The sequence below is a fragment of the Staurois parvus genome, unplaced genomic scaffold (assembly GCF_062004578.1).
Source record: "Staurois parvus isolate SC_StPar_1 unplaced genomic scaffold, SC_StPar_1.0 ptg002170l, whole genome shotgun sequence".
Taxonomy (NCBI): Eukaryota; Metazoa; Chordata; class Amphibia; order Anura; family Ranidae; genus Staurois; species Staurois parvus.
Window position 1 is genome coordinate 1 of NW_028319966.1, and position 235,000 is coordinate 235,000.

At 46.2% G+C, this 235,000-nt stretch overlaps 4 protein-coding genes and 1 non-coding gene across 5 annotated transcripts in view; 2 read left to right on the forward strand and 3 right to left on the reverse strand.

The window, feature by feature from the left end:
- Positions 1 to 547: 547 nt before the first annotated feature.
- On the forward strand, positions 548 to 89,585 carry DIS3L (DIS3 like exosome 3'-5' exoribonuclease). Its single transcript, XM_089665269.1, has 16 exons — positions 548 to 705; positions 11,936 to 12,064; positions 13,316 to 13,451; positions 21,284 to 21,460; positions 21,536 to 21,614; positions 25,546 to 25,722; positions 26,643 to 26,812; positions 39,082 to 39,243; positions 43,203 to 43,447; positions 47,642 to 47,734; positions 54,294 to 54,821; positions 64,287 to 64,441; positions 73,024 to 73,187; positions 78,389 to 78,534; positions 80,470 to 80,641; positions 89,056 to 89,585. Exons 1-16 carry the CDS (start codon positions 662 to 664, stop codon positions 89,359 to 89,361), a joined length of 2,883 nt encoding a protein of 960 aa, XP_089521395.1. The 5' UTR covers positions 548 to 661; the 3' UTR covers positions 89,362 to 89,585.
- A 10,943-nt stretch (positions 89,586 to 100,528) lies between these two features.
- Positions 100,529 to 150,569, reverse strand: TIPIN (TIMELESS interacting protein). Its single transcript, XM_089665268.1, has 8 exons — positions 150,489 to 150,569; positions 123,700 to 123,849; positions 121,089 to 121,188; positions 114,647 to 114,722; positions 107,837 to 107,959; positions 106,967 to 107,030; positions 104,463 to 104,654; positions 100,529 to 100,780 (listed from the first exon to the last, which is right to left on the reverse strand). Exons 2-8 carry the CDS (start codon positions 123,833 to 123,835, stop codon positions 100,590 to 100,592), a joined length of 882 nt encoding a protein of 293 aa, XP_089521394.1. The 5' UTR covers positions 123,836 to 123,849; positions 150,489 to 150,569; the 3' UTR covers positions 100,529 to 100,589.
- On the reverse strand, positions 104,755 to 104,885 carry LOC149432304 (small Cajal body-specific RNA 14). The gene has a single exon (XR_016309156.1).
- Positions 150,570 to 157,807: 7,238 nt separating the features above from the next.
- LOC149432305 (RNA guanine-N7 methyltransferase activating subunit-like) lies at positions 157,808 to 167,580 on the reverse strand. Its single transcript, XM_089665270.1, has 3 exons — positions 167,445 to 167,580; positions 163,830 to 163,988; positions 157,808 to 158,500 (listed from the first exon to the last, which is right to left on the reverse strand). Exons 2-3 carry the CDS (start codon positions 163,985 to 163,987, stop codon positions 158,311 to 158,313), a joined length of 348 nt encoding a protein of 115 aa, XP_089521396.1. The 5' UTR covers position 163,988; positions 167,445 to 167,580; the 3' UTR covers positions 157,808 to 158,310.
- An 18,191-nt stretch (positions 167,581 to 185,771) lies between these two features.
- Positions 185,772 to 235,000, forward strand: part of MAP2K1 (mitogen-activated protein kinase kinase 1) — an 84,730-nt gene continuing 35,501 nt past the window's right edge. Inside the window, exons 1-5 of the mRNA XM_089665271.1 lie at positions 185,772 to 185,949; positions 216,890 to 217,100; positions 224,074 to 224,220; positions 224,695 to 224,772; positions 231,187 to 231,238. Of these exons, the coding sequence (XP_089521397.1) occupies positions 185,831 to 185,949; positions 216,890 to 217,100; positions 224,074 to 224,220; positions 224,695 to 224,772; positions 231,187 to 231,238 (607 nt within the window). The 5' untranslated portion in view covers positions 185,772 to 185,830. The remainder of the gene's footprint in view (positions 185,950 to 216,889; positions 217,101 to 224,073; positions 224,221 to 224,694; positions 224,773 to 231,186; positions 231,239 to 235,000) is intronic.

Sequence of the window (235,000 nt, forward strand, 5' to 3'; positions counted from 1 at the left end):
GGGAACAGTAGAAGGGGAAGATCAGAGAAGACAGGATCAAACAGCATTTTTACACAATTTGGAGGATTAACCCCTTAGGTTCTGCAGTGAGTATAACAAGCACGCTTTACTGCTTCTACAGACTACAGGCTTTTCAAGAACTGGGCAAATTCATGCAATGTATGGTCAGCTTTAGGCCATGAGGAGGCTGCAGCCCGTCTTCAGTTCAGTAACTGTCTACAGGAAAGGACTAAACAAATGTGTGAAGAAAGAAAAAGATTCTCCACTCAATGCTTTAGACCATTGGTGGGCAAGTGTGGCCTTCCAGCTATTGGTGAACTACAAGTCCCATCATGCCTCTGCCTTTGGGAGTCATGCTTGTAACTGTCAGTTTTGCAATGCCTCATGGGACTTGTAGTTCTACAACAGCTGGAGGGCCACAGTTGCCCACCCCTGCTTTAGACACCGGATGGGGGAATCACGGGAGAACCTGGATGATGTGGGCATTGGGAATAGTTCATCATTTGGGCTTTTATATCTCTCGTTGAAGTCGAGGCTTCTCTGTCTTTCAGAAGGAAAACTGTTACCTGAGGATCTGACGCACTATGTTGTCCCAGACTGCCAAGTGCTGCAAGATTACCAGGAGGTGCTGGAGTGTTCAGAGATCCAGGGAGTCATCGTCATGCAGACGGCGGGTCACGCTGTTCAGCATCAGAGAGGCCGCAGGTGAGGTTTCCAAACTTTTACACCATAGAAAGGCTCCATTATCCGGCATCAAAACCAATCTGTGTAAAGAGAACCTGTCACTAAAGCCAAAAGCTATTTTCCTATTACCTCTCTTGAGCACGGGATCTGGAATTGGAGAGTGCCACAGTCTTATCCCCCTTCCTGCCCAGGCCAATTTTCAGCGCTCTCACACGTTGAATGACAATTGCACGGTCATGCAACACTGTACCCATATGAAATTTTTATATTAGAGTTTTCTTTTGGAGGTATTTAATCACCTCTGAGGGTTGTAGTTTTTGCATTATAAACAAAAAAGTGACAAAAATTTGAAAAAAAAAGTTTTTCTTTGTTTCTATTATACAATTTTGCAAGCAGGTAATTTTTCTCCTTCACTGATAGGCAGCACTGATGAGGTGGCATGGATAGGCAGCACTGATGGGCACTGATAGGCTGCACTGATGAGGAGGTACCGGTGGGCATTAAGGAGGCACTGGTGGTGCTGCACTCATATGCAGCACTGATGGGCACTGTTGAGGTGGCATGGATAGGCAGCACTGTTGGGCACTGATGAGGCGGCACTGGTGGTGCTGCACTGATATGCAGCAATGATGGGCACTGATCGGCAGCACTCATGGGCACTGATGAGTTGGCATGGATAGGCAGCACTGATGGGCACTGATAGGCTGCACTGATGAGGCGGCACTGGTGGGCATTGATGAGGAGGCACTGGTGGTGCTGCACTGGTATGCAGCAATGATGGTCACTGATAGGCGGCACTCATGGGCACTGATGAGTTGGCATGGATAGGCAGCACTGATGGGCACTGATAGGTTGCACTGATGAGGCGGCACTGGTGGGCATTGATGAGAAGGCACTGGTGGTGCTGCACTGATATGCAGCAATGATGGGCACTGATAGCCGGCACTGCTAGGCGCAACTGCTGGGTGGCACTACTGAGCAGCACTGATGGGTGGCACTGATATGCAACAATGTTGGGCACTGCTGGGAGGAACTGCTGGGCACTGATTATCAAGGCACTGATCATCAGTCCCCTGATGATCGGTGCGGATGTCCTCTGTGTCATTTGCTGGTTATCATCAGTACTTAGTGCTTAGTGGCATCTGTATTTACATTGTGATCTATGTCATTGGACACAGCTGATCACGTGTTAAAAGGCTGCTGTGATTGGCCATTTACCTCATCTTGTGATCAGCTGTGTCTGTAGGACACAGCAATCACGGAGAGCGCTGGGGGCGTGCAGGAGGGCGCGTTCTGAGAGGACGTCATATGACGCCCTCCCGGAACTGGACAACCGCACCGTAGCCGTCATTCGGCTGTAGCGCGGGTGGCAAATGGTTAAAGTGTTTTTTATGCACCATCCTGAGGAAGTGGCCAGTGTAGCACCACGAAACTTGTTGATGGTGTTTTATACTATTCTGTGAGCAATCATTTTGAATCAATGGAGAATCCATTTTGCAGGTCCCCCTTCACATTCGTGCACCTTTGCTGACACCAATAATGGTGTAAACCTCCTGCGCTTCTACCTATGATAGATGCAAAAAATAGGGAGAAGCTGCTAACATCCAATTATATACCAAAATGATCGAGGTAAAATAAGATGAAAAGGAAATGATGCAGCGCTACTCCAAAGATACAAATCATATGATATGACCTAATATATATATTATAAATAAATGTGAAAGCAATATACACAAAGTGACACAACGTGGAAAAGAACGTAAAAGTGACCCGATCCTCCTGGGATCTTCAGATATCTGTGACCTGATCATCCTGGGATCTTCAGATATCTGTGACCTGATCATCCTGGGATCTTCAGATATCTGTGACCTGATCATCCTGGGATCTTCAGATATCTAACTGTGACCTGATCCTCAACGGATCCAGAAGTGAACACAGTGGATACTAAACCACCACAAGGATGGTAATAGCAGAGTTATGTGAACCAATACTAAAACGTATGGTATAAAGGTGAATAAATCCTGAATGGGATCTGAAGTGATGGTGAATATATATATTTTTATTTAAAAACTTAGTCCAAATGGGGACTAATAAGTGAAATAAACTTATATATAAAATATATATATAAAATCGAGCGCAGTATGTGGATGTTGATAGGGTAGCTGCTGGCACTAAAAGGCACCTCGTGAACCTCCAGAGTAAATGGTAAAATATGAAAGTGCAGCGCTAACTTAAAACAATGATTACACATAAGATAGATCCCATATGAATGTGGATCGGCAAAAAGACGGCGTCAGTTCATCAGATGTGCTAAATACGTATACAGTCTCCAACACTTGAGGAGCCAGGGATAGTAGATATCAGAAATGATAAAGAAAAGCCAAGTAATGCACTAACCAGATAGCGCATGTTAAAGCGCATGGGACAGGTCTTAAATGTCCCATGCGCTTTAACATGCGCTATCTGGTTAGTGCATTACATATGGGATCTATCATATGTGTAATCATTGTTTTAAGTTAGCGCTGCACTTTCATATTTTACCATTTACTCGGGGGGACTAATAAGTGATATGTCCAACAATTAGGACTCAAATTAAGAAAACCGCATAAACCGTTTTCAACACCAATTTTGGACTTTTCTCATAAATATTTGTTGTTTTGGGTCATGCGTTTTTTGCATGATATAGTCACACAGATATTTGCACTATTGTATAGATTTTTTTGTTTGTTTATTTTATAATATATATATATATATATCTGTGTATGGAAGTATGGAAACACTATGTAGTGTTTGGGGTTCATTTATTGTTTATGCATGGTTTATGCACTTGCTTGTTTATGCGTTTTTCTTAATTTGAGCCCTAATTGTTGGACATATCACTTATCAGTCCCCATTTGGACTAAGTTTTTATATATATATATATATATATATATATATATATATATATATATATATATATATATGTGTGTGTGTGTATATATATATATATAGAAACACTATGTAGTGTTTGGGGTTCATTTATTTTTTATGCATGGTTTATACACGTGCATGTTTTATGTGTTTTTCTTAATTTGAGTCCTAATTGTTGGACATATCACTTATTAGTCCCCATTTAGACTAAGTTTATATATATTTTTATTTATATTCACCATCACTTCAGATCCCATTCAGGATTTATTCACCTTTATACCATACGTTTTAGTATTGGTTCACATAACTCTGCTATTACCATCCTTGTGGCGGTTTAGTATCCACTGTGTTCACTTCTGGATCCATTGAGGATCAGGTCACAGTTAGATATCTGAAGATCCCAGGATGATCGGATCACTTTTTACGTTCTTTTGCACGTTGTGTCACTTTGTGTATATTGCTTTCACATTTATTTATAATCTATATATTAGGTCATATCATATGATTTGTATCTTTGGAGTAGCGCTGCATCATTTCCTTTTCATCTTGTTTTGCTGACACCAGATTCCCATCTTTTGGGGCTCATAAACCTCTTATTATGAATTCCTGATAAATGGGGATCTTGAGGCCGGTGTTTTTTGTTTTTTTGTTTTTTTTTTTGTTTCCCTTCCCCCTCCTCAGCCATGGAAAAATCAGTATGTGTTTTCATTACCTAGTTCATTAGAGGTTTGGGGTTGTGCTTGTGACAGAGATGCAGATGAAGCACATCCTTGTGGCTGGTTATCTTTCCAATCAATTAGAATGAAGGAAATCAATACTTACATCAAATAGGAGTTTAAAAAAAAGGCGATATCTCCATTAATTCGTTCAGGAAATAGAACACCTCGGCAAATAAAAGCATGCTGGTAATGGAGGTCATTAACAATGACTTGGTGTGCATTGGGATTGGTTGGGAAATATTAATTGTATATTATTATAGAGATGAGGATAGCCAGTTTAACATGTAAAAGGCATGCCGTGCCCTTCAGGGGATGTCCATTTGTTATGTGTTCTAAATCCCAGGAAGGAATAAAATTTCCTTCGCAATCAATTGCCTTTCATGTTGATTAACGTAAGTGGTTTAGGATCGATTTTAAGCTAAGAACAATTATCTAAAGATTTAGAATAGCCACAGAGATGCTATAAATCCATTCTGCGTGTACCAAAAACTTTTGCAAACCCAGATATTGCCTTATAAAATTTAGCAGCGAAATCAGCACTATGCTGCACGTAGTGTGCAGAGATTAAAGCTGTGGGAGGGACTCGGGAGGCTCCACCCACTGCAGGTTGCCTGCGGAAAACTACAGGAGGGGGCGGGTACAAGACCAGTCACCCTGCAGAAGGGAAGGCAAAAGCAGTGAGCGGTCTTTTGCTCAAAGGCAAAGTGTGGGGGTTGTTCCATGACGGCCAACTGCACATATTTAACCCCTTGGCGCCGGCGCCTCCTGGACTTTTAAGGGTTTCAGAAGCCAGGAGGCGGGGTTTTAACCACTTCCAGACCGGACACTTTTACCCCCTTCCTGACCAGGGCAATTTTCAGCTTTTAGCGCTATCACTCTTTGAATGACAATTGCGCGGTCATGCAACACTGTACCCAAATGAATTTTTTACCATTTTTTTGAGACAGATAAAGCTTTATTTTGGTGGTGTTTATTCACCACTGGGATTTGTATTTTGTTTGCTATATAAATGAAATGTCCAAAAATTTTGAAAAAAAGTGTTTTTTTAAATAAAATTTTGCAAATAAATAATATTTCATCATAAATCTTAGCCAAAATTTATTCCGTTATCTTTTTAGTAAAAAAAAAAAATCCAAATTAGTTTATAACCAAAAATTATAATTTTTAAACATTTTTTTTTTTTACATTTTTATTTTATTTTTTTATATTATTATTTTTTATTTATTTATTTACATACTGTCACCCTAGCAGTACAGTGTCACCATGGTGACACTGTACTACTTGTGGGGGGTGATGATTTTTTTTTTTTTTACACTGATTGCTTTTACACCCATATAGGATGTAAAAGCAATCATTTCTTTCTCTCTGTCTGCATTCTTGCAGTCATTGAGAAGTACTGAGTGAGCTGTGATTGGTCACAGCTTGTCCTATAGTACAAGGCTGTTGTGAGTAGCCCTGTACCATGTGACCTCTGTGATCATTCACAGATTTCACACATAGTAAGCAATGATGTCAGAAGTGACATCTTGCTTACTACTTTGCATGTGATCACTGATTGGCCAATCAGTGATCACATGATCGGGACCTCATACAGAGGTCCCGTCCGACGATCGGTGTTTCACTGTGTCCGGAGGACACAGCAGGCACCAGATCGCGGTGCTGCGCGCTCCCAGGGAGCGCGCACAAGCAGGGTGCGGGGAGGCCGTTTATAAACGGCCACCCGACCCTGCAGTGCCACCGTCCGGCCGTTAATATACAACGGCCGGTCGGGAAGTGGTTAAGGTCATGTGACCGCCGTAATTCGCCGTCACGGCGGTCGCATGATCGGGAAAGAGGAGATCGGGACCTTTCCGTGAGTACCGGACATGTGTGCTGGGAGCAAGCAGGGCGCACGCTCTCAGCACATATGTTTTTCTTAATTGCACGCATATGTGCGTCTGCTCGGTGGCAAGGCCCAGACGCTGGGAGGCCGAACATTTGCGTGCGGCCAGTGCAAAGAAGTTAAAGAAAAACATCTAAGGGGAGATTTACTAAAACTGGAGCGCTGAGAATCTGGTGCAGCCGTGCATGGGAGCCAATCAGCTTCTAACTTCAGCTTGTTCAATTAAGCTTTGAATAATGCAGGCCATACGTGGTTCAAATTCCGAACGATTTTGCGTCTGAAAATTGAAAACGTCGTTCGCTCGGTAATCCGATGGCGCCATTAATGATTTAAAAAATCGCCGATGAAGTTAACCCCATATAACAGGCGAAACTTCTGTTCCTTCCAGGTCACGGCTCATGCGCATATTCTTTTCAGATAAACGATCGTATGATTTAACCATCATTGAATCGAAAATCGGTCGGTTTTCACAAATTTTCCAGCATGACCGATCACCGAAAAGTGGAGGAACCACGGAAATCGGTCGGTGCCATTGACCAATAAGGCTCAGTTCACAGTGCTTTGTCAGCAGGCGTTTGGGAAGCGTTTTTAACGCTTCTCAAATGCCTTTGAAAATTCTGCACATAGCAGCACACAGTGCTGTTCACACTGAAGCGTTGGCGTCGTGTCACCTTGCCTCCCATTGAAGCCTCCCATTCAAGTCTATGGTGCCGCTCCGCAAACGCCTGCCAGGCGTTTGTGGTGCGGTTGCGGAGCGTTAATAACATTTAACTTCATTATAGACGTTTTGTGGTGCAGTTTTAACGCTTGGCAAACGCCTGTCAACCCCCTCAAAACCGCGCTTGGGGCGTTTGAGGAGCGTTAAAAACATTCTATGCTTGAAGGTAAAAAACCTTCTATATGCAGCAGCCACCCCCCCCCCTCCCCCCAGCCCCTCTAATACTTACCTGAGCCCCCTCTCAATCTACAGTAGGCATCGGCTCTCCCAGGTCTCTTCCCCTCATTGACTGAGACAGCAGCAGAAGCTATTGGATCTCGCTAATGTTAGTCACAGCCAGTGAGCCAATGAGGAGAGAGCGGGGGGAGGGTGACCAAGCCACGCTCCCCCCAGCCCCTCTAATACTTACCTGAGCCCCCTCTCAATCTAGGCATCAGCTCTCCCCCCGGCTTCTCTAATACTTACCTGAGCCCCCTCTCAATCTAGGTATTGGCTCTCCCCCCGGCTCCTCTAATACTTACCTGAGCCCCCTCTCAATCTAGGCATCGGCTCTCCCCCCGGCCCCTCTAATACTTACCTGAGCCCCCTCTCAATCTAGGCATCAGCTCTCCCCCCGGCCCCTCTAATACTTACCTGAGCCTCCTCTCAATCTAGGCATCAGCTCTCCCCCCGGCCCCTCTAATACTTACCTGAGCCCCCTCTCAATCTCGGCATCAGCTCTCCCCCCCCCCCCGGCCCCTCTAATACTTGCCTGAGCCCCCTCTCAATCTACAGTAGGCATCAGCTCTCCCAGGTCTCTTCCCCTCATTGACTGAGACAGCAGCAGGAGCTATTGGATCTCACTAATGTTAGTCACAGCCAGTGAGCCAATGAGGAGAGAGCGGGGGGGTGACCAAGCCACGCTCCCCCCAGCCCCTCTAATACTTACCTGAGCCCCCTCTCAATCTAGGTATTGGCTCTCCCCCCGGCCCCTCTAATACTTACCTGAGCCCCCTCTCAATCTAGGCATCGGCTCTCCCCCCGGCCCCTCTAATACTTACCTGAGCCCCCTCTCAATCTAGGTATCGGCTCTCTCCCCGGCCCCTCTAATACTTACCTGAGCCCCCTCTCAATCTAGGCATCAGCTCTCCCCCCGGCCCCTCTAATACTTACCTGAGCCCCCTCTCAATCTAGGCATCGGCTCTCCCCCGGCCCCTCTAATACTTACCTGAGCCCCCTCTCAATCTAGGTATCGGCTCTCTCCCCGGCCCCTCTAATACTTACCTGAGCCCCCTCTCAATCTAGGTATCGGCTCTCTCCCCGGCCCCTCTAATACTTACCTGAGCCCCCTCTCAATCTAGGCATCAGCTCTCCCCCCGGCCCCTCTAATACTTACCTGAGCCCCCTCTCAATCTAGGCATCAGCTCTCCCCCCCGGCCCCTCTAATACTTACCTGAGCTCCCTCTCAATCTAGGCATCAGCTCTCCCCCCGGCCCCTCTAATACTTACCTGAGCCCCCTCTCAATCTAGGCATCGGCTCTCCCCCCGGCCCCTCTAATACTTACCTGAGCCCCCTCTCAATCTAGGCATCGGCTCTCCCAGGTCTCTTCCCCTCATTGGCTGAGACAGCAGCGGGAGCCATTACTGTCAATCGCAGCCAGCGAGCCAATGAGAGGAGGAGAATGTCGGGGGGGGCGTGACCAAGCCACGCTCCGTGTGTCAATGGACACACAGAGCAGCGGCTCGAGAGCGAGCTTACTCAGGTGCCCCCATAGCATGCTGCTTGCAGTGGGAACACTAGACGGGGGGGAGGGGCCAGGAGCATCGTTGGGGTACCCCAGGAGAGAAGAATTACACAGAGCAGGTAAGTACAACATGTTTGTTATTAAAAAAAAAATGGGGGGGCATGACCGAGCCAAGCTTTGTGTGTCAATGGACACACAGAGCAGTGGCTCGAGGGTGAGCCTACTCAGGTGCCCCCATAGCAAGCTGCTTGAAGTGGGAACACTAGGCAGGGGGGAGGGGCCACGAGCATCGTTGTGGGACCCCAGAAGAGGAGGGTCTGGGCTGCTCTGTGCAAAACCATTACACAGAGCAGATAAGTACAACATGTTTGTTATTTAAAAAAAAATCTACCTTTTTAATAATCACTTTAAGGTTTGACATGCTGTTTATCTATTTACTCGGGCCCAACCTCTTCTTTTTTTAATAAATATATATATATACAATTTTAAATTTTTTTTATCGAAAACTGGGTAATAATATTGTGTTTGTGTGCTGTAAAATTAACTTTATTGTATTATTTACTGAAATTGTTTCACAAACCATTGTACTAATATCGTGCAGCATAAAAAATTGGAACTACCACTATTTTATTCTCCAGGGTGTTTTGCGAATCCTAAAAAATTTTTTTTTTAACGTAAAAAAGCACAAAAAATGTCTCTGGCAGTGACAGGGTTAAACCTCTGCCCTCTGTGCTTTGATGCAGAACAGGTTAATCTGTCAGATGAGTACAATGGGCCCCTGTATGCGGCTCCCACTGGAAAGTTCCCCCTGCAGGGCCATAGTCACACAAACACAATTAACATCCATTATGTACTCCTCTGACAGGGTTTTATCCAAAGTGCCCATAGGAATGATAAATCTGCACTTTATCTCGGCAACAAATTTGATTTGTGTAACGATTTCCGTTCAGATATGGCGATCAGCGCACCTCTCAGCTCTCCTATTTCATCCCGTTTGATGGACAGCGTCCATTGTCAGAGACTCCCTACCTAACCATTATTGAGCCGTGGTTTCTCTGCCCTCCAATTTTTTATATTTAGCACGTTTTTAATTGATTGAGAATTTGAAGAAAATGCTTTTCGCACCGATTGCCACTGTTTTAAGAATGGGGAGAAATGGCTGGCTTCCAATCCTGGTCGTGCTTCTTGGATTTCTACCCAGGAGAGAGTCAGATGAAGTACATATCCAGGCAAAACTTTTTCTTTTATGTTCATTTTTGTGGAGAGTCCAGAAGGATTATTTATTTATTTATTTCAGGTACTTGTATAGCGCCATCAATTTACGCAGCGCTTTACATATATACAGTTGCAAGAAAAAGTATGTGAACCCCTTGGGATTACGTGGAGTTTTGCATGAATTGGGCATAAAATGTGCTCTGAACGTCATCTAAGTCACAACAATAGAAGAACACAGTCTGCTGAACATAATACTACACAAACATTAGATGTTGCCGTGGTTTAATTGCACATAACATGTAAACATTCACAGTGCAGGGAGGAAAAAGTATGTGAGGCCCTAGCTTAATGACTTCTCCCAGAGCTAATTGGAGCCAGGAGTGAGCCAACCTTAACTCCAATCAGTGTGATGATATTGGATGTGTTGCTGACAGCTGTCCTGCCCTTAAAAAACACACAACTGTTTTGGGTTTACTGGTTTCAAGAAGCACTGTCTGATGTGAACCATGCCTCGCAGAAAAGAGCTCTCAGAAGACCTACGATCAAGAATTGTTGACTTGCATGAAGCTGGAAAGGGTTACAAAAGTATCTCCAAAAGCCTTGATGTTCATGTGTCCACGGTAAGACAGACTGTCTACAAATGGAGAAAGTTTAGCACTGTTGCTACTCTCCCTAGGCGTGGTCGTCCTGTAAAAATGACTGCAAGAGCCCAGCGCAGAATGCTGCATGAGGTAAAGAAGAATCCCAGAGTGTCAGCTAAAGACCTACAGAAATCTCTGGCACATGCTAACATTTTTGTTGACACATCTACAATAAGGAAAACATTAAACAAGAATGGAGTACATGGGAGGACACCACGGAGGAAGCCATTGCTGTCCAAAAAGAAGATTGCAGCACGTTTGAAGTTTGCAAAAGAGCGCCTGGATGTTCCACAGCACTACTGGCAAAATATACTGTGGACAGATGAAACCAAGATTGAGTTGTTTGGGAAGAACACACAACACTATGTGTGGAGAAAAAAAGGCACAGCACACCAACATCAAAACCTCATCCCCACTGTGAAACATGGCGGAGGGAGCATCATGGTTTGGGGCTGCTTTGCTGCCTCAGGGCCTGGACGGATTGTTGTCATTGATGGCAACTACAGGAAACGCTTGGTTGAGGTTATTGCTGCCAAAGGAGGGTCAACCAGTTATTAAGTCCAAAGGTTCACATACTTTTTCCTCCCTGCACTGTGAATGTTTACATGTTATGTGCAATTAAACCATGGCAACATCTAATGTTTGTGTAGTATTATGTTCAGCAGACTGTGTTCTTCTATTGTTGTGACTTAGATGACGTTCAGAGCACATTTTATGCACAATTCATGCAAAACTCCACGTAATCCCAAGGGGTTCACATACTTTTTCTTGCAACTGTATATTGTACATTCATATCAGTCCCTAACCCTCAGGGGGCGTACAATCTAAGGTCCCTAACTCACATTCATACATACACATACTAGGGACAATTTAGACAGGAGCCAATTCACCTACCAGCATGTCTTTGGAGTGTAGGAGGAAGCTGGAATACCCAGAGGAAACCCACGCAGGCACAGGGAGAACATGCAAACTCCAGGCAGGTGGTGCCGTGGCCAGGATTCGAACCAACGACCCGAGTACTGCGAGTTAGAGCCCCCTGTATGTTTTTACTGCTGTCCAGGTCTACGTTTTGGAAGTTTTTCCCTCTTTCCTGTCCTGGTGACAACAGTCACACAAAACAGGAAGTGAGGAAAAATCTCTAGGCAGAAATAAACATTCTCTCCTTAGTAGAGGAAGGCTTAGAACAGCTGTCAGCTTTTTATTTCTGTAACCCCGATTTCCCATCACTCCCTGTCTGTTAGAACCATTGCCACTGTGACAGTAATTGAGAATGATGCTCTTCAATGAGCGTCATTAGAGAGAATCATTCTCTCTAAAATAATTCTCTATAAACCAGAGAGAAGTAAAAGCCTGACAGGGGTTCTAATCCTTTCCTTACAGCATCCTGCATATTGGAATACATTTTTATTGTTTTTAATTTCCTCCTTTTTCTTTTTTTCCAGGCAGTACAAGAAGCTTCGAGCCTTGCTTCGTGACTCCCGCCATGACTGTATCTTTTTCCCAAATGAGTTCCAGCTCTATGCTTATCTCCCCAGAGAGATGGGGGAACCTGTTGAAGACTGGCAATCGAGGTATAGTCCTTCTGTGGACTCAAATTGTGTTTTTACCCACCTGCCATATTAGGAAATGACGGGCGCAAGGCAGTTCTCTCGTTCTGGGAGGACGTCCTATGACGTCCTCCCACTCTAACCGCGCGTGTGCGCCCCTGGGGGGCGTGCAGCACGGCGATCGGTTTGGTCATATGATCAGCTGTGTCCAATCACAGCTGATCGCATGTAAATAAGGAAATGCCGGTTATCGGCATTTCTTGCCCCTCGAGCTGTCACGCTGACAGAGGAGAGGAGAGGCAGTAATCGGCATTCCTCGGAGGGGACAGGCATTGGTGCAGGTGGCGGGTGCAGAGGCAGGCATTGGTGCAGAGACAGGCATGGGTGGTGGGTGCAGAGGCAGGCATTGGTGTAGAGGCAGGCATCAGCGGTGGGTGCAGAGGCAGGCATTGGTGCAGAGGCAGGCATGGGTGGTGGGTGCAGAGGCAGGCATTGGTGCAGAGGCAGGCATGGGTGGTGGGTGCAGAGGCAGGCATTGGTGCAGAGGCAGGCATCAGTGGTGGGTGCAGAGGCAGGCATTGGTGCAGAGGCAGGCATCAGTGGTGGGTGCAGAGGCAGGCATTGGTGCAGAGGCAGGCATCAGTGGTGGGTGCAGAGGCAGGCATTGGTGCAGAGGCAGGCATCGGTGGTGGGTGCAGAGGCAGGCATTGGTGCAGAGGCAAGTGGAGAGAAGTTGTGAGAGCAGAGGCAGATGATGGGGGCAGGTGCATTGGTGAGAGGGGGGTTGGTGGGCAGGAGGAGGATGGGGGTCCGCTTCATTAAAGTGCTTGGGAAGGAGTTGTCAGGAAGGTGTTGTGATGCGAAGGGTGAGAAATGGAGTGCTGGAAAAATGTGTGTAGATGGGGGGGGGGGGGGAAATTCAGAAGTGAGGGGTGCCTGTCATTTGTAACTCCAGATGCAATCCTTCCAGCCGGCAGACTAGGTCAGGTGTGTGTGTGTGTGGGGGGGGGGGGGGATTCAGATGCAGAAGTGAGGGGTGCCTCTTTGAGGACCTGTCATTTGTAACTCCAGATGCAATTCTCCCAGCCAGCAGACTAGATCAGGTGTGGGGGGGGGGGGGGGGGGGTTGGTGGTGTGAGATCCCAGGCCAGGGATTCCAGTTCTCTGTACCCCACACTAGAAGCGGGGATAGGTAGGTGGTGTGAGGCCGGAGATTAGGACATGTCCCATTACAACCTGCAGAGGACGACTCTTCTCTTTTGATTTTGCCTGCAGATGCATTTACAATTCTACAGTCTGGTATTATCAGCACTGCCGGGGGAGAATACCCATCATCATGGTGACTGAGAATACAGAGGTGATCAGAAAGTACAACAATGAGACTGAAGGCGTCTACGTCTTATCATTTAAGGTCAGTGAGAACCGGGTATCTGTACCCAGAGCAAGACACTGGTCAGGGGGTGAACCCTAAACCTTCACATGTTCTTATTTAGACTATCATTTTTTATTTTTTGTCCAGAGGTGTTGTGATTCCTTTCTCTGCATGCTTTGTATGTCTGTTATTTGGGAAAGCTACTAAACTTCAACAACAAGACAGCTGCTAAAAACCTACCAGACACAGAGACAAACCCCTCATTCATACGTCATCTCTGCGCCCATGTGAACAAGGCGTAAGGCAAGCAAGAATCCGTTTAATTCACAGAGTGGATTCTACAATTTTTTTAAAAAGATGATATTTTTAACGAATCAGTTTAAACACTTGTACTGCACTTGAACGTTGAGTTGGAGATGAAAGTCCTGGAAGTGTCGCAGTCTGTGGGACGATTGTCACATTTCTTCTTGCTCTCCGTCCTCAGACGGGTCTGCCTGTCATTCTGCAGTCTATGCCAAACGTTGTGTTGTGTGCGTTTGGTCCACATGGAGTTCGAATCTCATATTGTACACTGACAGTTGTAGAACGTTCTCTCGTTGTGAAGCGGACTTGTTCTACTTGTTTTTGCTATTTTGACAGTCCCTGAACTCTAGGACAATGACACCATAATATACTATTGTACCTCAAACAATCCCTTTTGCTTTGCTTAGAAAACACCAGATGTTAGCAGCTGGCACAAGTCCTTTCTGTAGTGATGGAGGGATGAAGCCGGTGATGACGCGGCGATTGTCTCTCCTGTAAATATGTAGAAGGCAGAAAAGGAAAGCGGACACTCGTTACCTTGTGTACGTCAGATGATGTTGGGGAGAATCTGAGCACCAAAGACACTTTTGTATGGATGCCACAAAACTCCTCGCTCTCTTTTAGTCTTTTGCTCTCTCCTGCTCTTGCTCTGTTTTGCTCTTTTTTCGCACTCTTTCTTTCTTTTGCTTTCGCTCTTTTCTTTCCTCCCCTTTTTCGCTCTTTTTTTTCCCCTCTTTTTTGCTCTCTCTCCTTTTCGCTCTCTTTCCCTTCTATGCTCGCGCTCTTTTGCTTGCGCTTTCGCTCTCGCTCTTTTGCGTTCTTTTTTGCTCGTGCTTAGGGGTCTTGCTCTCTCTCATGCTTTTATGCTCTTTTGCTCTCTCTTGCGCTCACTCTCTCTCACGCTCTTTTGCTCGTGCTCTCACGCTTGCTCTTTCGCACTCTTTTGCTCGCGCTCTTCTTTGCTTGTGCTCTCTTTTTTTGCTCTCTCGCTCTCTTTTGCTCTCTTGCTCTCTTTTGCTCTCTCGCTCTCTTTTGCTCTCACGCTCTTTTTCGCTCTTTGGCTCTCGCGCTCTCACGCTCTTTTCCGCTCTTGCTCTCTCTTTTGCTCTTTAGGGCTCTCGCACTCTTTTGTGCTCTCTTTTTCTATTTAGGGGTCTCGCACTCTCTTTAGGTCTCTCGCACTCTTTTGCTCGCTCTCTCTTACTCACTTTTTCTTTTGCTCTCGCTCTCTTTTGCTCACTCTCGCTCTCTCATGCTCTCTTTTCCTCTCACTATTTTGCGCTCGCTCTTTTGCTCTCTCGTGCTCCCTTTCGTGCTTTTTTTTTTTTTGTGCTCTTTTTTTTTTTACTCTTTAGGTCTCTTTTGCTCTTTTATGTCCCTTTTGCACTTTAGGTCTCTCTTACTCTCTTTTGCTCTCTTTTTGGTCTGGCTCGGTCTCTTTTTGCTCTGGCTCTTTGTTCGCTCTGTCGTTCTGTTTTGCTTGCGCTCTCGTGTTCTTCTTGCTCTCTTTTGCTCTCGCGCTCCTTTTGCTTTCGCTCTCTCTCTTTCACTCGCTCTCTCGCTCTCTTTTGCTCTCGCTCTCGTGCTTTTTTTTTTTTTGTTCCCGCTCTTTTGCTCGTGCTCTCTTTTGCCCTTTTGCTCTTGCTCTCTATCGCTGTCTTTTTGCTCTCGCTCTCTCGTGCTCTCTTTTGCTCTCGCTCTTTTGCTCTCTTTCGTGCTCTCTTTTTTTGCTCGCGCTCTTTTGTTCTTTAGATCTCTTTTGCTCTTTAGGTCTCTCGCACTCTTTTGCTTGCTTTTGCTCTCGCTCTCTTTTGCTTGTGCTCTCTTTTTCTCTTTAGGTCTCTCAGGCGCTCTCTTTGCTCTCTCTATTTCTTTTTGCTTTGTCGCTCTTTTGCTCTCTTTTGCCCTTTTGCTCTCGCGCTCTTCTTGCTCTCTTTTGCTTTCGCGCTCCTTTGCTCTTGTGCTCCCTCGCTCTCTTGCTCTCTCTCGCTCTTTTGCTCGTGCTCTCTTTTGTTTTTTAGATCTCTTTTGTTCTTTAGGTCTCTCGCAACTCTTTTGCTCTCGCTCTCTTTTGATCTTGTGTTCTCTTTTGCTCGCGCTCTTTTGCTTGTGCTCTCTTTTTGCTCTTTAGGTCTCTCGGGCTCTCTTTTTGCTCTCGCACTCTTTTTTTCTCTCTTTTACTCTTGCTGTCTCGTGCTCTCTTTTGCTCTCGCTCTTTTTCGCATGCCCTTTTTCTGCTCACGCTCTTTTTTTTTTTTTTTTGCTCGCGCTTTCTTTTGTTCTTTAGATCTCTTTTGCTGTTTAGGTCTCTCGCACTCTCTTTTGCTCATTCGCTCTTTCGGTCTCTCGGGCTCTCCTTCGCTTTCACGCTCTCTTTCGCTCTTGCTCTCTTGTGCTTTCTTTCGAGCTCTTTTGCTCATGCTCTCTTTTTGTTCTTTAGATCTCTTTTGCTCTTTAGGTCTCTCGCTCTCTCTTTTGCTCGCGCTCTTTTGCTTGTGCTCTCTTTTTGCTATTTAGGTCTCTCGGGCTCTCTTTTTGCTCGTGCTCTCTTTTTTTCTCGCTCTCTTGTGCTCTCTTTTGCTCTCCCTCTCTCGTGCTCTCTTTTGCTCTCCCTCTCTCGTGCTCTCTTTTGCTCTCCCTCTCTCGTGCTCTCTTTTGCGCTCGCTCTCTCGTGCTCTCGCTCTTTTGCGCTCTCTTGCTTTCACTCTTTTGCTCTCTCTTTTTTTTTTTTTTTGCTCCTACTTTCTTTTGTTCTTTAGGTCTCTTGCACTCTCTTTTTTGCTCTCGCTCTCTTTTGCTCTTGCGTTCATTTTCTTATGCTCTCTTTTGCTCTTGCGCGCTCTCTTTTGCTCTCGTGCGCTCTCTTTTGCTCTCTCGCGCTCTCACGTGCTCTCTTGCTTTCACGCGCTCTCTTTTGCTCTCACGAGCTCTCTTGCTTTCACCCGTGCTCTTTTGCTCGCGCGCGCTCTCTTGCTCTCTTTTGCTCTCGCTCTCTTGTGCTCTCTTTTGCTCTCGTGCTCTCTTTTGCTCTCGCTCTCTCGCGCTCTCTTTTGCTCTCGCTCTCTCGTGCTCTCTTTTGCTCTCGCTCTCTCGTGCTCTCTTTTGCTCTCGCTCTCTCGTGCTCTCTTTTGCTCTCGCTCTCTCGTGCTCTCTTTTGCTCTGGCTCTTTTGCTTTTGCGCTCTCGCTCTTTTGCTTTTGCGCTCTCGCTCTTTTGCTCTCTCTCTTTTGTGCTCTCTTTCTTTTGCTTGCTCTCCTTTTTTTTTTTTTTTTTTTCTCACACTTTCTTTTGTTCTTTAGATCTCTTTTGCTCATTAAGTCTCTTGCACTCTCTTTTGCTCTCGCTCTTTTGCTCTCTTTCGCGCTCTCTTTTTGCTCGCGCTCTTTTTTTTTTTCTCTCGCTTTCTTTTGTTCTTTAGGTCTCTGGCACGCTCTTTTTTGCTCTCGCTCTCTTTTGATCTCGTGTTCTTTTTCTTATGCTCTCTTTTTGCTCTCGCGCGCTCTCTTTTGCTCTCGCGCTCTTTTTTTTTCTCTTTTACTCTCGCTCTCTCGTGCTCTTTTGCTCGCGCTCCTTTTTTTTATTTTTTTTTGCTCGCACTTTCTTTTGTTCTTTAGATCTCTTTTGCTCTTTAGGTCTCTTGCACTCTCTTTTGCTCTCACTCTCTTTTGATCTCTTTTGCTCTCGCTATTTTGCTCTCTTTTTGCTCGCACTCTTTTTTTTTTTCTCGCTTTCTTTTGCTCTTTAGGTCTCTCGTGCTCTCCTTTGCTCTTGTGCTCTTGTTCTCTTTCGCTCACATTCTCTTTTGCTCTCATTCTTTTGCTCGTTCTCTTGTGCTCTCGCTCTTTTGCTCACGCTTTCTTTTGCTCGTGCTCTCTTTTGCTTGCTCTCTCTTTCTTGCTCTCTATGCTCTCGCTGTCTCATTCGCTTGTGTTCTCTTTTGCTCTTTAGGTCTCTCACAATCTCTTTAAGTCTCTTGCACTCTCTTTAGGTTTTTTGCACTCTTTTGCTTTCGCACTCGCTCTTTTGCTCTCTTTCAGTCTCTTGCTCTCTTTCGCTCTCGCTCTTTATGGTTCTCTGTTTTGCTCTTTAGGGCCCTCGCTCTCTTTTTTGCTCGCGCTCTTTTTTGCTCTCGCTCTCTTGCTCTCTTTTGCTTGCACTCTTTGGCTCTCTTTCACTCTCTTTTGCTCTTTAGGTCTCTTGCACTCTCTTTAAGTTTTTTGCACTCTTTCGCTCTCGCTCTTTTGCTCTCTCGCTCGCATTCTCTTTTGCTCTTTACAGCTCTCGCACTGTTTAGGGCTCTCACTCTCTTTTGCTCTTGCGCTCTTTTTCGCTCTTGCGCTCTTTTTCTATTTAGGGGTCTCAGACTCTCTTTTAGGTCTCTCACTCTCTCATGCTCTCGCTTTGTCATTCTCTCGCTCTTTTGCTCTCGCGCTCTCGCTCTTGCTCTTTTGTTCTCGCTCTTTTGCTTGCTCTCCGTTTGTTGGTGCTTTTTTGCTCGCACTTTTTTGCTCTCTTTCGCTCTCTCTTTTGCTTGCATTCTCTTTTACTCTTTAGGTCTCTCACACTCTCTTTAGGTCTTTCACACTGTTTTGCTTTTGCTCTCTTTTACTCTCTCGCTTGCATTCTCTTTTGCTCTTTACGGCTCTCGCTTTCTTTTGCTCTTGCGCTTTTTTTCTATTTAGGGGTCTCACACTCTCTTTAGGTCTCTTGCACTCTCTTTAGAAGTGTTTTAAAAGATAAGTTCACTTTTGGGAACATGTAACATTCGCCCGCCGCCCCCTCCCTCCCTGACAGTACAGGGAGAAGTTTCCCCGTACTATCTGTCATATTTGAAAACAGTATGGCCATGCAGGGCTCCGCCCACACGGCCGCGTCACTCATTCACAGACTTCCGTGTATGAATGAACTGCAAGTTCAGACAGCCATAGCGGCTGTGGGCTTGCAGCGTTCAATGAATACCACGGTCCTGCTTGCTCACACATCCCGTACGGCAAGCAGATATTCTGACAGGTCTGCAGGAGACCTGCATGGCATCAGCGATCTACTGATCACTAGTGCAATGCTTTACAGGCTCCTTTTTGGACAAAAATAATAAATACACATATTTTTTTAGCCTGCAAAAAAAATGTGCATTTATTATTTTTGTCCAAAAGGTGAACTTATCCTTTAACTAGAACTCGATGTAAAGCTTAGAGCTGATGGCTATGTATGTATTGTATAGTTACATTGTGCCAAGCTGGGCCAATGTAGGTATATATATCGGATACCTTTTAGGGGCCGCTGTGGAAGGAGGGGATCACTGTACTAGTGGGCAATTTTCTGGGTTCTCCGCTTAGTGATCACGGGAGATGGGAGGATGGGTCATTCAAGCAACACTGCCTTCATTCACAGAATTCATTTTTACAATGAAAACAAAGCATTCTCTGATTGGATGAGGAGGAGATCCTGACCTAAATGCCCCACCTCCCAACTTCGTCAGATCACAGAATACCTGGTATTTATTTTAGAAATATAAGATGTTTTGTGAATGGCAGTGGTTTTGATTGAGCAACTCCCTGTGGTTACCATGCAGAGGGGCAGCCACTCAGCACATGACCCAGATGATTGCAGCTATCACTGAAGTTGCAGCAATTGTTCTCTTCCATAGCGGCCCCCCCAGGTATGAGATATCTCCCCGGACCCTGCATTCACTATATCCGCTCTCCCCGGACCCTGCATTCACTATATCCGCTCTCCCCGGACCCCGCATTCACTATATCTGGTCTCTCTAGACCCCACATTCACTATATCTGGTCTCCCCGGACCCCGCATTTACTATATCCGCTCTCCCCGGACCCCGCATTCACTATATCCGCTCTCCCTGGACCCTGCATTCACTATATCCGCTCTCCCCGGACCCCGCATTCACTGTATCCGCTCTCCATGGACCCCGCATTCACTGTATCCGCTCTCCCCGGACCCCGCATTCACTATATCCGCTCTCCCCGGACCCGGCATTCACTATATCCGCTCTCCCCGGACCCGGCATTCACTGTATCCGCTCTCCCCGGACCCCGCATTCACTGTATCCGCTCTCCCCGGACCCCGCATTCACTGTATCCGCTCTCCCCGGACCCCGCATTCACTGTATCCGCTCTCCCCGGACCCCGCATTCACTGTATCCGCTCTCCCCGGACCCCGCATTCACTGTATCCGCTCTCCCCGGACCCCGCATTCACTGTATCCGCTCTCCCCGGACCCCGCATTCACTGTATCCGCTCTCCCCGGACCCCGCATTCACTATATCCGGTCTCCCCGGACCCCGCATTCACTATATCCGCTCTTCCCGGACCCCGCATTCACTGTATCCGCTCTCCCCGGACCCCGCATTCACTATATCCGGTCTCCCCGGACCCCGCATTCACTGTATCCGCTCTCCCCGGACCCCTCATTCACTGTATCCGCTCTCCCCGGACCCCGCATTCACTGTATCCGCTCTCCCCGGACCCCGCATTCACTGTATCCGCTCTCCCCGGACCCCGCATTCACTGTATCCGCTCTCCCCGGACCCCGCATTCACTGTATCCGCTCTCCCCGGACCCCGCATTCACTGTATCCGCTCTCCCCGGACCCCGCATTCACTGTATCCGCTCTCCCCGGACCCCGCATTCACTGTATCCGCTCTCCCCGGACCCCGCATTCACTGTATCCGCTCTCCCCGGACCCCGCATTCACTGTATCCGCTCTCCCCGGACCCCGCATTCACTGTATCCGCTCTCCCCGGACCCCGCATTCACTGTATCCGCTCTCCCCGGACCCCGCATTCACTGTATCCGCTCTCCCCGGACCCCGCATTCACTGTATCCGCTCTCCCCGGACCCCGCATTCACTGTATCCGCTCTCCCCGGACCCCGCATTCACTATATCCGCTCTCCCCGGACCCCGCATTCACTGTATCCGCTCTCCCCGGACCCCGCATTCACTGTATCCGCTCTCCCCGGACCCCGCATTCACTGCAATTATTTTAGTAAATATAACTGATACTTTTTTCTCATCAGCAGTATATAGCAGTCTTGTGACTTCTGTATCCAGCAGAGCACTGGTTAAAGCTTGTAGGAGGCGTTTTCATTCTTCCCCGATTGTACTATGAGGCTGCAGGATCCCTGACCCTATGTCTGGACAGTGCTGATTTGGCCCTGTGCTGATCACATGCACTCTCCCAAGAAAAAAAAACTCTCTAGCAATGCACACCAAACTGAGCATGTGCAGAGTGCCCCCAAGTCTCTGATCAATCAGCAGATGTATTAGGGTCAGCGAAAGAAGGAGAGGATCAGAGAAGACAGCCTTTTTTTTTACACAATACAAAGGATTAACCCCTTAGGTACTACAGTGAGTACAACAAGCACGCTTTACTGCATATACAGACTGATTGTACTGTTTTGGGTTTAGTAATACTGTAAATAGACTCTGCCTGACCCAAGATGGCCACCAGCGTCACATGGTGCAAGAGCATCCAACCAGATCCCTGCACTTTTACTGTCTGATAAAAACACTCTATAACCTAATACATAAATGATCCCTCTCACATAGGAATACTTGGAGACATTTTGGCCACATCTGAAAGGGGCCCTGAAGCTGTACAATTCCATCCGAGAGGCTCTTCAAGGGCGTGAAACAGAAAGCCGGGAGAGCAATGGCAAGGAGTACCAGGAGCATCTTCCCCTGGAGATTCTGGAAGCTGGAATTAAATCTGGTAGATATAAGCAGGTGAGTCCGTAATCATTGAAATGTGTTCCAGAGAGAAGCTGCATTCCAGCTCACTGACCAGTCCTTACTCTGCAGGGTGTACTCAGCGTGAACAAGCATCGCTCTCAGCTCGAGGCCTTTGTGCGACTTCAGGGTCTGGGAGGCAAAGATTCAGGTATGAAAAGGCTTTTGATTCTGTATTTTCGGACCCCAAGTGGCTCTGAATGGACCTGATCACAACCCTGGGTCTGACAGCCAAAGTCTGTGATTGGGAGGATCTCCAGTTTTGGGCTTCCCTAAAGAGTGATATGGAGTGCTTATGGAATCACTTTTTATAGGGGATTTGGCAACATGTTGGACTTACTAGCAATGCCTTATCCCGTTTTAAATTTTTTACTCCGAGAAAAAGCAGGCAGCTATTGCTCTATTGTCTTTTAAGCTAACCCAAAATGCTCTGGGAGTTCTTTGTCATGTTTAAAATGTTTTTATTCTTGGTGGAAAAAAAAAAACATTCCCGGAATGAACTGAGAGGAAAAAAAAAAGGTTTGCTTACCTGTACACTGGTGGCTGTTATCACCATCAAAGTAGTCCCCTTGTGCGCGAGTGTCGGAAACCATCTTGGAATTCGTTTTCCAGAATGCTGGGCAGAATCTTTGTCGCGGCACGCTGGATATCCGGAATGTCAGCAAATCTGTTGCCTTTTAAGTCCTGTTTTTAATTTTGGAAACGGACAAAAGTGTCAGGATGTTAAAGCGGAGTTCCACTCACCCTGTCAAAAAATAAAAGTCAGCAGCTACAAAAACTGTAGCTGCTGACTTTTAAAAAACAGCCACTTACCTGTCCCTCGGTCCAGTAGTGTGTCCCCCGCAACCCGTTTCACCAGCCGTCCTGTATTCCAGGAGGCCGGAATCTTCAGTGTGGGCACCCGGCTGTGACAGCTTGCGGCTTCTTAGCCGGGTGCCCGCTGCGCTTCATGAATGGTTCTGTAGTTTTCTGGGACCTGTCACGTGTTCCAAAAGGCCGCAGGGAGGGAGGACACCTTCCGCTTCCGATCGCCTAGGCCAGGGGTAGGCAACCTGCGGCTCTCTAGCTGTTGTGGAACTACATTTCCCATGAGGCATTGCAAAGATTACAAAACTGACAGTTACAGATATGACTTGCAGAGGCATGATGGAACTTGTAGTCCTGCGGCTCTCAGGTTGCCTACCCCTGGCCTAGGCGATCGGACTGGAAGTGGGAGCGGGTACCTGTCAAATTTGGGTACCCATTCCCCCCTCGCTCCCCAAAGGTGCCAATCCTTAATGCGGAGTGGGGGAGCAGTCATTAAAGTGGAACTTCCCCTTTTGGGTAGAGCTCCGCTTTAAGTGAGGGGAATAAGGTGATTGGTCAAGTTTTGGAATAGATTTCTGGGCCAGGAACTCGTAAACACTTAACGCATCATGTGCAGGAGCATTGTCGTGGTGAGAATCCACTTGTCAGGCCCGAAGTTCCAGTCTTTTCCTTTAAACAGATTCCCGTAACCTTTTCATTTTCCTGCAAAAAGGTAACAAGCGAGCGCACGATACAATGAAGCAGCTAGCATAAAAGAATGAACCCCTATATCCTCAAATATGACTCAAATGTAAAATGCAGCGCTATATGATATGATCAATAAATGAAAGTGATAAAAGTGACTATATCTGCCATTTAAAAACCATGTTGTCTTTAAAGTCTCTCAAATCTCTAGAAAATGTCTTTCTCTTTTTTATCTTCTGTTCTTTTTCTGCGTTCTCCATAAGGAGTTTCAGTCTATCTGATTCTATTTCATATTCTTCTTTTCCCATATATGGGGCTAATTGGTCCCGTATTTTATTAACTTCTGTATCTAAATGTATCAGTTTTTTTCTTCTTACTCAAAATCAAAAATTTGAGTAAATCTATACCCATATTGTTAAAAAATTGATACCATTGATTTCATTTTCCACATTTGCATCCTTCCTTTGCTTTGATTGCCCACTTCTTGCATCATCATGGATGTTTGCCCGCTCCTCCTAACGCCTATGCCATTCAAAAACATTTAATTTCTTCATAAATTGTTCACCATAAGTCTTTGGTAACAGACTTAAAGTTTCACTCGCACGTTTGCCGATTTCCATGCAAAATTTGATGCTTCAGATTCCTGTCACTCATTTTCCAGCAGCGCAACGCACAGACGTGTTATTTCTTCTACTTCTCCATGAAGATGAGTCCACTAGTCCGTGACCCGGCAGAGTGCAAATTAGAACATGTCAGAACATCTTTGCTGGCGATGTCAGGAGACGGAGGGGACGCTCCTCCATATATTTTGGTCATGCCCTCGGTTTGGGCACTACTGGAAGGGAGTTTGTTGTATCATTCAGAAATTCACGGACCATCCCGTGCCTATGGATCCGCCATTTTTTTACCGATAGGTCACTTAAGGCTTACAGGCACGTCGATTGTGCATCATCTATTAAATGCAGCCAAGTCCTGCATTGCTCTGTGTTGGCGGAAGCCGTATCCTCTCTCGCTGGGGCAATGGCTACGTAACATTGAAGAAACTAAGCAGGGTTAGACGCTTACACATCAGCATAAGAGGGAAATTTACTCTAAAATGTGGACTTTATGGAACTTGTCTGTTTACTCGGATGAGGGAAAATCACTCCTTGAGACAGGGTAGGACTGGCCTACCCTTCCTGGCCTTTCCATGGTTCCGTGCCCCCCCCCCCTTTTTTTTTTTTCTCTTTATCTGCTCTCTCTCCTTTTCTTACTCTATGGTGCTATCTGATGCTTCTGCATCCTGCAGTGTTTTGTATTTCTTCCATTTGTGAATGATTGCACCAACTGTTGTCACCTTCTCACCAAGCTGCTTGGCGATAGTTTGGTAGCCCAGTCCAGCCTTGTGTAGGTTTACCATCTTGTCCCTGACATCCTTGGACAGCTCTTTGGTCTTTGCCATGGTGGAGAGTTTGGAATCTGATGGTTTGATTGCTCCTGTGGACAGGTGTCTTTTATACAGGTAACAAAATGAGATTAGCAGCACTCCCTTTAAGAGACTGCTTCTAATCTCAGCTGTTACATGTATGAAAGACACCTGGTAGCCAGAAATCCTGCTGAATGATAGGGGATCAAATCCTTATTTCCCTCATAAACATGCAGATCAGTCATCATTTGTTAGACGCATTTCTGCTGAATTTTTTGTTGCTATTCTGTCTCTCAGTGTTACAATACACCGAACATTCGATTTTTAGACCGATCATTTCTTTGTGAGGGGCGAACATTCACCATCAGCCGGGTATCAAATACGCATTTCCTTCACTGTATGCTTATATGGATGCATGACGTGTCTTCTGCTGTTCTGTTGTTTTCAACAAACATAGAATTTGTCAGAACACGCTCGAGTGCGAATGGCTTTGTAGCACGCCACCATAGTACTATGCCACAGGCATTCTGGGAAATACATTGTCGCTCCTCTTATATTGTATACCTTGGTATTGAAATGGGTCTAGTACTTGATGCTGAGCTTTTCACAAATAAAGCTTTTGAAAAAAAATTATAAGGAGATAGTCATCTAATCATTCAAAACAATAGCGCTCCCTGATAGCCCACCCCCTCCCCCAACAAGGTATACTCACCTGTCTGCACTCCTTTGCTGTAGAAGTTCACCCTGAGTAAGCTTCGTTGTCAGAGCTTTCCCGGGTTTATGATGTAATTGTCCCCACCATGTCACAGTGATTGGGCCTGGCGATTAGCCGTTTAGACCCAAGCACTTTGACAATGTCAAATCTTCCCCCATCTCCTGATGCCCTACTCCATTAGGGCTAGAAAAAAGCAGGGGAGGGGTGAGTTGAGGCTGTGTGGATGGGTGATTATACCTGGCTGGGGGGGTAAGCTATCCGAAAGGCACTGTCACTTTGCCCTCAGTGGAGAAGGATCTGGCTTCTTTTTGTTTTTTGTGTTTTTGTTTTATTTTTTGTTTTTTTTGTTTGTTTGTTTTTTTTAAGGATATCAAAGCATGTTTCTTGCATAGTTCCTTTTGTTGCACATTGAGGTACATGCTAGATAGTGCCGGTGTTTTGAAAATCATTTATTCTTGCATTCCAATACAGATTTGCAGAGCGACGTTTTGATCCACGGCACCAAGTCCCGGAACAGAGCGATCCATGGAGATGTAGTGGCTGTAGAGATTCTGCCCAAACCTGAGTGGAAGGGGAGAACGGGAGCTCTGTGTGAGAACGAGGCAGAGGAGAGAACTGGAGAGACACAAAGTGAAGTTATGATGACCGGTGAGCTGAACAGGAGGGACTTGGTAGTATGGTGGGCCCTGGAAGCAGTGCATAGTAGCGGAGGGACTTGGTAGTATGGTGGGCCCTGTAAACGGTGCATAGTGGCAGAGGGACTTGGTAGTATGGTGGGCCCTGGAAGCGGGGCATAGTGGCGGAGGGACTTGGTAGTATGGTGGGCGCTGTAAGCGGTGCATAGTGGCGGAGGGACTTGGTAGTATGGTGGGCCCTGGAAGCGGTGCATAGTGGCGGAGGGACTTGGTAGTATGGTGGGCCCTGGAAGCGGTGCATAGTGGCGGAGGGACTTGGTAGTATGGTGGGCCCTGTAAGCAGTGCATAGTGGCGCAGGGACTTGGTAGTATGGTGGGCCCTGTAAGCGGTACATAGTGGCGGAGGGACTTGGTAGTATGGTGGGCGCTGTAAGCGGTACATAGTGGCGGAGGGACTTGGTAGTATGGTGGGCGCTGTAAGCGGTACATAGTGGCGGAGGGACTTGGTAGTATGGTGGGCCCTGGAAGCAGTGCATAGTGGCGGAGGGACTTGGTAGTATGGTGGGCCCTGGAAGCGGTGCATAGTGGTGGAGGGACTTGGTAGTATGGTGGGCCCTTTAAGCGGTACATAGTGGCGGAGGGACTTGGTAGTATGGTGGGCCCTGGAAGCGGTGCATAGTGGCGGAGGGACTTGGTAGTATGGTGGGCCCTGGAAGCGGTGCATAGTGGCGGAGGGACTTGGTAGTATGGTGGGCCCTGGAAGCAGTGCATAGTGGCGGAGGGACTTGGTAGTATGGTGGGCCCTGGAAGCAGTACATAGTGGCGGAGGGACTTGGTAGTATGGTGGGCCCTGTAAGCGGGGCATAGTGGCAGATAAATGGACAGTGTGATGGTGAGCCTTCAGACCTGCATTCACGTTTTGTCTGCACCCAGGTCGTGTGGTGGGAGTGTTGCAGCGGAATTGGAGAGATTATGTAGCTACTTTCCCATCCAAGGAAGATACCCAATCCCAAGGAAAGAATGCACGGAAGGTTCTTGTGACACCATGGGACTACAGAATTCCAAAAATCCGAATTAGCACGCAGCAAGCAGAGGCATTACAGGTACATTCACAGATGCATTCCTGTTCTTATACAAAAATTTAATTCTGAAGGAAGTTGTATTGTAACTAATCCCTCTTCCAGATTAGAAGGAAAAGCATGTTCTGGGGGGGTACCTTCATATTGATGGAGATCCTCAAGTGGTAGTTGCATTTACTCCTTTTACTATTCTATCTATTCTAATGACTGTATTATGTGATATAATAGTATGTCTACCCTATCATGGCCACCGTTAAAATGGAACCCCAATCTAAATTTTTTTTTTTTTTTTTACTTTGAACCTCTATATTGTAGGGCACAGATGTTAAACACAAGGCCTACGGGCCAAATCCCGCCCTCCAGGCCATTTCATGTGGCCCTTGCACCTCTCCTGCAGGTACCCCCTTGTCTCCACCTCCACCTTGTCTGAGAAGTTGGGAGCAGAGAGGAGAATAGAACTCCTCTGCCAAATCCTGCACCTCTCAGTGCAGCTGCAGCACCCCTCATCTCTGCCTTCTCTGGATGCAGCATTCAGCAGACTCTGGTAACTGACTCCATTCCTCCTCTGGTCCTCCTCCAGACCCGGCACTTTCTGCTTTCCAGCTCTGCCCCCAAAGGGGGTGCATGGTGATGTTGGGGAGGGTGTGCGATTCTTGACATCCAATGTAATTGGGGGGGTTGGGGGGGTGCTCTGGTCATCTAGTCTTACAGATACAACCGGCCCTTTGAGGGCAACCATAATGCTGATACGGCCTGCAGTGAAATGGAGTTTGACGCCCCTGTTCTAGGGTTTTACATTTATGTGTACCCTCATTAGGGATGTTTTCCCTTTTTGTGTCCCCATTGAAGTGGTTCTAAAGGCAGAAGGGTTTTTCGTTTGTTTGTTTTTTACCTTAATGCATTCGCTGCATTCTGCATGCAGCTCCCCCACCCTATTATACTTACCTGCGCCTGATCTTGATCCAACGCTGTGTGAAACAGCAGAGGTTCTCTCCGCTCTCTCCCTCCTCAGGGGCTCAGAGGCAGCAGCGGGAGCAATTGGCTTCTGTAGCGATCAGTCACAGCCAGTGAGGAGGGGGACAGGACCAAGCTGAGCCACGCTCTGTGTGTCAATGAAGGTAAATGTTTAGGTTGCAGTATGCTCCCTCACCCACCCTCCCATTGGCTCCACCTGCTGTCAATCAAAGCCAGTGACAAGAGAGCGGGAGGCGGGGCCGAGCCATACTGTTTGTGTCTCTAGACACAGGCAAAGCGGCTCGGAAGCAAGCTCGCGGATGTTTTCCCATAGCAAGTGACTTGCTATGGGGGCTCATCAAGAAGAGGAGGAGGAGACGGGAGTGAATGTAGCCTTACTGCTGTACGTATTCAAGCTTCATACAATCAGCTGTTAGGCAATGAATTGGATACAGGATCTGTTCACATACTGTATCCAAATCACTGTTTGTATAATACGTAATCCTGACTGCTGCAATCTGTATGCTGTGTCATATGCTGCATACATCTGATCACTACGCATCTATACTGTGCTATGAGTTATATATTTATCACCATTTCTTTTTAAATTGTATGTTACATATTCCTGACCACTGCGCTCTGTAATCTGTGCTGTACCCTACGGACTGCTGAACTCTGTAAGCTGTGGTTTGTTTTGCACACCTCTGACTACTGTACTCGGCTTAGAGAGTTGTGAGGATTATGTAAAATATAGTGCCCAAGTACAGAGTGAAGGGGTTGGTAGGATTTAATATACAACTCTGTGCAGTGATTAGAAGTGTTTTGGATAAATCCCAGCATACATAGCGCAGAGGTTGTGTCCTCAATGTGCAGGGATCAGAAATATGTAACATACAGTCAGGTCCATAAATATTGGGACATCGACACAATTCTAACATTTTTGGCTCTATACACCACCACAATGGATTTGAAATGAAATGAACAAGATGTGCTTTAACTGCAGACTGTCAGCTTTAATTTGAGGGTATTTACATCCAAATCAGGTGTACGGTGTAGGAATTACAACAGTTTGCATATGTGCCTCCCACTTGTTAAGGGACCAAAAGTAATGGGACAATTGGCTTCTCAGCTGTTCCATGGCCAGGTGTGTGTTATTCCCTCTTTATCCCAATTACAATGAGCAGATAAAAGGTCCAGAGTTAATTTCAAGTGTGCTATTTGCATTTGGAATCTGTTGCTGTCAACTCTCAAGATGAGATCCAAAGAGCTGTCACTATCAGTGAAGCCATCATTAGGCTGAAAAAACAAAACAAACCCATCAGAGAGATAGCAAAAACATTAGGCGTGGCCAAAACAACTGTTTGGAACATTCTTAAAAAGAAGGAACGCACCGGTGAGCTCAGCAACACCAAAAGACCCGGAAGACCACGGAAAACAACTGTGGTGGATGACCGAAGAATTCTTTCCCTGGTGAAGAAAACACCCTTCACAACAGTTGGCCAGATCAAGAACACTCTCCAGGAGGTAGGTGTATGTGTGTCAAAGTCACCAATCAAGAGAAGACTTCACCAGAGTGAATACAGAGGGTTCACCACAAGATGGAAACCATTGGTGAGCCTCAAAAACAGGAAGGCCAGATTAGAGTTTGCCAAACGACATGTAAAAAGCCTTCACAGTTCTGGAACAACATCCTATGGACAGATGAGACCGACATCAACTTGTACCAGAGTGATGGGAAGAGAAGAGTATGGAGAAGGAACTGCTCATGATCCTAAGCATACCACCTCATCAGTGAAGCATGGTGGTGGTAGTGTCATGGCGTGGGCATGTATGGCTGCCAATGGAACTGCTTCTCTTGTATTTATTGATGATGTGACTGCTGACAGAAGCAGCCGGATGAATTGTGAAGTGTTTCGGGAATATTATCTGCTCATATTCAGCCAAATGCTTCACAACTCATTGGACGCTTCACAGTGCAGATGGACAATGACCCAAAGCAGACTGCAAAAGCAACCAAAGAGGTTTTTAAGGGAAAGAAGTGGAATGTTATGCAATGGCCAAGTCAATCACCTGACCTGAATCCGATTGAGCATTTCACTTGCTGAAGACAAAACTGAAGGGAAAATGCCCCAAGAACAAGCAGGAACTGAAGACAGTTGCAGTAGAGACCTGGCAGAGCATCACCAGGGATGACACCCAGCGTCTGGTGATGTCTATGCGTTCCAGACTTCAGGCTGTCATTGACTGCAAAGGATTTGCAACCAAGTATTAAAAAGTGAAAGTTTGATTTATGATTATTATTCTGTCCCATTACTTTTGGTCCCTTAACAAGTGGGAGGCACATATGCAAACTGTTGTAATTCCTACACCGTTCACCTGATTTGGATGTTAATACCCTCAAATTAAAGCAGACAGTCTGCAGTTAAAGCACATCTTGTTCGTTTCATTTCAATTCCATTGTGGTGGTGTATAGAGCCAAAAATGTTAGAATTGTGTCCATGTCCCAATATTTATGGACCTGACTGTACACCCTAAGGTATAGAGTGCAACATTCAGGCGTACTGCAGCCTTTTTTATATGGTGTACTACAGTGAGAGGTATGTAACTTTATAACCCAGCATACAGAGTATGGAGGGCAGGAGTATGTCATGTACAAGGCATGCTATAAAATCATGTGCCCCCTGTCCATAGCTTACCTCTGCCCCCCACCCCCCTGCCATCCACAGCTTTCACCTCTGCACCCAGCCACCACTCCTCTCTATCTACAGCTTTCGCCTCTTGACCCAGCAACCACCCCTCTCCATCCACAGCTTTCGCCTCTGCACCCAGCCACCACCCCTCTCCATCCACAGCTTTCGCCTTTGCACCCAGCCACCACCCCTCTCCATCCACAGCTTTCGCCTCTGCACCCAGCCACCACCCCTCTCCATCCACAGCTTTCGCCTCTGCACCCAGCCACAACCCCTCTCCATCCACAGCTTTTGCCTCTTGACCCAGCCACCACCCCTCTCCATCCACAGCTTTCGCCTCTTGACCCAGCCACCACCCCTCTCCATCCACAGCTTTCGCCTCTTGACCCAGCCACCACCCCTCTCCATCCACAGCTTTCGCCTCTGCACCCAGCAACCACCGCTCTCCATCCACAGCTTTCGCCTCTGCACCCAGCCACCACCCCTCTCCATCCACAGCTTTTGCCTCCGCATCCAGTCCTCCTCATCCACAGCTTTGCCCTCTGCACCCCAACTGCCCCCCTACCCCTTCATATCCTTCATCTCTGCACCCAGCCTAGACCCTTCCCATCCCTCAGCTCTCACTTTTGCACCCAGCAACCTACCCATCCACAGCAGCATCTTATAGGTTAGGCAGACACAGATTTTTTTTTTTTTAAATACATAATACTTTGTTCTGGACAACAGCAGGGTGCAAGTTGAAACGAAGGGTCGTTGTCGGTACCTGTGACACCAGCTGAGAGATGCAAGGCACATGCCCTGGGTGCACTCTACTAGTGACAGCCCTGTTTATTTACAAGGATTGGAAAAAAAACAGACAAACCATTCCATGCCCCTAAATGGTTTCTGGTACTCAAAACAAAACAAAAAAGGTTTACTCCTCCCATAGTTTCCTAATAAAGCTCTGACAAGATTCTCCTTCCTTTAGAAATCCCATTGACCCCACCACCCCCCCAGCCCACACACCACCCCCCATTGACTTCTCCATCACATCCAACAACGCCACCATCAAACCCGCCCCGCAGGCCAGAGTACTTGTTGTCATTCTGGACTCCAACCTATCCTTCCAGCCCCAAGTCCAATCTTTAACAAACTCATGCAGACTCCACCTCCGCAACATCGCCAAAATCCGCACGTTCCTAACCCCAGAAACCACTAAACAGCTCATCCACTCCCTCATCATATCACGACTCGACTACTGCAACTCCCTCCTCACTGGCCTGCCTCGCCGCTGGCTATCCCCGCTTCAGTCCATCCTGAACACGGCTGCCAGACTCATTCACCTTTCCAACCGCTCCATCTCCGCCACCCCCCTCTGCCAATCCCTCCACTGGCCTCCATTCAGTGTCCTCCACCCCCCTCTGCCAATACCTCCACTGGCTTCCGATTGCACAACGGATCAAATTCAAAACCCTAACACTGACGTACAAAGCTGTCCACCATAAGGCCCCGAACTACATCACTGACCTAATATCCAAGTACCACCCAACACGCACACTCCGCTCCTCACAAGACCTCCTTCTCTCTAGTTCCCTGGTCTCCTCCTCCCATGCCCGCCTCCAGGACTTCTCCAGGGTGTCGCCCATCCTCTGGAACTCCCTGTCCCAACCCATCAGATTATCACCTACCCTCCTCTCCTTTAGGCGCACCCTGAAAACCCATCTCTTCAGGGAAGCCTACCCCACCCCCTGCTAACTTGCCGACATCCCCCACAGCTATCTCCTCCTGTGCCACTATCCCCTCCCTCCTAGATTGTAAGCTCCAAAGAGCAGGGCCCTCAATCCCCTCATGTTTTGCATTGTGTTGGTATTGTTCTGTCACATGTTCTGTCCCCCTTTGTAATGTACAGCGCTGAGCGAACTATCGGCGCTTTATAAATACTGTATAATAATAATATCTCGATCCATCTATTCCTAGATGGGTTCTGCCATTCGACCCATACTTCCCTCCTTTCCCAGATCTCAGCTGACTGGTTGAAATCCCTAGTAGGGACTTTGCAACTGCTGATGTTGACACTCTACGTATTGATTGTGTTGGTCAGATGATTGTTACATTGAACTTTGTGTTACAAGGTGTTGGATGCTATCCAAGTTATATCTCAAAACTCGGCAGAGCAACTGTGTAGGCAGACTTATTATGCCTACCCCCCACTGGAGGCCATCTTTTTGGCTGTTTGCTGGCTGAAATCATTGAAAATGCTCACTTAACTAAGCAACGCAAAGCTAAGAATCAGCAACACAGGTCGTTGCTTTTAGTGGTGCACCACAATAAACATTCTTGGACCGAAACCGAAAATTCAGGATGCATTTGGCCAAAAACCGAAATGGACAATTTAAAAAAAAAAAAATTTTTTTTGTTTATATATAAAATTGTATTGTGTTGAACATAAATTCAAGAAATTAATTAAAAAGTCGAACACCTTTCGGCTGCTTTCACACTGAGCAGTTATTGATGCGCTTTTGTGTAAAATTTAAAAAAAAAAAAAAAAAAAAGGCAAAAAAGAAAAATGCATCTCTTTATGTTCAGTGTATGTCTTCACACTGGTCCGTTGCGCTTCCCTTGCGGTGTTAATAATCCTGCTTTTGTTGCATATTTGACGAGTTAAAAAAAAGAAAATGCACCAAAAACGCACCTCTCCATTGAGGCCTGGTTCACACTAATGCGTTTTTAGGGCTGTTTGCAGAAGCGCACTACAGTCCTTTTTAACATGGTTTCCTATGGGACACATTCACCGCGTTGCTTTTTTAGAAAGGGTCAGGGACTTTTAAATGCAAAACAAACTTCCATGGAGACACTGCAGAAAATGCTTGCAGTGCGTTTTTGACATGTTTTCATGCATTTGCTGCATTATCTTTGCATTTTTAATCTGCCAAGCAATAAGTTGGCCAAAAAAATGCAAAACACATAAAAAAAGTGTAAAAAAAAATAACTGTGCCCCAACGATGGTGTCATTGGGAGGAGCTGTGCCCCATCGGTGGTGTCATTGGGAGGAACTGTGCCCCATAGGTGTTGTCATTGGGAGGAATTGTGCCCCAACGGTGGTGTCATTGGGAGGAACTGTGCCCCAACGGTGGTGTCATTTGGGAGGAACTGTGCCCCATCGGTGTTGTCATTGGGAGGAACTGTGCCCCATCGGTGTTATCATTGGGAGGAATTGTGCCCCAACGGTGGTGACATTGGGAGGAACTGTGCCCCAACGGTGGTGTCATTGGGAGGAGCTGTGCCCCAACGGTGGTGTCATTGGGAGGAACTGTGCCCCATCGGTGTTGTCATTGGGAGGAACTGTGCCCCATCGGTGGTGTCATTGGGAGGAACTGTGCCCCAACGGTGGTGTCATTGGGAGGAACTGTGCCCCAACGGTAGTGTCATTGGGAGGAACTGTGCCCCAACGGTGGTGTCATTGGGAGGAACTGTGCCCCATCGGTGTTGTCATTGGGAGGAACTGTGCCCCATCGGTGTTATCATTGGGAGGAACTGTGCCCCATTGGTGTTGTCATTGGGAGGAACTGTGCCCCATTGGTGTTGTCATTGGGAGGAGCTGTGCCCCAACGGTGGTGTCATTGGGAGGAACTGTGCCCCATCGGTGTTGTCATTGGGAGGAACTGTGCCCCATCGGTGGTGTCATTGGGAGGAACTGTGCCCCATTGGTGTTGTCATTGGGAGGAACTGTGCCCCAACGGTGGTGTCATTGGGAGGAACTGTGCCCCATCGGTGTTGTCATTGGGAGGAACTGTGCCCTATTGGTGTTGTCATTGGGAGGAACTGTGCCCCAACGATGGTGTCATTGGGAGGAACTGTGCCCCAACGGTGGTGTCATTGGGAGGAACTGTGCCCCAACGGTGGTGTCATTGGGAGGAACTGTGCCCCAACGGTGGTGTCATTGGGAGGAACTGTGCCCCATTGGTGTTATCATTGGGAGGAATTGTGCCCCAACGATGGTGTCATTGGGAGGAATTGTCCCCCAACAATGGTGCCAGTGAATGAAAGAGCGCCCTAAAGGCTAGATAAAAGCAAGCAATGGGCTGCATCTGGTCCCCTGGCGGCAGTTTGGAGACCACTGGTCTCATCATTCATGGGTTTGTACACCCATGCAAGGGATTACGCACGTTAATTCCCCTGTTGGGCCTTCCCTCCAACCATGGAACCTACTTCTAGTATTGTTGGAGGTACAAAGACCTCCACTTGATTTTATTTGGGACATCATCTTGGAGTTACTATCCAGTAAGGTAGCTTTTATTGTAGCCATCACTTCAGCCAGAAGGGTTTCTACGTTTTCAGCTTTGTCCTGTAGGGAGCCCCATTAGTTTTAAGTGGTTTGTGCTTTTTATTTTAATGAGCACATTGTTAACCCTTCTGTGTCCAGCTCCTGTTCACCCCAAGGTGATCTCTTCCCATTGGCTGGAAGTGATGAGGGCTATCGGGATCTACCTTAATGCTGCTTTTGGGCTCTGGTGGTCATCTGTAGTTCCACCGAATCAATGTATCTTCCTCTGCAGATGCTAGTCAGCCGACTCCAAGAAAAGGTTTTTATGGTGAGCGCCAAAATCCTATTTTTTCGGCGGTTTGTGTATGGCCAAATTATGCGGCTACAGAATTTTGTGGATTTCAGCAACTCTGTCATTTGCAATGAGTGACGGTTATTTCTTGGCACGGCTCAGCACATTGTGAAAGGTTTTGTAGACGAGCTGCTGAGCAGTCTGTATTCTGCTCCTTTCTGCTGCTTGGGATGGGGGGGGGGCGTTGGGTTGTCCGATATTGCTTTTAGAGCGTGCCTCCTGGGACTTGATTTTCATTTTGTTTCATTACAGGAAAGGCTTTTTCTGAGGGACTTTTAACTCCTCCCCCCCCCGGCCGTACGCCTATATGCTACCTCTCTGTGGGTGCGCCAAGAGGCCGCATATATGCGTACCTAAAAAGAAACAGAGCTGTGCTGAGAGTGCGCACCCAGAAAACTACCCATCTCTGCGATCGGGAGCTTTCCGTGCATCCAGTCACGACGGTCACATGATCAGAAGCTCCGCCTCCTGACATCTAAAACCGCTTAAAGGGCTGGAAGGTGCCAGCGCCAAGGGGTTAAAGTGTATGTAGACCCTAACAATGAAGTTCTCCGATTGGCTCTCCCTTTTTGGTCTTTTAAATATTCAGTTGAAAGTGTTTTGTAGTATCTGTTTGATATATACATACTAAATCATTGAGCACAGTGGCTAAGTGGTTAGCACTTCCGCCTGGCAGTACTAGGGCCGTTGGTTTGAATTCCACCTTCCTGGAGTTTGCATGTTCTCCCTGTACCTGCGTGGGTTTCCTCCCGCACTCCAAATATATGATGGGAACACTGTATGATGGTAACACTGTATTGCTCTGGTCACTGTATGTGAAAAAAAAAAAAGAAAAATTGTAAAAAATAAATTAAATAAAAAAGAATTAAAAAAAGAATTGTTGAAATTTTTTTTGGTTTTGTTTTTTTTGTTTACATACTGTCAACAGTCAGTGTCCCTGATCACCAGTTATATGATGATCCTGTGCTGCACTGGTGACCGAATTTAAAAAAAAAATTGTGACAATTTTTTTGTTTTTTGTTTTTTTTTTTTTTCTTATTTCTTCTGATGACAAAAATTTGTGACAAAAAATTACAACTTCAAAAAACTCTCCATGCTTTTTACTAATTACCTTGGACTGCCTGCTTTCCAAAAAGGGGTCATTTGGGGGGTATTTGTACTGTCCTGACATTTTTGGGGCCTCAAGAAATGATATCAGTATCAGGATTGATCGGTTTTCAGATATATCCCATGGTTTGTGGATTCTATAATTTTCCTACAGACTAAATAATAAATACTGATTTGGGTTATTTTTCACAAAAGAAATGTAGCAGAATACAAATTGGCCTAAATTTATGAAGAAAAATGATTTATTTTGAAAATGTTATAACAGAAACGAAGAAGAGCATGTGGTTTTTTTTTGTTTCTTTGCTTTGTTTTTTTTTTTTTGTTTTTGTTTTTTGTTTGTTTGTTTTTTTAATTTTTGGTCTTTTTTAATTTCTTTAGCAAAATGTTTTTTTTAAAAAGCGGTGATTCATCATTTGAGTAATGAGTTGCATGACTGCGCAATTGCCATTCAAAGTGTTGAAAGCTGAAAATTGGCCTGGGCAGGAAGGGAGCGACAGTGTCCAGTATTGAAGTGGTTGAAGGGATAAAAGACGAGGAAATGTGTATATCTTGTAGAGATGTACTTTGTATATGTTTTATTTTGCCATGACATATGCTTTAAAGGATAAGTTCATCTTTAATAAAAAAAAAAAAGTATAATAAATGCACATTTTTTGCAGGGGAAAAAAATGTGCATTTAAAATTTTTTTTTTTTTAACTGTTCAGCCTGTAAGTCATTGCACCAGCGATCAGCAGATTGTGGGTGCAATGCCTGAATCCTGCAGACTTGTGAGTACAGTGTCTGCTTGGACATCCGATACAGGCAGCTACTGAATGGCAGGAAGAATCAATGGACTATTAGCACTCCTTGCAGTTCTTTGAGAACTGCAAGCTGTCGGCCCTGGAGGCCCACAGTAGTTGTAGTTCATTCACAGAACTCTGTAAATGAATGAACGATGCAGCCATGTGGGTGGAGCCTGAAACATTATTATTATTATACAGGATTTATATTATTATTATTATACAGGATTTATATATTATTATTATTATTATACAGGATTTATATATTATTATTATACAGGATTTATATTATTATTATACAGGATTTATATATTATTATACAGGATTTATATATTATTATTATTATTATACAGGATTTATATTATTGTTATTATACAGGATTTATATTATTATTATTATTATACAGGATTTATATATTGTTGTTATTATTATTATACAGGATTTATATATTATTATTATACAGGATTTATATATTATTATTATACAGGATTTATATTATTATTATTATTATTATTATACAGGATTATTATTATTATTATACAGGATTTATATATTGTTATTATTATTATACAGGATTTATATTATTGTTATTATACAGGATTTATGTTATTATTATTATTATTTTTATACAGGATTTATATATTGTTATTATTATACAGGATTTATATATTATTATTATTATTATACAGGATTTATATATTATTATTATACAGGATTTATATTATTATTATTATACAGGATTATTATTATTATTATACAGGATTTATATATTATTATTATTATACAGGATTTATATTATTGTTATTATACAGGATTTATATATTATTATTATTATTATTATTAATATACAGGATTTATATTATTGTTATTATACAGGATTTATATTATTATTATTATACAGGATTTATATATTATTATTATACAGGATTTATATTATTATTATTATTATACAGGATTTATATATTATTATTATTATACAGGATTTATATTATTATTATACAGGATTTATATTATTATTATTATTATACAGGATTTATATTATTATTATACAGGATTTATATATTGTTATTATTATACAGGATTTATATATTATTATTATTATTATTATTATTATTATACAGGATTTATATTATTATTATACAGGATTTATATATTATTATTATTATACAGGATTTATATATTATTATTATTATACAGGATTTATATTATTATTATACAGGATTTATATATTATTATTATTATACAGGATTTATATATTATTATTATTATACAGGATTTATATATTATTATTATTATACAGGATTTATATTATTATTATACAGGATTTATGGCGCCAACAGTTTGCTCAGCGCTTTACAATACAACGGGAGACAATACAGCAACAATACAGTTCAATACAAGAGGGATAGGAGGGCCCTGATCCTTGGAGCTTACAATCTACGAGGGAGGGGCTGGTGGAACTAAAGGTAGTAACTGTGGGGGATGGACTGGTAGGAGGAGTAGAAGATTCCATTATTAGCTGAGGGCAGGATAGGCTTCCCTGAAGAGAGAGGTTTTCAGAGATTGCCTAAAGGTGAGCAGAGTAGGCGATAGTCTGATAGATTGGGGTAGAGAGCTCCAGAGGATGGGGGAGGCTTTGGAGAAGTCCTGGAGACGAGTATGGGAGGAGGAGACGACAACTAGAAAGCAGGAGGTCGTGCGAGGAGCGGAGAGTACAGTTTGGGTGATATTTGGAAACATTGTTTTTAAGTTGTGAAGACTGGTGCAGAGAGCAGGTCCCTCGCCTGCTGTCACAGGGAGGGGGTGAAGTGGTAGGAAAGGAGGCTGGAGCTGAAACATGTTACGTGTTCTACCCTAAATACAGGTGCAACATGTAACCTGTTCCAAAAGGTGAATTTATCCTTTAAGCTTTGCAACTTCGTGTGCTTGCAAGGGGCTTTTAGTAGCTGGAAGGCCACAGATTGCCTAGATGAGGGACATCACAGAACTGACCAATTATTGCAAATTGTTTGTTTTAGAATTGCAACACAGTGAAGGACTAAAACCAATTGATGTGAGAACAGTGTCTTGAACTGGTGAAAATTATTCTATGAACAGCAAAAAGTTAGAGTAGACATCCATGCTGAATACTTTTGCTGTATTTTTTTTCCCCTTTTCATCTGCACAGGATTGCCGGGTGGTGGTACGAGTGGATTCCTGGGAGTCTACCTCTCTGTATCCTAATGGACACTTTGTGAGAGCATTGGGACCCATTGGTGACCTGGAGACAGAAATTCAAAGTATTCTGGTGGAGAATAGTATCAGTGTGAACCCCTTCTCCGAAGCCCAGGTCAGTTGTCCTAATCTCTAATGATTGAGGAATAACCTTCACCATGTTATAGTCCAGCCTTTCTCAACCAGGGTGCCTTGAGGGTTTCTTCAGGGGTGCCTTGGTCTAAAATGTCTTAAAATTGCCCAAAACTTGTATACAAAGCAGGGGGTGGAACAAGCCAGCCTTTTAGTTACACAAAGCCACAGGTTTTCATTGAGCACCATTACGACCTTCTAGCCATCGGCATCCTGACAACCAATGACATCATCAATTGATAAGGAGAATGTCAGCTGCCTGCACAGTATCCTAGTTTGACTCTCCCCTTCCCCTCTCCTTCAGTGCTGGGGGTCACATCAGCTCAGTGATGGGAGAAAAACTGAGGGAGAAGAGAAACCATGGAATACTAGTCAGTACCAGTGTGCAAAAGTGTATTTGCTTTGGAAGAATAAATCCCCTCTAATGTTGGGTATCCTATAAGTGTGGATGTTGCTGCGTTATATAAAGCTATTAGAATAGAATGGGGTGCCCTTTTAAAATTATGGACAGTCTTGAGGCACCCCATTTTAGAATGGGGTGCCTCAAGACTGTCCATAATTTTAAAGGGGTGTCACAGGACTGTCCATAGCTTTAAAGGGCGCCTTGACTGAAAAAAGATTGAGAAACACTGTTATAGGATATAGCCACAGCATGTTGATTTCAGACTTGGTAGATTGATTATAATGTTGAAATGTGTAAGTCACTCTATGGTCTTGTTCACATGGGGCAATTACATGCATGACTTATACAGGCCCATGTTTGACCGACACTGGGATGCACAGGGGTTGCATGTATCCCCGTGCTGGCATTCCCATTGTTTTTTATTGGGACAGAGTGGCTGCACAGACACAGCCGCTATGTCCCAATATGACATCCGTATGGGTACGGGTGCACACCCTGTGTGGATGTGGGGGTACACCCTGTTTTTTATTGGGACACAGCAACTGCATGGACACAGCTGCTATGTCCCAATATGACATCCGTATGGGTATGGGTGGACACCCTGTGTGGATGTGGGGTCACACCCTGTTTTTTATTGGGACACAGCCACTATGTCCCAATATGACATCCATATGGGTACGGGTGCACACCCTGTGTGGATGTGGGGGCACACCCTGTTTTTTTATTGGGACACAGCAGCTGCATGGACACAGCCACTATGTCCCAATATGACATTTATGTGGGTTGGGGTGCACACCCTGTGTGGATGTGGGGGGCACACCCTGTTTTTTTATTGGGACACAGCCGCTATGTCCCAATATGACATCCGTATGGGTATGGGTGCACACCCTGTGTGGATCTGGGGGGCACACCCTGTTTTTTATTGGGACACAGCAGCTGCATGGATACAGCCGCTATGTCCCAATATGACATCCATGTGGGTTGGGGTGCACACCCTGTGTGGATCTGGGGGGCACACCCTGTTTTTTATTGGGACACAGCAGCTGCATGGACACAGCCGCTATGTCCCAATATGACATCCATGTGGGTTGGGGGGCACACCCTGTTTTTTTATTGGGACACAGCAGCTGCATGGACACAGCTGCTATGTCCCAATATGACATTCATGTGGGTTGGGGTGCACACCCTGTGTGGATCTGGGGGGCACACCCTGTTTTTTATTGGGACACAGCAGCTGCATGGACACAGCCGCTATGTCCCAATATGACATCCATGTGGGTTGGGGTGCACACCCTGTGTGGATGTGGGGGCACACCCTGTTTTTTTTTTATTGGGACACAGCAGCTGCATGGACACAGCCGCTATGTCCCAATATGACATCTATGTGGGTACCGATGCACACCCTGTGTGGATGTGGGGGCACACCCTGTTTTTATATTGGGGCACAGCCACTATGTCCCAATATGACATCCATGCGGGTACGGGGGCACACACTGTTTTATTGGGACACAGCAGCTGCATGGATACAGCTGCTATGTCTCAATATGACATCCATGTGGGTTGGGGTGCACACCCTGTGTGGATGTGGGGGGCACACCCTGTTTTTTTATTGGGACACAGCCGCTATGTCCCAATATGACATCCGTATGGGTATGGGTGCACACCCTGTGTGGATCTGGGGGGCACACCCTGTTTTTTATTGGGACACAGCAGCTGCATGGATACAGCCGCTATGTCCCAATATGACATCCATGTGGGTTGGGGTGCACACCCTGTGTGGATCTGGGGGGCACACCCTGTTTTTTATTGGGACACAGCAGCTGCATGGACACAGCCGCTATGTCCCAATATGACATCCATGTGGGTTGGGGGGCACACCCTGTTTTTTTATTGGGACACAGCAGCTGCATGGACACAGCTCCTATGTCCCAATATGACATTCATGTGGGTTGGGGTGCACACCCTGTGTGGATCTGGGGGGCACACCCTGTTTTTTATTGGGACACAGCAGCTGCATGGACACAGCCGCTATGTCCCAATATGACATCCATGTGGGTTGGGGTGCACACCCTGTGTGGATGTGGGGGCACACCCTGTTTTTTTTTTATTGGGACACAGCAGCTGCATGGACACAGCCGCTATGTCCCAATATGACATCTATGTGGGTACCGATGCACACCCTGTGTGGATGTGGGGGCACACCCTGTTTTTATATTGGGGCACAGCCACTATGTCCCAATATGACATCCATGCGGGTACGGGGGCACACACTGTTTTATTGGGACACAGCAGCTGCATGGATACAGCTGCTATGTCTCAATATGACATCCATGTGGGTTGGGGTGCACACCCTGTGTGGATGTGGGGGCACACCCTGTTTTTTATTGGGACACAGCAGCTGCATGGACACAGTCACTATGTCCCAATATGACATCTATGTGGGTACCGATGCACACCCTGTGTGGATGTGGGGGCACACCCTGTTTTTATATTGGGGCACAGCCACTATGTCCCAATATGACATCCATGCGGGTACGGGGGCACACACTGTTTTATTGGGACACAGCAGCTGCATGGATGCAGCTGCTATGTCTCAATATGACATCCATGTGGGTTGGGGTGCACACCCTGTGTGGATGTAGGGGCACACCCTGTTTTTTATTGGGACACAGCAGCTGCATGGACACAGCCGCTATGTCCCAATATGACATCCATGTGGGTTGGGGTGCACACCCCGTGTGGATGTGAGGGCACACCCTGTTTTTCATTGGGACACAGCAGCTGCATGGACACAGTCACTATGTCCCAATATGACATCTATGTGGGTACCGATGCACACCCTGTGTGGATGTGGGGGCACACCCTGTTTTTATATTGGGGCACAGCTGCTATGTCCCAATATGACATCCATGTGGGTTGGGGTGCACACCCTGTGTGGATGTGGGGGCATACCCTGTTTTTTATTGGGACACAGCAGCTGCATGGACACAGCCCCTATGTCCCAATATGACATCCATGTGGGTTGGGGTGCACATCCCGTGTGGATGTGGGGGGCACACCCTGTTTTTTTATTTGGGACACAGCAGCTGCATGGACACAGTCACTATGTCCCAATATGACATCCATGTGGGTTGGGGTGCACACCCTATGTAGATGTGGGGGCACACCCTTTTTTTTTATTGGGACACAGCAGCTGCGTGGACACAGCCGCTGTGTCCCAATATGACATCCGAGTGGGTGCACTCCCTATGTGCATTTTGGGACCCGCACTCACATGGATGTCATATTGAGGCACCGCAGCTGTGTCCCTATAGATAACAGTGGGACTGCCAACACAGGGAAGCATGGAATACCTGTCCATCCCTGTCCTGGTAAAACACAGCACAGTAATCGCTCCATGTGAACAAGGCCTATGTCAACGGTTCGCAGAAAGAAAACTGTAAATGAGGCTCCTCCTCCTCCGTTTATAGTCTGTAATAAAGATTATAGGGAATATGTCAGTGCAGAGCTTTACACTTTTCCATTTCCTCCCTCTACAGCTGGCAGAAATGCCTACAAACAGTCCAGAGAACCCATGGAGGGTGGCACCAGAAGAGGGAGATCGGCGTGATCTACGCACTACTCATTTGGTGTTCAGTATCGACCCAAAGGGCTGCGAGGACGTAGATGATACTTTGTCTATTCGGGAGCTAAACAATGGGCACTTGGAGCTGGGTGTTCACATTGCAGACGTCACACACTTTGTGACACCAAACTCTTACACTGATATGGAAGCAAAAGCAAGGTCAGTAGAAGTAAAGCGTCATTGTTGCTTGGGTATAGTGGCTTCCCTGTCCCAGAGCAACCTCAAGTCTCAGATGTATTGTCGCCGGCTAAAGAAGTGCATATCTAATTATAACAGCAAATTTATATTATAAACGTATCAAGTTTTAGTGTATGAAATTTAAAGAGGAACTGCACTGCATCTGAGCACCACAAACCAAAAATGCTATAGAATTCATTTTTAATATTCCAAAAAAAAAATTCCTCAATGCTTTATTTTGCTGAGAAATCATTTTGAAAACACCCTCCTAGCATTTCTGGCAGTGGCCATCTTGAGTAAGGGCGGATGATTCATGTAGCAGTTACTTCCTGGAATCCATCTGTCTTTAGCTCTGGCATTTGGCTGAGCTCCTCCCTCCCTTCCTAAAGACTCCTGGGATGTATGACATCGTTTGCCTAGGCATGGAAACCAGGAAGTAAATGAATGAATGCAAAAAACAGGTTAAAACAAGTAAATTATAATTATACTTTCCTATCTATTTACTAATACGAGCAGCATAAGGGTTAGGCCCCCTGTACACGGGACACTTCTGAACGATGGAAATTGACTGCTGGAAAACGTAGGTTAAAAAACGTCTGTTTAGCCGCTTTTGCATAACGTGTTTATGTGCATTTCTGTTTAGAAGCGTTTTTTAAAGAGAAGCACAGGAGAACCTCCTAAATTAAAAAAAAAAATTCAAACGCAAACACTTATAAACGCGATTTGCCACGTTTAGCCGCTTTTTCAAGCAGTTTGCGTTTGAAACGCTAGTAAAATCTACTCCAGAACACAAGTTTGGTGCATTCAAAAAAACGACTGTAAACTCAACTGCCTGTAAATGACGATGTGTACATGGACATAGAGGAGAACATTAGGGAGAGTTCAGGGGTTGCTGAGAAAAACGCTGAACAGCTCCTAAACGTGCGTTTATCAGCTGCAGTGTACATGACCCCTTAGAAATAGTTCATGTTGATTGAGAGAATGAAGTTCTGCTTTGATCTTCTGTGTCTCCATACTATTTGCCCGGCGGTATGGAAAAACATTAGCAATGATTACCTTTCTTAACTTTGGAGGGCAGAGGAGAGATATGGGGCCTATAAGACCTCAGATCTCTCCATAAAGAGGACCTGTCATACGGATGTTGTTCATCCCTTGTGATTAGCAGTAAAATTGATAAAACACAAATATAGGGACAGTGTTAAAAAAAAGTTTTAAATAAGATACATTTTTAGACTTTTTTTCATGCAAATTTACAATGCTCCTGTCCTCCTGTGCGTACGCGCAAATGCGAACGCATATGTAATTCCTGCACACATAAGTAAATGGCGATCGCACCAAACGATGTGAATCGGGGGTAAGACAAGAGACTATTGTCTTATATATTGTAAAACCGTGATATCAAGGACAAAAAGAATGTTAAGTACCTGTAATAAATAGTTTATTTGTCAGAGTGTAAGGCTAGTTTTGCGAGGTGGAAGGTACGGTTATATCTCCTAGATTGTAAGCTCTAATGAGCCGGGCCCCCTGATTCCTCTTGTACCAAATTGTATTGTAACTGTAATGTCTGCCTTCATTTTGCAAAGCGCTGAGCAAACTGTTGGCGCAATATAAATCCTGTATAATAATAATAATAATAATAGGGAAAATGTAGGCATAGCTAGCAGTTAACTGTGTAAGGTTCCATAACATAAACCAAAAACTAGCACTCGAATGTTCTTGCTGCACTGACAACACGGAATCTAGCACTCGCTGAGGTTCCGCCCTTGATAGACCGGGGAATCTTGTATACATCTCGCCTTGACTATTGCAACTCCCTCCTCATTGGCCTACCGAATCGCAGGCTATCTCCTCTTCAGTCTATCATGAATGCTGCTGCCAGACTCATCCACCTTACTAACCGTTCTGTATCTGCCACCCCTCTCTGCCAATCCCTCCACTGGCCTCCACTTAGTGTCCTCTACCCCTCTCTGCCAATCCCTCCACTGGCCTCTACTCAGTGTCCTCCATCACTCTCTGCCAATCCCTCCACTCAGTGTCCTCCATCCCTCTCTGCCAATCCCTCCACTGGCTTCCCATTGCCCAACGGATAAAATTCAAAACATTAACAATAATGTATAAAGCCATTTATAACTCTGCCCCAAATTACATCAACGATCTTGTCTCTAAATATCGCCCAAACTGTACTCTCCGCTCCTCGCAGGACCTCCTACTCTCTAGCTCCCTTGTCTCCTCCTCCCATGCTCGTCTCCAGGACTTTTCCAGAGCTTCCCCCATCCTCTGGAACTCTCAACCCCAATTTATCAGACTATCGCCCATTCTGCTCACTTTTAGGCGATCTCTGAAAACCTCTCTCTTCAGGGAAGCCTATCCTGCCCTCAGCTAATAATCTTCTACTCTTCCTACCAGTCCACCCCCCACAGTTACTTCCTTTTGTACCACTAGCCCCTCCCTCTTAGATTGTAAGCTCCCAGGATCAGGCCCTCCTTTCCCTCTTGTGCTGAACTGTATTGTCTCCCGTTATATTGTAAAGCGCTGAGCAAACCGTTGGCGCTATAAAAATCCTGTATAATAATAATAATCTTGTAACTGCCAAAAAAGAGCAAAACTGCTTGCACTCTCCTCGTGCATTACCGTGATAATAAGAAATTTATTATAAAATGACAAAAAGGTCATAAAAACAGAGACAAGTCAAAGATGCCAGTCATGGACAGCGGAGGTGCTCGGGTAAAAGTGCTAACACATTTCGGGACTCAAACTCCCTTCCTCAGATCAAAAGATCTGGCATCTTTGACCTCTTGTCTCTGTATTTATGACATTTTTGTTTTGTGAGTATGCATTTGTAATTTGATAATACATTTCTTATCACAGTAATGCACGTGGAGAGTACGCCCTTTTTTGCTCTTTTTTGTTAGGTAGATTTCGATATTAGAATATTTAACCAATGGGTCCACAGTTTGTCAAATTTGTGAATAGTGCCTATGTGGGAGTATATCAACCTTTACACGTTAACCCCCCGGTTCACATCTATGCAGACATGCGGGCCACGTTTTGCTCGGGCACGAGAGCCCATTCATTTGAATGGACTCCCGTGCCCCGTGACACGCAGGGAAGTCCCTGCACTTCTTTGGAAAACACAGCCGAGGTTCCCAGTACAGTTGCGTTTTCCAGTGCGGGCGGCGTGCCATTAGAACTAATGGCACCCGCCCGCAGGTCCGCATTTCTCTGTGCGGGTGGTGCGGCTGCATGGATTTTCGTGCGGCACCACCTGCACAGATATGAACCTAGGGTAGAGTATGATTCCTGTAAGTTAATACATTCAGATAATGGCAGAGAATGTGGGGACTTCCAATGGATAGGGAAAAAAACGTTCAAGCCTGAAGAAGCGCTCTCAAATTTTTTACGGTAATATTGGCGTATGTGAATATAGTATTCAGCACCCAAAGGATACGGATGGTTATATCCTTGGAGATAGTAAAGTGTAAGATGCTATTAATGGAAGACATATTAGAATTCTGGGTAGTGGTCATTGCACCAAATAGGTGAATGGTTAGGAAATGCTTTACATTTAGGGAGGTTTTTCATTTGTGCCAAAATTTTGTGGACAAATGAGCCTTCAAGTGCTTCGTATAGATCTAAGGATTCCACCATATGTCTCGGCAAAATGTAGGAAGAGTCTGGTCTTCCTGGGGATCAGTATTAGTCTCCATATCCTTCCTAGCAATATGCTTTTAATTGAGCTGCAATTAAATATATTCAAGGATTCGGTAATACTGGGCAGCACAGTAGCTAAATGGTTAGCACTTCCGCCTGGGTCGTTGGTTCGAATCCCAACCACGGCATCACCTGCCTGGAGTTTGCATGTTCTCCCTGTGCCTGCGTGGGTTTCCTCCCACACTCCAAAGACATGCTGGTAGGTGAATTGGCTCCTGTCTAAATTGTCCCTAGTAGGTGTATGTATGAATGTGAGTTAGGGACCTTAGATTGTACACCTCTTGAGGGTTAGGGACTGATGTGAATGTACAATATATATGTAAAGTGCTGCGTAAATTGATGGCGCTATACAAGTACCTGAAATAAATAATAATACAGTACCCCCCCCAATAGTTGTAGGTCTTGGCCTTGTGTTTTTGTCACATCTAACATTGTATCCAATATGATTTGTCTTTTATTGTATAGAGCTACAACATACTACCTCGCCGATCGTCGCTATGACATGCTGCCTGCTATCCTGAGTGCAGATCTATGCTCCTTGCTTGGAGGTGTCGACAGGTAATGTGAAATTCTTTTACAATGGAATTTATTATAGACAACACAACATCAAAGAAACAATCAAAAGCAAGATCACTGACACAAAGGAACAAGGTATACAATTCTTCTGATGAAGGACATAACAAATGCACTGATGTCAGGTAATGTGAAATTCATCAAAGTAGTAGCATTGTTATTGTTCGTAATGTGACCGCACACGGAGTTCTCTGGATTAAAGTCCCTGACCTGCTGAACTCCTTGACTATATAGAGGCCAAAGTGACCAGTTGTCACAGACAGAGTGAAAATCCACTCCACAGCAAGAGATGAGTAAATCATCTAATGGGGACACTGCGTACAGGCAAACAATTTTGTAGACTAGGGAGCAGTCCGGCCATTCTCTCAAGGTGTTTTTTTTTCTTTTTTTTTTTTCCGTATTAAATTTTTATTGAAAAAATAAGTTATTACAACCAAATAAGATACAGAACAATAATGCTAAAAAAAAACATTCCAAAACAAAAGAGAGCAAAGCTATATTATTATTATTATAATACAGGATTTATATATTATTATTATAATACAGGATTTATATAGCGCCAACAGTTTGCTCAGCGCTTTACATTATAGTGGGAGACAATACGGCAACAATACAGTTCGATGAAAGAGGGATTTGAGGGCCCTGCTCCTTGGAGCTTACAATCTAGGAGGGTGGGGTGAATGGTAAAGTAGGTGGTCACTGTAGGTACACACACACACCTATAAAAAGTTGCAGTACTTCGTTGTTCACTCACAGAGCCGGGTACTGCAGTCTAGGGGGAGGCAGAGAGCACAGCACACACTCCTTCCTTTGCTTTCACTGCGCTCAGCTATTGAGTAGTCTGACGGCTCCCAGTGCCAATGACAGATCCGGCCTGAGCTCCGAGCCTGCTCAGCAAAACGGCCCTGGGGGACACACTCGCCCCCACCATAATTTCCACTCGCCATTGGCGAGCAGGCCAGTGGAAATTTCAAGGCCTGGATTAGATAGTACTTTCTGTCATTTATGATACACAGCCAATATGATGCTATGTTGGTCATCTGGACAGTATACCTAGCAATGGTTGCACCAATTTTGCATTTGTTTGGACAACTGTGATCACTGGCATGAGCACTCGGCCTTATTTACATCATAGAATGTACTGCAGCCATTGTTAAACACAGAAGTACCTATGGATGGCAGTAGCACCCTCTACTGTCGTAAACTAGTAAATATCTCTCTAAATGTTCATTTTTTTTAATTCATTGTAAACTCAACATGCCTTTTCTGCAGCGCAATTCCATTTCTAAGGGCCTGGTCACACTTCTGCGAAGATCTGTGTCTTTTTGCACTAGAAAAATGATTACCTCCACAGGGTCGGATCTCCACCCTCCATAGAATGTTGCCTCTTCTCCACCCCTCCTCCCCTCCACTGTGCAAATTGTGTTTTTTCTTTTTGTTTTTTCTTTTTTAACGAAAACTCTCTGGCCAGTAGACCCCCCCCAATGCACATCACTCACTGAATAATGTGCATTTTGCTTGCTGTGCCTCCAGGGATACATACTTTATATGGGCAGAACAGTGGCTAAATGGGTAGCACTTCCACCTGGCAGTACTCGGGTCGCTGGTTCGAATCCCAGCCACGGCACCACCTGCCTGGAGTTTGCATGTTCTCTCTGTGCCTGTGTGGGTTCCTCCGGGTACTCTGGTTTCCTCCCACACTCCAAAAACATGCTGGTAGGTTAATTGGCTCCTGTCTAAATGGGCACTAGAATGTGAGTTAGGGACCTTAGATTGTACACTCCTCAGGGACGGGGACTGATGTGAATGTACAATATATATGTAAAGCGTGGCGTAAATTGACGGCGCTATATAAGTACCTGAAATAAATTTAAAAAAAGGCCCAGGAGGCATAGTCCTTGAATAAAAAAGAAGGGGGGGCTGGGTCAGGCAACATGTCATTGGGAAGCCACCAGCTGAACCCTGAAGAGCCAGCAGCTTCCCAGTGATGTCGCCAAAGACGGTGGCGGTGTGGAACTGAGGAAGAGGGGGCAGAGAAGAAGCAGATCTCAGCAGGACAACACTGGATCCGCTTCAGAAAATAATGAAAAGGTGAACAAACACCATACACCCTCCCCACCCACCCAGTCCTCGCTGTACTTGCTCCCCACCGTACTTGCTCCCCACCCACCGAGTCCCCGCTGTACTTGCTCCCCACCCACCGAGTCCCCGCTGTACTTGCTCCCCACCCACCGAGTCCCCGCTGTACTTACTCCCCACCCACCCAGTCCCCGCTGTACTTACTCCCCACCCACCGAGTCCCCGCTGTACTTACTCCCCTTCCACCGAGTCCCCGCTGTACTTGCTCCCCACCCACCCAGTCCCCGCTGTACTTACTCCCCACCCACCGAGTCCCCGCTGTACTTACTACCCACCCAGTCTCCGCTGTACTTACTCCCCACCCACCGAGTCCTCGCTGTACTTACTCCCCACCCACCGAGTCCCTGCTGTACTTACTCCCCACCCACCGAGTCCCTGCTGTACTTACTCCCCACCCACCGAGTCCTCGCTGTACTTACTCCCCACCCACCGAGTCCCCGCTGTACTTACTCCCCACCCACCGAGTCCTCGCTGTACTTTACTCCCCACCCACCGAGTCCCTGCTGTACTTACTCCCCACCCACCGAGTCCCCGCTGTACTTACTCCCCACCCACCGAGTCCCCGTTGTACTTACTCCCCACCCACCGAGTCCCCGCTGTACTTACTACCCACCCAGTCCCCGCTGTACTTACTCCCCACCCACCCAGTCCCCGCTGTACTTACTCCCCACCCACCGAGTCCTCGCTGTACTTACTCCCCACCCACCGAGTCCCCGCTGTACTTACTCCCCACCCAGTCCCCGCTGTACTTACTCCCCACCCACCCAGTCCCCGCTGTACTTACTCCCCACCCACCCAGTCCCCGCTGTACTTACTCCCCACCCACCCAGTCCCCGCTGTACTTACTCCCCACCCACCCAGTCCCTGCTGTACTTACTCCCCACCCACCCAGTCCCCGCTGTACTTACTACCCAGCCAGTCTCCGCTGTACTTACTCCCCACCCACCGAGTCCCCGCTGTACTTACTCCCCACCCACCGAGTCCCCGCTGTACTTACTCCCCACCCACCGAGTCCCCGTTGTACTTACTCCCCACCCACCGAGTCCCCGTTGTACTTACTCCCCACCCACCGAGTCCCCGTTGTACTTACTCCCCACCCACCGAGTCCCCGTTGTACTTACTCCCCACCCACCGAGTCCCCGTTGTACTTACTCCCCACCCACCGAGTCCCCGTTGTACTTACTCCCCACCCACCGAGTCCCCGTTGTACTTACTCCCCACCCACCGAGTCCCCGTTGTACTTACTCCCCACCCACCGAGTCCCCGTTGTACTTACTCCCCACCCACCCAGTCCCCGCTGTACTTACTCCCCACTCACCCAGTCCCCGCTGTACTTACTCCCCACCCACCCAGTCCCTGCTGTACTTACTCCCCACCCACCCAGTCCCTGCTGTACTTACTCCCCACCCACCCAGTCCCCGCTGTACTTACTACCCAGCCAGTCTCCGCTGTACTTACTCCCCACCCACCGAGTCCCCGCTGTACTTACTCCCCACCCACCGAGTCCTCGCTGTACTTACTCCCCACCCACCGAGTCCCCGCTGTACTTACTCCCCACCCACCGAGTCCCCGCTGTACTTACTCCCCACCCACCGAGTCCCCGCTGTACTTACTCCCCACCCACCGAGTCCCCGTTGTACTTACTCCCCACCCACCGAGTCTCCGTTGTACTTACTCCCCACCCACCGAGTCCCCGTTGTACTTACTCCCCACCCACCGAGTCCCCGCTGTACTTACTCCCCACCCACCCAGTCCCCGCTGTACTTACTCCCCACCCACCCAGTCCCCGCTGTACTTACTCCCCACCCACCCAGTCCCCGCTGTACTTACTCCCCACCCACCCAGTCCCCGCTGTACTTACTCCCCACCCACCCAGTCCCCGCTGTACTTACTCCCCACCCACCCAGTCCCCGCTGTACTTACTCCCCACCCACCGAGTCCTCGCTGTACTTACTCCCCACCCACCGAGTCCCCGCTGTACTTACTCCCCACCCACCCAGTCCCCGCTGTACTTACTCCCCACCCACCCAGTCCCCGCTGTACTTACTACCCAGCCAGTCTCCGCTGTACTTACTCCCCACCCACCGAGTCCCCGCTGTACTTACTCCCCACCCACCGAGTCCTCGCTGTACTTACTCCCCACCCACCGAGTCCCCGCTGTACTTACTCCCCACCCACCGAGTCCCCGCTGTACTTACTCCCCACCCACCGAGTCCCCGCTGTACTTACTCCCCACCCACCGAGTCCCCGCTGTACTTACTCCCCACCCACCGAGTCCCCGCTGTACTTACTCCCCACCCACCGAGTCCCCGTTGTACTTACTCCCCACCCACCGAGTCCCCGTTGTACTTACTCCCCACCCACCGAGTCCCCGTTGTACTTACTCCCCACCCACCGAGTCCCCGTTGTACTTACTCCCCACCCACCGAGTCTCCGTTGTACTTACTCCCCACCCACCGAGTCCCCGCTGTACTTACTCCCCACCCACCCAGTCCCCGCTGTACTTACTCCCCACCCACCCAGTCCCCGCTGTACTTACTCCCCACCCACCCAGTCCCCGCTGTACTTACTCCCCACCCACCCAGTCCCTGCTGTACTTACTCCCCACCCACCCAGTCCCCGCTGTACTTACTACCCAGCCAGTCTCCGCTGTACTTACTCCCCACCCACCGAGTCCCCGCTGTACTTACTCCCCACCCACCGAGTCCCCGCTGTACTTACTCCCCACCCACCCAGTCCCCGCTGTACTTACTACCCACCCACCCAGTCCCCGCTGTACTTACTACCCACCCACCCAGTCCCCGCTGTACTTACTACCCACCCACCCAGTCCCCGCTGTACTTACTCCCCACCCAGTCCCCGCTGTACTTACTCCCCACCCAGTCCCCGCTGTACTTGCTCCCATGGGTGATGAGCTGTCAGTACCCATGCAGCCCAGTGCAGCAGTCCGGATGTTTGAAATCCCGGCTGTTTTCCTTCTCTGTGCAGCATTACCAGGATGGGTTAGAGCAGCGTTTTTCAACCACTGTGCCGCGGCACACTAGTGTGCCGTGAGATATTGTCTGGTGTGCCGTGGGAAAAATTGCAATTTCATCCGTAACATGTGGCCTCGGCTCACAAATAGACCAATCATTAGAACAGCAATGGGCAAACTACGGCCCGCGGAGCGTGATACTGTCAGGATGATCTGTCCCCCTCGACGTATCTGCGCATGTGCCGGAGATCGCCGATCGGCTGCTAATGCCTGAAACTGGCACATGCGCAGATACGTCGAGGGGGACAGATCCTCATAGGAGACAGATTTTCATGCTACACCGGAACGGCGAGAGGAACGCGCGGAGCAAAGGTAAGTGAATTGACACAGGGGGGGCTTGGGGACTTAATATGGGGGATGAATTATTATGGGGGATGAATTACTATGGGGGATGAATTACTATATGGGGGATGAATTACTATGGGGGATGAATTACTATATGGGGGATTAATTACTATAGGGGGGATGAATTACTATATGGGTGATGATTTACTATGGGGGATGAATTACTATATGGGGGATGAATTACTATGGGGGATGAATTACTATGGGGGATGAATTACTATATGGGGGATGAATTACTATGGGGGATGAATTACTATATGGGGGATGAATTACTATGGGGGATGAATTACTATATGGGGGATTAATTACTATGCTTACTATGGGGGAATATTACTATACTTACTATGGATGACACATACACATCATTCATCTACTCTTGGTCCGGCCCCCGGGTCCAATTATAAAATACTTTATTATTTCATAATAAAGTAATTATAAAATAATTTCTTTGTGTTTGATTCCTATTCAAGAGAATTACTTTATATATAGTCAATATAGGCACAGAGGTAAATTTTTTTAACATTTTCTAATGGTGGTGTGCCTCGTGATTTTTTTCATGAAAAAAGTGTGCCTTTGCACAAAAAAGGTTGAAAAACACTGGGTTAGAGCAATCATCTGTGCTAGCGCTGACCAATCAGAATAGCTCTGATCCATCCCAGAAGCACTGCACGGAGAAGAGTGGGGATTTCAAGTCCCTGGGCCACTGCATCAGCTGCGTGGGCACTGACAGTACATTACACACTAAAGGTAAGTGCAGTGGAGACCAGGGGGTTGGGGAGGGCGTATGATATTAGTACATCTCTATATTTTTCTGAGATTAATTAACCCAGTTGACAGTTACTGCGCATCAAAAACGCAACTCAGTTTTTCATGGTTGAACTGCATTTTTACCACCCAACAATCATTGTTTTCCCATAACCGTCTTCTGATGTCATTTATTTTTGTTTGTTTGTACTGTATTGTTAGTGCATAGAAAGTTGTTTGTTTTTTTTTGTTTTTTTTAAAGCTCCTATTTTTTGTTCCCAGGTATGCTGTGAGTGTGATGTGGGAACTGGACAGCACGACGTATGATATCAGGAGGGTGTGGTATGGCCGGACCATAATCCGCTCCTCCTATAAGTTGAGCTATGAAGTGGCTCAGCAGCTGCTGGATGGAGATCTGGAGCCACTTAATACTGACCCTGAACTTCAGCCGGTTTCTCAGGACTCCACAAAACTGGACCGTCTTCTGTGGGCGATACGGAAATTGACAGAGGTGGCTCAAGCTGTCCGGACTCGGAGAGATATGAGTGGAGCGCTGGAACTGGAAGGGGTCGAGGTTCGGATCCAGTTGGGGGAGGAGCATAGCATCGATGATCTAGTCCCTAAGCAACCTTTACAGGTCCATGAGACTATAGCAGAATGTATGATCTTAGCCAATCACTGGGTAGCCAAGAAGATCTGGGAGAGCTTCCCCCAGCAGGCATTACTCCGACTTCATCCACCTCCACGGCAGGAATTCTTTAGAGAACTCAAAGAGTGCGCACAGGCTAAAGGATTTCATATAGACACCCGGTAAGTAGCATTTACTGTCTACATAATTTAACTGATTTTTTTTTTTTCCTCAGCAGCCCGGATTTTACATTCCTTCTTTTTTTTTTTGTGCACGCGTTTAACCTCCCTAGCGGTCTGATTATGTCCATATTTCTGTGCTCAAAGCGGTACATTTCTTGCATGGAAATATGTTGTTTCTTTATTGTAGGCTGTAATTCTTAGGAATAACTCCCTGAAATCTGTCTGAACAAGAGTCTAGTAAACATCCCGGGGATGATAAAATTTGAAACACGAAATCATAAATTATAATTTAATAAATCATAAAAAAATAATAATATAATAATAATACATTTATTTCAATAATGTAATCAAACCGAAAACACTGAAATGTGAAATAGAGCGCCAAGTTCGCACATCGCTGAGCAAAGTCGCAGAATCGTTTTCAGTGTCTGATGAGGAATTTCCCCCACGAATCATTATCACTCAATTCTGCAAGTGGTTCTGATTTACTATCGCTGTTCTCTAGCCGGTCTAAAACCGCTTTTGACCTAAAGGGACGCTTTTTGGACGCCATGGACGTTTCTCAGTTTCCAGGCAGAAAGAACAGTAAAAATGCAGGCAGGGCGCCGGACAAAGCACTCGGGACAACATGTATGTGAAATGGTTTGATACAGGAATGTTATACTATGTGATTTTAGTGTATTGAGTGAATGTCATATTTTTGAATTTCCCGCCGGTTCCGTCCCCCGTACGTCCCGACACTCGCAGGGAATGGAACCCAGAAGACAGATGCCGGCATCGGCCGGAGGACATTGCTGGGGACACTGCAGGGGGGACATCGCGGGAGCGCAGGACAAGGTAAGTGAAGAAGAGATCCCGGAGCAACGCTGCAGTGTATTCCCGAGTGCGGCTCGGGGTTACCACTTCTGGTACTGAAAGTTAACCCCGAGCTACACTCGGGAATACCACCAGGGGGGTTAAAAAATCATTTTGGGCCTGAAGATTACACAAAATCCCCAAAACATTATTTATTTACTAAAAGCAGACATCCTACAGCAGGGTCTCTCAACCAGGGTTCCTCTAGAGGCTGCTAGGGGTTCCTTGAGCAATATCCGCCTCTCAGATAAGTTCCCGCTGACACCATTGATATTTCTCAGCTATCTATAAGGGGTTAATTCTTCTCACTGGCCACAAGTTTAACCACTTCCAGTCCGGACACTTTTACCCCCTTCCTGACCAGGGCAATTTTCAGCTTTTAGCGCTATCACACTTTGAATGACAATTGCGCGGTCATGCAACACTGTACCCAAATGAATTTTTTACCATTTTTTTGAGATAGATAAAGCTTTATTTTGGTGGTATTTATTCACCACTGGGATTTGTATTTTTTTTGCTATGTAAATGAAATGTCGAAAAAATTTGAAAAAAAGTGTTTTTTTTATAAAATTTTGCAAATAAATAATATTTCATCATAAATCTTAGCCAAAATTTATTCCGTTATCTTTTTAGTAAAAAAAAAAAAATCCAAATTAGTTTATAAGCAAAAATTATAATTTTTAAACATTTTTTTTTACATTTTTATTTTATTTTTTTATATTATTATTTTTTATTATTTTTTTTTTTTTTACATACTGTCACCCTAGCAGTACAGTGTCACCATGGTGACACTGTACTACTTGTGAGGGGTGATGAAGATTTTTTTTTTTTTTTTTTACACTGATTGCTTTTACACCCATATAGAATGTAAAAGCAATCATTTCTCTTTCTCTCTGTCTGCATTCTTGCACTCATTGAGAAGAACTGAGTGAGCTGTGATTGGTCACAGCTTGTCACATGGTACAAGGCTTTTGTGAATAGCCTTGTACCATGTGACCTCTGTGATCATTCACAGATTTCACACATAGTAAGCAATGATGTCAGAAGTGACATCTTGCTTACTACTTTGCATGTGATCACTGATTGGCCAATCAGTGATCACATGATCGGGACCTCGTACAGAGGTCCCGTCCGACGATCGGTGTTTCACTGTGTCCGGAGGACACAGCGGGCACCGGATCGCGGTGCTGCGCGCTCCCAGGGAGCGCGCACAAGCAGGGTGCGGGGAGGCCATTTATAGACGGCCACCCGACCCTGCAGTGCCACCGTCCGGCCGTTTATATACAACGGCCGGTCGGGAAGTGGTTAAGGAACATTCTCCCCACTGATTATCACACGAATGTATCATGAGCTGCAGATACAATCATTTTTAGAAGGGGTTCCTCGAGACCAAAATGTCATTTTAAGGGTTCCTCTGTGTTGAAAGGGTTGAGAAAGGCTGCCCTGGAGAATAAAATATGGTAGTTCTGATTATTTTTTTTTTTTTATATCACTCGATATTACTGCAGAGGTCTAGAAAACACAACATTTCAGTAAAAAACACACTAAAGTGAATTTTAGGGCAAACTCAATAAATTACCCACATTTTTGGTAAAATATAAAAGACTAAGGTACGCTGAGTAAATAGATAACATGCCAAACCTTAAATTTGTGTGCACCTATGAAATGGCGACAAACTTCAGTACCCTATATTTTCCATAGGTGACATTTCGAAAGCCCCCGCCCTCCCGTACTCGCACGTAGTGGTGAACACATGTAGGCCACGCCCACATATGTAAATGTGTTCAAACCACACACGTGAGGTAACGCCACAAACATCGGAGCGTGAGCAATAATTCTCGCACTAGACCTCCTCTGTAACTTTACACTGCTAACCTGTAGAACTTTTTAAAGCATCACCCATGGAGATTTTTAAGGACCGCAGTTTCGCGCCATTCCACGAGCGTTCGCAATTTTAAACCGTGACATGTTGGATATCTATTTATTCGCCGTAACATCCTCTTTCATATTTTAGAAAAAAATTGGGGTATATATTGTTTTTTGTTTTTTTTTGTTTTTTTTTTAATCAAAATGTATTTTTTCCCAAAAACATATATTCATTTTTAAAAACTGCGCGTTTCGGTTTTCGGCCAAGTGCATTTTGAATTTTCGGTTTCGGCACCAGAATTTTCATTTCGGTGCACCGCTAATTTCAGGATAAAAATCCTCCCCCTTCTTCAGTGCTTGAGTAGTTGATGTTAATAAAATTACAACAGAATGCACCGGGGTACCTGTGTTTTAAAGTGGTTCTAAATTCTACTTGTCCGCCATCTTACTTGCCTCTTCCATGTACATGGAACACTTCTGAACGATGGAAACTGACTGCTGGAAAACGTAGGTTAAAAACTTCTGTTTAGCCGCGTTTGCATACCGCGTTTGCGTTTGGAAGCGTTTTTTAACCATTTCAATACCGGCCAATTTACCCCTTCCTGCCCAGGCCATTTTTCACGTTTCAGCGCTCTCACACTTTGAATGACAATTGCGCGGTCATACAACATTGTACCCAAACTAAAATTTTATCATTTTCTTCACACAACTAGAGCTTTCTTTTGGTGGTATTTAATCACCGCCGGGGTTTTTATTTTTTGCTAAATTAACAAAAAAAGACCAAAAATTTTGAAAAAAAACATGTTTTTCTTTGTTTCTGTTATAAAAGTTTACAAATAAATAATTGTTCTTCATAAATTTAGGCCGAGATGTATTCTGCTACATGTCTTTGGTGAAAATAACCCAAATTAGGATGTATATTTAGTTTGTAAGAAAGTTATAGAGTTCACCAACTATGGTATAGATCTGAATATTGATCAATCCTGAAGTACTGACAGCCAATCTAATTTCTTGAGGTCCAAGAATGTCAGAACAGTACAGATATCCCCCAAATGTCAGAACAGTACAGATATCCCCCAAATGTCAGGACAGTACAGATATCCCCCAAATGTCAGAACAGTACAGATATCCCCCAAATGTCAGGACAGTACAGATATCCCCCAAATGTCAGGACAGTACAGATATCCCCCAAATGTCAGGACAGTACAGATATCTCCCAAATGTCAGGACAGTACAGATATCCCCCAAATGTCAGGACAGTACAGATATCCCCCAAATGTCAGGACAGTACAGATATCCCCCAAATGTCAGGACAGTACAGATATCCCCAAATGACCCCTTTTTGCAGAGTAGACAGTCCGACGTACTTCATAAGAGGAATAGCGAGTTTTTTAAAGTTGTATTTTTTTTGTCAAAATTTTTCGGAAAATTAAAAAATTAAAAAAATTATTTTCACTATTTTTTTTTTTTTACATACTGTCACCAGTGCAGTACAGCGTTACCATATAACTGTCATGGCGGTGATCAGGGACACTGACTGGTGACAGTATGGAAAAAAAATATATATATATTTATTTTTTTTTTTATTATTATTTTTTATTACATTTTTTTATATTTTTTTTAAGATTTTTTTTCATATTTCACTATGACCAAAGTAGTACAATGTTACCATAGTAACATTGTACTACTTTGGGGAAGTGATCAGTATTTTTTTTTTTTTTTACACAATTTGCTTATAGCAAAGAATTACTTTGCTATAAGCAAGCATTTACCTGAATGACATCGATTCATTCAGGGCTTTTTTTTTTTTGTGCTTAGCTGTGATTTGGTCACAGCTAATCACATGACATGTGCATGTGATTAGCTGTGACCATTCGCAGCTAGGCACTAGTATACAATGGATGGCATGAATGAAGCCATCCATTGTATACAACTGTCATGTGACCTGCTGTGATTGGTCACAGCAGGTCACATGGTACCAGCAACGGGGCCCGGTACTCAGATCTGTCATCGGCCGTGTCCGAGGTACACGGCCGGTGACAGATTGCGCCGCTGCGCGGCTCTGCACCCGCGCGAACTGCGCATGTGCGGGAGCACGCCAAATGGCATGCTCCCGGAAAGCTAAAGCGCTTTTGCCGCCGCCAAACGGCCATTGGCCGGGCGGCTAACGGTTAAAGATAACCTCAGGAGACCTTCCAAAATGCCCAGAATGCACTGAAAAACAGTAAAAAATTAACTATTTCAGACATTTTGAGAGAAATAGAGCTGAGATTAGCTGTCTTTTTTTTTTTTTTGTGGGGTTTGGATGTGTTCCGGCTCATTTCTGTGCAGAAATTATTGCAGCAGCGTCTAACATATTTTCTTTCATGCGAAACCTCAAAGTATGGTGTACCGGGAATACCGGGAAAACACTTTACATGCATTTTTCATTATGACAAAAGTCTGTAAACAGCATCTGGAAATGGAAGAGTTAAAAAAAAATTTCAAACGCTTATAAAAGGGATTTTGCCGCGTTTGCAAGCGTTTGGCATTTGAAACGCTGATAAAATCTACTCCTGAACGCAAGTTTGGTGCGTTCAAAAAAAACGACTGTAAACTCAACTGCCTCTAAATGACGATGTGTACACAGACACATAGGAGTACATTAGGGAGAGTTCAGGGGCTGCTGAAAAAAACGTAGAAAAGCTCCTAAACGTGAGATTATCAGCTGCAGTGTACATGGAGCCTTACGATCCAGCACTGTCCCATTTGCAGCACTGCTCTCTCCTTTTCCTGTTCTCACAAGAGAAACAAGCAGCTGCTGGATCAATAGGCTCCTGCTGCTGTCAGTCAAGAGGAGGCGGAGCTTACAGCACTGTGTTTCTCCTAAAGGACGCCTTTCGTGCTTTCCTCAGTACAAGAATTTGCATTAAAAAGGAACTGAGCTCTAAAAGCTGCGCCCAATAAGAAAAAGGCAGGCAGAGGGCATTGCACTAGTCACCAGTATTGCCTGCGATCGACCTGCGGCCGATCTTTTCCCCCTTACCAAATGACCATAACATGTTCCACACTGTGTCATTGTGTGGAGGCGGTTCTCTTGGTAGAGGCAGAGTTTTGATCCGTTATGTCAGAGCCCCCACAATGGAGAATAGTGAGCAGCATAGTAGTGACAACTCCAGAACTCACTCTATATCTCCTGAGGCCATTCGTCAGAGGCAGCAGAGCCTTAGATCTCACACTGCAGATATACAGGTATGAGGCTGTCACAATCGGGCACAGGAGTGCCTAGGCAGATTTGCTGGTGGGAGCTCTCCATAGTGCTGAAACTAAGTGTTTCCACAGCGCATGTCCAGGGGAGGACTGACAACTCATGGGGCCCCCGGGCAGTAGGGGATCATGGGGCCCCTGTGTCAACACCCACACTCAAACCACACCCAAAAAAGCCTATGAAAGGTACTAGGGGCATCTCATGGGGCCCCCGGGCAACAGGGGATCATGGGGCCCCTGTGTCAACACCCACACTCAAACCACACCCAAAAAAGCCTATGAAAGGTACTAGGGGCATCTCATGGGGCCCCCTACTGACCCTGGGCCCCCAGGCAGTGCCGAATGGTCAGTCTGCCTCTGCATGTCTAATTGTTGTCCACTCATTTTGCTTTGTAAATAGGGAAAGTGTTGCCCAAAGAATATTGGTTGAATGTCAAGGAAATCATTCATTTACAGATGTTAGATGCAGTGTTTGCCATTGATTTAATGCGGAACGGTTAACACCAACGCCTCCCGGCCCTTTAAGGGGTTTCTGATTCTTTTTCATGATCATGTGACCGCTGTGATTGGCTGTCACAGCGGTCACGTGATCAGAAAGCCCTCGATTGCTACTTGCGTGAGATACTGGTAACTGTGCCACAAGTTTCTCTACATTTTGGTACGCATATATGCGGCCTCTTGGAGTCGAGGCCCACCCACCAGGAGGCCGCATGTATGCGCACTGTTGGTCCGAAGGAGTTAAGTGATCCCCTTCATTGCATGCTTGCGTTGCGTTACGAAGGATGCAAGTTTTTAGGATAGCTCAGATCCCAAGGCTCATCGGGCTTTAAACATTTCTGAAAGTTACATATTACATTATACATTTCTGAAAAATGGATCTGAAACTAACAAAGTCTGATGAAGGGATCTGAGTTATCCCAAAAACTTGCATCCTCAAAGCAGAACTTCATGTAAAAGGGAAAGTTCTGCTGTTCCTCCTCCCTCCCCCATCCTCTGTTATATTTGGCACTTATTTTTTGGGAAGGGGGAGGGGGCGGATGAGCGGGTACCTGGTTTTGACAGATACCAACTCCTGCTTCTGCTCCCTCCCCTACCCCCACCCCGCCCACAGCTTTCTGGGACACATCACAGGTCCAGAAGGCCGCGGGACCAATCAGAAAGCGCAGCGCAACTTGCACATTCACAAGCAGTCACAGCCAGCTGCCCACAGTTAAAGCAGAGCTCCACCCAAAAGGGGGGGTTCCCCTTTAAGGACTGCTCCCCCGCTCTCCATTAAGAATTGGCATCTTTGGGGGGCGGGGGGGAGAAGGGTACCTTAATTTGACAGGTACCCGCTCCCACTTCCAGAAGCAGAAGATGTCCTCCCTCTCTCCCTCCCTGTAGTCTTTTGGGACACGTGACAGGTCCCAGAAGACTACGGGGCCATTCATGAAGTGCAGCGCTACTCGCGCATGCGCAGTGGGTACCCGGCTGTGAAGCCGCAAGCAGTCACAGCCGGGTGCCCACACTGAAGATGCCAGCCTCCTGGAATACAAGACGGCCAGTGAAATGGGCTGCGGGGGACACACCGCGGGACCGAGGGACAGGTAAGCGGCTGTTTTTTAAAAGTCAGCAGTTCGTTTTTGTAGCTGCTGACTTTTATTTTTTGACAGTGTGAGCGGCACTCCACTTTAAGATACTGGCACTGGAGACCAGTGAAGGAAACGGCTCGGGTGAGGACAGTGCTGGATCCTGGGACAGGTGAGTATTAATTAAAGTTGTAGCTGCTGACTTTTAATTTTTACACAGGAGACTGGAGAACTCCTTTAACCCTTTTGCCGCCAGGTCCGTATGTCGTAGGTAGGTATAAAGCGGGGGTTTTATACACAATTCGGTGGCTGCAGGCTTCGTGGTTGTATATAAAATGGACAGGCAGACTCCTGCCTCTTAGGTGGAAGCAGTTGGCTTTTGAAGCGTCGCCTATAGAAATGTTAGGGTCCTGAAGTGCGTCACCATTTCATAGGCGCACACAAACTCGGGTGAGCAGTGCTAACCTCATCGACCATTGATTTATACTGAGTACAGACCTGCCGGCCACCATTGACAGCAGCTTCTGATCACACAGTGTAAGCGGGCAGCGTATGCAACTGCCAACATGAATCTGTTTATGTCGATGAATCTCGTTAGTGGCCCCTGGTTGCTGCTACTCAGCCATGTGGATGTAGCCCTAATGGTATCACTTTCCGCAAATGGATGTTGAAAGTGACTACTTTGCTACTTGCAAGATCAGTGTACATCTCCTCCGCTCCGTTCAAAAGAAAACAAAAATCATCAGATGTGGAGAACTTATGGTGGGGTAAGGGGATTGCCTTAGCTCAGCAACTTAGCATTTCTGATGGCTGACATTGCTATAGCTACAGTGACATACAGTTGTGTTTAAAAGTTTGCCTCCCCTGGCAGAAATTGTGAAATTTTGGCATTGATATTGAAAATATGACTGATCATGCCCAAAAATGCTCTTACTGCACCAATGCCACAAAAAAGCCCGGTTACAATATGCCTGACAACACCTTGACATGCCTAACCGGGCCTTTGTGTGTCATTGATGCAGTAAAGGCTTCTTTCTGGCACCGCCACCATGCAGCTCATTTTTGTTCAAGTGTCATCATATTGTGCTCCTTCAAAACAACCACACTGTCTTTTTCCAGAGCAGCCTGGATTTTTCTTGTGGTTACCTATGGGTTCCCTTTGTATCCCAGACAATTCTTCTGGCAGTTATGGCTGCAATCTTTCTTGGTCTATCTGACCTTGGCTTGGTATCAAGAGATCTCCGAACTTTCCACTTCTTAATAGGTGATGTAACAGTACTGATCGGCATATTCAAGGCTTTGGACATCTTTTTATGTCCTTTTCCATCTTTATAAAGTTCCGTTACCTTGTTACGCAGGACTTTTGACAGTTCTTTTCTGCTCCCCATGGCTCAGTATCTAGCCTAGTCAGTGCTTCCAAGTAAGAGCTAACAAACTAATTGACTATTTATACACTGACACTGATTGCAATTTAAAAAGCCACAGATGTGGGACATTAACCTCTAATTGGCATTTTAACCCGTGTGTGTCACCTTGTGTGTCTGTACCAAGGCCAAACATTCCAGGGGGTGGAGACTTATGATCTGGGGGTGGAGACTTATGATCCGGGGGCGGAGACTTTTGATCTGGGGGGCGGAGACTTCTGATCCGGGCCATTTGGATGATTTCTGTTATCATTATGATTTAAAAAGGAGCCAAACAACTATGTGATAATAAATGGCTTCATATGATCATCATCCTTCGATAAAAGAGCATTTTTTGGCAGATCCATCATATTTTCACTATCAATGCCCAAAATTTCACAATTTCTGCCAGGGGAGGGAAACTTTTGAGCACAACTGAATGTAAGGCTAACAACCACATGTTCACATAGTTCACAGCTTGGCAGATGTGTGCCTAAATATGTTTGACTTTGCTTTTCTTCTCTCAGGTCTAATAAATCTCTGGCAGATTCCCTGGACAAGGCCAATGACCTTTCTGACCCTCTGGTGAATCGGCTGCTGCGATCAATGGCCACACAAGCCATGTCCAACGCTCAGTATTTCTCGACAGGATCGTACTCCGAGGATGAGTTCTATCACTATGGTGAGCACCGCAATGACATTTTCTTTTCTTGTCACAAATTGACAGCTGTTGTTATTAACCACTTCCAGTCCGGACACTTTCCCCCCCTTCCAGTCCGGACACTTTCCCCCCCTTTTAGTCCGGACACTTTCACCCCCTTCCAGTTCGGACACTTTCCCCCCCTTCCAGTCCGGACACTTTCCCCCCCTTCCAGTCCGGACACTTTCCCCCACTTCCAGTCCGGACACTTTCCCCCCTTCCAGTCCGGACACTTTCACCCCCTTCCAGTCCGGACACTTTCACCCCCTTCCAGTCCGGACACTTTCACCCCCTTCCAGTCCGGACACTTTCACCCCCTTCCAGTCCGGACACTTTCACCCCCTTCCAGTCCGGACACTTTCACCCCCTTCCAGTCCGGACACTTTCACCCCCTTCCAGTCTGGACACTTCCCCCCCCCCCCCCCCCCATGTGACCTCTGTGATCATTCACAGATTTCACACGTAGTAGGTAATGATGTCGGAAGTGACATCTTGATTACACCTATTCATGTGATCACTGATTGGCCAGTGGCCGGAGGACCAGATCGCGGTGCTGCGCGCTCCCAAGGAGCACAGCTTGAAAATACGGGCACCTTTTATGAACGGCAACCCGCCCCTGTACTGCCACCGTCCGGCTGTTTATATACAGCGGCTGGACGGCAAGTGGTTAAGTGCAGTAAACCCCAAAAACTTTCATCTTGTCCCTTTTTTTTTTTTTTTTAATTTATGCTTTCAACTAATCTCATTCCTGGAGTTCTTCTTTAAACTCTGCTAATTCTGCAGCGGCGTGCTGTTTACAGAAGCCTCTGTATGACCCCCTAGAGTGGGATCAACTTGCCATTTTTGAATGTACCGGGTGATGCACCGGGAATCATATACTGAGCCACTGAACTGGCTATAGACTCAGCCACAGCGATCTCTCTGGGATAAGGCTGTTAATGGAGAGAGAAGGTAATAAATGATAATCTATGTGCGTAAAATTTTAAGTTAAGTCATTTGCAAGTGCCAAGTCCAACAGACTAATTGGAACCACAAAATATATTCTGATACGCACTGAAAACCTAGTTATTTTAATATTCGTGGTGCCTAATATAATGAAAGTGGAGGAGTTGTCCTAAAAGTAGTTTTTCCTTAAAATAGTCATTCCTTATCCCTCGGGTACCCGTCACATGACTACTGCTCAGGCAATGGCCACAAGTTCCTTGTCAGATGATCTCTGGGAATGCATTGAGGCAGAGCTAGCCAATCAGGCTCTGCATGAACAGTCCTGACAGATTCTCTACATTAGCAGAGGTCTCTATCAGTGCCTCATTACTTGGTCTCCAGGGATCTCCAAACTTTTCAGTATGAGGGCCACATTATATATTTCTACAAATAATCACAGGCCAAGCACAATCTCAATCGGGTCCCCCCCTTAGAACATTCTCACCATCAAGGTCCCCCCTTACAATATTGTCCCCATCAAGGTCCCCCCTTACACAATTGTCACCATCAGGGTCCCCCCTTGCACGATTGTTACCATCAGGGTCCCTCCTTACATTAGGGTCCCCGTTATATCATTGTCACCATCAGAGTCCCTCCTTACATAATTTTCCCCATCAGGGTCCCCACATACATCATTGTCCCCATCAGGGTCCCCCCTTACATAATTGTCCCCATCAGGGTCCCCCCTTATTGTCCCCGTCAGGGTCCCCCCTTATATCATTGTCCCCATCAGAGTCCCCCCTTACATCATTGTCCCCATCAGGGTCCCCCCTTACATCATTGTCCCCCTCAGGTTCCTCCCTTACATCATTGTCCCCCTCAGGTTCCCCCTTACATCATTGTCCCCATCAGGGTCCCCCCTTACATCATTGTCCCCATCAGGGTCCCCCTTACATCATTCTCCTCATCAGGGTCCCCCCTTAAATCATTGTCCCCCTCAGGGTCCCCCCTTACATCATTGTCCCTCTCAGGGTCCCCCCTTACATCATTGTCCCCCTCAGGGTCCCCCTTACATCATTGTCCCCAACAGGGTCCCCCCTTAAATCATTGTCCCCAACAGAGTCCCCCCTTACATCATTGTCCCCCTCAGGGTCCCCCCTTACATCATTGTCCCCCTCAGGGTCCCCCCTTACATCATTGTCCCCCTCAGGGTCCCCCTTACATCATTGTCCCCCTCAGGGTCCCCCTTACATCATTGTCCCCCTCAGGGTCCCCCCTTACATCATTTTTCCCCATCAGGGTCCCCACGTACATCATTGTCCCCATCAGGGTCCCCACGTACATCAGGGTCCCCCCTTAAATCATTGTCCCCATCAGGGTCCCCCCTTAAATCCTTGTCCCCCTCAGGGTCCCCCCTTACATCATTGTCCCCCTCAGGGTCCCCCCTTACATCATTGTCCCCCTCAGGGTCCCCCCTTACATCATTGTCCCCATCAGGGTCCCCCTTTACATCATTTTCCCCATCAGGGTCCCCACGTACATCATTGTCCCCATCAGGGTCCCCACGTACATCATTGTCCCCATCAGGGTCCCCCCTTACATCATTGTCCCCCCCCAGGGTCCCCCCTTATTGTCCCCGTCAGTGTCCCCCCTTACATCATTGTCTCCATCAGGGTCCCCCCTTACATCATTGTCCCCCTCAGGTTCCCCCTTACATCATTGTCCCCATCAGGGTCCCCACGTACATCATTGTCCCCATCAGGGTCCCCACGTACATCATTGTCCCCATCAGGGTCCCCCCTTACATCATTGTCCCCATCAGGGTCTCCCCTTACATCATTGTCCTCATCAGGGTCCCCCCTTACATCATTGTCCCCATCAGGGTCCCCCCTTACATCATTGTCCCCCTCAGGTTCCCCCTTACATCATTGTCCCCATCAGGGTCCCCACGTACATCATTGTCCCCATCAGGGTCCCCACGTACATCATTGTCCCCATCAGGGTCCCCCCTTACATCATTGTCCCCATCAGGGTCTCCCCTTACATTCTTTTGTAAGTATACTACTCTTATTCAATAAATCTCATTTTTAGAAGGTAATGCACTAGGCCCGTGTTCCCTCTGTTTCTTTGCACACAGCTCCTTTTGGATTTCCCTGGTCCATTGAGGGCAGCAAGGCTTGCATTCCCAAAAAAGTACTTCATGTGGGGTTACTGACATTGTGGCGCTCATCGTCCAGCGCAGGAGTTTCAGCATTCATTTGCTCATGCTTTTTTAAAGTGGAAAGCAGTCTTTCACTCTTAAAGCGGTAGTAAACCTCTGCTGGTCATAAAAAAAACAAAACAAAAATCCCCTGCAAGGTATAGGTATAATGTGCTGGTATGCATCCCATGTTAGCACATTACTTGGCTGAGAACAAAGCCCTCCAGCAGCACGCTGTCATCACTGACAGGGCTTCCATCTTCCTCCGGTCCTCTGAATGGCCGAGCCGCGATGACGTCACTCCTGCACATGCTCACGGGAGTCACTGTTTACAGCACACCGCTTTGTAGGGACAGCACGGTATGCAAATATAACAATGATGTCATCGGCTGCAGCAAGTGTGGATCTCCCCTAAACGGTGCAAGTGTAGGAGATATTCTCTGTACCTACAGGCAAGCCTTACTATGGACGTACCTACAGGCAAGCCTTACTATGGACGTACCTACAGGCAAGCCTTACTATGGACTTACCTACAGGCAAGCCTTACTATGGACGTACCTACAGGCAAGCCTTACTATGGACGTACCTACAGGCAAGCCTTACTATGGACGTACCTACAGGCAAGCCTTACTATGGACGTACCTACAGGCAAGCCTTACTATGGACGTACCTACAGGCAAGCCTTACTATGGACGTACCTACAGGCAAGCCTTACTATGGACGTACCTACAGGCAAGCCTTACTATGGACGTACCTACAGGCAAGCCTTACTATGGACGTACCTACAGGCAAGCCTTACTATGGACGTACCTACAGGCAAGCCTTACTATGGACGTACCTACAGGCAAGCCTTACCATGGACGTACCTACAGGCAAGCCTTACCATGGACTTACCTACAGGCAAGCCTTACCATGGACGTACCTACAGGCAAGCCTTACCATGGACGTACCTACAGGCAAGCCTTACTATGGACTTACCTACAGGCAAGCCTTACTATGGACGTACCTACAGGCAAGCCTTACCATGGACGTACCTACAGGCAAGCCTTACTATGGACTTACCTACAGGCAAGCCTTACTATGGACGTACCTACAGGCAAGCCTTACTAGGGACGTACCTACAGGCAAGCCTTACTATGGACGTACCTACAGGCAAGCCTTACTATGGACGTACCTACAGGCAAGCCTTACTAGGGACGTACCTACAGGCAAGCCTTACTATGGACGTACCTACAGGCAAGCCTTACTATGGACGTACCTACAGGCAAGCCTTACTATGGACGTACCTACAGGCAAGCCTTACTATGGACTTACCTACAGGCAAGCCTTACTATGGACGTACCTACAGGCAAGCCTTACTATGGACGTACCTACAGGCAAGCCTTACTATGGACGTACCTACAGGCAAGCCTTACTATGGACGTACCTACAGGCAAGCCTTACTATGGACGTACCTACAGGCAAGCCTTACTATGGACGTACCTACAGGCAAGCCTTACTATGGACGTACCTACAGGCAAGCCTTACCATGGACGTACCTACAGGCAAGCCTTACTATGGACGTACCTACAGGCAAGCCTTACTATGGACTTACCTACAGGCAAGCCTTACTATGGACGTACCTACAGGCAAGCCTTACTATGGACGTACCTACAGGCAAGCCTTACTATGGACGTACCTACAGGCAAGCCTTACTATGGACTTACCTACAGGCAAGCCTTACTATGGACTTACCTACAGGCAAGCCTTACTATGGACGTACCTACAGGCAAGCCTTACTATGGACGTACCTACAGGCAAGCCTTACTATGGACTTACCTGTAGGTACAACTTCAAAAGCAGAGTTTACGAGCCCTTTATTTTATTTAGAGAAGCCAACTCTTAACGTAATTGTAAACCTACAATTTATTTTTTTTAAAGAACATATTATACCCACCTGCTGTGTGCAATTATTTTGCACAGAGCAGCCCTGATTCTCCTCTTCTGGGGTGCCGCACTGGCCCTCCTGGCTCCTTTACCCTGCCAATTTCCCCCATAGCAAGCCGCTTACTATGGGGGCACTTGTGGGGGCTCTATCCCGACACACACAGCGCAGCTCGACCCTGTTTTCTCCTCACAGGCTGTGATTGATTGCAGCAGGAGTCAGTGGCTAACACTGCTGCCTCCATGTCTACTGGAGATAGAACAGAGAGAGACACTGCTCCTGGGCACTGTGCTGGATTGTAATTGGGCTTATCAGGTGAGTATCTATGGGGGCTGGGGGGGGGTGCAATCGGCTGGATTGAGATTGGGCTTAGGTGAGTATTTATGGGGGCTGGGGGGGGGGGTGCAATCGGCTGGATTGAGATTGGGCTCAGGTGAGTATTTATGGGGGGGGGGCACTTGGCAGGATTGAGATTGGGCTCAGGTGAGTATATATGGGGGCTGGGGGGCGCTCGGCTGGATTGAGATTGGGCTCAGGCGAGTATATATGGGGGCTGGGGGGCGCTCGGCTGGATTAAGATTGGGCTCAGGCGAGTATATATGGGGGCCGGAGAGGGGGGGCGCTCGGCTGGATTGAGATTGGGCTCAGGCGAGTATATATGGGGGCGGGGGGGGGGGCGCTCGGCTGGATTGAGATTGGGTTTAGGTGAATATTTATGGAGGCTGGGGGGCGCTCTTTTCCTTAACCCCTTCACGCCTAAAGGTTAAACAAATCTTAATGCCTAAGCACAATTTTGCAACTTTACCGTGTGTTTGTAAAACCATAGATATCATCGTAAATACTTCGCACATCCAGGTGAATTATATCGCGTTTTTTTCAGGACAAATTGGGCTTTCATTTGGTGGTAAATGGTAATGGATATCTCCTGATTTTTTTTTATTTTATTATCAAAGGAAAACTGGCCAAAAATAGTAAGTAATAGTGTTTTTTTGTTACTACCATAACCTACCACCAAAGAACAGCCCAAAACAAATTCTCCAGCTCTTGACAATCGCAGCGATACCATCTATGTGTATGTTATTTGTTGTTTGTACTCGTAGTACAGCCCAGAAACAATAGTGCACATTTTGCTTTTTTAGTTTTTTTTTTTTTTTTACCTAAAACACACTGATACCAATTAAAAAAAAAAAAAAACCTGACCTTTGACCTTGATCCAAACTAACCCTGGCACTGAACTAAATCATACCTTGATCAAGGTATTTTTATTTTATTTTTTAATATTTATTTATCTTATCCTTTTTTTTTTTTAACCATTTCAATACCGGGCAATTTTACCCCCTTCCTGCCCAGGCCATTTTTCAGGTTTCAGCGCTCTCACATTTTGAATGACAATTGCGCGGTCATACAACATTGTACCCAAACTAAAATTTTATCATTTTCTTCACACAACTAGAGCTTTCTTTTGGTGGTATTTAATCATTGCTGGGGTTTTGATTTTTTGCTAAATTAACCAAAAATCGGAAAATTTTGAAAAAAAAATACGTTTTTCTTTGTTTCTGTTATAAAAGTTTGCAAATAAATAATTGTTCTTCATAAATTTAGGCCGAGGTGTATTCTGCTCCATGTCTTTGGTGAAAATAACCCAAATTAGGATGTATTATTGAGTTTGTAGGAAAGTTATAGAGTTCACAAACTATGGTATAGATCTGAATATTGATCAATCCTGAAGTACTGACAGCCAATCTAATTTCTTGAGGTCCAAGAATGTCAGAACAGTACAGATATCCCCCAAATGTCAGCACAGTACAGATATCCCCAAATGTCAGGACAGTACAGATATCCCCCAAATGTCAGGACGGTACAGATATCCCCCAAATGTCAGGACGGTACAGATATCCCCCAAATGTCAGGACGGTACAGATATCCCCCAAATGTCAGGACGGTACAGATATCCACCAAATGTCAGGACAGTACAGATATCCCCCAAATGTCAGAACGGTACAGATATCCCCCAAATGTCAGGACGGTACAGATATCCCCCAAATGTCAGGACGGTACAGATATCCCCCAAATGTCAGGACGGTACAGATATCCCCCAAATGTCAGGACGGTACAGATATCCCCCAAATGTCAGGACGGTACAGATATCCCCCCAAATGTCAGAACGGTACAGATATCCCCCAAATGTCAGAACGGTACAGATATCCCCCAAATGTCAGAACGGTACAGATATCCCCCAAATGTCAGGACAGTACAGATATCCCCCAAATGTCAGGACAGTACAGATATCCGCCAAATGTCAGAACAGTACAGATATCCCCCAAATGACCCCGTTTTGCAGAGTAGACAGTCCGACGTACTTCATAAGAGGCATGTCGAGTTTTTGGAAGTTGTATTTTTTTTGTCATAATTTTTTTTTACATACTGTCACCAGTGCAGTACAGCGTCTTCATATAACTTGTGGTGATCAGGGACACTGACTGGTGACAGTGTGAAAAAAAAATATATTTTTTTTCATTATTTTACATTTTTTTTCTTTTTTTTTAAGATTTTTTTTTCATATTCCACTATGTCCAAAGTAGTACAATGTTACCATAGTAACATTGTACTACTTTGGGGAAGTGATCAGTATTTTTTTTTTTTTTTATTTTACACAATTTGCTTATAGCAAAGAATTACTTTGCTATAAGCAAGCATTTACCTGAATGACATCGATTCATTCAGGGTTTTTTTTTGTGCTTAGCTGTGATTTGGCCACAGCTAATCACATGACATGTGCATGTGATTAGCTGTGACCATTCACTGCTAGACACTAGTATACAATGGATGGCATGAATGAAACCATCCATTGTATACAACTGTCATGTGACCTGCTGTGATTGGTCACAGCAGGTCACATGGTACCGGCAACAGGGCCGATACTCAGATCTGTCATCGTCCGTGTCTGAGGTACACGGCCGGTGACAGATCACGCCGCTGCGCGGCTCTGCAAGCTCGCGAACTGCGCATGTGCGGGAGTACGCCATATGGCGGCCTCCTGGAAAGCTAGTGCATTTTTCCGGACGTCAAATGGTTAAATAAACATTTTTAATTTTTTTCTCTATGCAAGGAGTTAGAGATACAATGTATCTCTCTCCTTCATTCATAGAGAAAAAAAAAAACCATGGGGGGCGGGCTATACAGTGACTGATCACTGTGATAGCCAATCAGAGGCTATCACAGCGATCATGTGACCCGGAATCAGGAGTCCTGGGTCCCGATCATTAGAACGGGACCCAGGGCTCTCAGTGACACCCTAGTCTTGCGCTCCCAGCACAAAGACAGGTATGCGAATATGCGGCCCCATGGAAAAAAGCCCAGTTCTGTGAAGCCGTATATTTGTGTGACATCGGCGCAAAGGTGTTAATGCACAAAATGCCTTAAGGTAAAAAAAAAAAGCCTTCTAACTTTACAGACACTTTAATTTGTGTTTTTACTTTGTATCATTTTATGTATCTTGACTTTTGTATGGTTTAGGTTTGGCCCTTGACAAATACACCCACTTCACCTCACCAATCCGGCGCTATGCTGATGTTGTGGTACACCGGCTTCTCCTGGCTGCTATCCACAGGAGAACAAAAGATCTGCTTGGAAACAAGGACCTGGAGGAGCTGTGTCGTCACATCAATAATCGCAACCGGGTGAGCAATTCACAGGATACATGGGGGTGGGAGGGGGGACCTATCAGGACAATGCCTTCAGCAAGACGATCTCTGTATGTGCCCCCTCTGCAAGACTTCCCGTGTTCTCCTTTGCCCTGTGATGCAGTCGGGTGTAGAGAATCGGGAGCCCGCTTGCACTGCACGTCACATGGGCTCACAGAAGCAGCATACAGCACACACTGCAATCCTCCCACCTATGACCCGGGTGCCCAACCTACAGCCTGAAGATCACATGTTCCCACCAGGGGCGTATCTACCATGAGGCAAACAAGGTATTTGCCTAGGGCTGCAATTTTTAGGGGGGCGACACCGCCCCCCAGAAGAAGGGACCTTTTGAGCAGCGGCAGACAGCAGGAAGATCAATGTGGGGGAGGGCAGTTGCAGAGCGATAGTCGTGTACCTCTCCCTCCAGTAGCTGACGAGCCAGGGCCAGGGGACAGCCTGGAGCAGGGAGAGAAGCAGCAGAGAGGAAAGAGCCCGGAGCAGGTGAGCTGTGTTGTGTTCTGTGGGCTCTCCCTCCTGTTATTCATCCAGTACATTGCACACTGACAGATCGTATGGGACTGCACACACCTCCCCCCCCCCCTGCTGCCCAGAGATCAGCAGCCCTTTGGGGGGGGGTTCCATACGATCTGAGGAACGGGGGGGGGGAGAGGGAAGAGAAAAAGGAAAGAGGGAAGAGAAACAGGGAGAAAGAGGGAGGGAAGAGAGAGAGAGGGAAAGGAAACAGAAAGAGAGACAGGAGGGGGGGGGGATGGGGAGGGAGAAAAAGAGAGGGAGGGAAGAGAGAGAGAGGAGTAAGAGAAACGGAGAAAGAGAGATGGAAAAGAGAGGGGAGGGAGAAATGGGGGGGGGGGGGAAGAGAGAAGAGGGGGGGGGGAGAGAGAGAGAGGGAATCATATATACACACACACTTATTGAACTTTCTCTCTCATTGGGGAGGGGGGTGCAGAATTTTTGCGTTGCCTAGGACAGCACAAAATCTAAATACACTACTGGTTCCCATTACCGCAATCTGTAGCGGGAACATTGATTGGGGTAATAGCACTGATATCTACTAGCCTCATGTAACATTTTCCCAGTTCCGTATTGTCTTCTGCAGCATACCCCCAGCCAACAATGTATACTCACTCTCCTACCCTCATTAGGTCTTCAGTCTGACAGTCCTCAAAAGCATTACATATATTGAACATTACGTGCAGCCCTTTGCTGATGTCAGGGGTTGCATGTGAGGTCCTCTTTAGCTCAAGTTGACAACCACTGACCTATGGCCACAACCTAACGCATGTCTCCCATGAAAGGGCTCAATCTTCGAGACAGTCTGCAGTTGGTGAGTGGTGGTGGGATAGGCCTGCCTAAAGAGATGAATTTTCAGAGATAACCTAAAGGCGGACAGAGTAGGAGATAGCCGTGACGAGGAGTTCCAGAGGATGGGAGAGGCTCTGGAGAAGTCCTAGAGGTGAGCAAGGGAGGAGGAGACTAGGGAGCTAGAGAGCAGGAGGTCTTGGGAGGAGTGGAGAGGATGGTTTCGACGATATCTTGAGATGAGATTGGTGATGTAGCTGTGGGCAGAGTTGCGGATGGCTTTGTGTGTCGGTAATATTTTGTATTTATTTTAATTATTATTATTATACAGGATTTACAGTTGTGTTCAAAATAATAGCAGTGTGTTGAAAAAAGTGAATAAAGCTGAAAATCCTTCTATTAGCTTTTATTTCCATCCACACAAATGCATTGGGAACACGACACATTCTATTCCAAATCAAAACATGAAGAAAAATACATCAAATTTGTGTTGTTCCTCTAAAAAAAAATGGAAGAAAAGTGAATATTAGACGGTTCAAAAAAATCGCAGTGTTTATATTCTTCTTTACAAACTCAAACATTCACTATATAAACTGAGAAATGTTTGAAGATTTTGCTTTCCTTTGAATGACTTCATGAATATTTGGTTGTAGTCGCACTGTTTCTGAGAACTGCTGTACATCTGTGTTGCATGGAGTCACCCAACTTCTGGCCCCTGTGATCAGGTATTCCAGCCCAGGATGATTGGACCACATTCCACAGTTCTTCTCTATTTCTTGGTTTGGTCTCAGAAATGGCATTTTTGATGTCACCCTACAAGTTTTCTATTGGATGAAGATCCAGGGATTGGGCTGGCCACTCCATAATGTCAATCTAGTTGGTCTGGAACCAAGATGTTGCACGTTTACTGGTGTGTTTGGAGTCGTTGTCTTGTTGGAACACCCATTTCAAGGGCATTTCCTCTTCAGCATAAGGCAGCATTACCTCTTCAAGTATTCTGATGGATTCAAACTGATCCATGATCCCTGGTATGCGATAAATAGGCCCAACACCGTAGTATGAGAAACATCCCCATATCATGATGCTTGCACCACCATGCTTCACTGTCTTCACAGTGTACTGTGGCTTGAATTCAGTGTTTGGGGGTCGTCTGACAAACTGTCTCCGCCCACTAGACCCAAAAAGAACAATCTTACTTTCATCAGTCCACAAAATGTTGCGCCATTTCTCTTTAGGCCGGTCAATGTGCTCTTTGGCAGATTGTAACCTCTTCAGCATGTCTTTTTTCCAACAGTGGGACTTTGCGGGGACTTCTTGCAGATAGCTTGGCTTCACATAGGCGTCTTCTAATTGTCACAGTCCTCACAGGGAACGTCACACCTTCTTTCATCTTCCTGGAGCTGATTGTTGGCTGAGTCCGCGCCATTTTGGCTATTCTTCTATCCATTCCAATGGTAGTTTTTCGCTTTCTTCCACGTCTTTCAGGTTTTGGTTGCCATTTTAAAGCATTTGCCATCATTTTAGCTGAGCAGCCGATCATTTTCTGCACTTCTTTATATGTTTTCCCCTCTCCAATCAACTTTTTAATCAAGGTACGCTGTTCTTCTAAACAATGTCTGGAACGACCCATTTTCCTCAGAATTTCAGAGAGAAATGCACTGTAACCAGCATGTCCAACATTTGCTGCCTTCCTTCCTTAAATAAGGGCAATAATTGCCACCTGTTTTTCAAAGAATGAATGACCTCACTAATAGAACTCCACACTGCTATTATTTTGAACATGCCCCTTTCAATGAGTGATTCAATGACACAGAATCAGCAGCATGCATGTCGTGACTGTTGGGTCTGTTGGATTTCTATTACTCTACTACACCTGCTAGGAAATTATTTGCCATGTAGAAATATCATGTCTACCAAAAACAGTGATTGATCCGGTTAGTGATGTCTGACGGCTATTATTTTGAAGACAACTGTATATAGCGCCAACAGTTTGCTCAGCACTTTACAATATAAAGGGAGACAATACAGCAACAATACAGTTCAATACAAGAGGGATAGGAGGGCCCTGATACTGGGAGCTTACAATCTAGGAGGGAGGGTCTAGTGGTACAAAAGGTAATAACTGTGGGGGATGGACTGCTTGGAAGAATAGAAGATTCCATTATTAGCTGAGGGCAGGATAGGCTTCCCTGAAGAGATCGGTTTTCAGAGATCGCCTAAAAGTGAGCAGAGTAGGCGATAGTCTGATAGATTGGGGTAGAGAGTTCCAGAGGATGGAAGAAGCTCTGGAGAAGTCCTGGAGAGGAGCATGGGAGCTACACAGACAGAAAATGTCCCAGTACACTTACCAGCCAGCCTGCAAATAAACAAATTGACCCTGTCTAACAATTCATGTTAAAAACAGAGAGTTTAGTTGCACACATTTGCAAATTTATGTGGAAGCTGCATTGCCCACGTCAAGGCTCCTATCTGTACTGCGGTCCTAACTCTATTTTTGCGACTCTTCAAGGTGGAACACATATATCAGTGGATAAATAAAGGGTACATTTGCCTGGAGGGAGTCCACCCCTCCTTAAAGGCAAAGGGACACATCGGATGCCTACTTAGAGCAAAATGGCGGTTGGAGGCATCCTTTGTGTCCCCATGCCAAATCAAATATTAGTTGTGCTATCGGAAGCCAGTGGAGGGATTGGCAGAGAGGGGTGGAGGACACTGAGTGGAGGCCAGTGGAGAGATTGACAGAGAGGGGTGGAAGACACTGAGTGGAGGTCAGTGGAGGGATTGGCAGAGAGGGGTGGAGGACACTGAGTGGAGGTCAGTGGAGGGATTGGCAGAGAGGGGTGGAGGACACTGAGTGGAGGTCAGTTGAGGGATTGGCAGAGAGGGGTGGAGGACACTGAGTGGAGGCCAGTTGAGGGATTGGCAGAGAGGGGTGGAGGCCAGTGGAGGGATTGGCAGAGAGGGGTGGAGGACGCTGAGTGGAAGCCAGTGGAGGGATTGGCAGAGAGGGGTGGAGGTCAGTGGAGGGCTTGGCAGAGAGGGATGGTGGACACTGAGTGGAGGCCAGTGGAGGGATTGGCAGAGAGGGGTGGAGGCCAGTGGAGGGATTGGCAGAGAGGGGTGGAGGCCAGTGGAGGGATTGGCAGAGAGGGGTGGAGGATGTTGAGTGGAAGCCAGTGGAGGGATTGGCAGACAGGGGTGGAGGACACTGAGTGGAGGCCAGTTGAGGGATTGGCAGAGAGGGGTGGAGGTCAGTGGAGGGATTGGCAGAGAGGGATGGTGGACACTGAGTGGAAGCCAGTGGAGGGATTGGCAGAGAGGGATGGAGGACACTGAGTGGAAGCCAGTGGAGGGATTGGCAGAGAGGTGTGGAGGACACTGAGTGGAGGTCAGTGGAGGGATTGGCAGAGAGGGGTGGAGGACACTGAGTGGAGGTCAGTGGAGGGATTGGCAGAGAGGGGTGGAGGACACTGAGTGGAGGCCAGTGGAGGGATTGGCAGAGAGGGGTGGAGGACACTGAGTGGAGGTCAGTGGAGGGATTGGCAGAGAGGGGTGGAGGACACTGAGTGGAGGTCAGTGGAGGGATTGGCAGAGAGGGGTGGAGGACACTGAGTGGAGGCCAGTGGAGGGATTGGCAGAGAGGGGTGGCAGATGCTGAGCGGTTAGTAAGGTGGATGATATGATTGGCGAAGAAAGCTGCTCTACTGATGTAACACAGTAGCTGGGAAACCAGTACACATGGGTACCCCAGTTTGTTTTGGGAGATTCTGACAGATTTAATTTATTTCTCTTCTGGGAAAAGCTGTTTTATTGCTATTCCAAGGCAGAGGAATTAGATGTCATTGGGACCCTCTATTTCTTTTTCCCTGTTGTAGGCCGCACAGCACTGCCAGAAACAGTCTACGGAGCTCTTCCAGTGCATGTTCTTCAAAGATAAGGACCCGGAAAATGACCAACGCTGCACTTGTGATGCCATTATATACTCAATCCGCACGAATGGAGTGTTACTCTTCGTACCCAGGTAGGAATGTTTCCACCTTCTAGATGGGAAATACAGGATACTATCAGACCTCATGTACACATGAACTATCCTAGACATTTAGCTCTCCTGACACCAGAAAACCGCTAAACGTGACAAAGACGAGTGTAAACGCGGTTCCTTGTTTAGCTGCACTAAGTGCTTGGACTTTTATTCATTTGATTGGCCAGAGTATTTACTATTGATAGAATAAACACTCGAGACGTATTTAGACACATTGTCACCGCGTTTTCTATTATTATCATTACATGTACTTTTATATAGTGCCGTCAATTTTGTTTACTAACGTCTCGGTTAATGTAATTTTCGGTTTACGAATTTATTTCGCAATATGAACAGATTAATTGGTTTTCAATGCATTTACGATTATTTTTTTTTAATCATGTCCCTGTACAGTATTTAAAGTGCCTTTTAAAGTACACTTTATAAAGAGTTTTGAACAGATAAAACTTTTTCCTGACCTCCAGAACGGATTAATTTGTTTTCATTGCATTCCAATGGGAAACCGCGTTTCAGTTTACAAATTTTTCGCAATACAATAAGTTCCGCAGAATGCATTAAATTCATGAATCTAGGCACGCCTGTGTGTGTATGTATATATGTATATGTGTGTGTGTGTGTGTGTGTGTGTGTGTGTGTGTGTGTGTGTGTGTATATATATATGTGTGTGTGTGTATGTGTGTATGTATACACACACACACACACACACACACACACACACTATATTGCCAAAAGTATTGGGACACCCCCTCCAAATCATGTGATTCAGGTGTTCCAATCCCCTCCATGGACACAGGTGTATACAATCCATCCCCTAGGCATGCAGACGGCTTTTACAAACATTGGTGAAAGAATGGGTCGCTCTCAGGAGCTCAGTGACTCCAAGCGTGGTCCCGTGATAGGTGGTCACCTGTGCAATAAGTCCATCCGTGACATTTCCTGGCTACTAAATATTCCACGCTCAACTGTTAGTGGGATTATAACAAAGTGGAAGCAACTGGGAACAACAGCCACTCAGCCACCAAGTGGTAGGCCACGTCACATGACAGGGCGGGGTCAGGGAATGCTGAAGCGCACAGTGCAAGCAGTGGAGACATTCTCTGGAGTGACCAATCACGCTTCTCTGTCTGGCCATCTGATGGATGTGTCTGGGTTTGGCGGTTGTCAGGAGAACGGTACTTGCCTGACTGCATTGTGCCAAGTGTGAAGTTTAGTGGAGGGGGGATTATGGTGTGGGGTTGTTCTTCAGGGGTTGGGCTTGGCCCCCAAGTTCCAGGGAAGGGAACTCTTAAGGCGACATTTGGACAATTTCATGCTCCCAACTTTGTGGGAAGAGTTTGGGGATGGCCCCTTCCTGTTCCAACATGACTGCCCACCAGTGCGCAAAGCAAGGTCCATAAAGACATGGAGAAGCCAGTTTGGGGTGGAGGAACTTGACTGTCCTGCACAGAGTCCTGACCTCAACCTCATAGAACACCTTTGGGATGAATTAGAGCGGAGACTGCGAGCCAGGCCTCCTCCCCCGACATCAGTGCCTGACCTGACAAATGTGCTTCTGGAAGAATGGTCCAACCTTCCCATAGACACCCTCCTAAACCTTGTGGATGGCCTTCCCAGAAGAGTTGAAGCTGTTATAGGTGCAAAGGGCGGGGCCAACTCAATATTGAACCCTACGGACTAAGACTGGGAGGCCATTAAACTTCATGTGCGTGGAAAGGGTGGGGCCAACTCAATATTGAACCCTACGGACTAAGACTGGGGGGCCATTAAAGGTCATGTGCGTGGAAAGGCAGGCCGACCAATACTTGGGGCAATGTAGTTTATAAATTACAGCCAGCCTTGCACCTGGTCTTCAGGCGATGCATCTTCCTAAGTGATTCCGCCTATATATTTTATATATTTTATGTACTGTTACAGGTATGGCATAAAAGGAGCCGCGTATTTGAAGAACTTGGAAGGCTTAGTCTTGACCTTTGCTGATGATGGCTGTAGTTGGATATCTGGATCGCTACAACGCTTCCCGGACCGAATCACAGTAACAACTGTTGGGGGACAGCAAACCTCGTTCTGTCTGTTTGATCATGTGACCGTAAGTAATGAATGATGACCACACGCAAATATGATATAAAGAGACTGTGCCAATGCAAGAGAATTGAAGCTCTAAGTTTAGCTAAAATAGAAACATAAAATAATCAACACAAGGGAGGCATTAGCAGTCGGTATGACATGTCCCTTATGCTGAATCGGCTTTATTTCTACAGTACCACATTAACAGACCAAGCTGTCCAACAAATGTGGTAGTTAGAGGGTTGAGAGAAATCATTTACCACTGACAGGGGCGCTTACAATAATCAGCATTTATTCATTTATGTAAAACCTTTATCCCAAAACGAAGAAAAACATTACTGTAACTGCCTAAAAAGTGTTATCTGGAGTTTGGCTTTAATCACCTCCCATCCAGCCGTTGTATATAAATGGCCAGGCGGTGGCAGTGCAGGCTCGGGTGGCTGTTTGCTTATAAACGGCCTCCCCGCCCCCTGCTTGTGCACTCCCTGGGAGCACGCAGCACCGCGGTCCGGTGCCCGCTGTGTCCTCTGGACACACTGGAACACCGATTGTCGTACGGGACCTCTGTGCGAGGTCCCGATCATATGATCACTGATTGGCCAATCAGTGATCACATGCAGAGTAGTAAGCAAGATGTCACTTCTGACATCATTGCTTACTACGTGTGAAATCTGTGAATGATCACAGGTCACATGGTACAAGGCTGTTGTGAATAGCCCTGTACCATGTGATAAGCTGTGACCAATCACAGCTCACACAGTAGTTCTCAATGGCTGCAAGAAAGCAGCAGGAAGACACAACAGCAAGAAGCTCTACTGCATGCTGGAAGACTGCAAGCAAACACCCTGGGAAACCTCTTACATGCCTGAGACCCACTCCGTGTACCTTTTATATAATACACTCCTCTTCTCCTTATCATATTACTATCCTCTGTTCCCAAATCTCATTTCTCTACCCCTCTGCTCCACCCCACAACCTGTACATCTCCCCCTCACTGCTATCATCTCCCTACTATTGCTCTCTTCACCTCCCCAAAATGCCTCTTCCACTCCTCCTTCTCATTTTCCTCTCCTCCATTCCCAAAATCCATTCACTATATCCCTCTGCTCCTCCCAAACATTTGTATATTGTGTCCTCACTGCTTCCCTCGCCCCTCTATGGCACCCACCACCTCCTCCTATTACTCCACTCTCCAACTGACCTGAACACCTCCACTAGTAGTTTCTCACGCTCCTGCACATCCTGCTCCCATGCCACCTTTCTCACCCTTCTCCTCCTCCTAGCCGCGGGGGACATCTCCCCGAATCCTGGCCCTCCACCTCCCTCACCCGCTCAACACCCTCCCGCCTCCACGTCCTACTGCAACCCCCACAACTTAGTATCTGTCCCCCTGCTCCCTAAAATCTCCCCCCCGTTTTCATGTGCACTTCTGAACGCCCGATCGGTGTGCAACAAGCTTACCGCCATCCATGACCTCTTTGTTTCCCGCTCTCTCGACCTCCTGGCGATCACAGAAACCTGGATCCAGCCCACTGACTCTACCTCCCCTGCTGCACTCTCCTACGGCGGTCTCACCTGGACCCACTCACCCAGACCTGACGGTCGTAAAGGTGGTGGGGTTGGTCTGCTCCTGTCACCGCAGAGCACCTTCCGAGTCCTCCCAAACCCCCCCTCCCTATCCTTCTCCTCCTTCGAGGCCCACTGCGTCCGACTATTCTCCCCAACCCCCCTGAAGATTGCTGTGATATACCGGCCTCCTGGATCCATACCCCGCTTCCTGGATGACTTCTCCTCCTGGCTACCCTTCTTCCTCTCCTCTGAGCTACCCACCATCATCCTTGGGGATTTCAACATCCCTGTCAACCTTGACAACCCGGACACAGCCCGTCTCCTCCACCTAACCTCCTCCTTTGCACTTGCACAGTGCATACAATCCACCACCCACTCCGACGGAAATATCCTGGACCTTGTCTTCTCCAACCACTGCGCTCCCCACAACCTCACTAACACCCCCTTCCCTCTCTCTGACCACAACCTGATCACCTTCTCTATCTCCTCATCCTCCAACGCCTACCCCTCCAAATGTCACACTACTACCAGCCGTAACCTCCGCAACCTTAACCCTGCCCCCCTCCACTCTGCAGCTGATCAACTCCACGACTGCATCCTCCCCTTGTCCTGCCCCGACTTGGCTTTGACCGCCTACAACAATGCGCTCTCAACAGCCTTTGACTCACTAGCGCCTTTAACCACACGCAACATCAGACCCCGACCGCTCCAGCCCTGGCAGACTGATCACACCAAAACCCTCAAACGACAAAGTTGTGCCCTGGAGCGACTATGGCGCAAAACCAAATCCCAACAAGCCTTCACCCGCTACAAATCTGCATTCCACGCCTACACCTCCTCCCTCCATGCTGCCAAACAGGCCTACTTCTTGACCCTCATCAAGGCCCTCTCCTCCAATCCTCGCCGACCCTTCTCTGCCTTCAACTCTCTACTCTCTCCACCCCCACCTCCACCCAGCACCTCACTCACTGCCCTTGAGATTGCCAATCACTTCAAAAACAAGATTGACACAATTCGCAAGGACATTGCCGCAACTCACACGCCCTCTCAAACCATCCTCTCTCACACAGCTACCCCCTTATCCCCCCTCCCCCTCGACATAACCCGCAGGGACTTCGTCGCTGCTCAAACTCTCTCCAACCCCCTTCACCCTCACTCAGCTACACCCTCATCACCCCTCTCCCACGGCCCCACCACTGCTCTGACCTCCTCTTCCACCCCACCCTACATTCCTCATACTGAAGCTCCCCCCACACTCCGCACCTTTGACCTTACTACCATCGAGGAAGTCTCCAAGATCCTCTCTGATGCCCGCCTCACCACCTGCCCCCTCGACCCTATCCCCTCACAACTCCTACGACCTCCCTCCCCCTACATCCTACGCTCCCTCACCCACATCTTCAATCTCTCCCTCTGCTCAGGCACTTTCCCCTCCCCTCTGAAACATGCACACATCACCCCCATACTTAAAAAGCCCTCCCTGGACCCCAATGACCCGAACAACCTCAGATTCATCTCCCTGCTCCCATTTACATCTAAACTCCTCGAGCGCCTCGTCTACACCTGCCTATGCTCTCACCTCAACGACAACAACCTCCTCGATCCCCTACAGTCCGGCTTCCGTCCCCTACACTCCACCGAAACTGCCTTACTCAAACTCTCCAACGACCTGCTAACCGCCAAAGCTAATGGCCACTATTCAGTGCTCCTACTCCTTGACCTCTCTGCGGCCTTCGACACAGTTGACCACCCCCTCCTCCTCAAAAACCTACACTCCCTCGGCCTCAGAGATTCTGCTCTCTCCTGGCTCTCATCCTACCTGTCACAACGCTCCTTCAGCGTTACCTATAATGCTACCGCCTCCCCCTCACTCCCCCTCTCTGTTGGGGTCCCTCAAGGCTTTGTCCTTTGGCCCCTTCTCTTCTCCATCTATACCTCCTCCCTTGGCCAACTCATACACTCTCACGGCTTCAACTACCACCTCTATGCCGACGACACACAAATCTATCTCTCAACCCCCCACCTCACCCCCTTGGTCTCAGCCCGAATCACACACCTACTGAGCGACATATCAGACGCTCCACTTCCTTAAATTGAACCTCTCCAAAACCGAGTTTCTTGTCTTCCCCCCAGCCCGGACACCACCCCCCATTGATTTCTCCGTCACATCCAACAATGCCACTATCAAACCCGCCCTGCAGGCCAGAGTACTGGGTGTCATTCTGGACTCCAACCTATCCTTCCAGCCCCAAGTCCAATCTTTAACAAACTCATGCAGACTCCACCTCCACAACATCGCCAAAATCCGCACGTTCCTAACCCCAGAAACCACTAAACAGCTCATCCACTCCCTCATCATATTACGACTCAACTACTGAAACTCCCTCCTCACTGGCCTGCCTCGCCGCTGGCTATCCCCGCTTCAGTCCATCTTGAATACGGCTGCCAGACTCGTTCACCTTTCCAACCGCTCCGTCTCCGCCACCCCCCTCTGCCAATCCCTCCACTGGCTTCCGATTGCGCAACGGATCAAATTCAAAATCCTAACGCTGACGTACAAAGCCGTCCACCATACTGCCCCGAACTACATCACTGACCTAATATCCATCTACCGCCCAGCACGCACACTCCGCTCCTCACAAGACCTCCTTCTCTCTAGTTCCCTGGTCTACTCCTCCCATGCCCGCCTCCAGGACTTCTCCAGGGTGTCACCCATCCTCTGGAACTCCCTGCCCCAACCCATCAGATTATCACCTACTCTCCTCTCCTTTAGGTGCACCCTGAAAACCCATCTCTTCAGGGAAGCCTACCCCACCCCCTGCTAACTTGCCGACCTCCTCCACTCTTCCTACCACTCCATCCCCCACAGCTATCTCCTCCTGTACCACCATCCCCTCCCTCCTAGATTGTAAGCTCGAAAGAGCAGGGCCCTCCAACCCCTCATGTTTTGCATTGTATTGGTATTGTTCTGTCACATGTTCTGTCCCCCTTTGTAATGTACAGCGCTGAGCGAACTATTGGCGCTTTATAAATACTGTATAATAATAATAATGCAGCCAGAGAGAAGAAGAAATTTATGCTTGTATAGCCTTTATGGGTGTAAAAGCAATCTGCGTTAAAAAAAAAAAAATCTTCATCACCCCCCACAATTAGTACAGGGTCACCATGGTGACCCTGTACTGCTAGGGTGACAGTATGTAAAAAAAAAAAAAAAAAACAAATAATATAAAAAATTTAAAAAAAAGGTAAAAAATTATAATTTTTGGTTTTAAACTAATTTTGGGTTATTATTTTTTTTTTTTATTAAAAAGATAACGGAATAAATTTTGGCCAAGATTTATGATGAAATATTATTTATTTGCAAAATTTTATAAGAAAAACATTTTTTTTCAAAATTTTTGGACATTTCATTTACATAGCAAAAAAAATTAAAATCCCAGCGCTGAATAAATACCACCAAAATAAAGTTTTATCTGTCTCAAAAAAATGCTAAAAAATTCATATGGGTACAGTGTTGCATGACCGCGCAATTGTCATTCAAAGTGTGATAGCGCTGAAAGCTGAAAATTGGCCTGGACTGGAAGGGGGGGAAAGTGTCCGGACAGGAAGGGGGGGAAAGTGTCCGGACTGGAAGGGGGTGAAAGTGTCCGGACCGGAAGGGGGTGAAAGTGTCCGGACCGGAAGGGGGTGAAGGCGTCCGGACCGGAAGGGGGTGAAGGCGTCCGGACCGGAAGGGGGTGAAGGCGTCCGGACCGGAAGGGGGTGAAGGCGTCCGGACCGGAAGGGGGTGAAGGCGTCCGGACCGGAAGGGGGTGAAGGCGTCCGGACCGGAAGGGGGGGAAGCGTCCGGACCGGAAGGGGGGGGAAGCGTCCGGACCGGAAGGGGGGGGAAGCGTCCGGACCGGAAGGGGGGGGAAGCGTCCGGACCGGAAGGGGGGGGAAGCGTCCGGACCGGAAGGGGGGGGAAGCGTCCGGACCGGAAGGGGGGGGAAGGCGTCCGGACCGGAAGGGGGTGAAGGCGTCCGGACCGGAAGGGGGTGAAGGCGTCCGGACCGGAAGGGGGGGAAAGCTCCTGGACCGGAAGGGGGGGGAAGCGTCCGGACCGGAAGGGGGGGGAAGCGTCCGGACCGGAAGGGGGGGGAAGCGTCCGGACCGGAAGGGGGTGAAGGCGTCCGGACCGGAAGGGGGGGAAGCGTCCGGACCGGAAGGGGGGGAAAGCGTCCGGACCGGAAGGGGGGGAAAGCGTCCGGACCGGAAGGGGGGGAAAGCGTCCGGACCGGAAGGGGGGGAAAGCGTCCGGACCGGAAGGGGGGGAAAGCGTCCGGACCGGAAGGGGGGGAAAGCGTCCGGACAGGAAGTGGTTAATGTAAGGCAAGTTCATCTAAATCTAGGGCTGTCCATAGATGAGTCAGTTTTTCTTTTCATTCAACCAGCGAGTTGAATGACAAAAGCTGACTGATTCCCACATCCACACATTTAATATAGATAGGGTAATCCTTCCCAATGTATTATTATATTCTGCCAGCAGGGAGACTTCTCCACTGTCAGGAAACACAGATCAGTGCTGCAGCCTGTGACCTGCAGCGCTGATTGAGTTGCTTTTTTCCAACAGAGATATTGAACAGAAGACGATTGGTAGCTTGGCTTCTCTTCAACCACAGTGTCATATATGGATTGAAATTCAACCGGTCTTTTCTGAACAGTCCGAGTTTCAATCCATGTAAGCCCAGCTACCCTCCCCCCAACATTGATAATGCTGCTGTCCAAGGGTTTCCATTGCTCCTCCATCCAGAGTGGAGACACCCTAATGCAGGCCATAGACGGGCCGTTTATCGGCCGAATTGTTGGCCGATAAACGAAAAATCGGTCGGTCACCATCGTCCGCGAAAAACAGCCGTTTTTCGTGGATTTTCCAGCGTGACCGATAAAAGTAAATGAGACAATCCATGAAAAACGGGCGACAGGCGGGCCCCACTAACGGTGTGAATATCGGCGTATTTTTCATGTGGATGAAAAATCGGCTGATAAACGACCCGTCTATGGCCTGCATAAGACAGGAAGTGTGTTACTGGCAGGATTTCCAGCTTGATAACAAATGAAAACAAAAACTAATGCAGCCACCACATTTACAGACTGGGAAACTAGATTAACTTACATTTTTGTTTTGGGATTGTATACCACTTACATACCATATTAAAGCGGAGTTCCACCTAAAAGAAAATAAATGAAAGTCAGCAGCTACAAAAACTGCAGCTGCTGACTTTTAAAATACAGCCACTTACCTGTCCCTCGGTCCAGCGGTGTCCTCACCACGGTTGGTTTCACTGGCCACCTTCTCTCCCTGGTGCTGCCATCTTCAGTGTGGGCACCCGGCTGTGACAGCTTGCGGCTTCACAGCCGGGTGCCCACTGCGCATGTGCGAGAAGCTCTGCGCATTGTGAATGGCCCCGTAGTCTTCTGGGACCTGTCACATGTCCCAGAAGACTATGGGGGGGGGGGGGAGGACGGACAACTTCTGCTTCCGATCGACTAGGGGAGCAGCACCTGTCAAATTCGGGTACCCGTTCCCCAAAGGTGCCAATCCTTACTGTGGAGTGGGGGACAAGGTTTAAAGCGGAACTTCCCCTTTTGGGTGGAGCTCCGCTTTAAAGGCTCAGTTTTTATTTTTTTAAAATAACAAACGTTATACTTACCTGCTCTGTGTAATGGTTTTGCACAGAGCAGCCCTGATTCTTCTTTTCTGTGGTCCCCCTGCCGAACCTCCTGGCCCCTCCCCTATGCTGAGTGCCCCCATAGCATACCGCTTGCTATGGGGGCACTCGTGTGTGCTCGCTCCCAAACCCCACTCCATTGACGCACAGATTGGGGCTCAGCCACACACCCCTCCCTCCTCGCTGGCTGTGATGGACAGCAGCGGGAACCAATGGCTCCTGCTGCTGTGTCTGAGCCATTGAGGATGGACAGAGCTGGGAGAGCAGCTGCTCTTTTGCACAGAGCTGGATTGAGAGCAGGCTCAGGTAAGTACTAGGGGGCTGGTAAGGGAGGGGGGGCAGCTGAATACAGAAGGTTTTCTACCTTCGGCATACTGTCAGGGCTCCAGGTATGACCAGAGGTGTGTGGACTGACACAGGGAAACGCAGGCTTCAGATATGGTATAAACAATATAATTTATTAAGACTAACAATACAAAACGCAGTGCAAAACTAAACATAAACACAGTGCAAATAAACCAAACCAAACCACCGATAACAATACATACAATACAAAGAGTAGTCAGGCAGGCCGGGTCAGTAGCAAACGGCCAAACGGAGTACCAGGAACAGGCGGGAGAGTGGTCGGGGTCACAAGCTGGGTTCAGTAACTCACGGGCAGCGAGGTACAGAGGGTCGGGCAAAGAATGGTCAGGGTCACAAGCCAGGGATCAAGCAGGGGAAGTCAGCAGAGGTCAGGATCAGGCAGGGTCGGCAACAAGTCAGACAGGAACAGGAATACAGGATACAAGGTACAGGGGCCCATGGAAAAACACACACCAAGGCCCTGACTGTGAGTCTGGCCATTCCTTAAATACAACCCCTGCAATCAGCTTCAGGTGTTTGGCTGATTGCAGGGGTGAGTCTCTGATTGCTGAAAGCACCCGCTGGCCAGCCCTGGTACTGCAGCCCACAAGGCAGGGGAGTCCCACCATTATTGGCAAGTCCATTCCTGACACATACAGTACATGAAGGGAAAAACCCTCCAGCCTTTACAACCACTATCAATGCAGATCAGCGTGCCAGTTTCTGTACGGTTTGTTTGTCAGTCTGGTCATTTCTAAACCACTTTTATTATAAAATGAGTGAGCTGCTTATTTTTTTCTTTCTCTAATAGGTACGAATCCGGATACAAAGCTTCCGCTTCCATGCAGACAGCATTCGCTTGGACATCATTAGTAATAAGCCCCATGTCTCCCAGCAGGACCTGCCCTCCAACACCAGCTCTAATCTGGGCAGGACGGAACTCGTTAGGGAGGTGACCCGTACAGCAATAGAGGCTCAGCTGGCTAAAGAAGAGGGGGCGGCAGAGAAACAATTCGAGTTACAAAATCGGGAATATCGACAAACTCGGGGACGGAGCCTGTATGCCTTACTGGAGGAGGTTCATGACCTGGCACTGCTTAGTCTGTCCAAGGAATGACTGGCGGGGTCAGATCCCTCTCCAGTGTGTGTGACTGAAAAGAAATGGATCTCGCTAACAGACTTGGGAGTGATGAACAGTCAAGTAATCCTTACTAGTTGGTAATCCTTGCAATCAATGGCAGCTTTGTTTTTTTTTTTATAGTGTTTTTTTATTTTTTTTTTTTTTTTTTTTTTTAAGTGATGATTTTATAAAAATCTGAAGTAAAACGATCCTCCATACCAGCATTTGGTTATCTTCTACTTCAAGTAGAATTCCAGCCTAAACGTAGTTTTAAAATGCTCCCGACAACCCCACCCTCCCCACCACACGTGTGCTGACTAACCGGTGTAAAAAACTATAATTGCCTATTTTCAGGTCATGTGATCCGGTTGCTCTGTGTCAGCCAGCAGCAGCTGCAGGGGAGAGGAGGGAACATCAACAACAGATGGGCCATAGGAGCCTGTGGGTGGCATCACCACTCCAGCCTTTGTTGAGCTTTCTCCGCTCTCCCTTGCAGCCATCGCTGGCTGACACATGGGATCATTAGCTTGCTCTGGGGGCACTGAGCAGGAGGGAGGGGCCAGAAGCAGTGTCGGGGTATCTGGGAAGAGGAAGATCGGGGTGGGGAGGGGACATTTTTAAGGCTAGTTAGGTTTCAAGTGCTTGTAAAAGCTGAAGGTTTTTAACCTACATGTATTCTATATCCCATAGACACTCAGACGGCTCGGGAGAGAGCACGCATGAGCGCCTCCATAGCAAGCAGCTTGCTCTGGGGGCACTGAGCAGGAGGGAGGGGCCAGAAGCAGTGTCGGGGCATCTGGGAAGAGGAAGATCGGGGTGGGGAGGGGACATTTTTAAGGCTAGTTAGGTTTCAAGTGGTTAGAAAAGCTGAAGGTTTTTAACCTACATGCATTCTATATCCCATACACGCTCGGAGACGGCTCGGGAGAGAGCACGCATGAGCGCCTCCATAGCAAGCAGCTTGCTCTGGGGGCACTCAGCAGGAGGGAGGGGCCAGAAGCAGTGTCGGGGCATCTGGGAAGAGAAAGGTCAGGGCTGCTCTGTGCAAAACCATTACACAGAGCAGGTAAGTATGACCTTAAAAAGAAAAAAAAACCTTGTAACCACTTGAACCACTTTAAAGAGGCACTTCAGTCTTTTTTTTTAAAAACAGAATGAAGTCAGCCGTTACTAATGCTGTAACTGCTGACTTTTAAAAATCAGGGACTTACCAGTGCCTGGAATCGAGCGCCGTCTTCATGTAGCAGGTTCTTTTTACTGCCGCGGGTCCCTGGTGCCGCCATCTTGGATACGGAAGCCGGCTGTGACTTCCTGATATGTCACAGCCAGCTCCTCACTGATCATGCAGCATTCTGGGACTGGTTCTGCAACCTCTTGGAATGTTTGATGTGTGCGCACGACATTCTCACCTAGGTGAGAATTGAAGAAGTGGGAAAGGGGGTGCTTGTCCTAAAAGGAACCTACCCCCCCCCCCCCCCATTAAAAAAAAAAAGAAAGTATTAAAAACTGCAAAAGTGTTAGAGACGGGGGTGGGGAGTGAAGGTTTGCTTCAAATAGCTGCAATCTGTTGCTCTGCTGTAATCCATATTTACTGCTGCGGCCCTAAAACAACTGGCAGTACGATGTCCCTGCTATCAGGTATACACATGCCAGGGCCAATTTTTTGGGGTTTTTTTTGTTGTTTTTTTCAAGGTAAAAAAGTAAAAAAAAATTGGCCCTGGCATGTGTATACCTGATAGGTAGGTATAATTGTGGAGGAAAACCCAGCAAGAACAACATAGAATCGTCATGCAGACTGTGTCATTGGCAGCAGTTAGATCCGGGGCCCAATGCTGATTGCTTACCTAGCATGCCATAAAGCAGAAGACCTGTCATGACGGAAACATGGAGACCGCCATTGCGGACGTCTCCTCTAAATTCAACTTACTTACAGTATTTGAGTACTTTGAAACCACGAACAGGCAGGTAAGGCCGTTCGACTTTGTTCGGGGTGAGTTGCTTAGAAAGGTTGCCATTGGCAAAGCGGATAAATGTGAAGGGTTCTGGTCCACATCAGTCCATAATATCCAAACTGGCATGTTTCCAATGCAGGCCGAAAAGTAAAAGCCGCCATTTTGTTTGCATGGGCAGCCCTCATGGTTTGTTTTTAGAAATCGCACCCAGTGTGTGTATCAACTTTCAACCTTCAGCATCCGCTGGACCTGGATTTGGGAGATCATGATTACTCCTGGCTCTGAAACAAAAGTACACCAACCTTGCGCATTACCTCAGTAAACAATTAGTGGATTTATTGATTTAACCCCTTCCCGTCCGGCCCATGTATAGAAACAGCGGACGGTGGCAGTGCAGTGGCGGGTTGCCGTTCATAATCGGCGCCCACCATTTTGGACTGTGCGCGCTCCCTGGGAACACACGCAATCCAGTGCTCACTGTGTCCAAACACCGATCGCTGTACGGGACCTCTGTGTGATGTCCCGATTCATGCGATCCCTGATTGGCCAATCAGTGATCACATGAATAGTAGTAAACAAGATGTCACTTCTGACATCATTGCTTACTACGTGTGAAATCTGTGAATGATCACAAAGATCACATGGTACAGGGCTATTCACAACAGCCTTGTACCATGTGACAAGCTGTGACCAATCACAGCTTACACAGTATTTCTCAATGGCTGCAAAAATGCTGCCAGAGAGCAGGAGAAATGATTGCTTTTACAGCCTTTATGGGTGTAAAATCAATCAGTGTAAAAGAGAAAGAAAAAAAAAATCATCCACCCCCCACAAGTAGTACAGTGTCACTATGGTGACACTATACTGCTAGGGTGACTGTATGTTATAAAAAAAAAAATAATATAAAAAAATAAAGAAAAAATGTAAAAAAGACTTTTTGAAAAATAATTTTTGGTTATAAATTAATTTGGGTTATTTTTTTTTTTCACTAAAAAGATAACGGAATAAATTTTGGTCAAGGTTTATGAAGAAATATTATTTATTTGCAAAAAACACTTTTTTAAAATTTTTGGACTTTTTCATTTATATAGCACAAAAAAAATCCCAGTAGTGAATAAATACCACCAAACTAAAGTTTTATCTGTCTCAAAAAAATGCTAAAAAAATTCATATGGATACAGTGTTGCATGACCGCGCAATTGTCATTCAAAGTGTGATAGTGCTGAAAGCTGAAAATTGGCCTGGACTGGAAGGGGGGGAAAGTGTCCGGACTGGAAGGGGGTGAAAGTGTCCGGACTGGAAGGGGGGGAAAGTGTCCGGACTGGAAGGGGGGAAAGTGTCCGGACTGGAAGGGGGGGAAAGTGTCCGGACTGGAAGGGGGGGAAAGTGTCCGGACTGGAAGGCGGGCGGAAAGTGTCCGGACTGGAAGGCGGGCGGAAAGTGTCCGGACTGGAAGGCGGGCGGAAAGTGTCCGGACTGGAAGGCGGGCGGAAAGTGTCCGGACTGGAAGGCGGGCGGAAAGTGTCCGGACTGGAAGGCGGGGGGAAAGTGTCCGGACTGGAAGGCGGGGGGAAAGTGTCCGGACTGGAAGGCGGGGGGAAAGTGTCCGGACTGGAAGGCGGGGGGAAAGTGTCCGGACTGGAAGGCGGGGGGAAAGTGTCCGGACTGGAAGGCGGGGGGAAAGTGTCCGGACTGGAAGGCGGGGGGAAAGTGTCCGGACTGGAAGGCGGGGGGAAAGTGTCCGGACTGGAAGGCGGGGGGAAAGTGTCCGGACTGGAAGGCGGGGGGAAAGTGTCCGGACTGGAAGGCGGGGGGAAAGTGTCCGGACTGGAAGGCGGGGGAAAGTGTCCAGACATGAAGTAGTCAAGAGATATACTCACAAAAGTAGCAATATAACAGACATATATAATCCAAAAACGAATCCATACGATAAGGAGACACGCGCGAAACCCATCAGAAGGAGAGAGACTCAGGGTGACATTGACGCGTTTCGAAGGGGGGGGTCCCTTCTTCATCAGAGCTAATCAGACTGAGATAACCCTCCTCTATATATAGTCAGCGGTGTATTTACCACAAGGCCAACAAGGCGTTTGCCTAGGGCGGCATTTTTCAGGGGGGCAGTGTCGCCCTCCCCCAGAAGAAAGGGCACATGTGGCAGGGATGGGGACCTGGTGAAACTCCACCATGGAATCCAAGGAGGCTGTGTGCTGCTGGAGGGTGTTCGCTTCCTGCACAAGGGAGACGCTGGGCTTGGAGGTTAAGGTTAGTGCTCCACCAAAGCTTGGCCATACACGGGTCGAATTCCGATCTTTTCTAAGAATTTTCGTTTGAATTTCGTATCATTAGTGGGCCACAGCGACGGCCGATTTTCATGTGACCATCGAATTTGAGTGATCAGGCATGTTGGAACTTTTTTGAAAAACTGCCAAATTTCTAATCAATGATGAGAGAATCGTGCGAGAAGTATAAACGAAAAAGAAATGAGCGTGAAATGTGAGCAGGAAAGAAAAGAAAATTCTTGGCCACGAAAATTCTTTTCTGTAGCAACATCTGAAATTGAAGGCTTGGTTGGTCGAATTTCTAAATCAATGGTGGCACCATTGGGTTACAAATTTCCAATTTTCTAAAGAAAATTCGTTTGCAATTCGACCCGTGTATGGCCTGCATAAGTCTCTCTCTCTGCGAGCGGGATGGTGAGGGGGTGATTGGCGGAGAGTAGCATGGCGGTGGTGGGGGATGATTGGCAGAGAGTGGTGTGGTGGTGGGGGGTGATTGGTGAAGCGTTACATGGCGGTGCCGGGGTGATTGGGGGAGAGTGGCATGGCAGTGCCGGGGTGGTGGGGGGTGATTGTGGAGAGTGGCATGGCGGTGGTGGGGGGTGATTGGCGGAGAGTGGCATGGCAGTGGTGGGTGGTGATTGGGGGAGAGTGGCATGGTGGTGCCGGGGTGGTGGGGGATGATTGGCGGAGAGTGGCATGGCGGTGGTGGGGGATTGGGGGAGAGTGGCATGGCGGTGCAGGGGGTGGTGGGTGATTGGGGGAGAGTGGCATGGCGGTGCCAGGGTGGTGATTGGCGGGGAGTGGCATGGCGGTGCCGGGGTGGTGGGTGATTGGGGGAGAGTGGCATGGCGGCGGTGGGGGGTGATTGGCGGAGAGTGGCATGGCGGCGGTGGGGGGTGATTGGCGGAGAGTTTTGGGGGCTGGGGTGAGGTGCCCAATTTTATTGTTGCCTAGGGAAGCACAAGAACTAAATGCACCACTGTATATAATCAGTATCTAGGTGTGAGCCTTCCCAAATGGGCGGGACAAACACGTCCTAGGAGGTGGGGCCAATGTGTCACAACAAAGATATAAATATATATTTATGTAGAAAACATAAAATTGTATGTAGACATAAAATCAGAAAAAGAATATAGATACAATTATAGATATGTCTAACAAAAGATGACAAAATGATATACATATGTTTTATGTCTACATGCATTTCTCTCTCTCTCTCTATATATATATATATAATCTTTGTTGTGACACGTTGGCCCCACCTCCTAGGATGTTTGTCCCGCCCATTTGGGAAGGCTCACACATACTGACTGTATATAGAGGAGGGTTATCTCTGATGAAGAAGGGACCCCCTCCTCCCTTCGAAACGCGTCAACGTCACCCTGTGAGTCGCCCCTTCCAATGAGATTCGCACGTGTCTCCTTATCGTATGGATTTGTTTTTTGGATTATATATTGTTATATTGCTACTTTTGTAATTGTATCTCTTAAATCAATAAATCCGCTAATTGTTTACTGAGGTAATGCGCAAGGTCGGTGCGCTCTGTTTTTTGTTCTCTACTACAGTTTGTATGGAGCTTCCCCAGCTTGGTGTTGGAGCTGCACAACCTTTGATCGGTCTTGGACGAACTTCCATATACTCTAGTATTATTGGTGCATCGGCCCTCTACTGATCTGGGTCCCTGAGCGCAGCAGGTGTTGCATCGGTGTCTACTTTTCTGAAACAAAAGTATTTAAACACTACTGTGAACAAGACATATGGGGGGGGGGGGGGGTTTACTAAAACTGGAGGGTGCAAAATCTGGAGCATCTCTGCATAGAAACCAATTGGCTTCCAAGTTTTATTGTGAAAGCTGAATTGAACAAACTGGAGGTAGAAGCTGATTGGCTCCCACGCACAGCTGGACCAGGTTTTGAGTGCTCCACTTTTAGTAGACCTCCTTTGTTTTATAGACTGCCTGAAAAAACTACAGAATATTTTTATAGAAGAAAAATGTAGTAGATGGACTTATTTTCTTTTATAGACTTTGTATATTTTGCTGCGCTAATATTGGTCTAAAGTTCTACTGAAATACTAATTTTTATATTTTTGTGCTTATCGGAAAAGTGAAGGCATCGTGTGTGTAAATCTAGAGACCGGCTGACCAGAATTAGAGATCATTTGGCAAGTTAAATGATTCACAAATGCACGAGGGCTGTACCAAAAGTGATGCAAAAGTGGGTGTAACTTTATTAACTGATAAAGGTCGTTCAAATGTCACATATTGGTGGAGCAATTCTTCCTCAATAGTAACGCCTCTTCCTCTTTTTCATTGCAGGTAAATAATAGTTTCCAAGCAGAAGCGATGTGCTGTCATTGAGTTCTTGATGAAGGAGAGATGCAAGTTGACCGACATCTGTAGAAGGCTACAGAATGTTTATGGAGATGACACCATTGACAAGAGTCACCAATGAGATTACACCATTGGTAAGAGTCACCAATGAGAAGACATTGCTATTATTAATGGTGTCATCTCTGCAAACATTCTGTATCTGTGGATTTCGGAAAGCCTGGACCCCTCCTTCATCAGGAACACAGTGACAACACCTTGCTCCTACTTAGAATCCATAAAAGGTTAATAACAGATTTCAAGCAGAAGCAATGTGCTGTCATCGATTTCCCGATGGAGGGGTCCAGGCTGTCCCACATCCACAGAAGGCTACAGAATGTTTACGGAGATGACACCATTGACAAGAGCAATGTCTAGTCATTGGTGACTCCTGTCAATGGTGTCATCTCTGACATCCACAAAAGGCTACACAATGTTTAGAGATGACACCATTGACAGGAGTCACCAATGACTAGACATTGCTCTTGTCAATGGTGTCATCTCCGTAAACATTCTGTAGCCTTCTGTGGATGTGGGACAGCCTGGACCCCTCCATCGGGAAATCGATGACAGCACATTGCTTCTGCTTGAAATCTGTTATTAACCTTTTATGGATTCTGAGTAGGAGCAAGGTGTTGTCACTGTGTTCTTGATGCAGGAGGGGTCCAGGTTGTACGACATCCACAGAAAGATACAAAATGTTTACAGAGATGACATCATTGATAATAGAAATGTCTTCTCATTGGTAACTCGTCAATGGTGTCATCTCCATAAACATTCATTCTGTAGCCTTCTGCAGATGTCGGACAGCCTGCACTCCTCCATCAGGAACTCAATTACAGCACATTGCTTCTGCTTGGAATTCATGATTAACCTTTTTATTTTATTTTTTTTTAATTAACTTACATAGGTTGTTCAAATTTCAAGTTTGTAGAGTAACTCTTCCTCTATAGGAACCTTTTTCATCATCTTTTTCATTGCAGGTAAATAATAGATTCCAAGCAGAAGCAATGTGCTGTCACTGAGTTCCTGATGAAGGAGGCTTTCCGATATCCACGCAAGGCTACACAATGTTTACAGAGATGACACCGTTGACAGGAGTCACCAATGACTAGACATTGCTCTTGTCAATGGTGTCACCTCTGCAAACATTCTGTAGCCTTCTGTGGATGTGGGACAGCCTGCACCCCTCCATCAAGAACTCAATGACAGCACATTGCTTCTGCTTGAAATCTGTTATTAACCTTTTATGGATTCTGAGTAGGAGCAAGGTGTTGTCACTGTGTTCTTGATGAAGGAGGGGTCCAGATTGTCCGACATCCACAGAAAGATACAGAATGTTTGCAGAGGTGACACCATTGAGAATTGCAATGTCTTCTCATTGGTGACTATTGTCAATGGTGTCATCTCTGTAAACATTGTGTGGATGTTGGACAGCCCCTCCTTCATCAGAAACTCAATGACAGCACATTGCAGGTATATAATGGATTCCAAGCAGAAGCAATTAAAAAGAAGAGGAAGTTTCCTATAGAGGAAGAGTTGCTCTACCAAGGTGTGAAATTTGAACAACCTATGCAAGTTAGCAAGGCCCACTTGTAGATGACTTTCAGTACAGCCCTCGTATTTGAAGACTTTTGTTTCCCTGAAGTTACACCTGTGCATTGAGAACACCAGATACTACTATATCGGAGGATTTCTGCCACTTGGAACAGATCCGATCTCACCGGCTGTTTCAGGGCCATTTGATGAGATCACCAGAGCTGCTTCTTCTGTGTCTCTGCTCTAGCCTCAGAGACCCTCCAAATGACCGCACACATCCGGAACCCTTCATGATCACAGTGTAGCTTGTTTTATTTTGCACTGAATGGGTTTTTGATATGTTTCCATAAAGGTTTTTCAGGGATTTTATTACCTTGTGTGGCTGTATTATTCATTTTTGCTTTCTATGCTTAAAAAAAAATAAAAAAATAAAAAATGTCACATGAAAATCTAAAGCTCAACATATGGATTACAATCTGACACAACCTCTTTTAGAGCAGCCAACAGCTATGTAGTGTGGGGCAGGGGCCCCCCCAACCCCCAGGCTGTGGATCGGGCCAAGCGGTGGGCGAGGCATCACAACCTGCACTGCCAACCACCCGCCGCCAGAGGGCACCCACTCCCCTTCTCCTAGCACCACAACTTCCTTCCCTGTCTGTGGTCACGAAGGGGAGGGAGGAGAGTCGGGGCAAAGATCTCATAGAGCACCAGGCTGCACCCCCAACAGCCCCCCTTTCCTAAAGTGACAGCCTGCACCCCTTTCCCTGGTCCATGGTGGGGTTGTCTTCTGCGCAGCCAGGAGGGATTGGGACCGATGGTGTGAAGGAATCGTTTTATCACTCTCTATTTCCAGGGGGGCACGCCTATCACTCTCTGTTTCCAGGGGGAGCACGCCCATCACTCTCTGTTTCCAGGGGGAGCACGCCCATCACTCTCTGTTTCCAGGGGGAGCACGCCCATCACTCTCTGTTTCCAGGGGGAGCACGCCCATCACTCTCTGTTTCCAGGGGGAGCACGCCCATCACTCTCTGTTTCCAGGGGGAGCACGCCCATCACTCTGTTTCCAGGGGGAGCACGCCCATCACTCTGTTTCCAGGGGGAGCACACCCATCACTCTCTGTTTCCAGGGGGGCCACGCCCATCACTCTCTGTTTCCAGGGGGGCCACGCCCATCACTCTCTATTTCCAGGGGGGCACGCCCATCACTCTCTATTTTCAGGGGGGCACGCCCATCACTCTCTATTTCCAGGGGGGGCACTCATATAAATCTCTATATCTAAAGTCTTGGTAAATCTAATGTTGATTCTAGAGATTGTACAGTGAGATTGTAACCTGTGTGCTGAGCTCTAAATAGAAAACTATTATATTTGCTTTCTTTTATGATACACATGAATGAAACTGGCTTAACCCTTTCACGCCGACCATGATTGCGTACCTGTCTTTGCGTTGGGAGCGAGCCGCACAGAGAGCGGGGACCCACCGAGAGCCCAGGGTCCCAAGGTAATGATCAGGACCCAGAACTCCCGATTCCAGGTCACCCGCTTGGCTATTGCAGTGATCAGTCACTGTGAAGCCTCCTTTTTCTCTCTCTGAATGAAATCTCTTTGTCCTTTCAGAGAGAAAAAAAAAAAAGTGTAAAATAATAATTAACCCCCTCCCCCTTCCTGAACCAGGCCATTTTTTGCGATACGGCGCTGCGTTACTTTAACTGACATTTGCACGGTCATGCAACGCAGCACCCAAATTCAATTTACATCCTTTTTTTTCCCACTAGAGCTTTCTTTCGGTGGTATTTGATCACCTCTGCGTTTGTTTTTTTGATAGCACAATTTAAAAAAAAAAAACAATTTTGACTTTTTATTATTAAGCATGTCCTGTAAAAAAAAATTTAAAAAATCAAATTTCGTCAAATGTATGCCAAAATGTATTCTGCTCCGTGTCTTTAAAAAAAAATCCCAATACGTGTAAATTAATTGGTTTACGTTAAAGTTATAGCGTCTACAAATAGCGGTATATATACTGGGATTATTTTTTTTTTTTTTTTAACTAGTAGTGGCTGCAATCAGCGACTTATAGTGGGACTGCGGCGGGCATTCTGACACTGGGGGGGGGAACTGACTTGGTGTCACTGACATCCCGTGACACCACTACAGTGATCAGTGCTTAAAAAAAGGCATTGACACTGTACTAATGACACTGGGCAGGAAGGGGTTAACATGAGGGGCGATCAAAGGGTTAACTGTGTTTTACTATTTGCTGTGTCCATGTGTTTCACTGTAAGCACACTGCTTTGGATGGCTGTGCTGTGCACAGCCATCCAAAGTACTGTGGACGAGCTGACAGGGAGGAGAACTGTTTTCTTTACAAACAGTTCTCCTCCCCGTCGGAGATGCTCGGCAATCACCGGCCAGGACCCAGTGATTGACGGCCACAAATAGCAGATACATTTAAATTAATTGGTTTATGTGAAAGTTATAGCTTCTACCAATGGCGGTATATATACTAGAATTTTTTTTTCTAGTAGTAATAGCAGCGATTACCGTCTTATAGCGGGACTGCGGCGCGCATTCTGACACTGGGGGGAACTAACTGCCACTGACATCCCCAGTGACACCAATACAGTGATCAGTGCTAATAAAAAGCACTGACACTGTACTAATGGCACTGAGCAGGAAGGGGTTAACGTGGGGCAATCAAAGGGTTAACTGTGTGCGCTTTACACTAAGTACACTGCTATGCAGAGCCATACAAAGCAGTCTGCAGGAGCTAACAGGGGAGAGATCTGTATTGTTTACATACAGCTTTCTCCTGTCAGTGATACTCCGTGATCGTCGGGTGCCGGCGAGGAATCACCGGCTAGGACCCGATGATTGACAGCCGAGGCCGCTGCGCTCCTAGCCACAAATGCAAAATCACGTGTTTATATGTAATTTTGCACAGCCCTGCAGCAGTATTTCTCCTATAAGGCAGCAGGAATGCGGTTAAATCAGAAGTGTCCACGTTGTCAGCATGAAGGCAACTTTAACTGAAATAAAATATTTTATTAAAGAAACAAAAAAATATACATATATATATATATATAAACCATCAATCATCATCTTGTACTCCTGAATTCGTATCATTGGATTGTGTTTCTGCTGTTGAGGTCACTGGACTGGCCGTGGGCTGCGTGTCTCTTTCCACAACATCGTCTACTTCTTCCAACAGATCATCAAAATCCTCCGGAATCTCATCTGGATCCGAGGGAGGAGCCTGAGACACAACGTGTGTCGGGGTCACTGCAGGAGGAGTACAAAGGAGACATTTACAGAAAATCACATCTCTGGGTTATAGCGGTTTCATTTCCTCATCAACTGATCACACAGCTATGCCCATCTCCCTGCAAAGCCCCCCAATCCCACCGTCCTCATCATCTGTTTGTGTGCTTTTTATGTTTACTCGACTGCTACACACACAAAACAACATGCTAAAGAAGGATTTGAACGACATGTTGTCTACAGAAAGATGGAAGCAGAGTAGTCTGTGGTTACAGAACTCCGCAGTAACTCCGGTCATACTGGCAATTCATAAAGAAGAGTCTATGTTGTAGGCAGGGGCGGACTGACAACTCATGGGGCCCCCCGGGCAATAGGGGATCATGGGGCCCCTGTGTCCTTGCCCAAACTCAAAAAAGCCTATGAAAAAGGTACCAGGGGCATCTCATGGGGCCCCCTACTGACCCTGGGCCCTCGGGCAGTGCCTGAGTTTCCAAATGGTCAGTCTGCCCCTGGTTGTAGGAGTCCAGGCTTCATCCTTGGATTAGAATCGATGAGCTATTTGCTTACTACTGTCACAAGTTTTTAACCCCTCTCCCTCCAGAGGATTACACCCCCCCCCCCCCCTCCCTTCCTGACCAGGCCATTTTTTGCAATACGGCACTGCGTTACTTTGACAATTGCGCGGTCATGCAGCGTCATGACATTTATGTCCTTTTTTTTTTCTCACGAATAGCTTTCTTTCTGTGGTATTTGATGGCTCGTGCGGTTTTTATTTTTTACGCTATAAACACAAAAAGACAATTTTGAAAAAAAATATATATATTTTTTTTTTTTGCCTTTCCCCTATTAAACATGTCCAGTAAAAAAATTAAAACATCCAATTGTTCTATTGTGTGTCTGGCTTGGGAGCAAACTATTATGGGATGTATGCGTTTGTGTATTAGCTTAGTGGGGGGTGTCTCCAGCAGCCCTCCCTCCTGATAGGACTGTCTGCTGGTGTGAAGTTTGATTACCTGTGTGTCTCTTGTTGCCAAGTGTAGATTGCCCCGCCCTGTGTCATTATGCAGGGAGGGGGGATTTGTCCCGTAAGTGTATAAAAAGCCAGTTCGAGTTTCAAATGAAGAGTTCCATGTTCGGACAGACTGGTGTCGTCTAGTCTTGTGTGTTCGGACGGGGAAGCAGTATTATAACGGAAGTACCCAAGCGTAGACTGGGTCGGCTCCATTACAGATGTAAACATGTCCGTTTACATCCGCCACTGCACAGAGGGCAATGGATGGAGCCGATCAGTCCACCAGTGTGAAAAGGGCCTGAGGGGTTTTCTTGCTCTCCATCAGGGGCTGACTGGCAACTCATGGGGCCCCTGTGTCCTCGCCCACACCCCAAAAAAGCCTATGAAAAAGCCAATGAAAGGTACCAGGGGCATCTCATGGGGCCCCCTACTGACCCTGGGCCCTCGGGCAGTGCCTGAGTGCTCGAATGGTCAGTCCACCCCTGCTCTCCATGCAAGTATACTGGAATGTTTACAATTTACAATGTGACCCACACCCCAAGGACATCGGCCAATATGCTAAGAATCCATGGCAGAGGATTTGCAGCACCAGAACAGAGAAGTGTTACATGCAATGTAGGCAGCTGGAGGAATCCTTATTATCTGTACAAGCAATGCCCGGAGGGGATCACAATTTGCACTTTTGTAATATTTTATGAAGACCTCACGTTATTAGTAATCACCTGAAATACCGTCGGGACATATGGGCAGCTTAGCTGCAAACAACGCTTGTAAGAATTTTTTTTTAGTCAACCTGATGATGGAGATCACAATGCGGACATTACAGCCCAATCCACTGAAGAAGTCTTTATTGCGAATTGGTAAGTGTGGCCAGTCAAAGCCCAGCATGTGCGGTTTTACCTTCGCAGACTGAATTCTGACTGATATGTGTTACAGCTCTTCATTTAATAATTTTTTTTTATTATTATTATTATACAGGATTTATATATTATTATACAGGATTTATTATTATTATACAGGATTTATATATTATTATACAGGATTTATATAATTATTATACGGGATTTATATATTATTATACAGGATTTATATATTATTATTATACAGGATTTATTATTATTATACAGGATTTATATATTATTATTATTATACAGGATTTATATTATTATACAGGATTTATATATTTTTATTATACAGGATTTATATTATTATTATTATTATACAGGATTTATATTATTATTATACAGGATTTATATATTATTATTATACAGGATTTATTATTATTATACAGGATTTATATATTATTATTATACAGGATTTATATTATTATACAGGATTTATATATTTTTATTATACAGGATTTATATTATTATTATACAGGATTTATATATTATTATTATACAGGATTTATTATTATTATACAGGATTTATATATTATTATTATACAGGATTTATTATTATTATACAGGATTTATATATTATTATTATTATACAGGATTTATATATTATTATTATACAGGATTTATATATTATTATTATACAGGATTTATGGCGCCAACAGTTTGCTCAGCGCTTTACAATATAACGGGAGACAATACAGCAACAATACAGTTCAATACAAGAGGGTTAGGAGGGCCCTGATCCTGGGAGCTTACAATCTAAGATGGTGTCATTAGCGTATTTCAGTATATTACTGCAAAAGCATAAAGCTCAGCAAAGTGACGCCATGACAGTTAGGCCTCATGTACACTTGCTTTGCTATCTGAAGAGCAATCCACATTCGACATTCAGAGAGGTGCTGTATTATCTCCTCACAGCCTGTTATAACCTCCTAAATGCAGGACTATCACGCATTCAGCCGGTACAGCATGGGCCCATGCATATGAATGGGTTGTGCACGGCAGGTGGTAGTGTACTCCAAGTGGATTAAAGTCCTTGTAAAGGCTCAATGCATGAAGGTAAAGACCTATTGTGTACAGCAGCCCCCCCCCCCCCCCCAAATAAATACCTGAACCCGATCACGATCTAGCGATGTTCACAAGAGCCTCAGTTCTTTGGGGACTCGTCCTGCTCATTGACTGAGACGCCCACCATTGGCTCCCACGTCAATCACAGCCAGTGAGGAGAGAGAGGAGGCAGGGCCGAGCTGTGGCTCTGTGTGAATGGACACGCAGAGCAGCGGCTCGGGAGAAAGTCTGCTTGGGTGCCCCCATAGCAAGCTGCAGAAGCCGCAGGGGGACCTGAGATGAAGAGATCGGGCTGCTCTGTGCAAAACCATTGCTCAGAGCAGATATGTATGAAATGTTGATTTTTAGAAAAAAAAGACATTGCCTTTAACATCACTTTAACCTCTTGGCACCGGCCACACGCAAATGTGCGGCCTCCCGGCGTCTGGGCCTTGACACCGAGCGGTCGCACATTTGTGTGCCATTAAGAAAAGCGTGCTGAGAGCGTGTGCCCTGCGCACTCCCAGCACACATGTCCGGTACTCACAGAAAGGTCCCGGTCTGCTCTTTCGATCAGGACCTTTCCCGATCATGTGACCGTCACATGACCCTAAACCCCACCCCGCCTCCCGGCTTCTGAAACCCAATTAAAGGACGGGAAGGCGCCGGCGCCAAGGCGTTAACCTCAGGGTTTAACTGCCCCCCCCAAGTGCAAGTGTAAATGAGCCCCAAGTGCGATTCATACCCTGACTGTCTGCTAGTGCCTGCATCTTCTGCATTCTCTTCTCCAGAGCCAGTAGCCTGTTCTTCTCTATCTTCTGCCTTGTCTCTTCGCTCAGCTCAGTGGTGCTGGACTGTGACAAAGACAGTGCAGAGGGTTCTGGGAAAGCTGGAATGTCTTCAGACTCAATCTGGTCATCTTCCATCTGTACAACAACTGGAGAAACAGAACAAATGCAGAGAATTCATAAACACACCGCAACAAAGAAATCATCCAGCGTTAATATGAATGAGACGTTACAAAAAGTCTAAAATGTGATGTATGGAACCATCGCACAGAAACCCCGATACCTACAGAGGTCCTGTCGGCAGGAACCAGTTTATTTTTGTGGCAGTATTTAAGTCACATTAAATGACTAATTAATGCAACACAGAGATTATCGGCCACACAATTTTCAAAGTCTTAATAAAACATTTAACATGTTCAGAGCCACTGGAGAACATCGCACACATAGGATCCTATCAGAGAAGTGGATCGTCTCATCTGTAAAGTGCAGCGCAAACTGTTGGCACTATAGAAGTCCCAGTAATAGTAATAATAATAATAATAATAATAATAAAAATAAGTAATCTCTCAGAACAGCTACGGCTCTAATCACATCAGCATTTGATTTTAAAGAAGAATTCAAGGCATGGTGGGATTTTACCCGAGTTTAACAGGTACCCGCTACCACTGCGATCGCCTAGGCGGTCGGAAGTGGAAGTTCTCCTGCCCCCCTCAGTCCTCTGGGACACTTGACAGGTCCCAGAGAACTGCAGGACCATTCGCAATGCGTAGCTTGTGAAAGCGCAGTGGGCATCTGCAAGTCAGATTCCCACTTAACCACCTCCCGTCCGGCCATTGTATATAAAAGGCCTCCCCGCCTTCTGCTTGTGCGCGCTCCCTCCGGACACAGTGGAGCACGGAGCGTCATACGGGACCTCTGTGTGAGGTCCCGATCATGTGATCACTAATTAGCCAATCAGTGATCACATGAATAGGTGTAAGCAAGATGTCACTTCTGACATCATTGCTTACTACGTGTGAAATCTGTTAATGATCACAGAGATCACATGGTACAGGGCCATTCACAACAGCCTTGTACCATGTGACAAGCTGTGACCAATCACAGCTCACAATGTATTTCTCAATGGCTGCAAGAATGCAGCCAGAGAGAAGGCGAAATGATTGCTTTTACAGCCTTTATGGGTGTAAAAGCAATCAGTGTAAAAAAAATAACAAATCTACATCATCCCCCACAAGTAGTACAGTGTCACCATGGTGACACTGTACTGCTAGGGTGACAGTATGTAAAAAAAAAAAAAAAATCTTCATCACCCCCCACAAGTAGTACAGTGTCACCATGGTGACACTACTGCTAGGGTGACCGCATGTAAAAAAAAAAATAATAATATAAAAAAATAAAAAAAAAAAGTAAAACAAAAATGTTTAAAAATTATAATTTTTGGTTATAAACTAATTTGGGTTATTTTTTTTACTAAAAAGATAACAGAATAAATTTTGGCCAAGATTTATGATGAAATACTATTTATTTGCAAAATTTTATAAGAAAAAAACTTTTTTTCAAACTTTTTGGACTTTTTCATTTACATTGCAAAAAAAAAATAAAAATCCCAGCGGTGAATAAATACCACCAAAATAAAGTTTTATCTGTCTCAAAAAAATGCTAAAAAATTCATATGGGTACAGTGTTGCATGACCGCGCAATTGTCATTCAAAGTGTGATTGCGCTGAAAGCAGAAAATTGGCCTGGGGGGGAAGGGGGTAAAAGTGTCCGGACTGGAAGGGGTTAAGAAGCCGAGGCCAGAGGACGGCCGTTGAAGCCATCTGTGGTGATGACAACGCTGGATCCCAGGACAGATGAGCGGCTGTTTTTCTTTTAAAAGTCCTCCACTAGCTGGAAAAAAATTTAAAAGTTAGCAGCTACAAATACAGTACCTGCTGACTTTTAAAAACACAGCCGCCGGCCTGTCCAGGGATCCAGCGATGTCCACACCCGGCCCGGCTCTTTGCCGATCTTCGGGTCCAAGTTCTGGCATCTTAACTGTAACATCCTTGTGGCTTTACAGCCAGCTGCTCACTGCACATGTGTGAGCCGCACCGAGTGAATGGTCCCGCAGTCTCCTGCGGGGAAGGGGGGGGGGGCAAACTTCCTCTCAGATCACTGCAGCAATCTGACCAAAAGTAGGAACAGATGCTTGTCAAAATCAGGTACCCCCTCCCCCACCCTATCTTTAATATGGGAGAGGAGGGAGGAAGAGGAAAGGTGCAAAAACAAATTCAATTTTTTTTTTTTTTTTCCTGGCTTTTCCATTTTTTCTCATAGCTTTAAAAGTTCCAGAAATTTTACATCTCTACCTGGAACACTACAAAAAAAAAAAAGTGACTGGTAGGAAAAGTTCTTCTGTTCCCCTGACAAAGCGAAGAGAGTCCCAGTATGAATGAACACAACAGGCCGCAGGAAATACCTTCATCGCTGACAAAGTCGTCATGTACGATGGGCAGATCCATCCGAATTCGTTTCAGGCAAGTCTGAAAAGTGACAAAATAGCAGAATGGAATTAAAATACATAACAGCATGAAATTCATTAGGAGATGAAGAACCTAGAGGAGTAAAGATGCTGCCGATACACATAAAACTGTGTCTGATGGACACGGGTGTCAAACTGGCGGCTCTCCAGCTGTTCCCAAACTACAAGTCCCATGAGGCATTGCAAGATTGACAGTTACAAGCATGACTCCCAAAGGCTGAGGCATGATGGGACACATATATGAATGGTTATCATTGGAAAACACGGGGTACCGCGTGTCATGTGACTTTGATGTCACAAGTGTGAATGGGGTCTTGAGGCTCTTTCACATTAGTTCCGGCCCCTGAAGAGTGTTCTGCGTTTGATCGTTCTTCAGAAAGCATTTGACAGGCAGTGAGGAGGGGTGGTATTGCCCCTCACCGCATGCCGTAAACACTTGAACCCGACTCTAGCATGCAGCGACCGCGTGCTTTGTGCGCAATTGTTGGATGCTTGCAGAGTTGCCTTTGTTCACTTGCATGGGTCATGACTGGAAAAAGCTACGCCTGCCAAATGTGACAGGGGGTACAATTTCTGCCATGAAGCAAAGCTTTGCTGCAGCAACGTGTGTACAACCCTGGCCGCTGTCCCTGCAGCTAAAGGGGCGAGTGGTTGGGGGGCAGTAAAAATGCAACTGAACTATTCGGTTTTACCACCCTTCAGCTGTTAGCGTGAACGTGGCCCTAGTGTTTAGTACACTTCTTACATGCTCTGGAACCCAGAGTGCGCAAAATTATCCAACGCATGTCATTTACACTGCTCACTTACCTGCACCTCCTTTTTGTTCCCCAATGTTTCCAGCCGACTCAGGAAATCTTCAAACTGCAGTTTAGGAAAAAGCCTGTGTGCCCAATTCTCCATCTGCCTGAGCAGAGCCTTCAGGTCCTCAGCCTAGGGGGCGGACAGAACAAGTTGTGGGGTTATGAGAAGTACTTTAGTAAAACAATTCAGTTTAGAATACATAATGGACACGCCCAGCAGGGCCGCACTGGTGCCCCCATAGCAAGCGGCCTGCTATGTAGGAACTTGTCGAAGGGGGAGGAGCCAGGAGCACCAGACGGGGGGACCCGAGACGAGGAGGATCAGAGGTGCTCTGGGCAGATCCATTACAGAGAAGGTATTTCATGTACTAAAAGATAAAGTATCCTTTACAATTACTTTAGAGCTGGTTCACACCATAGAAACGCAGTGCAGAGGAGTTTCCACATGCGCTTTTTTGGCGCAATCTAGTGCATTTTTTAATGCGTTCTGGTTAATTTCCCCCCCCTAATCTTTTTCTTCAATTTAAATAGGAACATGTTCGGTCCAGTGTGTTTTAGCCATATGACGCCAGGCCAATAGCCGTATGGCGTCCGGAAAAATGCACTAGCTTTCCGGGAAGCCACCATATGGCGTACTCCCGCACATGCGCACTTACACGGCCGACAGATCTGAGTATCGGCCCCGTTGCCGGTACCATGTGACCTGCTGTGACCAATCACAGCAGGTCATATGACAGTTGTATACAATGGATGGCTTCATTCATGCCATCCATTGTATACTAGTGCCTAGCAGTGAATGGTCACAGCGCTCACATGCACATGTCATGTGATTAGCTGTGGCCAAATCACAGCTAAGCACAAAAAAAAAATCCCTGAATGAATCGATGTCATTCAGGTAAATGCTTGCTTATAGCAAAGTAATTCTTTGCTATAAGTAAATTGTGTAAAAAAACAAAAATAAAACATTGTACTACTTTGGACATATTGAAATATGAAAAAAAAATCTTAAAAAAAACAAAAAAAGTAAAAAAAAATTTAAAATAATAAAAAAAATAAAAAATAAAAATATTTTTTTTTTCCACACTGTCACCAGTCAGTGTCCCTGATCACCGCTATGCCAGTTATATGATGACGCTGTACTGCACTGGTGACAGTATGTAAAAAAAAATTGTGAAAATAATTTTTTTTTATTTTTTCATTTTCCGAAAAATTATGACAAAAAAATACAACTTCAAAAAACTCGCCATGCCTCTTATGAAGTACGTCGGACTGTCTACTCTGCAAAAAGGGGTCATTTGGGGGATATCTGTACCGTCCTGACATTTGGGGGGATATCTGTACCGTCCTGACATTTGGGGGGATATCTGTACCGTCCTGACATTTGGGGGGATATCTGTACCGTCCTGACATTTGGGGGGATATCTGTACCGTCCTGACATTTGGGGGATATCTGTACCGTCCTGACATTTGGGGGATATCTGTACCGTCCTGACATTTGGGGGATATCTGTACCGTCCTGACATTTGGGGGATATCTGTACCGTCCTGACATTTGGGGGATATCTGTACTCTCCTGACATTTGGGGGATATCTGTACTCTCCTGACATTTGGGGGATATCTGTACTCTCCTGACATTTGGGGGATATCTGTACCGTCCTGACATTTGGGGGATATCTGTACCCTCCTGACATTTGGGGGATATCTGTACTCTCCTGACATTTGGGGGATATCTGTACTCTCCTGACATTTGGGGGATATCTGTACCGTCCTGACATTTGGGGGATATCTGTACCGTCCTGACATTTGGGGGATATCTGTACCGTCCTGACATTTGGGGGATATCTGTACCGTTCTGACATTTGGGGGATATCTGTACCGTCCTGACATTTGGGGGATATCTGTACCGTCCTGACATTGGGGGGATATCTGTACCGTTCTGACATTTTGGGGGATATCTGTATGTTCTGACATTGGGGGGATATCTGTACCGTTCTGACATTTGGGGGATATCTGTACCGTTCTGACATTTGGGGGATATCTGTACTGTTCTGACATTGGGGGGATATCTGTACCGTTCTGACATTTGGGGGATATCTGTACCGTTCTGACATTTGGGGGATATCTGTACCGTTCTGACATTTGGGGGATATCTGTACTGTCTGACATTTGGGGGATATCTGTCCTGTCCTGACATTTGGGGGATATCTGTACTGTCCTGACATTTGGGGATATCTGTCCTGTCCTGACATTTGGGGGATTATCTGTACCGTGCTGACATTTGGGGGATATCTGTACTGTCCTGACATTTGGGGGATATCTGTCTGTTCTGACATTCTTGGACCTCAAGAAATTAGATTGGCTGTCAGTACTTCAGGATTGATCAATATTCAGATCTATACCATAGTTTGTGAAACTCTATAACTTTCCTACAAAACTAAAAAATACATCCAAATTTGGGTTATTTTCACCAAAGACATGTAGCAGAATACATCTCGGCCTAAATTTATGAAGAACAATTATTTATTTGTAAACTTTTATAACAGAAACAAAGAAAAATGTGTTTTGTTTTCAAAACTTTTGGTCTTTTTTGTTAATTTAGCAAAAAATAAAAACCCAGCGGTGATTAAATACCACCAAAGAAAGCTCTAGTTTGTGAAGAAAATGATAAATTTTAGTTTGGGTACAAAGTTGTATGACCGCGCAATTGTCATTCAAAGTGTGAGAGCGCTGAAACCTGAAAAATGGCCTGGGCAGGAAGGGGGAAAATTGCCCGGTATGGAAGAGGTTAAGGTCGGTTCACACCATAGAAACACACTCACATATACATATACACACACACACACTCAATGATGTCACATGGTGCAGGGTCACTCGGGTGATATCCCTGGGTGGCCCCGCCCCTTACATATTTAAGAACTCTCAAGCCACCTCAGAAGCAGACAGCTTTTGGAAGCCATCGTTGCGAGAAGAGCCTTTTTTTTTATTATTCTTTTTTTGGGTTGGCGGCAGCAGCGGCGGCGGGCCATCGTGATTGACGTTGGATCTACTGCGGGGGACATTCTTTTAGTTTTTTCTTTTAACAAAGGACTTGTCAAAGACCATGTCCGGTCTTTTTTCACACTACACTTTTTGTTTTTCGTGAATGAGTAGGGATACTATGTACCCTATACTCATTCACATGGGGGGGGAGAGGGTCTGCAGACCCCCACAACCACCGGGCAGGGTTGTGGGAAGAGGCCCTTGTCCCCATCAAAAATGGGGACAAGGTGCTTGGGGGTTGGAGCCATGTTGAGGGCATGTGGCCTGGTATGGTTCAGGGGGGCACGGGGGCGCTCGCTCATCCCCCCCCCCCTTTTCTGACCTTTCGGGCTGCATGCTTGGTTATTGGAGATTTTTTTTTTTGGAGGATTTTGGAGATTTTTTTTTTTTTTTAATTTTGGCGTGGGAGTTCCCCTCAAAATCCATACCAGACCGGAACGGCTTGGTATGGATGGGAGGGGGGACCCCACGCCGTTTTTTGAAAAATATTTTTTTTTAATTGCTGGCAATTCTTTTACATACAGCTGTCAGTGGGGAACCCTGCTGACAGCTGAAACATTAACACATGGTTGTCACTGCTAAAATACCGCATGACTTGATACAATATCCCATGCGGTATTTTAGTAGCGTTTACTTTTTTCTGACCTTCGGAACGGATTCATAGGTGATCAATGCATTCCTATGGGAAACGGCGTTTCCCGCATACCGAATTAAATTCGGAAACCGAGGTATTACTGTATATATATATATATATATATGTTAATATATATATATATATGTATATTACACACACACACACACACACACACCTTGGAGTTATATATATATACACACACACACACACACATACATACACACGTAATGACGGCGACCAGCGACTTGTAGTGGCACTGTGATAGTACAGCGGACATTCTGACACTGGGTGGGAACTGACTGACATCACCAGTGACACTAATACAGTGATCAGTGATAATACTACACATGGTCACTGTACTAATGACACTGGCTGGGAAGGGCTGAACATCTCGGGGTGATCAAGGAGCTGTGAGTGCGTAACAAGTGTTAATATATGCTGATTTTACTAAAAGTCTGTTTGTTTCTTCTCCCTGCTTCTGAGTGGGGAGGGAAGGGGGGGCGCACGCGCGTCCTGATCCCAGAAACAGGCACCGATGTACAGGACCATTGCTATGCCTGTAGGAGCCGCCCCCCATACACAGTACAATGTGGGCGGTCCTAAAGCAGTTAAAATCATCTTGGTATTTAAGGGGTTAATCAATTTTTAGAGCTGGCAAAGGGCTTTAGTTATAAGTGTCACTTTTACGGGGAAACCTATTTCTGTAACCACGCTAAGTTAAATATTACGTCATTTCTTCTCATTGTGAGTGTAAGGCTTCATACGGGCGTAGGACTGTGTGAGGGCTGCGTTAGTCCATGCATCCCCTCACAGGCAGGTCCATTCATGTGGAATTGGACACAGCAGTTCTCCCAATCTGACAGCCGGGTCCATGCAGATGCAGGTTCCAGAATGCAGTGTTCAGAGACCCGCACGGATGACAATTTGGGAGCAACTGCTGCATCCCAATTCACAATAATGGGACTGCCTGCACCGGGATGCACGGAACACATGTACATCCCCGTACGGGCAAACACTGTACCTCTGATAGGCGTACAATGAAGTACACTCGTGTGAACAAGGTCTTCCGGTAAAATTTTCTTTTTTTTTTTTAAATGTCTGTTGTGTGTTCAGCGACCCACACAGAATGGTCATTTTGGGAGCAGCGGCTGTGTCCGTGCAGCGCTGCATCCCAATTGACATGAATGGGTCTGCCTGCATGGGGATGCATGGAAACACTTGTACACCTGCGCGGGCAAACACAGTCCTAGGATTGGCATATGGTGTAGTACGCTCGTGTGAACAAGGCCATACTGTTCACTAGTACTATATCAAGAGACTTTAATTAAAGTGTTCCTGAACCCCCAACAGTACAATCAGTCTGTAGATGCAGTAAAGCATGCTTGTTATACACACTGTGGAACCTAAGGGGTTAATCCTCCGCATTGTGTAAAAAGGCTGTTTGATCCTGTCTTCTCTGATCCTCCCTTTTTCTAATGTCCCCAATCCATCTGCATAGTACAGAGACTAGGAGTCACTCTGTACATGCTCAGTTTAGTGTGTATTGCTAGAGGTTTTTTTTCTTTCTTGTTTGGGAGGCATGTGATCAGCACAGGGCCAATCTGCACTGTCCAGACAGAAGTCAGGGGTTCTGTATCCTCCTAGAGCAGAATGAAACGCTTCTTACAAGCTTTAACTAGTGCTGTGCTGGACACTGATAGAAATCACAAGACTGCTATATACTGCTGATGAGAAAAGGGATTTAGCAGTTTATATTTACTAAAATAATTGCATTTCATGTTCTGTGTACTTTGGGAGACTGGATATAGTGAATGCGGGGTCCGGGGAGACCAGATTATAGTGAATGCGGGGTCCGGGGAGACCAGATATAGTGAATGCGGGGTCCGGGGAGACCAGATATAGTGAATGCGGGGTCCGGGGAGACCAGATATAGTGAATGCGGGGTCCGGGGAGAGCGGATATAGTGAAGTGCAGGGTCCAGGGAGACCAGATATAGTGAATGCAAGGTCCGGGGAGACCGGATATAGTGAATGCAGGGTCCGGGGAGACCAGATATAGTGAATGCGGGTCCGGGGAGAGCGGATATAGTGAATGCAGGGTCCGGGGAGATCAGATATAGTGAATGCGGGGTCCGGGGAGACCAGATATAGTGAATCCGGGGTCCGGGGAGAGCGGATATAGTGAATGCAGGGTCCAGGGAGACCAGATATAGTGAATGCAGGGTCCGGGGAGAGCGGATATAGTGAATGCGGGGTCCGGGGAGACCGGATATAGTGATGCGGTTTCCGGGGAGACCGGATATAGTGAATGCGGGGTCCGGGGAGACCAGATATAGTGAATGCGGGGTCCGGGGAGACCAGATATAGTGAATGCGGGGTCCGGGGAGACCAGATATAGTGAATGCGGGTCCGGGGAGAGCGGATTAGTGAATGCAGGGTCCTGGGAGAGCGGATATAGTGAATGCAGGTTCCAGGGAGATCAGATATAGTGAATGCAGGGTCCGGGGAGATCAGATATAGTGAATGCGGGGTCCAGGGGAGATCAGATATAGTGAATGCGGGGTCCGGGGAGACCAGATATAGTGAATGCGGGGTCCAGGGAGAGTGGATATAGTGAATGCAGGGTCCGGGGAGAGCGGATATAGTGAATGCCGGGTCCGGGGAGAGCGGATATAGTGAATACCGGTCCGGGGAACCAGATATAGTGAATGCGGGGTCAGGGGAGAGCGGATATAGTGAATGCGGGGTCCGGGGAGACCAGATATAGTGAATGCGGGGTCCGGGGAGACCAGATTAGTGAATGCAGGGTCCGGGGAGAGCGGATATAGTGAATGCGGGGTCCGGGGAGACCAGATATAGTGAATGCGGGGTCCGGGTTTTAGTAACACTTTAAATAAGTGTGTATTAATACTAGAATTACAGAGAACCTTCTCTTGCAACACATTTGCTAAAACTTTTAACATGGACAGGAAATTTACTGCACAACATGAAGCACTGCACTGTTTCTGCTCATAAAGTGAAACCTTCAAAAGAGCCCTATTAAAAGGCAGAAAAAGGGGCAAATCCACCCAGCAGGTCACCACTGGAGAATTCTCCTTTTTAAAACCAATACTGCAAGTAAAATTTCCCCTTAGCAGAGCCTCACCTCATGCCCTTTGCCTTTGAACTTTGTATCATCGAACAGATGTCGTAAAGCTGGTAAACCACGCTGTGAAGTAAGCCTTAAAAAAAAAATGCAGACAAAATAAATAGGACAAAATAAAAAAAATAAAAAAAAAAACACTGAAAATTTCTACCTGGGTTTTGTAAAAAAAAATAAATAAATAAATAAAAATGAAATGATAATCCTGTGGTCTAGTTCAGAGCATCCAGAAAGTATTCCCAGCGCTTCACTTTTGCCACATTTTATGTTACAGCCTCATGTTCTGTTCCTCAAAATGGATTCAATTCATTTTTTTCAACATTCTACAAACAATCCCCCGTAATGACAACGTGAAAGAAGTTTGTTTTGAAACCTTTGCAATTTATTAAAAAAAAAAACAAAACAAAACCCTCCCCATGTACATAAGTCTTCCCAGCCCCCCTCCCCCCATGTACATAAGTCTTCCCAGCCCCCCTCCCCCCATGTACATAAGTATTCCCAGCCCCCTCCCCCCATGTACATAAGTATTCCCCAGCCCCCCTCCCCCCCATGTACATAAGTATTCCCAGCCCCCCTCCCCCCCATGTACATAAGTCTTCCCAGCCCCCTCCCCCCCATGTACATAAGTATTCCCAGCCCCCTCTCCCCCCATGTACATAAGTATTCCCAGCCCCCCTCCCCCCCATGTACATAAGTATTCCCAGCCCCCTCCCCCCATGTACATAAGTATTCCCAGCCCCCCTCCCCCCCTGTACATAAGTATTCCCAGCCCCCCTCCCCCCATGTACACAAGTATTCCCAGCCCCCCCCCCCCCATGTACATAAGTATTCCCAGCCTTTGCTCAATCCTTTGTTGAAGCCCCTTTAGCCCCCAATTCCAGCCTCGAGTCGTTCTGAGTATGATGATACAAGCTTGGCAAACCGATTTTTGGCCGATTTTCCCATTCTTCTTTGCAGTCCTCTCAAGCGCCATCAGGTTGGATGGGGAGCGTCGGTGCACAGCCATTTTCAGATCTCTCCAGAGATATTCAATTGGGTTCAAGTCTGGCTCTGGCCACTCCAGGACATTCACAGAGTGGCCCGTAGCCACTCCTTTGTTATGGGGGCTGTGTGCTTAGGGTCGTTGTCCTGTTGAAAGATGAACCGTCGCCCCAGTCTAAGGTCCAGAGCTCTCTGGAACAGGTTTTCATCAAGGATGTCTCTATACATTGCTGCATTTGTCTTTCCTTCCATCCTGACTAGTCTCCCAGTTCCTGCTGCTGAAAACATCCCCACAGCATGATGCTGCCACCACCATGCTTCACTGTAGGGATGGTAGTGGCCAGGTGGAGAGCGGTGCCTGGTTTCCTCCAGACATGACGCTTGGCATTCAGGCCAAAGAGTTCAATCTTTGTTTCATCAGACCAGAGAGTTTTGTTTCTCATGGTCAGAGTCCCTCAGGGCCTTTCGGCAAACTCCAGGTGGGCTTCCATTTGCCTTTTACTGAGGGGTGGCTTCCGTCTGGCCACTCTACCATACAGGCCTGATTGGTGGAGTGCTGCAGAGATGGTTGTTCTTCTGGAAGGTTCTCCTCTCTCCACAGGAGAATGCTGGAGCTCTTTCAGAGTGACCATCGGGTGCTTGGTAACTCCCTGGCTAAGGCCCTTCCCCCTCGATTGCTCATTTTGACCGGGCGGCCCGCTCTAGGAAGATTCCTGGTGGTTCCAAACTTCTTCCATTTACAGATGATGGAGGCCACTGTGCTCATTGGGACCTTCAATGCCGCAAAACATTTTCTGTACCCTTCCCCAGACCTGTGCCTTGATACAATCCTGTCCGGAGGTCTACGGACAATTCCTTGGACTTCATGGCTTGGTTTGTGCTCCAACATGCACTGGTAACTGTGGGACCTTCTATAGACAGATTTATGCCTTTCCTAATCATGTCCAATCAACTGAAGTGGACTCAATCAAGTTGTGGAAACATCTCAAGGATGATCAGTGGGAACAGGATGCACCAGAGCTCAATTTTGAGTGTCATGGCAAAGACTGTGAATACTTATATACATGGGGGGGCTTACATTATTTATTTTTAATAATTTGCAAAGATTTCAAAACAAACTTCTTTTACGTTGTCATTATGAGGTATTGTTTGTAGAATGTTGAGGAAAAACGAATTTAATCCATTTTGGAATAAAGCTGTAACATACCGAAATGTGGTAAAAGTTATGCGCCGGCAATACTTTCCGGATGTACGGTACATCTATGGGCCAACTATGCCCATGCAGTGACCCCCCTCGCCCCTGCAAGGGTTAATGCCCATTGCGTCTTTAGGTGCAGCTGATGATGTGTATTACTTATCCAATCTTTTGCTCCAATGCTGTTCTTCCCGAAGGTTGGGCGGCCCTTCAGCCTCATCACTTACAGTACAGGACGATTAATCCTGCATTGTCCATGAGGAGGTGAGCTTGTGACCAGGACTGAAGCACCTCACAAAGGAGGCTTCGGGGACAGATTGCGTGGATGGAGGACCTTGCTTCAGTCAGGAACAAGGCAACTATTACACCTTACTCATTAATCCTTCGAGCATCTGACCCTTGCAGGGTGAGCGGGCTCCACTTCAAGGGTAAAGCTCGTCTAATTCCTGGGTTTCAGCTTTGGGGCGGAAGTCCAGCAGGATTGTTTCGAAACTCGCAGATCAGCAATATAAATGAGCCATATTACCACCTGGAACTAATGTTCAAAGAAGATCTTTAACCATTTGACGCCTAGCCTATGGCCGAATGGCGTCCGGAAAAATGTACTAGCTTTCCGGGAGGCCGCCATATGGCGTCCTCCAGCACATGCGCGGTTTGCACGCTTGCAGAGCCGCCGCAGCGGCGGGATCTGTCACCGGATGTGTACCTCAGACACGGCCGATGACAGATCTGAGTACCGGCCCCCGTTGCCGGTACCATGTGACCTGCTGTGACCAATCACAGCAGGTCACATGACAGTTGTATACAATGGATGGCTTCATTCATGCCATCCATTGTATACTAGTGTCTAGCTGTGAATGTCACAGCTAATCACATGCACATGTCATGTGATTAGCTGTGGCCAAATCACAACTAAGCACAAAAAATAAAAATAAAAAACCCTGAATGAATCGATGTCATTCAGGTAATTGCTTGCTTATAGCAAAGTAATTATTTGCTATAAGCAAATTGTGTAAACTAAAAAAAAATACTGATCACTTCCCCAAAGTAGTACAATGTTACTATGGTAACATTGTACTACTTTGGACATAGTGAAATATGAAAAAAAAATAAAAAATTTAATAAAAATTTAAAATAATAAAAAAAAATATATATATATATTTTTTTTTTCACACTGTCACCAGTCAGTGTCCCTGATCACCGCCATGCCAGTTATATGATGACGCTGTACTGCACTGGTGACAGTATGTAAAAAAAAATAGTGAAACTAATTTTTTTTATTTTTTCATTTTCCGAAAAATGACAAAAAATACAATTCAAAAAACTCACCATGCCTCTTATAAAGTACGTCGGACTGTCTACTCTGCAACAGGGGTCATTTGGGGGATATCTGTACTGTCCTGACATTTGGGGGATATCTGTACTGTCCTGACATTTGGGGGGATATCTGTACTGTTCTGACATTTGGGGGATATCTGTACTGTCCTGACATTTGGGGGGATATCTGTACTGTCCTGACATTTGGGGGGTATCTGTACTGTTCTGACATTTGGGGGGATATCTGTACTGTCCTGACATTTGGGGGATATCTGTACTGTCTGACATTTGGGGGATATCTGTACTGTTCTGACATTTGGGGGGATATCTGTACTGTCCTGGCATTTGGGGGATATCTGTACTGTCCTGACATTTGGGGGATATCTGTACTATTCTGACATTCTTGGACCTCAAGAAATTAGATTGGCCGTCATTACTTCAGGATTGATCAATATTCAGATCTATACCATAGTTTGTGAACTCTATAACTTTCCTACAAACTAAATAATACATCCTAATTTGGGTTATTTTCACCAAAGACATGTAGCAGAATACATCTCGGCCTAAATTTATAAAGAACAATCATTTATTTGCAAACTTTTATAACAGAAACAAAGAAAAACGTTTTTTTTTTTTGTTATTTAGCAATAATTAAATTAAATACCACCAAAAGAAAGCTCTAGTTGTGTGAAGAAAATGATAAAATTTTAGTTTGGGTACAATGTTGTATGACCGCGCAATTGTCATTCAAAGTGTGAGAGCGCTGAAACCTGAAAAATGGCCTGGGCAGGAAGGTGTAAAATTGCCCGGTATTGAAATGGTTAAACGACAAGAGGTGATGTCATTGTGAATATAAAGTTGCTTCATCCCTGAAAAAGTACTAGGAAAAGACAAAAAAAAAAAATCTCCCCCGGGTATGTTAACACAGCAACAAAAAAGAATGGCTTCACAGATTGGGCTGTGGATCTTGGCTGCCCATTAGGCACACGCTCAGTCTCAGCTCCCTGTGGATTTTAACTTTTTTTTTTTTGGTTGAACTGGATGGACTTTTGTCTTTTTATGTCTAACTGTAACTTTAACAGCCCGTATTCTGTATTCCAACCTATCAGCCCATCAATAGTACAATACAGTCATGTACAGAGGTGGTAGTCACCGGTCACACTGCTTCTGGCATGCTTCAGCGAATGTACCTGTACTCAGTACAGTAGAAACTATATTACTGGGTGGCCATAAACGCTTGTTAACCACTTGCCCTCCAGAGGATTTACCCCCCTTAATGACCACGCCTCTTTTTGCTACTCGGCGCTGCACTAATTCAACTGACTATTGCGCGGTCATGCAATGCTGCACCCAAACGAAATTTACGTCCTTTTTTTCACACAAATAGAGCTTTCTTTCAGTGGTATTTGACCACCTGTGCGCTTATTTTTCACACTATAAACAAAAAAAGGCCACAAATTTTGAAGACAAACAATATTTTTTACTTTCAGCTATAAAAAATATATAGTACACTCAAAAGTTAGTTATAAATTTAGGCCAAAATGTATTCTGCTCCATGTTTTTGGTAACAAAAATCCCAATAAGTGTATATTGATTGCTTTGTGTGAAGTTATAGCGTCTACAAACTATGGTATGGATACTGCAATTTACACCATTTTTTTGCTTTTTTTTTTTTTTTTCAGCGCTGCGCTAGTTTAACAGACAATTGCGCGGTCATGCCATACGGTACATAAATGAAATTTACATCCTTTTTTTCCCACAAATTGAGCTTTCAATTTGATCGCCTGTGCATTTTTTATTTTTTGCGCTATAAAAAAAAAAGGCTGACAATTTTGGAGGAAAAAAAAAACAATATTTTGGACTTTTTGCTATAAAACATGTCCAGTAAAAAAAAATTTAAAAATCAAATTTAGTCATAAATTTCTGCCAAAATGCATTCTGCGACATGTCTTTGCTACAAAAAAAAAACCCAATACGTGTAGGTTTACGTGAAAGTTATAGCGTTTACAAATGGCGGGAAAGATACTGGGATTTTTAGGGTTTTTTTATACTAATAATGGCGGCGATCAGCGACTTATGGCGGGACTGCAGCGGACATTCTGACATTGGGGGGTACTGACTTGGGGTCACCAACATCCCCAGTGACACCAATACAGTGATCAGTGCAAAAAAAAAAAATTAAACACTGACACTGTACTAATGGCATTGGGGAGGAAGGGGTTAACTTTATTTTTCAGGGAAGGGTTATCTGTGTGAGGGGCGTGTTTTACTAGGGGGCGGGGGGTGTGTGCTGGATGGGGACAGGCTGATCGGGAGAGAGAAACTCTTCTGTCCCGATCAGCTTGTTCTCGAGCTGTCATGGAAGTGACAGAAAGCACAGCTACTGCAGCTGTGCTCTCTGTCACTGATTGCCGCCAATCGCCAGGAAATAGCCGGCTGTGACCCCGCGACTGACATCCGCGGCGGTGATCGGCGGGACAGGTAAGGCGGCGGCGCGCCTCACGCGCACCCCCTACCTGTTTACAAAACACACGTTTTAAAACGTGGTTTTGCCTGCCCGTGCCACCCTGCCGCCGTGTTTATACAGTGGCTGGGCGGCATGTGGTTAAGAGGACTCATGTTTTTAGTAATGCTTTCATCTGCTAAACTAGATTTTAGTAGCAATTTTAAGGAAAAGGTATCTCCTCCTACTAGAGAAAAATGCAAGCAACCTGAAAATACATACGAGGCACCACAACTTACCAATGCAGAGTTCTCTTTTCATGTTGGCAGTACTTGGGTAACACAAGACTATCCCACTGTAGTAAATTGTGAACTGCAACTTTTCCTACAGCATTTCCTTCATAGGAAGAACAATGTATTCTCTGCCTGGAGCAGCTGCACGCTTACTATGCAGCTACAGATGACCAAAATCTGATCTCTGACCCCCTATCCAGGTACAAAAATACTTACCGATTGGCATCCAGTTTGGGCTGCGGCCTCTTCACTGCTCTCCTGGCAGGTTTAGGCTCTTCTTCCGGCTGTGTCTCTCCCATATTCCTGGTCCAGTCATCTAAGAAACATAATAAAATGAAAGACTATTGATTATGTTTCATGTATCAGAAAGCATCTATAAGAAGAGGGGGCTTGTTATGCAGAGGGCTTTTGATGTTGATCATTTGAGTTTTCTTCAATTGGTTGGAATGAGATGGCGTAGGGGTCGAGAGGAGGAGGAGGAAGAGGAGGAGGAGGAGGAGGAGGAGGAGGTGTGTGGCGATGCAGAAGGCCCTGGATTTTGCTGCAGGATTCCAATACAGGTCTCTACAGACTGGGGAAGCAGGCAGGGATTCTTCTACAAAAACTTTTCATACACATCCACTACTTACAGCAGATCTTCGCCCTCTACATAAAATTCCCCCCTCTCCACGAATAGCGCAGTGGTGTTTTTGGGATTTTTTTTTTTTTTTACAATCACCAAGTCCCCGTCCCTTAATGCATGTCATTTGCTCAGGCAAATGATGTGCACAGTGCTTGCTGGGCCTCCTGGTATATGCACGCCACATATCCCAGGAGGCCTTAGTCTTCCATTACGTAGGAGGGGGTTGGGTCAAGAGGCGCATCACCGAGGCCCTACTAGCTGAATTTGAAAGAGCCGTCAGGTCTTAACACCTCAGGGGTCTGAGAAAGGCTGCGGGACCACTGGCAAAGCACAGTGCAGCTTGCGCATGCGCAGTGGAAAGCCGGCTGTGAAGTCACAAGGAGTCACAGCCGGCTTTCCTTTGTAAACATGCGCTGGATGCCCCGGACAGGTAGGTTTCCTTTTAGTAAAAGTCAGCAGCTACAGTATTTGTAGTAGTATTTCAGAGTGTGAAGATCCTCTTTAACCACCTTCTGCCCGCCCTATAGTACAATGACGGGCACAAGGTGGTTCTCTCCTTCTGATAGGACGTCATATGACGTCCTACCATTCTCACTGCGCATGCACGGCTAGTGGCTATGTTTTATAGCAAAAATGTTGTTTTTTCAAAATTGTCTTTTTTTTTATAGCGCAAAAAATAAAAACCACAGAGATGCATAGAATCCATGAAGGTAAAAAACCTTGAGCCTTTACAATCACTGTAAAAGGGATTTATGGGAAGTACAAAATCATATTGTTTGCAGGGCCGTCTTACCTCACAGGCAGTGCGCCTAGGAGCCCCGATGCATGGGGGGCCCCCGCAGCTTCCCCTCTAGCAGAGGGAATCGCATGTGGACAGTGTGTGATCAGTGCACGGGTGGGAGAAACAACTGGAACCAATCTGGTATCACCGTCTCCCTCCCGCCGGCTTTCAGCTGCTGCAAGGAGAGCCATGAAAGATTGGTTCCAGTAATTTCCCCCACCCGCCACACTGATCACCGCTCCTGCCCTCTATCAGACTCCCCTCTGCTGCCTGGTTCCCCCTGTGTGACCCTGCCCCCCAAAGTGCTGCCAGCCTGCCTCCTCTCCTGCCAGCAGTTGCAGCCTCACAGGAGGATCTGTCAAGATGGAGATCGGGGAAAGTGGCTGGTAAATATGTCATTTACCGAAGCCTTCCTTTTCTAAATGAACACAGTGAGTGAACGGTACCAATCGCTCACTGCGATCATTCATTTCTGAAGCACAGTAAACAGTTTGCTATGCTTCCGTTTATGAATGAACAGGAGATTGACTCATCTGCAGTAAAGATGAGGTTACAGAAAGGAAATGGGGAATGTGTTTCCTCAGTCCCGTTTTCTGTCTCAAACGTGAGATTTCAAGGGTCTATTTAGACCCCTGATATGTCACCAAAGACCCCCAACAGCATTGTGGAAAAAAAAAGTGGAATATATATATATATATATATATATATATATATATAAAGATGGCGACTGGAACGCACGCTGAAGCGCAACGTCGGCGTAGGCGTGATGTCGTCAGTGACCAAGATGCAAAGCAACGCGTTTCGGAGCATGCGCTGGCTTCTAGCGGCGGAAGCGTGCTCCTTTCTCAAGCAGGGGAATCCCTGCTTGAGAAAGGAGTGCGCTTCCGCCATTAGTGTTCCATGTGAGTGTTCCTACTTTTTATTATATATTAAAGTGGTCTGCCGCACTTAGAGGCGCTTCTTCTTCTCTCCTCACTACACAGAGTCTGCTACAGTACTGCATGGAGCTTGCCCTGAGTGCCACACGGACCCCCCCCCCCCTTATCCAAGTCACCCGGACTAATTCTAAATACTACTAGACTTTTCGGACTTTGGTCCAGTATTTGCGCCAATTATCATTACTTCTAATCAGACTAAAAAGTCCAATATGTAGCATAATTTAGCCACACCCAAGGTTTGCCGCAGCGTGACACGCACAGACGTGCGCACACGCAGGTCACCATCTCCCTGGTAGGGGCCCATGATGCTATTATGAAGGCACTGATTGTTTTCAGTGGTTTGAGTTCACAGCTATGAGAAAGCGGTGGGGGAAGGAATGCTACGTTTAGACCTTGCATTATATTTTACCCTTTTCTGCGTTTGGTGGTTTTCCAAACTACACAGTACATTTGGTTGATATATTGCTGTAACTTCTGTACAATTACCTCCATTTTCCATATCACCAGCATCATCTTCTCTGCCCCCAGGAGAGTGTGGAGGGGGTAGAGGTGGAAAATTCTCATCTTCTGTGTTTTCATAATCAGGGATATCAAAAAGGTCGTTTTCCAAAGGATCAATCATCTTGAGGTTGGAACCTGAAAAGAAGATCACAAAAATAAAATAAATAAAAAAAAAAAATGTGTACATGTCCACCAACAAAAAAATGCTTGCACGTAGGGACTAAGACACGACTTTGCACAAAAGTCTATGGGACGCCATTTTGCATTGAAGACACTAGAGGGCATTTTTGCATGAGTGAGACGCATTTGTTTCATGAAAGTCTATGGGAAGCGATTTTGCATTGAAGGCACTAGAGGGCGTTTTTGCATGAATGTCTATGGGAAGCGATTTTGCAATGAAGTCACTAGAGCAGCGGTTCTCAACCTGGGGGTCGCGACCCCCAACGACCATTTCACAGGGGTCGCCTAAGACCATCGGAAAACACATATTTCCGATGGTCTTATCAACCGAGACACCGCTCCTGTCTCAGGCGATGTGTGGGAGGGATGATATTCTGCCCCTGTAACCTGGCCACACCTCCGGGATCACTCAACAGCTCTGCCTCCTCGCCGCTGATTGGCCACCGGAACTGTAGCTCAGGAGAGGCACACAGGCGGCCAATCACCGGCGAGGAGGTGGAGCTTGGAGAGGAGGAGCCGAGCAGCAGCGGGCGGAGATCGAAGAAGATCGAGGGAGCTGCAGGAGCGAGTGAAGAGAGAGGCCAGAGAAGGAAGACAGCTGACAGGTAAGTGCAAATTTTGCTGCTGCAGCCAGGTATGCAGGTTGTAGATGGAGAGGGAGAGAGCGAGCCCAGGCTGGAGCAGGAGTCAGCAAGGTAAGTATCATTGGTGTCAGTGGAAGGGATAGTGCCCCATCATTTGTGTCACTAATACCAACGATGGGGCACTATTCCTCCCCCCACTGACACCAACGATGGGGCACTATTCCTCCCAATGACACCCACATGGGGCACTATTCCTCCCACTGACACCAATGATGGGGCACTATTCCTCCCACTGACACCAATGATGGGGCACTATTCCTCCCCCCACTGACACCAATGATGGGGCACTATTCCTCCCACTGATACCAATGATGGGGCACTATTCCTCCCACTGACACCAATGATGGGGCACTATTCCTCCCACTGACACCAATGATGGGGCACTATTCCTCCCACTGATATCAATGATGGGGCACTATTCCTCCCACTGACACCCACGATGGGGCACTATTCCTCCCACTGAAACCAACGATGGGGCACTATTCCTCCCAATGACACCCACAATGGGGCACTATTCCTCCCACTGACACCAATGATGGGGCACTATTCCTCCCACTGACACCAATGATGGGGCACTATTCCTCCCCCCACTGACACCATGATGGGGCACTATTCCTCCTCCCACTGACACCAATGATGGGGCACTATTCCTCCCACTGACACCAATGATGGGGCACTATTCCTCCCACTGACACCAATGATGGGGCACTATTCCTCCCACTGACACCAATGATGGGGCACTATTCCTCCCACTGACACCAATGATGGGGCACTATTCCTCCCACTGATACCAATGATGGGGCACTATTCCTCCCACTGACACCAATGATGGGACACTATTCCTCCCACTGATACCAATGATGGGACACTATTCCTCCCACTGACACCAATGATGGGGCACTATTCCTCCCACTGATACCAATGATGGGGCACTATTCCTCCCACTGACACCAATGATGGGGCACTATTCCTCCCACTGATACCAATGATGAGGCACTATTCCTCCCACTGACACCAATGACGGGGCACTTTTCCTCCCACTGACACCAATGACGGGGCACTATTCCTCCCACTGACACCAATGATGGGGCACTATTCCCTCCCACTGACACCCACGATGGGGCACTATTCCTCCCACCTGACACCCACGATGGGGCACTATTCCTCCCACTGACACCCACGATGGGGCACTATTCCTCCCACTGACACCCACGATGGGGCACTATTCCTCCCACTGACACCCACGATGGGGCACTATTCCTCCCACTGACACCCACGACGGGGCACTATTCCTCCCACTGACACCCACGACGGGGCACTATTCCTCCCACTGACACCCACGATGGGGCACTATTCCTCCACTGACACCCACGATGGGGCACTATTCCTCCCACTGACACCCACGATGGGGCACTATTCCTCCCACTGACACCCACGATGGGGCACTATCCTCCCACTGACACCAATGATGGGGCACTATTCCTCCCACTGACACCAATGATGGGGCACTATTCCTCCCACTGATACCAATGATGGGGCACTATTCCTCCCACTGACACCAATGATGGGACACTATTCCTCCCACTGACACCAATGATGGGGCACTATTCCTCCCACTGACACCAATGATGGGGGCACTATTCCTCCCACTGACACCAATGATGGGGCACTATTCCTCCCACTGATACAAATGATGGGGCACTATTCCTCCCACTGACACCAATGATGGGGCACTATTCCTCCCACTGACACCAATGATGGGGCACTATTCCTCCCACTGACACCAATGATGGGGGCACTATTCCTCCCACTGACATCAGTGATGGGGCGCTAGTCCTCCCACTGCAGAATTACAGTTATGAAGTAGCAACGAAAATAATTTTATGGTTGGGGGTCACCACAACATGAGGAACTGTATTAAGGGGTCGCGGCATTAGAAAGGTTGAGAACCACTGCACTAGAGGGCATTTTTGCATGAATGTCTATGAGACGCGGTTTTTGAATGAAAGTCTATGGGACGAAAATTTGCATTGAAGTCACTGGAGGGTATTTTTGCATGAATGTCTATGGGACGCGATTTTGCATTGAAGTCCTTAGAGTGCGTTTATGCATGAATGTCTACGAGACGTAATTTTTGCATGAAAGTCTATGGGATGCGATTTTGCAATGAAGTCACTAGAGGGTGTTTTTGCATGAATGTCTATGGGACTCCTATTTAGTAAATAAAACAGTTATTATTACTATTATTATTATACAGGATTTATATATTATTATTATACAGGATTTATATTATTATTATACAGGATTTATATATTATTATTATACAGGATTTATATATTATTATTATACAGGATTTATATATTATTATTAAATATACAGGATTTATATTATTATTATACAGGATTTATTATTATTATTATTATTATTATACAGGATTTATATATTATTATTATACAGGATTTATATATTATTATTATTACAGGATTTATATATTATTTATTATACAGGATTTATATATTATTATTATACAGGATTTATGGCGCCAACAGTTTTGCTCAGCACTTTACAATATAACGGGAGACAATACAGCAACAATACAGTTCAATACCAAGAGGGTTAGGAGGCCCTGATCCTGGGAGCTTACAATCCCTTCAGCTCCTGCACACAGTGAAGCACACACACAGCACACAGTTAACCCTTTGATCGCCCCTCATGTTAACCCCTTCCTGCCCAGTCCCATTAGTACAGTGTTAGTGCTTTTTATTAGCACTGATCACTGTATTGGTGTCCACTGGGGATGTCAGTGACACCAAGTCAGTTCCCCCCCCAGTGTCAGAATGTTCGCTGCAGTCTCGCTATAAGTCGCTGACCGTCGCCATTACTAGTAAAAATTAAAAAAAAAAACCCCAGTGTATATCCCGCCATATGTATATGCTAGAACTTTCACGTAAACCAATTAATTTACACGTAATGGGATTTTTTCTTTTTAGCAAAGACACGGAGCAGAGTACATTTTGACCTAACTTTATGACAAAATTTTGATTTTTTACATTTGTTTACTGGACATGTTTAATAGCAAAAGTCAAAAACATTGTTTTTTTTTTCCTCAAAATTGTCAGTCTTTTTGGAAGGCTCTATTTGTGGGAAAAAAAGACATAAATTTCATTTGGGTGCAGCGTTGCATGACAGCGCAATTGTCACTTAAAGTAAAAGCGTCTTAACGCAAAAAATGGCCTGCTGGTCAGGAGGGGGGGGGGAATCCTCTGGAGGGCGAGGGGTTAAAAATAGGTCATGTTGATTGGGGGAGCGATGTTTCACTTTAAGGTAAGAATGTTTTCTTTTATTTAACGTGGTTGTAGATCCTTACATATACCCAGGGAAGTAACTGATCTAAGGGGATGCACAGAGACGAAACAAATCCTCCTATATAGGTTGTACCTGTTTATCTGCAGTCCTCTCTCTTTTACATCCGTTCAAAGTGCAGAATTTATACAGCTTGTATGAGCTTCAGAAAGCAGGGGGTGGAGAGTTGAATTTGCACTCTGCAGAGCTCAGTGAGAGCTGAAAGGAAGGGAAGGGAGGGGAGGGGAAGGGAAAGGGAGGGGAAGGGAAGGGAAGGAAGGGGAGGGAGGAAGGAAAGGGAGGGAAGGGAAGGGAAAGGGGAGGGGAAGGGAAAGGGAGGGGAAGGGAAAGGGAGGGGAAGGGAAAGGGAGGGGAAGGGAAAGGGAGGGGAGGGAAGGGAAAGAGAGGGGAAGGGAAGGGAGGGGAGGGAAAGGGAAAGAGAGGGGAAGGGAAAGGGAGGGGAAGGGAAAGGGAAAGAGAGGGGAAAGAGAAAGGGAGGGGAAGGGAAAGGGAGGGGAAGGGAAAGGGAGGGGAAGGGAAAGGGAGGGGAAGGGGAAGGGAAAGAGGGGAAAGGGAGGGAAGGGGAAGGGAGGGGAAGGGAAGGGAGGGGAAGAGAAGGGAGGGGAAGAGAAGGGAGGGGAAGAGAAGGAGGGGAGGGGGAAGAGAAGGGGGGGAGGGGAAAGGGAGGGGGGGAAGGGGAGGGGAGGGCGTGGGGGAAGGGGAGGGAGGGGAAGGAGGGGAGAGGGAGGGGAAGGGAGGGAGGGGAAGGGAGGGGAGGGGAAGAGAAGGGAGGGGAAGGAGAAGGAGGGGAAGGGAGGGGAAGGGAGGGGAAGGAGGGGGGGAAGGGAGGGGGAGGGAGGGGAAGGGAGGGAGGGGAGGGAAGGGAGGGAGGGGAGGGAAGGAGGGGGGGAGGGGAGGGAGGGGAGGGAAGGGGAAGGAAAGGGAAGGGAGGGGAAGGAAAGGGAAGGGAGGGGAAGGAAGGGGAAGGGAGGGGAAGGAAAGGGAAGGGAGGGGAAGCAAAGGGAAGGGAGGGGAAGGGAAGGGAAGGGAGGGAAGGAAAGGGAATGGAGGGGAAGGAAAGGGAAATGGAGGGAAGAAAGAGAAGGGAAGGAAGGGAAGGAAAGAGAAGGGAGGGGAAGGAAGAGGAGGAGGGAAAAGGAAGGGAGGGGAAAGGAAGGAGGGAAAGGAAGGGAGGGGAAAGGAAGGAGGGGAAGGAAGGGAGGGGAAGGAGAAGGGAGAAGCCCCTGCCCCCCCCCATACAGCACAAAGGCTGTCAATCACAGTTGGTGCCTTTCCCATACCTTTTAATCTCTTGGTGTTGGGAAGCTTGTCAGAAGTGGCTCATGCCAGTGCAGCTGCAGCCTGGGCCAGATGCAGCCCTTTGCTTGCCAAGGGGAGGCAAGTACACACATATAGAGGGATACAGTGCCTTGAAAAAGTCTTCATCCCCCTTGAAATTCTCCCCATGTTGTCATGTTACAACCAAAAACTTCAATGTCCCTTATTGGAATTTTATGTAATAGACCAATACAAATAGGCATAGTAGTGAAGTGGAAAGCCAAATGTTAAATGGCTTTCAACATTTTTTACGAATATCTGAAAAGTGTGATGTACATTTGTATTCAGCCCCCTTTACTCTGATACCCCTAACTAAAATCTAGTGGAACCGATTGCCTTCAGAAGTCACCTAACTAGTAAATAGAGTCCACCTGTGTGTCATGTGATCTCAGTATAAATACAGCTGTTCTGTGAAGCCCTCAGAAGTTTGTTAGAGAACATTAGTGAACAAACAGCATCATGAAGGCCAAGGAACACACCGGACAGGTCAGGGATAAAGTTGTGGATAAGTTTAAAGCAAGGTTAGGTTATAAAAATCTCCCAAGCTTTGAGCATCTCATGGAGCACTGTTCAATCCATCATCCGAAAATGGAAAAAGGGTATGGCATGATTGCAAACCTACCAAGACATGGCCGCCCACCTAAACTGACAGGCCGGGCAAGGAGAGCATTCATCAGAGAAGCAGCCAAGAGGTCCATGGGAACTCTGGAGGAGCAGGAGAGATCCACAGCTCAGGTGGGAGAATCTGTCCACAGGACAACTATTAGTCGTGCACTCCAAAAAATCTGGCCTTCATGGAAGAGTGGCAAGAAAGAAAGCCATTGTTGAAGAAAGCCATAAGAAGTCCCATTTGTAGTTTGCGAGAAGCCATGTGAGGGACACAGCAAACACGTGGAAGAAGGGGCTCTTGTCAGAGACCAAAATTTAACTTTTGGCCTAAAAGCAAAACACTATGTGTGGGGGGAAAACTAACACTGCACATCACCGTGAACACACCATCCCCACCGTGAAACATGGTGGTGGCAGAATCATGTGGTGGGGATGCTTTTCTTCAGCAGGGACAGGGAAGCTGGTCAGAGTTGATGGGAAGATGGATGGAGCCAAATACAGGGAAATCTTAGAAGAAAACCTGTTAAGAGTCTGCAAAAGACTTGAGACCGGGGCGGAGTTTCCCCTTCCAGCAGGACAACGACCTGAAACATCCAGCCAGAGCTACAATGGAATGTTTAGATCAAGCATCTTCATGTGTTAGAATGGCCCAGTCACAGTCCAGACCAAAATCCAATGGAGAATCTGCGGCAAGATTTGAAAATTGCTGTTCCCAGACGCTCTCCATCCAATCTGACAGAGCTTGAGCGATTCTGCAAAGAAGAATGGGCAGAAATGTCCTTCACTAGACGTGCAAAGAGACATCCCCAAAAAGACTTGCAGCTGGAACTGCAGCCAAAAGGGGTCCTACAAAGTATTGACTGGGGGGGGGGGGGGGGCGCTGAATACAAATGCTGCCACGCTTTTCCCAGATTTGTAAAAAAAAAAATTAAAAAAAAAAACAAACTTCTGAGGGATTTACAGAACGGCTGTATTTATACTAAGATTACATGACACACAGGTGGACTCTATTTACTAATTAGGTGACCTCTGAAGGCAATTGGTTCCACTAGATTTTAGTTAGGGGTATCAGAGTAAAGGGGGCTGAATACAAATGCACACCACACTTTTCAGATATTTATTTGTAAAAAATGTTAAAAAGCATTTATCATTTTCCTTCCACTTCACAATTATGTGCCACTTGTGTTGGTCTATCACATAAAATCCCAATAAAATTACATTTTTGGTTGTAACATGACGAAATGTGGAAAATTTCAAGAGGAAGACATTTTCAAGGCACTGTAGGCTTTGTTCATATTTCAGGTCTGAGGTTTACGAACACTTTACAAAAAAGTCTGCATTAGGGATGCACTGAAATTTCGGTGGCCGAACTTTTCGGCCGAGAACACCCCTTTCGGCTGTCGGCCAAAATTAAAAAAGCACTGATACAGGTGCCGAAAACCCCGTCATAACATCCTCTTTCATATTTTATTAAAAAATTGGGGTATATATTGTTTTGTTTGTTTTTTTTTTTAACCATTTCCAGTCCGGACACTTTCCCCCACTTCCAGTCCGGACGCTTTCCCCCACTTCCAGTCCGGACGCTTTCCCCCACTTCCAGTCCGGACGCTTTCCCCCACTTCCCAGTCCGGACGCTTTCCCCACTTCCAGTCCGGACGCTTTCCCCCACTCCAGTCCGGACGCCTTTCCCCCCCTCCCAGTCCGGACACTTTCACCCTCTTCCAGTCCGGACACTTTCACCCCCTTCCAGTCCGGACACTTTCCCCCCCTTCCTGTCCGGACACTTTCCCCCCCTTCCTCTCCGGACACTTTCACCCCCTTCCAGTCCGGACACTTTCCCCCCCCCTTTCCAGTCCCGGACACGTTCCCCCCTTCCAGTCCGGACACTTTCACCCCCTTCCAGTCCGGACACTTTCACCCCCTTCCAGTCCGGACACTTTCACCCCCTTCCAGTCCGGACACTTTCACCCCCTTCCAGTCCGGACACTTTCACCCCCTTCCAGTCCGGACACTTTCACCCCTTTCCAGTCCGGACACTTTCACCCCCTTCCAGTCCGGACACTTTCACCCCCTTCCAGTCCGGACACTTTCACCCCCTTCCAGTCCGGACACTTTCCCCCCCTTCCAGTCCGGACACTTTCACCCCCTTCCAGTCCGGACACTTTCACCCCCTTCCAGTCCGGACACTTTCACCCCCTTCCAGTCCGGACACTTTCACCCCTTTCCAGTCCGGACAATTTCACCCCCTTCCAGTCCGGACACTTTTTCCCCCTTCCAGCCCAGGCCAAGTTTCAGCTTTCAGCGCTATCACACTCTGAATGACAATTGCGCGGTCATGCAACACTGTACCCATATGAATTTTTTAGCTTTTTTTGAGACAGATAAAGCTTTATTTTGGTGGTATTTATTCACCACCGGGATGTTTATTTATTTTTTGCTATATAAATGAAAGTCTAAAAATTTAGAAAAAAAGTGTTTTTCTTATAAAATTTTGCAAATAAATAATCTTTCTTTATAAATCTTGGCCAAAATTTATTTTGTTATCTTTTTAGTTAAAAAAATAAAATAACCCAAATTAGTTTATAACCAAAAATTATAATTTCTAAAAAAAAGGTTTACATTTTTATTTTATATTATGTTTTTTTTTTTTGTTTTTTTTACATACTGTCACCCTAGCAGTACAGTGTCACCATGGTGAACTGTACTACATTTGGGGGGGTTATGAAGATTTTTTTTTTTTACACTGATTGCTTTTACACCCATAAAGGCTGTAAAAGCAATCCTTTCTCCTTCTTTCTGGCTGCATTCTTGCAGCCATTTAGAAATACTGTGTGAGCTGTGATTGGTCACAGCATGTCACATGGTAGAAGGCTGTTGTGAATAGCCCTGTACCATGTGACCTCTGTGATCATTCACAGATTTTACACGTAGTAAGCAATGATGTCAGAAATTATAATTTAAAAAAAAATTTTTTTTTTACATTTTTATTTTATTTTTTTATATTATTTGTTTTTTTACATACTGTCACCCTACCAGTACAGTGTCACCATGGTGACACTGTACAACTTGTGGGGGGGTGATGAAGATTTATTTATTTTTTTTCTTTACACTGATTGCTTTTACACCCATAAAGGCTGTAAAAGCAATCATTTCTCCTCTCTGGCTACATTCTTGAGAAATACTGTGTGAGCTGTGATTGGTCACAGCTTGTCACATGGTAGAAGGCTGTGTGAATAGCCCTGTACCATGTGATCTCGGTGATCATTCACAGATTTCACACGAAGTAAGCAATGATGTCAGAAGTGACATCTTGCTTACTACTGTTCATGTGATTGGCCAAACATAGATCATATGATCGGGACCTCACACAGAGGTCCCGTACAGCGATCAGTGTTCTGCTGTTCCGCTGTGTCCGGTACTGGATTGCGGTGCTGCACGCTACAGGCCAAAATGTGACCAAATATGGCCAATCAGTGATCACATGATCGATACCTCGCACAAAGGTCCCAAACAACAATAGGTGTTCCACTGTGTCCGGAGGACACAGAGGGCACCGGATCGCGGTGCTGCACACTCCCATGGAGCGCGCACAAGCAGGGGGTGGGGAGGCAGTTTATAAACAGCCACCCACCCCTGCACTGCCACCGTCCGGCCGTTTATATACAACGGCCGGACGGGAAGTGGTTAATCAAAGTGTATTTTTTCCCAAAAAATATATATTCATTTTTAAAAACTGCGCATTTCGGCACCAAATGCATTTTGAATTTTCGGTTTCGGCACCAGAATTTTCATTTCAGTGGACCACTAGTCTGCATATGATGAACGGTTCTTTGCAGCAAACGAAATATCATTTGGTTCAGGTTTAGATCTGTTTTCATCTTGCCAAGCAGAGCCGTGAAATCGATCTTAGAAACAAACTTACAGCAAACTTTCCTTCTTCACACTCCGGGATGGAGTGACCTTTATAGACAGACTGTATACACAGCAGCGGGTAAGGTCATCCATACATGAATCTGGGTCGGTCCACGCTGGGCAGACAAACTCATTTCCCACCAGGAACACCTTTACAGCTTGCAGGACTGTCAGATGAGCATTTCAGCCACGTGATCCCACAGTCACAGTCTATTAACCACAGGAAACCGAATGAGGAGATGTTTTGCAGCAAGACAGTTCGTCCTTCTAGCCTCAGTACAGACGAACAACCCGGCCAGTATGGTAATCCATGGGCACATGCTGAGACCTATGGATTCAGACACATTAATTGATGCCGGATGTGCAAAACAGGAGATCACGCTGGGAGAGAAGTAACTCCAATAACGGATTTATAAGAAAAAGTACGAACGCAGTGTAAAAAAAAAAAAAAAAAAAAGCAGAAAGCGAATACTTCACTCTGGGTTCACATATATGCGGTGCGGTATATTGCATGTGACTTACATGGGAACCGCACCGCATTCCTCTGCCAATCACATGCGATTTGTGTGCGGTGCAATTGTTGGCATATGTTTTGTATGGCTCTAATCGCACTACACCAAAAAAGGTACAGAACTCTTTTTTGGGTCTGCACTAGAATCGGATCGCACGGGTATTCACAATCATCAGACCGCTTTCGGGGAGTTGTTAACTTAACCCCTTGGCGCTAGCACCTCCCGGCCCTTTAAGGGTTCCAGAAGCCAGGAGGCCGGGCGGGGTTTTAGGGTCATGTGACCGCTGTGATTCGCTGTCACATGATCGGAAAGGTCCCGATCGAAAGAGGAGATCAGGACCTTTCCGTGAATACCGAACGTGTGTGCTGGGAGTGTGCAGGGCGCGCGCTCTCAGCACGGGTTTTTTTTTTTTAATAGAACGCAAATGTGTGGCCGCTCGGAGTCTAGGTCCAGACGCCAGGAGGCCGCACGTTTGCGTTCGGCCGGCGCCGAGACGTTAACATATACACCTGCAGCAGTTCCCATGAAAGGGGTGCAATTCTGATGCAGTGCGGAATTCGCATAGAAAACGCTGCGAATTCCGCACCGCGTCAGTGTGAACCCAGGCTCAACCGATCAGTAAAAATAACACTGTTCAACAGGTAAAAAGTTTTGGGCATAAAATTAGCTAATCTTACATAATTTTGGGGTGCTGAAAACGAAAATGACCCTAAAAAATGTTGATTGGCTCTAGTTTCCATGATATATTCACCCATCTAATGACGTAAGCCATTCAAAATTATGATGCAACTTCAGCTGCATATTGCGCAATTGATACTGGTGACCAATAGAAAATTGCATGTATACTGAGATGATGCAATATTAGCCTTTAATTGCATCACTTCACTGCATAAAAGCTGCAGTATCTGTAGCTGATTGTAGTTCGTCTTTACATTTCGTTTTATGCTTATATAGGCTACTCAGTAATGCCTCGAACTTGTGTGAATAAAGCAGATAATTTCTGCTATATCTGCGGTGAAATAACTTTTATCTCACAAAAAAGGAGGATAACAGGAATGATTAAGAAAGCCTACAACTTGTATTTTGGCTGCAAGATAGGAGACCAGGACAAGAGCTGGGCACCACATATATGCTGCAATTCTCGTGGGACGGCACTGGAGCAATGGTTGAATGGAAAAAAGGCATCTATGCCTTTCGCTGTGCCAATGATTTGGAGAGAGCCAACAGATCATGTTAGTAATTGTTACTTTTGTATGGTGCCTCCAATTGTAAAAGGGCTAAATAAGAAGAAAAAGTTATCTGTGCACTATCCAAATATTCCATCGGCAATACGTCCAGTTCCTCATGGAGAGGGGCTACCAATTCCTAAAGAATCCTTCGTGGTTGAGTCAAGTGAGGAAGAACCTGAAGCGTGTCGTCACGTGCAGTTGTAAGAGATAGCCCTTTCCTCGAATACAAGAGAAAAGCCAAGAGAAGCAAAACCGACACAAACTGAAGACAAAACTAGTGAGAATCCTAAGTATTAAAATGATTCAACTTAGCTTATGGCTATAATTTTTCTTGGTAATCCTATGCAATATATTATGCCATTTAGGCTTTGTTATGTAGTCATATCACTTGCTTTATATTTGTGGAAAGACATCTATCTATATAATTATTGTGCATTATGTAGTCATTACGCCTATAGTAGAAAACTTTCCGTTTACAGAAAAACTAGAGCCAATTGACAAATTTCATTCTTATATTTGAACTCAGAATAAGAAATTCATTAAGAAATGGATCCTTTTGTTTCCAAAACTGCCAAAAAATAAAAATTTGTTGAACAGTGTAATCCAAGATTTCTGCACTGCACTTACCGTAAAACCCTTTTGCACAAAAATAAAAAATGCACCCATTTCGGTGGATGGTGTGTGCAATGGCTGCTGCTCTTTGCAGTTTACAGTGGTGCAGGAAATGTGAATGAACAACAAGTGCGAGCGGGCTATGGAAGGGGGGGGGGGGGTGGTGCGGCCTAGCACTAGATTACAATGTAGATGTGAGTGTAACATGTAGCATGGTAAGAAAGGTGGAGTTATCCTTTACTGAAATCCGGTTTTCTTTCTCGTTCATTAAAAGAAAAGTAGGGCTTTTATTCCTCCCCCCCACCATCATTTCTACTTAATCCCTTTATGCCGGCGCCTTCCGGCCCTCTATGGGTTTCAGAAGCTGGGAGGCTGGGCGGGGTTTAGGGTCATGTGACCGCCGTGACACTCCGTCACATGATCGGGAAAGGTCCCGATCGAAAGAGGAGATCGGGACCTTTCCATGAGTACAGGGCATGTGTGCTGGGAGCATGCAGGGCGCACGCTCTCAGCACATATGTTCTATTTAAACCATTTGCCGCCCGCCCTATGGCCGAATGGCGGCCGGCAAATGTCATCAGTATTCCGGGCGCAGATTGCGCTCCTGCAGAGCCGCGCAGCGGCGCGATCTGTCACTGGCCGTGTACCTCGGACACGGCCGATGACAGATCTGAGTATCGGCCCCTGTTGCCAGTACCATGTGACCTGCTGTGACCAATCACAGCAGGTCACATGACAGTTGTATACAATGGATGGCTTCATTCATGCCATCCATTGTATACTAGTGCCTAGCTGTGAATGGTCACAGCAGGTCACATGCACGTCATGTGATTAGCTGAGGCCAAATCACAGCTAAGCACAAAAAAAAAAAAACCTGAATGAATCAATGTCATTCAGGTAAATGCTTGCTTATAGCAAAGTAATTCTTTGCTATAAAGCAAATTGTGTAAAAAAAAAAAAAAAAATACTGATCACTTCCCCAAAGTAGTACAATGTTATTATGGTAACATTGTACTACTTTGGTCATAGTGAAATCTGAAAAAAAAAACCTTAAAAAAAGAAAAAAAATGTAATAAAAAAAAAATTATATATATATATATATATACACATATACATATTTTTTTTTTTTTCATACTGTCACCAGTCAGTGTCCCTAATCACCGCCATGCCAGTTATATGATGACGCTGTACTGCACTGGTGACAGTATGTGTAAAAAAAAAAAATAGTAAAACTAATTTTTTTAATTTTTTCATTTTCCGAAAAATTATGACAAAAAAAACACAACTTCAAAAAACTTGCCATTCCTCTTATGAAGTACGTCGGACGGTCTACTCTGCAAAAAGGGGTCATTTGGGGGATATCTGTACCGTCCTGACATTTGGGGGATATCTGTACTGTCCTGACATTTGGGGGATATCTGTACTGTCCTGACATTTGGGGGATATCTGTACTGTCCTGACATTTGGGGGATATCCGTACCGTCCTGACATTTGGGGGATATCCGTACCGTCCTGACATTTGGGGGATATCTGTACTGTCCTGACATTTGGGGGATATCCGTACCGTCCTGACATTTGGGGGATATCTGTACCGTCCTGACATTTGGGGGATATCTGTACTGTCCTGACATTTGGGGGATATCTGTACTGTCCTGACATTTGGGGGATATCTGTACTGTTCTGACATTTGGGGGATATCTGTCCTGTCCTGACATTTGGGGGGATAGCTGTACTGTTCTGACATTTGGGGGATATCTGTACTGTCCTGACATTTGGGGATATCTGTACTGTCCTGACATTTGGGGGATATCTGTACTGTCCTGACATTTGGGGGGATATCTGTACTGTTCTGACATTCTTGGACCTCAAGAAATTAGATTGGCTGTCAGTACTTCAGGATTGATCAATAATCAGATCTATACCATAGTTTGTGAACTCTATAACTTTCCTACAAACTAAATAATACATCCTAATTTGGGTTATTTTCACCAAAGACATGGAGCAGAATACATCTCGGCCTAAATTTATGAAGAACAATTATTTATTTGTAAACTTTTATAACAGAAACAAAGAAAAACGTGTTTTTTTTCAAAATTTTTGGTCTTTTTTTGTTAATTTAGCAAAAAATAAAAACCCCAGCGGTGATTAAATACCACCAAAAGAAAGCTCTAGTTGTGTGAAGAAAATGATACCATTTTAGTTTGGGTACAATGTTGTATGACCGCGCAATTGTCATTCAAAGCGTGAGAGCGCTGAAACCTGAAAAAAGGCCTGGGCAGGAAGGTGTAAAAGTGCCCGGTATGGAGATGGTTAACAGAACGTAAATGTGCGGCCGCTCTGCGTCTAGGCCCAGACCCCGGGAGGTTGCACATATGCGTTCGGCCGGCGTGAAGAGGTTAACTAGGTGGATGCAGCATCGGTCCCCTGTCAGCTCTAAGTGTGACAACTCAATGATCACATGACCGCCGATCGCTGAGTTCTCCTCTCCGCTCTGAGAAGAGAGCGGTGCCTGTCAGTCACTGCTGTCTGCTCTGCCCCCCCCGGGCTCACTAGAGCGCTGGGCTGTGGGGGGGGGGGGAGGGAGCGGCTGGCTCAGGCTCTCAGCAGAGCTGTTCCAGACTCTGGGGTGGATCTAAACTTTAGCCCGAGTTCACACTGATGCGGTGCGGAAATCGCAGCGTTTTCAATGCGATTTCCGCAGTGCATCATAATCTCATCCCGTTCATGCGAACCACTGCGGCTGTGTATGTTAAGTTACCAACACCCCGAAAGTGGTCCGCAAAACGCGGTGCGATGTGAAGAATCGGATGGCATAGGTTCGAATACTCGGGCGATCAGATTCTAGTGCAGACCCAAAAAAGGGCCCTGCACGTTTCTGCATGGTATACAAAATGAATGGCTCTAATCGCACCGCACACAATTCGCATGTGATCTGCTGAGGAATGAATGCAGTTCCTGTGCGAATCACATGATATATGGAGCTGCACGTATGTGAACCCGGGCTTAAAGTCGAAATCTTTCCCCAGCCTGGACCGGCTGAGTGACGTCAACTGACAGCGGGCTTCGGCCCGCCCCCTGTCAGTCTGTGTTGTGACTTACTATAGCACAAGTCTTTTAGCAGGTTACAGCCAATGATTTTGGATGTGTACCTGCTGATCGGTTATGAACAATCACAGTACGGAGTCCTGTGTTTAAAAAACACAGAACAGCGATCTGGCTGTTTCTTCTCCCTGAACCCAACTCTTGAGTTCAGGGGGAGAAAAAAAGCAGACAGACCTGTGAGGAAAAGCAGCGAGCATTACTTATTATGCACAGTTAACCTCTTGATTACCCTCCTGACCTCCGTCACCCAGTCAGTGTCATTAGTACAGCGCAGAGTATTAGCACTGATCACTGTATTGATGTCACTAGCAAGCCTTGTGTCAGTTAGTGCCCCTCCAAGCCAGCCTCAGCGCCAGATTGCCCGCCACACTATCAAAGTCCAACTATAATTATTTGTTCACCGCTATTATCAGTGTAGCTTTGTAGCTGCATTAATTCCAGTACATCCCAAAGTTTGTAGATGCTATAAACAGGGGGAGGCAACCTTATAGAGGTGGAGATCTACCTGAACAACATGGGAGAAGTCAAAGATCCCTGGGCACAGTGTCACCTCCTCACACCTGATTGCATTTGTGAATGAGAATTCAATTGCATTTGACACCTTCAGGGTTCGTTCGCAAGTAAGTTGGGAAGGGGGGGGGTAAAACCCTGCAGTTGAGCTGCAGTTTTGAGGCAGCAGCCAAAGGTGTACACATGTCCCAACAGAAATTAAACCCCCCGCTACTTTTGGTGGGTGCTATCGCCTGATAATCGTGACTCATTCAATTAAATAGGGCCACTCTACAAGCACCCAACTGCATGCTTCTGCAGGGTCCAAGGGGTTAAAGCAGGAGGTGAGAGAGCGAAACAACGCTGCCTGCTTTAACCCCGTGGTTGCTATACTGCACAAGGTTGCAGGGCACGTGCAAAGCGGCCTCATTACCTTGATTGGGTCATGCTTGGCAGGTGCTACACTCACCAACCATGACGAGGCGTATATCTCCTGCTGCGTCATGTGAAAACCCCTGGCCACTGCAGCTAAAGGGGGTGCGGTTGGGGGGGTGGTGGTGGTGGTAGAAACAGTCCTTAACTAAGGGGTTTTACCACCCTCCAAGCTGCAAATGCCAATGAACCCTTACTGTTCTGAGCCCCCTATAAGGCTGCTTTCACACTGATGTGCTGCGGTTTACCTGCACCACGGGTGCAGTGCATCTGTAACTTTCCTGGGTTAGCTGCGCTTTGCCATAGACTTCTATTATATCCTGCAGATGTGATGCACTTTCTGAAAGTGCAACAAAACTCCTGAATGCAGAAAGAAACCCATAGGATATATTAGAAGTCTATGGCAAAGCGCAGCAGATCTGCAGGAAAGCTGCAGGAATACTGCACTGCTCCCTTGGTGTGGATAAGCCACAGCACATCAGTGTGAAAGCAGCCCTCTACTATTATGCCCAGTGTACTGCTTCACACTGACCTGAAGATCTCCGTTTTTCCTGCTGCTGGCACCACTCTGGAGACTGCTAGCTGGGAAAAGAGGTGGAGTGCAGTTGGTATCACTCCGCATGGGACAGGAGACGGCACTACAGAGGAGAAATCAGCTTATGCAGCTCCGGCTTCCAACTATAACTCCAACATTAGAAGTAGTTCCTCTGCACTGTTTGGTGCTCTGGGATGGCAGGTCAGCAAGGCCAGACCATGATCTACCAGTTACCTGGCCGCTATCTACTGGTAGATTGCAATCTACGGGTTGCTGACCCCCACACTATAACCTTCGCACAAACCAATCAATATAGACTTAATGGGTTTTGTTTTGTTTTTTTAACTAAAGACATGCAGCAGAATACCTTTTGACCTAAATTTATGAAGAAATGTGACTTTATTGGATATGGGGTTTTTTTTAACAGAAAGTGGAGAATGTTTTTTTTCAAAATGTTCTGTCTTTGTTCATTTATACAATAATAAAAAAAAACCGAGTGGTGATCAAATACCACCAAAAAAAGATAAAAAAAAAAATATATATAAATTTCATTTGTGTAGTGTTGCATGACTGAGCAATTGCCAGGTAAGTAACACAGTGCTGAATAGCAAAAAAATGCTCAGGTCATTAAGGGGGTAAAACCTTCCAGAGGTCAAGTGGTTAAAGGAGATAAAATTAGTGATGATTCTGAGAGCAGCGGGACATCCAAAAACAGGCCAACCTAGGGGTAGGCAACGCAGAAAATTAAATGCTCTTCGACAACAGCCCAACCATTGGGTAGCTTGCAGCTCAAGGGCTTCTTGAAGAACCTTAAGTGAAAAGCTGGCATCAGCTTGAACATCTAACTCAGGGTTTCTCAGCCAGGGTTCCTCCAGAGGCTGCTAGGGGTTCCTGTAGAAATGAGCAATTTCTGCCTCTCAGATAAGTTTCCACTGACACCACTGATCTTTTTAGCAATCTGTAAGGGGGGTCATTCTTCCCAATGACCACAAGTGTGAGGAGCATTCTTCCCAATGACAAGCGTGAGGAGCATTCTTCCCAATGACCACAAGTGTGAGGAGCAATCTTCCCAATGACCACAAGTGTGAGAAGCATTCTTCGCAATGACCACAAGTGTGAGGAGCATTCCTCGCAATGATGACAAGTGCGAGGAGCATTCTTCCCAATGACCACAAGTGCAAGGAGCATTCTTCCCAATGACCACAAGTGCGAGGAGCATTCGTCCCAATGACCACAAGTGCGAGGAGCATTCTTCCCAATGACCACAAGTGTGAGGAGCATTCTTCCCAATGACCACAAGTGTGAGGAGCATTCTTCCCAATGACCACAAGTGTGAGGAGCATTCTTCCCAATGACCACAAGTGTGAGGAGCATTCTTCCCACTGACCACAAGTGTGAGGAGCATTCTTCCCACTGACCACAAGTGTGAGGAGCATTCTTCCCACTGACCACAAGTGTGAGGAGCATTCTTCCCACTGACCACAAGTGTGAGGAGCATTCTCCCCAATGACCACAAGTGTGAGGAGCATGCTTCGCAATGACCACAAGTGTGAGGAGCATTCTTCGCAATGACCACAAGTGTGAGGAGTATTCTCCCCAATGACCACAAGTGTGAGGAGCATTCTTCCCACTGACCACAAGTGTGCGGAGCATTCTTCCCAATGACCACAAGTGTGAGGAGCATTCTTCGCAATGACCACAAGTGTGAGGAGCATTCTCCTCAATGACCACAAGTGTGAGGAGCATTCTTCCCAATGACCACAAGTGTGAGGAGCATTCTTCCCAATGACCACAAGTGTGCGGAGCATTCTTCCCAATGACCACAAGTGTAAGGAGCACACTAATGTATCATGAGTTGTAGATAAAGCCATTTTTAGCAGGGGTTCCTTGAGACCGGAAAGTTACATCAAGGGTTCCTCTGTGCTGAAATAGTTGAGAAAGGCTGATCTAATTGGTAAAACTTAGTGAACAAAAACTAAAGCGGAAGTCTTCCAATCTGAGAAATGAGCTGAGATGCTGATACCGATGGTCCACCGGTAAGAAGCCCCAGCTGAGAGAAACTCAAACCGCTGACACAACTTTAAACCAACAGGGGGATATCTCCTTGGGAAATGCTGGAGCATGGAGAGATAATAAATTATGTCTTGGTTAAAGTGTTCCTAAACTCAGGACCCTGCATTCACTATATCCGCTCTGCCCAGAACCGGCATTCACTATATCCGCTCTCCCCGGACCCTGCATTCACTATATCCGGTCTCCCCGGAACCGGCATTCACTATATCCGGTCTCCCCGGACCCTGCATTCACTATATCCGCTCTCCCCGGACCCCGCATTCACTATATCCGCTCTCCCCGGACCCCGCATTCACTATATCCGCTCTCCCCGGACCCCGCATGCACTATATCCGCTCTCCCCGGACCCCGCATTCACTATATCCGCTCTCCCCGGACCCCGCATTCACTATATCCGCTCTCCCCGGACCCCGCATTCACTATATCCGCTCTCCCCGGACCCCGCATTCACTATATCTGGTCTCCCCGGACCCTGCATTCACTATATCCGCTCTCCCCGGACCCCGCATTCACTATATCTGGTCTCCCCGGATCCTGTATTCACTATATCCGCTCTCCCCGGACTCCGCATTCACTATATCCGCTCTCCCCGGACCCCGCATTCACTATATCTGCTCTCCCCAGACCCCGCATTCACTATATCTGGTCTCCCCGGACCCTGCATTCACTATATCAGGTCTCCCCAGAACCTGCATTCACTATATCCGCTCTCCCCGGACCCTGCATTCCCTATATCTGGTCTCCCACAGTACACACAACATGGAAATGCAATTATTTTAGTAAATATAAACTGCTAAATACCTTTTCTCATCAGCAGTATATAGCAGTCTTGTGACGTCTATCAGTGTCCAGCTGTGCCCATGTTAAAGCTTGTAGGAGTTTTATTTCTGCTCTAGGAGGATGCAGAACTCCTGACCTCCTGTCTGGACAGTGTTGATTGGCCCTGTGCTAATCACATGCACTCTCCCAAAAACCCTCTCTAGCAATACACACCAAACTGCGCATGTGCAGAGTGACTCGACACAATGTCTTATCAGGAGATAAGAGGGGAACAGTAGAAGAAGGGGAGGATCAGAGAAGTCAGTATCAAACAGCCTTTTTACATAATGCAGAAGATTAACCCCTTAGGTTCCACAGTGAGTATAACAAGCATGCTTTACTGCATCTACAGACTGACTGTACTGTTGGGGGGTTAGTAACACTTTAATAGGAGAATAGAACTGCCTTAGGGAGAAAAGAAAAGAGACTTTCAGCAACAAAAGCAATCTATTCTCTGTATAGCACCTGAAAAAAGCCTCTAGTTCAGAAGCTCACCTTGCAGAGGTGATGGCAACAAGGAAGCTGCCTAGTGAGTTAGAGTAGACCCAAGAATCTCTCTGAGTGGGTTCAAAGGGCAGCTATAGAACAGCCAACAGAAGTAGGCTGAGATCCCACAGAGTCACAGGTAGATGTACAGCTGAAGCTATGTGGGCAACACACTGGACAAAGGCTTTCACCAAAGAATGAGAGGCAACAGGTCTTGCCAGGGCACAGACCTTTGACCGTGTTCAAATGACAAGACTAGATAAAGAGTACCCTTGGCAGAGCCTGCCAGGAGTATGATGGGGTCCAAGTACCACATCTGCCCAGGCCAGTTTGGTGCCACCAATAGCACTGGAATGCCCTCCATTTAGATTTTCCAAGCAGAGTAGGAAGGAGCTTGCAGAGGAGGGAAGGCGTAGATCAGGATCACCAGGGCATTCGCTGCCATGGATAGAGGGGGTCCCTAGACCCATAGACCAACCTATTCAGTATTTATTGAATATGGAATCCAGGAGGTTCATGTTTGGCACTCCCTACTTCTGACAGGTTTAGAAATATCTCTGGGTGAAGAGACCATTCTCCAAAATCTAGGCAACTGGGAAAGTCCATTGGGCAATTTTTCATCCCTGGAATGAGCATGACAGACAGGGCTGGAACATGAAGTTCCATTCAAGCTGGAAGCCTCTCTGGAGGCCTCTCTTTGAGCTGGTGCCTACCTGACGGTTGACATACGCCACTACTATGGCATCTGACTGAACCCGGATTGGATGACCTTGTAGTCGATAGATCCAGCATTAGAGGGATAATTAAATTGCTCTGGGTTCCTGTACGTTCCTAACCCCAGACACCACTAAACAACTCGTTCACTCCCTTCTTATCTCACGTCTGGACTACTGCAACTCCCTTCTCACTGGCCTACCCCAACACAGGCTATCCCCGCTTCAGTCTATCCTGAACTCAGAGGCCAGACTCATCCACCTTACCAACCTCTCCGCTTCTGCCACCCCCCTCTGTCATTCCCTCCACTGGCTCCTCCCCCCTCTGTCATTCCCTCCACTGGCGCCACCCCCCTCTGTCATTCTCTCCACTGGCTCCACCCCCCTCTGTCATTCTCTCCACTGGCTTCCGATTGCCCAACGCATCAAATTCAAACTACTAACACAGACATACAAAGCCATTCATAACACTGCCCCAAACTACCTCACCGACCTGATATCCAAATACCACCCAACCCGTACTCTTCGCTCCTCACAAGACCTCCTACTTTCTAGCTTCCTTGTGTCCTCCTCCCACGCCCAACTGCAAGACTTCTAGAGGACTTCCCCCATCCTCTGGAACTCACTACCCCAATCCATCAGACTGTCACCTACCCTCCTCACCTTTAGGCGCACCCTGAAAACCCATCTCTTCAGGGAAGCCTACCCCACCCTCACCTAACAGCCGATCTCCTCCACTCCTCCTACCACTCCATCACCCAGAGCCACTTCCTCTTGTACCTCTACCCCCTCCCTCCTAGATTGTAAGCTCCAAGGAGCAGGGCCCTCGAACCCCTTGTGTATTGTATTGTTACTGTACTGTCTCATGTTCTGTCCCCCACCATAATGTACAGCGCTGAGCAAACCTTTTGGTGCTATATAAATACTGTATAATAATAATAATATAATTGGGAGATGAGTTTCCTCTCGTGACCAAGTCCCCAGCAAAAACAGGATGTCTAGGAATCCTCCTCAGCCTGTCAAGACTGACAATCCTCCAGATGGCCTGAAGGAAGGATTACTCAAATCCAAGGCTGGAATGTGTGAACCACTAGCCCGGGGATAACCTGGTCCTGGGCACTGGACACATATCAATGTGCTTTCGTCTGAAATGGAATCAGGCAAACTAAACTGCCTCGAAGGAGGTGACCATGAAGCGTAGAATTGTCATGCAAAAGCAGAGGATTAACCAGCTCTTGGACTAATCCTTGGACAGCTCTTGGACTGCAGCATCCAAACCCAGGAGTGGACAGTCAGGAGTTTGTCTTGCAGAAGAAATACCCTCGGACTCAGTAGACTAGGACAAACATAGGGACCTCTTCATAGCTACAGAGGTCAAAGACTTTGTCGTCTGAGGCTTTAGCCTTCTTTTGCTGGGCATCATAAAAGAGGTATACGTAATAAGTGTTTGTACACAGCTGTTTGAGCCCGAGTTGTGCTGTTTGAGTCAAACGATTCCTCCACATGGGTATGAATAGGAGACCTAATCTAGATATCAGGTGTATGATGCCCACAAGCCCATCAAGAGTAGAGCACGGCAACAGGCAGACGTTCTAAATGTTAGAGAAGAGGAGGGATCAGTAAGGTTTGAACTGGGATCTCTACACATGTTCTTGGACCATACAGCCAGGATCTGCCAGATGGACATGATAGCAATAGCAGGTTGCATGGCAGGGTCTGCTAGAGAGAACATTACCTTGGAAACGGCTTCCAGTCTTTTAGCCACAGAATTTTTAAAACACTGGAATTCCTTGATAGGGACAGTTCTAGTATTGAAATGTCAGGAAATGGCTGGAGCCACAACAAAAACAGCCCACGTCTTAAGAAGCTCCTCCTTAATGGGGTACTGCTGAGCCAAACACTAAGGAGTAAACCACCTGCCTGGATTAGGCCACCATGCATTAGTCTCCATGCAAAAGATGTTCCAGGATGAAGTGCACTAGGAAAGTTTTGACAAGCTGGGGACCTCTGAAGGCGCTCAGACTGGTGACCTTGGAGCATGTGTGTCAAACACAAGGCCCAAAGGCAGCATCCAGCCCACCAAGCCATTTCACGTGGCCCTTGCACCTCACCTGCAGCACCTCCCGTGTCCCCACCTTGTCTCAGCAGTTGGTAGCAGAAAGGAGGGCAAAATGCTCCAGCAGATCCTGCATTTCTCTGAGCAGCCGCAGAGGGGTTCGTCTCTGCCCCCCAATCTCGGTAGTCGGCGGCAGAGAGGACAGATCTCATCCTCCAGATCCTGTACTGCCCCCCACCCCCAATCTCAGTAGTCGGCGGCAGAGAGGACAGATCTCATCCTCCAGATCCTGTACTGCCCCCACCCCCAATCTCAGTAGTCGGCGGCAGAGAGGACAGATCTCATCCTCCAGATCCTGTACTGCCCCCCACCCCCAATCTCAGTAGTCGGCGGCAGAGAGGACAGATCTCATCCTCCAGATCCTGTACTGCCCCCCACCCCCAATCTCGGTAGTCGGCGGCAGAGAGGACAGATCTCATCCTCCAGATCCTGTACTGCCCCCCACCCCCAATCTCGGTAGTCGAAGGCAGAGAGGACAGATCTCATCCTCCAGATCCTGTACTGCCCCCCACCCCCAATCTCAGTAGTCGGCGGCAGAGAGGACAGATCTCATCCTCCAGATCCTGTACTGCCCCCCACCCCCAATCTCAGTAGTCGAAGGCAGAGAGGACAGATCTCATCCTCCAGATCCTGTACTGCCCCCACCCCCAATCTCGGTAGTCGAAGGCAGAGAGGACAGATCTCATCCTCCAGATCCTGTACTGCCCCCCACCCCCAATCTCAGTAGTCGGCGGCAGAGAGGACAGATCTCATCCTCCAGATCCTGTACTGCCCCCCACCCCCAATCTCAGTAGTCGAAGGCAGAGAGGACAGATCTCATCCTCCAGATCCTGTACTGCCCCCCGCCCCCAATCTCAGTAGTCGAAGGCAGAGAGGACAGATCTCATCCTCCAGACCCTGTACTGCCCCCCACCCCCAATCTCGGTAGTCGGCGGCCGAGAGGACAGATCTCATCCTCCAGATCCTGTACTGCCCCCCACCCCCAATCTCAGTAGTCGGCGGCAGAGAGGACAGATCTCATCCTCCAGATCCTGTACTGCCCCCCACCCCCAATCTCAGTAGTCGGCGGCAGAGAGGACAGAACTCATCCTCCAGATCCTGTACTGCCCCCACCCCCAATCTCGGTAGTCGGCGGCAGAGAGGACAGAACTCATCCTCCAGATCCTGTACTGCTCCGTGCAGCCACAGCACCCCTTGTTTCTGCCTCCACTGGTCTCAGCATTCACTGGTCTCAGACCTCCTCTGGTCCTCCTACAGACCCTGTACTTTCTGCTTCTCAGCTCTGCCCCCAACTTCTTTGCAGCAGCACACGATAAGTGGGGTGCACTGCGATATAAGGGAGGGTGGGGGACTCTACCCCTGATGGTGGGGGGAACTTGACTTCTGATCTAATGGGGGTGGGGCGCTCTGCACATCTAAGTCTTACAGATACAGCCAGATTTCTGAGGGCAGCCATGATGAAATGGAGTCTGACACGTCTGCCTTGGATAATTCAGGTTCTTGCCGCTCTAAGACAATGGCACACTACATCAGTAAGGAGAGAAACTGTATCCTGAAGCCTCAGCACACTGAGGATCCTCAAACTAACTCATCCAAAAGGGATCAATTACGTTCCTCAGTTGTGTGCAGCAGGGCATGCAAACAAACATTCTAACACCCCCTGCATCCTGGATCAGCTACCATGGAAGTGATTTTAGCCATGAAATCTGACATAACAGCAGAAAAACCCTCCCTGGAAAGCGAAGAGGTGGGGAGGAGGGGGTAATAATTACTACACTGACACCAACAATGAAGCACTATTCCTCCCACTGACACCGATAGGGTAATATTTCCTGCACTGACACCAATGACGTGGCATTAATTCCTGCACTGACACCAACGGTGGGGCACTATTCCTCCCACCAGCACCAACGGTGGGGCACTATTCCTCCCACCGACACCAACGGTGGGGCAATATTCCTCCCACCGACACCAACGGTGGGGCAATATTCCTCCCACCGACACCAACGGTGGGGCACTATTCCTCCCACCGACACCAACGATGGGGCACTATTCCTCCCACTGATACCAATGATGGGGCACTATTCCTTCCCCTGACGCCAATGATGGGGCACTATTCCTCCCACTGACACCAATGATGGGGCACTATTCCTCCCACTGACACCAATGATGGGGCACTATTCCTCCCACTGACACCAATGATGGGGCACTATTCCTTCCACTGACGCCAATGATGGGGCACTATTCCTCCCACTGACACCAATGATGGGGCACTATTCCTCCCACTGACGCCAATGATGGGGCACTATTCCTCCCACTGACACCAATGATGGGGCACTATTCCTCCCACTGATACCAATGATGGGGCACTATTCCTCCCACTGACACCAATGATGGGGCAGTATTCCTCCCACTGACACCAATGATGGGGCACTATTCCTCCCACTGATACCAATGATGGGGCCCTAATAATGCCATTAATACCAAAGATGTGACATTGTTTATTCCCAGTGGTGTTGGAACATTTCTTACTCTCGCAGGGCCTGGTCCGCCTCCCAATAAAGTTTGAAGGACAGTACACTGGTCCTGGTCTAGAAAACGCAAACATTCAGCAAAAAATAAACGTTAATTTTAGGGGCACACAAATGCAATACATTACCCACTTTTCTGGTAAAATCTAAAAGATGAGGTTGCGCTAAGTTAATAGATACCCAACATGACAAATATTTGCAAAATTTTAGAACAAAAACTAAGCAAAAAATTCTTTTTTTTTTAGAATTTTTCGTATTTTCTCATTTGTATAACAAAAGTAAAAAAAAAAAAAAGCTGTATGTAAACAATTCAGATCTCTCCCGCATGCACACAGTTAACCCTTTGATCGCCCCCCCCATGTTAACCCCTTCCTTCCTAGTGCCACTATTACTTTTTATTAGCACTGATCAGTGTATTGGTGTCACTGGGGATGTCAGTGACACCAAGTCAGTTCCCCCCCCCCCCCCAGTGTCAGAATGTCCGGCGCAGTCCCGCTATAAGTCACTGTTTGCCGCCATTACTAGTAAAATTCAAAAGGATCCCAGTATCTATACCGCCATTTGTAAACGCTATAACTTTCACGTAAACCAATTCATTTACATGTATTGGGATTTTTTTTTCAGCAGACACGGAGCAGAATACATTCCAACCGAAATTTGAATTTTTAAAAATTTTTTACTGGACACGTTTAATAGCAAAAAGTTAAAAATAATGTTTTTTTTTTTTTTAAATTGTCGGTCTTTTTTTATTCACGGCGCAAAAAAAAAAAATACAAAACGGATAGGCAATCAAATACTAGCAAAAGAAAGTTCAATTTGTGGGGAAAAAAGGACGTACATTTTATTTGGGTGCAGCGTTGCATGACCGCACAATTGTCAGTTAAAGTCACACAGAGCCGTAAAGCAAAAAAATAGCCTGGTCAGGAAGGGGGGGGGATCCTCTGGAGGGTGAGGGGTTAGCTGACACTGTGAGTAAACACTGACCGCTTCCATCTGATGTTATCATCGCACCTTGTGGTTGTTTATAAATGGCAGGAGCGGACACAAAGCCGCCTCCCCCTTCCCGCACACCGATCACCTACCGACACCCCTCCTCTCACCTTTCCCGGGACTGCACGTGTCCGCCGGCACCGGCCGCTCTATACAACAAAGCGCGCCTTCCGCATACGCGACGTCACGGCCGGAGGCACGTTGCGGCTGTTGCTAGGTGACCCGTTCAGCGCGCCCAAGCTAAAACTTTATTGTTCGCTGACAAAACATTTCTAATTTAAAAAAAACAATTTTATTTATTTACTGTATTTTATTTTTTTGCACTTTTGCTGCCACTGAGTGACCCTAGGTTCACATCTGTTCGGTTGGTGCCGCTGAGGATCCGCACGCAAATCCGTGCAGCCGCACCACCCGTACAGAAGAAGGCGGACCCGCGGGCGGGTGCCATTAGTTCTAATGGCACGCCACTGGAAACCGCAACTGTACTGGGAACCGAGGCTGCGTTTTCCAAAGAAGTGTCCGGACTTCTTCCCTACGTGTCACAGGCACGGGAGTCCATTCAAATGAATGGGCTCTTGTGCCCGCGCAAAACGCGCCCTGCATGGCTGCATAGAGCAGAACCGGGGGTGAATGAGCGCCAATAGTGGCGTTATGTCTGATGATAATACAGTGCTGGACACCTGCGCTCTAGAAATAAATGGCCAGTTAGGCCAGGTTCACAGCTATGCAGTTTGCCTTTGATCCATTTCTGCAGTGCTTTTTGCGGTGTGTTTTGCGTTTTACATGCATTTTGCGGGTTTTCTTTTTTTTTTTTTTCTAGGCAGTTTAAACCGCAAAACGTGTCAAAAATGCACTACATGCTTTTCTACAGCAACTCCATTGAAGTCTATAGAACCTAAAATGTGACATTTTGCCTTTAAAATAGTCCCTGACCCTTTCCAAAAACCGCATTGGGTGAAAGCGTGGAGATGTGAACGTGTCCCCATAGGAAATCATGTTCAATGGACTGTAGTGTGTTTCTGCCAAATGCAACACAAAATGCTTAGGTGTGAACCTAGACTAAGTGCCCCTTACACTGGTGGTGGGAGGTCAGTAAAATTCTGTGGCTCAGCCATGATTTTAACACCCTGCCCTTCCCCATCCCTAACTGATACATACAAAATCTGTCCATCAGAGTCCTTATCACAGTCTCTTTTGCATCAGAGTGCCCTCTTTGCATCAGGTGTCTCCATCAGAGTGCCCCCTTACATCAGGTGTCCCCATCAGAGTGCCCCTTACATCAGGTGTCCCCATCAGAGTGCCTCTTTACATCAAGTGTCCCCATTACATCAGATGTCCCCATCAGAGTGCCTCCTTACATCAGGTGTCCCCATCAGAGTGCCCCCTTACATCAGGTGTCCCCATCAGAGTGCCCCATACATCAGGTGTCCCCATCAGAGTACCCCCTTACATCATGAGTCCCCATCAGAGTACCTCTTTACATCAGGTGTCCCTATCAAGGTGCCTCCTTCACATCAGGTGTCCCCATCAGAGTGCCCCTTTACATCAGGTGTCCCCATCAGAGTGCCTCTTTACATCAAGTGTCCCCATCAGAGTGCCCTCTTACATCAGGTATCCCCATCAGAGTGCCTCCTTACATCAGGTGTCCCCATCAGAGTGCCTCCTTACATCAGGTGTCCCCATCAGAGTGCCTCCTTACATCAGATGTCCCCATCAGAGTGCCTCCTTACATCAGATGTCCCCATCAGAGTGCCTCCTTACATCAGGTGTCCCCATCAGAGTGCTTCCTTACATCAGGTGTTCCCATCAGAGTTCCCCCTTACATCAGGTGTCCCCATCAGAGTGCCCTCTTACATCAGGTGTCCCCATCAGAGTGCCCCCTTACATCAGGTGTCCCCATCAGAGTGCCCCCTTTACATCAGGTGTCCCCATCAGAGTGCCTTCTTACATCAGGTGTCTCCATCAGTGCCCCCTTACATCAGGTGTCCCCATCAGCGTGCCCCCCCTTATATCAGGTGTCCCCATCAGAGTGCCCCCTAACATCAGGTGTTCCCATCAGAGTTCCCCCTTACATCAGGTGTCCCCATCAGAGTGCCCCCTTACATCAGGTGTCCCTATCAGAGTTCCCCCTTACATCAGGTGTCCCCATCAGAGTGCCCCCTTACATCAGGTGTCCCCATCAGAGTGCCCCCTTACATCAGGTGTCCCCATCAGAATGCCCCCTTTACATCAGGTGTCCCTATCAGAGTGCCTTCTTACATCAGAGTGCCCCCTTACATATGAAGCAGACTATAGCTAGCCTCTGCTGACCTTAATCCTCAATCAGTGCACATTGAGAATACACCACTGACCGTAGCTCTAAGCTGGATAAAATTTTAAACTGGGTCGGAGTTGGCCCGCAGGCCATAGTATATAGAGATTGTATAGGTTTTGTAAATGCTTTTAATGGAATAAAAGTTGTATTTTATGATACTCAGTTTCCTTATCTACAGTATGTACCTCATAAAGTTCCATGACTACATATCATGTTCTTAGTACTCTATCAATTGATTGTAGACCAAACGAATCTGTATGCCGACCAGTACATTGTTGCCAACTCAAATTCCAACCTTGCTAGGCCAATCGGGTGGAAACCTATCACAGTTTCCAAATGTAAAACTTCTTTGGGCCTAACTCTTAGCACGGCCTTACAAAAAAAGAATGAATTGTTGGATATTGACCCACAAACTCGATTCATCATATGCCAGTGTTCTCTGCCTGCAATGGCCAGTAAAAGATAGGAGATAATGATGCATTTCAACAATACCCTCTGTCGTCCTCGAGGTGACCCTATGATCAGCCCCTCATATACTACCTCTTCAAGAAATTGGCAGATGTGTATACGCCCCAACAAAACATCCCTCATTTTGCAGGCAGGCTTGCAATAAAGCAGCATCCCCCAACAAGCATGCCCAATCTGGGGTCAAAATGCTAAAGTTCCGTGAGAGGGCCACAGGATACACATACACGCTTAAGAGTTTATGAGGGAAAAGCCAGTCAAGTAAAGTCCTCCAAATGCCCAGAGGAAGGGAAGCAGTGGCAAGATAGTCTGGGACTTGGTGTCCCCACTGTTCCGGTACCACTTGTACATGGACAACTTGGAAGTGAGCGTGTTACTATTTAGACACTTACTGCTGGTTCACATCTAAGCGGGTGGTGCCGCTGCGGATCCACACGAAAATCCGTACAGCCGCAGAGAGACATGCGGACCCGCGGGCTGGTGGCATTAGTTCTAATGGCACGCACCTGCACTGGAAAACTCAACTGTACTGGGAACAGAGTTTCCCGGGCTGCGTTTTCCAAAGTAGTGCAGGGACTTCTTTCCCTGTGTGTCATAGGCACAGGAAACCATTCAAATGAATGGGCTCTCATGCCCAAGCAAAACGCGGCCCACACGGCCGCACATATGTGAACCGAGGGAAATTCAATCTTGGAATTGGCTACTGTGGTGCCGTGAACCCTAAACGCCGGAGCTTCCCCCAACAGCTAGCTAACGCCCAACTTAGAAAGACCCTGTTTGCGCAATTAAGAACTTCTCTTGGTGAAGTGGAAGGACAAACATGATGTTCCGTTCATGCAGATACAAGTCCAAATTTGTGTGGCCTTGTTGAAAAAACTCTCTGCGTCCACAAATATATTCTTAATATGGGAGGGGTGGACTTCAGCAAATCATGAGGCCGTATTTAGCTTCCCGCAAATTTTGACACTGGTACAAAAAGATGTCTTTATATTTATTTCAGATGGCTGTATATAACGGTTTTATAATATACAAAACTATTGAAAGAAATGGATCCTGCAGGAGATTTCCCATCAGCAGTTAAGAAAAAAAAAAAAAATTGTGTATGCGCAATAATGATGGGCCTGGAGTGGTAAGTGGGCCAGGGGCGGACTGACCATTTGGAAATTCGGGCACTGCCCGGGGTCAGTAGGGGGCCCCATGAGATGCCCCTGGTACCTTTTTCATAGGCTTTTTTGAGTTTGGGCAAGGACACAGGGGCCCCATGATTCCCTATTGCCCGGGGGGCCCCATGAGTTGTCTGTCCGCCCCTGAAGTGGGCAAATCACTCCTATACTTCAGCATAACATTTTTCACTTTTTTTTCCTGGCAGAGAATTCTTCATGCACATTGATCGATGCAAAGGGAGGAATTTGTTAAAGTGATTGTAAATCCCAGGCACGTGCACGCGCTCAGACCAGCGTATAATCCCAGGCACGTGCACGCGCTCAGACCAGCGTATAATCCCAGGCACGTGCACGCGCTCAGACCAGCGTATAATCCCAGGCACGCGCTCAGACCAGCGTATAATCCCAGGCACGTGCACACGCTCAGACCAGCGTATAATCCCAGGCACGTGCACACGCTCAGACCAGCGTATAATCCCAGGCACGTGCACACGCTCAGACCAGCGTATAATCCCAGGCACGTGCACACGCTCAGACCAGCGTATAATCCCAGGCACGTGCACACGCTCAGACCAGCGTATAATCCCAGGCACGTGCACACGCTCAGACTAGCGTATATTAGATATGTGCATGTGTTTAGACCAGTGTATATTATCAGATATTTGGAAGTGTTCAAACCAGTGTATAATCCCAGGCACGTGCACACGTTTAGGCTAGCGTATAATCCCAGAACATGCACATGCATAGACCAGTGCATAATCCCAGGCATGTGCACGTGCACAGACCATGTAAATCTGTCACAACATCCAACTATGCAATGACAACTACTAAAGTCTCCAAATAGTAAAGTTCTGCTTTTAAGAAAACCAGTACCGAGAGAAAAATGAAGTTTCCCATTGCCTGGTTACTTGCCTCGAGCTTTAATACATGACCTGGAGCAAGTGCAGAGATCAAGAAAGCACCTATATACTTGCTCAGCAACTTACCTGCTCTGTGTAATTGTTTTGCACAGAGCAGCCCCGATCCTCCTCTTCTTGAGTACCCTACAGGCTCTCTAGGCTCTTCACTCCTGTGGATTGCTCACATAGTAAGCAGCTTGATATTGGGGCACTTGTGCATACTCACTCCCGAGCCCCACTCTGTGTGTCCATTGACACATGGGGGTTGATTTACTAAAATTAGAGAGTGCAAAATCTAGTCAAGCTGTGCATGGTAGCCAAAGGAGCTTCTAACGTCAGCTTGTTCAATTAAGCTTTGACAAGAAAGCCTGGCTACCATGCACAGCTGCACCAGAGGAGCGAGCATGCTCAGGTGTCCCTACAGCAAGCAGCTGCTATGGGAGTAATCAGCAGGATGAAGGAGCCAAGTGAGCCAGCAGGGGACTCAAGAAGAGGAAGATCGGGCTGCTCTGTGCAAAACAATTACGCAGAGTAAGTTTGCCAATGGTTCCTACTGCTGTCCCTCAGCCAGTGAGGAGGGAGAGAGCTGAGATTGGGCTCAGGTAAGTATTAGGAAAGCTGAACACGGAAGAGTTTTTTTACCTTCATGCATAGAATCAGCCATTACAACCACTTTAAAGCGGACCTTTCCACCTATTTTCCAAATTTCACATCCGCATGTACTCTGAACTAGTGTGAAATCACCCAACACTGATTTAAAAAAGAAAACTTTTTGATTTATTTACCTTTCTTCTTTCTGGTCCCCTCAAGGCCCTAGTGAGGTATCCCCAGCTGTAGAGATGTTCCCTGGAAAGGCAACATCACTAAGTGACCCTGTATGTAGGCTGTTAGATCTGGCAGTATTCTGACTGCACATGTGCGAAATGAAGCCTATGACGTAATGCGCTTCACCTCACGCATGCGCTATATGGCATTTAACTAATTCACCATTAAAAAAAAACTTGTTTCCATGAGATCACGGGGGGCACAAATGAGTGTACTGTTGTGCGGCACATGCGCAAGATGGGGGGGGGGGGGGCGTATGATAGCATGCGTTCCACCTCATGCATGCACAAGACATCCTACTTTTCAATAGGACACAGAAGCAGCCTGAAAAGAGATCCACAAGAAGGTGATCCACAAGATCAAATACCACCGAAAGAAAAAAAGGACATACATTTCCTTTGGATGCAGTGTTGCATGACCGTGCAATTGTCAGTTAACCACATGCCGCCCAGCCACTGTAGAAATACGTTGGCAGGGCGGCACGGCTGGGCAAAACCACATTTTAAAACGTGTGTTTTCAAAACAGGTAGGGGGCGCGCGCCAGGAGTGCCGCTGCCCTACCGATCACAGCAGCGGATGTCAGTCGCCGGGTCACAGCCGGTCATTACCGGCTATGTCCCGGCGATTATTGGCAATCACTGACAGAGAGCACAGCTGCAGTAGCTGTGCTTTCTGTCAGTTCCCCGACAGCTCCCGACACGCTGATCGGGACAGAAGATCAGTGTGTCTCCGCCCCCTAGTAAAACACTCCCCCTCACACAGTTAACCCTTTTACTGAATAATAAAGTTAACCCCTTCCTCCCCAGTGCCATTAGTACAGTGTCAGTGGATTTTTGCACTGATCACTGTATTGGTGTCACTGGGGATGTCAGTGACCCCAAGTCAGTACTCCCCCAGTGTCAGAATGTCCACCGTAGTCCCGCCATAAGTTGCTGATCGCCGCCATTATTAGTATAAAAAAAAAAACTAAAAATCCCAGTATCTTTCCCGCCATTTGTAAACGCTATAACTTTCACGTAAACCAATTAATTTACACGTATTGGGTTTTTTTTAGCAAAGACATGTCACATAATGCATTTTGGCAGAAATTTATGACTAAATTTTATTTTTAAATTTTTTTTTACTGGACATGTTTTATAGCAAAAAGTCCAAAATATTGTTTTTTTTCCTCAAAATTGTCAGCCTTTTTTTTTTATAGCGCAAAAAATAAAAAAAACGCACAGGTGATCAAATACCACCGAAAGAAAGCTCAATTTGTGGGAAAAAAAAAGGTTGCAAGTTTCATTTATGTACCGTATTGCATGACCGCGCAATTGTCCGTTAAACTAGCGCAGCGCTGTATAGCAGAAAAATGGCGTAAATTGCATTATCTATACCACAGTTTGTAGACGCTATAACTTCACACAAAGCAATCAATATACACTTATTGGGATTTTTTTTACCAAAAACATGGAGCAGAATACATTTTGGCCTAAATTTATAACCAATTTGAGTTTACTATATATGTTTTATAGCTGAAAATAAAAAATATAGTTTTTCTTCAAAATTTTTGGCCTTTTTTTGTTTATAGCGTGAAAAATAAAAAGCGCACAGGTGATCAAATACCACCGAAAGAAAGCTCTATTTGTGTGAAAAAAAGGACGTAAATTTAGTTTGGGTGCAGCATTGCATGACCGCGCAATTATCAGTTGAATTAGTGCAGCGCCGAGTAGCAAAAGGAGACCTGGTCATTAAGGGGGGTAAATCCTCAGGAGGGCGAGTGGTTAAGCACACAAATTCATTTTTATTGCGCGTGTCATACAGAACAAAAAAAATTTGCACCAACTGTTCCAGAGTAGTTCTCCTTTAAGACATTTCAACATTTGCTGCATTACAATGAATCGTTACATGAAATGCAATGATTGACGATTTTAAACACAAAAAGCCCGTCCTTACAGCAGGACCATGCAATAAAACGTATAAAACTAGAAGTCTTATGGTCAAAAAAAAAAAAAAAAAATCCTCTCAAAACCGTCTCCATCGTGGAGGACTAGAAGCAAAGCTGAATGACCGATACAGTCTGTGGCAGCCGCATCGGCAGGGTATGCGAACTGTGCTGGGATTTGGATTAATGCGTTTTCATGACATAAATACTAAGAAAGGCGCCTCTTATCTCTGGTGATACCAGCGCTGACCAAGAAGAGTTCTGGAACTTTCAGTTTATCTTCCTTTTAAAAAAAAAAAACATGTTGGTCTGTCCTTCAGACACAGACAACGGGAAGAGTCCTTAGCGATACGGCTGATATCTCTGATTGCCGGAATTGTAGGCGTGGTGTCTGTCCTGGTGATAGTGAGAGCGCTCCTGGCGGTATTGGGATTGGCTGTTACCCCAGCCCCTCCCTCCGTGGTGCTGGTTATAGCTGTTGTACGAATCCCGCCTATTATCCCAGCCGCGGTGGCGCCGGTTATCTCGGTACCTGTCAACAAATCCAACAAATCCAAGTCATTCAATATTAGAGGACAATTAGCCATTGCTTAAAGTTTTGCTACTCGCTGGCTTTTAACCCTTTTAATGGCACCGCTGCGTGTATTATGGAGGGGAGGGGGGGGGGGGGGAGGGGGGGGGAGGGGGGGGGGTTTACACACCCAGAAGTGTACACTCCACAAGCTGACTGTCCGCTTTCTAATTGAGTGCCCCATAACCCGTGTCGGGGGGGGGGGAGGGGATCTGCCCCATCACCCGTGTCGGGGGGGGGGGGGGAAATGCCCCATCACCCGTGTCGGGGGGGAATGCCCCATCAGCCGTGTCGGGGGGGGAATGCCCCATCAGCCGTGTTGGGGGGGGGGGGGAATGCCCCATCAGCCGTGTTGGGGGGGGGGGGGAATGCCCCATCAGCCGTGTCGGGGGGGGGGGGGAATGCCCCATCAGCCGTGTCGGGGGGGGGGGGAATGCCCCATCAGCCGTGTCGGGGGGGGGGGAATGCCCCATCAGCCGTGTCGGGGGGGGGGGGGAATGCCCCATCAGCCGTGTCGAGGGGGGGGAATGCCCCGTCAGCCGTGTCGGGGGGGGGGGGGGGAATGCCCCGTCACCCGTGTCGGGGGGGGGGGGGAATGCCCCGTCACCCGTGTCAGGGTGGGGGGAATGCCCCATCACCCGTGTCGGGGTGGGGGGGAATGCCCCATCAGCCGTGTCGGGGTGGGGGGGAATGCCCCATCAGCTGTGTCGGGGGGGGGGGGGGAATGCCCCATCAGCCGTGTCGGGGGGGGGGAATGCCCCATCAGCCGTGTCCGGGGGGGGGGGGGGGGGTGCCCCATCTCCCGCGTCGGGGGGGAGTGCCAGTTGGGGGGAAGAGTGCCCCATCACCCGTGTCAGTGGGGGGGGGGGGGGAGAGTGCGAGAAGTGCCCCCATCACCCATGTCAGTGGGGGGGGGGGGGGGAAGAGTGCCCCATCACCCGTGTCAGTGGGGGGGGGGGGGAGAGAGTGTCCCATCCCTGGTGTCAGTGGGAGGACTGGTGTCCCATCATTGGTGTCAGTGGGAGGAATGGTGCCCCATCATTGGTGTCAGTGGGAGGAATGGTGCCCCATCATTGGTGTCAGTGGGAGGAATGGTGCCCCATCATTGGTGTCAGTGGGAGGAATGGTGCCCCATCATTGGTGTCAGTGGGAGGAATGGTGCCCCATCATTGGTGTCAGTGGGAGGAATGGTGCCCCATCATTGGTGTCAGTGGGAGGAATAGTGCCCCATCATTGGTGTCAGTGGGAGGAATAGTGCCCCATCATTGGTGTCAGTGGGGGGAATAGTGCCCCATCATTGGTGTCAGTGGGGGGAATAGTGCCCCATCGTTGGTGTCAGTGGGGGGAATAGTGCCCCATCGTTGGTGTCAGTGGGGGGAATAGTGCCCCATCGTTGGTGTCAGTGGGGGGAATAGTGCCCCATCGTTGGTGTCAGTGGGGGGAATAGTGCCCCATCGTTGGTGTCAGTGGGGGGAATAGTGCCCCATCGTTGGTGTCAGTGGGGGGAATAGTGCCCCATCGTTGGTGTCAGTGGGGGGAATAGTGCCCCATCGTTGGTGTCAGTGGGGGGAATAGTGCCCCATCGTTGGTGTCAGTGGGGGGAATAGTGCCCCATCGTTGGTGTCAGTGGGGGGAATAGTGCCCCATCGTTGGTGTCAGTGGGGGGAATAGTGCCCCATCGTTGGTGTCAGTGGGGGGAATAGTGCCCCATCGTTGGTGTCAGTGGGGGGAATAGTGCCCCATCGTTGGTGTCAGTGGGGGGAATAGTGCCCCATCGTTGGTGTCAGTGGGGGAATAGTGCCCCATCGTTGGTGTCAGTGGGGGGAATAGTGCCCCATCGTTGGTGTCAGTGGGGGGAATAGTGCCCCATCGTTGGTGTCAGTGGGGGGAATAGTGCCCCATCGTTGGTGTCAGTGGGGGGAATAGTGCCCCATCGTTGGTGTCAGTGGGGGGAATAGTGCCCCATCGTTGGTGTCAGTGGGGGGAATAGTGCCCCATCGTTGGTGTCAGTGGGGGGAATAGTGCCCCATCGTTGGTGTCAGTGGGGGGAATAGTGCCCCATCGTTGGTGTCAGTGGGGGAATAGTGCCCCATCGTTGGTGTCAGTGGGAGGAATAGTGCCCCATCGTTGGTGTCAGTGGGAGGAATAGTGCCCCATCGTTGGTGTCAGTGGGAGGAATAGTGCCCCATCGTTGGTGTCAGTGGGAGGAATAGTGCCCCATCGTTGGTGTCAGTGGGAGGAATAGTGCCCCATCGTTGGTGTCAGTGGGAGGAATAGTGCCCCATCGTTGGTGTCAGTGGGAGGAATAGTGCCCCATCGTTGGTGTCAGTGGGAGGAATAGTGCCCCATCGTTGGTGTCAGTGGGAGGAATAGTGCCCCATCGTTGGTGTCAGTGGGAGGAATAGTGCCCCATCGTTGGTGTCAGTGGGAGGAATAGTGCCCCATCGTTGGTGTCAGTGGAGGAATAGTGCCCCATCGTTGGTGTCAGTGGGAGGAATAGTGCCCCATCGTTGGTGTCAGTGGGAGGAATAGTGCCCCATCGTTGGTGTCAGTGGGAGGAATAGTGCCCCATCGTTGGTGTCAGTGGGAGGAATAGTGCCCCATCGTTGGTGTCAGTGGGAGGAATAGTGCCCCATCGTTGGTGTCAGTGGGAGGAATAGTGCCCCATCGTTGGTGTCAGTGGGAGGAATAGTGCCCCATCGTTGGTGTCAGTGGGAGGAATAGTGCCCCATCGTTGGTGTCAGTGGGAGGAATAGTGCCCCATCGTTGGTGTCAGTGGGAGGAATAGTGCCCCATCGTTGGTGTCAGTGGGAGGAATAGTGCCCCATCGTTGGTGTCAGTGGGAGGAATAGTGCCCCATCGTTGGTGTCAGTGGGAGGAATAGTGCCCCATCGTTGGTGTCAGTGGGGGGAATAGTGCCCCATCGTTGGTGTCAGTGGGGGGAATAGTGCCCCATCGTTGGTGTCAGTGGGGGGAATAGTGCCCCATCGTTGGTGTCAGTGGGGGGAATAGTGCCCCATCGTTGGTGTCAGTGGGGGGAATAGTGCCCCATCGTTGGTGTCAGTGGGAGGAATAGTGCCCCATCGTTGGTGTCAGTGGGAGGAATAGTGCCCCATCGTTGGTGTCAGTGGAGGAATAGTGCCCCATCGTTGGTGTCAGTGGGAGGAATAGTGCCCCATCGTTGGTGTCAGTGGGAGGAATAGTGCCCCATCGTTGGTGTCAGTGGGAGGAATAGTGCCCCATCGTTGGTGTCAGTGGGAGGAATAGTGCCCCATCGTTGGTGTCAGTGGGAGGAATAGTGCCCCATCGTTGGTGTCAGTGGGAGGAATAGTGCCCCATCGTTGGTGTCAGTGGGAGGAATAGTGCCCCATCGTTGGTGTCAGTGGGAGGAATAGTGCCCCATCGTTGGTGTCAGTGGGAGGAATAGTGCCCCATCGTTGGTGTCAGTGGAGGAATAGTGCCCCATCGTTGGTGTCAGTCGGAGGAATAGTGCCCCATCGTTGGTGTCAGTCGGAGGAATAGTGCCCCATCGTTGGTGTCAGTGGGAGGAATAGTGCCCCATCGTTGGTGTCAGTGGGAGGAATAGTGCCCCATCGTTGGTGTCAGTGGGAGGAATAGTGCCCCATCGTTGGTGTCAGTGGGAGGAATAGTGCCCCATCGTTGGTGTCAGTGGGAGGAATAGTGCCCCATCGTTGGTGTCAGTGGGAGGAATAGTGCCCCATCGTTGGTGTCAGTGGGAGGAATAGTGCCCCATCGTTGGTGTCAGTGGGAGGAATAGTGCCCCATCGTTGGTGTCAGTGGGAGGAATAGTGCCCCATCGTTGGTGTCAGTGGGAGGAATAGTGCCCCATCGTTGGTGTCAGTGGGAGGAATAGTGCCCCATCGTTGGTGTCAGTGGGAGGAATAGTGCTCCATCATTGGTGTCAGTGGGAGGAATAGTGCCCCATCGTTGGTGTCAGTGGGGGGAATAGTGCCCCATCGTTGGTATCAGTGGGGGGAATAGTGCCCCATCGTTGGTGTCAGTGGGAGGAATAGTGCCCCATCGTTGGTGTCAGTGGGAAGAATAGTGCCCCATCGTTGGTGTCAGTGGGAGGAATAGTGCCCCATCGTTGGTGTCAGTGGGAGGAATAGTGCCCCATCGTTGGTGTCAGTGGGAGGAATAGTGCCCCATCGTTGGTGTCAGTGGGAGGAATAGTGCCCCATCGTTGGTGTCAGTGGGAGGAATAGTGCCCCATCATTGGTGTCAGTGGGAGGAATAGTGCTCCATCATTGGTGTCAGTGGGAGGAATAGTGCCCCATCATTGGTGTCAGTGGGGGGAATAGTGCTCCATCATTGGTGTCAGTGGGGGGAATAGTGCCCCATCATTGGTGTCAGTGGGGGGAATAGTGTCCCATCATTGGTGTCAGTGGGGGGAATAGTGCCCCATCATTGGTGTCAGTGGGGGGAATAGTGCCCCATCATTGGTGTCAGTGGGGGGAATAGTGCCCCATCATTGGTGTCAGTGGGGGGAATAGTGCCCCATCATTGGTGTCAGTGGGGGGAATAGTGCCCCATCATTGGTGTCAGTGGGGGGAATAGTGCCCCATCATTGGTGTCAGTGGGGGGAATAGTGCCCCATCATTGGTGTCAGTGGGGGGAATAGTGCCCCATCATTGGTGTCAGTGGGGGGAATAGTGCCCCATCATTGGTGTCAGTGGGGGGAATAGTGCCCCATCATTGGTGTCAGTGGGGGGAATAGTGCCCCATCATTGGTGTCAGTGGGGGGAATAGTGCCCCATCATTGGTGTCAGTGGGGGGAATAGTGCCCCATCATTGGTGTCAGTGGGGGGAATAGTGCCCCATCATTGGTGTCAGTGGGGGGAATAGTGCCCCATCATTGGTGTCAGTGGGGGGAATAGTGCCCCATCATTGGTGTCAGTGGGGGGAATAGTGCCCCATCATTGGTGTCAGTGGGGGGAATAGTGCCCCATCATTGGTGTCAGTGGGGGGAATAGTGCCCCATCATTGGTGTCAGTGGGGGGAATAGTGCCCCATCATTGGTGTCAGTGGGAGGAATAGTGCCCCATCATTGGTGTCAGTGGGAGGAATAGTGCCCCAAGGGCCGGGTAAAACCAAGCAAAGGGCTGCATCCTGAAGACTAGGGATATAGATGGTAATTACCACTTAATGCAAATTAGCTGATTAATCGGTTCATCATAAAGCTCCTCTAGCCGGCTACTTCTCAGTGACAACAATCTCAAAAGCAATAGCTCAGGCACTGAAACGCCATCAGTATACAGGTGTCATGTACCTATCCTGGTTTCTTTGGTGCCCCCCCCACCATTCTTCGACAAGGGGAGGCTGGCTCTCCGGCGCTTTCACATATTCCTGATACTCCTCGTCCCGTTCTGTGAAGCGATCAGCAAACATATCTTCATACATCTTTTTTACATCCGATGTATCTGTCATCCTGGAAAACACACAGAAAGCTCAGGAGAAGTAAAAGTGAGGATGTGTGACACCCCTGCTAGTGGTAATTGGTACATCCCGCCCACCGGCTCAACTTAGATCACTGGCAGTCTTCGAGGGGCCCCAAACCTCACATATTTAACCCCTTCCAGTCCGGACGCTTCCCCCCCCCCCTTCCAGTCCGGACGCTTTCCCCCCCCTTCCAGTCCGGACGCTTTCCCCCCCCCCCTTCCAGTCCGGACGCTTTCCCCCCCCCCTTCCAGTCCGGACGCTTTCCCTTCCCCCTTCCAGTCCGGACGCTTTCCCTTCCCCCTTCCAGTCCGGACGCTTTCCCCCCCCCCTTCCAGTCCGGTCGCTTTCCCCCCCCCCTTCCAGTCCGGTCGCTTTCCCCCCCCCTTCCAGTCCGGACGCTTTCCCCCCCCCCTTCCAGTCCGGACGCTTTCCCCCCCCCCCTTCCAGTCCGGACGCTTCCCCCCCCCCTTCCAGTCCGGACACTTTCCCCCCCTTCCAGTCCGGACACTTTCCCCCCTTCCAGTCCGGACACTTCCCCCCCCCCCTTCCAGTCCGGACACTTTCACCCCCTTCCAGTCCGGACACTTTCCCCCCTTCCAGTCCGGACACTTCCCCCCCCCCCCTTCCAGTCCGGACACTTTCACCCCCTTCCAGTCCGGACACTTTCCCCCCTTCCAGTCCAGGCCAATTTTCACACTTTGAATGACAATTGCGCGGTCATGCAACACTGTACCCATAGGAATTTTTTAGCACTTTTTTGAGACAGATAAAACTTTATTTTGGTGGTATTTATTCACCACTGGGATTTTTATTTTTTCTGCTATATAAATGAAAATGTCCAAACATTTTGAAAAAAAAAAAAAAGTGTTTTTCTTATAAAATTATGCAAATAAATAATCTTTCTTCGTAAATCTTGTCCAAAATGTATTTAGTTATCCTTTAAGTAAAAGAAAAACCCAAATTAGTTTATAACCAAAAATTCTAATTTTTCTAATTTTTTTTACATTTTAATTTTTATATTATTTATGTTTTTTTAAACATACTGTCACCCTAGCAGTACAGTGTTACCTCCCGTTTGAGGTCTGGTTCGCACCAATATGTATTTTAGGGCTTTTTGCGAAAATGCACTTCAGTCCATTTAGCATGTTTTTTTTTGCTGTATAAAATGAAAAAGTCCAAAAATGTGTTTTTCTTATAAAATTTTGCAAATAATCTTTCTTCATAAATCTTGGCCAAAATTTATTCAGTTATCTTTTTAGTTAAAAAAAAAAAAAAAAATCAAAAATTAGTTTATATCCAAAAATAATTAAAAAAAATATTTTTACATTTTTTTATATTATTTATGTTTTTTTTTAACATACTGTCACCCTAGCAGTACAGGGTCACCATAGTGACACTGCACTACTTGTGGGGGGTGATGAAGATTTTTTTTTTTTTTTTTACAGCGATTGCTGTTACACCCATATAGGATATAAAAGCAATCATTTCTCCTTCTCTCTGGATGCATTCTTGCAGACATTGAGAACTTTTTTTTACATTTTTTATATTATTTATGTTTTTTTTACATACTGTCACCCTAGCAGCACAGTGTCACCATGGTGACACTGTACTAATTGTGGGGGGTGATGAAGATTTTGTTGTTTTTTTTTAACGCAGATTGCTTTTACACCCATAAAGGCTATACAAGCAATCATTTCTTCTCTCTGGCTGCATTCTTGCAGCCATTGAGAACTACTGTGTGAGCTGTGATTGGTCACAGCTTATCACATGGTACAGGGCTATTCACAACAGCCTTGTACCATGTGACCTGTGATCATTCACAGATTTCACACGTAGTAAGCAATGATGTCACAAGTGACATCTTGCTTACTACTCTGCATGTGATCACTGATTGGCCAATCAGTGATCACATAATTGGGACCTCGTAGAGAGGTCCCGTCCGACGATCCATGTGTTACTGTGTCCGGAGGACACAGCGGGCAGCGGATCTCGGTGCTTCGCGCTCCCAGCTAGAAATGGCGGGTGCCATTTATGAACAGCAACCCGCCCCTGGAGTGCCACCGCCCTGCCGTTTATAAACAGCAGGCGGACAGCAAGTGGTTAAGACAGGAAGTGAACTGCTTTATTTTAACACAAACACCAGATATATATACACAGGGCGGGGAAATACAACCAGGAACAGGAAACACATCAGCAGGCCGACCCATCAAAGGGAAGGGCTGCAGGACACACCCCCCACCAAACCAAGATACACAATAGAACAATGGGACAAAGCACTTGGCAGTGAACAATGAACAACCCCCACACCAATACACAAATATTACATCCCATAATAGTTTGCTAGAACAATGGGATGCAGCCCCATGGTAGAGAACAATGAACAACCCCCACCCCAATATTAGACCATTTCACCCTGTACCCCTAACAGGCACAGGGTGACTTACACACAAGAGGAATATGGGAGCTGATACAGGGGTCCCCCCAACCCCAAAAGTCACTCCCGTCACAATATATATTCGTTTTTAAAAACTGAGCATTTCGGTTTTTCGGCCAAGTGCGTTTTAAATTTTATTTATTGGTTTTGGCACCAGAATTTTCATTTTGGTGCACCACTAAATAAAAGTGATATAAAAAAAAAATAATTAAAGGGGCAGTGTAAAAATAAAAAAAATAAATGAATGAAAACATTTTTTTAAACCACCCCTATCATTCGCTTGGGCGCAGAAGCGAACGCATACGTAAATCACGCACACATATGTAAACGGTGTTCGCAGCACACGTGACGTATCGCCAGAAGCGTTAGAGCGAGAGCAATCATTCTAGAGCCAGACCTCCTGAGTAACTCTAATCACACAACCTGTAAAAATTATTCAGCGTCACCTATGGAAATTTAAGTACCGAAAATTGTCGCCATTCAATTTTAAAGCGTGACACGTTAGGTATCTACTTTCTCGCCGTAACATCCTCTTTCATATTTGACAAAAAAAAAATGGGGTATATCATTTGTTTTTATTTTTAATTCACTAAAGTGTATTTCTTAAAAAAAAAAAAAAATTGCGTCTGAAAAATTGTTACGCAAGTACAACGTGACATAAAAAAAATGTCATTCTCTAGGGTCTTTGTTAAAAAAAAAATAATAATAAATATAAATTATATATATATATATATATATATATATATATATATATATATAAATAAAATGGGGTTTTTAAGTAATTTTCTAGAAAAAAAATACCGATTTAAATTGTAAACAAAACGTCATAGATTTTCTATTTTTGGCCTTTTGGTAAATAAAAAAATGTTTCGGGCAAAAAAAAAAAGGTTGAATCCTGGAGGCCCTCTGATCCCACCATGGAGGAAGAGAGCTCCGAGGAAGCAGTAAAGAGACCCTAAAGGAGAATGACCAGCCGCCTCCCCACCGTGACCGGGCCCAACACCGACTCACCTGACACAAGAACCGAATACAACCAGCACAATCGAGGATCACACACACACACACTAGACGTCGCAGGATAGTGACATCATCAGTTTACACCCTCTGTGGGTGGATGACACGAACGGCTCTGGTCGCAAACTGGAACGCCCTTTCCGACAGGAAACATGTGACCTCCACTCCACCATTTTTTCTTTTGAATGAACTTTAAAAAACAACCAATGGCTGCAGACTGGAGCTCCACTCGACAGGAAACATGTGACTTCAACTACAACTTTTTTTTTTTAAATGAACTTTAATTTAAAAAAACACCAATAGAAACTCAAGGAAGCGGAAGTCACATATTTCTTGTCGCATCTGCATTTCCCGAAGGAATATTGCTGCAGACTGGAGCTCCACTCTCGACAGGAAACATGTGACCTCTACTCTAATTTTTTTCTTTATAAAAATTAACTTTAATTAAACTAACAACCACTAGACACAACTCAAGGAAGTGGAGGTCACGTGTTTCTTGTCACATCTATATTTCCCATGGGTAACTGGCTGCAGATTGGAGCTCCACTCTCGACAGGAAACATGTGAGCTCAACTCCAACTTTTTTTTTTTTAATGAACTTTAATGTAAAAAAAAAACAATAGACACTCAAGGAAGTGGAGGTCACATGTTTCTTGTCACGTTTGCATCTGGAATCTTGTTGCAGACTGGAGCTCCACTCTCGACAGGAAAACATGTGACCTCCACTTCAATTTTTTTTTTCTCTATAAAAATTAACTTTAATGAAACAAACAACCACTAGACACAACTCAAGGAAGTGGAGGTCACATGTTTCTTGTCACATCTGTATTTCCCATGGTTATCTGGCTGCAGATTGGACAGGAAACATGTGACTTCAACTCCAACATTTATTTTTTTTTAAATAAACTTTTAAAAAACGCCAATAGACACTCAAGGAAGTGGAGGTCTCATGTTTCTTTTCACGTTTGCATCCGGAATCTTGTTGCAGACTGGAGCTCCACTCTCGACAGGAAACATGTGACCTCCACTCCAACTTTTATTTTTTAAAAATTAACTTTAATGTAACAAACCACCAATAGACACTCAAGGAAGCGGAGGTCACATGTTTCTTGTCGCATCTGCATTTCCCAATGGAATTTTGCTGCATACTGGAGCTCCACTCTCGACAGAAAACTTGTGACCTCTGCTCTAATTTTTTTTTTCTTTTTAAAAATGAACTTTAATGTAATAAACAACCACTAGACACAACTCAAGGAAGTGGAGGTCACATGTTTCTGGTCACATCTGTATTTCCCATGGGTCTCTGGCTGCAGACTGGAGCTCCACTCCCAGCAGGAATCATTTGACCTCCACAGCTTTTTTTTAATTTTTTTAAATCAACTTTACACTTTCCCTCCAGACCAGGGGCGGACTGACAACTCATGGGGCCCCCAAGCAATTGGGGATCATGGGGCCCCTGTGTCCTTGCCCACACTCAAAAGACACCCAAAAAAGCCTATAAAAGGTACCAGGGGCATTTTATGGGGCCCCCTACTGACCCCGGGCCCTCGGGCAGTGCCCTAGTGCTCGAATGGTCAGTCCGCCCCTGCTCCAGAGTATTCCCCCCCCACCCCCCTTCCTGGCCAGGCCATTTTTTTGCGATATGGCGCTGCTTTACTTTGACAATTGTGTGGTCATGCAACGCTGCACCCAAATTAAATTTATTTCCTTTTTTACCCACAAATAGAGATTTCATTCAGTGGCGTTTGATCGCCTCTGCATTTTTAATTTTTTGCGCTATAAATGAAAAAAAAACGACAATTTTGAAAAAAAAAACATTTTCTACTTTTTGCTATAAAAATATTTAAAAATAGATTTTCGTCATAAATTTAGGCTATAATGTATTCTGCTCTGTGTCTTTGCTAAAAAAAATCCCAATACGTGTAAATTATTTGGTGTACGTGAAAGTTGTAGCATTTACAAATGGCGGTATAGATACTGGAATTTTTATTTTTTTATTTTTTTTACTTATAGCGGTACCAGGGGCGGACTGACAACTGGGGCCCCCGGGCAATAGGGGATCATGGGGCCCCTGTGTCCTTCCCCAAACTCAAAAAAGCCTATGAAAAAGGTACCAGGGGCATCTCATGGGGCCCCCTACTGACCGCGGGCCCTCGTGCAGTGCCTGAGTTTCCAAATGATCAGTCCACCCCTGAGCGGGACTGTGACGGCATTCTGACACTGGGGGGGAAATGACTAACTGCCACTGACATCTCCAGTGACACCAATACAGTGATCAATGCTAATAAAAAGCACCGACACTGTACTAATGGCACTGGGCAGGAAGGGGTCAACATCTGGGGCGATCAAAGGGTTAACTGTGTGTTAGGGAGTGTGTTTATTGTGTACTGTGTGGCTGTTTTACTAAGGAGACCTGCTGTGCAGAGAGATACAAAGCAGCATGTCCCTGCTGACAGGAGAGAGACCTGTGTTGTTTACAAACAGATCTCTCCCCTCTTAGCTTCGCCAACGTTCACAGAGTCCTGGTGGAAAAAAAAAATAAAAAATTGCTGGCCTGGACCCAGTGATTGACATCTTCAGGAGTGAATAGCAGCGCAGGTATGGGAATGCAAAATCACGTATTTTTTAATCTGCTTTGGGCGGCAAGCAAGTGGTTAATAAACGGTTTCCAGTACTCATAGATGGCGCTTCCCTGTCTTTCTATACTGGGTTCACACAGGAGCGGTGGGGGAAACTGCATGTGATTTGGACAGGAATCACACCACATTCCTGTTCAAACCCACATGGAAGAAAAATATATTTGAAATTTATTTTAAAAATATTCTTCCCAAATATATTGACATATATTTGATATGCTACAATTTTGGCCATATTTAATATATTTAAAAAAAAAATATATATATATATATATATATATATATATATACACATATACCCCAAGGATCCAGAGTATGGAGGAAGAATGGAGAGGCACAAGGACCCCGAGTATGGAGGAAGAATGGAGAAGCACAAGGACCCCGAGTATGGAGGAAGAATGGAGAAGCACAAGGACCCCAAGTATGGAGGAAGAATGGAGAGGCCCAAGGACCCCGAGTATGGAGGAAGAATGGAGAGGCACAAGGACCCCGAGTATGGAGGAAGAATGGAGAGGCCCAAGGACCCCGAGTATGGAGGAAGAATGGAGAGGCCCAAGGACCCCGAGTATGGAGGAAGAATGGAGAGGCCCAAGGACCCCGAGTATGGAGGAAGAATGGAGAGGCACAAGGACCCCGAGTATGGAGGAAGAATGGAGAGGCCCAAGGACCCCGAGTATGGAGGAAGAATGGAGAGGCCCAAGGACCCCGAGTATGGAGGAAGAATGGAGAGGCACACACTGCAAGATGCTTGAAGTCCAGTGTGAAGTTTCCACAGTCTGTGTTGATTTGGGGAGCCATGTCATCTGCTGGTGTTGGTCCACTGTGCTTCATTAAGTCCAGGGTCAACGCAGCCGTCTACCAGGAGATTTTGGAGCTCTTCCTGCTTCCTTCCGCAGATGAGCTTTATGGGGATGCTGACTTCATTTTCCAGCAGGACTTGGCTCTGCCCACACTGCCAAAAGCACCGAAACCTGGTTCAATGACCATGGGATTACTGTGATTGATTGGCCAGCAAACTCGCCTGACCTGAACCCCATAGAGAATCTATGGGGCATTGCCAAGAGAAAGATGAGAGACATGAGACCCAACAATGCAGAAGAGCTGAAGGCCGCTATTGAAGCATCCTGGTCTTCCATAACACCTCAGCAGTGCCACAGGCTGATAGCTTCCATGCCACGCCGCATTGAGGCAGTAATTGCTGCAAAAGGGGCCCAAACCAAGTACTGAGTACATATGCAGCTTCTACTTTTCAGAGGTCCGATATTGTTCTATGTACAATCCGTGTTTTATTGATTGCATGGAATATTCTCATTTTCTGAGACTGTGGATTTGGGGTTTTCATGAGCTGTAAGCCATAATCATCACAATGATGACAAATCACGGCTTGAACTATCTTGCTTTGCATGTAATGAGTCCCATATATTAGTTTCACCTTTTAAGTTGCTGCACTGAAATAAATGAACTTTTGCACCATATTCTAATTTTTCGAGTTTCACCTGTATATATATGTCGCTCCATTTCCTCAAATTGAACCTTTCCAAAACTAAGCTCCTAATTTTCAACCCAGCCCGCGCCCCCCCCCCCCCCAATCCTCTCCATCACGACCAACAACGCCACCATCAGTCCCACCCCACAAGCCAAAGTCCTAGGTGTCACTCAAACCTGTCCTTCCAACCCCATGTCCAATCGCTGGTAAACTCATGCAGGCTCCACCTCCGCAACATCTCCAAAATACGTCTGTTCCTAACCCCAGACACTACTAAACTACTCATTCACTCCCTTATTATTTCACGTCTGGATTACTGCAACTCCCTTCTCACCGACCTCATCATAGACTATCCCCTCTTCAGTCTATCCTGAATTCTGCAGCCAGACTCATCCACCTTACCAACCGCTCCGTATCCGCCACCCCTCTCTGTCATTCCCTCCACTGGCTCCACCCCCCTCTGTCATTCCCTCCACTGGCTCCACCCCTCTCTGTCATTCCCTCCACTGGCTCCACCCCCCTCTGTCATTCCCTCCACTGGCTTCCGATTGCCCAACGCATTAAATTCAAAATACTGACATACAAAGCTATCCATAACTCTGCCCCAAACTACCTCACCGACCTAATATCCAAATACCACCCAACCCGTAATCTTCGCTCCTCACAGGACCTCCTACTTTCTAGCTCCCTGGTCTCCTCCTCCCACACCCGACTGCAGGACTTCTCCAGGACTTCCCCCATCCTCTGGAACTCCCTACCCCAATCCATCAGACTGTCACCTACCCTCCTCACCTTTAGGGGCACCCTAAAAACCCATCTCTTCAGGGAACCCTACCCCGCCCTCACCTAACAGCTGATCTCCTCCAATCCTCCTACCACTCCATCCCCCACAGCCACTTCCTCCTGTACCACCATCCCCTCCCTCCTAGATTGTAAGCTCGAAAGAGCAGGGCCCGCGAACCCCTCGTGTATTGTTTTGTTACTGTATTGTCTCATGTTCTGTCCCCCACTATAATGTACAGCGCTGAGCAAACCTTCTGGCGCTATATAAATACTGTATAATAATAATAATAATATACACACACACACACATATATATATATATATATATATATATATATATATATAAAATATATACACATACATACATACACACACATAGACACATATACATATACATACTCACACACACTGTAAGTTGAAATCCGTTTTTGTTACAAAATATATGAAAAAAAAATTTAAAAAATACATTTCAAATATACTGTATGTATTTGCAAATACAAATCTACATTTTTGGAACGCATTTACAAATATATGTTAAAATGACTTTTTTATATGTTAAAAAAAAACTGAAGAATATATTTCTAATCAGCTCCCCTAATGCAGCCTGGCTTGTGCATGCAGCACTACACTGCTTCTAGGCAAATGACCCGGAAGTGATTCCCCCCTCTTTTTTCTTTGGTAAATCCCTTTTGGATGTGTTTGGAGCTAAGTTATTTGTCATCTTTCCGGTTATTTTCAAATGGCACCATCCCGGGTTGTATCCATGTGCAAACCACTGCGGGTTCGCAATTGGTGTGTTCGGGCGGGACCTCTCCAGGAGACGCTTTGGGCAGTTTCTCATCTCTTTTCCTCACACTGTATTACCATCTATGCCGTGAGGGGCCTGTGCATACTCTCCACCGTATCATGAGAACTGACAATTTTTAGCCTTTTGGCAGTCTACGTGTACTTTTTGCCGCTACATGGGGCCTCTTTGAGCACCTCTGAGGAAGAGACGACGCTTAGTCTCGAAACGTGTCAGTGGCAACATTTGCATGACCAAGCTTTCATCATTAAATACCAAGTTACACACTCTATGATATTTGCCGCCATAATTTATGTATTTTAACTGGTTATGTCTTTTTTTTAAGATTGTATAAAATTGAGTGTCATGTTTTAACTGCTGATTTAGTAGTCTATTTACACATCTGTGCCTTCAATGTCTCACCCATTAGAGGACCTTTCGACCAACTTTGTATTTACATTGAGACTCCACCAAAATGTGATATTCATGTTGAGACTCCATCAGAATGTGACCTTCACATTGAGACTCCACCAGAAGGTGACATTCACATTGAGACTCCACCAGAATGTAATGTTCATGTCAAGACTCCATCAGAATGTGACATTCACATTGAGACTCCACTACTATGTGACGTTCACATTGAGCCACCACCAGAATGTGACGTTTACATTGAGACTCCACCAAAATGTGACGTTCACGTTGAGACATCACCAGAATGTGACATTCACATTGAGACTCCATCAGAATGGGACATTCACGTTGAGACTCCATCAGAATGGGACATTCATGTTGAGACTCCATCAGAATGGGACATTCACGTTGAGACTCCACCAAAATGGGACATTCACGCTGAGACTCCATCAGAATGGGACTTTTATGTTGAGACTCCACCAGAATGTGACATTTACTTTGAGACTCCACCAGAATATGACGTTCAAATTGAGACCCCACCAGAATGTGACATTCACATTGAGACTCCACCAGAAGGTGACATTCACATTAAGACTCCACCAGAAGGTGACATTCACATTGAGACTCCACCAGAAGGTGACATTCACATTAAGACTCCACCAGAAGGTGACATTCACATTAAGACTCCATCAGAAGGTGACATTCACATTGAGACTCCACCAGAAGGTGTCATTCACATTAAGACGCCGCCAGAATGTGACTTTTATGTTGAGACTCCACCAGAATGTGACATTTACTTTGAGACTCCACCAGAATATGACGTTCAAATTGAGACCCCACCAGAATGTGACATTCACATTGAGACTCCACCAGAAGGTGACATTCACATTAAGACTCCAGCAGAAGGTGACATTCACATTGAGACTCCACCAGAAGGTGACATTCACATTAAGACTCCACCAGAAGGTGACATTCACATTGAGACTCCACCAGAAGGTGACATTCACATTAAGACTCCATCAGAATGTTATGTTCACATTGAGACTGCACTACAATGTGACGTTCACATTGAGCTCCCACCAGAATGTACGTTTACATTGAGACTCCACCAAAATGTGATGGTCATGTTGAGACTTCATCAGAATGAGACATTCACAAGGAGACTCCACCAGAATGTGACGTTCACATTAAGTCTTCACCAGAATGTGATGTTCACGTTGAGACTCTACCAGAATATGACGTTCAAATTGAGACTCCGCCAGAATCTGATGATCACATTGAGACTCCACCAGAATGCAACGTTCACATTGAGTATCCACCGGAAAGTAATGTTCACATTAAGACTTTGCCAGAATGTGAAATTCGCATTGATAATCCACCGGAATGTGATTTTCACATTGAAAAGCCACCAGAATGTAATGTTCACATTGAGAATCCATCAGAATGTGAAGTTCACATTAAGCCTCCACCAAATTGTCAGAGGAACCATGGGAACATCTCCTCCAGTGAAGATGGGGGCAAGGTTACAGGAAAGGAAAGGCAGATACCGGTGGTAAAGGATGCAGGTATTAGATGGACAGTCTGTCACAAGGACCATGATCGACAAACGGTATGTTGTTTCCTGGTTGCTCGGGTTCAGGACATTGCAGATCGGATGGACAGCTTGTTGGATGGGGCTGGGGAGGACCCAGCTGTCCTGCATATTGGTACCAATTAAAAAGTTAAAGGAAGATGGAGAACCCTACAAAATTAATTCAGGAACTTAGGAGCTACTGTATATTGAAGAAAATGACCTCCAAGGTGGTATTTTTAGAAATACTGCCTGTACCTCGAGCCACGCCAATGAGGCAGCAAGATCTTTATCTCATTTCTTTTCCTTCCTTCCCTCCTTCCTTCCTCTTCCTTCTTTTCTCTCTCCGTTCATCTAATTTCTTTCTTTCCTTCCTTCCTTCCTTCCTTCCTTCCTTCCTTCCTTCCTTCCTCTCTCTTCCTTCCTGTAGCTCTCCTATTATCTCCCTTCCTTCCTTTACCTACCTACCTACCTTCCTTCTTTCCTTCCTTTCTGCCTTCCTTCATCACTCTTCATCTCACTTCTTTCTTTCCCTCCCATCTTCCTTTCCTTCATCTCTCCCTTCATTTGATTTCTTGCTTTCCTTTCTCTTTGCTTTTCCTTTCTTCATTTCACATCCCTCCTCTTTCCTTTCTTTCTTCCATCTCACCCTTCATAACCTTTCTTTTCCTTCCTTCCTTCCTTCCTTCCTTCCTTCCTTCCTTCCATCCATCTAATTTCTTGCCTTTCCTTTCTCTTCCTTTCCCTTCCCTTACCTTACCTCCCTCTCCTTATCTCTCTATTCTTCTAATTTCTTTCTATTCCTTTACTGCCCTTTCCTCTCCCTTCATCTAATTTTCCTTCCTTCCTTCTTTCACGGTCTGGGTCAGGTTCAGAGACCAGTTGCTATAGCAGTGTTAAGGCTTACCTGAAACCAGCAGGATCGGTACACCAGCAGGTCACCCTGGGAAATGATACAGGCTCACCTGAGGTGCGGGGTCTAAGCACTAACCGTTTTTCACCAGAGCTCCTGATGGTGGAGATGGATTTGGCTGCGTGTTAGTACCAGGTCGCAGATCTCAGGATCACCCCACCAGGGAATGAGCAAGCTGGAATCCAATAGCAGATCGAACAGGTTAGGGATCAAGCAGAAGCGGAGTCAGTCAACAAGCCAAAGGTCGGTCACAAACGGTAGTAGATGAGGACGAGGCAGAATCGTAATCCAGGAACAAGCCAAAGGTTGGCAGCGAAGGTATAGACGGCAGCAAGAGACACAAGCAAATTGGGTGGAGAAGGTACAATAATCTGGCAAAGAGGAAATGCAGAGACATGGCTTTTATCAGGAAGTTCATGGGAGGAGCAAGGGGTTCAAGGTTCAAGATAAACAGGGCCAAGGCAGGATCAATCAAACAATTGTGAAGGGAGCTGTCCTGCATTCCAGGTGGCTCAGCAAGAAGAAACATTGCCTCTCACCGCAGAAGGCCCAGTTTCGGACCCAGGCTCTGACACCTTCCTTCCTGTAGCTCTCCCATCATCGCCCTTCCCTCCTTTACCTACCTACTTTCTCCCTTTCTTCATCTCACTTCTTTCTTTCTTTCTCTCCCTCCCTCCCTCCTTTCTTTCTTTCTTTCTTTCTTTCTTTCTTTCTTTCTTTCTTTCCTTCCTTCCTTCCTTCCTTCCTTCCTTCCTTCCTTCCTTCCTTCCTTCCTTCCTTCCTTCCTTCCTCTATCTCTCCTTTCATCTCATTTCTTTCCTTTCCCTTCTTTTCCTTTCCCTTCCCTTCCTTTCCTTCCCTTCCTTTCCTTTCCTTGGCCTCCAAGGGAAGGGCCTCCAGGCTCAGGGCTGTTCAGTCTAAAATGCCCAGCTTGCAAGGACCAGCTAAGACAGGAGGTAGAAGGACGATAGACTTTTTTGCTGGCTGTGTTGAACTGGCTATGAGGAGGAGTTGGAGGACAGTACTTTTTTTTAGGTGTGTTTAACGACTATAAGGAGAGGTTGAAGGGTGGTACTTTTTTCAGGTGTGTGTTGGACCGACTATGGGGGTGGGGTGTTGGAGGTCGGTAGTCTATTTTTCAGCACTGTGTTGAGCCGGGTATCAGAGGTACTGTAGTTGGAGGCTGGTATTTTTTTGAGGCACTTGTTGGACTGGCTATGAGGGGGGTTGGAGGCCAATAGTCTTTTCTGCAGGAGTGTGTTGGACCAGCTATGAGAAGAGGTTGGAGTCCGGTACTGTTTTTCAGGCATGTGTTGGGCCGCCTATGAAGGGAAGTTGGAAAATGATATTTTTTTCTTCAGGTGTGTGTTGGACTGGCTATGAAGGGAAGTTGGAGGCTTGTATTTTTTTTTTTCAGGCATGTGTTGGGCCGCCTATGAAGGGAAGTTGGAGGCTTGTATTTTTTTTTTTCAGGCATGTGTTGAACCAGCTATGAGGAGAGGTTGGAGGCCTTTTTTTTTCAGACATGTGTTGTACTAGGATTGAGAGGATGTTGGAGGCTGATACTATTTTTCAAGTTTGTTTTGGACTGTGTTTGAGAGGAGGCTGGAGGATGATACTTTTTTTTTTCAGACATGTGTACATTGGACCGACTATGAGGGGAGGTTGGAGGCCGTTACTTTTTTTCAGGCGTGTGTTGGACCTGCAACGAGGGGAAGTTTGAGGCTGATACTCTTTTAGGCCTGTGTTGGACCGACTATGAGGATAAGTTAGAGGCCAGTACATTGTTCAGGTGTGTGTTGGACTGGCTATGAGGGGAAGTTGGAGGCCAGTAGTCTTTTTTTCAGGTGTGTGTTAGATCAGTTATGAGGGGAAGTTGGAGGCCAGTAGTTTTTTTTCAGGTGTGTGTTAGATCAGTTATGAGGGGAAGTTGGAGGCCAGTAGTCTTTTTTTCAGGTGTGTGTTAGATCAGTTATGAGGGGAAGTTGGATGCCAGTAGTCTTTTTTTCAGGTTTGTGTTGGACCGGCTATGAGGGGAGGTTGGAGGCCAGTAGTCTTTTTTTCAGGTGTGTGTTGGACTAGCTATGAGGGGAAGTTGGAGGCCAGTAGTTTGTTTTCAGGTGTAGGTTGGACCAGCTGTGAGGGCAAATTTGAATCCGGTACTTTTTCAAGAGTGTGTTGGACCGGCTGTGAGGGGAAGTTTGAGGCTGGTACTTTTTCAAGCGTGTGTTGGACCAGCTGTGAGGGGAAGTTGGAGGCAGGGGCAGACTGACCATTTGGAAACTTGGGCACTGCCCGAGGGCCCTGGGTCAGTAGGGGGCCCCAAGAGATGCCCCTGGTACCTTTTTCATAGGCTTTTTTTAGTTTGGGCAAGGATACAGGGGCCCCATGATCCCCTATTGCCCGGGGGCCCCATGAGTTGTCAGTCCGCCCCTGGTTGAAGGCCAGTAGTCTTTTTATAGGTGTGTGTTGGACTGGCTATGAGGGAAAGTTTGAGGCCTGAACTTTTTTCAAGCGTGTGTTGGTCCAGCTATGAGAGGAAGTTTAGATTGTACACCTCTTGAGGGTTAGGGACTGATGTGAATGTACAATATATATGTAAAGCGCTGCGTACATTGATGGCGCTATATAAGTAATATAAGAAATACAGTTGCAAGAAAAAGTATGTGAACCCCTTGGGATTACGTGGAGTTTTGCATGAATTGGGCATAAAATGTGCTCTGAACGTCATCTAAGTCACAACAATAGAAGAACACAGTCTGCTGAACATAATACTACACAAACATTAGATGTTGCCATGGTTTAATTGCACATAACATGTAAACATTCACAGTGCAGGGAGGAAAAAGTATGTGAACCTTTGGACTTAATAACTGGTTGACCCTCCTTTGGCAGCAATAACCTCAACCAAACGTTTCCTGTAGTTGCAGATCAGACCTGCACAACCATCTGGAGTAATTTTGGACCACTCCTCTTCACAAAACTGTCTCAGTGTAGCAATATTCTTGGGATGTCTGGTGTGAATCGCTCTCTTAAGGTCATGCCACAGCATTTCAATTGGGTTGAGGTCAGGACTCTGACTGGGCCACTCCAGAAGGCGTATTCTGTGCTGTTGCAGCCATTGTTTTGTTGAATTACTTGTATGCTTTGGGTCATTGTCCTGTTGCATCACCCATCCTCTGCGGAGCTTCAGTTGGCAGACAGATGGTCGTACGTTTTCCTGCAAAATGTCTTGATAAACTCTGAAATTCATTTTCCCATCAATGATAACAATCCGTCCAGGCCCTGAGGCAGCAAAGCAGTCCCAAACCATGATGCTCCCTCCGCCATGTTTTACAGTGGGGATGAGGTTTTGATGTTGGTGTGCTGGGCCTTTTTTTCTCCACACATAGTGTTGTGTGTTCTTCCCAAACAACTCAATCTTGGTTTCATCTGTATAACAGTATATTTTGCCAGTAGTGCTGTGGAACATCCAGGTGCTCTTTTGCAAACTTCAAACGTGCTGCAATCTTCTTTTTGGACAGCAATGGCTTCCTCCGTGGTGTCATCCCATGTACTCCATTCTTGTTTAATGTTTTCCTTATTGTAGATGTGTCAACAAAAATGTTAGCATGTGCCAGAGATTTCTGTAGGTCTTTAGCTGACACTCTGGGATTCTTCTTTACCTCATGCAGCATTCTGCACTGTGCTCTTGTAGTCATTTTTACAGGACGACCACGTCTAGGGAGAGTAGCAACAGTGCTAAACTTTCTCCATTTGTAGACAGTCTGTCTTATCGTGGACACATGAACATCAAGGCTTTTGGAGATACTTTTGTAACCCTTTCCAGCTTCATGCAAGTCAACAATTCTTGATCGTAGGTCTTCTGAGAGCTCTTTTCTGCAAGGCATGGTTCACATCAGACAGTGCTTCTTGAAATCAGTAAACCCAAAACAGGTGTGTGTTTTTTAAGGGCAGGACAGCTGTCAGCAACACATCCAATATCATCACACTGATTGGAGTCAAGGTTGGCTCACTCCTGGCTCCAATTAGCTCTGGGAGAAGTCATTAAGCTAGGGCCTCACATACTTTTTCCTCCCTGCACTGTGAATGTTTACATTTTATGTGCAATTAAACCATGGCAACATCTAATGTTTGAGTAGTATTATGTTCAGCAGACTGTGTTCTTCTATTGTTGTGACTTAGATGATGTTCAGAGCACATTTTATGCCCAATTCATGCAAAACTCCACGTAATCCCAACGGGTTCACATACTTTTTCTTGCAACTGTAAATAATAATAATAATAAGTCCATCATAGATGTCCAATAGCCCAGGTCAAATGGACAAAAGAAAATGCTCATCACAAATATCCAGAAAAAGAACAACCAGTACCACTGTGTGGGCCTCCAGATGTTGAGGTGCTTTGAGGATGCCCCCTCTTCTTCAGAGCTCTGAAGGGCCAGCCCTGCCTCCGATCCGCCTCCGGGTTTTATGATGGACAGTAGCTCCGGTGATCCTCCGATTAGGCCTGCCACTGCATCGGCTCCTCGCAGCATTAGCACTCTGGCACATGAAAAATATATTATTTACAATAATAGTACTACACTATAGTATTTACATTCTTATATTTATTTTTCCAATTTATTTGGTAATTAATTTATTTGTTTTCCCATTGTATTTATTTGTTTTGTAATATTTTATAACTTATGTATTTATTTATGTTATTTATTTATTTGTAATTTATGTATTTATTTGTCCAATAAACGTATTTAGTTTGTAATGTATTTGTTTGCCCAGTGTACATTTTTTATTTATATATTTTGTAATATTTTATAATGTATTTATTTATTTTATGTTATTTTTTATTTTATTTTTATAATTTATATATTTATTCATCCAAAAAAAATATTTATTTTATAATGTCCAACATGCATTTATTTATTTAGCAATATTTTGTCATGTATTTATTTTATTTTATGTTATTTATCTATTTTTAGAATTGATGTATTTATTTGTTCAATTTTATTAATCCATTTTATAATTAATTTATTTGTTTGCCCATTATATGTATTTGTTTTTTAATATTTTATCATATATTTATTATTTTATGTTCTTTCTTTATCTTATTTTTTTATAATTTATGTATTTATTCATCCAATGAACGTATTTTTTTTATAATGTATTTGCCTAACGTATTTATTTATTTTGGAATATTTTGCCATGTATTTATTTATTTTATGTTGTTTATCTATTTATGAATTTATGTATTTATTTGTCCAATGTATTAATTTATTTTATAATTGATTTATTTGATTTCTAAAACTCATTAATGACTTGCTAACTGCTAAAACCAATGACCACTACTCCGTACTCTTACTACTTGACCTCTCTGCGGCTTTTGATTCGGTTGACCATCCCCTCCTCCTCAAAAAATTCCACTCTCTTGGCCTCAGAGACTCTGCTCTCTCCTGGTTCTCCTCCTACCTATCGCAGCGCTCCTTCAGTGTTACCTATAACTCTGCCTCCTCCCCTTCACTCCCTCTCTCTGTTGGGGTCCCCCAAGGTTCTGTCCTTAGACCCCTCCTCTTCTCCATCTACACCTCCTCCCTTGGTCACTTGATAAACTCCCACGGCTTCCAGTAGCATCTCTATGCCGATGACACGCAAATCTATCTCTCTACCCCTCATCTCACTCCTTCAGTCTCCTCCTCCCCTCACCCCTTCAGTCTCCACCTCACCCCTTCAGTCTCCTCCTCCCCTCACCCCTTCAGTCTCCTCCTCACCTCACCCCTTCAGTCTCCTCCTCACCTCTCCCCTTCAGTCTCCTCCTTACCTCACCCTATCAGTCTCCTCCTCACCTCACCCCTTCAGTCTCCTCCTCATCTCACCCCTTCAGTCTCCTCCTCACCTCACCCCTTCAGTCTCCTCCTCACCTCACCCCTTCAGTCTCCTCCTCCCCTCACCCCTTCAGTCTCCTCCTCACCTCACCCCTTCAGTCTCCTCCTCACCTCTCCCCTTCAGTCTCCTCCTCACCTCACCCTATCAGTCTCCTCCTCACCTCACCCCTTCAGTCTCCTCCTCACCTCACCCCTTCAGTCTCCTCCTCACCTCCACACTTCAGTCTCCTCCTCACCTCACCCTTTCAGTCTCCTCTCGCATCACTAACCTACTAAGTGACATATCAGATTGGATGGCACTCCACTTCCTCAAACTCAATCTTTCCAAAACTGAGCTCTTAGTATTCCCCCCATCCCATGACCTCCACTCAGTGTCCTCCACCCCTCTCTGCCAATCCCTCCACTGGCGTCCACTCAGTGTCCTCCACCCCTCTCTGCCAATCCCTCCACTGGCCTCCACTCAGTTTCCTCCACCCCTCTCTGCCAATCCCTCCACTGTCCTCCACTCAGTGTCCTCCACCCCTCTCTGCTAATCCCTCCACTGGCCTCCACTCAGTGTCCTCCACCCCTCTCTGCTAATCCCTCCACTGGCCTCCACTCAGTGTCCTCCACCCCTCTCTGCCAATCCCTCCACTGGCCTCCACTCAGTTTCCTCCACCCCTCTCTGCCAATCCCTCCACTGGCCTCCACTCAGTGTCCTCCACCCCTCTCTGCCAATCCCTCCACTGACCCCCACTCAGTGTCCTCTATCCCTCTCTGCCAATCCCTCCACTGGCCTCCACTCAGTGTCCTCCACCCCTCTCTGCCAATCCCTCCACTGGCTTCCCATTGCCCAACAACTAAAATTCAAAACCTTAACAATCACATATAAAGCCATTTATAATTTCACTTGTTTGCCCATTGTGTTTATTTGTTTTGTAATATATTTTATTTATCTATTTTTATCATTTATGTATTTATTTGTATAATTTATTAATGCATTTTATAATTGATTTATTGGTTTGCCCATTGTATTTATTTGTTTTGTAATATTTTGCCATGTATTTATTTATTTTATGTTATTTATCTATTTTTATAATGTATGAATGTATTTGTCCAATTTATCCATTTATTTTATAACGTATTTGCTTGCCCATCGTATTTTTTTGTTTTGTAATTTATGTTAATTATCTATTTTTATAATTTATGTATTTATTTGTATAATTTATTAACATATTTTAGAATTGATTTATTGGTTTGCCCATTGTATTTATTTGTTTTGTAATATTTTGCCATGGATTTTTTTTTTATGTTATTTATTTCTTTTTATAATGTATGTATTTATTTGTCCAATGTATCCATTTATTTTATAACAAATTTGCCCATCGTATTGATTTGTTTTGTAATTTATTTTATTTATCTATTTTTATAATATATGTATTCATTTGTATACTTTATTAATGTATTTTATAATTGAGTTATTGGTTTGCCATTGTATTTATTTGTTTTGTAATATTTTGCATGTATTTATTTTATGTTATTTATCTATTTTTATAATGTATGTATTTATTTGTCTAATTTATCTGTTTATTTTATAACATATTTGCCCATTGTATTGATTTGTTTTGTAATTTATTTTATTTATCTATTTTTATAATTTATATATTTATTTATTTTGTAATATTTTGCCATTTATTTATTTATTTTATGTTATTTATATAATTTTATAATGTATGCATTTATTTGTCCAATTTATCCATTTATTTTATAATGTATTTGTTTGCCCAACATATTTATTTGTTTTGTAATTTATTTTATCTATTTTTATAATTTATGTATTTATTTGTATAATTTATTAACATATTTTAAAATTGATTTATTGGTTTGCCCATTGTATTTATTTGTTTTGTAATATTTTGCCATTTATTTATTTATTTTATGTTATTTATCTATTTTTAAAATGTATGTATTTGTCCAATTTATCCATTTATTTTATAACGTATTTGCCCATCATATTTATTTGTTTTGTAATTTATTTTATTTATCTATTTTTATAATTTATGTATTTATTTGTATAATTTATTAATGTATTTTTATAATTGATTTATTGGTTTGCCAATTGTATTTATTTGTTTTGTAATTTATTTTATTTATCTATTTTTATAATTTATGTATTTATTTGTATAATTTATTAACGTATTTTATAATTGATTTATTGGTTTGCCCATTGTATTTATTTGTTTTGTAATTTATTTTATTCATCTATTTTTATAATTTATGTATTTATTTGTTTTGTAATATTTTGCCATGTATTAATTTATTTTATGTTATTTATCTATTTTTATAATGTATGCATTGATTTGTCCAATGTATTCATTTATTTTATAATGTATTTGTTTGCCCATCAGATTTATTTGTTTTGTAATTTATTTTATCTATTTTTATCATTTCTGTATTTATTTGTATAATTTATTAACGTATTTATTTTATGTTATTTATCTATTGTTATAATGTATAAATTTGTCCAATTGATCCATTTATTTTATAACGTATTTGCCCATCGTATTTATTTGTTTTGTAATTTATTTTATTTATCTATTTTTATAATTTATATTTTTATTTGTTTTGTAATATTTTGCCATTTATTTATTTATTTTATGTTATTTATCTATTTTTATAATGTATGCATTTATTTGTCCAATTTATCAGTTTATTTTATAATGTATTTGTTTGCCCATCATATTTATTTGTTTTGTATTTATCTATTTTTATCATTTATGTATTTATTTGTATAATCTATTAATGTATTTTATAATTGATTTATTGGTTTGCCCATTGTATTTATTTGTTTTGTATTTATTTTATCTATTTTTAAATGTATGTATTTATTTGTCCAGTGAATGTATTTCATCTGTACTGTGTTTGTTTGCCCAACGTATTCATTCATGGTGGGATGTTTGTATTAATTCATGGTGGGATGTTTGTATTAATTCATGGTGGGATGTTTGTATTCATTCATGGTGGGATGTTTGTATTCATTCATGGTGGGATGTTTGTATTCATTCATGGTGGGATGTTTTGTATTTATTTCTGGTGGGATGTTTGTATTCATTCTTGGTGGGATGTTTGTGTTCATTCATGGTGGGATGTTTTGTATTCATTCATGGTGGGATGTTTGTATTCATTCATGGTGGGATGTTTTTTTTGTATTTATTTTTGGTGGGATGCTTTGTGTTCATTCTTGGTGGGATGTTTTGTATTCATTCTTGGTGGGATGTTTTGTATTCATTCATGGTGGGATGTTTGTATTCATTCATGGTGGGATGTTTTGTGTTCATTCTTGGTGGGATGTTTTGTGTTCATTCTTGGTGGGATGCTTTGTATTCATTCTTGGTGGGATGTTTTGTGTTCATTCATGGTGGGATGTTTGTATTCATTCATGGTGGGATGTTTTGTGTTCATTCTTGGTGGGATGTTTTGTGTTCATTCATGGTGGGATGTTTGTATTCATTCATGGTGGGATGTTTTGTATTCATTCATGGTGGGATGTTTGTATTCATTCATGGTGGGATGTTTGTATTCATTCATGGTGGGATGTTTTGTATTCATTCATGGTGGGATGTTTGTATTCATTCATGGTGGGATGTTTTGTATTTATTTCCTGTATCATTTCTTGTTGCATTGATGGTAACATTGTAACAATTCCAATCAGCGGAGTAGAAGGTTTCCTCCACTGTGTCTGATGGGACTGACCATCCCTCGGCCGGCCGTTAGGGGGTGCTGGAAGCTCTCTGTGGCTCAGGCTGGTGTGACGTATTTCCGAGGTCCCTCTGTCTGTCCGGGCGTGTCCTCCCATTGGCTGCTGCTAGCAGAGATACAATGTAGCGCGCTAGTCCCCGCCCCCCGGATGCAGTGACTGGAGGAGGATCGGGATCAGCGCTCTATGCAGTCAGGGAGCAGCCAGGCGGCCTCAGGACACAAAATGCCGAAGAAGAAGCCGCTTCCCATCCAGCTGAACCCCACCCCGGATGGCACGGCAGTCAACGGGACCCCCATTGCAGAGTAAGTGTCGGGGGGCTTTAAGGGGAGACCCCTATCTCTGGTGTCCCCACTCCTGACATTCCTGGGGATTGGAGGAGGGGAGGGGGAACACTTGATGCATGGACTCCTCAGGTGTCACCTTGTCTCCACCAATCACAGACACCCCCCCCATCCCCCACCATGGACATCCTTATGGGGGTGACATCCCCCTGCTTGCAGCAAATAATACATGGGGGGGGGGGGGGGGGTTGACAGTGACATCTGCAGGGCAGTGACACCCCATCCCCCACCCACTACCATGGACATCCCTATTCATCCCTATGGGGTGACACCTTCTGACTGCAGCAAATATAAATATATTCATTTTGGAGTTTTAGGGGGGCTCTTATCTCTGTACACCTCCCCCAGGAATTGGGGGTCCTGTTGCATTTCCTGGTGTCCCGGTTCTGACATTCCGGAGGATTGGGTGGGGGGCCACTTGATGCATGGACTCTTCAGGTGTCACCTTGTGTGCAGCAATCACAGACACCCCCCCCCCATCCCCCACCCCCCACCATGGACATCCTTATGGGGGTGACATCCCCTTGCCTGCAGCAAATAATTCATGGGGGGGCTGAAAGTGACATCTGCAAGACAGTGACCCCCCCCCCATTCCCCACCCACTACCATGGATATTCCTATTCATTCCTATGGGGTGACACCTTCTGCCTGCAGCAGATATTAACATAGACGTGAGTGGGGGAAGGGGGGGGGCTTACAAATGGAGTGTTATCGCTGCATCCCAGGAATTGGGGGTCCTGTTGCATTTCCTGGTGTCCCCACTCCTGACATTCCTGGGGTTTGGAGGAGGGGAGGGGGGACACTTGATGCATGGACTCCTCAGGTGTCACCTTATCTCTTCAAGATTCTGCCAGTGGCATCTCCCCTCCCCCCCCCCCACCGTCATGGACATCCCTATGGAGTGACATCTCCCACCTGCAAGGAAAATGTATATATACATGGGGGGGGGTGACAGTGTCATCTGCAGACAGTGACACCCCCCCACCACAGATATGGAAATCCCTATGGGGTGACATCTCCCTGTCTGCAGCAAATAATATAGACATTTGGGGGCGGGGGGGGGTCTGTAAGAAGGAGCTGTGTTATCTCTGTGCACCCCAGGAATTAGGGGGGTCCTTTTGCATTTCCTGCTGTCCCCACTCCTGACATTCCTGGGGAGGGGAGGAGGGGTGACGCCTGATGCATAAACCCACAATGGGGTGATCTCTCCCTGCCTGCAGCATATAATAATACAGACTTTAGGGGGGGATTGTCAGTGACACCCTCCCCATCCCCCCCACCGTCATGGACATCCCTATTCATCTCTATGGAGTGTTATCTCCTGTCTGCAGCACATATTGATATATACATGGGGGGGGGGTCAGATGGAGCTGTGTTATCTCTGTGCACCCCAGGAATTGGGGGGTCATGCATTTCCTCGTGTCCCCAGTCCTGACATTCCCAGTGATTGGGGGAGGGGGGGGGGTTGACATTCAATGCATGGCGTCACCTCAATAAGATGCTGACATCCCTATGGGGTGACATCTCCCATCTACAGCAAATAATAATATAGACATTGGGGGGGGGGGGTTAATGAGGGAGCTGTGTTATCTCTGTACACCCCCCCCAGGAATTGGGGGTCCTGTTGCATTTCCTGGTATCCCCAATCCTGACATTACTGGGGATTGGTGTGGGGGGGGGGGGTAACACTTGATGCATGGACTCATGTGTCACCTTGTCTCCCTCAATCATAGCCAGTGACACCCCTTCCTCCCTGCCATTTCTATGAGGTGACTTTTCCAGTGACACCCTACAGCAGGACAGTGACATCCCCCGCCCACTGTCCTGGACATCCCTATGGGGTGACACCTCCCTGCCTGTGCAGCAAATAATAATATAGGTGTCGGGATTGCCAGTGACACCCCCCATCCACCTCCATGGTCAGTAATACAGATATTGGGGGGGGGTCTCACCCCCTGACCACCCTCCTGAACACTGACAATCAACTGCTCACAGCTGTACACGTGCCACGCCCACAATTCCACGCTTTGCAGCTGCAGCAAAAATGTGAGCGTCCTGCCGCCTCCCTCTGCGACTCGTGGAGCTCTGTGGGGCCGTGCAAGGCATGCAGTTGTGCGCAAGGTGGTGCGGCATTTACAATCGATCTGCGAGGATCTGACATCACCTCGCCCGTCAAACACCTCTGAGCACCGATCTGCAGTCCGATCGCTCTTTGAAAAGTGATCCAAACCGCAAATCACTGATCAGAGGGTGTTGCACGTGTAAATGAGCCTCAAGGGTCATCCTCCACATTGTGTACGGCGACACCATGTACGGTCAACTTTACATCCCCCCCCCGGCATCTTCTTCCATGTGTTCTGGTGGACCCAGATCCTTCGATGTCATCATGGCCAATGCAGAGCCCAAAGCCCTGCATTGGAAGTGAGAACATTGGGGGGGAACGGCAGTGCGGATGAACACGAATGTGAACGGACGCACATTCACCTGCCTGTAGACTTACCTGGAGCTCCCGCCGATGTGAGAGGAACCTGTATGTGTTCGGGCTCCTTCACATGTGTGCCTCACCTCTGAAAAGTGATGCACAGTGGGTCACTTTTCAGAGGGCACTTCAGAGGCAACACCACCGCGCTGCAGCTGCGTGCATTGCATGGAGTTGCAGGGTTCGCCGTCTGCAGCAGTGACACTTGATGAATGCAACATTGCTGTGTAGTTCCTTGTGGCACGTGAGCTTCTGCGTGCCCTTGTTCAGGCGGGTGATTGGCGATGGTAAAAACACGGCTCAACTGCCCAGTTTTACTACCCCAATCCCCCCCCCCTCCTCGAGCTGCACTCTCCCCTCAGCTGCACTTGTGAACCTGCCACTGTTCGCAGGATCACCAGATGAAAGTAAGGGAGGGAACAAAAATATAAAAAAGGAAACTAATGTTGCAAAATGTTACTTTGTTGTCTTTTGGCTTTCAATGCATCTGTAGTCGCTGTGCGCCGAGCGCAAGGGCCCCATGATTTCCTATTGTCCGGGGGCCCCATGATTTCCTATTGTCCGGGGGCCCCATGAGTTGTCAGTCCATCCCTGGCCGAGCGTCGCGCTGAATGGTGTCTGGCGGCTTTGTATTGGATGGGATTTAGGGAGCGTCCGTTATTGACCGTCTCCAGATATGGACCAGACCGGTAATGGGCTGGATTTTATTTCTGGTAAATGGACAGATAGGATTCCAGGAGAGGAGACAGAAAATCTGATCCCTGAGATGAAGTCCTATGAAGGATGGACGGGTGCAGGGTGCAGTATATAATACATAACGGGCGCCCCCCCCCCCAGTCCTGGGTGTGTCTGGAAGGTGAGCAATCTCTGGGACATGTCAGGAATGTGCACCATGCGCCTCCCCCTCCCTCCCCGGGTCCCAGCTACAGGTTTGCAATGTTTAGACACGCTGGGCTGGGCCACTGGAGGCCAGAGATACCGAAATCTTGTAGATGGAAATCTGCAGAACGCCACATAGCCGCCAAGTGCCGCTTTCCTGCGCTCTGCCTGTCTTACCATCATCAGAAATGGTTTGGTGTTGCCGGCGATCCAGTGAAACTGGTCATCTGCCCAGTTCTGATTTGTCTGCAGTCCAAACCCCGCCATTCTACAGGCCGAGGACTGATCTGAGAGAGAATATAAAGTACAAAATAGAATAAATATTTATATTACACAATAGAAAAAAAATAATATATATATATATATTTTTTTTTAATTATAATTTTTATCCTATTTTGTGTGTGTGTGTGTATATGTGTATATATATATATATATATATATATATATATATATATATATATATATATATATATATATATATATATATATATATATATATCTCAAAATAGGAAAAAAAATTATTTAAAAAAAAAAAAAAAAAAAAAAAATATATATATATATATATATATATATATTTTTTTTTTTTTAATTATATAACAAAATAGGAAAAAATTATAATAATAATAAATAAAAAAAATATATATTTTTTTATTATAATTTTTTCCTATTTTGTTATATATATATATATATATATATATATATAACAAAATAGGAAAAAATTATAATAATAATAAAAAAATATATATATATATTTTTATTATTATATTTTTTTTCCTATTTTGATATATATATATATATATATAACAAAATAGGAAAAAAATTATAATTAAAAAAAAAAAAAAAATATATATATATATATATATATATATATATAAACAAAATAGGAAAAAATAATAATAATAAAAAAAATAAATATATATATAATGTATATTATTTATTATAATTTTTTTCCTATTTTGTATATGTATGTATATATGTATATATATGTATATATATATACATTTTTACAAAATCTAAAAAAATACATATATATAGCACTATATACATAAATTATTTATATATAGATTATAGTCTTGAATAGGTTGATTAAAGACTATAGTATCATGGTATACAATTTTTATATTCACATGGCATCTTTAGTGTATGTATATGTATGTTATAAAGTTTAAATGATTTTTTTTTTCTTTTCCTTCACTGATGTGCGCTGATGAGGCTGCACTGATAATCAGGACAAACACTGATCATCAGTGCAGATGGTCCCCTCTTTGCATCCTCTCGCCACGCGCTGTCATTGTAAGGAGAGGACTGCCAATAACCGACATTTCCTGTTATGCTGTGGTCAGCTGTGATTGGACACAGCTGATCACATGGTAAAGGGCAGCTCTGATGGATACCCTTCCAAAACTAGCCGACGGTGCTGTAGCCATCTTTTGGCTATAGCACGGTTGGCCGGTGGTTAATAAAACAAACAACCCCCCCTCAAAAAAAAAAAAAGGGGGACGGGGGAAGTAAAATAAATTTATATATAATATAACGAACAACCACCCCCCCCTCAAAAGAGAGGGGGAAAAAATAAAAATATATTTTTTTATTTTATTTATTATATAATGTTTTTGTTACATTCAAATGTATGTATATATATGCAGCACAGTGGCTTAGCACTCTTGCCACGCAGCATTGGGATCCTTGGTTCGAATTCCACCCAGGATATTTAACCTGCATGTTCTCCCTGTGCTCTGGTTTCCTCCCACATTTCAAAAGACATGCTGGTAGGTTAATTGACTTTTGTCTAATTGTCCCTAGTATGGTTGTGAGATAGGGATCTCTTGTACGCTCCTTGAGGGCATGGAATGATGTGAATGTACAATAGGTAAAGCGCTATGTAAATTATCAGCACTATATAAATATCTGCAATAAAAAAAATACTCACATTTTGTTGCTTTGCAGCCTGAAATGAAGACAGACACAGTTTTTGTTTTATTCAGCTGTATTTGCTTAGTGCAACTTATAACATCCAAGTGAAAGATATAACACCAACATGTCAGAAAAAAAAAAAAAACAGAATCGTTAAGTTGGAGAAAGGGTCACCCCCCCCCCTCCTAAAAATGACTTGTAAGCAGGGGCGGACTAATCATTCGAGCACTCCCCGAGGGTCCGGGGTCAGTAGGGGGCGCCTTGAGATGCCCCTGGTACCTTTCGTTGGCTTTTTCATAGGCTTTTTTGGGTGTGGGCGAGGACACAGGGGCCCCATGATCCCCTATTGCCCGTGGGCCCCATGAGTTGTCAGTCTGCCCCTGCTTGTAAACACAATCAAGTGTAGCTAATCACCTTCTTAATAACACACAAAGCTGTCTGACTTTCAGCTGTGATCATTTTGATTGGCTTCGCTTGAAAAGTGCTTTCCTGGAGTATTTCAGTCCCGGTAGTGCAACTGAAGCAAACAATCAACGATGGATGGCAAGGCACTGTCAGAAGATCTCTGGGATAAAGTTGTGGACAGGCACAAGTCAGGAGATGGATACAAAAACATATCAAAGGCTTTTTCAATGCCTAGAAGCAGAGTGAAGTCTATTATTAAAGGAACAGTTCACCTTTCGTAACATGTTACATGTCACACCCATATTCAGGGTGCAACATGTTATGATCTGACCTGCCCCCGCTCCCCTCCGATCCCCGCTTTGACAGCTAGCGGGGGATCTTCTCCCCTCTCGCTAGCTGTCAAATTTGAAAAAAAGGTGGCCATGCAGGGCTCCGCCCACACAGCAGCATCACTCATTCACAGTCTTCTGTGAATGAGTGACTACAAGTCCTGACAGCCTTAGCGGCTGTCAGCTTGTAGTCCTCAACAGGGGCGGACTGACCATTCGAGGGCCCGGGGTCAGTAGGGGGCCCCAGGATATGTCCCTGGTACCTTTTTATAGGCTTTTTTGGGTGTGCTTTGAGTGTGGGCAAGGACACAGGGGCCCCATGATCCCCTATTGCCTGGGGGGCCTCATGAGTTGTCAGTCCGCCCCTGGTCCTCAATGAACTACCATGGTGCTGTGGAGCATCGTGGTAGTTCACTGATTCTTCCTGTCAGTATATCTGCTTGCCTGTACAGCCCATACATTCCATACACCCCGTATGGCAAGCAGATATTCTGGCAGGTCTGCAGGAGACCTGCATGGCACCAGCAATCTACTGATCGCTGATGCAATACTTTCCAGGCTCCTGCAGACAAAATAAATAAATGCACTTTTTTTTTTTACCTGCAAAAAAAGTGCATTTATTATTTTTGTTGAAAGGTGAACTTATCCTTTAAGAAGCGGAAGGTATTTGGTAGAACACAGACCCTCCTTGGATCAGGACATCGCTCCAAACTGGATGAAAGAGCCAGGAGGAAACAGGTCAGAGAGGCACCAAGAGGCCTCCAGCAACTCTGAAGCCGTGTCAGGAATTGATGACAAAGAGTGGTCATGGTGTGTATGTGACAACAAGATCACAAATCCTCCACAAATGGGGCTTGTATGGGAGGGGTGCAAGAAAAATGCCGCTCCTCAAGAAAGACCAAATGCAGTCACTACCGAGCTTTGCCAAAATGCTCCTTGAAGATTCTGAGGCCACATGGAAGAAGGTGCTCTGGTTAGATGAGACTGAAATGGAATGATTTGGCCTCAGCACTAAATGATATAATTGGTGGAAATCCAATCCAGCTCCCCATCCAAATCCCACCATTCTACAGTACAGCATGGAGGGGGGGGAATATCCTCTTATTGAGGGGGGTGATATCCTGTTATGGGGGGTTTCTGCAGCAGAGACTGGAGCACTTGTCAGGATAGAAGGAAAAATGGTTGGGGCAAAGTACCATCACGTTCTAGGGGAAAATCTGCTACCCTCTGTCAGAAAGTTGTCAATGGGAAGAAGGTTTACCTTCCAACATGACAATCAGCCAAAGCCCACAGTGGTTGAAGGTGAATGTCTTTGCATGGCCTAGTCAGAGCCCAGACTTCAACCCCACTGAAAATCTGTGGAATGACTTGAAGACTGCCGTCCACAAATGGTCACCATCAAATTTAATGGAACTTGAGCAGTTCTGCAAAGAAGAGCGGGAGAATATCGCAAAGTCTAGATGTGCAAAGTTAGTAGAGACAAATCCCAACAGACTAAAGGCTGGAATTGAAGCAAAAGGGGGTTCAACAAAATAGTGACACGGGGGGGGGGGGGTGTCCCTTTTTCAACTCAGTGATTTCTGTTTTTGAATATGTGGCATGCTGTCACATATTGTGCATCTATTTCCACCATTGGCTCCTCTTCTCACAGTAGAATATGGAGCTTCCTCCTCTCTTCTATAGAAGTGAAGTCCGGGATGAGAGTGGAGCAGGGGTATACCGACCATTTGAGCACTCGGGCACTGCCCGAGGGCCCGGGGTCATTAGAGGGCCCCATGAAATGCCCCTGGTACCTTTTTTATAGGCTTTTTTGGGTGTGATTTGAATGTGGTCAAGGACACAGGGGCCCCATGATCCCCTATTGCCTGGGGGCCCCATGAGTTGTCAGTCCTACCCTGGAGTGGAGAGTCTCTGGAAGTGAGTGTCCATCAATGATGAGTAGTTAGGGCACTGTAGCAGGAAATGGTCCTCATCCTCCAGGACCCCCTGGTCACACCACTGGCAAACCGTTTCCTTGAGTTTGCTATTTCATTTCTCAACATATTTTTCTTGGGAATCATTCATTATGTTTTTTATTTGAGGTTTTGTCTGGCCAGGTTGTTGGGCGTTTGGGATACACAAGGCGCTGATGAATTGTTGCAGGCCACATGGTTTTGACTTGTCCTTATTGGTCAGTAGGGCCTTATGGTGGTATGAGTTAGGATCTGATGTTTTTTTAGATGGCCCCAGTATGATTGCGCCCTCTTCTGTAAAGCGAGAAGCAAAGGAAATCTGCCCAGCTCAGATTGGCAAGCACTGTTGGAGGTGCTCCAATGGACTTGGGGGAGGTGCTTGTAGAATTCCAAGTGAAATATTTCTGGTGGGCTGGAGTCCCATTTGGATTGGTCTGGGTAGGTGACAGGACCCCAAACTTCACTTCCATAAAGGATTGGGGTGATAACGCTTAAAAATTTCTAAGCCAGACTCTTACTGGTGGTTTTAGGTGGTACAGCTGTCTCCTGGTGGCGTACAAGGCTCTGCTGCATGCCTTGTCTTTCAGGGCTTCTATGGCTGGCTTGAAACTTCCGGATTGGTTAATGTCAAGGCCTGGGGGGCAGCACAGTGGCTTAATGGTTAGCCCTTCCGCCTGGCAGCACTAAGGTTGTTGGTTCGAATCCCAACCACGGCACCACCTGCCTGGAGTTTGCATGTTCTCCCTGTGCCTGCGTGGGTTTCCTCCAGGTACTGCAGTTTCCTCCTACACTCCAAAGACATGCTGGTAGGTTAACTGGCTCCTGTCTAAATTGGCCCTAGTATGTGTATGTATGAATGTGAGTTGGGGACCTTAGATTGTACGCCCCTTGAGGGTTAGGGACTGATGTGAATGTACAATATATATGTAAAGCGCGGTGTAAATTGATGGTGCTATATAAGTACCTGAAATAAATAAGGCCAAGGTATGTGTAGCTGTGGGATTCATCAAGAGTGCATTTGTTTAATGTACAGGTCCCTTAGTTGGTTTTGTGTTCTTCCTTTGGAACACCATGAGTTTTGTTTTATTTGAATTGATAGGTAGTGCCCATTTGGCACTGTATTTCTCCTGCACTTCCAGGCTGTCTTGTAGGCCTTTCTCTGTTGGTAACAGTAGTAGGAGGTCTTCCGCATACAGCAGGAACAGCAGAACTTCACCTTGGTGTCACGTAGAGCCAGTCCATGTGCTGGGGAGGATTCTAGAGCTGCAGCCAGTTCATTGATGTAGATATTGAAGAGGGTTGGACTTAGGCTTCAGCCCTGTCTGACTCCAAGGGCCTGCCGGAAGTGCCCTGTTCTTTCCCCATTGACCTTTACACTGCAGATGTTCTTGGTATCTGAACTCTTGATGACGTCATATGTTTTCCCTTCTATTCCACTCTAATAGTTTCAGGAACAGGCCTGGGTGCCATAGTCAAAGGCCTTCTTTAAGTCCACAAAACAGGCAAATATCTTTCCATGTTTTATATTGTGGACATGGTTCTTGATGAGATGATGAAGCAGAGTGTAGATGTGGTCTGTAGTGCGGTGGTTTGGCATGAAACCTGCCTGGCTTCTACTGAGGACATTGTGTTGCATCAGGAAGTTGAGGATCCTTTTTTTTTTTTTGGAGGATACTGTTGAATAGTTTCCCCAGTGTGCTGCTGACACATATTCCTCTGTAGTTGGCTGGATCATAGTGGTCTCCACTCTTGGTTCCATTATTGGGGGTAGTGACCAGCACTCAGGACCAGGTAGAAAACTTTACATATTGCATCATGTATATCTGGGGAGCCGTGTTTAATCATCTCTGGCAGGATTCCATCCATTTCGCTGGCTTTTTTTGGTTTGCACTTGTTGAATTTTCTCCATTATTTCATGTAGTGTAATCGACACATCCAGGGGGCTTTGAAAGTCCTTGATTTTTTTTCTCCATATCATTTAGTCTTTTGATGATGCCTTTTTGTTCCATAGTTGGCGCCTCTTCTGGAATATCTTTGTAGAGGTTCTTAAAGTGGTTGAGCCAGGTGTCACCATTTTGGATGTGGGGGTTATTTTTGCTGGGTGCTGTGCCAATATGTTTCCATATCTCCCAGAAAGCATTTTCCTGAAGTGCCTCTTTTAACTGGTTGTTGGAGATGAGTGTTTGTTTTTTCTTTTTAAGGGTTTGTTTGCATTTTTTCTGTAGGGTGCCATGGGCTATCCTTAGGTCAGTGTTGTTGGGGTCTCTGTGTTTATTTGAGACAGTCTGTAAGGTGTTCCTCAATGCTTTGCATTCTTTGTCAAACCATTTAATGGATTGTTTGTTGGATGTTTTTTTGTGGTAGCCCGTTCTCAGCTGGGCTTTTTCTGCAATTGTGTGTAATATTTTGTGGAGATCTTTTGCTGCCTGGTTCACACCTCGTGGGCTTACCTCATAGGTGTTGTTTTGGAAGGTTTCAAGCTGTTTTTTGATGTCAGGTCTGTCAGTTACCTCTATGTATTTTGTGGTAGACTCTTTAGACCATTTAAATGATGGTGGCAGGTTGCAGAGAGAAGTCCGGTGGAGTTTTGGAGATGTTTATTTTGAAGATTTAATATATAGCAGTAGTTGGCTGTGGTCTGATAGGTGTGTTTGTGGAGTGACTGTAAAGGCATTGATGAGTGCAGGGTTCATGTCTGTGATGGCATAGTCTACCACACTGCTGCCTACATGGGAGTCTAATGCGTATCTTCCCAGAGAGTCTCTCTTGGTGCGGCCATGGAGGATGTAGAGCCCCAGACTGCGACATAGATTCAGCAGTTTTCTTCCATTTTTATTGGCTATTCTGTCATAGCGGTTTCTTTGTATCTGTGTCAGTTCATGACAGTAACTTGCAGGGCGCAGAATGTATGTGTTGCCTTCAGAACTTGTATGGTCCTTTTCCCTTCCTGTCCTAGCATTGAGGTCTCCAAGGATGAGCACTTGTCTTAGGGTTTGGAAGTTGACAACCTCACTTGGTAAGATCTCCTAGATATCTGGTCTGAAATATGGGGACTCTGGTGGGGCAATGTAGGCACACTGTAGATGTCAGATTGAGAGGTGAGGATGGAGTTGCTTATTCTTAGCCAGATGTGGCTCTCTCCTTTTTTTGATTGCATTGATGTTTTCATGTAGCTTCTCCTTATACCAGACTAGTATTCCTTACTCCAGAGCATCGACCCTGTTTGATGTTTCTATCCTTTCATGTGGCGACAGAGAATTCCCTATAGCCAGTAGGTGCTAGTGGTTCATCCAGTGCTCGGGTCCAGGTTTCCAGGAGGATTTGGCCTGGCTTTATCTGCCAGTTCTGTGTTGATTTGCTGGATTATATTGTTTGATATGTCCTTCCTTGGAAGAAGGGAAGACATTATTACTTTGGATTGTGGAAATTTTTGTTGTGCAGTCTCTGTTAGTAGTATTTCGTTGTTAATTTCCTGTTGTCCCTGGATGTTGTTTGTGCCTGTATGTATGATGGTATGTTTGGGGTTAATGAAATATGGATCACTGAGGACTTCTGATGCCTGTTCAATGGTGGGGCAGTGGATTTTGGTGACTCTTGTTCTGGGAAGAGCCATTAAGTGTTAAGATATTTGCCATTTGAATATATTTTTAGAACAATTTCAGGATGTTGCCTGTTCTTGTGGTTTGATGATAATTTGTGATTTCCCAAATTATTGGAGTTATCTTGACTATTGCTGGTGTTTGTCATGTTGATGTTTGGATGGTAATTTGTCTCACCCATGTCTCTCCCCTCTCTTCTCTCTTTTCTCTGCTCTCTTTTCTCTGCTCTCCTCTCCCTTCTCCTCTTTTTTCCCCCTTTCCCCTTTCAACGTCCCCCCTTTCAACGTCCCCCCCTTTCAACGTTCCCCCCCTTTCAACGTTCCCCCCCTTTCAACGTTCCCCCCCCCTCTCTTCCCCCCCTCCTCTCTTCCCCCCCTCTCTCTTCCCCCCCTCCCCTCTCCCCCCCCTCCCCTCTCCCCCCCCCCTCTCTTCCCCCCCCCTCTCTTCCCCCCCCCTCTCTTCCCCCCCCTCTCTTCCCCCCCCCCCTCTCTTCCCCCCCCCCTCTCTTCCCCCCTCTCTTCCCCCCCCTCTTCCCCCCCCCTCTTCCCCCCCCCCTCTTCCCCCCCCCTCTTCCCCCCCCCCTCTCTTCCCCCCCCCTCTCTTCCCCCCCCCTCTCTTCCCCCCCCCCTCTCTTCCCCCCCCTCTCTTCCCCCCCCCCCTTCCCCCCCTCCTCTCTTCCCCCTCCCTCTTCTCCCCCCCTCCCCCCTCTCCCTCTCCCTCCCCCCCCCTCTCCTCTCCCTCCCCCCCTCCCCCTCTCCCCCCCCTCCCCCCTCCCCCCCTCCCCCTCTCCCTCCCCCTCTCTCCCCCCCTCTCTCCCTCCCCTCTCTCCCCCCTCTCTCCCTCCCCTCTCTCCCTCCCTCCCCTCCCCCCCTCTCCCTCTCCCTCTTTCTCTCTCTCCCAATAGATTTACCAGTAAGCGCTTAACTAGCTGATCCGTTCCGCCTCCCCTGCCCATCCCTCCTAATACATGCCAGCACTGCCATCCGTATATTTCTCGATCTGAGCGTCCTATCGCTTCTCTAGGATCGTTAATTCTGAGCTGCCTGTGTTCTAGTCCTCAGTGATGGAGTATAATAAAATCTATGGGAGGTGAACTTTGTGCAGACCGTCATATCTCCTCTTGTGGAGGTAATATTTTATTTCTTTGCACCCGTGCTGTCCCCTCCCCTTTTGGTAAATCCCACGGGGTGTTCTGAGCAGCTGAGAGGGCAGGCTGACATGACTCCTCTACTCTCTAATTAAAAGGGCTTTAATTATCACTATTCCAGCCGTCTCCGTAGGGTACGTCTTGCTTTGAGCACCTGTCCTGCCTTTCTTGCTGTTTTATACCCTCTACAGTAGAATGATTAAAGATGAGCTCCGGCACCAAGACTTTCACGTATATTTATTTCTAAATCTATACCACGTATATAGGCAATGGCGAGTCATTTTTGCAAGTTAAAAAAAAAATAATAATTCTAGGCCTGAAGATTACCTAATCTCCCCCCACCCCAAAGCATTATATATTTTCTGAAAGTAAACGCCCTAGAGAATAAAATAGTGGTAGTTCCGAATTTTTTTATTTATTTTTTTTAATTATTTTTACAATTATTATTATGCCGGATTTATGTTGCGCCGGCATTTTACGCAGCACTTTACAATATAAGGGGGCACAGTACAATTACAATACAGTTCGATACAAAAAGGAATCGGAGGGCCCTGCTCATGGAGCTTACAATCTAAAAGGAGAGGGAGTTGGTACAAAAGGTAATAGCTGCGGGGGATGATCTGATGAAGGTCACTCAAGTACAGTTCTTAGGTGGAGGTGAGGTAGGCTTCCCTGAATAAATTAGGTTTCAAGGATTGTCTAAAGGTGGACAGGGTAGGAGCTAACCGGGGTAGGGAGTTACAGAGGATTGGAGAGGCTCTGGAGAAGTCCTGGAGGCGAGTGTGGGAGGAGCAAAATGCAACCGTTCAGTGAAAAAAAAAAAACTACAATTATTTTAGAGCTCCTAAACACTATTATTAATAAATCTGCATGGTACAAAATCTGGAGCAGCTCTGCATAGAAATCAAACCACTTGGGTACCATACACAGCTGCACCAGATTCTGATTGCTCCAGTTTTAGTATTTGGAAAAGTATAAAAGATTAGGTTGCACCGAGAAAATAGATATCCAACATGTCAAGGCTTAGGATTGCTTGTGCCCGTGAAATGGCGACAAGCTTTTGTACCCTATATTTTCCATTTACATTCATACATGAGTATATGTGGGGGGCTCAACATTTTTTGCGGGGGGATTTTAGGTGCTTGAGTGTAACTTTTTTTGTAAAATTTTTTATTTTCTAACTAAACTTAATTGTCATCACATGGTGATAAGTCCCCTACTTTATGGATTTTATTTTTTGTGACAGGTTCTCAAGCTGGTCTGCCCCCCCCGTCTTAAGGACAGTTAAGACTTAAAAATGTTTTTAATAGTAAGTCTGGAGTTCCTCTTTACGTTGAGGACTTTGTCTCAAATGATATTTGACCCCAGGGCCTGTACAGCGGGAGGATTGTTCCTGTTTTCTCTGGGGTAAAGGCGGTAACATTGTTTGCAATGACTTCCAGTATGTTCTAAAATGTCTACGTTGGGAGGAAACGCAACTTGTTCCTTGCTGTCTTCGTGCCCCTGTTCTCCCCGATCATTGTGTTGGAATCTGTTCTATGTTGTTGGTCTTCATTGCATCAGAAAATGGAATGAGATCTTCTTTATACATGAAGCCGTCTTTCTTAACACAACACGTCTGACATCTGGCTGTTCTCCAAGCAGCACGCACATTGCACTTCTTCTTTTTTTTTTTTTTTCTCTTCTTGGCCGTGTAACAGATTTCAAAACCGAGATACATTTAAAGGGGCCCGTGTGCTCATCTGCTGGGAGGCAATTGGTACATAGTTACATAAGATGAGAAGACACGAGTCCATCTGGTCCAACCAATAGAAAACCTCCATTTACCCAATCAAACACACACATATATACTTACACAGTTGCTCTAGAGCAGCGGTTCTCAACCTGTGGGTCGCGACCCCTTTGGGGGTCGAACGACCCTTTCACAGGGGTTGCCTAAGACCATCCGAAAACACATATTTGCGATGGTCTTAGGAACCGAGACACCGCTGCTCTATCCGTTACCAGGCGGGTCCGCCCACATGCAGATACGCCCACATACGAGTACCCGGCGTGATGACATCGCGCCAACCCCATCACATACACCCCATACAAATACAAGTGTATGTGACAGGGTTGGCGCCATAATGTACTTATGTGGACCAGTCACACATGTGTTGAAAGCAGCTGCTGTGTTGAAAGCAGCTGCTGTGTTGAAAGCAGCTGCTGTGTTGAAAGCAGCAGTATTGGAGGTAAGATATTTACATTACGATTCATAATAGTAGCAAAATTACAGTTATGAACTAACCATGAAAATAATTTTATGGTTGGGGGTCACCACAACATAAGGAACTGTACTAAAGGGTCGCGGCATTAGGAGGGTTGAGAACCACTGCGCTAGAGGAAGGCAAAACCCCAATAAAGCATGGTCCATTCTGCTCCAGTGGGGGAAAACATTTCCATCCTGATTCCCCAGAAGGCAATCAGATATTTCCTGGATGAACAATCTCTGATGTTATTTACCTATAAATAGTAATATCCAGTCAAAAAAAAATAATGGAACACTTTGAAAACCCATCACATCTCAATGGGGACAAATCTCCTGCTGGATCTCTATACTGACATGGATGGGGTAATGTGTTAGGAACATAAGGATTCCCCATCAATTGCTGAAAATGATGAACCTACAGAGGACTGAATTCAGAGACACCCCGAAAATCAAAGTGGAAAAAAAATGATGCAGCAGGCGAATCCATTTTGCTGAGATGTCATTGCAGCAACTCAGAATGGTCCTCAGTAGTTTGTATGGCCCCCACGTGCTTGTATGCATGCCTGACAACGTCGGGGCATGCTCCTAATGAGACGATGGATGGTGTCCTGGGGAATTTCCTCCCAGATCTGGACCAGGGCATCACTGAGCTCCTGGACAGTCTGAGGTGCAACCTTGCGGAGTCGGATGGACCGAAACATGACATCCCAGAGGTCTTCTATTGGATTTTGTCAGACGAGCATGGGGGCCATTCAATGACATTTCCTTCATCCTTCAGGAACTGCCTGCATACTCTCGCCACATGAGGCCGGGCATTATTATGCACCAGGAGGAACCCAGGACCCACTGCACCAGGAGGAACCCAGGACCCACTGCACCAGGAGGAACCCAGGACCCACTGCACCAGGAGGAACCCAGGACCCACTGCAACAGTGTAGGGTCTGACAATGGTTCCAGTCAGGCAGTCAGGGTGCCATTGTCTAGCCTGTAGAGGTCTGTGCGTCCCTTCATGGATATGCCTCCCCAGACCATCACTGACCCACCACCAAAACAGTCATGCTGAACCATGTTACAGGCAGCAGAACGTTCTCCACGGCTTCTCCAGACCCTTTCACTTCTGTCACATGTGCTCAAGGGGAACCTGCTCTCATCTGTGAAAAGCACAGGGTGCCAGTGGTGGACCTGCCAATTCTGGTGTTCAATGTCAACTGCCAATCGAGCTCTATGGTGCCGGACAGTGAGCACAGGGAGGGCCCACTAGAGGACGTTGGGCCCTCAGGCCACCCTCATGAAGTCTGTTTCTTATTGGTCAGAGACATTCACACCAGTGGCCTGCTGGAGGTCATTTTGTAGGGCTCTCTCAGTGCTCAACTTGTTCCTCCTTGCACAAAGGAGCAGATACCGGTCCTGCTTATGGGTTAAGCACCTTCTATGACCCTGTCCAGCTCTCCTAGAGTAACTGCCTGTCTCCTGGAATCTCCTCCATGCTCTTGAGACTGTGCTGGGAGACACAGCAAACCTTCTTACAATGGTATGTATTGATGTGCCATCCTGGAGGAGTTGGACTGCCTGTGCGACCTCTGTAGGGTCCAGGTATGGCCTCATGCTACCAGCAGGGGTGGACTGACCATTTGGAAACTCGGGCATTGACCGAGGGCCCGGGGTCAGTAGGGGTCCCCATGAGATGCCCCTGGTACCTTTTTCATAGGCTTTTTTGAGTTTGGGCAAGGAAACAGGGGCCCCATGATCCCCTATTGCCCGGGGGCCCCATGAGTTGTCAGTCCACCTCTGGCTACCAGTAGTAACACTGACCCTAGCCAAATGCAAAACTAATGAAAAACAGTCAGAAAAGATGAGTAGGGAAAAAAATGTCAGTGGTCTCCACCTGTAAAACCATTCCTGTTTTGGGGGTTGTCTCATAGTTCCCCATCTAGTGCACCTGTTAATTTCATTAACACCAAAGCAGCTGAAACTGGTTAACAACCCCCTCTGCTACTTAAAACGGAGTTCCACCCTTTTTTTAATGTCCCTCTGTTCATACTGTTTCTATATTATATATTGTTTTTAATTTTCCAAATACCTGTAAATAATGTGCAAAGACATCAATTCCGGTCCCAGCCACCTAGGCGATGACCTCTACACCGAGTTCACTATAAGGACCACTTATGTATTATACATGGAGATCATATCCCCCCTTATGTATTATACATGGTGATCATATCCCCCCTTATGTATTATACATGGAGATCATATCCCCCCTTATGTATTATACATGGTGATCATATCCCCCCTTATATATTATACATGGAGATCATATCCCCCTTATGTATTATACATGGAGATCATATCCCCCCTTATGTATTATACATGGAGGTCATATCCCCCCCCTTATGTATTATACATGGAGGTCATATCCCCCCCCTTATGTATTATACATGGAGGTCATATCCCCCCCCTTATGTATTATACATGGAGGTCATATCCCCCCCCTTATGTATTATACATGGAGGTCATATCCCCCCCTTATGTATTATACATGGAGGTCATATCCCCCCTTATGTATTATACATGGAGGTCATATCCCCCCTTATGTATTATACATGGAGATCATATCCCCCCTTATGTATTATACATGGAGATCATATCCCCCCCTTATGTATTATACATGGAGATCATATCCCCCCCCCTTATGGATTTGTACATGGAGATCATATCCCCCCCCCTTATGGATTTGTACATGGAGATCATATCCCCCCCCCCCTTATCCCCCTTATGGATTTGTACATGGAGATAATATCCCCCCCCCCTTATCCCCCTTATGGATTTGTACATGGAGATCATATCCCCCCCCCCTTATGGATTTGTACATGGAGATCATATCCCCCCCCCTTATGGATTTGTACATGAAGATCATATGCCCCCCCTTATGGATTTGTACATGAAGATCATATCCCCCCCCCTTATGGATTTGTACATGGAGATCATATCCCCCCCCCCTTATGTATTATACATGGAGATCATATCCCCCCCCCCCCTTATGTATTATACATGGAGATTATATCCCCCCCCCCCTTATGGATTTGTACATGGAGATCATATCCCCCCCCCCCTTATGGATTTGTACATGGAGATCATATCCCCCCCTTATGGATTTAGGCGTAGTGATCATATCCTCCCTTTATCTCCTCTTCAGAGATTAAATAAATTTAGTTCAGCTAATCTTTCCTTATATTTGTTCCTATTTGGGGGTCAGGGCTGTGGCCAGTCGAAGCAGAAAAATCCCTGGTATCAGTGGGAGGAATAGTGCCCCATCATTGGTGTCAGTGGGAGGAATAGTGCCCCATCATTGGTGTCAGTGGGAGGAATGGTGCCCCATCATTGGTGTCAGTGGGAGGAATGGTGCCCCATCATTGGTATCAGTGGGAGGAATAGTGCCCCATCATTGGTATCAGTGGGGGGAATAGTGCCCCATCATTGGTGTCAGTGGGAGGAATAGTGCCCCATCATTGGTGTCAGTGGGAGGAATGGTGCCCCATCATTGGTGTCAGTGGGAGGAATGGTGCCCCATCATTGGTGTCAGTGGGAGGAATGGTGCCCCATCATTGGTGTCAGTGGGAGGAATAGTGCCCCATCATTGGTATCAGTGGGAGGAATAGTGTCCCATCATTGGTGTCAGTGGGAGGAATAGTGTCCCATCATTGGTGTCAGTGGGAGGAATAGTGTCCCATCATTGGTGTCAGTGGGAGGAATAGTGTCCCATCATTGCTATCAGTGGGAGGAATAGTGCCCCATCATTGCTATCAGTGGGAGGAATAGTGCCCCATCATTGGTGTCAGTGGGAGGAATAGTGCCCCATCATTGGTGTCAGTGGGAGGAATAGTGCCCCATGATTGGTGTCAGTGGGAGGAATAGTGCCCCATCATTGGTGTCAGTGGGAGGAATAGTGCCCCATCATTGGTGTCAGTGGGAGGAATAGTGCCCCATCATTGGTGTCAGTGGGAGGAATAGTGCCCCATCATTGGTGTCAGTGGGAGGAATAGTGCCCCATCATTGGTGTCAGTGGGAGGAATAGTGCCCCATCATTGGTGTCAGTGGGAGGAATAGTGCCCCATCATTGGTGTCAGTGGGAGGAATAGTGCCCCATCATTGGTGTCAGTGGGAGGAATAGTGCCCCATCATTGGTGTCAGTGGGAGGAATAGTGCCCCATCATTGGTGTCAGTGGGAGGAATAGTGCCCCATCATTGGTGTCAGTGGGAGGAATAGTGCCCCATCATTGGTGTCAGTGGGAGGAATAGTGCCCCATCATTGGTGTCAGTGGGAGGAATAGTGCCCCATCATTGGTGTCAGTGGGAGGAATAGTGCCCCATCATTGGTGTCAGTGGGAGGAATAGTGCCCCATCATTGGTGTCAGTGGGAGGAATAGTGCCCCATCATTGGTGTCAGTGGGAGGAATAGTGCCCCATCATTGGTGTCAGTGGGAGGAATAGTGCCCCATCATTGGTGTCAGTGGGAGGAATAGTGCCCCATCATTGGTGTCAGTGGGAGGAATAGTGCCCCATCATTGGTGTCAGTGGGAGGAATAGTGCCCCATCATTGGTGTCAGTGGGAGGAATAGTGCCCCATCATTGGTGTCAGTGGGAGGAATAGTGCCCCATCATTGGTGTCAGTGGGAGGAATAGTGCCCCATCATTGGTGTCAGTGGGAGGAATAGTGCCCCATCATTGGTGTCAGTGGGAGGAATAGTGCCCCATCATTGGTGTCAGTGGGAGGAATAGTGCCCCATCATTGGTGTCAGTGGGAGGAATAGTGCCCCATCATTGGTGTCAGTGGGAGGAATAGTGCCCCATCATTGGTGTCAGTGGGAGGAATAGTGCCCCATCTTTGGTGTCAGTGGGAGGAATAGTGCCCCATCTTTGGTGTCAGTGGGAGGAATAGTGCCCCATCTTTGGTGTCAGTGGGAGGAATAGTGCCCCATCATTGGTGTCAGTGGGAGGAATAGTGCCCCATCATTGGTGTCAGTGGGAGGAATAGTGCCCCATCATTGGTGTCAGTGGGAGGAATAGTGCCCCATCATTGGTGTCAGTGGGAGGAATAGTGCCCCATCATTGGTGTCAGTGGGAGGAATAGTGCCCCATCATTGGTGTCAGTGGGAGGAATAGTGCCCCATCATTGGTGTCAGTGGGAGGAATAGTGCCCCATCATTGGTGTCAGTGGGAGGAATAGTGCCCCATCATTGGTGTCAGTGGGAGGAATAGTGCCCCATCATTGGTGTCAGTGGGAGGAATAGTGCCCCATCATTGGTGTCAGTGGGAGGAATAGTGCCCCATCATTGGTGTCAGTGGGAGGAATAGTGCCCCATCATTGGTGTCAGTGGGAGGAATAGTGCCCCATCATTGGTGTCAGTGGGAGGAATAGTGCCCCATCATTGGTGTCAGTGGGAGGAATAGTGCCCCATCATTGGTGTCAGTGGGAGGAATAGTGCCCCATCATTGGTGTCAGTGGGAGGAATAGTGCCCCATCATTGGTGTCAGTGGGAGGAATAGTGCCCCATCATTGGTGTCAGTGGGAGGAATAGTGCCCCATCATTGGTGTCAGTGGGAGGAATAGTGCCCCATCATTGGTGTCAGTGGGAGGAATAGTGCCCCATCATTGGTGTCAGTGGGAGGAATAGTGCCCCATCATTGGTGTCAGTGGGAGGAATAGTGCCCCATCATTGGTGTCAGTGGGAGGAATAGTGCCCCATCATTGGTGTCAGTGGGAGGAATAGTGCCCCATCATTGGTGTCAGTGGGAGGAATAGTGCCCCATCTTTGGTGTCAGTGGGAGGAATAGTGCCCCATCTTTGGTGTCAGTGGGAGGAATAGTGCCCCATCTTTGGTGTCAGTGGGAGGAATAGTGCCCCATCATTGGTGTCAGTGGGAGGAATAGTGCCCCATCATTGGTGTCAGTGGGAGGAATAGTGCCCCATCATTGGTGTCAGTGGGAGGAATAGTGCCCCATCATTGGTGTCAGTGGGAGGAATAGTGCCCCATCATTGGTGTCAGTGGGAGGAATAGTGCCCCATCATTGGTGTCAGTGGGAGGAATAGTGCCCCATCATTGGTGTCAGTGGGAGGAATGGTGCCCCATCATTGGTGTCAGTGGGAGGAATGGCGCCCCATCATTGGTGTCAGTGGGAGGGATGGCGCCCCATCATTGGTGTCAGTGGGAGGAATAGTGAATCATCATTGATGTCAGTGGGAGGGATGGCGCCCCACCATTGGTGTCAGTGGACGGGATGGCGCCACAAGGGAAGTATCAGGAAGGCAAGTGTATGCAGTTTTGGAAAATGCAAGTTAAGTGAACTTGCCAACAAGTTCCCCTTTAATGGTGGTCTGTACAGCCACTCCTTGTTGCCTCCTCTGCAGCTCCATTCAGCTGCCATGAGAATGGGCGGAGCATAGGTTCCCTTTTACGGAAAACACTATATCCACATCCAGAGCGGAATAACATAACTCCAGGGAAGTGCAGACCTGGATCTGTTCAGCACTTCGTTATAAGAATTCATAAATGTAATTTGCGTCATTCTACAACCTAATCATCAGAGCGCAACATCAATGTTACTAAACACCAAATACAATATACAGGATTATTCCAAAAGACTCGTTTGAGCCAAATAACCTGAACTGTCAAGTATGCACAAGGAATGTATTGTAGGCAGAATAAAAGAATAAAGCGCTACATACTTCCCGAATAACAAAGGATCGTGACTAGAATAATAGGGAGTGCCAGCTATCCATATCATTCCTTGGAATGTTAAGTTTTGATGCTGAAAGCTGCACAGAAATGTCTCTGCCCTTAAAACCCCTTCAAAAAATGCATCAAAAACACAACTTCAACACATAAAATTAACTATTAATAAAAATTAGGTGTTTTTAAAGGGTGACTCCACTCGTGTGTGGGGGGGGGGGGGGGGTGCGTATACAATTGCCACACATGTCCTCTTGTAACTGAATGTTATTAAAAATGACCTTTCCTTTTCAGTCTGCAGCGCTGTAATTTTCTGTAAAATTCAATATGGCAACCTGACGGTGTTCTGTACCCAGATGGAGTACGAAACGCGCCCCCCCAAATGTAATTTCCTGCTTGTGTGATTGGCTCACTGATTTTCCCAGAAGTCTGCACTAAGATACAATTCAGATTTTGGTCCTCCCCTGCAACAGAAATATCATTTTTGGTGAGATACTCCCCAAGGGAAATCGCGTCTAAAGGGATGCAGACCCTGCCACTTTCCTCATCACAGCTCAGCAGGTGCAGCAGCTGATTGATAATTATAAAGTCACTTCCATTCACATTTACTCTGCACATGGACACAGAGAAACAAACAGATATTTCTGCAGAATAACAAAAGGGAGGAATCTGCAACAAAGTTTGTTAAAATCCCTGCAATTTGCATAGATCACCTAGAGGGGAATATTTATTTATTTAATTTCCTCAACAAAAGTGGAGTTACTCTTTAACCTCCCTGGCGGTATTCCTGAGTGTAGCTCGGGGTAAAGTTTCAGCACCACAAGCGGTGTCCCCCCCGAGCTACACTCGGGAATACACTGCAGCGTTGCTCCGGGATCTCTTCTTCACTTACCTTGTCCTGCGCTCCCGCGATGTCCCTCCTGCAGTGTCCCCGGCAATGTCCTCCGGCCGATGCCGGCATCTGTCTTCTGGGTTCCGTTCCCTGCGACGTCGGGACGTACGGGGGACGGAACTGGTGGGAAATTTAAAAATGTCAAAAAGTGACATTCACTAAATCCACTAAAATCACATAGTATAACATTCCTGTATCAAACCATTTCACATACATTTTGTCCCGAGTGCTTTGTCCGGTGCCCTGCCTGCATTTTTACTGTTCTTTCTGCCTGGAAACTGAGAAACGTCCATGGCGTCCAAAAAGCGTCCCTTTAGGTCAAAAGCGGTTTTAGACCGGCTAGAGAACAGCGATAGTAAATCAGAACCACTTGCAGAATTGAGTGATAATGATTCGTGGGGGAAATTCCTCATCAGACACTGAAAACGATTCTGCGACTGAGCTCAGCGATGTGCGAACTTGGCGCTATATTTCATATTTCAGTGTTTTTGGTTTGATTATATTATTGAATTAAATTAATTATTGTTATATTATTTTTTATGATTATTAAATTTATAATTTATGATTTTGTGTTTCAAATTTTATCCTCCCCGGGATGTTTACTAGACTCTTGTTCGGACAGATTTCAGTGAGTTATTCCTAAAAATTACAGACCTACAATAAAAAAACTACATATTTCCATGCAAAAAAAGTACCGCTTTCGGCACAGAAATACTGACATAATCAGACCGCTAGGGAGGTTAAAGGGAAACTTCACCCAGCATTCTTCAACCCGGTTCTCGGTTCCAATCAGTGTAATCCGATAATCGGAGGTTGGGGTAGGAGGGATATGGCTTTGATGTAAAATTCCTGATAGGCTCCTGTGAAGGTAGAAGAACACATGGTGCCTAGGCTCCATCCCGTGTCAGGAAGTTATCTGCTGCTTCTGATCATAAAGGTACATTTGTTTCAGCCAAATGGCTGCTTTTAGACCTTTTGCGGATTTGGCCTATGCAGGTGCAACAATGAATGCGTGTTGTGGTGCATCGCATTTAGGCTTTTTGAAGCGTAAGTTCTCATGCAAGGTGCATTGGAGTTCCATTAAAGGATAAGTTCACCTTTAGTAACATGTTCCATGTTACACTCGTATTTAGATTTATTTTTTTTTAGATCTCCTTGAGGAAGTGGGCTTTTGACCTGTGAAATGTGTCGGAGCTACTTACATCAAGGAGTTATATACATCACATTCTCCCTGAGGAAGCGGGCTTCCTGCGTAACGCGTCAAGGCTACTTACATCAAGGTACATGCTTCAGTCTTCGGTCACACCTGTGTGCGACCTGGCATATGATCAGGGGCGGACTGACCATTTGGACACTTGGGCGCTGCCCGAGGACCCGGGGTCAATAGGGGGCCCCATGAGATGCACCTGTTACCTTTTCATAGGCTTTTTTGGGTGTGGTTTGAGTGTGGGCGAGGACACAGGGGCCCCATGATCCCCTGTTGCCCGGGGGCCCCATGACTTGTCAGCCTGCCCCTGCATGTGATATAAAACATCTTGGTCTCCCCTCTGAGGACGTGTGTGGCACGAAAAGCTTTAGGAGGAACCAATACGTGACGTTACGCCGCCGGAGCCTCGTGAAAGTCCGGCGGCCATCTTTACTTTTGGTCAGTGCTGCTTAACTCTGCAATACTGTCACGTTTTACTTGCTTTTAAACTCATTTTTCCATGGAATAAATTAATATAATTTTAAAATACTACACTACGGGCACTTTTTGTTTGGCTCCTATATGGAGCTACTGATTCACAGGGCCTACTTTTGAGCCTGGCCCATTCAAGTACCCAGAGGAGGGAGTTCCTGTAATACAGGCTGCAGACCCATCCATCCTTAAAGGGGACCTCTGGATGAGCTGACCACGTATACAACCCAAGTGCTGTATAATACCCTGAAGGAAGTTAACCACACGCCTGGCATATCCCGTTCCCTAAAGTGGACCTTGTTTGATATATTTATATGCTCATATTCAATGCACATCAGGTGAGTGCGCATTCTTACTATACCTTCAAAGCACAAGCATTTAATTATCACTGCGGTTGGGATCCTGCATCTCCATTATCATATGAACTTTTTCAATTTTATGAACTTTATTTGCTATATTATTCATCATACATTTATTGATTTAGCCGTTTTATTTGAATCCTAGCACTGCACTCTTGTTTTATATTTGTTTGAGGTTTTTTCTGGTTACCTTAGTGCAATAGCTGCTTCATCAGGAGCGCTCACTGTGTTTTTACTCTATATTAGCATACGATATGCATGCCATACGACTTGCAAATCGCATGGCAATTCGCACCCCATTGTCCGCAATCACAGCGGTCATATTGGGGTGATTCCGACTCGGTCGGAGCCGCACCGATTTCTAATGTAGTACATGCACTAGTTTTGGTGCAATTTGCATAGACATCTGTGTCAGGTGTCTTGGAAATCGCACCTCAAATCGGCATGTCATCCAACTTTGAAATCGTGCAACTTCACTGTAAATTGCATGATTTCAAAGTCAGGACCGGTCTGACCGTGTTGTAAAACTCGCTTTTGCCGCGATCACTACGCATAGATTGTAACAGAATCTCATCGCGCTTGGGGTGCCATTGAAGCGTAATGGCGCTCAAAAGCGCGACACGCTTTCTGCCGTGATTTAGAATCACGACGATTCTGTCCGCAATCCCAAATCCTGTATTTAGTATCCATATCTATAGAGTTCTACATGTTCTTAAAAGCTGTATCTGCTTCTTGTTTTTCTGGAGTTCTCTTCTTCTTTTTTTTTTTTTTTTTTCCCCCTTCACATGGCAGGTGATACGTAAGAGCAGTAAGACGCATGTTGGAAACCGTGACAGCCGAAAGGGGGGGCGCTGTTGACTAGGGGGGCCATGATGTAAGGATCTACTTGTTATTTCCGGTTGCCTAGCAACAGAACCATTTCAAAAGAGCAGAATCCTTATAAATAATACTCTGAAATTATCTCTCCTCCTACAGAACCCATTAACACTCTGCTGTCTGTACACAGATGAGAAAAAAAACAAAAAACCTACCATTTTCCTTTGATACAATGACATTATATATATATTACCGGGCAGTGCGCGACTCACCAAAACACGTGGATTAAATGCCCTAAAGATAGGAGGACGTACATTATGTTTTTAGAAGAGAGGCGGAAATGCTGCGTTGGAGTTATGTGAATTGATTTGACAGGATTGAGGGGGTGGATGGCGTACCCACGCTGTACCCACGCTGTACCCGCTTTGTATTGCATACATGTGAACAGGAGGGGAAAACAATCTGCATGGCATAATATTGCAAAGAAGAGCCGATGCTCTGCAGAAGGGCCGGCTAAAAAAAAATCTGAAGCAATGCTTGGCTTATAGAGAAGGGACTGCGTTCATTTCTAGCAATGCATGGCTTATAGAGAAGGGACTGCGTTCATTTCTAGCAATGCATGGCTGATAGAGAAGGGACTGCGTTCATTTCTGGCAATGCATGGCTTATAGAGAAGGGACTGCGTTCATTTCTAGCAATGCATGGCTTATAGAGAAGGGACTGCGTTCATTTCTAGCAATGCTTGGCTGATAGAGAAGGGACTGCGTTCATTTCTGGCAATGCATGGCTTATAGAGAAGGGACTGCGTTCATTTCTAGCAATGCATGGCTTATAGAGAAGGGACTGCGTTCATTTCTAGCAATGCATGGCTTATAGAGAAGGGACTGCGTTCATTTCTAGCAATGCATGGCTGATAGGGAAGGGACTGCGCTCATTTCTAGCAATGCATGGCTGATAGGGAAGGGACTGCGCTCATTTCTAGCAATGCATGGCTGATAGAGAACAGACTGTGTTCATTTCTGGCAATGCATGGCTTATAGAGAAGGGACTGCGTTCATTTCTAGCAATGCATGGCTTATAGAGAAGGGACTGCGTTCATTTCTAGCAATGCATGGCTGATAGAGAAGGGACTGCATTCATTTCTAGCAATGCATGGCTTATAGAGAAGGGACTGCGTTCATTTCTAGCAAGGCATGGCTGATAGAGAAGGGACTGCATTCATTTCTAGCAATGCATGGCTTATAGAGAAGGGACTGCGTTCATTTCTAGCAATGCATGGCTGATAGAGAAGGGACTGCGTTCATTTCTGGCAATGCATGGCTTATAGAGAGAGGACTGCGTTCATTTCTAGCAATGCATGGCTGATAGAGAAGGGACTGCGTTCATTTCTGGCAATGCATGGCTGATAGAGAAGGGACTGCGTTCATTTCTAGCAATGCATGGCTGATAGGTTAGGGACTGCGTTCATTTCTAGCAATGCATGGCTTATAGAGAAGGGACTGCGTTCATTTCTAGCAATGCATGGTTGATAGCTTAGGGACTGCGTTCATTTCTAGCAATGCATGGCTGATAGAGAAGGGACTGCGTTCATTTCTGGCAATGCATGGCTGATAGGTTAGGGACTGCGTTCATTTCTAGCATTGCATGTCTGATGGAGAGGGGACTCAATTCATTTCTAGGAATGTATGAAGTCTAGGAGACCTGTATGAGGGTGTAGGGCTAGGCTCACACTCGTGCATTTTGGGACCAAAAAAAACCCATGCATCGTCGCACTGAAAGTTGCACTTTTTTGCCAAGGTGCCTAGAAGAGAAACGCACAGGTGTGATCAGCCCCTAAAATCTGTATGTATGTGCCATACCTGTGGGATCCTGTGGAAGCAGAGAATCACTGCAGTAGGCACAATTGCTGCACTGCTACTACAGTGATTGCCATTAGCTTCTGGGTTCCATGCCAAGCAGCTGCCCTACTGCATTGTGAGCATAGGAGGTTGCTGGCTTGGCATGGGTGCAATTCAGAGAACACTTTGTATTTTCTCAATGAATGCAAGGTGTTCTCTGATTGGATCAGGTGGAGTTTGTGATATCCCCACCATGCCTCTCCATTTTGTCAAGTCCAAGAACACTTTGCATTCAATGAGAAAATGGATAGTGATCTCTGAATGGCACCTGTGCCAAGCAAGCAATCTGCGTTCACTAAACTATAGTGGTATAGTAGCGGTGTCTTATACAAGGATTTCCAGCTGCTAGAGCCAAGATTGATGCCCACCTGGCAGCCTGGGGGGGCCACATGCAACCTTTTGGCACTTTTTGTGTAGCCCTCGGGTCTCCTGCAGACACTAATCGGTGTTTCTCTCTTGCCCTGCTAATGACTTCCAGCAGACTCATGTAATATATCTCCAGTCTGACTGTCCCCTGAAGTGTGTCCCCAGTCTCCCAACAACTTCTATAGAATGTTCACGGTCTCTGAAGCTGTCCTCTAGATTGTCTGCGGTCTCTGGCCATCTCCTCCTAGATTGGCTGCGGCCTCTGGCCATCTCCTCCTAGATTGGCTGCGGCCTCTGGCCATCTCCTCCTAGATTGGCTGCGGCCTCTGGCCATCTCCTCCTAGATTGGCTGCGGCCTCTGGCCATCTCCTCCTAGGTTGGCTGCGGCCTCTGGCCATCTCCTCCTAGGTTGGCTGCGGCCTCTGGCCATCTCCTCCTAGATTGGCTGCGGCCTCTGGCCATCTCCTCCTAGATTGGCTGCGGTCTCTGGCCATCTCCTCCTAGATTGGCTGCGGCCTCTGGCCATCTCCTCCTAGATTGGCTGCGGCCTCTGGAATTCGTAATTTGCATTAAGGAGCTTTAGAAACAGTCCAACCCTTTCAGAAGGAAAGATTTATTACTAAAAGGTCAAAAGGGTGCAATAAAAATATTTACAGAAAAAAGATGTAACCTATATATATATATATATATATATATATATATATATACACAGAGAACAACAGCACAGCAAAGAGATAACAGAAAGACGTTTAGGTAGATAAATACTTGCCAAAAAGCCTTGGGTTAAGCAGCTTCAAGTCTCATGAGCCAAAAAGGATTTCTTGTCTCTACTGCTAGTTTTGATGTTAAACGCAGGAGACTCTGCTTTCTCTCTCACCCAACTCCAAGCTTAACAGCCTTTTTCTACAATCTCAGCGGGGTGTCTCCTTACAACAAAGAACCAATTGCCTTATTTGGGGAGGGAAGTGTAGGTGGAGACCTAAGTTACAACCAGAATCTCTCGTAGCTTATTTTTTGGCCCATAACTTTTCCTAGTACATTTAACATCCCACCCGCAGGTAGATTAATATGCAGACGCATCTGCGGAATGGTTAGATATGAGACATGAAATATACACTTGAATGGTTCAAGAGATATACTTTTCTGCTTTTCTATGTATGCCAGCCACGGAGTGTGACATATCAAATGGGTTGTCTTATCGTGACCAATCTGAAGATATGCCTGGTTTTTATGTAAGTCTCTAATATTCCAAGATATGAGACATAGGGGGAAAATGGATTTTGAATGTGGGATCTAGTTTATTACTCCTCTGGAATGTCTTTGAACTCAGGGAAAGGCTTGGGTTATACTTTTACGATATGCCAGATTGCAGTTTCTTAGACAGCCAGGCACCCAGCTCCCTCGGGGGTTTTATAGCTCGGAGCTTCCTGCTGTGCTTTGGCTGCCTATGACCTTGGCCAACACACAGGCCACATGTCACTGTGGATGAACAGAGATGGAGGGGGGATGATGGGACAACATGGAGAATTCTTAAAAAAATGGAGGGCTGTGTCCGTCTCTGTGTGTATGATTGCTACACCTTGTATCCTGGCTGCGGTCTCTGGCCCTGCCTTGTATCCTGGCTGCGGTCTCTGGCCATTTCATCGCCTGTATTATTTCTGCAGTCTTTGAATATGTCCTGTTGTGTGTCTGCTATCTAACACTGAATAGTCACTGAATTTTATGTGTGGCCCTTTGGTGATGCTGGGGGCTGCTATATGAAGATAAGTGACCACTACTAGCTATGGCACTTACATTGGTCCAAGCTGGACCATTCTAACTATGTAAATTGTTACATTTACCCAGCGTTCACAGACACATTGACGTTGGGGCCGTCTGTCTTAGACTTCTGCACACCAATCCTCTGTTTCACTTTTAGCCGATAATACCATTGTGCCATTTTTTCAACGATCAACAGCTGACTGGCTCTCATGTGAAGGCCGCCCCCCCCTCCCCCTGCCTGCAGTGGGTCAACGACTCTAAAGGATTGCTCCTGTTGAGTGATGGCTCTTACGTCAATGTAGCTGGGAACACGGGGTGAATATTTCAAGGAGGACTGGAAGTAACAATGTTCTCTTTTTGATTCATGAGCAGTGTATCCTTTTTGTTGCTGAACTGTTGGGGTAACAAGCACTTGAGCGGGAACACGCAACAATGGCTCTTTGGAACCTCTGGGTGTTTGCATAATGGAGCGTCTCTGATTTTTGGAATCCTAAGGTGCTGTGGAAACAATCTGCTGATCTCTTAAAGCAGAACACAAAGCAAAATTTTTATTTTCCATTGTTCGTTTTGTCCAGGGGCGCAAGTTAAAACTACACCTACCCGATCCTTCGATCCTCAGAAAAACAGCGCTCCCCGACATCCAGCAGTGGACTGTTCCTGCCGTCCTCACATCCAGAGCGTGTCTGTGGGCGTGATGATGTCAGGAACAGTTCATTTACAAGACCACTAGCATGAGAGGGGCGAGGGGCAGGAGCGGCCGGCACCGGTCTTGTGCTGGGAGGAGCGATGGATTAGGTAATTATATCTCTGCTCTGCAATCCCCTAGACCAGGGGTGTCAATCTGGCAGCCCTCCAGCTGTTGTGAAACTACAAGTCCCATCGTGCCCCTGCCTTTGAGAGTCATGCTGGTAACGGTTAATCTTGCAATGCCTTATGGGACTTGTAGTTTGGCAACAGCTGGAGGTCTGCCAGTTTGACACCCATGCCCTAGACCACGGGTATCAAACTGGTGGCCCTCCAGCTGTTGCCAAACTACAAGTCCCATGAGCCATTACAAGATTGACAGTTACAAGCATGACAGCAGAGGCATGATGGGACTTGTAATTTGGCAACTGCTGGAGGTCCGCCAGTTTGACCCCCCTGCCCTAGACAAAAACAAGCCGTTAACCCATGCAGTGCGGGTACAGCCCCACTGCATGGGAAAATAAAAATGTTGCCTGGAGTTCTTCTTTAAGCTGGCCATAGATGAATAAGTTCCCCCATCCACACAACTGATGTGAATGGAGGAATCCTCCCACTTGTGCTATTGTATTCTGACAGCTGGAACTCCTCCGCTATCCGAATACACTGATCAGCGCTGCAGCCAATTGGCTACATTCACAAATCCAATGTAAAATTTTGTTTGCTGCTTCTCTTTAATCTGACATTTTTTTTTTTATCTGTTCATGCAGGACAAATCTTGAAGCTCTTCAGAAGAAGTTAGAGGAGCTGGAACTAGATGAGCAGCAGAGGAAGCGCCTGGAGGTTTTTCTTACCCAGAAGCAGAAAGTCGGGGAGCTAAGAGATGACGACTTTGAGAAAGTCTCTGAACTTGGAGCGGGTAACGGTGGAGTGGTCTTCAAGGTTTCACACAAGCCCACCAGCTTAATCATGGCTAGAAAGGTAGGTCATTGAGGTTCTTTAACCACTTCATGTCCGGACACTTTCACCCCCTTCCTGTCCAGGCCAATTTTCAGCTTTCAGCGCTATCACACTTTGAATGACAATTGCGCAGTCATGCAACACTGTTCCCATATGAATTTTTTAGCATTTTTTTGAGACAGATAAAGCTTTATTTTGGTGGTTTTTATTCACCGCTGGGATTTTTATTTTTTTTGCTATGTAAATGAAAAAGTCCAAAAATTTTGAAAAAAGTGTTTTTCATATAAAATTATGCAAATAAATAATATTTCATCATAAATCTTGGCCAAAATGTATTCCGTTATATTTTTAGTAAAAAAAAATAAAAAATAACCCAAATTAGTTTATAACCAAAAATTATCATTTTTAAACCATTTTTTTTTTTTTTACATTTTTATTTTATTTTATTTTTTTATATTATTGTTTTTTTTGTTTTTTTTACATACTTTTACATACTGTCATCCTAGCAGTACAGTGTCACCATGGTGACTCTGTACTACTTGTGGGAGGTGATGAAGATTTTTTTTTTTTTTTTTTACACCTATAAAGGCAGTAAAAACAATCGTTTCTCCTTCTCTCTGGCTGCACTCTTGCAGCCATTGAGAAATACTGTGTGACCTGTGATTGGTCACAGCTTGACCCATGGTACAAGGCTGTTGTGAATAGCCTTGTACCATGTGACCTCGGTGATCATTCACAGATTTCACACGTAGTAAGCAATGATGTCAAAAGTGACATCTTGCTTACTACTCTGCATGTGATCACTGATTGGCCAATCAGTGATCACATGATCGGGACCTCACACAGAGGTCCTGTCCGACGATCGGTGTTCCACTGTGTCCGGAGGACACAGCGAGCACCGGATCGCTGTGCTGCACGCTCCCAGGGAGCACGCACAAGCAGGGGGCGGGGAGGCAGTTTATAAACGGCCACCCGACCCTGCAGTGCCACCGTCCGGCCGTTTATATACAACAGCTGGACGGTAAGTGGTTAAATCCTATTGCACGGCCGATAGGAATAGAAGAGACTGAGAAGAACTTCACAATTCATACAGTTGTGTTACAATAAAATACATGCATTTTTATACAGAACTAGCATTCATTCCCTCATACTGTCTTAAGGTAATCCTCCAGTTATCCTCTGCACAACAGCTTCAGACCAGAAAAGGGAAAATCGACACTTGGAGTCAATCAGGCTCAATCAGTGCACATTTGTTAACAGGAAACCTGCAGACAGGAGGCCAGAGCTGACAAAGTAATTGGTGTGTTTCTGCTCCTTAATTGCCCAATCAGCAGGCTGCAGCTGATAGGGGACTCCAGTATATTTCTTTTCGTTCGGTTAAAATAAAGGATCACCCTTCAGACTATGCTTTCTGGCAGAGGTTTAAGACTCACAAAAGTGGATGGAGAAAATTACGCCTACCGGCAGATAAGAAAGTTCACATAGGTGTCTTGCACTGTCTGGTTCTACTGCTGCCTATTGGACGAACCAAAGAAAAAAAAAAAAAAATCAATAGACCATCCAAGGAATAACCCATCCTAGCCAATACCCCTTTTTTTTTTTTTTTTTTTCTTTTTTTTTTCTTTTTTTGCTAGTGTCCTAGGAGGGACAATCTTTCTTTAGCTTTGCTGAGAAAAGTCTATTTTTTGCTTTTTTTTTTTTGTTTTTTTTTTCACCACTACATTGCTGCTTGAACTGGTCTCTATATGCCACCTGTCCGGATTACCCATAGATAGACTGGACATTGTGGGGCCAGTGTGGAAGCTTTTACCGTTTTGGGTAAGAAGTTGGCTGCAGAGCAATTCCCAGGTCCGGAGCCATTGGCATTGCTGATCGGGCTGAGCAGTAGGCGCTACCTCATTATTATATGTAAATAAAAAGGCTACAGTGAGCGCTCCAAAGTGTCAGCAGCTGAACATTCAAGGAAAACACATAAAAAAGTCCCAAAGTGGATATGCAAATATAAAATGCAGCGCTGTGCGATATTGCTCTGGTATAGGTGACAGAAATATAGACATAAAACCAAACACGGAATATAGAATATATATCATAAATGGATAAAATGCAGTTCTGTAATGGTGCTCGCTGTTCTCCAGTGCAAATGATAGAAATGCGCACTAACCAGAAGCGTATTGATAATACGCATGTATATAGATAATCCTGAAGAATCCCCTCTCTGGTCAGAAGCTGGATAGGAGCTGGATGATGTAGAATGAAGCACCCTCGTGTGGAGAAATTGAAGTCCCACAGGCCAGAGATATCCTTGCAAAGATGTGTGGAATGGATAATCCCTCTTCTCTGGAACTGGTGCAAGGGTCACTCTAAGGCTGCAAAAATGAGAAGCTCCTCACCGGAGACATAGGGAAGAACTCATAGTGTAGTATTTTAAATCTGCTTTATTATTCAAAAAAGCGTTGGTAAGTATCACAGTAGTGCCAGATACAAGTGAGTGACTGACCCTTCCAAAATCAAAGATGGCCGCCAGGCTTCCACCTGGCACCGGCGGCGTGATGTCAACGATAACGCTCCATCTGACGCGTCTCAGAAGAAGTGCGTGCGCACGAAACGCGTCAGTTGGAGCCCAGGACGTCGTTGACATCACGCCGCCGGTGCCACGTGGAGGCCCGGCGGCCATCTTTGATTTTGGAAGGGTCAGTCACTCACTTGTATCTGGCACTACTGTGATACTTACCAACGCTTTTTTGAATAATAAAGCAGATTTAAATTACTACGCTACCTCATTATTGCACCACTGGGCACTAATTTCCCATTACCACCAGTTTTACTATGGAAGGGGTTCGTTCTGTCAGATTGGATGCTGACATCATCTGCTGGGTGAGGTATCATACGTTTTTGCTTTTTGCTGCCATTCAGCATTTTGACAGCATTGTCCAACAGCTGCTCCTGCTTTGCAAGTGATTTGGGGAACTCCGGTCTCCATTCTGTTCCTACAGCCTATCTTCTGTGATCTTGGTCACCTCCAGCCTTCAGACCTTTATTTGTCACCAGCTTCCTGGGTTTGTACCTGAGGCATTGCCTTGTATCTTGAGCTTAGTGGCATCATTGCCTCACAGTTGCAACATGTCTATATAGGAAACAAAAAGAGGACGCAGGGGCCTAGTGCATTACCTTTAAAAATGAGATTTATTAATAAATAGCAAAATACTCACAAGAAAAATCAAATCAAATGGAAAGCACGTCAAAGGATGAAACGTGGTCCAAAAACCCCTGAAGGTGGTCTGGTGGGGGACTGTAGACCTCTAGATAGCTGGTGGCTATCGAGGTTGTACCTCTTCCTCAGAGCCAGAGTTTATGCAGGCTGTGTCCGGAGAGGGCACCAGACCACTAGACCACCTTCAGGGGTTTTTAGACCACGTTTCATCCTTTGTGACTTGCTTTTCATTTTGATTTTATTTCCCTTGTGAGTATTTTACTATTAATTAATATATCTCATTTTTAAAGGTACTGCACTAGGCCCGTGCACCCTCTTTTTGTTTCACATGTACAGTTCTCTTTGGATTTCCCTGGTCCGTTGAGGGCAGCAAGGCTTGCATTCCTTTCTTGCACATGTGGAGATACTGACATTGTGGAGTCCACTGTCCAGCGCAGGAGTACATGCGTTCAGTTTCTTTTTTTCTTCTTTACACCATGTCTGTATCAAGACACCAAGGGGCCAGTCTCGCTGCAAGTGGGTGACCTGGCTCAATCTTTCCTAATGGTTCCAACAACTTTTATTCTGTACCTTCTGAGGGCACTGATTGTCTGCAATTTGAAGTCCTTTATTACCCAATGGTTACAGGGGCAATCTCCTTGGAGTCCCCCTTAGCTTCTTCAGATAGGGCCAAGTTTTAAGAGGCCTTTACTGCACTCCCTCAAGACTTTGTGGCCGAATTCACTCAATTCCTCATAGATCCTGACTGTAGAGGCTTGAAGCATGCTCCCTCACCTTTCCCAGTAGAGTCCATTTCTGATCTGATTGTCTGTCTGGAGTCCTTATTACCCTAAGGTGTTAGGGGCTATCTCATTGGAGTCCCCCTTAGCTTCTTCAGGTGGGGCCAAGTTTTCAGAGGCCTTTACTGCAGTCCCACAAGACTTTGTGGCCAAGTTCACTCAATTCTTCATGTCTCCTGACTGTAGAGGTTCATAGCATTCTCCTTTCCCAGGAGTGTCCATTTCTAATCTCCTTGCTGCTCTAGAAGAGGTTGGGCTGCTGGTTGCAATGACCATCCCTGATTCACAGAGGTTTATTTACTAACACTGGAGGATGCAAAATCTGGTGCAATTCTGCATAGAAACCATTCAGCCTCCAGATTTTTATTGCCAAAGCTTAATTGAACAAGCTGAAGTTAAAAGCTGATTGGATACTATGACCAGCTGCACCAGATTCTGTGTGCACCAGTTTTTGGAAATAAAACCCATGGGCCCATTTCACACAGGGTGGACTCGTCATTAGATCCACATGCTTAGCTGGGGATATGCTCGCTGAGCAAGCAGATGATGGCTCTGTGTTGATTCCACTTTTGCAGAGTGGACACAGACCATGCCTGTCCGACTGCCATCTGATTAGCCAGATGGATGGTGAACGGATGCCCATCTGTCTGTTTTTTAGCGGGCAGGATTGAATGCAGGTGGGTCCAAACAGACACATTTTCACGGTCCATTTACACCCGCCGCTCAATAGAGAACAGTGGAACGTCCGATCGGGTCCGCTTGAAAAACGGACAGGCGGGCATGATTGGTCTGCTCATGTGAAAGGGGCCATAGTCTCCACAGTCCCTCTATGATGCTATTGGTTTTGAGGGTATAGTCTTCTGCTGTTTTTTTTTGCCTCACATCAGTGCATCATGTACTACTCTGCATTTGAAGGATCAGGCTTCTGTCTCCAGCCTTGGGTCTTTGGAGCCCCTGCGGTTGCAAAAAACCTTTCCACTACACCTGCTATGGAATTGTATTAAGGTCTCAGTGGGATTTGTCCGCTTCGGATTAGGCTGCTCTTCCTTAGTTGATTCACTGATTCATGAAATAGGCCTTGCTGGGACTGTTCTATGTTCTGGATTAATTGTGGAATAATCTTTGCTGTCCTAATAAGATTTGTGCCTTGTTCCATGGGTGCTATTGCTTGCTGGATCTGGGGAATCTGGACCATTTTCAGCCTGTGACTTTTGAGGTCAAGGATAGGCAGGACTTTTTTTTTTTTTTTTGAGCAGTATTCCTCTTAGTGTTAGCCCAAGAGTTGCCTCTGACAATACGGATGAACGTGCCTAGCCTCTTTGTTGGCTCCATCAGGGTTGTAACCTGTCTCACCAGTTTATGGTTAGGTTCTAACTTTCATCTCCTACATATCATTGTTATGGTATTTCTTGTGCCCTTAATCCTCCAGCCATGCTGACTTTCTTAGATTGAATCCTGGATTCTCTGCTAGACTAGACATTGTTATTCCCTGATGAGTCTTGCAGTCTAGTCAACTGTCTGTCTGTTCCAACAATCTGTCAAGGTAAAGACCTTGTGTTGACCCTTATGGTGGCAAGTGAGTAGAATGCCAGGACCTTTCCACTTAGAGTGGCTGGTTTTGCCTTTAAAAGCATCTTTCCCCAATCCCTGTTCTGGTACCTGTTTCGACTGAGAACTTTTTCCTTTCCTTGTTAACTATGTTTGTTGGTTCTTTCCTCTCTAAATAGAAATGTGGTATTGTTCTGCCACTCGGTTGGTTCAGTTTGTCGAACATCTAGTGTGGTCTGTGGTTCGGTGCTTGGTCTTGGGCATCTGAGTTATCCCTTCGGTTGAATTGCCAGTTTGCCCTTTCAGGAAGGGGGTTTTGGCCTCACCCACTGATTCAGGTGTTGGTCCTTCAGGCATTTTTTGGGTTTCAGGCAGTCCCTTGTCCCGTTGTTGTCGTTAAAACGTCCTGTATCCCTCAATGGACTCCCAAGAAAATACATTTACAGGGTGTGAAAAAATCTTGTTTAGCAGCTTGTTACATAATTCTGTAGTTTTTCATACACCAATCAGCCATAACATTATGACCACTGACAGGTAAAGTGAAAAACATTGATTATCTTGTTACAATAACATCTGAAAGTGGGTGAGATATATTGGGTAGCAACTGAACCTGTTGTCCCTGAAGTTGATGTGCTCAAAGCAGAAAAAATTGGCAAGCCTAAGGATTTGAGCAACTCTGACAAGGGCCAAATTGTAATGGCTAAATGACTGGGTCAGAGCAGCAGATGTTCTCAGTCTACAGAGGTCAGAACTGACCAAAGGTGGTCCAAAGAAAACCAACCAACTGGCGGCAGGCTCATAGTTGGCCAAGGCTCATTGATGCGCATGGGGAGTGAAGGCTGGCCTGTGCAGTTTGATCCAGAAGAACAGCTATGGGATCTCACATTGCTGAAAAAGCTAATGCTGCTTTTGATAGGTGTCAGAACACACAGAGCATTACATTCTGTTGCGTATGGGGCTATGTAGCCGCAGACCAGTCAGGGTGCCCATGCTGACCCGCGTCCACAGCCAGAAGTGCCTACAATGGGCATGTGAACATCAGAACTGGATCACAGAGCAATGGTATAAGATGGCTTGGTCTGATAAGTTTAAGAATGGTTTGAGAATCACAACGAGTCTGAGATGTTGACCTGGCCTACAAATTCTCCAGGTCTTAATTCAGTCGAGCATCTGTGGGATATGCTAGAAAAACCAATCCAATCCATGAAGGCTCCATCTCACAACTTCAGGACTTCAGGGATGTGCTACTGATGGCTTGGTGCCAGATACCACAGCACACCTTCCAAGTCCATGCCTTGCTGGGTTATGGTGGGTGGTCATGTTATGGCTGATTGGTGTATTTAATAAGGTTGAAAAAAAGACAAAAGTCCAACTAGTGCAACGAAAAAAAAATGTTCATTTAAAAAAACAAACAGTATTGCAGGTCTTTTATTTCTAATCATTTCTTTCCTTACAGCTGATTCACCTGGAGATAAAACCTGCAATCCGTAGCCAGATTATCCGAGAACTGCAGGTTTTACATGAATGCAACTCCCCTTACATTGTGGGCTTCTATGGCGCTTTCTACAGTGATGGAGAGATCAGTATCTGCATGGAGCATATGGTGAGTTAAGAATAAGGACTGTGTGGGAATGACAGGTTTGGGAGTAGGGCTGTGAATAATGGAGGGGGGCCCATAATAGTGATGGATCAATTGGAATATAGGAGGACAGGAGCAGAGAACACATGCTTGGACACCACCTGGAACTGTTGGAGCTTTGCCCAGGTATTCAGCCATAGAAGAGTGCAAGGAAAGTTGCTACAGGGACCTTCCCCTAATACCGGGTAGCTTTTTTTTTTTTTTTTTTTTGGGGTGGCAACCTAATGTTAATGTAAATATTAACACAAATATATATATATATATATATATATATATATATAGCAAAATACATTCTTTTTTTTGGGGGGGGGGGGGTGGAATGCATACTTCTTGGTACATTGTAGAAAAGGTTGGGTTGGAGTGGTTGGAATAGGTTTATTGTGTGTTTCTGAAGATTTTGGCGGAATAATATTTTAATGACACTTTCAATTCCCTCAGGATGGTGGGTCACTCGATCAGGTATTGAAGAAAGCAGGAAAAATCCCAGAGAAAATTTTGGGAAAAGTCAGCATTGCAGTGAGTATATTGCATGTGTGTCCAAGCTGTGCAGACAGTGGATGAGTATCCTTGGGTCATAGATCCCAGGTGTAAAATGCTATGGAGGAAAGATCAGCTCTTGGCTGGTACTTGGAGGATTTTCCATATTCCTCCATCCCTTTTTGTTCACCCCCTCTTACCTATTGTGCAATATTGTCCTCATTTAAGATACTTGCCTGCCCAGTGGATCCAATATTGTCCTGCTGCAGTCTGCTATTCAGGTGCTAGTGGGAAGAATAGTGCCCCATCATTGGTGTCAGTGGGAAGAATAGTGCCCCATCATTGGTGTCAGTGGGAAGAATAGTGCCCCATCATTGGTGTCAGTGGGAAAAATAGTGCCCCATCATTGGTGTCAGTGGGAAGAATCGTGCCCCATCATTGGTGTCAGTGGGAAGAATCGTGCCCCATCATTGGTGTCAGTGGGAAGAATAGTGCCCCATCATTGGTGTCAGTGGGAAGAATAGTGCCCCATCATTGGTGTCAGTGGGAAGAATAATACCCCATCATTGGTGTCAGTGGGAAGAATAGTGCCCTATCATTGGGATCAGTTGGATGAATAATGCCCCATCATTGGGGTCAGTGGGAGAAATAGTGCCCCATCATTGGGTGTCACAGGGAGGATTAGTGCCCCATCATTGGGGGTCACAGGGAGGAATAGTGCCCTATCATTGGGCATCACAGGGAGGAATAGTGCCCTATCATAGGGGGTCTGTGGGAAGAATAGTGCGGCATTGTTGGGGGTCTGTGGGAAGAATAGTGCGGCATTGTTGGGGGTCAGTGGGAAGAATAGTGCCGCATTGTTGGGGGTCCACAGGAAAAATTGTGCCCCATCGTTGGGGGGTCAGTGGGAAGAATAGTGCCCCATCAGTGGGAGGAATCGTGCCCCATCATTGGGGGTCTGTGGAAGGAATAGTGCCCCATCATTGGGGGCCAGTGGAAGGAATAGTGCCCCATCATTGGGGGTCAGTGGAAGGAATAGTGCCACATCATTGGGGGCCAGTGGAAGGAATAGTGCCACATCATTGGGGGTCAGTGGAAGGAATAGTGCCACATCATTGGGGGTCAGTGCAAGGAATAGTGCCCCATCATTGGTGTCAGTGGGAGGAATAGTGCCCCATCATTGGGGGTCGACTGCATAAAAGCAAGCAAAGGCCACATCCGGCCGCTAGGCCGCAGTTTGGATACTGCTATCCTAGATTATTACTACTTTTGTCCAATATCATCTTGGTAATGAAAATAAACAGTATACATTCTGTACGATTTTGGTTTTTGCTACTTTTCACTTTCACTTTTCGCATTTTTCCTGCATTATGTTGGGCTGAAAACTGAGCAGCCTCCCTTTGCCTCTAATTCTGAGGTTTTAGTAGCAGAAACAATTTCCCAAACAAGCAGTTACTTCCTACAATCATTCTCTACTGCTTGCTTATGATTGTTTTTAATGTTACTCTAAAAAGGCCTATTTGAGTTTATGAAGATGGACAACAAGGTTTAACCTCTTCCATACCAGACACTTTTACCCCCTTCCCTTCCAGGCCATTTTTCAGGTTTCAGCGCTCTCACGCTTTGAATGACAATTGCGCGGTCATACAACATTGTACCTAAACTAAAATTTTATCATTTTCTTCACACAACTAGAGCTTTCTTTTGGTGGTATTTAATCACCGCTGGGGTTTTTATTTTTTGCTAAATTAACAAAAAAAGACCGAAAATTTTGAAAAAAAAACACATTTTTCTTTGTTTCTGTTATAAAAGTTTGCAAATAAATAATTGTTCTTCATAAATTTAGGCCAAAATGTGTTCTGCTACATGTCTTTGGTGAAAATAAGGATGTATTTTTTAGTTTGTAGGAAAGTTATAGCATTCACAAACTATGGTATAGATCTGAAAATTGATCAATCCTGAAGTACTGACGGCCAATCTAATTTGCGCAAACTGCGCATGCCCGGGAGGATGCCATATGGTGTCCACCCGGAACGCTGAAGGATTTTGCCGGCTGCCAAACGGCCATTGGCCGGGCGGCTGATGGTTAAAGCAGAACTTCGGCCTCCCACACCTCGTGCATCTTTAGGTGCCACCATTATGACGCATGCGCAGATGTGCCCATGGGCTCTGCCCGGCCTTCATATTTTAGCAGAGCCCTTCAGCACATCTGCATGCACAGAGGTGATTTTTCACATTGGGTAGGTTTCAGTCTTCCCTGGTAGTAGTCTTTTTCCATGTGCACAGAAAACCCCACGTGTACACGATTGGCTGGAGAAACTGGCGCATGCGCAGATGTTCTGCAGTACTTGAGGCTTGCAGCACTTCTGCGCAGGGGGGCGGGGAGACTTTCTTGCCTAAGCAAGAGATGTGGAGTTGCTGGTTTGCAGCACAAATTAAGTACTTTTTCCTTATGAAAAAATTGTTTTGTAAGAGGAGAGGGGCAGTACAACATGACCTTCAGGGTGCAAGTCCGCTTTCAGATAGTAACGTGGTTTACTGGTTGGTAATAGATCCAGTAACTCCATACTGCTCAATTATTGTATATTACTGATGGGTTTGGTGATATTTCAGGAGAACATGATGTAAGGGAATATGTCCATATAGAATGGTATCTGCTATTGGGTCATTTTTCCTTAAAGCTGCAGCTTGGGGGGGTCGTCCTATTGATCCTGCCTCAGCACTATTGAGGAATTGACCTGGAATAGCTATGTAACCAAGGAAGGATGCTTAATAATTGTACTCAATGACTCGTGGCTGGGTAAGTGGCCCAGGATCACAATGACAGCTCTGGAGCTTGCTCTTTTAAAACCCTTGCCGGCATTGGCAATTTGTTATGTCGGTCTGTATGGGTTCCCTTTTAAGAAAGTTCTATGGCCACAGCATACACTTTCATTTTATAACATCAGCGTTGTAATAACAATGCAAATAGATATACTATTTTGCCAAAAGTATTGGCCCCGCCCTCCAAATCATTGGGTTCAGGTGTTCCAATCCCCTCCATGGACACAGGTGTATACAATCAAGCCCCTAGGCATGCAGACGGCTTCTACAAACATTGGTGAAAGAATGGGTCGCTCTCAGGAGCTCAGTGACTCCAAGCGTGGTCCCGTGATAGGTGGCCACCTGTGCATTAAGTCCATCCGTGACATCTCCTGGCTACTAAATATTCCACGGTCAGCTGTTGGTGGGATTATAACAAAGTGGAAGCAACTGGGAACAGCAACTCAGCCACCAAGTGGTAGGCCACGTCACATGACAGGGCGGGGTCAGCGCATGCTGAAGCGCACAGTGCGCAGAAGTCACCAACTGTCTGCAGAGTCAATAGCTAAAGACCTCCAAACTTGGTGTGGCCTTCAGATGAGCCCAACAACAGTGCGTAGAGAGCTTCATGGAATGGGTTTCCATGGCCGAGCAGCTGCATCCAAGCCACTGGACTCTAGAGCAGTGGAGACGTGTTCTCTGGACTGACCAATCGCACTTCTCTGTCTGGCAATCTGATGGACGTGTCTGGGTTTGGCAGTTGTCAGGAGAACGGTACTTGCCTGACTGCATTGTGTCAAGTGTAAAGTTTGTTGGAGGGGGATTATGGTATGGGATTGTTTTTCAGGGGTTGGGCTTGGCCCCCTAGTTCCAGTAAAGGGAACTATTAAGGCGTCGGCATACCAAGACATTTTGGACAATTTCATGCTCCCAACTTTGTGGGTAGAGTTTGGGGATGGCCCCTTCCTGTTCCAACATGACTACGCGCTAGTGCACAAAGCAAGGTCCATAAAGACATGGAGGAGCCAGTTTGGGGTGGAGGAACTTGACTGGCCTGCACAGAGTCCTGACTTCAACCCCATAGAAGACCTTTGGGATGAATTAGAGCGGAGACTGCGAGCCAGGCCTCCTCCCCCGACATCAGTGCCTGACCTGACAAATGTGCTTCTGTAAGAATGGTCCAACCTTCCCATAGACACCCTCCTAAACCTTGTGGACAGCCTTCCCAGAAGAGTTGAAGCTGTTATAGCTGCAAAGGGCGGGGTCAACTCCATATTGAATGCAAAAAGAGGGGGGTTGTGAAAAGAGATTCACAAAGAAAGCGGCTACATTATGAACAGAATGTGATACTCAGAAAAATTTCCAAAAATTATGCTTTATTACACATACAAATTTGACATATGGGCAATCGCCCTGGTTTACCATCACCTCAGTATGAGACAATACACACAGACCTAAAACCATATAAAATGACACCAAGACCGGTCTGAATGCATGTGGAACAAGGACAATGACTACAAGAGTCTAAAGTCCCTGTAGCACTGGCGCATAGGTGAACACTTCCCAAAGGAGGTGTATGCAAAAATTATACCATAGGTATACCATGAAACGTGTTATAAATGTGTAGATAATGCTACTACCAGAATGGTTATATCCCAAACAGGGAGTTTCAAAAAATTATACTATGGATATAGGTATCACATGTATGCAATACAGCAAGTATGCGTCAAAAAGAAGGCATGCCTCTAGGCCTATATGAGACAAAACATAAATGTCATATAAATAATGCAGTACATTCCTATGACGTCATACGTCAGATACGTCACTTCCGGTCATGCGCATTAGGTGGAACGCACGCTGACCTACAAGGAGGAAGCCATTTTCACATGCCATGAGGCAAGCCTAGGCAGCACAGGCGCCGAGAAGAGGCTGGAACCCGCGGTATATCGGCGGATGTCAGCGGTGGTTCCTTGGCCTCCCTGGCCTTGTATGGCAGTACCTATGAAGGACATCCTTTCCTCTCCTATTATGCATTGCACAGGTGGTGAGTGGACTGTTGCAGGACACTAGATATATGGTCCTATATGACCTATATATCCTATATAGAGTGAAAGCTCTTTCAGTGACTTTCCACATATTGTATGTTTCACTACAGGATGGGGACATCATGGTGCTTTATATAGGAAACAAGATATACCACATGTATTTCAACAGGCAGAAGATCCATTGGGATGTGTCTTGTTTTTCTTACAGAAAGTGGTGTGTAGTCCACATGTAGTGGTGAAGAAACCATTTCAAGCAGTACGCTGCTTTATGCATCTATCCTTCCATCCTGGTAAAAAATGGGGCATATTCTTATTCAAGAGCCCTAGGAAACAGCTGGTAATATCACAGATGAATGGACCCCAACCACTTGTGCCGGCATAGGAATGTACTGCATCATTTACATGACATTTATGTTTTGTCTCATATAGGCCTAGAGGCATGCCTTCTTTTTGACGCATACTTGCTGTATTGCATACATGTGATACCTATATCCATAGTATAATTTTTTGAAACTCCCTGTTTGGGATATAACCATTCTGGTAGTAGCATTATCTACACATTTATAACACGTTTCATGGTATACCTATGGTATAATTTTTGCATACACCTCCTTTGGGAAGTGTTCACCTATGCGCCAGTGCTACAGGGACTTTAGACTCTTGTAGTCATTGTCCTTGTTGCACATGCATTCAGACCGGTCTTGGTGTCATTTTATATGGTTTTTAGGTCTGTGTGTATTGTCTCATACTGAGGTGATGGTAAACCAGGGCGATTGCCCATATGTCAAATTTGTATGTGTAATAAAGCGTAATTTTTGGAAATTTTTCTGAGTATCACATTCTGTTCATAATGTAGCCGCTTTCTTTGTGAATCTCTTTTCACAACCCCCCTCTTTTTGCATGCCTTTTTTGGCTACTGAATGGAGACCATTTACTGGGTGATACGGTAATTTATTCAACAACCTCTTAATAACTATCTTTAACCAACTCAATATTGAACCCTACGGACTAAGACTGGGAGGGCCATTAAAGTTCATGTGCGTAGAAAGGCAGACGGCCCAATACTTTTGGCAATATTGTGTATATCTGACAGTCCTACAAAAGATTACTTTAAACATCTCCTTTCATGTTGTGAGACCTGCTGGTCTGCTGACCTGTCTTTTTTCCACATTGTCCTGGATTCCCAGCATGCTTTGCAGATTCTCCTCCATTTTTAAGGACTACATATCTCATGGTAAATTGCTGCTTGCAAGCAGGGATTCCTGTACTGACTCCGCCTCCTGAAACTCCTCCTCTCAGAAGGCGGGCTCTGTGAAATGTGTGACACAGCAGTGCCTACCCACAGGGCATGGTGACTACGTGTCACGGGATTCCAGGAAAGAAATGTGTGGGATCTTCACAAAGTAAGTTTACAAACTTCAAGATGGTTCGGATGAATAGAGCAGACTAGAAAAAAATTGAAATGCAATTTGAAAGTGAATATGTGATTTGACGTTTTTGATCGTAGATACTTTTTAATGATGATTATGGTCTTTGTATGGTTATCTGGGGGGGAATATTATCAGGCGTGTACAAATGATCCATGTTTTTGTTTTGTACATAACAGGTGATTAAAGGCCTGACCTACCTGCGGGAGAAACACAAGATAATGCACCGAGGTAAGGATGTAACACATTTACATTTCCTTTATAATTAGGTGTTCAGAGTCTGTCTGGGGGACATTGATATCTGTTCCTTGAAACGGCACAACTGGGATGTTGACCGAATATGACTTCCATGCTCCCTGCACTAGGTTGGCGCAATAGGGATTGCCTGCCTGACTTGACTGAGGGATGAAAATGTTCCTGGTTAAGATACGAGGGTTGCAGGGAACTCCTCTATCGACACTTGAAGTGGTTCCCAGGCTCTCCCATTTCACTGGGTAGCCTGGGACTGTGCTAAAAAGTGGTATATTGGAGCGCAGGAGGTGATTGGGCGACATCTCTTCCCCCAATCCCCCTTGTGAATAATAAGCCCAGAAGCGACGTGCATCATTTCCTGTTTCACAGCTGTCATTCCTTGGCTATGGTAGCCGAGGATGCAGCTAATCAAGCACAATCTGTGCTTGATTAGCTGTAGAAAAGGGCAGGGAAGCCATTGGGGGTTTAACCCTAGGTCCAAACCTATGTGGGCAGCGTTTTGCTCAGGCACGAGAGACCATTCATTTGAATGGACTCCCGTGACATGCAGGAACAGGGGCGGATTGACAACTCATGGGGCCCCTGGGCAATAGGGGGATCATGGGGCCCCTGTGTCCTTGCCCAAACTCAAAAAAGCCTATGAAAAAGGTACCAGGGGCATATCATGGGGCCCTCTACTGACCCCGGGCCCTCGGGCAGTGCCTGAGTTTCCAAATGGTCAGTCCGCCCCTGCGCAGGGAGAGACGTCCCTTCACTACTTTGGAAAACGCAGCCCACACAGGAACCTCGGTTCCCAGTACGGTTGCGTTTCCCAGTGCGGGCGGCATGCCATTAGAACTAATGGCACCTGCCTGCGGGTCGCAATTTTCTGTGCGGGTGGTGCGGCTGCACGGATTTTTGTGCGGATCCGCACCGGCACCACCCGCATAGATGTGAACCGGGGGTAATAGACCATAATCTCCATAAGGATCATCTGTCATCTGCCCATGCCTTCACATTAGGGGGCTTATTAGCCCCTTTTGTTAGCAACAAAGTCAAAGTGACACTTAAGCCCCCCGGTCACATCCAGGCCGATTTCGAAATCGCGCGACTTACAGTGCAGTCGCACGATTTCAAAATCGGGTGACATGTCGATTTCCTTGCGATTTGCAAGACATCGGACACAGATGTCTGTGCAAATCACACGAAAAGTAGTGCAAGTCCTGCTTTAGAAATCGGTGCGGCTACGACAACGTTGGAACCGCACTGATATGACTGCTCTAATAGCGGACAATAGGGTGCGACTTGGCATGTGATTTGCAAGGCGCAGGGCATGCAAATCGCACCCGATGTGACTGGGGGCTAAAGCTACGATGTGTGTTATTTAAGAAAAAAAGACAAAAAAAAAATCAGACATGTCTATACTTACCTGCTCTGTGCAGTGGTTTTGCACAGAGCAGCCCAGTTCCTCTTCTTTTCGAAGAGCTGGCGCTTCTGGCTCCTCCCCCTTGAGCAGTGTCCCTGTCCCCAGGGAAAGCTGTTTGCCCTGGGGGCACCTGTGCGTGCTCGTCCCCGAGCCACTGCTCTACGCGTCCATAAGACACACAGAGCCGTGGCTTGCACCCCCCCCCCCCCCCCAGTTGGCTCAATGGCTGTGATTGACAGCAGTGGGAGGGAGAGTCCCCAAACAGCCAGCAGAGGCTGTCGAGAGCGTCGCTGAATCAAAGGGGGCTCAGGTAAGGATTGGGGGGTGGGGGGCTGCTCCACCTTCAAGGTGTTTTATTTTCATGCATACAATACATGAAGCTCTTAGATTGTAAGCTCCAAGGATCAGGGCCCTCCTAGCCCTCTTGTATTGTTGCTGTGTCGTCTCCCGTTATATTGTAAAGCGCTGAGCAAACTGTTGGCGCCATAAATCCTGTATAATAATAATACATAAATCCTGTATAATAATAATATATAAATCCTGTCTAATAATAATATATAAATCCTGTATAATAATAATAATAATAATATCTAAATCCTGTATAATATAATATCTAAATCCTGTATAATAATAATAATAATATATAAATCCTGTCTAATAATATATAAATCCTGTATAATAATAATATATAAATCCTGTATAATAATAATAATAATATCTAAATCCTGTATAATATCTAAATCCTGTATAATAATAATAATATATAAATCCTGTCTAATAATAATAATATAAATCCTGTATAATAATCTAAATCCTGTATAATAATAATAATAATATCTAAATCCTTAATAATATCTAAATCCTGTATAATATAATATCTAAATCCTGTATAATAATAATATATAAATCCTGTCTAATATATAAATCCTGTATAATAATAATATGAATCCTGTATAATAATATATAAATCCTGTATAATAATAATATATAAATCCCCTATAATAATAATATATAAATCCCGTATAATAATAATATATAAATCCTGTATTGTAATAATAATAATATATAAATCCTGTATAATATCTAAATCCTGTATAATAATAATATCTAAATCCTGTATAATAATAATATATAAATCCTGTATAATAATAATAATAATATATAAATCTTGTATAATATCTAAATCCTGTATAATAATAATAATAATAATAAAAAAAACCTTCAGCCTTTAGAACCAGTTTTGAAAAAAAATTAATTTTGAACCGGCTAAATTTCGAAAAGCGTATAGCCAGCGCTTGCACTAACCCCACCCGTTGCTCAGTGTATTGAGCATTTGAACTGCTCAGGTCTCATGGGTGTTGTACGACGGCTTGCCTTGCTTGAAAGGATATAGATTGCAATGCTCTGTATCATCGATCCTGAAGTCCTCATTCATCTAAATAGCTCCTGCGGGGGAGGGGGGGGGGGATGTTGGACACATCCTTTAATGCAAACACTGCCAATCCTCAATCATTTATATGCTGTGCTTATGAAAAATGCCCGGCTATGAAGCACAGAAAAGTAAATGGGCTTATTTCATAAAATGATGATTTGCGACTTGAATCTCGCTGAAATGAGCCAGCACTGGTCGCCCTTGGATTCTGCACTTTATTTTATTACAGGCATTTATATTTCAGCAACACTTTACATATATTGTACCTTCACATCGGTCCCTGCAGTCAAAGAGCTTATAATCTATGGTCCCTAACTCTCATTCCTCACATATTAGGGCCAGTTTAGACAGGGAGCCAGGGGTGGACTGACAACTCATGGGGCCCCCGGGCAATAGGGGATCATGGGACCCCTGTGTCCTTGCCCAAGCTCAAAAAAGCCTATGAAAAAGGTACCAGGGGCATCTCATGGAGCCCCCTACTGACCCCAGGCCCTCGGGCATTTCCCTGAGTTTCCAAATGGTCAGTCCGCCCCTGCAGGAGCAGTTACTCCATCTAGTATACAATAACATATAAAGCCATTTATAACTCCGCCCCAAATGACATCACCGATCTTGTCTCCAAATATCACCCAAACCGTCCTCTCTGCTCCTCACACGACCTCCTGCTCTCTAGCTCCCTTGTCTCCTCCTCCCATGCTAATCTCCAGGACTTCTCCAGAGCTTCCCCCATCCTCTGGAATTCTCTACCCCAATCTATCAGACTATCGCCTACTCTGCTTACTTTTAGGCGATCTCTGAAAACCTCTCTCTTCAGGGAAGCCTATCCTGCCCTCAGCTAATAATGGAATCTTCTACTCTTCCTACCAGTCCATCCCCCACAGTTACTACCTTTTGTACCACCTGC

Coding starts and splice junctions, on each gene's coding strand:
- DIS3L (XM_089665269.1), top strand. CDS start 662: ATGCAGACGGCGGGTCACGCTGTTCAGCATCAGAGAGGCCGCAG. Junction 21,461..21,535: donor AATCTGGTAGATATAAGCAG/GTGAGTCCGTAA, acceptor CTTACTCTGCAG/GGTGTACTCAGCGTGAACAA. Junction 54,822..64,286: donor GGATTTCATATAGACACCCG/GTAAGTAGCATT, acceptor TTCTTCTCTCAG/GTCTAATAAATCTCTGGCAG.
- TIPIN (XM_089665268.1), bottom strand. CDS start 123,835: ATGATTGATCCTTTGGAAAACGACCTTTTTGATATCCCTGATTATGAA. Junction 121,189..123,699: donor TGGTGATATGGAAAATGGAG/GTAATTGTACAG, acceptor TATGTTTCTTAG/ATGACTGGACCAGGAATATG. Junction 100,781..104,462: donor GGCACTAGCAGACAGTCAGG/GTATGAATCGCA, acceptor CTCCTCCTGCAG/TGACCCCGACACACGTTGTG.
- LOC149432305 (XM_089665270.1), bottom strand. CDS start 163,987: ATGACAGATACATCGGATGTAAAAAAGATGTATGAAGATATGTTTGCT. Junction 158,501..163,829: donor CACCAAAGAAACCAGGATAG/GTACATGACACC, acceptor ATTTGTTGACAG/GTACCGAGATAACCGGCGCC.